The sequence below is a fragment of the Alligator mississippiensis genome, chromosome 7 (genome assembly GCF_030867095.1).
Source record: "Alligator mississippiensis isolate rAllMis1 chromosome 7, rAllMis1, whole genome shotgun sequence".
In the NCBI taxonomy this organism is placed as follows: Eukaryota; Metazoa; Chordata; order Crocodylia; family Alligatoridae; genus Alligator; species Alligator mississippiensis.
Window position 1 is genome coordinate 19,872,324 of NC_081830.1, and position 288,358 is coordinate 20,160,681.

A 288,358-nucleotide genomic window follows, 5' to 3' on the forward strand; every position below is an offset into this window, starting at 1 on the left:
AGATAGCGGTCAAAAGGTCAGCTGAAGCTAAAATGGGTCCTTGTAGTGCGATGCCAAGTATGGGACATGGATCATTAAGAAGGAGATAAGTGCAAGGTACTGCACCTGGGGAGGAGGAATCAGCAGCAGACCTACAGGCTGGGGAACTCCCTTCTCGTCAGTACAGAGGCAGAGAAGGATCTTGGAGTCATTATTGATGCCAAAATGAACATGGGCCGACAATGTGGGGATGCAGTCAGGAAGGCCAACCACACCTTGTCATGCATCCACAGATGCATCTCAGGCAGGTCCAAAGAGCTGATCTTCCCCCTCTATGCGACACTGGTCAGGCCGCAGCTGGAGTATTGCATCCAGTTCTGGGCGCTGCACTTCAGGAGGGATGTGGACAACATGGAGAGGGTCCAGAGAAGGGCCACTCGCAAGTGGGATCAGGGGACAGCAGGGCAGGCCCTATGAGGAGAGTCTAAGGGACCTGAACCTGTTCAGCCTCCAGAAGAGAAGGCTGAGGGGGGGATCTAGTGGCCATTTACAAACTAATCAGAGGGGAGCAGCAGGCATTGGGAGAGTCTCTGTTCCCCTGAGCAGTACCAGGAGTGACTAGAAATAACAGCCACAAGCTGGCAGAGGGTAGATTCAGACTAGACATCAGGAGGTGCTACTTCACTGTCAGGCTGGCTAGGACCTGGAACCAACTTTCAAGAGAAGTGGTGCTGGTTCCTAACCTGGAGGTCTTTAAGAGCATGCTAGATGAACACCTTGCTGGGGTCGTTTGACCCCAGTACTCTTTCCTGCCATGGCAGGGGGTTGGACTTGATGATCTGCTCAGGTCCCTTCCGACCCTACCAACTATGAAACTATGAAATATGTGGCCTCCAAACAGGTAGGGACAGTCATGATGGAAAGAAAAAGAAGAACTTGAAGATGGCCAGAAGACAGCTGATTCACTGTGACTGCTGCTTACTGAACTACTTATAACTGACTCACACTTTACTCAGCGCTCCCTACATACATCTGCTGTATCTTACATCTCTCCATGACAAATGTGCGAGGCACCTTGGCCTCTGTTTGTGATCAGGGATGACAGCGATGATGACAATGACGATTCTAGAGGTTAAAAGTATTGATTAGGAGACTTGTCATTACTGTTTTTCAAAAACCATAACAATTTTTAGCATCCGTCTCTTTTAACATAAAAACATTGGTCTGCGTATTCCTGTCCAATCACTTCCACGCTCCTGGCTGTTCTGTCCTGGGGAAAGCTACTGCTTGCCTATTGCTAGAAATAATTGCTGTAAATTAATTTTTTCTCCATCATGTTTCCAATCTGTGAACATGGCAAAAATTAATTTGCAGGGAGTGTTTCCGGTCCTGTGGTACCAGTGATGCATTTGTGTGCAAGTATGGAGCCAGGCCAAGTTATTGGGAATTCAGAAATGGAATCTCAGTCTCTTAAAAGAGATGCAGAAATGTTAAGAGAATAGGCAGAGAGAATGATCGGAGTCCTGGGGGGATTTTTATTTAAAGAGAGGCTGAAAAGACAGCAGGGGAAATCCTGCTCTCATTGAAATCATTAAGCATTCTGCCGCTGACTTCAGGGGGAGGTCCAGCTTTCAGCTCAGGACTGGCTGGTTAAAGGAAGAGTAAAAACAACCAGGGGAAATAATAGACATATAAGCATATTAAATGGAAGCTCAGATTTTCCCCCTCTCACAATACCAGATTGACAGAAATCAGGCATTCAGTAAAACCAAAAGGCACAGAAAGGGAAACCAAAATATTTTTTGCCAGGTGTTTGGAAAGAGGTACTTGTCGTCACATGATTTCTTGAAACCAAGAGCAAAGTGAGCTGGGACATCATATGGACAAAAAGGACATTGAGGGGTATTGTTGTCAATGAACACATTTTGGGGGGGATATAAATCCTCATGTTTTGGAGAAACCCCACATCAAGCCTAAGCAGAAGTCACCCTTATAGGGGTTAAATAAAACTTTTCCTGCAGGCAAATTAAAGCTCTATGCATCTTTCTCGCAGGCACCTCGCATTGGCCCATATCAGAATACTAGGCTGGATGTACACATGGTCTGAAGTTGTCTGCACTGATTTTGCCACATATACTAGGAAAACATGAAGGTTAAAAGATTACACAGCTCTCTGCATCTGCTTAATCAGCAGCTGTCCAGTTGTTCACAAGAAATCCAGGGAAAGTTCTCCTAACAGATGCTGTAGCAGCTGTGATGTATCATCTGTTCTAGCTACAGTTCCTCTGGTTATTGTTGGTTAATTGTGTCCCAATAGCACTTGGAGTCTCCAGCAAAACTCAGGCCCCCATTCTGCTAGGCACCGTATAGTGAGAGACAGCCAAAGCTCATACAGCCTAAATAGACAAGGGTGGGAAAGGTGATGCAGGCATGGAGACGGGAGATGAGTGTGACCTACCCAAGATCACTCTGCAGAGCTGGGAGCAGAAACAAGGCCTCCTTGGTCTCAGCCCAGTGACAGTGCATAAAATAAGTCTAATAATTTTGAGTCATCATAAGCAATGCATGTCTGATAAAGTACCTTTCTATATTCAAGACCTAACTCTCTGCATTGTTCTGAGCATAAAGCAAACACTCACAAATCCTTGTTAAATAGGGGACGTTTGAAAATGTTATTAATCTGATCTTCCTTGCTAGCTTCCTTAATAGCCTTCCTATCAAACAAAGATGATGTGTTAGTGAAAGTCACTTGCTATTAAGGAGCCGCATGTAATATGATGACTGTCCCAGGCCAGACAGCCAGCCCCAGAATATTCCTCTTGCAGAAACAATAAGTGACAAAGACAGAATCAGAGCTGTGCCTTTGTTCTCTACACCCAGATTTCACAGAGCTGGCTAATACTCAGCTGAGGTTTGCCAAGAAGGAATATGAACATAAATTTGTCCACTTAGGCCCCAGCCTTGCAAGGAGCTCTTTTGCACAGCTTGGCTGCCCAGAGTAGCTTGCCTTTAGTTTTTAGTTCATTTGAGCAGAACCCTGCACTGGATGCATCCCACTAAAAGGACCTGCAAAAGAAATTCTGCCTCCCTGAAGCCTTCTGGAGTGCAAGGCATGTGCCTGCGGCCATGCCCATTCAGGTGCATGCCCTTTCCTATGTACCCAACAAGCCTTGGAGGTCATTATTTAGAAGCGGGGGGAAGATGTCCAGCGCCACGTACTTTGCACCCTCTCATATAACCAAGGTTGAGTTACTCCATAACAACATGCTATATTATATTTTCCCCTATCCACTGCCCACACAGAAGAGATGGCTGATGGTTTAATTTCCCTCACCCTTTCCTCTTTATCCCACGTACAGCTAAGTCTGTGCATGGGAGGTGGCTGAATCTGTGCTGTAGATTTCCAGTGCCTGCTCCAGTGGCTGTATGCAGGATGGAAAGGATGTAGGCAGCTCTGCAGTACGATCAGGCAGTACTCATTTCCTATCACCATGGAGTCCGCTGGCACTAGCAAGTTCCTGGCTGCATCAGAAGAGCTGCCAAATATGTGATATTTGAACGGCTTGCTCCACGTCTGCATTAGAGTGCGATCTATGGCTCTGCAAAGCAGCGTTAGGATGGAACAGGGGGAGTGACAGTAAAATAAGCCCCTGTGGAATGCATGCCATGAACAAAGAAACAAGTTGCAGAGTGACAATAGGCTCTGGCAGGCCCAAAGATATTTCTGATGATCATCGCATAGCAATGGGACACTGTTGTTCTTTGGCCTGCCAGCCAAATTATTGCTTAGGGAGATTCACGTACAGTGTACATGTTGTTACTATACATTTCTATTTTGGTAGCAGCTATACTGAACCCTAACTGAGATTGGGGCCTCATTGTACTAGACAGAATACACACATGTAGATGAAAAAGGGTGCTGTGCTGATCTGGGTTTGACTTATGCGCCTGTCTGAAGTTTAGCATGTGCTTAAGTATCTTCAGAGATTGGGTCCTAATAGCTATTGAGCCCGCCCAAGACTTCCAGTTAACCTTGGGAGCGGAAAGAACCTAGGGCTACTTGTTGCAAAGGGGGGCACTGTTGTCATTTGACTAAATAATATACTGAGGTCATTACACTGCAGAAACAGTTATTATTGAAATAAACCAGGTTTTACAGCAAGTTCCATAAAATAAGTAATTTGCAAAGAAACTGAAAACTACCAAACAGTTTAATCATATACTAAAAAGGCCAGAACAAGCTAATAAAAATGAAGCGTAATGAGGGGGAAAAAGCAACCCTAACTATTTGTGCTTGTATTCTTGATTTTTTTAGCCAGGAAAATGTCTGGGTATTGTGTTCATGGGTTGGATCCAGAAGTTGGTGTCATCCCATGGAGATCACTGGAACTATAACTGGCACCAGTGGAGGACCCAGGCCCCAGGGACCCTACCATTTGCTATAGATATGTACAAGTTCCAGGGATGCTCAGCAGCAATGGGGAAGAGCTGGCACTTGGGCTCTGTTTCAGGACAAACTGGCTGGAGTGTGCTCCATAGCACTGCTCCTGGTTCTGGTATAGGGGTAATGTAGGCATGCTATTATATTCAAGTTGCAGTGGTCTGAATGAGTCCGTGAAAGGCAGGCACTGAGGAATTATTTGTCCCTTTCAGCCAAGGTTGACCTTAAGGATAAGCAATCAGCCTACCACAGCTTCCCTGCAGTTCTCGAAAATGAAATAAAAATCTGCAATCAATATGATCAAGATAATGTGCAGCTTCTGGAGGAGAAAAACCAACTGGCTTTAAAATATTAGGGCCAAGTAAACTCAGTTAGCATTTCTGCGTTTCATCTTTGGTCATTGTGTTTCCGCTATCGGGGCCTTCAAATTAAATCCAAGTGTGGGAGACAGAAGCCAGCTGGCTTTCAGTTAAGCTCACCATCCAGGGGCAAAGTATCTACCATTTGCTGCTGCTCCTGGGTTTACTGATCAGGCTGGAAATAAGAAGTTTGAAGAAGGTACTAGGATTTGCAGGATTATACAGACAAAATCTTCTGGTCTCTGGCAAACACCTACACATCATAGAAGTCCTACTCAAGGACCCTATCAAGTGATAACAGTTATGGAGTAGGGAATCAAAATGACCAGTGAAGCCTCTGTCATGGGCAAGCAAGACTGGGAGATAGTAGCCATGGGTGTCTCAGGTTTGGTTACTGAGACAGTTACATTCACGTGATCCCAAAATCCATCTACAGTGCCACAAAAAATCACACCATCATGTTATGATGGCCTGGTTCATGCACGTGCATGCCACTGATCTCTCATGTCACAACTGCTAAATGACAAGCCAACACCAGAACTGCCCCCCCTCCCCCGACTGTATGTAGAGTAGGGTACAGTGATTTTTGTGTATAAGAAAAAGGAGGGATCAGAGAGCAAGCTGCCGTATATCAGGTATTCCTGTAGACTGAGCAAAACCTATAAGGCAGAACATTTGAATGCTAATGGCAGCTTTGACAAGGATTTGTGGCGCAGATTTTGGAAGCTATAATGTCTATCTGGCTCCTCTTCCCATCCGTAAATTATAGCACTTGCCTCCTTATCTCACAAGGTGTTTATGAAGATTAAGTACAAAAAAAGCCCCAGGAAACTGCTGATTCAGGACAGAACTGAACTAAACAACACAGCAGTCACAATTCATAATCTTTTAACGCACCGATGAATTTGTAGTGGAAATCTGGCTCATCCAATCAAGGAAAAGAAAATAGGCCATGTGACTGCTATGCCGAATCAAAACCAAACAGTACAGCTTGAATTTTTTTTATTTCTAAATATCCAGTTCATCTGTCAATGAACAGCTGGAAAATGATTTACAAATTAGGACTGTGTCCTACCATTTTTCTGTCTAATTTAAAATAACAAATACATCTGAGAAAAATCACTTGCTGTTTGTGGTCAATTCATGAGCCAAAATTGAGTAGAAGTAGGTGAAAAAGAGGGGGATTCATTGTCCCCTGCAAAATATTCACTTCTCCCTAGATAGTTTGATCAATTGAGCAAACTAAAGCAAAGTGTCCCCAAATCCCAGCAGCTCAAATCCACTGTGTTTTGAATAGCATATATTTAATGGTAGACTCGCATGTATTTATTTCAGTTTGGAAAAGAAAAAAATAAAATCTTAAACATGATAACAGTCCTGGGATGGGTTTTAACCGGTTTTCTTCCATTTAGTTGTTTGTTTCTGTATTTATTTTTTCGCGTTTTTATTGACTACAGTAAGATAATGTGCTTTTGACAGCCTCCCTCCGCATATGGTCAAGGAAAAGACCACTTTATTAACAGCTCTTTCCCTTCCTTATTGGCTGTTAAGAGAGGTGATGGGTACAAATGCCTCACAGCTGGTGTTAAAAGGACGCAGAGGCAAGCAAAAAAAAATTATATAGTCAGTCTTGCTAAATTAGTTTACCTAAAATTGTATGTGTGAGTGATTTTAATCAAAATCTAATTTCCCCTCTTTTTAGAGTAACTGAAATGAGATTTTTCTAATTTACTTTTTGCGGTTCAAGTTTCTCATAATTCTTCTATGGTAGTGACAGCACCGTGAAAAGCGTCTGCTGCTACAAAGCATTAAAAAAAATTAGATTTTCAAATTGATGTGCTAAATTAAAAATGTTTAATGTTTCTCATCAAAGGCACAGGAGTATGCAATGGGCCTTCGGTACAGTTAAAGGCACAAGGCTTTTTTTTTCATCTGTTTCTTTAATTCACATCCCAGGGCAACTCTGCTGTGAAAATTAACAAGCTTCAAGGAAAAAAAAAGTGTTGTAAAACAGTGTCTTTGGAGAAGCTACCTTTTAATTCCCTCCCCTCCCCTCCCCATTGCTGCTATGACCTTAAGATGTCATAATAAAAATAGATGCTGTGCCCTGTTTCTTCCTTACTTGCAATGGAGTTCTGCTTGATTCTTTCAGGGCATCTGAGCCTCAGAGTGATTTCAATTCTCTGGGCCTGGCTTGCTAATTCCCATGTTTCCGGGAATGACATTTTTGCCGTAAATTGACTAAAGTTATTATTACATTCCAATCTAGGCTTCTGACCTTGTTGGCTGCCTGCTAAGTGGCTCCAAGCTGGGATGGGAATACTTGAACAGGTGCTCATGTGAATATGTTTGGGAAATTTCCAAAAGAAAGGAATTAACCTATTCAAATGAACTTTCTAGCTAGTCAGATTGTTCGACCGGTCAAGAGACTTGGTCTTATCACATGACAATATAAGAAAATTGGCAAAGGCAGGAGAATGAGTTTGCCGAGAGCATAACAGCTCTTGCGGCTTGTTGTTATGGTGGTTATTACTTGAAATAGTGCCCAAATTTTGCAGTCAGGACTAGGATCAGAGTGTACTATCTGATACATATAGAAAGATACAGTAAGTGTCTCAAACATCTTGAAGTTTAAATCTAATCCATTGTTTATAGAGCGTGGAATTAATTTTGGGCCAGATATGCTAGTATGCAATCAGATCCACATGGAAGGTGCTCAATGCAAAGATTTGGGATAGTGAACTTTACCATGAGTAGATACTTGCTCATTTTCTCAAAGCTACAGATCCTGGAGTTGTGATTATAGGAATCTTGCTTTCAGAGGAAAAACTTTGAAATTTACCCCATCAAGGCTCCTAGATGAGCACGATCCCAAATGAACTCATATTTATAGTAATAATACGGTTATTAAGCCAATCTCATGATACCGGAGAGGGCTGAGTTAAGATTTTTGAATGCCTGTCAATGCTGATAACTTCAGAAGTGGGTCTCTTGCGAGAACGGTGGGCACAAAGAGCAATGGAGAAGGGTGGGTGAGAGAAATGGAAATAAACCCTACTACATGGTCAGAAGATGATGACATTATCTGAAAGTGTATTGTCTTTGAAAGATAAGAAAATAACTAAACAGGAATCCCCATTGGCCCTGTATGCTGCCACAGGTTCTGTTTAGTCATTGCATTCATACCAAATAGCAAATGAGAAGCACATTTACTGCATTTGCATAGATATAATTGCTTTGATGATTTAAAATATAATTTCTGGCTGCCTTGGCCAGGCATGAACAATGCCTTCTAGAAAGACAAGTGCAGCCAACGAGGATGTATGCATTCCTCGCATTTAAACTGCAGAAGGAGGAAGTCAAATGTGGCTCGCTGCTTCCTCTCATCCCCAAATGCTTTGGTAACATGGTAAGGGACCAGGTAGGAAAGCAGATGTTAAGCAGATGTTAATCCAGCAGCAGAGCAGAGGCAGCAACTCTGAGGAACAAGGGACGGATCCAGCAGCCAACGAGCTCAACAGAAAGCTTACCATCACACTTAACAGAGCTCTGGATTCCTACACTCCAGTTCAGAAGAAAACTTTAGTACATGTTTCTCTTTAAGGATGTGAGCAACCCCATCTCTATTCAGCTGGGAGGAGCATGCTTATACTGAAGTCCATAAGTAATCCCAAATTTAAGAAATTAAGCATATGCCTAATTCTTGCAGGGGCTGAAGTTTATGGGACTCAAATGTGTGCTTTAAGTTCTTTGCTGTGTTTGGGCCCCAGTGAAGAATAAGGATTCACTCCAAAATCTGCTGATTTCCATAAAATCCATTCAGTTGTTTTCAACCAAGTTTGGATCAAGCCCATAACTATAATGGAGACTCATATTTGTCTGCCTTTGCCTCAAAAAGCCTCCGGAAATCCTAATGTATGAGTGCTATCCTGGCCTAAATTTTTAGAGACTTTCCAAACATACACAGGATTTCACCATGTGTGGTGTCTTTTTGTTTTTCTGTGCAGCATTTAAGAGTTTAAGAGTTAAAAGCTGCCTGTGGAGCATCTACCTTGTGATTCTCCTGTATCCATAATTGCTTCTTCTTTGTACAAGTTTTACTGAACATAAATCATTTGATTAAACAATGGCTGGAATAAAAGAACCAGTCCTCTTTTCCAGGTAACTAACTAATCATAATAATATAAAAAATAATCATGAAAGTGAATAGGATATACAAGATAAAACATCGGAGGTGATTCAAAAGCTAAGTATACTTAACCTTCTTGTATCCAGGGGAAGAAATAAACAATAAAACCTTTCAACAAAGCTGAAAGCTTTGAAGCCCTCGCTCCCCAGAGGTGATGAAGAGAGGCCACAAATTCTGTTTTCTGTACTGCAAGGAGATGAGCTAAATGGCTTTTCCTTCAGTATAGTTTCCTGCAATCAGCCATCGATTGCTGAAAGCTTCTACATGTCTTAGAAGAAGGTGAATCCCCCTCCTCCCTGAGGTCGTCTGCTTGCACCGAACGGGATAGCAATGAAATGGCCACTTTGTGCTGCCATCTCTGCAATATGGGCGCTCAGCATCTGTTGAGCACATGAGCGCACAGAATACCTTGCCTGTCTCCTGCCTTTCTTGTCTGCAGGTTTCTAGGCTGGGATTGTTGAAGTAGTCTAAGGGAATGACAGCCAGGTCTGCATATTTTTTAGGCTCGTAAGGATACAGATACGTACCTGAACGCACTTGCAAAAGGGCCTTGATTGACTTGGTCCCTAAATCCCAATGAAAGCAATATGAGCTAGGAGCCTAAACTGTTTAGGTCCATTTGAAAATCAAACTAGGCACTTGCATCTCAGGACCTGGGCCTGTATACCCAAGGCTTGTAGTTGATTTGCTCAACATAGCCATTTCTACTGGCCTCCCCTATACTAACTATTGTCAAAGTAGTTCAGGGAGTTCAGTTCACTTGGCATGGAGGAATGGGATGGAGGAAGTGACACTTACTTGAAATATTTATTAACTATAATGCTTGCAAGGATATTAGATTAGTTGGGTCACTGGTATATTCTGCTGCAACAATTTCAATGTAGCCAATTGTCACTATTTAAACTTTTGCTTCCTAATACTTTGCAAGCACAATACGCTCAGCACAGCTTATCTGATGCACAGGGGGAGAGCGAGAGTAGGAGATATATCCATATAAGCGCTCTTTATGCCATTCACAATCTGCATACAGCGCATCCTCCAACTGGTAATAATTCTAATCTACTCTTGTAAAACCTCCAGAAATAGCATAATCCTTCAGCAGAGGGAGATAAAAATAAAAATGCCAGGCAAGTGTTGCAGAAAAAGCAGCAGAACAGATCCACTCATTGATCCAGGAGTCTCAAAGTTTTGGTATTATGACAGAGGTTTGAAGCTGTCATTGGCCAAAAGTGTGTGTTGGGGGTGGAGGGGAGGGTTGCTTCTCCCGTATTCTGTACCCATGGATCATTGCCATTTTTTGGTGCTGGTGGGGTGGAGGGGAGCTCATTCCAGATCCATCATTGCTAATGGATCTGGAATGAGCCTCCATGATTAGATTCAAAACAGCACCTGAGATAATTTGAAAGGTGTAGTAGCAGAAAATTAAACCCTGTAAAATGCTGTCTGGCAAATTAAAAGACATAATTGATTATATTAGCTCATTTTCAAAATTAAGTGCCACTAATTGCCAGAGATAGTATTTATTTGGTGCAGCTACTGTATCTAACCAGCTGAGCTAAGTTTACATTATTGACAGGCAACTGAGCCAAAGTTTCCAAATATTCATTCCTTCCCCTTCTTTGCAAGGCTTTGAAGTCCAGGATGCAAAGTTGGTTGGGAGATGGCCTGACTATTATCCATTTCCATTCACAGCAGGTTTAATTCATCTTGGTGCAATGGCACCAGCAGTAGGTCTGCACAAGCCCTCAAAGTCAGATGGAAATATTCAAGGCCTTTGCTCCCAGGGTAGTTTTCACTTTAGTACACGCTTCTCTTTAAGGATGCTCCCAGGGTGGTTTTCACCCATAAAGACCAGGACCAAATGTTGAAGAAGGGAGGCATCTCTTTGCTAGCCTGTGTCTGCTAGGCTGTTTGCACACCCTGACAGCTATGCACAAGCATGTTAACTACACGTGCAAATATACTCATGAGTTTTAAACCATTTAGGCCTCAAGCAGAGATACCATAGGCCACTGACATAGTGAAATCAGAAATCAGGTCATTAAACGCATGTCTGTTATTCTTCAGTTGGCCTTTTCCCCCCTCTAGGTTGCTTATTCTGAATCTGACCCTTTGGTCAGGTTGACAAAGCTTTTGGACTGAAATCCACCCCTCGACATGAGGCCAGTGTAAAACCTGTGCACCAGGTAAGCCAATGTCTTTTGAGAGAATTAAGGAGTACATTGGCTTTGCTCAGTGGGACCTGGGCATCTGCATCACTTTGGCTCCTTTAAAAATCCCAGCCCGAGTGACTTGAGGGAGGAAAAGGGTGACCGGCCCTTATCCTATACCGAGTATTTCACTCGTATATATGTAGGTAAAAAACATCTGTGCAAAATCTCTCATGGTGCATTTGTTCCAACAGAGATAATGCTTCCATTTTCTGAACCAGTCTAGTACAGTAATTAATAACACCTGGGATAGGCCTTGTTAAAGGTTCAGGGAAGATTAAGAAGCTCGTGGATGGGTGTGATAGGGAGGAAAGACAATTCTCAGAGGGGAAATAAGCAGCTAGCGGGATGCCAGCTTTCTCCTACCATCTCCTTGGTGAATGAGTATCTTTGGCTTTCCACGTCTAAACCAGGAGCTTCCGAAGCTATGGAAATCAATTGTTGACATGAGAGAAGAAATATGGATTAAGTTTATAACTGTGTTCAGAGCATCAGGGGATGAATTAGCCTAATTGGCGTATTAGTCTCAGTTACACAGAATAATCACCACAGGCTGCCTCTGTTTTCATTAGAAATTTAATTAAGTTTATCAATGTTTGGCTTCTCTGGCCTCATTTTCCAGCATCTCCACAGGCATTCTTTTGTTTAATCAATACTTTTTTTCAGTGGATTGGGAAGGAAAGGTTCTTCTGATTATGTCCTGGTTTGGATTTTTTTCCCTTGCCATGTATCTGTCCCTCTGTCTCTGGTTCGCTAAACCCATTGCCATGCTGCTGGTTCAGCAGTAAGCCGCAGCGCAGCCTCAATTTCCACTTGTAGCTGGTGGAGGAATGGATGGGCTGGGGAAGGGAGAATGGAGCAGGTTTAAAATGTATTTGCAGCCTCTCCCCTAATCCTTGCTCTGCTGACTCATTAATGGCCAACCTTGTGGGGTTTTTTTGTTCAAACATCTTTTCTGCCACATTGTCTGAGTCCCTTTAGTCCCCAGGCAAATTACTGGAGCACACAAAAGAATCCTAGCAGCGGGTCCAATGTGTGTGCCTGCATCCTACAGTAATGCATGTGCATGCATGAATGCTTATGGCCCTTTTTCAATTAATACTGACTAGACATACATGCTTGATTTTTTTTGGGGGGGGGGACATGTTGCAGTGAAGAACCTATTCCATTGCATGGGATGTTTAATTAGCAATAAGGTACAAGACAAGACAAGCAGATGGGTAGGAAGGCAGTCTTTATCAAGCCTGCTGAAAGGCACGGTTGGCATTCTGAGTGGGTATCTCCATCGCATGCCAACATGTCCCATCTGCTCCCAGTCACACGTCCAAGCCCAGAAATCCAGCGGTGAAGCCATTCCTGGGGCATTCCCTTGCTACAGAGTGGCTGCTAGGGCCATGTCAGGAATGCCTCGGGACTCTCTCTGCATACCGTATACAGAACACACTTTGTGCCAAGTCATGCAGCGTACTAGAAAGATAATCAAAGGAGCTGATCCTGCTCCTTTCCTTGCTTGTCCTCACCCTGCATTTTAAAATATGACCTGCCTCTTCCCTGGCACCCCAGTCACCTGACCTGCGGGCATGCAAATATTTGCAGTTTCTAGAGATGCATCCTGTTAAGACTCATCCAGCATTTTTTCACTCCTATACCAAACTCTCAAAAGCAAGACTTCCGAACTGACCCATCCTGGGGTACTAAGTACTGAGATTCTGCCTCCATTGAATGGCACTGGGCTGGCACAAGGTCAAAATTGCCTCGGACTATAAAATCCATTATTCCTCAGCTGGGGACTTCAGAAGATGAGTAGAGGCTTCTCTGGTAGCATCACTCTGGACATGGACTCAGAAACATTAGGGAAAGTATAAGCCTGCTATGCAGTAGATATAGCAAGTGCTTAAAAGGTTTACATGGTCTTACCAGTTTCAGGCTCCTGACTTATTATTAGTCAAGAGGGACTTAAAGGAACAGCATTTATATACTTTTTATTATGTGTGACATACATTAATACTGATTTTGAGGCCCAAAGTGGTCACAGTGAAACTGAGAATCAGGCCTATTTTATGCGTATGCTGAATTGGCAAGCATATGCTGAGTACAGGCCTGCTGGCATTCAGAGCATCAGGTTGTCATCTGGTTTAAATTGAAGTCAATGGAGCTATGCTGAATGACAGCAGAGAGTGGATCTAACCCATTTCTCCTTTCTTTTTTGGGGGTGTTTAAAATGGGGCTGTACCACTTTCAAACAGGAGTTACAGCAATGGTGATTTAGGCTGTGCCCATTTTCAAAGAGAGCAGCTAGCCTTAGAAAAGGGCTTCCTGGAGAAAGGATATGTCTGCTGCATGCATGTTGCTTTCAAGTGCCATCCACAATGCCATCATTTTTCTTGCATTTTTCTCATCATGTGATGCCAACAACAACAAAATGCAGGACAAAAACGAGCACGGCCCTGCTCTGAGCATGTGACTAATAGGCCCATGCCTCTGTTTTGCTCTGTGGCTAAATAAAGATGGGTTATAGCTCATTCTTGTCATCTGGCGCAAGCCATGGCACACTTCAAACAATGACATAATGTTTCCATTCTCCAGCATTAAGAGATGGAAGTCTGATAGATCTGCCTCTGACCCAATCATTGGGGACATTTGCATCCTAGAGATTCATCTTGTTAACTTATCACTCCATGATCCTCCTCTTACTTTATCACGGCAACTAAAAAAGAAAACAAATACACAGGATTGCTTAGCATTTGTCATGAGACCAAGAGGCTACAACAGTGGTTCCATGCCCCGCTGCATTGTCTAAATTAATCCACTGAGAGATATTGAATCACTTAATCATGGCGGAAACTTACTGCCTTGGAAAGGCACGCTTTCCCTTCATTAGATTTAATATATTTCTCATTATACAAATCTGCCAGTGCGACAATAAGTCTTGTTCATAAATCAGTTTGCCCTTTTGCTTCGCAGTCTCGGAGAACTTTCATCAAACAAGACATAAATGGAACCTGTAAGACAGGAGATCAGAGCAGCCCTAACCAGATATTAATATCTATTCATTAAGCTTATTTTAATAGCACATTTTAATAGCCTCTGTAAAACAATTACGGGCCATTCCTTTCTTCCCCCTTCTTCATGTTGGTATTTTTATTATGTAAAAATAAAAAGAAGAAATGAATAATTACATTATTCTTATTATTACTTGTTCTGTGATAGTAACCGTAAGCCCCAGTCAAAGCGATAGCCCCATTCTGCTAGGTGCCAGCCATCTGAGGAGGTTGAATGTTTTTGATTTTTCAGGATTGTGATGGAATTTTTCCAGGTAATCGTTAGAGACATTTTTTCAAAAATTCAACATCTCCATGGAAAACTTTGAGCAGTTTCTGACTAGCTTCTCCATTCATGCATAGCTAATGAGAGCTGAAATTTGCTGGTAGCTTTTCCAGTAAGATGTTATCTCTGGATCTGTTGTTTCATGACACCGTGTCAGCTATTTCCACAACATCTGCACCAGATTGGTTTATGCAACATTTAAGTCTGAGATCATTTTGCACTGGATATTACTAAGATATGCAATCTGCTTAATTTTTTTTAAGGGACTGAGAATTAAATTCTTGACAAGAGCTGTTGGCATCACTTTGCCCTCTTCCTTTATTCTAGGTAAAAGAATAGGTATGTTCTGTCCCAAATTGTTCATCCTCATTATTATTGGTGTTACACTAGTAGCACCTCCCACCATGATCAGGGTCCCACCGTGTTAGGCGCTGGATATGCAGGTAGTGGGAGATACTACCTGTCCTGAAGAGTTTACAATCGAAAATAGACAGGATTGACAAAAGAAGGGGAAGGTTAAGAAATGAAATACAGGGACTTTAAGCAAGTCTCCCAATGTCACCCAGGGAGTCTGTGACCTGACTCTGAATGGCAGTCCAGAACCAGAACCAAAAAGTCAACCTGCTTCTGAACCGAGTGGTGTCACAGGTATAAACGTAGGTGTGTGCCTTGTTTGCTCTCTCTCGCCTTGCTGGTAAGCACTACGATGAAGGATCAGCTTCATCCCCTTTAGTCGCGGGTTACGCTCTATCCCATAAATTACCCTTTGGCCACAGCCCACAGAGATGTTGTCTTGTCTCCCCCACTCGTTTCTCTCAGATTCTTACATTTCTCCCGAAGAAAATATCTCTCTTTATTTATCTCCACCTTTCTCTGTTATGCATGGGCAAAGTTCTGGGCTGCCTCCTTGTTCATGAGTCATTTATCTCTAGATTTACTGCCTGACTCCATCCATTCACTCTCTCCCACACTCAATACAGAACACGTTTCCTCCCCAAGAGGGCTACACACTAAACCTGCCTGGTGTTAGTAATAAGTCTGACAAATAGTTCTGTCCCTCTGACCCATTCTCCTGTGTTATATTGTTAACCAATTAAGATGTAAGAGCTTAGGAACGCTTGCTATGGTGCAGTTTGGTGCAATTCTTTGGAGAGGCCTTAGTGAAGGTGCGCCCAAGTTCCCCTTATTTTTTCTTCCCCCCTGCAGAGGTTCCAGCATGACCAGAGTGCATCTGAGCAGGGCTCCATCGAGTCCAGTATCCTGTCCTCGACATCAGCCAGCATCACCACATCTTCCGAGGAAAGATTGGCAGTGGGCAAAATGATGGGCACTTACATCAGCAGGTAACCAGAAAAATTAGTATTCACAGCTGGTTAAAATGCAAATGAATTATTGCACTCTTCCTCCCTATCCACACGTCTGTATATCATCATTGTCAACAGTTACACCTTAGTGTGGCCCAGCATATATCCTCTGGCACTCTTTAAAGGGAGCATGTTCTAGGGGGGTTAGAGCAGGGACCTGTGAATAGTATTCCTAGTTCTGCCATTGCCCTTGAGCTTAATCTTCCCAGTGTTAGTTTTACAGGATTTCACAGATTCATAGATGAATAGAGGATGAATATCTAAGGGCATGCCAGCAGTCCCAAGGAGGGGCAGCCTTAAGCATGACCTGCTGCTCACCTGTACCAAATTGCATGCACCAAACCTGGATAAGCATCAGCGAAGCTGCTCCAAGAGCACCCCCACAGATATCATGAATGCAGCTGGGCAGGGCACCCAGGGAGCAGCTTCAGCACCACATTTCTGGGTTTGGCATGTGGAAGCAGGAACAAGGGAGCCCGCTGGGCACATCTGAGAGCATCCCCCTTTCTGGGGCACAGGGTGGACTTCAAAATGACTCAGAAACCTTGCAGGGACGATTCAAAAGGAGCTTTTGAAAGGCTTCTCTCTAAACGGTACAACAGGGGGTAAAAACACTCACCAGCCTCCCATGATGTAATTAATCATAAACCACTCTGCACTTCTTGGATAAGCACTGCTCAATAAAAGCCAACAAGTCTAATAATTACAATGACACATTTCCAAATACATCCCAAACCATACCTGTCTATTGCAAATCAATACAGCATATTTATGAGTAGGTTTCTACAGAGTCTGTGCATTCGGGGATTTCTTAGGCACCAGCACGCAAAAATGAAAAGTTAACTGCTGACAGCAGCCTAGAAATCCAGCTGGTTATCTTCATTTTTATTATTGGCACCTACCACCATGGTATCTGAATGCCAACTGTTTCTCCTCCCCACTCCGAGAACTGGACAGGAGCATATCATGCATGTTTGTGGCTTATTTTTGATGTCCTACGACCACACTATTTTTTGTCCCTTACAAATGTGGTGGCAATTTAGCAATCTATTGACTTGACTTTTTTTTTTCTCCCCCCCATAAACATGCTGTCTGTTGGATGCATAATTCAAATTCACATATAAACTGGGAGCTGTTTGCTTTAGCAAGAACTATAATTTAAGCGTAACCTCAGCAGAAAGCCATTCAGTGCCATCTCCCTGTAAAGTGTAATTTAGTCTGGATATGCAATCTTCCTCTCTGCCATTCTAATACGGGAGCTTGTTTGCTAAATAATCATCATAGAGTTTTGCTCAAAGCACCAGTTTTATGCAGAGTTTCCACCCCCCTCCCTTTTCTCCCTGCCACACACAAACGTTGCCAAGGTAAATGAGTGCTCTTTGGAAAGCTATTACTGCCATGTAGTTTTCATTTGCAAATGTCACAATAAAGCAATGTTCTTTGATGCTGAGAAGTGTGCCAAGTTAGAGCATGATAAAAACAGAAAATAAAATAAAATAATGCGTCAAAAGAACTGAAGGGGGGAAAATGACAAATATTTTTACACCCAAGACTTGTCCCCCTGTCTAGCATCCTGGCGTGTCAGATCAGCCAGTTTTCTCCATTTTTCCAGTCCAAGATGGATCTCAGCAGTGAAACTTGGTCTCTCACCCAGGCCTAGATGTCCCAGCAGATGGAGGCATTTTGTTCTTAAGTTCTAGTTCAGTCCATTAGAGATCCAAGACCTTAGCTGCTCAGTGCAAATATGTGAATTCAACGATGTTTGAGCCTGATAGCCTAGGCCACTCCATGTCCAAAGACCGCCCTTGCTGTGAAATTCCCATCTGAATCCACTGCAGTCTGAGTTTTTCCATGGTGTTGTTTTACAGTACCCATTCCGATGGAGAGGAGTCAGGGTGATCTCAGGCAAGGGATTTCAACTCTAACCTGCTCAGTCTAAAATGGATACGGACCCTCAGTCTTCAGGGCATGAAACAACCTCAAACTGACAAGGCTTAGGGAGAAACTCCTTATTTGCTGGTTTTCCAGATTTACCTCCTGGGGATTCTTGAACTTTCCTCTAAAGCAGCTAATACTGGCCTGTCAGAGAGAGGATCCTACGCTTGACAGACCATAGCTCTGATGCAGTCTGATATCCAGTGTTTTTATGCTTCTGTCTATTCAGTATTTCATTATGAGCATGCTGGATGGCTCATCTACTGACTCACACTGGAAATAATTACTAGTGGTACTAGTGAAAGTAAGAGTAGATAGACAAAGTTTTGGGTAAATATTAAATAACTACTAGTGGTAGTGGTGACAGTAAGAGCAGATAGATGAAGTTTGAGGTAAATAACTGCTAGGGGTACTAGTGACAGTAAGAGCATTTTCATAGTTGTTAGGGGCTAGAAGGGACCTTAGAGCTCATCAGGTCCAGCGCTCAGCAGATAGACAAAGTTTTGGGTATAGCAAAGAGGAGAACACAGGTGCGTTAGTCTGCCTGACAAAGGGTATTTCTATCGAAAAGCTTGCAAACAAGAATTTTCCCAGCTACTTGAGTTGGTCTAATAAAAGAGATCAGATTTACCCAAAGAACCTAGTCTGCCTCAGTCCAAAAAAAGCAACACTGTGTGTGAAATTGAGGAGAGAGTAGCTTTGGTTCCTTACATAGTGGCAATCACCTATTTGGGTTGAGGGAAAACCAAATTTAACAACCCTGGGAATGGGAATGTGGGAGACAGTAGCTTTGGTTGCTTATATAGTGGCAGTCACTTATTTGGGTTGAGGGAAAGCCAAGTTTAACAGCCCTGGGAACTTGTTAGACTGAACAACCCTAGGAATATGGTTGGAAATAAACCATCACTACAAGAAGGCCTTCCAAAACCCTCTTCAGAAAGAATATCAAAGCTGTCAACATGCAAAAGGAGATGCTTCATGGGGTAATGGATGATGCTTGGATACTGTAGACATGAGGGTGGCATACAGGAGCTGGCCCTTTAAGCTTTTGAATGCGAGGGACTAGTTGCTTGCACAGGTGAGCCTCCTTAGTGGATTAGGCGCAGGTGGTTGGCAACGCCTGGGCAGCGGTTGCTTCTGGCTGTTTTGCAAAGCAGGAAGGTCTCTGGAGGAGACAATACCTGAGGGCAGCGTGCTTTTTAATTTGGGACTCTTGCTTGACCCTGTTTCAAACACTTTGCCTGTTGGGGCTAATGGAGACTGCTACCTGGAGGGGGTCTTGGCAACTAAGGGAAGACACTGAGGAGTCCCTGAGAGGAAGGCATATGCTGACCTGAAGACTGGTGTAGACAGTCTCCTGCTGGTTCCCGGATCTGGACACCCCAAAGAAGGTAAAACTGTGGAATGGACCCTGGTGGTGGGTTAAGTTCCCAGAGCCCTGCATCACTGTGATGGAGACTGAAGGGAAACTGAGGCACAATGAGTAGTATTGCAGTGGATGAGGACAGGGGGTTGTGCAAGCCAGTCCTGTTGTAGGGTGGTATAAAAACTGGGCTATATTAGGTGGGTAAGGACTTGCCTGGTGCCGACAGTTCATCTGGACCAATGTAGGCAGTGAATTTAAAGTACAACAGCAGCTCCAGGAATAGATTCCAGCATGAACAAGCTATTAATCCAGGAAATTGGAGCCTCAGGTGGCACAAGTGGGTATAGCTGCCTCCTAAATGAGGCTCTAGCTTTCAGTGAAATGGTTTGGTGACCTGGAAGGAAACCATAGACAGAGAAAGCAAGAAAGCTTTCGCCTTACTTTTACCCTTGCTTAAGGTCAGTGGTAGAGGACAGAACAGAAGTAAGACCTGGAAGTAAGGATGGAGTAGTACATGGGGTTGTTTGTTTTTTTTTATATAAGAAATCTGTTTTGAGGCATACATGTCTGAGAATTTAGTATTAAACAATGAACTGTTGCAAGCTCAGGGGCAAAGGGAAATGGTTTGGAGTCGTAAACCATAGCAAACGGCAAGGTATGCCAACAACACAGCAAAATCAGGATGCAGCTTTCAGGGCCTCCTAAAATGAAGGCTTCTAACCGCTGTTTCTGAAGCACAAGTGTGCCGTTCCTTTAATTTTAAATATGTTGTGTGTGGAGTTATGTCTGTTTCTGGGGATATTGCTGCAGGCTGGAAGGGAGGTAGCTCTTCAGGCTGGAGAGCATTAGGTTCATATTTCTTGATCTTTTTCCAGTAGAAAAATTAACTAAAATCATGGAAAAGATCTCCCTACTTCTTTCACCCTATCTTTTTTAATACAAAAAAAGAAAACCAATAAGGATGTTATATTCGTCCTCTCCCTGTAAGCTGCTACTTGCTGTCTTCTAGCAGTAGGAGTCATGCTTCAAAAAAGAAAAAAAAAAAAAAAAGTGTGGGGAGGGAATAAACAGAAGGAACAACCTTGAAAAACAGCTGTCAGTAAAAAAGAGCATGTAACTAAAAAGATGTGTAACAGGGATTTAGAGCTACTCAAATACCTAGATTGCCTGTTGCAAAGCATGTTGTACCAAAGGTTGCAGAAGTATGCTACCTGTTCTCAGTGCCCTGGGAATAGTAAAGATCATAAGAGACAGTTCTCACATCTGATCGCTTATAACCCCTGAAGACCTTTACTGTCTGCTGCATGTGGACAACAAAGATCTACCAAGGACATATAACATTTTTCAGGATAAGAAGGGTAGTTCAGTGTCAGTGCTGCTGTGGGAGCTTTATCTGATGCTGCAAAGTGGTCCAAGCTTGACTCTTCACTTGACTGCCTGCTGCTTAGCTTCACCAGACTCTAATAGACCTTGCAAGTGGGAAGGTCTGTTTGATAATGGCTCCTCTTTTCTTTCTGGATCAAGAGGAAAGTGACTGAAGTAACAGCACCAGCTAACCTCTAGCAGAGTTAGCAACAAAGTGATGACTTCCATTGCCATGGAAAGTTTTAGTGGCATACAGCTTCTTGATCTCCTTCTACTCTGCCTCCCTAAAATGCTGTAGCCATTTTGAGATGCTTGGGTAGAAGGAACTATACAAATATCAATTATTCCTATGGGGGGAGAGGGGAAGCAGCATTAGTAGTAATAATACTTATTGGAAACTCTGTTTATTGAAATGGTACGGCAAATAAGTTTGGCTGGTTAGCCTGAGCCTGCGACTGCCTTTTCAAACTCCCGTTTTTGCAGCTCTGTGTTCCCATTCTACTAGGACAATGGAGAAGTGACTTCAGGATTGCATATTTCCTAATGCTAGGGTGTGTAAATTGTCCTGGAGAGCTAGAGTAGGATTCTTTTGTTGGGTTGTTAATAGAACTATTAGCCTTGATTACTGTTTCTAAGTAGCTCACTGTATGGTGCTGAGACTTTTTTGTGCTCTGTTTCTCTGAGCTGATATATCTCTTGCTTTCTTCCTCCTCTTGATTTGTCCTAGAGTTACAACTGTCTTGTTCTTCTTGCATTCGGGTGGGTTTCCAGCTGTGCAGTAGACGCTATCCATGGGATTTGTCATTGTTAAAGACAGTTTTATATTTGTTTAATGCAGTTAGCTGCTAAGATGCTGGTGGTGCTGTTTGTCTTGTTTAGTAAGGTTTAAGTCATGTACATGTGACACATTTACCCCTAGGATGATGCTTATTTGTGTTTCATGCTTTTCACTAAGTTTTTTTTTTTTGTGGCTGACTAGCTTGGATTTAATGCTACCTACACTGATGATCATAAAAGGGAAGAAACTTATAACTTCTGGCCCCTCGCAACAGCATGATGACTAGTAACAGAATCTATTATCGTAACAGCCATTCAAATGATGCTAATACATGAATATTTGACTACCACATCACTGTTTACTATTACTCACTACCAAAAACTGGCAAAATCTTTGGGTTCAGGAGAAGACAAACTACCTTATCCATTTTTTATTTTTTTTTCCTTTTAGTTATGACTTTTTCCCCCTCTCTATGTCCATACTGCAAGATCCAAATTAGATCCTCTCTATCTTTACACTAATGAAATTGCACTAATGTCAAGGGAGTTGCCCTCTTCTTTTTTTTTCTTTCCCCTGTCCAAATGTCAGTGACGTCCTTAGTTGTTACACTGATGTAGCTGAACTGGCCTGAAACTATTCTGGCTGGTGTCAGGCACTTTATTTACTTATTTTTTTTTAAGGAGCTTCATCTCTCCCTCCTCCTGCAGCACACCTTATACCATCAGAGCATCCTAACTCCTTCAGTATACTTCCAGAACCGTGCCCACAGTTGCTAAGTGTAATATTGGTGTAGCATGTAGCTTACATGTGCTAATACCACACTGTGCCTTTAGAGGTGAACTTGCAAGTGAATTGGGGTGAGGAGGGGAGGGGAGAGCAATATAAAACCCAGTCTTTCCTGATGACCCTCATCAATTAAGAGTCTCTGGGGTTGCTAGGAGACCTTTCCTTAAACCAGAAAGCAAGCAATCAGACCAGTGCTGCTGTGCCAAGGAGCGCTTTTTCCAGCAGTGACGGGCGATTCATTTGGGTGAAGCCTCGTCAGTTCTGGCTCCAGAAAGGAATCATTCTTCTGCTGAAGTGTACTGAAAATGCAACACAGGGGGCTGGCAAATGTCTACATTTGTCACAGTTATTTCTTAAGAGAAGGGGTCATGCTGACAGCACCCCCATTAAAATGGTTCCCCTTATTTATTAGCCCTGCCAGCCTCTTTGACTGAAAGCTTAAGGAGCTCTTTCAGAGAGCCTGCCTTTCCAGCAAAGAGTAACAAAGAAGTGTGTGTGGCCTTTTCTGCATGCGGATCATTGTCTCTCTTGCTGTAACTTGACAAGCTTTATTACCTGCTCTTAAAGAGTGCTTTATTTATTATCATTAATGTGTATGAAGCTGTTTTTAAAAGCCCCAACTGAGATCACCTTGTGTGAAGGCCTGGACAGATGCAGAGTAAAAGACAGTCACTGACCTGGAGAGTTGACAATTTAAATAGGCTAGAAGTGGGAGAAGAATTAAGTATCATGATTTCTACCGCACAAATAAGAAAAGAGTTATCGGAGGTTAAGCAAGTTGCTGAAGGTCAGACAACAGAAATAAGAGCTGTCCGTGTTCCTCTTGAGTCCTTATCTTCTACTTGGACTATAAGACCATAGCATAAGAACATCCCTTTCTTGTTGCATTAGATGCAAAGTAATCCATGCTTTCTGGACAGAATGGACAAATCTACATCACAGAAAGTGCGTTATTAAGGGAGTTCTTGTGAAGTCGTCTCTGCTGCTAGTGGGTATGTTGGGAGAGTCGGGTATCTATTTCTGGCTTGGCAGTTGAATGGCAAGTTCCTTCACTTCACTTGGCTGCTCTTTTTCCTTTTTCTGTGAAATATGGCTAACTCCATTTACTTTGATGTTAAGTGAATGAGCATTTGTAAAGAACTGTGAGTTTATGGGTGAAATATTCTGGGGGCAGTGTGTCATCGTGACATAAAAGTAGAAGTGATTGTCCTGAAAGCAAAGACCTCTCCTGGTTCGCCTAGATGACTCCTCTCTTCCCTGTTTATATGTGCATGGTTTCAGGCACAGGGTTTGCTGCCTACTGGGGAGCTGCAGTAGCTGCTGTTTCCTCACACTCCATCCATGCAGGATGATACCACACTCAATGGACAGCGGGTTTTGTGCACTTAATTGTACATGCACAAATGGAGGCAAGTTTTTGAAGGTGACGGATCAGATGCAAAAAAATAATTGGTGCTTTTGTACTTGTGGGAGCAGGTGTGTGCATGTTAGTATAAGAAAGAGCCAGGTGGATCCTATGCAAGTGATCTGTATAGTACACATGTTGTATGGATATGTATTCTTTGGTGCCTCTGAGAGAGGATTGGGAAGAAGCACGGTAGTTTAATTCCATTGGTACTTTTATGCCTCAAAACAGAAGAATAAATGTTGGATTGAAGCTGCCTGCAAGCCTCAATGGCTGGCTATTGATCTGCAGCTTGGTAAAAATGGGAATCAGCACACTGACAAAACAAACACACCAGGGGCAGAAAACAGCTTATTGATGATCTGCTCAAGGATGAAGTCATGGAGATGACCTTACTGTCCTATTGTCCTGACTTACTAGATTTCCTTCCTATCACCCTACTCAGAGCAACAATACATTCATCTTGCAAGTGGGAGGGGGGATGGAGTTGGGGTGTTACCTGTTCAGCTCTATACATCTGTCATGACAGCTCTACTAATTACCAAAAGAGCCTTCTTGACAGCTATTATTACGGGCAATTTTATCCACTCAAGCACTGGAGACTGAAGCCTTGTAAGCATTCGGGAAAGATTAAAGAAAGAATAGTCAGGTGGGGGTGGGGGGCTGGGATGCAGCATAAAGTAGGTTTCCTGTTGGTGCGAGTATATGGCAAGCAAGTGATCTGATGTAGCAGGACATAAAACAAGACTTGGAACTCTTCAAGTACCTGGCTGGAAAGCAAGTTCAGCAAGAGGAAAAGATTTTTCAATGAAGTTGACTTCAGCCATATTCTTATTCCCTTGTACAGATGCTAAAATCTTATCCCTCAAAATAGCTGTGGAGTGATTCCTGTTAAAAGCAATGGAGATCGTGTCTATATTCTCTTGGCCAATCACAGCTTTTGTTCTGGAGATCAACAACCACTGTAATGTTTTATGAGACCTATTGCACTGGGCATCACACAGGGGACGTGTGCAAATGCTGTGTAAAAGCAAGTGGGCATCTCTATGGCCTCCCTGCATTTAATGTCCACCTTAGAGTCTGGAGGTATTCCCACAAGGAGCCTGCTGTTCCCATGGCTTTCCCCTAGCATCAGAGTCCCCAGAGATAAGACGCCATGAAATCCAAAGTGTCTGGAAATGCAGAAAATATCGGCCCTGCATTTCTAACTCGTGCAGACCTGTGTAAAAATGCCTGAAGGTGATTCTCTGAAGCCAATAGCTATGGGTTCCCTCTCTGTACCTCCTGCTTTCTAAGCCATTCAAGGAAATCTGTAATTACTTAATCCTCTTCTTCATCCTTCCCCCCTGAGTCTTGGGGTTGTTTTTTTGTTGTTGTTTGTTTTTTGTTTTAACTTTTTACATGCAACTGTTTGTTGGAAGTCGTACACTTGGAGTAGATCTGGGCAGAAGCCTGTCTTAGTATAGTGCCTAGATCAAGAGGGCTGCAGGCAGTGGCACATGCTACTGGAATAATACTGCTAATAATACAACTCAGTAACATTTTTATTAGCCCAGTAGGATGTCCTTGTGCAGAGGAGTTAACCTGAACCCTTAGCGAATTTAGGACCATGCTGTGTTAGGCTCTCCCTTGTCTGTTTGTAGATATGCCTGCTATTGGGATGGTTTGTCACCGTCTCGGGTGTCTCTTCTTTTTCCTAGAATGGAGCAGAAATGGCCTTCCCCTGTACTTTTGAATCCACACAGTCAAAAACAGCAGAGTCATTCTTTTAGCTGTGAGTTTTATGTAACTTCTGATAATGTGTGAGAACTAGGCTTGTCTTCTATCATGGGGGGAGAAAACTTTTTAAAATCTGCCATCCTCATAGAAAATATTTTCTAGAGCTTGTCATGCAAGTCCTCGTTAATCAGGGGTCATATAGATGCCACCTCTATTTAATATTAATAGCACAGAAGATGCTCCAGGACATGGTGTAAAATGCACGCCATGCTCTTCAATCAAACAATTAATACCACCAGGCCAGTGTCTGTGGTTGCCTCCTCTGCTGATGGATTAGGTCTTTAACCTTAACAGTGTCAATGTGTTCTCACTTTTTTACTTAAATTAATTGGTATCTAAGGTAACATTTGAGATCACACACCATATATCATATATCCTACAACTACATTAACTGATCGTAAATAGAGAAGCCTTTTGAGATTTGTGAAAAAAAAGAGAAGAGTAAGAAAGCTACAGATGATACTTGAAGGAGAGAGACGAGCAACAGTTCAGGATATGGGGAGCCATTACCTCCAAGAGATGGTCCTGCAGAAAGGTAGGTAGGACAGGGATTAGAGCCAAATACTACTCTTGCAAATGTTGCTATAAAAGGAGTATAATTGCCATAGTCTACAAAGTTACATGACTAGAAAAGCTAGTATAGTCAGGGCTAATGTCATAAATTAGTAAGTCTGAGTTTTGCTCAGAAGTTGTATTGTCCACCCAAGGTTCTTGAAACTCTTCATAAAATGGAAAGGAAGTATGACTGGGGTTATCCAAATACTGGGATGAGCGCTTGGATCACCTGGGTTCATTTTCTGCCTTGCCCACAGACTGCCTGCTGCATGTGTGCAAGTGGACTAGTTGCTGCATTTCCCTTTGCCCTTTCCCGTATCAATAAAATGGAAGTGATGTATTTTTCTCATCCACTTTTGGTTCAGTCTGGAAAACTTTTAAAGGAAGGGAGTTTTGCACTAATTTTACAGCACCTAGCATGAAGGCACTGTCTCCCAGATCTCAGTTTGGACCTCTAGAAACTTGTGATATTAATAACACCTTCCAAGTGCCCTATGTAGCAGCTGAAAATATCTTTGCTGAAATGCTGATGAACCAGAACAAAGATGGGGTGTGTGTGTGTGTGTGTGTGTGTGTGTGTGTGTGTGTGTGTGTGTGTGTGTGTGGCGAGGACCTAGGTTCCCTTGTTCCAACCCCTTGGCTTTAACCTCACAATGACCCTGCCCAGTTCTACACCATGCCCTGATGGAGTATTTATACACATGTTGGACTTTCTCTTTGGATTTATTTGTAGCAGTGAAAAGCTTAAATGCATCAACAAATCTGTAAATGCTTTTTACAAGCAACATCGGTGTTGCCCATTTCCTCGCAAATGGTTTACTGAACAGATCTAAGCCACTTAATGCACAAGAAGCCATTTGATGCTACTGTAAAAGCATTTGCAGGGCTGTTGGATGCGTTTAAGATGTCTAGATCTGTAAATAATGTTGGCTGTTTGTTCATTATTCCCATCCTAGTACATTTAAATATAATTAATAACACTGTATGATGCCAGTGATATGAAAACGTATAGTAAAACATCACCCCATGAAGCGCCCATGTCATGTGTAGTGTAAATGTTGGGCAATGGGCCTGATCCTTTACTGAATTAATCTAGTCCTACATCACTGAACACTATTGGCTTCAGTGTGCCAACTCAATGCATTAAGCTGAAGAGGCAAAAATCATATTCTAAAGATCTCCTGCACTAAGGCTACTTGAACAGCTCTGAGCAGTTCAAAAGGGCCTCTTACTGTGCACAGGAAAACATTTGCTTTAAGGCTTCTTGGCACTGTCAAAGAGGTGTAAAAGTGACCTGAGCCTTTTTGGAAAAGGGCAGCATATTGCTTAGATAAATAAATAGAGAACAAAGCCTGGAGAGTCACCTTTGGGGTCAAGATCAGCATTAACATTAGAACTATGAATCTTTGTATCTTCTATCATATGAAGAACTTCTGTCCCCCCCCCCCCCCCCTTCTGCCATTGGAGCGATAAGCCAAAACTTCATCTTTATTATTTTTCAAAAAGGACCAAACAAACTTGCTCATATGTCTCTTCTTCTAGTTTCTGACATTTACTGCCATGATCTACCTGAGCCTAACAGCTCATCTGGTTATCTTGGCTGGGGCATGCCAGTTTCTTTAGCTGATGGTCCGAAGGAGAATGATATAGTGAGCATCATGCCCAGCTGCCTTAGATTTATCCATCCCAAGCGGCCAGGTACCCAGGGGTAACTGAGGGTGGCCCTTAGGACACATATGAAGCAAGGTTTAAATTTGTCTCTGAAGCTGTAGCAAGATGCTTCAATTGCTCTGCCCTGCTTCTCTGATGCCTTAAGTGCAGTACCATGCTAAATACCACAGAAATGCAGGCAGTCTTGGCATCCTGCATCCATACCAGCACAGACTTTTTTTTTTTTCTTGTCCCAACTCTTCCTCCTTAATTATCAGTCTTGACACTATATGTGTCATAATCACACTTCTCCAATGCAGGCTGTGGTTTCATTTGTGTATGTTTTGTAATATCCTGAGTAAAGGATGTCTCATCAATCACAGATGACAAAAAGAGAGAAGAAGAAAAGTTGCCTATTAGTGGGGCCTAAAGATTAGAGATGATTTCAACACGGTTTTCATTTGGTATTTATATGTTTGCATAGACAGTTGTATTGATTCCAGCAACTTCTAAATTTCAGTATTGATTACTAATAGGCCTTCCTGCATATTTAATATATTTATTTATTTATAGGTATAGATAGTCTCATTTTTTCTAGTATGTCATCTGCCTCCTGTGACTATGAATGGAGCAAAGGAATGAAGAATCCTGCTATATTGATCTGCTAGTACGGTAGCATTTAAAATACCTGACTGGAGCTTTTATACAAACTTGATCCAGGAGATCCCTTCTAGTCCTTTGGTTTTATGACAGTACTGGGGATGCAGACACAAGCTACTTGCAAAGCTTCCTATGAACACTTCCTATGTGGCCCATGCAGGGATGGTTCTTGAGCTGGTGGAAAATAAGCACTGAAGTCAATGATTTTGCAAGATATATAATGCTGCTTGTACGGGGGATTTATGATGTTCAAGATTCTCACCCCATAATAATAATTATAACCCCCCCCCCCAGCAAAAGTAATTTTGCCCATTGGTTTGCTCATCTCAATGGGCCAATCCACTGATCCATTGCTAGCTCAAGTCTGTGTAGAGGGAGTAGTGGGGATTGTGCTGTATAATAAGAGTACAGTAGAATTAGCATTGTCATTATGGTTTTGCTTTTCAGAACATAATTTACTTCTAATTCATGTAACTGGAGGCTTAAGTGCATGACTGATTTACCTACTACCCATTTGATGGAGGTATTCATAAACACATTGATATGCACGTATATGAAAGACACTTTATATGGTGAATTTTATGTTTGTAGGCTTATAAATAGGTGGTAATAGCATGCATTTTAAAAAAGCCTAACTGCAGTGTAATTACACTGTAATTGTAGTGTGCTTGTTATAACTTAATCCTTGGTTTAACCTTTGACTTAAATGTTTTTGCGTAGGGACTAAAAGTGACCCTGAGTGGTTTGACTGGCATGACTGATAACTCTTGTCTCAGAAGAATCTTGGGGGTTGAAGTGTCCTTATTTCTCTGCACACTGATGCGTGCTGCTAGGATTTTTTTTTTTCTGGAGATGTTTTGGGTCATGGCTGGCTTGCTCACCTCTGTCTCGAGTGTTCTTTGTTCCTCGGCTTGCTCTCCTGCTTGCCATTCACATCACCGGCAAGTGATAAAATGACTGGGTTTTCTGAGAACCTGAAAGCTTCTGTTAAGTTGTTTCATTCCCAGTTTCCCAGAACAGTTCCCAGCAGCATGGAGGACGAGGATTGATCTCTTGTGCACTCCGTTTCCAGTACGAGGTGTGTAGATTGTTTCATTGTGTGCTATCCTAGGATCCATACAAACAGAGGGAGGGGAAAGAAATGGGGAGAAAATTGATTTGACCAGATTCAAAACATCCCAGGACTCTACGTGTTCTGTATTAATCCTAGTTACTCTACTTCTGCTTGTATGCCCCTGAATTAACGGCCTCGTCATTATTTGGTGCACGATTTCAATGGCTAATCTGTAGTCCGTGGGCAGCAGCACCAGTTAAACACCATACAGAAGGAAGAAAGGAGGGGCAAATTCTCTGCTGGTGAATATTGGTGTCACTCCATTGACTTAAGTAGAAGTACCTTGATTTATGTCCAATCCTGGTATATAGATGGAGATATATTTAGAGCGTCTCTTGAGGGCAAGAAGATGCATAGTATGAACCAAGTGAGGCTGGGGGACATGGGTAAACAGAGAGCTGGCCAAAAAGCTGCCACTTGCACAGGTTGTAAAGAACAGCAGCAGCAACTGAACCTCCTGTCATAAATCTCTTCCTTATTGCTTATAGCTTTAGGCTGACTTAAAATCAACTTTTATTAGCTCCATATTAGGGAATTGTTTCCTTTGTAATTTGATTATTAGAATGGATACATTTGAAATCTGCATTTCCATATAGATAGAAGTGGGTTTTTTTTTATAACTCTGCTGCATTCCTAAACAAGCAAAGGAGTTTCCTTAGGCTGATTGCTTCTGAAATGGCAGGGGGAAGCAGAGGGTGGCAAGAGCATAGGACAAGAAGGAAAGGGAAAGGCAGTCTGGGGAGGTGGAGGGATAGGGAAATGTCACGCTAGAGTCCATAAAGAGTTCAGTCATTCAGTTTTACTTGTATTGCATGAGAGCCTGATGTCCCTGAATGAAAGTGGAGGCCCATTGTGGCAGCTGCAGCACATGCACCAGCGAAGAAGCAGTCTGCGTTCCAAAGAGATTATAATTTAAACTGGGGGGCGGGGCGGGGGGGCAATTATTTGGGCTGGAAGGTCACTTAGGGAGTTTTGATGGGCTGTTGCAGGCTGGTTCAGCACCCCCACATCCCCTCTGGGTTGGGTCAGCACCTCTTGCTCCACAACTTGCTAAGTGGCTCTGCCTCAGGGCCTGGCCATGCGCTGTCACTGCCCAGCAATTCCAGGCCTCCATGGGGGTTCAGCCAGGGGTTCATGGGGGCTTAGCCAGGTGGATGGGCTGGGCTGGGAGCAGCATCTGGGAGTGGGATGGGTGGGTGGGGCTGGGCCAGTGCTGGGATTGTGGGGTGGCAATAGTATGGGGCTGAGGCCCAGGCAAGAGCGGCAATCTGCTCCTCCTTCCACATCCCTGGAACTGCAGGGTGGGGAATGGTCGCCCATTGCAGGGACATGCAGAGTGGATCGCAGCTCTGCTCTGGACCCTGGCCCTGTACTGTCACAGCCCTGTGATCCCAATTCTGGCCCCAGCCCCACCTATCCCTCTCCCAGACCCTGCTCTCCACTGCCTGCAGCCCCATCCCATCCACCCTGCCGAGCATGCCTTGTCCACAAGGGTCCTGGGCCAGTCTCTGTGGAGACCCTACCCACCCACTCCATCCAGCACCCCTGGCAGACTGGTTGGGCTGCCTGGGCAGAGGCGCCAGGTCTGCCACATCCAGCACCTGGAAAGAGCTGCTGCCGTGGGCTGCTCAGAAGCAAGTCCAGCCCCCATGCCACCCCAGCCCCATTAGGCACCTGGGGGTGGTGGGACTGGCTGCACATGCCACAGCTTTGGCTGCACCCCGTGCCTGGGCTGGTCAGGGCTGAGGGCCCAGCTGTAGGCTCAATAAACTTCTTTGGTGGGCAGGATCTGGCTCGCTGGCCGTATTTTGCCCGCCCCTCATTTAAACAGGTAAGGCAAGTGAGTGAAAGCAAATGGTGGTCCATTTTGCAATTGGGAAACTGAGGCTCAAAGAAATGAAATCACTTGCCCCTTCAGCAACCATTGCATTGGGCTCTGAATATGGAGTATGAAATGGTGCTCTTGTAAAGGCTCCATGATTTTGAGAAAAAGGGTGGTAGGATTGTGCCCAGCAAACCAAACTTGGGGGATTCTTGCTGTCCAGGAAATGAATTATTTCGTATCAAAGGGCTTTGCTAGAAATTGATATTATGCTCAACTTCTAAGATCATGTGAACCTCAAGACTGAGAGCTATACCTCAGCTTTTATGTTCTTGGAGGTGTAAAGAAAGCTTAAATACACATGGCAAGCAGAACATGAACTGTCTCAAGGATTTTTTTCTCTCAATCTGCACTCATTTGAAAATCGGGTAACATGCATGTGCCTCACGTGTTGGCCTGGGACACAGGAGACTTCTTTCTTTTCCGGGCTGTGCCACTGACCTAGTCGGTGAACTTGGGGAAGTGACTTTTATTGCCATTTCCTTATCTGTAAAAAAAATAAGGGTGATGATACTGCCTCCTCTTATAAAAATGCTTTGAGATCTACTGATAAGTGGATATTATTGTGTCCTGCAATCCTTGCCAAACTCTCTTCATGCAGCCTTGGCTACAAACACCACCTACCTTGAGATTTTTAGAGTGACAAGTGGAAAATTGCTCTATTAGCAGAACAAGGGGAAATTAATCCCTTCCAGCATCACTTTTTATGGCCATGAAAACTTTGAATTGAATATGCAATAACAAGTAGAAAAAATTGATTAAATACAATCACACAAGAGCAGAATTACTCCAAATTGATTTTTTTTTTCTCCCTCTTGCACTAATTCTGTACCTATTTGATGCTGGTAGAATGAGCTGGTTTTGGACAGAAGTTAATTTCAGGGAAAATATAGCTGAAGCATCCAGCGCCAGAGTTCATCTGGAAAAGGGGGATAATTACAGTACATAGAGCATGGGAATTCATGCTTTATACCTCTTTTTTTTCTTTTAAGGGTGAAATTTACCCATGGGTAGGGAATCTATGTAATGTCAACATGCTTCTTAAATCTCACTCAAGCCCACAAAATGAGCTTAACTAAAATGCTTAGGGTGTATAAGGCTTATGCTAGCCTTCTCTGCAAGGGTGAATTTCACACAGGGTGGAAAATATTGCATTTGAGAGAATTGTGTTCAGACTCTTCCCTTTCCAAGTGTGCAAAATGCATTGCTGCTGTCTGGTGGCTGGGGTTGTAAAGATAAAAGTCCCTGTACTGCTAGCAACTGATGTTAGGAGCATGCTTTTTATTTCTCTGATACTAGCTGAACTAAGCCTTGATTGGAGCTTGCTGGAATTACCATAGTAACAATTTATGATTCTTAATGGTAGCATATAAGACCCCCAGTTGAGGACCAAGTCCCATTGTGCTAGGTGCTGTACAGATATGCAACTCCAAGAACTTATAGGCTACACATTGGATAGGATACGGCAGGTAGATGAAGTGGGCAAAATGGTTGGAGGGTCATGATGAAAGAATAGGACCGGGGTCAGCAAGGGGTTTTTTTGGCGGTGTCAAAAATGCTCACAACCCCAACTTGTAAGATACTGATGTGGCAGGGTAGTGGTGAGGGGCCTGATGCTTGTTGTGGTGGCACAGTCCTGGCCCCTTCCCCACTGCCCACCCTGAGGCGTGTGTGCCAAGAAAAATGCCTTTGCATGCCACTCTCTGGCACCCAGGCCAGGGGTTGCCTACCCCGGAATAGAAGCTCAGTAGGAAATAGGATGTCGCAGCTCTGATACAATACAGGTATACTGGAAGTTTGCTAAATGATAGCTGTGCATATACAGCTACATATTTGTTGTATGGAAGACAGTGCATGCGTCCCCCAATAGCACACACAGGAGCTGGGCTATTGTGGATGTTAGAGACTCGGGTTGGGGAATTCATAGCCGTTGTTTCTCAAATAAATGTTTTTTAAATAACCCCAAGACTGGACCCCTAAGGGATGCAGCTATATGGAGCGCTCTCTACTGATTTCCCTGTGCTGCTAGGCCAAATGAAGGTTGTGTTCCTGCTTCTACCAGGTCATTAGGAGCTGGGAGTATTGCAGAAACAGCAGGCTAAGCCTTTGGAAGATTGAGAACATCATGCCAGTCTCATGTATTCTGTTCACTTGCCACTAAATTGAAGCTTTTGGGCAGAGTGCCATGCATGACATACCTACAACAACACAGAATATGAAGCGAAGAATTTGTAGCTGAAATCAGCCTTGCACTAAGACTTTTTTTTTTCCTCTGAAAGGGGGTGTCTCTTGGTGCTTGCAGTTTGCTGCCTTGAAGCATCTAACATTCATTCCATGTCTGCATTTTGATTGAGATACAGTGTGATACAAGCAGACATTATGTTGCTGTAAGCCAGTGAAACCACAGGGCTGTGAGAGAGGAGACCACAGCTATATGGAGCTCTCTGCGGTCAGAAGAAGCTGTTAACAGGCAAGTCTGGAATAAATGTGTGTGGAAAAAGCAGCGGGTGGAACAAGAGGGGATGAATTCCTGTGAAAAATATATGGATGTCAGATCTCAATGCCCTTTTTTAAACGTATAAGAAAAGGCAATTTTAATCTGCAATACAACAGACTGCATAATAAACACAGGTACATGACCCATTAACCCTGAACTGTTGCTGTACAACAGACTGCATAATAAAACAACATAAGTATATTGCCTTGAATTATTGCTGGTACAACAGACTGTGTGTAATAAACAGGCACAGGTACATTGCATTCACCTGTTACTTGGGTAGGAAATATTATGTCCCTTCCTGATAGTTTGGCTTCATGCTGGGCTTCTGTGAAATAGGACGGCATCCAAGGAAGCCTTGAACACCTAGAAACCTGAAAGCCAACCTTGAACTTCACTCTGTCCACAGCAGAAAGGCTTTGGCCCAGTTTAAGATTGCTTTTGGCAAAGTTGCTTGTTTCTGTTCTGAGCACCCATCTTGTCATCTTTTCCTGTAGACAGACCATAAGGTAACTTTTGCTTGTTCCCCTCTATATATTTTGGGGGAATGATATTTCCCTTCAGGTCAAATTTCTGAATAAAACTGCATCTCCCTCTTTTTTATTGGGTTGGGTTCTTTTTTTTTTATAATCTTAAAAAAAGAAAAAAGGTTAGCTTGTCAGAGAAACCTTCAGAGCCAGAGTGAATCATATTATATAAAATATATGGGCAGGTAAGTATATGTTGTCTAATAGTGATAAGAGCAGGGAAGTAGAAGTCAGGCGTCATGGGGTGCATCCACACATGCAGGCATGTGCGCCTGCAGCAGCTGAAATAGGAGCGGGGATTTTTGCCTTGGCGCATGTTCCTGGACATGCACTTTGGTATGGGGCAAGTTGTGGCACTTGAGGCAAAATAACCTGGCCTGGGTCCTCCAGATCTGTAGCCAGTGGGAGCTAGAGCCTGGGGCCAGCACCTGTGCTGGGGCCAGCAGTATAAAAACCTGCCCTGGCGCGCAGCTCAGGGTTACTTGCCCTCAGGAGCTTCTGAGGTCCAGCCAGGTGGTATCTGGGGACACTACCCCTTGTGCCAGCTGGACTGCTGAAGCAGCCCTGACCTGGAGTGGCCTCTGCCCCCTCTACCCACTGCAGCAGTCTGGCAGTGGGAGCTGCTGCCTGGCTGTGACCTGCTGCCACCTGCAACAGTATCTGCCCCCTTGGATCTGTGGTCCCATGGCTGTACACTTGCCAGACCCTGGTGGGATGCCCCTGTTCTGCCATCCTAGGCAGCTATTGCTCAGAAAATGTGCTCCTTGAGATGGCCCACTTTGAACTGTCCAAGTGTGTCCTCTTGGCCCCAAATGGCCAAGAGGTCAGCCACCTCATCTGCCTTCCACCCAGGTCACCAGTGCTGGCCCTGGACAGGCTCCTCTGCCTGGGTCTCACCACTTGTCTCGCCAGCAGAGATCCTGGTGTTCCCTGTTTAGAGAATTTGCAATTTTTAATTAGAAACCCAAATTCTCTCATTAAAATACCCCAAATAGTGTTCTTTTGCTATTAAAATCAAATTCCACTATATATAGAGAGTTCAGTTGGCAATATTTTATTGAGATATTTACAAGTTTAAAGCAATTTGGAAGCCTACCAGTACCTCTGTCATCATAATAAAATCACTTTTAAATATCTATACACTTTGGCATTTAATTTTGGCTTTTTTTGTCTTAGAAAAATCAGAGCTGCTCCTACCCCCTTTGCTCATCAGGGTGTGTGGCGCTGAGCAGCACTGATATGCCAGTACCCTGCCCCTGCTCTTGCCCCCTCACTCTCAAGCCCCTTGGTCCTGACCCAGGACAGGTATGGGGGTGAGGGGTTTGTGGGGGTGGCTTGGGGTTTTGGGGTTTGTAGGTAGATTAGGGGGGGCTGCTCAGGAGGGGTGGGTTGCTTGCCCTCCTGCATAGCTCACAGGCTCCTCAGCCCCCCCACATGGCCCACAGCTCACCTGCAGCAGCCTTTGGGCTGCTCAGGGCCTCCTGGCACAGCCCCCTCATGCAGTGTGGGGCTATGCAGCTTGGCCCTGGCCGCCTGGCACCTGGCGCTGCTTGTGGCAAATTGCATGGGTCTTGCCCAGCTCGGCACAGCACTGTGCACCTTCAGGCTGCTCGGGCTGTCACCCGGGGTACCGCACTGCTTGCAGGGACCACCTATTGCACCGAGCTGGGTCGTGCGTGTATGGAACCAGCCCGGGCAGGGCCCATGCATGCAGGGCCTGGTCTGGCACAACACACTGTCCCCGCAAGTGGCACAGGGCTCTGGGTGACAGCCCGAGCTGCCTGAAGGTGCACTGCACCAGGCCGGGCCCACCCCACTTGCCACTAGCAGCTCTGGGGCCCAGTGGCACTGCCTTGGGGTGCAGGGGAGCTTTGCCAGGAGGTCCCCAAGTGCTTCAATGGGCTGCTGCTCTGGGGTAGAGGGGAACTGTGGGCTGTGTGGGAGGCAGGTGGGGGGTCCACCCCTCATAAGCTGCCCCAGCCCACTCCAATCCCCCTGATCCCTAGTCTTTTACTTACCTTGGGCAGAACCGGGGTCCAGGCTGTCTCGCACATGGAGGCAGCATGCTTCATCATCTGGGCAAGAAGCAGGCATGGAGATGCTCTGGCCAGCTACCAGAGCATCTCTTTAGAGGACCTGAGCCCCTCCGGTTGCCTCAGGGCATGGTCCTGGACTGGGTTTTTTTTTGGGGGGGGGGGGGGTTGTAATTAATTTATTTTTTTGATACCTGGATATCTAGTTATCAAATTTTGAGCCTGTGCTGCAAATATACAGCATGGGGAAGGTTGGTTGGTTGGTTGGTTGGTTGTTTGTTTTGTTCCCGGCATGCCTCTTACTGCATCTCAAACTGCTTTGAGATGTGGCAAGAGGCACGTGCAGGCTCGTCTGGATGCACCCACAGATTTTATTTCCTGATTGGGAACAGAGTGCTTTTCAGTGGTTAGCAGAAGGAATGATTTGTTCCTGGGTGGCTGCGTTCTTGAGTTCGGAGGTCCGTGTGGATTCGTACTTTCTATCTACCTCTGTCTCTGTCGGTCATTGTTCCAAGAGCTTGAGTGACTCCATGTTATTTCTGTGGGTCTCGTTTTCTCCATTTGTGGAATTGGTGCAGTAATGCTCTTCATCTCCTCTTCTAGCAGGGCCTGAAAAGGAATACTTACTAATGGTTGGAAAGCAGCTTCACTTTTGAAGCTGCTGAGCAACCACAGCTCCCACTGAAGTCTGATGGGAGGCTACACGAGATGCTAAAAGCGCAGTAGACCAGTTCTACTGCACATTAGCACATCACAGCAAAAGCTGCACTAGTGTAGAGTAGAATAATTAGTCTACTGTGCATTTAGTGTCACGTAAAAGATGTGTGCTGGCACTACTGCGCAGTTTATGACATGTTAAGTTAGTACCTTTTATTACAAATACTAAACTTAATGCACCATAATTATGGTGCATTCATGTGCATGTAGACATGCCCACTGACACTCAGCTCCTCTTGAAAATTGGGCCAACAAAGAAGTGAAGTTAGTCTATATAAGGTCTGCTGAGACATGATGGAGACAAAGGTCCAGTTCTGCTCTGCTGAAGTCATTTGGAACAGGATCAAACTCTACCCAGGGTTATAGTGGTCCTAATTTAAGCAGGTGATTAATTGAGAACATGGAGAAGGGAATAAGCAAGGTAAGGGAAGGAAATGAGGGTTAAAGAACTAAATCTGCTTGTCTTAATCGAGTAGTGTAACACCAAAGATTTTGCTACAGTTCCTGGTTCAGATGCTTAGCTCGGTTTCTAAATTTACACAGTGGTGATTGCTACATAAATACTATTGATAAACTTGAAGTGAGAGCATCTCTCTGCCTGGAAACAACACTGAAAAGGGTGAATGGGGCAGACTGCATAGGTTTAAAAAAAAAAAAAAAAGCCTCTGCAGAGACATGCCTATCACTTCTGTGGATGGAAAATACTTGGATTCATCAGCTCAGAGGGCAGGGAAAATCAGAATTGCACCAAGAGTACACTACAGGCTTTGCAGTTGCATACAGCAAGGAGACCACCAGGTGTCTGGTGTATGTTCCTGATAGGTCTGCTTAACCTTGGAGAAGAAAATCTTCTTGCCAAGTGATAAAGTAGAAGTAGGGGCTGATTTTTCTGCTGTAAGTGGAAAAAATCCTAATGTACAATCAGTTATGTTCAAATGATGAAATGTTCTCTCTCTCATAATAGAAAAAAAGTATGTTTTATGCATTGTAAAATTGGGGGAGTGGGATATGTATTACTACAAGCACATGTATTTTTTTTTTTTTTTTTTTTTCATCCCAGTTGCCAGAAGCATGATACAGGTCAGGTGCATTGAGCTGTGATGTGTGTTTAGATAGCTATTCATCCTGATCTCTATACAATGTTGGTGCATAAATCTGGGACCCAATTGTATATACAGTGTTGAACTAACAAGTGTGAACACAGCTACTACCTATGTTCCTGACTGGAACTTCTAACATGAAAGGAAATTCTTTGGCAAAAACTCCTCTAAGTACTCGCTGAGCCTCAGGGAGATGAAACAAACTAAGCACGGCTGTAAAAGGCCATATGCTGATTAGACATACAAAAAAACTAGAACTCTTGGTTCCAAAATAATACCTTTTTATTAGACCAACTGGAAAATGGCAAGAAAATTGTCTTCTTCTGCAAGCTTTCAGGAATCAAAGTCCCTTCGTCAGGCTCTGGGAAAAGTGTAGATGGTACAAGATGGTAAAAAGTCCCCATAGGTCGGAAATAAACTTCATTTTTGCAGAGGGAGCTGAAGATGGAAGTCTCTCTCTCTGGGTCCAAATCCCACGCACCCTGCAAACTATTGGCGCATGATCACTTGCTGCCTGACCAGTGTCTCTCGTGACCTTTGAGGCAAAGCAAGCAAAGAACACATTGTAAGAAGGATATATTTGGAAACTTAGAATATACAGGTGCTACCATTAGACATTTTCAAAACCCTACAATTAATTCTAGGGTGGCAGTGGGTATTTGGTGACCTTAGCATTCATAAAAGAGCAGAACAACGCTGCTTAGCAGTATCATTGATCTGGTGAGTGATGGCAGTTTTCCACTTAAACTTTACCAGTTTTAAAACTACAGTTCTGCGTACCAGTCGGTAGGAGGGGGAAAACTGCTTAGATGTGCCTCCTGGCATGGGAGCTGAGGGTCCTAAAACTTGTAGGGCTTGGCTAATAAATGAAGGGAGGGGTGGGAGAGGCTGTTAAATTATTAAATGCTTAATAGTTGTTCATTTCCTTGGGGTAGGGGCAGAAAGCAAAAGGTAAGGTGCTGCTCTTGTATCTGCTGGGATGTAATGATTGTGACTTATGTTTCTCCTTGAAGTGAAACCAGTGGTATTAGAAACAACATTGCCTATGTTTTCTTCGAAGTCTCTGTATTAACCTCCCTTCCCAGCATGGTCTCCTGCTGTGCTGCTGCAGGAGCAATTTGTTGGGCTGAATGTAAAGCCACGTTCCTGAGCATTTTCACTGGATAATGTATTTTATTCCCTATTACTCATTATTATACTGATCTCAAGGGGTTAGTTATAATTTATAAAGGAGGTTACAAACCCGCAGTTCACAGACCACTTGCTGGTGGCCTGTGGTGATCTGGTTGATGATGTGGTGCCAAGTTCTCATTGCTTCTAATGCTATTTAGCAGCCAGAAGCAAAAGGAAGAGCTAAACAGGCAGTCAGTTCTTACTTGATATGCATCTTTTGAAGTTCAGGTGCTTCTGTGGGTACAAATGTGGTGGCCTGGCCATTAAGATGTAACACTGTACAGAATAGGAGGAGATCCTGGCCCTCCTGATGGGCAGCAGAAGGTGCAAGGCACGCCAAAGGAAAATAAGGAGTCGGGGAATATAGGGCATGGGCAAGATAGGGGAAGGAAGGTATGGATGCGTAACTGCAAATGGGCAGGGACGAGTCCAGGTGACATCGTCACAGTTGAAATATGCTCCACCTTAAGAAAAAATGGGCAGTTTTTTTTTGCTTTGGGATGTGAAATAAAAGCATGTCCTATTTTAGTTCACACTGTCTTTATTTCAATGAGAACCATTCCTGAGCACAATAGGTAATTTATGAAGCTGATAATAGAGGACTAAGCCTGTCCCTTGTTCAGTCCAGGTCAGTGAAGACTCGAAGCTGTTCCTTTATGACAGCTGTCAGGTGGCTGACGCGAGTCAGTCTGGCAGGGATCAGCACGTTGCCTGATGTGATGGGTGTTCACGTTGCCAAACTACCCCTGCAAGTAGACCCCGCTGGCTGCACCGGCAGGGAAGCTGAGTGACGGAATGGGGCTGGATACGAAACATCCTGCTTAGCTGTTGATGTGGCGCCTACAGGGAAGAGCTGAGGCCGTCTGCTGGTATGTGCTCGGGGGAAGCGTGCGTCTGCAGTGCTTGTGCCGTCCCAGTTCTGAGAATAAACAAAAGATTTCAGTCTCTGGAGCTGTCAGTCTGGTGCCTTTCACCAGCACTAAATTTACTGAAGAAGAGGGGAGGGGAGGCGGTGGGGAGTGGAATAAACAACCACTTAGGGTGAATCTGCTTGTCACGAGCTTTTATACTTTATTTTTTTCCCAATGCAACGTTTTCTAGGGGCAGATCACTTGTACCGAGATCTTCTGACTTACTTGCCACAGCTTTATTCGAGTTTGCCTCGTCTTCATTTTCACCGAAGAGACCCCCCAAGAGAACCTAATTAAGCAGCGTCCCCCTGGGGAAGGGAAGGAGGGTAGGGAAGTCCAGCGATCAGAGTCATTGCTAAATGAGATATCCAAGCCGATTCCCTTGATAATTACCTGACTTGTTAGCTAGACTTTAAGTATGAAAATATAAAAAGGCATTTGCCCTGACAGTTTTATAAGCCACATAAACTTGTAAGGACATTCCTGTCAGCATCATGTGTTTGGCCTTTATCACAAGTAATTACTCTGGACAACTAAGGAATATTTATGAGGGCACATTCAGATACTGACTTGGACAGGGCACTTGAAGCTGCAAAGTCTGACTTCTGGCGCTCTCTGAGAGAGGAATAGCTGCTCCTAACTGGAAAGCTCAAGCCACATCTCTCACAAGGTCTGTCACGGGGTAAAGCTTCTGTCAGATCAGAGCTCTCGTCAAACCACCAGATGTTGTCCCGGTCTTAGCCGGACGGATGTGCACGTTGCACTTGAATGCAAATGGAATGGAAATGGAAAGTCTTGTGTTTTTTAAAGGACTGAACTATGACCTGGGTTCAATTCCTGTCCTGTCGTTGCCTCTCTCATTGACTGCATACAAGGTCCTCCATTTCTCTGGGGCTAAATTCCCCATCTCTGAAAGGGGAGTGATCATCCCTCCAATGTTTGACTGATGTATATAGCCAATGTTTGAGTTGAATGCTTGAGCAGGGCCTTGGATGGTATGCTCTTTGCAAGATGGAGTGTCTCTGCCATTTTGTACAGCACCTGATACAAGGCGGTAGTGCTCTCAGTAGGAGCAACTGCAACATAAGTGATAACTAATGCTTCACTAACTAGTACAAAAGAGTTTCGGGGGAAAGCGCTCGGCTCCCTCCTGTTAAAACATCGGAGTGGGAGCATTAAGGGAGTGTTCTCCGGCTGAACCCGACTTTACGAGCTACTGCATGTTTCAGCGCTCTGATTAATGTGAAATCAACAGTGGGATAAAAATGAATCAGTGGCACTCGATAGCAGTGGCCATCACCCCTGGTGTTCTCATTTGCAAGCGATAAAAAGGGAGGTGACTAGACAAGAGATCAAATGAGGAGTGGCTGTCCTCTGTCTGGAGAGTTAAAAAAAAAACAACCAAACATTGGCCACCTTGCATTTCTCCATCCCAAAGGAGCTCTGAGACTAAGCTTAGCACAAGCTACACATCACCATACAAGCTCATAAATAGGCTGCTACTTAGTACTGAGGAGCTCTAAGGTGCATCTTTGTAGGTGTTAGCGGGTGCATCTACACATGTGCTTTACTGCGGAGTGAACTAATTCAGTGGTTCTCAACCTTTTTCATACCGGGACCCATTTGCCAAGATCGGTGGGTTGGGACAAGTCATAGCCCCTGGCCTTGCTGGTGCCCTGCCGGCAGGGGTCCCCAGCTGCCTCTGTCCCACTCAGGCCAGAGCGTGAACAGCAAGTATAGGGCCCCTGCATGTGTGGGCACCAGCCTAGGCACACTGAAGGACAGCCCCCACCTCCTTCCGCCACTGAAGGGCCAGGCACCTTCTCCCCCTGCCTTGCTGCAGCCCTGTGCCCAGCCACAGTTGCTAGTGCTGGCAGACATGTATGCACACATGCGCCACCCCTCCCAGCCCTCCAGACAGTCCCCCAGATTGCACCTCTTTTGCCCTGCTCCCCATACTTACCTGAATGTCAGGGACTGTACTATCCTATGGTGGTACATCTATGTGCGATCAAATGCATGTGTAGACTGTGACGGGAGCTGGCTGGGGTATGAGGGTGCTAAAATGCAGGGGCTGCCTGCCATCTAGTCCTGCATTGTTGTACCCTCATGCCCCAACACTGTTGCCTGGGCTTGACAGCCCCCACCCCACCCCACAGCCTCTTGCCGGCCCAGGGCTGCTCTGTCCCAGCTCAAACTGCTGTGGTCCTGGGTGCAAGTGTGGACACTGTGCTCAGGAGCAGCTGACTCTGGTGTGAACTGTACCAGATTTTATTTCATTGCATTAATTGCTTGTGTAGAGGATCCTTATCATGTTCTATTATGTCATCTCAATAATAGGGAGTTTCTTAGATTCTGCACTTCTATGGAGACCTGAGAGCATGGTATTTAGCCTCCCTGTGCTCAATCCAAACTTCCTCACAGCCCAATTTCCATCTTGAACAGGTGAAGAGGGGAGTACATACCGTGACTGGGTCATGGAATCGGTGACTTCTGTGCCCTGGCATCCAATGGGAGAGGTACGAATCCCAGCTTTTGCCTGTACTGCTTTCTACTTGTTAATAGGTTCTGATCCAGCATCAATGGGAAGAATCTTAAATGATTTCAGTGACTTTGGATCGGTCTTAGATAATCTACCCATCATTATTACTGCTGGTACCAACTCTGAACTAGTTGCAAGCAGGTGGAAGTCTCCCTATCCGATTACCAGTCCCCAGAGCCCAGCAGTCACGAGCCCACTTGAAACTGTTCAGTAAAATATTTGATTTTGAGGCAAACTCTCTCTTTTCCCAATAAAGTCTGAAAAATCAGAACCTCCCTTTGCAACAATTACCATGTCATATCTGGAGAAAACTATGCAAATTATAGATCAGGGCTCAGTATGAAGCCTCTTTTGCATCTGAGCTGAAATCTATTTGAGGCTTAATAAACAGGGAGTGGGGGAGGGGGTTTATTTTTACAATCCTAGGGGGATGTAACTACCACAGAGGAGGCAGATTTGTTTAATGGTGTAAGTTGGATTTTATCTGCACTGTGCTTGACAGACTGTAATGTAGTGAAGTGCGTGGGATTTTTTCTTTTTTTGTGTTTTGCTTTCTTGTTTTCTGTATTTTCCCCTCCCCACCCCTTGCAGTTCCTACCACCTTCTGCCCCCACCACACTTCCCCCACACACTGGGAAAAGAAATTGGAGTCTTTGATATGGGCCTCTCCAATGAACTGTGCCCTAATGATCTGGTCTTCCACTTTCCTATTTCAACTCCACGCATCAAGCAAAGCTTTCCTCCTCTGAACCTGTTCCTCTGCCCTCTGAAACCACATCCTCTTCCTGCTGGTGTCAGGCCCTTGGAAACAAAGGATGGAGTTTGTGGAGTAGAATCTGGTCTGCACCCAGTTTCTCCCAGCGTGCAGTACAAGGGCTGTTGGGTCAATGAATGGGAGTGGGGTTTTCTGAGCTTATGGAGATCTGGCACAGCTCCCTGCATTTCTCATCATTGGCAGCTGCCTTTGGCTTCTGTGCTCCTTTGACAATATACGTCAGCTGAGGGGGTATTCTCGTGTGCTTAATAGATCCGGGAGGGTTTCTACTGGAGTGCACACAAGCATCTTTGAGCATAAAATAGATGCTACTTTTTATTTATTGCAGGCACATCCTTAAAGATTGACTCACCAAGGCAAACAAAGCATCACCAATACAGTGTGTAGTCCATCTGACATCTCTAAACCATGGGTCTTTTTCTTCCCTAAACCTTTCAGAAACATGCTTTGATATGCCTGGAAGCTTTACAGTGCAGGAAAAGTGTGAACCATGTATTTACCCAAGTCTCCATGTCCAGTAATAGGTGATGGGGCACATGTACTGCAGAAAGAACCCACAAAGAACAAATACAATTGAGTTTTTGTTGTACTTCATAACTGAGTGTCAGTCCTGGAATTGAAATTACTACCTCCTGTGGAGTGTGAGGAGGGAGGGCTTTTTGCAGACAGGGTAATACTTCTGCTGCTTGAAGAGAAGTCTGCTTCTTTGGAGGATCTATTTTAATTCCCCCCCCCCCCCCCCCAAGCCATTTTATAATAGAAAAACCAAAATCATCTCTCTTCATTTACTCCCTGTTGTAATTATTTATTTTTCCTGGAAGTAGAAGCAACTAGGGCATCAAACTTTTCAACTACCACTAATACAAAGTGAGTTTGTAGAAAATCAGGGCTCTTCAATTCTGGAAATTTGACATCATTTGACTTGGACTAGATAATGTTTCTAAACCTGGACAACCCCTGTGAAGGCTTGTACTTGGATTTGAGAAACTCGCTTTTCTGAAGCATAACTTAAACCGACTCCTAATTAACATAATATAATAGAAAAATAGGGTGGCAAGGGACTTTAGGAAGTAATCTAGCTAGACAAGCCCCCTGCCCAAGAAAGTACCGTATCTGTCTAAGCCATCCTAGACAGGTGTTGATCTGCTAAACATGGGCTAAAACAACGTAAACCCCAATAAAAATGTCCACACAGGTGTTGGCATCAGTTTAAATTCTGCCTTCCCTCCGCTGCTTGTAGTCCTTGCATATGTTGGCTCTATACACTCTCCCAGATCATTTGCATCTTCAGTTCCCAATGGGACTTTTATGCACATAAATTCCCCCTTTTAATATATAAAATATTGTTTATCACCCCCCCCCTTCCCGTTCCCTTTTAATTGACAGAGAATAAAAACAGGAAATTAGAAGTGTTGGGTTTGTTTTTTTTTCATTTTTGAAGCTTCACAAATTTTCAACAAAACTTTGACCACTTCTAGTGTGAAGGTTAGAACAGGAGCCTTTGACATTTTTGACAGGAGTATATAAATGCATGCTGCATTATATTAAATCTTTCTCAAGATATTTCCCTTTTTATTAATAGTCAGACCTCCAAAAATGTATTGTTTAATACTACCACATTAGTGGAGTGTTTTAAGTGCATAGTAACTACTCTAACGAGGAAAAATGATATACAGTTAAGTGTATGCAGGACACTTTGAAAACATTTTCAATCACAAAATTGTGGGGGGGTGGGGGGGAATAGCAAAGGCAGAGCCTCTTCTCACCTTGTTTGGTGATAGTCCTCTGGGTTAGCTTCTTTTTTTTTTTCTTTAAGCTGGTGTATGGGAAACATCTCCACTTGTTCTATTCTTACTAGGTACAAATATTCAAAATGCCTGAGTTGCGCAGTTTTCTATAAGCAGCTTAGTTTATATCGGTAGTGAACTGAACACACATTTCCCTTGGTGGGGGCCAAATCTTATACCAGGTTCTGCCATCTTCAAACCAGACTACTCATGTTGAACTTCTATCCTGTTAGGCTATAGACTGGTTTCTGATCACTTATACAGACAAAAGTGTAATGCCTGTACCTGGCCACTGACCTCTGAAAAACTGGAGGCAGACATTTGCTCCTCAAGACCCATCCAGTGTCATGGAGCAGACCTCTGAACAGGGTCTTTTTATGATTTAATGTTAAATGCCTAAGCTCACAGCATAATCAAAATTGCCTCCTTTGCTATTTGCCTTACATCAGGGTGAGAGGATTTAACTTATTATCCTTCTCTAAAGGCAACGTAGCACTGGGAGCAGCAAGTCTGCTCTGTGCTGCAGCCTGCCATGGTCTCTTCTGTCCCTAAACTGCAGAGCCCCACAGTCTGCAAGAAAGGATGATCTTTCCTTTCCGAAGTCACATGTGTACCCTTGTACAACAACACTGATGGTCTGAGAAAGTTTATGTCCACTTCCAGAAAGTTTATTATTGTGCCTTTGATGAAATACGGGTGTGTTGGATGCCTAAGCACTTTTAAGGTATGAATCTTTGCTCTTGCTTTATAGAATATATGATGCAATATGCTCCCAGCTTTCAATGTCAGTGGGACCACATTTCAATAATATCTTCATTCACACAGGTGTTTTTGACATAATGTGTATTTTATGCCTCTCCTTTTTCCATGCTTGCTCTGTCTATCCAAACACTTGAAAAAGTCTCCATCCTTGTCTTACTAGAGACTGCTCTGCTGTTTGTTCCCACTCCTATTCATTGGGTTTATCTGTTGTATCTGGGTTTCAGCCTACAAAATTGAAAGCTGAGCAGGGGCTTGCATTCTTCAAAGCTGCAAATGCTTTGAAGTCAGGGTTCTGAGTTTGGCCTGCCACAAACAATAAGTGGCTACAACTGAATGGGTGAGAAAAGGAGAGTGAAATCTGTGTCTAAATCCAGCCTTACAGAAAATCCTTCTTGCATGGAAGCCAAGTGTTCATATACCCGGCATAAGATGAGCAAAGCGAGTTTTGTCATTAATCTTGTTGACTTGCATAGGATTACCTCAGATGTACACCAGTGTAAGGGCACAGTCCAGCAGCTCGCTCACCCTTTCTATACTGTGGAGAGAGATTCATGCTTCTCTGGAACGCTTTCTTCCTATCCCCTGTTAGCACTGTGAGAAACACTAATTGAAATTCATGCTCATAGGTCTTCTGAACTATGAGTCAGAAGAATAAAAACACTTAATCACTTAATGAAATTATTGTCTCCCCAAGCGTGGAAGGGGAAAAAAGGGAAAAGCATAAAATATGTTTTATGGGAAACCCTTTGAAAACAAGTCTTGCTGATGTTTCCACTCCTTTGTAGAATGTGTAACTCAATATGTTCCTTTCTTGTGCACTGGTTCATAAAGAGAGTGATTGCTAATGCTATTGATATTTCTCAGCTGAGCTGTTCTGCAGCCATATACCACCTCAGGCTACAGTCTCGCAAGCTAAGCAGGTTTGGTTCTTGGTTGGGACTTGGATGGGATCTTCAACAAAATCTTTCAGATGCGTTCAGTCATCTCGGTGACTTAAGAGCTCAAGTCCCCCTGATTATCAGTGAGGATTAAACTCCTAAGTAGCTGAGCCTCTCTTGAAATATGGGACATGGGCAGCTGAAAGTTTTGCCTTTAGTGGTTTGCATTTTTCTTTTTCATACAGCACAGAAAACATGTGCCAGCTACGGTAGTACTCTGCAGTTGGGAAGGGGGTGGGTGATGAACTGTGATTAAAATGGTACTGCTTAAGTGCCCAACTCCGATGCGTACCTTAGAAAATTATCCCCCAGGTCCACAGGTTTTGATACCAGAACAAACTTCACGATCGTCTAGTCTGACCTCTTGAACAGCAGAAGCCAATAGAATTCAACTTTTGTTTCTTCCAGGAAGCAGGCAAGAATAGATAAAGCTGAGTTTTAACCACTCGGATATTCAAGGATGATACCCTTTTTGTTCTGGCCAAATTCTAATTTGGATGATTATATTATGTGTCCCTGAAACTGCCTCTGCTGCAAAAAAAAAAAAAGCCTTTATGTCCTTGTCCCCAAATTCTCCAGTGTTGCTGTGCATTATAATACCCAGCTTCCATTCAAGTTGGCTGCATTTGAGCACTGAGTGGAATTGATTCTTGTTTATATAAAGATTGCATGGTTTTTAGAGATTCTTGGAGATGAAAGGCACTATAAAAATGTAAAACATTAATTATTTATCTTGCCATCATCATTATTGTATGGTGTTTAAATTACTACTTCAAAATAATTTATTTTTTTTCCCATTGAACTGCCATCTCTCTATAGATAGAGAACACAAGCATACAACAGATACCAGAGAACACAAACTATTTATTCTATATATAGATGGATAGCTTTTTGCCCAGCTTCCTCTTCCTCCTCCCAACCAACTAGATTAGTTTGGACTAAATTTAAATAGACTCAAGAAAGAAGCAAAATAATATAGAATAAGAAATTGCAACTTCAGAGATTAAAATAATATCATTAAAATAAATTCAAAGAGCTTAAGGTGTGCAGATCCTGCTCCCTCAAGAAATCCAGATGGGTTTTCTATGTGAAGTTAGACTGCAGCATTTTTAGTTTTATGGTCACAGCATATGTGAAATGAAGTTTGTGTGTCCGTGGTCACCCAGGTGTATTTGTATCTGGGGGATACATGCACATTTTTTGCATAGCACCAATATTTTGACACGAAGGAAGCCCTTTTGGTCCTGTGAATATTTCATCCTAGAAATAAACGGCTTCCTCTTCTGCACCCATTCTCCCCCTAGATGGTGCGTTCTTTTTTGAGTAATACATCATCAGAGCAACTCATTCTGATGATGAATTACTTGTACATGTTATCAGATGGGCCCGTTCTGATACTCGTGCATCATCCAGAGTATTACACTAATATATCAACAGAGTGAACTGTTGCTCCGATTATGCGCCTTGCTCTCATATATCATTGTGCGCACACACATACAAGCAGATTGGCTTGAAGAGTGTAGAGCAAAATGTTACGCTGATGATGTCCCACACAAAAGATTAGAGCCTCTAGCAGCAGAAAGTCGCTCTAGGGTCTGACTCAATACAATTAGGGCCAGGGAGATGTCAGAGGAGACGGTGCTCACGGCAAATCTTACATGCGAGATGTAGCTGCAGAAATCTTGAGCTAGGCTTTCTAAAAGTCTCCCTGTCCTACAGCTCCTGTTATACTCTAGGATGCTGACCACTGTTAATGAAATGACTAGATTTTAAAGATGTCTGCATGGGGAACAGTTCTCCCTCTCTTTCTCTTTACAACCACTGCCATAGAAAGCTGGTTAAAATCTCTAGCATCCTGAAAGTACCAGAGATGGGGAAATCCATTCCTAGGAGCTGTCAAAGCTTAAAAGAATAAACTGACTTGAGTTGCAAATTTTATAATGTGGATCTCCACTCCTGTAATATTAGAGAGTGTTGACATGGATTTTTTTGGTTATAAATTGTTTTGAATATCAATCCAATTTCCAAATTCATGACTGTTTGGATCTGGGGTTTAATTTATCTCTCTCTAATGTGTTCAGACCTGTAGTCAAGATGTGAAAGCCATGAAAGACCACACTGCTTCTGGTCCTGCTTAACGACTTGACTGCATAGTTTGGGGTCAGTTTGGATAAGCATCCCAAGATGTCTGTAAAGCATATTTGGACTGCCCCCAGCAGCTGAGTTTGTAAACTCAGCCTAAAAATTTATTAAGACAGGCTTTCCTAGAATTTCTTGATAATTAATTATGTTCTTGGGACCCTGTCTGGCACTTGCTTAAGTCAACAGAGCTACTTCGGAGGGCATTGGGTCAGTACTCTGGTCTTGGAAAGAATTGTGCAAGAAGAGCTGTTCTGGAAACACTGAAATACATCTATTGCACACAGGATGCCCCTCATCCCTCCCCCAAAATAAGGTTGACGATTGTCCAGTTGTTTCAGAATCTCAATTTGCTACTGTTTAAATTTTGCTTCCAAAGCAGGAGTCAGCAGGGAAGTTTAATGGTCTTTTCCATCCTACCTAGGATTACTACAGCTTTGTTGGACAATTTTGAGGGATAGCTACTGTACATTGGGGCAGCCTCTCTCAGCTGTTGAAAATGAATTGCAGAATTTAAAATGTAGTAACATATAGAAAGAGAATAAGTCTGGATATGGTTAGACAACTAGAAAATAAATAACAAGGATTATGCTGTAGAGCCTCAGGATAGCAGCCTAATAAAGTGCTGAATATAATAAGATGCAAAAGGACTGTGGACATAACAAGATTATGAATGGAGCTGAGCTTCAGTTTGCTGTAATATTAATATGGGAATATTTGGATGAAGACAAAGAAGATGGATGGGCTTAGACATTGTTGCTTGTATATGTCGAACAGGTCAGAAAAGAGTCTCTGCAAGTGCCTGGCCTTATCTGGTGACCCAAGCAAAAGGGATGCATTAAAAATTCCTAGGCTAAAGAGCCTCTCTGAGAGAGGATTTCATGTAAAGTTATGCATAAGTTTTGCAAATCAGTCAGAGGGAGGCCAAGACAGGAAGACAAATAGTCCAGAGAAATACAAACCAGGGAAGCTACAACTGTAGCAAGCAACCGTTGATCCTTCTGGATTGTGGTGGATGCATGAGGGGTCACCCAGACCTTCGAAGCGCATGCCTAGGCAGGAGCGTGGAGGCTGCTCAGACTTTCTGTCCCCGCTTTAGACAGAATCGAAAGGCCAGACCGAGTCCGGACATTCGGTGCCTCGACGGCCGGAGCTCTATGCGTGTCTGGGAATCTAACCTGGATCTCCTGCAAGGCAGACACGGATTCTATCATTGAACCGCAATGACTGTAGACTTACAGCAAACGTGCTGGAAAAACATATCAGGTACTTCCGAGGGTATGCTTTGAGACCAATGCAATGATCTCCAAGGATCTGCGTGAGAGAGAGGTTTTTATGATTATACTATGGCATGTATGCATTTACTTGCCAATTGAGCAAAACCCATGCGTGTGTCTGGGGTTTTGAATTTGGTAAACAAATGCAGCCGCTGGAAACCCATGCATATTTGACCTCCGTATGCCTCCTGTAAAAGCAATGGAGAAACTAGGCCAGGCTACTGGAATCTCAGTGAACCAGACAGCTTTGGAGCTGAGCTTCCCTGGGGAAATAAACCACACAGACAATTTATGTTTGCAGGTTAGTGTGATTATAGTTCTGGCCCTTCGTAGCCCCGTGGTCCGCAAGAGTTTTTCTAATACCACAGGCCCAAAGGGCTTTTTAAAGACATCAACAAGGCCAGAACTTAGGAATTTGGGTCCCGAGTAACAAAATCCCTCGTGCTGCTTGAGCTCAAGGCAAACTTTCAGTGTCTGTCTGCTTCAAGCATCATGTGATCCTATCCACTTGATTTAGTCTGACAGACAATCTTGGAAAGGGCAATGGGGACACTAACTTGTGCACAATGAAATGCTAGAGGATATATCCTCACTTTTTTAGCAATAACTGGTAGAGAGAGAGAAACATTTGGAAATATTGGTACCCCCTGAAAGAGAAGGTTGTAAGTATTCATGTGGAGGTGGGAAGGAGTGGGGGCTGTGAGATGCGTGTGGGGGAGAGAGATTTGATCTGTAAATGTGTGGCTGTGCAGGTGTGCGTGGCCGAGGTGTGATTGTTGTGCAGGACTGGGTGCACTTCCCTAAAAGGACAGAAATGCGCCAGGAGTTATTAATTGGAACAGAAATGTTGAAACTGACAATGTGGAACCTCAATTCTCTTGAAAAGGTGGCCATGATTATTACTAAATTTTCTTATGACATGTTTAATGTGTCTTTCCTTACTGATAAATTATCATTCATCATGAAAAGTGCTGGAGCCTAATATGCTACATGGAAAGTATGAGTTCAGTAATTACCAGCCCACATCTCCTCCTTCCTTGATCTGCTCAAAACGCTTGGAAAAGAAATACATTGCTCCTAGGATGAAGCTTTTACTGCAGTTCTGTTTCTGCCAGGCTTACTTGGCTTCTATATGGCTTTTTCTATCTATATCTGCCTCTCTCTAGGGTAATACTTTAATTCTGCTTATAATTGACCAGAACCACATCAGACACTGAAATGTTCCGAAATACCACAAAAGGCCCCTTAAAAATCCCACCACAATATGAAAGTACAGTTTGTACACACAGTGCTTCCCTGTTCAAACTTTCTTCCAAGTCCAGTCTTCTGTTTCTTGGTTTTGAGCCCAGGGTGGTTTGGTTACAATGCGAGAAAATGATACGACTTTTCAAGCACCGTGCAGATATCATTGGCAAATCTGTCTTAACTTGGCCTTTTATTGAAATCTCTTGGTCTGTTAGACCTCAAATTAGACTGGGGGTTGGGGGCGGGAACCTAATAACCCCAATAATCCCAATTGCATAACTGATTTATCTATTACCTTCAACCATTTAAGGATGGTTTTCTAGTGTCTGTTTTCTAATGCTTTGTCCAAGTGATTTTTTTAAATTGCTCAGATGATGAGTGATTACATCAGTTCTCTTGGGAGATTGTTCCTAAGATATAATTATATTTAGTTAATTCTTTTTTTTAACTATGATAGGACCAACTTCTGAATTTATGTTAATCCTGCACTTTTGCTTAAAAAAAAAAAGTTTGAAGAAAATTGGTCATCTGTGAAACAGTCGTCCTTTAAAACAATCAGTTTAGTTAAATCCTGCTTCTCACTAATCAGTCAAGTTGGCACATCAAAAATGACAACGGGAGACTAAAAATCAATGTAAACTGATTAACAAACAAACCAAAACCCAGAAATTCCAGGAGAAATGTTCTGCAAAAATGTCCTCTTATGAAATGGACTGATTTGTACCCAAATAAAATTCAAGAGAAACATGTTGATCTACTCAATTCAATTCTTTGTGGCCATTAAAGACATTTGTAACTTGCTTCCTTTTGTTCAGTTTTCACCCTGTTTACTGTTGGGCCAGGCCCTTTTGTTTCAGGCATGATGAGCATTTTTATGGGCTGGTGATTTTTTTTTTTTAAATTTATTTTTATCATTACTATGTGGGAAGGGCTGCACTGAACAGCAGTGAACCCCAACAGAAATGCATACTTTGAGCCTTAACCATCTGCCATTTTTCATATGGTTTTTATTTTGGGGGGGGCAAGGTTGCCAATCATAAAAAGTTTAGTACATTTAATAGAGGATGTTAAAAAAACAAAACACAAACCCCCCCCCAACTCCCCCCCCCCCCGCATTACAAGGAGGATTAACTCAAATAAATGAGTAGACCATTTCCAGAGACTTTTGAAACATTTTGTGGTTTTTATTTTGTACAGTGATAATATGTGGTGCACATACAGTGGCTTTCCTTTTCTAAGTGACTTGCAAACATTATTAGTTAATTAAGCCTTAGCATCACATATGGTATAGATGAGCAATATTATTTCTGCAGTGAAAATAGAAGCACAGGGAAGGACAGTTATTCGGAGGGCTGCAGAGGGTTGTCATGATGACAATAGATGAGAATCCAGGACTTGGGGCACCCAGAGCTTTTTTTAGATCATGCCTTTTATCTTTTTATTCCATGGACAGAAATGAGGTGTTGCCCATCTGTAGAGCAGTAAATGTGAAATGGAGGGGCGGGGGGGAGGAGGGAAGTTGAGAGGGAAGGAAAGAGTGGAAAATGCCCCATGGAGGGGAATTACAATCCCTCAGTTCATCACCTTTAGCTTGGCCCATAGTGCATCTTCATTTGCAGGCATAGGCCAGGTCTTCATTTCACTTGACCTGTCCCTAGTCAATACAGTGTCACTGGTTGAGCATAATTCCTTTCCTCAAGTCGGCTTTGATCTTATGCTCTGAAATGGAAACAGGTAAAATTGCTCTAATTGCCTGGAGCTGTTGGATAGTGGGCTTGGGAGTCTGATTTTCTTTCTGCAGGATAGTCGGTCTGTTATCTCGCCCTCCAAAAAAAACACTTTTCTCATTAACTCCCAACCTTTTGATGCCCTAGAAACATGGTGGCTTTTTTTTTCTCTTTCTTTTAAACTTGGTTTCAAGGGCTGACCCCTCTGGGCTCCTTGCCAGCCAAGGCTGCTCTGACCCAGCTCAGTGTGCTGTGGTCGTGGGTGCACGTGTAAACACAGCACCCAGGAGCAATAAACTCCATTATGACATGTGCCAGAGCTTATTGCTTTGCATTAATTGCACGTGTAGATATGCCAATGGAGGAGTTCTGCTTATGTACCCAAAAAGGGCATTGGGAGGGATGGAGGGAGGGATACATTTTTAAATACTAACCTGCCATAATGGCCTTCTTCAGATTTATGAAGTTGTAGGAAAAGTGAAGGTTGGTGTTGCGGTAGAGGAGGGTATAATGGTTGATGTACTGGTGTTGGATCCAGGGTATTTAGGTTGGTTTCATTCCTGGTTTTACCATTGCTTTCCAGAGCAACTTTGGGATCACCATGTAACTTTTTGTACCTCGGATCCCCATTTTGTATAATAGGATTCTTTGCTTTTCTACTTTAGGCTATGAGCTGGTAGATTCATAGACTCACAGATTGTAAGGCCAGAAGGGACCTTGGGAGATCATCGGCTCTACCCCTGCACCAAGCAGGGAAGACCTTCCTGGGGTCACCTGCCCCCAGTTGTGACTGTTTAGCTTATTCCACATTCTGGTCACCCTGACTGTAAAGAAGTTTTTTTTGTTTTTTTTTTTTTTTTCTAATGTTGAGCCTAAATCAATCTTCCAGGAGTTTGGCCATTGCTCTTGGTTTTCCCCTTGGGTGCCCTGGTGAACAGTTCCCCACTGAGCCCTTGATGTACTCCCCTAGAGTAGCGGTAAGCTGCTACCAGGTCTTCTCTAAGCCTTCTTTTCTTTAGGCTGAAGAGTCCCAGATCCCTCAGTTTTTTTCCTCGTATAGCTTGCCTTTTAAGACTCATCATATAGGTGGCTCTTTGGACTCTCTCAAGCTTGTCCATATCCTTGTTAAAGTGTGGTGCCCAGAACTGGATAAAGTAGTCTAGCTGCAGTCTTGCCAGTGCTGAGTAGAGCGAAAGAATCGCCTCCTTGGTTTTGCTGGAGATGCATCGATTGCATGCCAGAGTATTATTTGTCGCGTTGGCTACAGCATCGCACTGCTGGCTCATATTCGTACTGTGGTCTGTTATTACCTCTAGGTCCCTTTCATTCGTGGTTCTGGTCAGTTTGGTGCCACCAAGCCTGTAGGTATGTTGGGGGTTGTTCATCCTGAGGTGGAGTATTTGCATTTCTCAAGGTTGAACTTCAGATTCTGATCCGCCCAACTTGCTAGGCTATCCTCAACTGTGACCATGCTCCCCCATAACTTGGTGTCATCTGCAAACTTGGTCAATGAGCTCTTCACCCCCACATCCAAATCGTTAATTAAGATGTTGAAAAGTACTAGATGTAAGGCTACTCAAAATGGGGTCCTCCATCTCAGTGGGGGGGGTGGGGGGGGCACTACAGTACTGTGGGCAGAGTCACAAATGAGCCAAGGAGGGGTCAAAGGCAGACTCTTCCCCTTTATAACCACACTGATATGGAGTTGCTGACTTTTAAACAAGGTTATTAGGACAAGTCACGTGAATGAACACAAGGCTCAGCTGCTGCCAGTGCTTTGTACGGGAGCGGAGAGTGAAAGAACGCAGGCAGATACAAAGGAGGTGGGAGATCAGACAGAAGATTCATGGCTTGTTAGGGCAGAAGGCCTTTCTCTGTCAGAACTCATTATGTGTGTGCAGTTCATTTTTCGATTGCCAGGTCGAATGAGCTCCAGAAGCTGGTGTTAGCTAGTTTGGAGTATCTAGCGGACATGATATATGTCACGCATGATGTCTTTACAGTTTAAAAATAACACGCCTGCTCCAAAGCGTTAACCAGACAAACATGAGCATCTGACACACATGCAAGTTATTTAAGTCTTTCTGCATTTAATCTGAGTGGACTCAGCTGGCATGACAATTTGCTCTGCATCTCTCGCTAAAAACACGTCCATCCCCCACTCCTGCTATCCAAAAGGGGACCGACGTGTATCAGTTATGCTCATTAGCTCTACAAAATGTGACTGTGATTCATAATCATCTGCTGCTTTGAGACAAACAAAAACTAAAAGTGTTTTTCATCTTCTTTCACTGGCAGCAGTTGTCTGGGGAGTTAAGCAAGAGCCAGAAAAACATCTTGCTGAGATGTTGAAGGTGACTACCCTAATTCAGCTCCTTGTATAGGTTCCTTTACCAAAGTACCTGAGCATCTCTGAACCTACAAGAACTAAGCGAAAGAACATGGACTTGCTTCCATGTTGGGTAAAATTAAAGGCCCGTTCAGTCTTGTTATCTGTCACGGTGGCCAGAAGCCCCTTTAGAGAAAGAGAAAAAGGGTATAGGTAGAGTGATCTGTCACTTGTCTGACCTCCCAGTTGCCAGGCATGTTTCGGTTTTAAGCATGTCCTAACCCTGAGGTTACATCCATGACTTGTTTAATAAGGTGTGTGTAGACGGAACAGGGGTCCTAAATTGAAGCGGTGGGTTTTTAAAATGTCATGTCAATTTAGGGCCTTTTAAACCCCCATGACATGCACGCATCTGAACTTATCTGCCTCTCTGGTGGTGGGGAGGGGAGGGTGAGCTGCTGGCGGGTGGAGTGGTCCCTGGGCTGCAGGGGGGCTGATGCTTCCTTCTGCAGCAGTGGTGGCCCCCGCCAGGCGGCACTTGCCCACCGGCATCTGGCTTGGGTGGTCCCAAGGGGCACCACAGCCACGGAGGGAAACACTGGGCCTCTGCGTACCTCGGGTAGGTAGGCAGGCTCCAGCGGGGCGGAAGGGGAGAAATCAGGCTTGCTGCTTTTCTTGGGCCTTGCCAGGCTACCTGCTTCCTGCAGAGCCCCTGAGCTACACAGAGCCCAGTGCTTTGCTCCGCAGCTGTAGGGCAGCAAACTAAAACTCCTCGGAGGAGTTTTAATTTCATGTGCCCCAAATCACTTAAGGCGCATTATGCCACCGAATTTGCTACAGTGGCTGGAATTACTGCCCAATACATCACTGATGCATGCAAACAGCAACACCATTAAAGCAGTGCAAAAGCACTTGGCCCACTTTAAAATGTCGTGCACACACGCCCCTCATTTTGTCTACACATGGCCGTTAGTCCCTGATGGATATACACTTCATTGATTGGCATCGTCCCCTTTTTTAATCCAATTACTCTATTTGCTTCCATAACATCCTGTGGCAAGTAGTTCCACAAAATAATTATGTGAGGCTGTTGAGGGAGAGAACTTTTTGTTTTTAAATCTGCCTTTCAGCAATTGTATTGGGTATCCGAAGTTGTCATTCCCACTTGATAGGTGGGGAGTTGAGACAGAGAGATGCTCAAAGGTATTTAGGCCCCCTCCATTTCTATTGGGGTTAAGTGTCTAAATATTTTAGAGGACCTAGGCCAAGGTGGACTAACCAAGGAGACACAGAAATAATTTATAAGCACGCAGGAAAATGCACGTCTTCTCAGCCCAGGCTAAAACCCTAATCGGCACAATGTTCTTCCTCCTAACTTTGGTGACTTCTTATATTCTTTGTTTGGTGTACAGAAGGAGCCCTTTTGTACCTGAAAAGGTACAACTTGTTTCTGGTTGAAAATAGGCACCTGGAATAGTGTGCACAAGCACAGTATCTTTCTGGGGCTTGCAATTCAGCTTTCAGTTTTTCTTTTGCATGCACATGCACAAAATTGTTGCCTGGTAAAAGTTCTTAGCTTAGAACAGACATTCAAAAAGCCTGAGCCTGAATTTATTTGATCTTTTGCAGGTTAGTTTAACCTGGCTAGGCTAAATTTAGTTTTGTAACTGGACAGACATCCCAGAAATGCAGGCACATGCCTGCAGTGGCTCAGGCTAGAAGCTGGGGGGTGCTAGAGCTGCCCTTCCTTCTTTCAACAGCATGGAGCTGAGTGGAGTGTGGCCAGGTCCTGGCAGGATGCTCTGATTAGCCCAGCAGGGAATTGATAACAGTGTTTATCACCCAATTAAGAAAACAACAGAGGGATATTACCAGCTACTTGTTGATTCAACCAGACCCTAGCCCAGGGGTAGGCAATGTTTTTTTGGCTGGAGTGCTGAAAAAAACACGTCTACCTTGCAAGGTGCCAATATGTCATAAAAACAAAACTGGGGTGGGAGAGGGTGGTACATAGCAGGACGCACTGCATATTTAATACAGTTAATGTTGCTTTTTTTTTTTTTTTTTTTAAACAGTAAATGCCAGGCTTCCTAAAAATTCAAAACCTGATGACAATAAACAAAACCTCATGTATTGCATTTGTAGTAGTGACTTTTTTTTCTCGTTAAGCATGTTGTGATGAGAGGGGGGAGAGAGGAGCAGGGAGTGGCAGGCACCGGGGGGGGGGGGACTCGCTGCGGGCAGGCTGGTGTCAGGCAGGGAGCAGGGGCTACCCCAGCCCTGCGGAGACTCAGGCCACAGCGGGGTGGAGGAGGGGCAGCAGCACCAGCGGTAGGACCCAGCCAGCCTGAGCAGCTCCGCAGGGATGGGACGCAGCCACTCTGCCCAAGAAGGGACGCTGCCTGGCTGGGGCAGGACACCAGGCTCAGGGGGCTCCTGCTTGGTCTCTGTGAGTGCCGGTTACCTTGTGAGTGGGAGCTGCAGCTGCAGGCTGGTCCCTGGGCTCTGGGAACAGCTGCAGCAGTTGGTACTTGGGGCCAAGTCAGCCAGGAGCCTGCAGTGCAGTGGCTCTGTGCAGTGCCTGCTCCAGCCCTTGCCCCTTGAGGGGAGCTGGAGGTGGGCAAGGCCAAGACTTGAGCAAGCTGGGGCAGCCACGGCGGCTGTTTCCAGGCTCCAGGGGGCTCCTGTGGCCAGGCCCTTGCACTGGGGACAGCTCTGCCCTGCTTGCACTGTGCCCAGCATGCAGAGAGGGAAGCCCCCTGAGCCCAGCATCCTGCCCCAGCCAGGCAGCATCCCCATGTGCATGGGGTGGCTGTGGTCCATCCCTGCGTGGCTGCGCAGGCCCCACCACAGGTATGTCTGGGCAACCCCGCCTGCCTATTCACTACAGCTCGAGCCTGCAGAGCCCCGGAGCCACCCCTACTTCCTGCCCAGCCCCTGCCTTCCTAAGGGCCCAACCAGGCTGGCTTGCCCGCGGCGCCTCCTCCCACGCTGCCCAGACCCTGCCCCAACTGCCCGACCCCAGCACTCAGCACCCCAGTGCTGCCCCAGGTGGGACTGGGTGTCTGCCTGCCTGGCCCCAGGGCTCTGCCATCTGCTGGAAACCTCCAGGGCAGTGACCCTACGCAGTGCCTGCCCCGGCCCCAGCCCTGTCCACCCGCAGCTCCCTCCAGGGGCCAGCCGGTCTGGAGGGTGCAGCCTGGGAGCAAGGGACAGGGGCAGTAGAACACAGACAGTGTCCCTGCCTGCGTTCTTCTGGCTCTGCCCTGGTGCCTGCTGCGGTGCTGGGACTTGTAGCTGCACAGGAGAAGCAACTTTAAAAAAATTTTAAAAAAATGTAAACAATTTCTTTGCATGCCTCCCGGCGTGCTGGGAAAAATGGCACGTGTGCTGGGGGTTGCCAACCCCTGCCCAAGCCAGTATGTGGTCTGCTAGCTAATACATCGACACGTCCTCAACAAGGCAGAGGGGAAAGGGAAATTCCTGCTTAGCAGGCAGTGGGGAGGGGAGGGGGGAAGCAGCCTGCAGTCTCTGGAGCTGCAACCAGGGAGTAGAGGGGAGGGGCTAGCCCTGCTGTGGAGCAGAGAGCCCCACCCAGCTCAGAGAGCATGCTGGGATGCTGGGAGTGTCTGGTTCATCTTAAACCAGCAAGGGGTCTGGCACATATTGCATAAAACAGTTTGAGCCAAATCAGTTAAGTCTCCATTCAACCAGATTTATCTCAAACTGGTTTCAGCCATTCTCAAATTGGCTTATGTGCACTGAACATCTGTTCTGTTATGGGTTTAAACCAGTTTCTGATCGCTTTAAACCAGTTTATGTGTAATGTCTGTCCACAGCACTTACGTTGCTTATAGTCTGATATGCCTCCATTTTGGCAATCAGTATCCAGTGAAGTATAGCAGCCCAGGCACTTTATAGAAACTTGGGAGATCTGGGTTCAGTTTCCAGCTCTGTCACACCATACTCTGCATGGCCTTAAGCAGATTGTTTTACCTCTTTATGACCCAGCTTCCTATATATTTAAATGGCAAGACGAATTTTCTCTAGTCTCATTTGGACTGTGAGTTCTTTGGGGAAGGGAGTAGCTTTTGCTATGTTCCAGTATGATGCTGTAGCACGCTGAGGTACGGACTTTGGTGAAAGACGGTCACTTCTGGAATACAAGTAGTAATAGGGTAAAATGCAGCATGCTGCTATATGGCCTCTGTGGGTGCGTCTACACGTGCTATTAGCATGGAGCAGGAAACTCCGGTACATATCACAGCAGAGTTCATTTCTCCTGGGCTCCATGTTTGCACAGGTGCCTGGGACCACAGGACGTTGAGCTGGGTTGGAGCAGCCCCAGCTGGCGCCCTGAGGGGTCAGCCTGCCAGCCCAAGGCAGCTCCGATGGGCTCAACGTGTTGTAGAGGGGTGGACTGGGGCCCCATGGCGCTCCAGTGTGGGACTAGCCAGTAGGCATCCCCCTCACTAAAGCACCCTCCTGCCCCAGCCCCATCAGCACCTACACATGCGTTGCTGCGCGCTGCAGAGCTCCACCTTAGGACAGTATTTGTGTTTACAAGTACTAATCAATGGTGAAGTTAATGAGCTTCCTGTGACCTAATAGGGCCACACATTTAGGCACTGAGACTTTACTGTGGAGCTAATTAGTCAGCTCTGAAGTAAATGTCTGGCATAGATGCTCCCTGTATTACCTAAGCCTTATCTGGAAGCTTTAAGTGCTGTATAGCTTAAGTCTTAAGCCATCCATCTACACAGGAGTAAATTAAACCTTTTGAGTAGGAGGGTTTCATAGAAATGAGAGATGCAAGGTCAGTAGGTTTAAGGAATAGTAAGACTATTTGAAGGGCTTGCTCTTATTTTTATTCTGTTTCGCCATGGTGAGCACCCACAGTTCCAACTGAAGTCAGTGGGAGACGCAAGCAAATTTCTTATTGCTCTGCTGATTATCTGCCTGTCGTAAAATAACACTTGTTTATCTGTACTTTCTTTAACGCTTACTTAATTTTTCCAATAGGATGTTTTAACTTGGACTCAAGGTGGAAGCTTGCAAGTTAAGACATGTTGTGCTCAGGTGAGGGCAGCAAAGCCTCCATGGATCATTCAGCCAGGAGTATTGTTTTAAGGCAGTTATATAAACCTTTGGAAAATAGTGTGCCATGGTACCAAATGTTTGGCAGAGTGCTAGAGACAACAGAGCTGGAAGGTGCTGCTTACTGGCACATATGTCCTGCTTACAGTAAAAGAGAAATGCTAAGTGGAAAGCATAGGCTTTATTTGACACCCCTCCCCCCCCCCCAAAAAAAACCCCAAAAAAACAAAAAAAAAAAACCATGCAAAAATGTGTCATGCTTCACCTTGGGCACCTTCAGGGGAAGCACTGGTGGTGCTGCCAGGGTAGCAAGGGGAACCTGGACCAAAATTCATAGCATTTGAAGGAAGGAACTTACTTGAACACTAGTCGGTACCAAAAGGATGGCAGTGAGTACAATCAGGTCTGTAAAGGGAGCAAATACCTGGATTCCATCTCCTCTGTATGGGAAGACTACCACACAAGCTCCAGCACTTGCTGGGTGTGGGGCATCAGCCAAACCTTGTGTCACTTGTAAATATAAATGCCATTCATTTAGAATAATGTGGCTGGATGGACAAAGTATGAGCATCATGCTAGAGGCTTATTCGTCTCCCCATGCTATAGGACCTGAGCATCTCGCAGTCATTGATCCACATTAATACACCTCCCAATGCTGCTCGAAGCTAGAAAAGCGTTGTTACCTAGGCTTACGGAAGAGATTCTGAGGCTTGGAAGGGGTAAGTAACTTGCTCGACCTCATGCAGTGAATCAGTGGCAGAGAAATAAGATGTAACCATATTGCTTGATTCTCAGTCCAGTCCATTAATTGGAAGAGAAATCAAATGACCCTAAAAAAATCACTGCCTTCATCACAGAGGTATGAATCTAGTGCAGGGAGTGGTATCGACTCTGTTCTTGAAATTGTGCAGGTCACATCAGAATTGGGGCCATTATTTTGTTAGCTGCTATCCGGCCAGCAGGGGGAGCACAAATCACTCTGCTTGCTGGACTTGGAGAAATTGCTTGTTTTTCTCTCTAATTTTTGGTGACAGAGTGCTTTTTCATTATTTTTTATACAAGCTGGAGGAATTTTCTCATAACAGTTTTTAAAAAGTAAATTAGGACATGTTTTGGGGGCCTCAAACCCTTGGCAGTTCTTCTCATAACACCGACAGTTTGCCACATGCCAGCAGAGAGATGCTCAAAGGCATTTTCTCGCTTGCTAGCTACAACACCCGAAGCCTAAATTCCCTTCATTAACAATTTATGCCACTTAGGCTTCGTTCTCCTAATAATGTCATCATTGATTACATTTTTAAATGGTGATATCTAGTAGCCAGAGACAGCAACCCCATCCCAGCATGAAGATAGCTCTGCACCGGAGGGGATTCGGTGCATAGATGATTAGCCAAGAGGTAGCAGAACAAAGGGCTTCCATGATCTTTAGCTAAAAAGTATCTGAATCATTAGTGGGTTGTGAAGAATACTAATTGGACTTCTTAATGCAGCTTAGTGAAATTGGTGATTCCAAGGCAGATTATTGCTGGGCTTTTCTTGCCATTCTTTGTCCATCTCTGGCAGGGAATGTGTGCCTGTCAGCTAAGTGCATCAATCTCTCTCCTTGTTCCTACAGTCAAAGGATCAGAGGGAGAGAAGGTGGGGCTTCTCACAACCAACTAGAGATGAAACAAGTGATTAGTAAGAGAAATCCCACTGAGGGAGGATTGAAAGGGGGTGGAAGAAGAGTGGGTAGGCACAGCTGGTAGTTCTCGATCCCTGTATCCCATGTTTGTTTCCAATTTAAGGCTCTGCAGAAGGCTTGTTGCAGATGCATGCCGGGGCTTGGATGAAAGAATACAATAGTTAGGAGAGGAGGTTTTTTACTTTCAGTCTGTTGTCTGAAACTCAGCCTGGAGAGGCTCATACCCAGGGTACAGAACAGTCAGGCTTTGTGCAACAGGGTTGTCTGCTGTAGCCTTAAAATGCAGACACTCTAAAAATGAAAAGGACCCATTTTCAGGATGTACAGCAATCACGTGCTTCTTCATGCAGTACACTTTGCATTGACTTTCAGACCCTCTACCTCTTCTAATTTTGGACCTTGCAAAACCTTTCTAGTGCTTTTCTCTACCGTCAGTTCAATGCTGGCCTTTTGCTGAGACTGCCAGCAGCCATGAAGCTGACACTGTTCATTATAGGATGTGAATCGGTATTTACCAGGGGGCGCAGAGACCTCCGGTCCATTCCCAAAGGACACTCTACAGCCTAGTAATGAGTATTTGATAAATAAATAGTAAGCTGAGCTCATCTTGAACCATTGATCTAAATGCAAAAAGTTAGAAACCCTTCTGCTGACCCTGAGATGCTGAATCTGAGTCTGGAAATGTCATGCTTCATAGATAAAGCCACAGATGGTGTCACCTCTCCCTGTCCCTCTAACAGGTACCTGCTGCTAGTAGAAGAGGAACATTGGGAAATAAAATATTGGGGGACCTGCTTGGAGGGGTTATAATTAAGGTTCTTTTTGCAATAGAAAAGTCACTCGGATGCAAACTGTCTCTGATTTTCCTGACGATGCTAGCAGCTATCCCTCTGATTTCAAAGTCAAGGCAAAATTAATTTTTTGGAGATGGAGGAGTAGTTTGGTGGTGAAGAACTAGCAACGAACAATACTGATGCTGTGCTGAGTTTCCCAATCAGCTTCTGGTAACTTAAATGACTGATTTCCACCCCCCAGTAGCTTTTTGTGGGGAGGCTGATCTTTATGTAGTATAGTTCAAAACATTTTGGGACAGGTTCACAGTTGATGCAACTCAGTCAGGCAGCATTGACTGGATGGAGCTATGCTGCTTTATACTATTCACAGTTCTGGCTTTTTTTGAAGGATGTGAATAAGGAAAGAGCATCTCGGGATGGAAACACAAGCCATTCCTTCTCCTTCCTATGCCGTCTCTGGTGTTTGTAGGTTTGGACTTCTAAAAGCACCGTGGGTTTTCTGATCTCTCTCCCTGTTGAAGCCCATAGGAGTCCTGCTAGAGTGCGACCAGGGTTAGGTCGACGCAAGATATTTGTGAATTCCTTCCTTGAGGTATAGAGCAGCATCAACGCAGCTCTGTTCTGCTTGATGGTCTCTCTCTCTCTCTTTAAAATGTATCGGCTCCTCCAGATAGAGACCATCACTTCCTTAACCTTTTCAAGAAGCACCTAAAGCACTAGATAACTTCCATCTGAAACGACAGACAATAGTGGTGATACCTGGCTTTATCACAGGTGCCACAGCCAGGAAAACTTACTTGAAGCAGCTTCAGCAGTGTTGAGAGTTGAGCAGCCCTGCTCAGGGTTAATGAATGTACTGTGGCTAATTAAAGCCCTGAATGCTGAGCTTAGTGTGAAGTCTTTCAGACAAAGATGTAACCTTTCCAAAGCAGAACATTGGGGGTTGCTGGGAAGTAATGTCTTCTGTTTGTATCTCTTTGTTTTTCCACAATAACATAGCATGCAGCAACCATATTGCACTGTGGGTAGCATGCTCAGGTCTGGGTACCAAACCCTTGGACAGACCTCTTGCTCTTTAAAACATCATCCTGCCATTGGTGTACTTTGTACCATCTGTTGAGCGTCAGAGCACCCGCCTTCAAAATAAAACCCTCCATCTCAAACCTCCCTCCTGTGCTTTACTATGACAACAGCCCTGTGGCAATTTGGATCTTTGCACCTTGACTATTGTCTATGTCTTTAAAAAAAAAAAAAAAAAAAAAAAAAAAAAAAAAAAAAGGAGGCTGGGCATGACAAACAGAACCAGAGATGTTATTAACTTTCAGGCCAATAAATGTCAGCAGGGCCAGCATACAAAGATGAATAACATGGGGGCTTAGCTTTAAAATGTGAGTTTTGGGGGCAAAGTGTGGGGGGAAAAAAAATTGAATTCCTAGCTTGGCATATTCCTGCTAGGACTTAACATGTGTTGCTGGACAATAGGATTTGAGACATAAGCAGTATAAATGCTAAACTAGTCCTAATTAGCATGTGCAAACACCAGCCCAAAAACATGGCATTTCCACTTAAAATGCACCTCTCTTCCTTGCTGTCTGCTTGTGCTGAAGCAACTGCATAGCCAAATAGCAGTAACAGCTTGCTGATGTCTCCTCTGAAGTCTCACAGCATGTTAGAAACAAAATAAGTCTATGAAGCAAATGTTGTTGGGCCCATTATACAGATGTGGAAACTGAAGCTGTCAAATTGAACAAGACCAAGGTAGATATAGTAACTCTCCCAGTATTGCTAACCCTCACAGTTCAAAAATCCTTTAGCCTCGGAGCAATCGTGAGCTTTATGGGGAGGGGAGGTGCTAGAGTTTGCATTCTTTTTATTTGCCTTCTGGTTTCTTAGTCTTTTCCTTGGTCACAAAGGCCAGAAACTTATTTCATTTTGAAAGAAAATTGTAACTCTTATCTATTTGCACACTCTCCTGCCAGGACTTTGGGCAGAAAGGAAAAAAGAAACAAAAGAACTTAAGACTTTCTCAAGAGTTGGGTAGACTGCTGCCTGTTATGGAGTTTCTTCTTTCTCCTTCTGAGAGAGCTGGTCCTGGCTACTGTCAGAGAGACCGGATTCAGGAGCAACCGCACAATTCAACTTGACCTAAAATTTTTTTTTCTACTTACGGCTTCCCCTGAAACCATCAGTTTAGTTGAAATGAACATTGGGTCTGGAGCCAGAGGATAGCATAAGATAAAGATACAAGAATACATACAAAAATGCATCCAGAAAGAGAAGCAGAGGTTATATTGGCACTGGGAAGGAGTATCTGGCAATTCAAATACTTGAAGTGTAAACCAGACATGAACTAGAGGAACTTAGATGAAAATTTTCCTTATGGGGAGATGAAAATAATGGCCCTTTACGGGACGTTTCTTGCATCTTCCCTTATAGCTATGGATCTGAATTAGATTGGCCATTGCTTTGATCCACTATGACATCTCGTAGTTAGAAGGGCAAAAAAAGAGAAGAATGGAGAGAGATGATGGGAGAGGTGCATTTTTCTTGGAATTGAAACGTTTTAACAGCTGGGTGACAAAAATGCCTGGAGAATATTTTCCATCGCCTTGCTACATAGTCTGCTGAGCGTCAGCTACCTAAATATCACTAGTTATTTCACTAAAGTTATCCCTAGAGGGGCTGTAATGAGAGAGAACAGGGAGTATATTTTGGAACCAATTAGCCTTAAAAGTCTATACATTTTTTGAACACAGTCTCCGGGGAGCTGAGTACAATGTTATCTAATGGGCTGGGATTCTTATATTGCCCACACTTGATCTTCAGAGACGGCAGCTAAACATGAATCCCAGGCATCTCAAATTAGATTTTAAAAGCATGAGATTCAAAGAATAAGAAAAAGGAGGAAGGAAAGGTGTTTCTCAGCTTGTGGTTAAGTGCACTGGAAAGCAGCATAACAGGAGAATAAAATAGATTAAAGAAAAAAAAAAGAGGCTGGCAGTCTGAATGTAAAGGTGCAAATGCATACGCAAGTAAACATATATAGTCTTTTTAAGAAACTATGCTATAGCCTGATTTAACTTTGCCCTGCAGTATGAATTCAGCTCACGGATTCAGTTCAGCATGGCGCTTAAGCCATGATTAACTTACAGCAAGTGACTTGATCCCACTCCATGAGTTTTAGGTGCGTACCTGTGTGGTTTTTCTGAATCTGGTGACTTTTTTTCTGGTGACCAACCCGCTGACTTTTTAAAATGCTGGAGGCCAGTTTTGGTTCTAACATGAGTAGGTCACGTGCGTGCGTGTGTGTATGTGCATGCATGCACAGATAGGATGCTTTCACGTTTTTCCCTAGAAAAGGATACATTATGGTTCTCCTCTGCTGAGATGCACTGTCCACATAAAGGATGACAAACTGATTGGGACCATTTAGAGATTATTTGACGACAATGGGAAGTCTCTCAATGGTTCTGGGCTTTGGAGCAGGACTTCAGGCAAGTAAAAATGATCAGTGCTGGAGAGCAAGGTTTCAGCTATTGGTGTTACCAGTGTGTTCCTCTGTGTGTTCCTCCCCAATTGCTAGGGAGAGTGAAGGGTTTCATCTCCCTGAGGCACAGTTTCTCATGGGCCGTTCCCTGAAGTAGCTTCCACTGAAGCCAGCTCTCTCTGCACACGCACATCACCATGTCCTCATGCTTATTTGGCCCTTGGTGTTGGCACTTGAGATTCACATCCAAATATTGTTTATGCCATTGGAGGATCTGGCCTCAAACTCTCCTGTGAATTATATACAAACCCCAAAACAGGACGACCAGCCATGGAGCTCTTTAAGACTTCATGCAACGCTAATTCAACTTGAACCTTCACAGCCACTAAATATGTCTCTGTTCTGGGCACCTTGCTGCTTATTAAACATACTCAGCATGTCACGATGCTATTGGCAAGAATGGCAGGGAGATGGTTCCATGGCATTTCTGTGCAGCTGCTGCCCCGTCCAAAGAGACCCTAGCTCCTCCAGTGCTGAAAGACGCTACGTTTTATTAAATATACCAGTCGCCAATTTGGGGCCCTGCCTTTGACAGATGGAGTACCCATTTTTTCATCGAGAGCTCTGGGAGAGAGGCCTCCAGCTGATGAGCCTCCTTGCTGTGCTGTCCTTTCCAGCAAGCAATAGTGTCATTTTCACACTTTCTGTTAGGCTCATGATGGATGCAATTTACAACTCCATAGGCAGAATGATGTCTTAAAAATGTCCATCTTTCACCTTCTCCTGTTTCCTTCAGGGTAATAACTGAACCCTAATGGAGATAGGAAAGACTAGACTTTCCCTCAGTTCCCACAGATGCCCAGGATTATGTATCATATGCATAGTATGCTCCCAGTATTATAGAAAAGTCAACCAGTTCTACAGCAATACTCTTAAATTTACTGCACCACGCTGTACAAACCTTGCAGAGGATAGAGACCGTTACTGTAGATTTCTGTCTCAGTATGTGATTTCTGTTGGTCTATTGTAGATTAAGCTAAAGAGGAATTTAGGCACTCTTTTTTTTTCTCCAAGAAGTGTGTCCACATATGGCAGTATTCCAGAAGAGTTATTTTGGATTAACTCCATCTGTTGACATGCCTTCAGCAGATGAGACAAGAGAGAAATACAAAAGTTTTTCTTCATTTCCCCTTGGCAATCCTGCACTTGCAGGCTAAAATTGACATTTTCTTTAAGATTTAAAAACCAGCTCTCTTGAACAAATCGCATGCCTGTGCTGCATGAGCTGGTAACAGGGGTGTCCTGCGTGATCCATTCACATGCGGAGCGTGTCCTTTGTCCAGAATGCTTCCAATGCCAACCTTTTCTTCATTTCAAAAAGATTCACCTTGAACTTCCTCTAGTAGAACAGCTCTTTATTTTTTTGATATTGCCACTGGCAAACTGGCTCTGGGACAATGCAAATAAGGCCACAGACGTGTTTGGTGCCAGGTGTTTGTTTGGCTAAATGGATTTAATAGCAGGAGCACCTGTCTTTGTGTTTGTGTTTTAATAGGCTTGGTCAGAAAATGTTGTTTTCAGCTTCTGAGAAATTCTGAAATTTTCACACTTCATCAAATATGAGGACAAGTTTCAAATGATTCTTTTTCTCCAGAATTGAAATTTAAAAGGATCTCTCTGAACCATCAAAATGTTCGGTCTCAATGGTGTTCAAATATAGTCAGGTGTAGTACAAAAGTAAAGGGAATGATACTTGAAAAAATAGCTTGGGAATTTTTCCATTTAGAGTTTAGAAAAAATCAGAATATTCCCACGACACTTTTCTAGTTACATTCAATGGCTCCATCGAATAGTTTTCCACCAGCTCTAGTTTTACATGGTGCATACCATGTATGTATGTATGTATATACATGTATGTATGTGCTTCTGAAGCCTTTTGCAAGTACCAAAACTCCATCCAATTATACTGCTACAGGTTAAAAAAAAATATATTTCAAGCATGTTGTTGATCCCCATTCAGTGAAAAGGAAGGGCAGGCAGGCCAGGTGGCTAGGATTCGGGATGTTATTACTCAAGTAAGGGCAAAACCTGTACAGAACAGAACGCAGACCTGGGTTTTATTCCCAGCTCTGCTCTTGGCTTGCGGCAAGTCACTTTGCCTCATTTTTCACTCTCAACCTTTGTCAACCCTGACTGTTTACAATGGGTAGGGGCTGTCCATATGCATTTGTATTACTTATGGCAGTGGGGTGTTGAACTCGGTTAAGGCCTGTCCAGAATGCAGACAAGACTGCTTCCCTCATTGCAGGACCAGAGCATGTTATAAATATGAAATATGTATGTCTTCCCCCTTTATCTCTCACCCCCTGCACCCCAGCTTTACCAGCTCATTTATATCTAATCTCTTCCCTATATGTGTATATATGTATGTATGTGTATATTGTCCCCTCCTGCAGTGAGTTGCCAGAGGAGTTATCTGGCTTGTTCTCTTAAAGACAACCCATGACGTGCCATCCTACCACAGCTGCTCTCGAGTTCTTCCTGCCTCCCATGTGTCGGCCAGCCGCCGTGCTGGATACCTCCCTGTGCTTCCCCCCCAAGGGTGTATTGCACTTGTCATAGGGGATGCAGAGAGCTGACAAGCTGCAGGCAGCCAGGAGCTAGGAAAAATTCCAACCTCCCTTTGCTAGGCTTAACTAAATGCCCTCAAATTCAGCTGATGAGGCTGGGATGACACACAAGCCTGTGTCAAAAGACAGGGAGCAGAGAGCAAAGTGAATCTAATCCTGAACTGTGGCTGTTCTTTCTTTGGTTTACCATGTCCACTTGCTGAAATCTGATTTGGCAGCTGAACTGTACAACATGTACCTTCTGCCTTTTTAAAAATAGAGCAAGGTAGAGAGAGAGCCACTTCTTTTTCCCCAACACATGCAGGTTTGGGATTGTCTGGAAGTTTACTCACTAATGAGAGAAGAGTTTTTATTTGACTGCTGTTTTTCTATGTAGCTTGCTATTCCTGCAAAGCAAGACATCTAACAAGTAATGGAAAACATAAATGCGTGGGGGTAAAACAAATAGAAAAATATAATGAATACCTGTCACTTCTCCATTACCTTTGCAAAGCTCCTTCGAAGTATGTATTAACTTGGCGCTGTCGCAAAGCATTTTGTTGTGCTTTATTATACCTATGTCACAGGAAGGGAAACCAAGGCACACACAGGTTTCCTTAAGCTGTAATGAAAATGGCATACTTATTTATAACCAAGGCTGTGTCTACATAAAAGAGCTGCATTAGCTTAGTTTGGAAATAGATTTATTTAAAACGGTGTAAGCCCTTCATGTAGATGCACTTGAAGTGATAATAAAGTAACTTGTATCATTATAGCTGATGTCCATTCCTGACCAGTTTTTTTATTTTTATTCACTGAAATCAATAATACCCCCTCCCCCCCCCCTTCATCCCCCAATGACTCCTGCCTCGTAAATAGATGACAAGGACCTAGCTTTTCACTCAGAGCAAGGAGTCTTTCACTTCCAAAGAATTTTTTCACATAAAGTGCTTTCAACATCTTTCCAAATTCAACCTTCTTTTTAATGCCCTCTGGAAAGCATGAAGTGTTAAAAGTAACGTGCAGTTGCAAAAAAGGAAAGAAAAAAAATCAATAAGAAATGAATTAACCCCATGCACAGTTCTTTCTCTCCTGCTTTAGTGACCCATCCCCAAGATCATTTTGAGTCGGTGTTGCCAAACAATCCTTGTGGATGATACAAGGGACTCCCTCTGCTTTCCTCAGCGATGACATCTTTATAGGGAGGCCTTCTATTTAATAAACCAGATGAGTTTACAGCTTGAGGATGCAAACAAAAATTAAATCCCTCTCTACCTCTTCATCATTCTCTCGCTGTTTCCTTTCCTTACATTTGCTTCCTCTCTTTCCTCCCCATTTTGCTCATTCTTTTCCCAATCTTCCCCCTCTGGATTTTTTTTTCCATCCCTTTCCCTCTCTACTCCTTCCTTTTTCTCTTCCTTTCTTTCGCCCTCTCAGATTTTTTTTTTTAGTCTCCTTTGCCACTCTGAGGCTCCCTGTTTTGTCTATACATAGGTATAGAAGGCAGGCAGATCTTTTCACAGAGCCACAGTGCAGTCGGTGGACCACTATGGATGGAGGCAATGGTCCTCTTATGGGGAACAATTTGCAGGATAGTCTGTCTGCCTCACCAACCCCTCACTCCACAATCCTAAACCAACTACTCTCTTGCTTCTTGTATATTATTTCCACCTCTCTCTCATTCCTCATTTGTAGGTGACCAGAGGAGGCTACCTCTCTCTCCTGCCCAATTTCTCCCACTCTGCCTGCCCTCCCCTTTGGACTGAATATTAGTTACTTGACAAAATAAATAAGCAAGCACATTTGGGAAAAAGAAAAATGATAAAGTGCCTCTTGGTGACAACTGAGCTAAAACAGACCCATCTGTTCCTGAGATGCATGTGGCTCAGTCTTCAGCATAATCATTAATCATCAAGGCCAAAGATTTTTTGGAAAACATTCTTTCCCTTTTTTTTTCCCTTTAAAGAAGTGACCTGCCAAGTGCCAACTAACTTGAGAATGATAATGCTTTGCCCTTCTCTTGCCAGGAAAAGATTTGGGGACTGACTTTGAAGAGCCCTGGCTCTTGGCACGGTCATAACCACTAGTGCAAAGCAAGTGAATGCTGGCATCTGGCAAGTCTACACTTAGTCTGCACTAGTGTCGATAACAACACAAGGGACCTACTCTTCACTGGTGTCAGCAGTGTAACTGTATTGACTACTCAGGTGCGGTGGCATTTTAGATCAGCAGAAGATTGGGCCATGAATATGGTTTTGTACAGCACGTGAGTATAAGTTGTATCTAAGTTGCTGCTCCTTGTCTGTAATGGAGTGAGGGCTAGGCTTCTTTACACCAGTTACAGCTCAATAGAAAATTAATTCTGTGTACTGAATCTGGCCTGTGTGATGTAGCAGGAAGATCTGATGCCAGTTCTTGGAGGTACCCTTGAAACTGGAGCTGCTGGAGAATTTTTTCCAGCGGGACAGTTGGGGGGAGGGGGGATTTTGTTTTTGGGTTTTTTAATTTTTTTTTGCTTTAATTGGAAAAGGTTGATTTCTTGACAATGAAACACCTTTCAAAGTGACATTTCTGACATGTTGTTTCCCAAGATACCAACAGTTCCAAATGTTCCACAAAAATAGTTTTGCTATTTCAATTTTTTTGGATGAAAGGTCAACATTTTCAGCATACTGCACAAATCTGAGACAAAATATCCTGTGGTGAAAACGCATCTTTCTAGGGGAAAGAATGCAGTGGAAAACATTCAACAAGCTCAGCTGAATCCAAACTTATCGGAGGAAATAAAGCATGCTGTCATTTTTAACTACCCTTCTGTATACCCATGGTCCCCTGTACTGTAATTAAAAGTGCAGAATGACCATAAATGTGTATGTCCACTTGCTGTCCAGTAGTTGCTCATAGTGGTGATGGGTCCAAAACAAACCAAACAAACAAACAAACAAAAAACTAGACTCCAGCTAATCTTTAAAATGATTCTCTGTTGTGGAAAATCCATGGCCTGCCATCCAAAGTTTGCATCTAAGAGGTGTAATCGGACTAGAGAGATGTTCCAGTGGCAGTTTACTCCCCATGGGGGATCTGGGCACTTCCTGACGGGGAATATGGGAGGCTTTTGATGACCCATTGTCTATAAGTATTACATCCTGGCCCCAGTCTTCTAAATTGGAGTAATGGAAACAAGGCTAGCAAATTGATTCAGAGGAATAAACACATTTATCAGCTGCATGTAATGTTGAGAGATGTCTGGAAAACCCTCTTTCATGTGAGAACCCCATTGCCTCTACTTTACATATTTAAGACCACAAAATTAGCCACTGGCTTTCCTTTTGTGAAAATGAAATGTTGGTTAAATGGTGGGTGTGGAAGGATGAGATTGCTTTTAGCTTCTGATGAGGTAAATGTTATGAGAGAGAGATGATTGCATCCATGCTGTAAGCCCCCGCATAGTCAAAAAGGAGCTACCCCAGAAAAGAGTGAAGCTCAGGGTGGCTTCCCAGCCTCCTTCATTGTGTTGGCCATGCTCCTCCCAGCTGCTGCTACCTCCTCACAAAGAAAATCAAACCCTTCTTACCTTTAGGGAAAATCAGGAATAATACCACTACCAATATTGCATCTCCTACCTCCCTTGATATGCTATTCCCTTTCTTTCTCTCCTGTGTAGAGGATAACTCCACAAGTGGACCCAAACTGTTCAGCTCACCGGAGGAGGCTGCTAAGGTGCCTTTTGTAAGATAATGGATATTGCTAGTTCCAACCTAGCTCTCTCTCAATGCTTCTTATGACTTGGCTCTCAACATCCTGGCTTGCTTTCTGGCTCCATTGGGAATGCCATCATTGTTGTCTTCCCGCACCCTCCCTGATAAAATAACGTGCTTCTTCGTCTTGAGTAGGGTGCAGCATCCCTTGCTCTTGAGACCATATCTACGAGGTGACCTTGAATGGCAAACAAAGACTTAAAGTTCAAAATCCCTCGCTAAGAACTGCTGCCTTTGCCATGGTTACCTCATGATCTGCTATATATGCAAATAGCCTCCTGGATGTAGCATTAGAAAAGATATATTATCTGAATTGTAAAATCTCTGGACTGCTTGTTGAACACAGAAGGAAGGATGGGCATCTCTGTGGGCTCCATTCTGCCCCCCTCACTTACAGAGAGTGAAACCCACCCCTCTCCCCTGAGCGATCAGCTCAGACCAGTCCTATGCGAGACAGAAGCACTCAAAACCAGGTTTAAGTGGGACTTGGTTGCATGCTGCTTTGTATTCCCCACCTGTAGAATCGGGACTAGGATAACATGTAACAAAAGGTAACTGCAGTTTCCCTCCTGGTACCAGAGCAAAAGTACCTGTTTTCTCTGCTTATATCTATTAGAAGTCATTTGAGAGACTTAAAGGTCAGTTATCTACCGCTACCACTACCCCTCCATTGTGAGAAGGCTCTCCACCAGTGGCAGCACTTTTCTAGTGGCAATAGGAATAAAATAGACCTGGAGTGAATGGGAGTTTGTCCCAGGAAGAATCTGTCACGTATAAAGGAACTGCCTTAGAAGACGCCAGGAGAGCTCAGGCAGATGAGCTGCTTTGGGTAAACATGATATCTTTTTATTAGTCTAGCTAACTGGTTGGAAAAATTGTTCTTAGACCAACACAGCTACAACCAACATGTAGGGGAGCTCTGCTTTTACAGGCATAATAGCTCTTCAGGCCTTATGCTATGAGGTGTCCCATCTAGTGCACCTTGAAATCTCGTTTGGATCCTTTCAGGTGCAACATCTGATTTCTGCTGGGGATGTTTGCACCTGAATTTATTTTACTCATTAGGGTGGATGTGGGAAGATGACAAGAGAAATCTGCTGTCATAGGTAAGCTTTGTGACTTGTGAAGGCTAAACAAAACACAAGCAATTACTTCCTCACTGTATCCTACTAACATCAAGACCAATGAAATTTTGCTCTTGTGTATGAAAGCTTGCCAAGCAAGCTACCACTTGGGACTCAAACCCAACTTTAACCCGGCTCCCTCTTTTAACTTTGCATCCAACAGAGTTCAGACAGATCTCTCCTCTCTAGGTATATCTGTCCCCTTTTAACACCCACCCTATCTCTGTCTAGCCTGCTTTTATTACCTTGAGAAATATATTGCATCCAAGTGTAGGGGAAATTCAACTCCTGAAGGTAATGGACTTCCAGCCCATTTGGGTAAGTATTGTAGGCATAAGTGGAAAAGGCACCTTATTTTAGACTTAGAGATTCAATAAATGATTTGTCCCTGTTGGAGAGGTCACTCCATTGTGGGATGTGTAAAAGGGGAAAAAAATGACTTAAAAGCACAATAAGTGAACTATTCTTCCTCCCCTGAGGATCTTAATGTTTATTAAGTTCAATTTTTCTTTCAAGGAAAGAATCATGCCAGATAATTGTTTCTTACTTGTCAGTTCCTGAGAGGCCTTTTGACAGGCACCCTGATTATATTAACAGCTCAACTTCTGGAAGTTGTCAGTGGCCAGATTTCTCTTGGCCTTCTCCTTTGCCGAAGTGATCATTAAAGTACCTGAAGGGATGCCACTGTATCAGGGATGAGGTAGACTAGATGGATCAGAGAAGCTTCCTTTTATAGTATATTGACTTTGTTTCTTTCTATTTCCAAGCCCCTGCCTCATATAAATGAGGAGAAAAGGTATTGGACAGTATGTTGTTGGGGGACTACCGATGGGGAAGAGTCTGGGAGGAGGATTAACTTGCACAGTGGAAATGGTCTTGGGAAGATGAGGTCAATTATGACATGCTGAACAATATAAATGAAATTTTAAAAGAAAGCAAGGGCAGGAGAGGGGAAGTGTTGGTCACTCCAAGCTGGATTCTCTTCTCATTTATAGTAACCCAGAGTTGACTGTTCTGAAATGATTGAAACTGCATTAAAAAAAAATCAGACTCCTGCTGCCCTCATTGACCTTCCCATGCAAAGTGAAGGAAAAGCTGCTGCAGAATCTCACCACCCACTTTGCACTAGCTTGAATGACTTGCGCGATGTGCAGGCAAGGTCAAGAGAGGCCGTTGAGGCTGTTTATAGACGTTAGATTTTTCTAGGTTTTAATCCGGACTGCAGCTGTCGCTATATATGCGTGGACAGCTGTAGTCCATATTAAAATTGGCTCCAGTCTGAACGAATTAATCCTCTTGAAGACTAGGGCAGTCTGAACTATGCAATTTAAACTGTATTCATTCACTTGTTTATACGTTGCTCTTAGGAAAAGATGGTCTTTAGGAATTTGGCAGAGACGCATGGCAAATATCAAGCCCCACAAGGGAAACTCCATTGGCTTTTTGCAGAATGAAAGAGGCCATCACTCAGGCACCTTCACAAAGTCAAATGTGCCAAACACCTCACTGTGACTAAGTACCAATATCCTGACTAAGCCCCCAGCCCTGCCCAACCTCATGGGCTACTGGTCTGTGAAGAAGAGGGCCACCCACTTCCCACCTCTTCTTGCCACTCATCTCCCCCTGCCCCATAACACATTGGCTGAGATGGTAGTCAGTCAACACTCAGGTCACCTAATTGCACCCATTAATGGTCCTGGAGCAGCACTTTACTGTCAGTATGTTTGCAACAATGTAGCAGTGCTTAAACAGGCTTATTATTGCCTCCTGATTACTTCCAATGGCAAGTGCTAAACGTATGCCTGAATGTGTTTCTCCCTATGCCTGAAGAAGGGTGTTTTTTGTGCCTGAAAGCTTGCAAAGAACATTTTTTCCCAACTATTTAGTTGGTTTAATAAAAGATATCGCATCTCTGCAAAGAACACTGTAAGCATATAAGCCCACACACAGATGTTGCAACTTGGGTCTAAGGGGCTGACGGTCAATGCTTGTCTATCCACCCTTAATTGAAATTCAAGTTTGTTCCAAACTGTGAGATATGAATCAGTTAACATGGTTTAGAAAATGGTGAGCACATCTACAAATGGCCAGTGTTCTAGTTAAAACAAAGTCCTAAAGCTCCTATTTTTGCAGTGTAAATGATCCTTTACCATGACAAAGTGGTGTTAAAGGCCTTGGTATAAATGGGAATCAGTCCTAGATAGAAGGCTGGAGGGAAACAGTTTGATTTTTCTCTTTTTTGAATCCTGTTCATTCATTTATGCCAGGGCAAATTGTGAGTAAACCACCACAATTCCAATTTTCTAAGCCCTATGAACCTCCATTCTTAATCTTGTATAATGCAGAGATAAACATACTGCAACTTAGATCCACGTACAATAGAGCCAGATACAAATTAATTTCTTTTTGCTGTTTCTTTGTTACGAGTGGACTCTTTGGAGATGCAGCACTAATTCACTGTGCACAAGGCAGTATAAATAGAGCATTGTACTAGAAACATCCATTTAATTATCTAGTCCCCATCTGGAGGATGGAGAGGACCGTGTCCTGTTTTATTACCAGAGCCGCCCTGAATGAATCATAGGAAATTATAAAGCAAAGGAAGTAGAGTGGCAAGACTATTTTATCCTTTGTGACAAATATAAGAGATTGAAAATCACAGACACTAGCCATCATAGTGAGTTTTATATGCAGCTTGCCCATCACCATAGAGTCTGAGTACCTCCCACATAAAACCACATGAAAGGCAAGAACAAAATGTCCACTGGATTTTTTTCCCATCATTGTCACTGTTGGGGTCACAGCACTGTCTCGGGTAGGGTATTAGATTGAATCATGTTGGAAGCAGCAGAGGATTGCTTGACAGGGCTTCAGAAAGTCAGTGTTCATGGAGTAGCTCGGGTTCAGATGTTTTCCAATTCTGCAGGTACCAGGATTTGGTTGAGGCCCAGCTGTCTGACCAATTAATCCTTTGCTTAAAAATCTGATGTACTTTTCCACTGCTCAGTTGGTTCTGGTAACAGAATTACAACTGAGCAATGCGACTCAGTGATACACATCAGTTTTATACCAAGGTAACCCCAGTAAGGCTATTCCTGTTTTGCACCTGGCACTGGTTTAAAACCCTGACGTTTTCTTCATGAATCATGTTTAATGAAATAATAGATAGTTTCAGTTTTTTTCAGGAAACTTCAAAGAGACTAAGCAAACATTTTTCCTTCATTTTGCATCCAACAGCTTTTTAAGTCATTATGGCTGCTTGCTTGCAGACTTGGGGGAGCAGGGAGGGAGGAAGTGCTTTACTGGAAGAAGCAACACAGTAGTTTGACCCAGCTCTGCAGCAGCTGTATCAGGAGCTAACTTGTGCCTGAGCAATGGCCTTTATTGTTCTGCTAGATCAGGAGCTTCAGTGGGGCTTGTTGACACGTATCTAGTAGCTTGGGGGTTTTCAACTGGGTGTATGCATACCCCTGGGGGTACTTGGCAGCGGGCACACCAATTGGCCGCAGCAGACCCCCTCCTTCCCCCCCCCCCCCCCCGCGATCATAGATGACTACTGAGGGACCCCCACCTCCTGTTTGTTGATTGACTGCTAGAGGACACCCCCCACCCCAACCTCTTGTCTGGCCACCGGGGGACTCCTGCCTTCTTGACCAGCCGCTGGGGCTACACTGACCCAGAAAAGTTGAAAACCCCTGTAATAGCTGATTGAGTCAGCTATTAGATAAAAGCACCAAAAAGCCCCAATAAGTGCTCAATCTATACAGTTGTTGGGTGAGTTGCGTTCAGCTAATGCAGCGACTCTTCTGGACATGTGCTGGGCTCAATGTGGGAGCACACAGAGTTTAAAGGAAAGCACTGTTTGTTTGGGTTTTTTTCACATCTGCAAGCAGCCCATTATCATCTCGTATTTCTTTTATGAGGTTTTTTTTGGGGGGGGGGTGAGGGGGGTGTTGGAATGGGGGGGAGATCCAAAAACAACCCCAGAAATCCTGGTAGCATAACTGATGACTGAGGAAGGGCAAGAGAGGTGCTTTTAGGTGAAGTGTTGGCTGAAAGAGGGTAGGAACTAGAAGCAAAGAAATGGCTTCTTGTTAGTGGATTCCTGCTTGGTATAGGGAAATGGGGCTTTCTACGTTGGTCGTTTCTCTTAGGAGGAGAAATGGATGATGGATTCAGGTATTTCTCGGATGAAATCCCACTTGTGCAATCTGCCAGGCTCTGAATTTTGGTTGACCACTCATGCTATCAAATATAACAATAACTATTCTCTGCCACCTACTTTTAAATCTTTCTCTTGATTTCTAGTTCTCATTATGTATAGAACATGTTTGGGTTTTTTTTTACATAAATCATTGTTTATTTTGCTTCTAATTAAGTTAAACTGTGATTCACAAAATCTGTATGTGAGCATTTAACAGCATCCTGAGGGTTTTAGGCTTGTCTCTTGGCACTGCTGGAAGCACTGAGCAATGTCACTCTCTTGCTGTATGAATCCTTGTGGCATGTAGAGACCCTCTGACCTGACAGCCATGGGAATACTCCTACATATACACAAGTAAATAGAGCGAGGAAGTCAGAAAACAGGTCAGAGATGTGGGAAGGATGTGTCGAGGGAAATCTTTCCGATTAAAAATGGGGGGAAAAAAACAACCCCTGTCAACGTGAGCCTGATCCCGATGCTCCTACTCAAAAAAGCTCCTTGACTTGTAAAATTCACTGGGCTCAATTTTCAAATATTCATTATGGCCCCCACCACTAAAGTGTCTGAGCGTCTCTCAACATCTATAGCATTTATCTTTCCAACACCTTTGAGGCAGGGAACTACTATTACTGCTGTTGTACAGGCAGGGGATTGAGTTAGAGACTCTGGCTTGACAAAGTGCTACCAAGAGCAGATTCTGAACTCAAACCAGCTCATCGTGGGTCCATAAGCTGAACACTTTGAGAACATAGACTGAAGTTGTAGTCTGTGTGCTACTTTCTTTTCTGTCCCCTGCTCTGTGTGTATTTGTATCTCTACCTGTATATTGATAGAGCTCCAGCTCGGATTTCTACCTGTATCTTTATGGTTAGATCTATAGTTGTCTGTCTGTCTCTCTGTGTATGCATGTGTATGTATGCACTTGCACGTGTGTGTGCACATGCACCCTCTACCATCTCCCCCTCTCATCCTCCACATATGTCCTCTTTTTTCCTCTCCTGCTTGAGGGCTTCTGCAACCTTTCCTCTGGCAAAAATGAGCAACCTAGAATTCCCTCTGGAAACGAGTAGTGCTGAGCATTCAATGCTCTGTGGAGCTGGATACCCCATGCTTCTAAGATCCGAATTTAGGACATGGATAGAGATGTTACTACCTCTAGACCACTGGGTACCAGTCCCTCCCAGCTCCCTCATCAAGCACAAACAGCTTCTTAATATGGACAGGGCAAATTGTATAACCTCTATCTGACAGTCACAGAGAGAGAATGCGACAAGGAGATAGATGGATACAGTAGTGAAGCATGTGAAGTGTCAGTCAGTTGGTTTAAAGAAAGAGTAAAAGAGTCCTCGGAGAGACTGTCTTTTTATAACATGAACTTATATGATCTGACAGTCACACATTCCAAAATTGAATTAATAAATCATTCACAGCACTGGCTGGAATAGTTAATACACTTTTTGTGCCCCAGCAGAGAGGAAAATGGCCTGCTTTCCTTGGCTTTATGACATATTAGGCCTAAATAGAATTAATGATTAGCGTTTATAACCTTATTTACAGTAGAGAGGAGCTACTTCTAAAGGAATCGTAAAGAGGAAAAAAAACCCCAACCACCTGTGAATGGATTCTTTTCCCAACATGGGAATTTAATAGCTTGGATTTGTAGCTGTGCTTTGCATTGCTGCCTGCAGTGAAAAACCAAGAACACTTCACGTAACTGGATCGTGTAATTATTTTATGGAAAAAAAATGGCCAGAAATGGTCAAAGTGAATAGGCAAAAGCATGTCCCATGTGTGTGGCCCAACTCATGCATGCGTTGTGCACAAATTTGTATTAAAAAACCAGGGTCACATGCATGCAACTCCACAACTTGCTTCCATGCTTCTGAGCATTGTGCAGGAAAAATGTCTAGACACGGTTCTCTGGGGAACTGTGATATATTTTATTAGACCAACTAAATAGTTGGAAAAATTGTTCTTTGCAAGCTTTCCGGTACAAAACCTTGTGTACCGGAAAGCTTGCAAAGAACAATTTTTCCAACTATTTAGTTGGTCTAATAAAAGATATCACATTTACTCAAAGAACCTTGTCTGCCTATGTCCTTAGACCAACATGGCTATAACCAGCACCCCAGAAAAGTGTCTATGCATTTTACAGCCATGTTTCTTCTTATATATTTTAGGATGATGTTACCGATTTAATTATAGTGCCTCATGTTGTAGAATACCTTGTTGCTATATAAACTATGTCTGGGAACCACTTTATCCACCGCTGAAATTTACTTTCCATCTGGGAAAATCAGACCAGGAAAATGGGAAGGGAGTGGAGTTCCTTTTTGAACAGTGCAGTACAATACTATAAAACAGGTTTGATCCCGAGTGTGAGAACAGGGTTGGATGATGGAGAAGAGGGCTATAAAAATATTCTAGATGATTGAGTTTTGGTGATGAAAGAGTTAATCTTTGAGAAGCAGCTTACATTTTAAAAATTGGCCATCAAAGCTTTCACTGGGCATTCATTGTCTGAATCTACAAGGGAGAACTTTGCTCTTGGTTGCCAGCTACCTGTGGTGTTTCCATGGAAAAGAGGATAAAATTGTGAAGGGAAAAGTAAAGATTATTTTTGTGATAAAGCAGAGATGGGACAAATGAAGATCTTCTGTCCCACGCAGACTCTGAAGGCTTGGAGAGAATCATATGTGACCCTTAACCTTCCTTGGTTTGCATTTTGCAAAAGCAAAATTGGAGGGATTATGCAAACCTAATGCTACATCTAATTTTTCTCAGTCTATGTTTCAAAGTAGATAGAGGCCTCAGCTGTGTGGTCTGAACCTTGATTTAGAAATTTCCTGGAAACAAAGAGCAGACTTGGATCCTGGGTTCTGTTTTCAGTACTATTAGAAAAACAATTAAAATTAAACTCCATTTACCTTGTTTCTGCTGCATAATTCATTTCCCTTTTTTTTTTTTTTTTTTTTTAATCCATGGCCTCTGGATTGGCCCTACAAGCTCTGGGTATTTGACTTGTCCCAGTAATAGCGTACGTATTTTTGTCCACAGGCATAGGTTTCAGAGTTGAGGACAGCGTAGCCAATTAGACAGCTAAAGATGGAAGTAAACAGATAAATCGGATTTTCCCCACAGTCGCTGTAGAAGTTAATTATTGAAATGTTAAGTGTATTAGTCCCAATGAATAATTAAATCAAATTGTAAATTAAACATCCCTTTAACATAAAAAATTGGAAAATAACATGTTAGTTCCACTCCTCTGACACCACAGCATGTTTGCACTTGCTCACTCACTTTCTGACTTGAAGACCTCCAACTGGAGAGCAACTCTTCTGGGATGGGAATATTTCATTTCATCAGCAGCTCCCCTCTTCCGGCATCCCCTTTCCTGTAATGTAACTTTTTCTTCTTCTTTCTGTTTAAACTTTTTTTATTTTAAATTTTTTTAAAGATAATTTTTGCTATATGGCATTTGTTGTATGGGGAAAAATGTTTTCTGGAATGAACACATTATTGGGGAGAGACGCGTGGAGACGGATACAGTGAGAACATGGATTAGTGCATCTCTGATCCTTTTCTTGGTTCTGTGCTCATTGATCTTGGCCAGCCATTACAAACTATAGGTTCCCTACTCTCTGGATGCGTCTACACGTGCCCCCGACTGCGCATTTGGTACTGCATAGTCCCAGCAGTGCACGGTTATTTTTAGACGCTACATCGCTGTGACTTGTTGCTACAGCAATGTAGCATCAGTGTCCCGGCTTGTTGCCATCAATGCTGCATCACCATAGCATCTCGTGTAGAAGCACCTTCTGTTTATTTTCCAAGCCAAAATAATAATGCTGCATTGCACAATGATAATATTACTGTATGCCAGAATTGCTGTCATCAGGCATTTCTAAGATTCAAAGACACAGTACTAGAAGTTGTTTCCCAATTTTGGGGCACTTGCACGTCTTGCGCAAGGGCTGCACGCCATTCCACAGAGAACAAGAAGAGTAAATCCTCCCAGAGAAGAACCCTAGAGCAGTATATGTATGAGGGTATATGTCTGTAGCATTTGAACTCAGGATGGTAACTAATACGAAAACTTGGCAAGTCCCCTCCTCCTCACCAAAACACACATGGGCGTGTCTACACATGCAATTAATGTGCATGATTTTTTGCACAGAAACTTCAGGCACGTTAAACTGTGCCCTTGTATGTGTCTGAATATGCACCCATCAGAAACAGTTCAGTCTAGAGCTGCCCCTGCCCTGCTCTGCCCGTTTGCAGTAGCTGGAGGGAGCTCTGACCTCCCCCAGGTGCCCAGCCTGGGCTGGCAGGGGGCACAGAGGCTGGTCCTATTCTCCTGTGGGCAGGGGGAGAGCTGTTCCAGCTCCCAGGCAGGTATATCCTGATCTTCACTTGGCTGGAAGGCCACTGCCCAGCAGCCAGGATGGCTCTCCCCACCCTGCAGAGATCGGGACAGGTTCTGATCTCCACGTGTCTGGGAGGCAGTTGCCCAGCAGCCAGGACAGCTCTCCTCATGCTGTGGAGATTGGGATGGGTCCCAATCTCCATGGGGCTGGCAGGCAGCATCCTGCCCAGCTGGAACAGCTCTCCTCTCCCACCTGTGGCCCCTGCTGCCTAAGCTGACTAGGAGCAGTTTGCTCTTGGTCAGCATCTACACATGTGTAATGTGCTGACTTTCTAGTACCTGTACCTAGAGGAACTAGAAAATGGTACATTAGACTAATCTACTGCACAGGAATTGCTGTGCATGTGTAGATGGTGATGCTTTACTGCGCATTATGTTAGTCTAATGTGCAGTAAAGCATTTCATGTAAACGCACCCAATGTTGCCTCTAAAAGAGCTGATGGAGACAATGATTATACTTGTTTCAAGAGTTATAAACAGGCTGACATGTGTAGAAATATATGTAACTTTAGCAAACGCTTTCCTCTAGAGATTGGTACTCCATCAGGTATAACTGTGTTTAATGTGTAAATGGCTTGCAGTGTTCTGTGCAGGTTTCAGTTTGCCTTCCCCAAAATTGCTATAGAAGCGTTATAATCATTAGTATTGTCCTAGTGACCTAACCTGGCTTTTAACGCCTTTGATTATGCAAGAACATGGTGTGACACAAAAATTGGTGATAAACAGATAAATGAACTTGGACCTTTGTAAAGTCTAAAAGGGATGTCTCTCTAATTAAACAGTCATTGGCAGTGGGTCAGGGTGCTTCTCTGAACCTGCAGGGTGGATTGCAGGAAGAAGCCAAGGTAAATAATTATTTGATTTAAGGGATTCACAACCCTTTAGCCTTCCAGTTCACCACCTGCAGAGAGAATGAATAGTTCTAAAGGGTTTTATTTTAGGAGAAACTAAGTGACGCTTATTGACAGAACAGTAATCTAAAAATGTTAAATCAGACTTTCAAACACCTTCAAAGTCTGCATGCAAATTTGGCACTGCATTAAAACCTCAGACCAGATCCTAACATGGCATAAATCAACGTAGATGCATTGATTTGCACCAGCTGAGAATCAGACTCCTTTGGTTTAGCACATCTGTGGGTGGTTAAAGCAGCCACATGCATTAAGTGGTCTGCCGTCACAATGCCATTGAATGGATCCCAGGGTGTCAGCTAGCTGGAATGGCCTTAAAATGATCATAGTCATTCCCTCTGTAATTTGATTCTTAACATGTAAAAGCCACAAGTGGGAAGAGAAGGTCAGAGAAAATAATTTTTTATGTATATTTTAAAACATAAATCATGATTTTAGAAATGAGTATTTTTCCTTTTGTCTGTAATCCATATTTATTGGAGGCAAAAGATTAATTACATATTTAACCAATAGTACCCTAGGCATGTACTCATCCTTCAGTAATTCATTCAACCTTTAATCAGAAGGGGGTTTGGGCGGGGGGAGAGGGTTATGTTTTTAAAGTCTTTCTGAGTTAATTAATCCCATAGAGATTTCATTTCGGATCAATTTTTTGTTCCCAAGATCAAACCACAGACATAAAGTAACTGGTAACCTGCAGAGTTCCTCCAATTCTTAACTTTTCATTTGAGAGCAACTGTGAAAGGATAAATTAATCTATTTAGGCCATAATAATCAGTTTTAAGTAGAAAAGGCTACAAATGTTTGAAGCATTCAAAACTAAGGCTACTGTTTAACTTCTCTCTCACCTGGATCTGGAGTGTATGATTGAGGGGTTTCTTCCTGTAAACAGGAGTAGTGGTCCCCACCTCCCACCCTCAACTGACATCATCTAGCAGTCACAAAGATAATTGAATAAGAATAATAAATCTGACATTGAGATCGAAGAAGTCAAGGTGGTAGGAAATGAGGCTTCCAGTAAAGACTAGCTTTTTGACCATGGGATTAAAAGTCAGATTCATGGACACCATCTTATTTAATTAAGACAGGCAGGTTTAACCTTCATAGGGATGGATCCATAGAAGACATGCCCAATCCTGCATTCCTTACACAGGAAAAAGCTAATCCAGAGTCCACTGAATTTAGTGGGAAGACTTCCATTGAATTGAATTAGACCACCATTCCAAAACAGTGCCAGCTCCAGATGTTTTGGGGGAAGTCCACTGAATGCAAAATGAAATGCACCCTAAATTGAATTTAAGGGGAAAAAGCTTAAAACATATTTTTTCTCAACAGCCTTTTTGCCAGCTAACCAAGGCTGTTTCTTCACCACAAGCATGATCTATAAATATCCTTAGAGTAGTTTAGGTTTTCTACGTTTCCCCATAAGAGGAAATGGCCAGTATATTTCACTACAGCAATAGAGGTTTTTTTTTTTTCCCCCCTTTCCTGGTAAACTGCAAAAAAGGAAGCTCATTCCCAGGTCCCCAGAATGCATGGGAGTATGTGTGTGTGGCGGGGGGAGTGTGGATTAAATAATTGCTTATTATGATTGCAAAGAATGTAGATAATGCAAAAATGTGCTGTCTATTTGTTTTTCATGGCTCAGCAGATACTGGATTCACTGCTGGTTGAACATGGGAAGGGTGCTGGTGTGTAAAAATCCAGGTATAACTCCAGGGATTTAATCACTGGCAGCCTCTGTCAGGTGGGGAATTATAAGTGGACCAAAAAAAAATCCCCCAAAAACAAAATACCACAAACCATACTCTATGCAATGCTTTCTTCCCAGTAGAATGATGTGCCATATATATTGGTTTTCTTGGGTACCCTGGTAATTAAAAGAAGAAATTCCCAGCACATCCAAATTTACAGCACATTAAAAAATTGTTTCATATCAAATGAAGCATTTTATTCTGCATTTGAGCATGTTTTTTGAGGTTGATGTATTGATTTTTTTGTTAAAATATAGTGAAGGCAATTTCAAAACAAAATGTCATTTTTGAATAAATAAACCAAAACATTTAATTAAAAATATCAGAAGGAAACACTTTAGCTTTTAAAATTTTGTTTTCTCCAGTCAACAGTCAACCAGAATCATTATGAATTTGGGAAGCATTCTAGTGGTGCCAAATTTCTCTCTTAACCCAACAAGGTTTTGGCCCCCGCAAAGTTCATCCATCTCTACTTTCTAGCGTCCAAGTTATATCCTATTCAAAATCTATTCAAATAAATGCAATTTTTTTTTCCTGTTGATTGCAATCAGTTTCAATTTTTATAAGGAGCCACCATGTTGGACCAGAAAATAAGCCATTTTATCCAGGAGTTCTGTTCTGGTTAGCGGCTAATACCAGATAACATAAGTTATGGACCAGGGAGGGAAGCACACATTTCCCCTCTGGGGCCCATTTGAATTTGTATTGAGCAGGATACCACGTCAGCTTGAACCAGGAAAAGATATACATGGTTTGCTTAGTCATAGAGGCTGGATGTAATGTGTAGTGTTTATTTATTTTTTCCTAGAAAGCTTTTTTCCTTAGTGCACCCATGCTAATTAAACAAGCACTCAATTTGAAGGCAACTTCTTTGAATGAAACTCAATTGATGCATCCCATATCTCCAGACACTATAATTAAGCTTGCTTATTCTTAAAAGACTGCTTAGGATTTTTCATTTGGTTTTGCTTTAATAAAGAAGTGGGTCTCAAGGGCATTGGCATGGGATTAGGGACTTGAACTAGTTCAGTGGAATCACAAGCGTGTCCCATGAGATGGTACCCCAGTTCTGCTATTAATACCGTGTGTAAGCGTACTAGTGACACTTAGAGAGTGGAATTCAATTCGTTCATCATTCACAGACTCCCTGTGTGATCTGGGCTAAGTTTGATAAGTCTTTTTGTGCATTCATTCCCCATCTGCTTAATGAGGATGATGGCATTTCCTCCCTCCCATTCTCTCTTGTCTATTTACAATGCAAGGTGCTAGGAGACCCCATTCTTTTTTTTTTTAAACTGTGTATTTATAGTGCGCTGCAACAGTGCCTAGATTTTAGTTGGTCTGATTTGATACTGTTGTAGTAATCGAGGTGGTGAGGCATGGAGCTTGCAGCCATGAATGGCAAAGACCTATCCAAGCCGTCATTGTTCTGCATATCAAGGTTGCCCCGGTTCTCCACTGTTCTTCCTCAAAAATTAAAAATGCATGCACTATACAAAAATATCTTTTGACTTTTCGTTGATGGCTTTTCTCTTTACCTTTCACATTTTCTGGCATGACAGCTCTTCAAAGCCATCTCCATAATCTATTGTTCTCTGAGCCGAACGTTCCTTGTCAGCTATTAATCTTTGATGTTTTAAGCCATTAAAACATTCATTTACGCACTCTCTCTCTATTTGCCTGTATTTGCTTATGTTGTTTACTCTTCTCCTATCTGTTTCTCTTCCGAGTGAGATTAGTACCAGCAAGGATGCCATGTCAGAAGCTAGAGATTGCAGTCTTTTCCTAGGCCATAAAGATAGCTTTAACTCATGCTGCAGAAGTGCATGCTTGTTCCCCCCACCATTCCCCACTGGTGGATTTGATCCCACTTCTGAAGGGGCAGCCCTAGAGGTGAGAAGGTAGTTAAGCATCTGTGCTGGTGCAGATGTTGGCCTATTTCTTGTGATTTGTCAGAAGAGAGCTAATTGCTGATAATTACAATGGCAATTGGTTGGACGCATTTGCTAGGACCCAGCCAAAGAGCTGTACCTCCCCTCCCATACTCCCAGTCAGTGATACAGTTCATTTCTGGCTTCTGTCACATTACAATAAGCAGTCTATTCAGCTACATTCAGTCATTCAAGCTTTTGGACAACCTCAGCTGCCTCAACCTGAAATGGGAAGTGAGGGCACTTGGCGATGTGCAGGATCAAGTCCCAAGAACTAAATTTTTTCCCCCCTTGCAAATTGCCCACAGACAGGAGACCCTTCTTGCAAATTTAATTCTTCTTTAAAAATCCCATCCACTGATTCTTTTATTCTGGTGTAAGCTTATTTCATTTAAAAGTTGCAAGGCTCAGCTGTGGCTACAATATAATGCCCCATTTTAGAAATAGTTCATTATCTGGGGAATCAACATTTCTGTCTTGGCCCCGCGCTGCTCTGGTGAGGCATTGTAGTGCATCTGGGGTCTGTATTTGGTGCAGCTCCCCTTGGTTGTGCAGGGAGAGAGTATAGCAGCTGGGCAAGGCCATTCTCAACTCCTGTCCTGTCAGCTGTGATAGGGGCAGATCCCAGGCCACGTCTGCCCAAGCAGATGTCAGCTATAGAGAAGTTCAGGAGAACACAACTCGTTTTTCAGGGATTTCACAAGAACTGAATGAACAGAAATTGGAGGCACCATCAAAGCAAGTCTTTACGTTGGAAGTTGTAGAAATATTCCAAGGGAATTAACCACACCAGCTTGAGACCTGAATGACATTTCAGATGGTTGATTAGACCTGGGCTATACCCCGAGTCTTCCAGTTCTCCTGCTGAACATTAACAGAGCACTAATATTGCCCTGATTCAGAGCCTGCTCCCTGAATGCCTTCGGACTCCAGGGGGAATTGCATATGCGTGATCAGGGAGCATGGGGCTGCATTTAGCATTGTCTGAATCTCAGGTTGGGGTCCCTGATATTTTAGCTGTTCCACGCAGTGGGCACTGATTGTGAAACCCTTACTTGTATTTGGACTAACTGCTTACAATATTGCCTATAGAATTCTTCCCTTGTTATAAATATATGCAGTAATTTCTATTTTCATTGATATTCACCTCTCCACTTTGGAAGTCTGCAGCCAGAGCTAGGTCTCTATTTCTCTTAATGATGCTCATGTTGTCACTGGCATTTCTACTTCAAATCTAATAAAAACTAGACTTGTCTTTCACTCCCCACCTTGTTCATATTTAATGTTTCGCCTCCATTTGACTTTTTGACTCTCTTTGCCTTTACTGTAAATCTTTTTCTTTCTTTCATAAAAAACGTATTTGATATCCTTTGCACAAAGGAATGTCGTTATCTATCTATATTGATTCTACTGTCTTTATCATCTGCCTTGGAAAAATCATCTTTCACTCTGGTTTCTTGAAATATTCCTAACAACCTATTTTGATTTCTTATCACCCTCCCTAGTTGTAAGGACCCACTATGATCAGAGCTGCTCTAACGTCTTCTAATTATGAAATGTCTAAGGAAGTTTGAATGTCCTTTTTCAAATGTGTTATGCTTTTTGCCTCTATTTTAATGGCTTAGGAAATGGACCAATCTTATTTTATCAAAAATTTGGGAAAAAAAGTTAATTTTTATAAAGGAGAGGGGGGAAAAAAAATCAAAAACATGACACAAGTGCTCAGAAAGATGTACAGCATGGCCAGATAGGAAGAGCATGGGCAGGTCCTTTAGCTGATTTACTGCTTTTTACAGTGTTAGCTTCTGCCTGGAGTACTGTGGAAGCCTGACCAGGTGAGGCCTACAAGATGGGCGGGGTAGGGGGGCAAAAAATTCACATATCCTTAAACTGCCCACACCTTGGATGGCACCAGCAACAGGGAAGGTCAGAGCTTCTTACACAATCTAATCCCTACCACCACCCAGGCACAAAGTTTCCTTCTCTCTGCCAAGGTCTGCACTGATGGCTTCGAAAGGGGTTTTATCTGCTGATCATAGGGATCATGGTACAGCCGTGGTGGTGGAATAGAGCGGGTTTTGTTTCTTTGCCTTGCAAGCCATGATGTTAAGTAAAAATGTAGAGATAATAAGCCCTCATATATCTAGGCATAAATTAAAGCATCACTTCTTGATAAACTATGAATGTTTGGTAATCAATACAAAGCTCTAATTTTCACCACCTAATGCCTTTTCATGACAGCTTCCCGATGCTGTCTGCAGATGGTACATGCAAGATGATAAATTTCAATGATATCTCAACTCTGAATTATTAATCTCTGCTCTCCTTGGACTTACATAATTGGTAATGACTATATTGATAGCCCTGAGTGACTGGGCACTTAGCAGAAAGGAAAATTTACTGCCTATGTTGGACAGCAAACAAAATGCTGGGCAGTCTAGTATAATGAGTGGATGCCTGGGGACAAAAAAAAAATTAACCTGAGACATTTTGGAGTGTTTCTTTTCCTTTTAATTTGTGCTTTTAATAAGTAAAATGACTCCATACATATGGTACCTTATCCCATTTTCTAAGTTACAGCAACACTCTCCATTTTATATATGTAAATGGTTAGCTTGCCGATAAGGTCCTAGTAGATGTCACTTAGGAATATACATTGTTGTTGATCTTTGGTAGGTCCAGACAAACTAGTTGTGTAAAGCACATGGCAGCTCTTTACATTGTATTTTTATCATTGTGATTTCCATTATGGCGGCACTTAGCACCCACAGCTAGATGAAACACTGTACACCCACTCCGAGACTCCCCCCATCCTACTCTCAGTATCAAGTAATGCACATGAAGGGTTATTTCACTTTTAGACACTAAAAAAAAAAACCAACTCCCCCCCCCCCCCCCCCCCCCCCCCAAACTAGGAAACAAGGATTTTTTGGGTGCTTCACATAAGTCCTGGACTGTCACGGCCACAAGATCACTCTAACGCTACCATCAACCTGGGATGGGATTCTTTTCCAAAATGCAAACATTTTTAAAGGACAGGATTTGCATTTTCTATTCAGCTCTGTTTAAAAGGATGGCTGGACATAAGCGCAAGTTTTAGGCCAAGCATAAAGTCTTCCAACTTGATCTTGGTCTTATTGTGGGTGTGGCCCATTCTACACTTAAATGGGCATGCTAGCCAATATAGCTTTGTCAGCTTTGTATACATAATTGTATATAAAGGAGACCAGAGCAGAAAGCAGTCCTTCAGAGAATGTCCATAAGCATCCTGGCAAGAGAAGTCTTTGGTTCATAACAGCTGCACCTCTCCAGGAGAATTTGCTGGTACAACTGTGCTGGTACAACTATATTGTAGGGCTGTGTGAAGCTTTGGTCCCTGATTCGATTCGGCAGCTGAATCTCCAAATCCAAATCGAATCGGAGGACCCTTTAATCTCTCCGAATTGAGTCAGAACCATCTGAATCCATTCAGAGAGATTCAGAAAGATTTGGACATAAAGACAGCTTTAAATGGTTTTTCTACATACCTTTAGGTAGTAGGGGCTTGTGATCACTGAGATGCTGGGGCGCGTGGAGGGCTCCCAGCGTGCTCAGCAGCAGACCCAGAAGTGGACCAGAAGCACTTCAGTCCACTTCTGGGTCCACCAGGGAGTGCGCTGGGGGGCTTTCCTGTGCCCTCCTGGCTCAGCGACTGGTGCCTCCTGGGTCTGGGAGGGCACCCAAGGTCCCTCTGTGGCTGATTGGCAGGCTGGAGGGTACAGGGGGGGCTCCCCAGCATGCTCCACGGCAGACCCAGAAGTAGTTCCGGTCGACGTCTGGGTTCGCCACCAAGCACGTGAAGGGTCCCCCCACACTCCTGTGGGACTCTCCATCCACGCCAGCGTCTTGGCGATCATGAGCCATGCTGATACCTCGAGGTACGTAGAAAAAACTTTTAAAGCCGTGTCTGTCTGAATTGCCAATTCTCTGAATTGGCATCAAATCTTCATATTCGGATTTGGCCGAATCGAATTGCTGTCCCTGATTTGGGCCAAATCTGAATCGAATCGGGCCCGCTTCACACACCCCTACTATACTGACAGTCCTTTGCTAGTGTAGACAAGGCATAAAGATGTGTTCTGCACACCTCTGCACCCAGTGCTTGATTTTGCACTATTGACATCTGTCGGTGGCAACTCTTAATGTGACGAGTAGCCTTGGCTTCATATGCCAATAAAAGATTCCTTTTATTCCATAAGTTTTAAATATAGTGTTTATGTATCTATATGTACTTGACCTCTTGTCATAGAAACTCAGGTCAAATATATTTACCCCTCTCCTTTTCCTCTAAAAATCCTTGTCCAAAAAATCCCATCTGTGTCCTCATGTCATGTCGGAAAAGAAATATTAACTAAGTGTCATGGAGCCAGATTCTGATCTCATTTACAATGGTACAAATCCAATGAACATTTTCTTCCTTTCTCCAGTAGTAAAACAGTACATATGAATCCAATTTTTGTGCCTAATATCTAGAGTAATTATGCATATTCTTTTTTTAAACATGGCATCCCATTTCAGATGTGGGGGTTAAGTAGCAAAGGGATTTTGGATGAGTTCTCTGCATGAACATTAGAGAATTAATATTCTTTAATTTTATGAAGACATCAATCCCTTAATGCTTCTGCATAACTCCACTGTAAATCTTTTCAAACTACAATGAGATCACTTCCAAATCAATTCAAATTGAGTAATCAACTTAAAGAAAGCAATTTAACTGGTGGTTTGTTAAAAATAGGAAACCCCATTTCATTTATGAACTGGGACTCTCATCTTCTTAATTGACAAAGGTAAAATGGTCTTTTCCATTAAGCTATTGAACAGCTGCACTCGCTAGATATCCTAATGCCACCCTTTGATAAAATCAGAAAGGCATCTTTCTTCCCTGATGTATTGTTTCTTCTGTTCTCTGTACACACTATTATTATTATTATTATTATTATTATTATTATTTGCTTACTGATCGAGAGCCTGCATTTCTGACGGACAAATGTTGTCCACCTTCTTTAAACTCTAGAAAGTCTGCTTTTAGGAATGATTGCAGGCATCATTTGAAATTCAACTAGTAAAAGCTTTATTGTCATCGTGCCAGTTCCTCCCAACATTTATTTTTAGTAATAAAGGGACTTCTACCAAGTATGTGGGTGCAGTGGCACAAGGATTCCTGCACAGGGATTATTTTTTTTTCTAATCTGGAACGCAATGAATTTTATCTCCTGAGACTGATCATGTATTAAGTTTGTTGCTGCTGTTGTTTAGAGGTTTTTATTTAGTTAGTGTGCATCTGTGGGTTTGTGGGGTTTTTTCCAGTAACCATGTTGCTGGCTCTGAAAACACGCACAGAAACATGCGTTAAATCTAGCTTGCCTTGTATCTCCAGTTTCTCTGCCTTGAGCAAGTAATAAAGGACTGAGGAAAAGTGTGGCAAACAAATAGAATTTGTTAACGCTGTCGATGCTGTCATTAATCTAATGGCACTTCCAAGTATTTTGTGGCTGTTGCATGTGGTAATGTCAAAATAACCTCATTTAAAGAACCAAGCTTAACCTGACCTTCAAAGCTCTCTGGCCCTTCTATTTAATGCCTCCTGATTCATCATTGCACTTGTCATCTGGAACTTTGCAAATCAGTCTAAGCACTTTGCAATGATGTATATAACTTGAAAAGAAACACAAGGCCACATGCTCATCTGATGTAAACCAGGCTAGCTTTGTTGACTTCAGTGGAGCTATGTTGATTTATAACAGCTGTAGATGTGACCCTATAATCTGATTTCACTAAAGCTGGTTTATTCCTTGTGTAACTACATCAGCCACAATGGAGTTACTGACAAACTAGAGACTAATGTTGATAAAGAATACATATTTAGTGTGTGTGTGGTGGTTGTTGGTTTGGGGTTTTTATATATATATATATATATATATATATATATATATATATATATATATAAAACTGTGACTATGGATGATTATATAATATATATATAATCATCCATAGTCACAGTTTTAGATGATATTAGAAGACACGGCAATTTCAAAGAATTTTTTTGAAATTATTTCAAGTGTCTATAGTCAATACTATTACTAGGAGCAGAAGACAACACTGAATGGTTTTCCATTGAGCAGCGGTGTCAAGTGTAGATATTTTTGTGTTCCCCTAATGTTTTTAACATGCACACAGAATTTATTATGAGAGAAAACATGAAAGGAGTTGGGACTTCCATTGATGCACACTTTTCAATCATCCTTGGATATGCTGATGAGACGGTGCTCTTTGGTATATTCGCTAATACCTGAAATGTTGGATTTGCTATAGCAAAACAGAATGTGAAAGAATACTGATTATTCCTGACCTGGGCAAAGTCAAATGTCACATATTGACTTGGGTGGTAAAAATAAGATGCAAACTAACATCCAATTAATGGGCAAGTTGTACAGACTGGAGATTAATTCAATTATCAACCCACCAAGGACACCGTTCAAGAGAAATTGGAAGAAGCTAAGCAATGGTTCACTTAGCTTGAGCCTCTTTTACAAAGGTTTGGTAAAATAACAACATGTTGTATAATCTAACTGTTCAGCTGGTGAAAAGCTTAATTTTTTGAAGCAATTTATGCATGCGAATGGCAGGAAATGAATGCTGCAGACAGGAGGGAAACTGAAGCCTTTGAAATATTGCACTTACAAAGATTCATACAACAAGGACAAATGCGGAGTGCTGCACCGAGGGCAGCACAGAAGCGGAAAGGGATCGCGGAGTCATGGTGGACTCCAAGATGAACATGAGTTGTCGGTGTGATGAAGTCATCAGCAAAGCTAACTGCACTTTATTGTGCATCAGCAGATGCATGGTAAATAGATCCAAGGAGGTGATACTTCTCCTCAATTCAGCGTTAGTCAGACCGCAGTTGGAGTACCACATCCAGTTTTGGGTGCTGTACTTTAAGAAGGATGTGGATAACCTCGAGAAGGTCCAGAGGAGGGCCACTTATATGGTTAAGGGTCTGCAGACCAAGCCCTGCGAGGAGAGACTGAGGGACCTGGACGTCTTCAGCTTCCGCAAGAGAAGGCTGAGAGGTGATCTTGTGGCCACCTACAAATTCATTAGGGGGATGCAGCAAGGGATCGGAGATGCTCTGTTCACCAGGGTGCCTCTTGGGGTAACAAGGAACAATGGTCACAAACTGACAGAGAGCAGATTTAGGTGAGATATCAGGAAAAACTTTTTCATGGTAAGGGTGGCCAGAATTTGGAATGGGCTTCCAAGGGAGGTGGTGCTCTCCCCTACTTTGCAGGTTTTTAAGAGAAGACTGGATAGACATCTGGCTGGGGGGCGTCTGACCCAGTACTCTTTCCTACCCAAGCAGGGGGTTGGACTCAGTGATCTGTTGAGGTTCCTTCTGACCCTAGCATCTATGAATTCTTCTATGGCTCCTGAATGGAAAAGGAGACAAATGCTTTCATGGAAGAAAAATGGACTCTTCTGAAAATCAGTAGGCACAGACTTTTCTACTTTGGCCGCATCAGGGATATAGATGGAAATAACCATGAGAAAGTATTAATATAAGAAATGATTGTAGGTCCTTACAGTACAGGATAACCTGCAAGGCCTTGTGCTGCAGACAGGTGAATTGTATGGGCCAAGTTTTCTGGTCCTATCAATTTCATTGCAATGTGTTAATCAATGCACATGGTGATTAGGGAGTTGAAGCATAAACTTTCACTTGGCTTTTTCATATCCTTTATCTTTATTGAAGAATTTGAGGATCATCTGGCTCTGTCCTGCTTTCATGAGAGATGATTGCAATGGAAAAACTACCTCTGTTTTAAAGCAACATGCTATAATGCCATACAGAGTGCGTGATTGTATTTAATAACATACCGGAAAAAATATTCTGGATTGATTCATTTTCTTTTATCTAAGTATCGCTGTCTAGCAAGGTGTTGCATCTCTTTAAAATTAAATCAATATCTCAAGTTATCGAAACTTTAGGCTCTAAATAAACTAAACACTGCTCAGAAAAAGGGTCTTGGTCTAGAAATATTGATTCAGAAGAAATGGAATCATGGGTTTTGAATCAAATTGGGGGGGGTTTGGTTGTGGGGGGAGGTGGTGGTAGGTTTATTTGGGGGGTTTATTTTTTGTTTAACTGATGTTATTAGCAACATCAACATTTGAATTTCTAGTCATGTTTTCAAAAGTGACAGGCTCTTACCACCTTTAGGGCCATGTTTTCTTCCATGTGTAGGCATCAAACTCCCATCAAGGCTTAAAGGCCTTGGAGGCGCTAGCCTTAATGTGGGATGTTTGAGAAAACCCTTGCAGGACATAGCAAGGTTATCTTTCTGACATACTCATTGTCATTCAAGCACTTCATTTTTCAAATGGTTACCCTATTGCCCTTTGAATTTCATTAAAACTTTCCTGGATTCCTCACTGTTCGTATACATGCCCGGTCCTTCAAGCTTAATATGATCTTGATCATATTTTGTAGCAATGAGTTCCATGGACAGATTGTACACCCTAAAAGTCATACTGCTTTTTCACCAGGTTTCTATTGGTTACCTTTTATTAAAGCCTGCGTGTTCTGTATTTTGTGACAGTATGAGTAGAAATACCTACTCTGCTGCCTTTATATTATTCATTTTTGTCTATACCTTTATTTCACCCACTCTTACTCATCTTCTCTTTACAGCAAATAGTCCCAGTGTTTTTAATCTTTCATAAGTAGTGTCAAGGCTTGATAACTCTACACTCCTCTGCATAACACCCTTGCAACCAGGTGAACTCTATTATTCTCCTAGTCTGATGATGATGATAATTAATAATCTTGTAGAGCAAATCCAGCATTCAGGAGTGAAATCATCAATATGATTCTAATACAAATGGCTTCTGCTAGCAGCTGGCCAGCGTGCTTAATGGGCTTAAAATAATAACGAATGACTTCTGCTTTGATGCGTGGGCCAAAATGTCACTTCCATCACAAGACAATAGTGCTTGACCTACTTACATCTTTATCTGCGAGGTGCCATGTCCATTTCTCTTCCTGTGCCACTTCATTTGTAGCCTTGCTTGTTCCATCCAGACTTTAACATACGCTGCAGTCATTTGCTGTCAGCAGCATTCACCCCTTCTTCCATCACTGTTCCGGAAGCCCATATCAATAAGATATTGTTGTTATATAGCTGTCATTTCTGCCCTCCAACAAATCTCGCCACTGCAGAGTGTCTGGAGGTTGCAGATTCCTAAAAATACTCTTCCCTGGCCTGTCAATTGATTTCAAGGCTGCATGCCCTTGTCAGCTGCACAAGGCATACAGACCCTGTCCATGGGCAGGTTTGCAAAGATCCTAATGGTCCCACGCTACATACTCCCTGCTTAATGAATGATATATTTTAATCTTTTGAGCCACATTGTCTTTCTGCTTCTGAATAAATTGTGTACTGCATGGATTTTCACGCGCTCATCTTTCTGCGTGTTTGGAGGGTGGGACATAAACAAAGAAATGTCATGTTTATGGCCATATTTCCATAACCGGAGCACATCCTTGCACTGGTCTCTGCACCTGGCTGACATTCACTCTTATGCAGGGAGCTGGCACTAAGTCTGAACTCCTCAAATTTAAGCCCTCAAAAATAGATATCATAAAGTGAGTAGGCCTCACACACGCTTTCTCGTGGTAAAATCCCTTGGTAGACATCATACTTGTTCTCCCAGTCTCTGATGCAGGAAGGAGTGTTAGGTTTCATATTTAATTGAAGGGATGATTTCATGTTACTATTGATATTAATATCTTCAAGAATGGGTAATAGTTCCCATATACTGCATAGTACGTATAACCGTCGGTTATTAGTACAGAACAAATTGTACAAACCTAATTTAATATCAGACCCTTTACTTGAGCTGAAGAGAAGCTTAGTCCACAAATTGAAGCCAAAGGGACTGCACCTGGTGTAAAGCGCTATTCACCGAATAAAGCTATCGCAAGTGAAGCTGATAAAAATGTTTTTTGTCGGATATTTTCAATCCAAAAATGCAACCTGTTGAAAGCTAAACATTTCTGGGACGTGCATTGATTTCTAGTATACTTTGCTGGAAAAATTAGGGAAAAAAGCATTTTGATTGAAACATCTGTATGTCCACTTTGACCTTTCTGGAACCTTCTTTGACCTCTCTTTTGGTTTTTTTTTTTTAAATCATTTTGATTATTTTATTTAAATTTTATCCAATATAATGTACAATTTAAAAAGCCAGCATAAGATGAAATGTCGTGATTGACCAAAAATTAATTTCTGATATGTAAAATTCTATCATTTGTATACTATTTCAGACATCACGAGTGGGAAGGGAATTCAAAACTGATGATTTTCCTGAAAAATGGAAAATCCTGTCCTTGCCCAGCTGTGATATGAATCCGTTCCTTGACACTAATTCTGTTTTCAGTTTAGGGCAGACTAGTTTACTTTTGTTTGGCCAGCAGGAGGGGGTTAAAGTGAAGACTTTGCTGTCATTGTTAGATTTAGCAGAAGTTTGGTTTTACAACATTTATATTTATGGCTAAGGGTGACCTGATAAAGGGCTTTGGAAAGTTTCCCTTTCACTAACAAGGAGAACCATCCCTTAGGCTATGTCTACACTGCAATCAGTGATGGGATTGCATCTCGGGTTAATCTAGCTACTACGGTTAAAAATAGCTGTAAAGATGCAATGACTTTGGTTCCAGCCACCCAAGGAAGTATGTTCAGGGTCCCTGGAAGGCTTGTGCAACCTACACTGAAGTCCATGCTGTCAGACAAGCAGAGACAGAACATAGTTTGTGTATTTTTGATGAAAAGGATTCATTATAATAGTCAGCAATATGTCAGATAGCACAGAAACCCTGCCAGTCTGTGGTAGAAGGACACCAGAATAAGCATCACTCAAAGCATCATACTAACTGCTTGTGCCACTCATTTTATTGGGAAAACCTGTGATGGCTCTGACGTGAATCTAGCAGACTATTAGACCTAGAAAACTGGCAACCTTTTGGCTTGATGTGAAGGAGTGGTGCCTTGGTGGTGATTTTCTTGGCCTGACAGGTGATTCAGTTTTCACAATTTTGTCTTCCATTCATTTTCCACTTCTCATTAGGGATAACAGATGCCCTGAACGGTCCCAGTCCTCTGCTGGGCATGGATCGAATCCAAAGTCTCACTAGTTTTTTACCAAGTCAGGACCACACTCAATATATTCATTAAGGAAAAATAGTTGTGTGGGCATTGGGAATATTAGTTTGAAACAGCACAGCAATCCCTGTGTTCCCTCTTGCAGTATCAGTGGAATAAATTAAGGGCCCCCTGCAACAGGTAACTTCTCTATATGGGCAATTGCTTCATAATACTTATTCTTTAGAAGTTGGCTTAGGTCCTGAAGCATGAGGATTTATTAGAGCTAGGATTAAGTTTAGATCATTGAGAGCCTATTAAAGGAAAATGCCTTCCTGGTTTCACTTCACTGTAGAGGTGTGTTTAAAAAAGAAGGGGTGGGGGGAGGGGGGACAGACCATCTTTTTAAGGGCCAGGGATACCTGGAACCAGCTAGCCCTATATTAATCTTAAACTTGGCTGGGTAGAGGCCAAGTGGTTCTTCCAGGACCACTCTGAGATGGATGCTGACTCCTGTAAGAGGCCCCAAAACAGAGAGTATAAGTGGCACAAAGGAAAAGCCTATTTTGTTGAGGCAATATTCATGCAATAAAGCATGCACTGAGAGGAAGATCTGAATGGGAAGTGTGGGCATTGTATTAGATGTTTCTACAGCTGGTGAGCCAGTCCACTAGCCTTCATGTTGGAGAATATATAAAGACAGTCCACTCTATTGACTATGCCTTCAATCAACTATGTATGCTCCTTTTTATATACTGATTTTAATAGGAGTCCATTTGGGGTTATTAATGTTATCTTCTCATACAGGCTCTTCTGAGCTTGTCAAATAAGTTCTATCACAAGGCATATTAATTTGGCATATGGAAATGAAGGGAAGAGCTGATATATCGAGATATGATAAGTATAAATGCATTTCTAATGACCACACATTGTGTTAAATAATGGCAATATCACTAGGACTAGTGGATGTTTAATTAAAAAAACAAAAGAGGGGAGAAAATGGAGATGCAAAGAGAACCTTTTACTCTCTTGGTAATTATATACAGCGTCTCATTGAGCTTAATGCACCATTAGTCTGAGGAAGTGCAAAATTCCCCACCTTCTGACACGCACCTACTCCCTATCACCTCAATCTTTCTTTTTCTGCGTGTTATTAAGGTGAAGATAGTGGTGCATTTCTAAAGCTTTCGGGACTCGTTTTCCACTCGTGCACTCAGCCTGCTGTCCTATCTCTTATTTAACAATTATTTATGTTAGTGCCCAAAAGCCCTGTGTGGGATTGAGGCTTCGTTGTGCTGGGTGTTATACAAACACAAAAATGAGACAATCCTGGTTCAGAAAGGCTGACAATTGAGAGGCACAAACAAAGGGGTATAAATTAATACAGAATGCAAAAAAGTGAACCTATTGCAGTGCTGTTAGTTAAATCCTTTGCATTTTTAAGTGGGGTTAGTGGTAGAAATTAGGAAAAACTGGCCATATATTGTCAGCTGTCTGGCTATGATCAACAGGCTGGGCAGCATGGTAAAGGTGAGAATTAAGGAAGAATTTCAAAGAAGATGAGATAATAGGACTTGCAACTTCAGCAGGGAATTTTTCCTCTAGGAAATAAAAGCACAGGAGGAAACAATAGAGGTATTAAAAGTGAGGGGCTGACTGGGGCCCGGTAAATGCTGGCAGAGCAAAGGCAGGGATAGACACGACAATAAATTACTCTTAAATGAGGTAGGAAGGGATGGCTTCACAGCTAAAAGCAAGAAGCTTGTATTGGTCTCTGACTGTGGACTGTCACTAGATGCTTTAAAGGAAGGTGTAAGAAATTCAGCCATGATCAATCTGCTCTTATAATCTTCTTGATTTCAAACTTAGATCAGAATTCAAGAGAGTGTCCCATTTAAGACTGCATTTATGCATTTACATGGTTTTAGTGCTATATATAGCTTTGGTGTTCAGTTAGTCATGTCTTAAAGTGCTGTCCTGAATAGAAGAAGGCTTAAATATGCACTTAAGTAAGACCTTAACAGAAGAAAGTATTTATTATCATCTGGATTCAATTAATGTTTCCAGCACTAACCAAACCCACTACAGAGGGGAGTGCAAGAAGATAGGCTGATTTATTCCAAGTTTTCTCTTTCTTCCGTCTCAAAAAGCAAGGGGTTGAAGGCCCACTTCCTTTTGCCAATGCAGCATTAGTTTGGTGCACATATTTTAAACTTCTATTCATAGCATAGTTTGACAGCAGCTCCAACCACAGCTGGAAATTACAGTGCCTCTTGATCTGATTGGATCCTGCACTCCAGTTAGGCTTCTTATGTGTTCCTTGTACACTTGTGGGGGAGAATAAATTATTTGGAAGAGGAAGAGAGAAAACCACAGCAAGTGTAGGAAGCCTGTGTTGTGAGACAAAATTAAGGAGTTTATAATAGTCAGCCTAGAACAAAGGGGATTATGGGAAAAACAAAAACGCCCTCCCCACCCCCCAAACCCCCCCCCCCAAAACAAACAAACAAAAAAACCCCCAGAGAAACCAACAAACCAAAACTGCAGGAGTGAAATTTAGGGGTCTATTTAAAGGGACAGTTGAGACAAAATGTGACAGTTTCCCCTTCCTTGGCAGGCTGTAATTCACACATTGAGGCCTGTTGGTTTTTTTGTTTGTTTGTTTGTTTGTTTGTTTCTTAACAGCCAGCTGCAAGCTGTTATGTGCCTTGTATGCAATGCAGTTGCTGAAAGGCTGTGTTTTGAGGTCCATTGTGTGAAGTTTTTATATGTTCCAGGACTGCTGGGACTGCCACTCGACTCTGCTCCTCCCCATTAGATGATGCTAAAAATACTCCCTCCTCCTTTTCAAAGGTTAAGGTCAAGGGGTTGTACTCAAGGAGGCAGGATAGAAAGAGAGAAAAGAACAGATGAGCTGACAGCAAAGAGCTGCTGGAAACTGTAAATGAGCCAGGAGACAAAGCAAGAGAAAGGTCACTGGGCTGGAACTATTAACAAGGAAGGAGATGGAGGGAGGGATGCAGGAAGCAGTCCCTTTCAAGTGAGGAGTATTAGGGCATAGGAGCTCTGGTGCAGAAGGATAAAGGAGGCAGGGGTGAACGCAGTTCTCAGGGTTTGAAGTCAGAGCCAGATCTAATTTAATTCCAGAATTGCAAGGTGTTTGAACCCACGCCTTGGTTTATCTTGAAGCAAGTGCTGAAGTGCCGGGGGCTGGGGGGGCCTGATCCAAAATATGTGGGGTTTTGAGCAGCTCCAAGGCACGACCTCAGAGCAGGGAAAGAAGATAAGAGCCGAAGAAAGAATGAGACTAAGTGGTTGGAACAAAAATCCAAAGAGAGACTGGAAGGAAGACCTGACGGGGGTAACAGAAGTAGGAGGAGGATGATGGTTAGAGCTCACTGCTGTTCTCAGGATGTGAGATTTCTATTCCTGCGGGCAGTAGAGAGTGTGATCTAGGAAGCAGAGCATGAAGGAAATGAGATGCAGGCATCCTGGGTTTGGTTTCTCGTCTTGGCATGGATTTGTTTGGTAACCTTGGACACATCACTTTGCCTCAGTATCCCCATCTGTAAAACAAGGGTAATAAAACAGCTTTATCTGACAGGGGAATAGCGAGGTGTAATTAACTGAGATCTTGATTAAAAAGCATTACTGGAGACAAAGCATTTACATTGTTTTGAAAATTGAGAAATTCTGCACGGGCTGACATAATTCCAAATTTAATTTATCATTTATGTCCTAATGACATGAATATTCCAGCGTCAATTTCAAGTTATTGGGCAACTCGTATGAGAGCATTTTCATTCATCATATTGACACTGATGTTAATCAAATTGACTATCCTTAACAAAAAGCCCTGCTTCATTTGAACTATATTGCTTTTCTGCCTGAGGGGAACATTTACGCAATTAACAAAACCAGATCGAATGCTAATAAAGAAAACAAATGAAGATTTATGCATAATCCACAAAAGGACTGCAATCATTTAATTAAGGGTAGATATGGTACTTTTTGGAAAAGTGTACCAGCAAGGACAGAGGAGGAAAAATCCTTCCTGTTTGAATGGAAATAAAGGGGCCGGTTTAATATGCAGGTTCATTTTCAATGCTGCAGTACCTCACATGGCCACTGGAACCGCATTGTTTCAGGCCAAGCTCATACAGGAAACTTTTGTCAGGATAGTAATATCAATTAGGAGTGTGGGTTTCTTGCAACCTTCCTTTACTGGCAGAAGCCCTGGTATAGATGAGGTTATACAACAACAAAGTGTTTTTGCTGATGCATCTGCTTTTTTCACTTGGCAAGCTGATGTGAGCCGTCCTAGCTAAATTCTCTTCCTGGTCTACCCTGCATCTGTCAGGAGAGTTTGACAATGTCACTGTATTTGCAGACCTTTTCTGGTGTAGACTAGGCCTTAATCTTCAAAGATAATTGCCAGGAAGTCATCGGAGAAGTAGAGCGTGGCATGATCATAGGGGAAGAGGCATTCATGGTGTTTTAAGGGACCATGTAAAGCTGGCAGACAGAGACAAGGGCATGGACTATATAATGTGGGGTAAGACTTTATTCAGAGACTGAGAAAAGGAAATGTTTCCTTAGGGTGAAAGCCATTTAAAAATGGGATGGACAAAGCCCCAGAGAACATGCAGAATTCATTGCCTTGCGACATCACTGGGACCAAGAGCTTAGCAGAGATTGAAAAGGATTGGACCTTTTATATGAGCAACAAAAATAGTTAGTGTTAAAAGGAAATGCTTGAAAAATCAGGACAGGGTATAAATCATCCTGTTTCAGAGCTGGACCTTACCTGACTTCTGCTTTGAAGACTCCCTTGGCTGGACAGATGATTTCATCCCCGTTCGTTGCAGAGGAGATGCAGAATCTCTTGCACCTCCTAGATGAGCCTAGAGGGACCACTAGTCTGATTCAGCCTTTCTGTCCTAGTAGTTGCCTGTCAGCTCTGAGCTTCCTTGAGCTGGCCTCTGTGCAGAGGCAACAGAAGAAATGGCTGCTGTCCGGAAGAGCTGTTGGTGATAGGAACCTAGGATAGATGGACCCCCCTGATCTGACCTGATCTGGCAAGTCTCATATTCCTGTGCTTCCTGCTTTTGATGTTCATATTGTCAGTCTTGGTCTTTCTCCCCCCCCACTACCCCCCCATTCCACTGCCAAGGTACAACAGAAGGCTGCTGCCTCCAAAGCGATGCAGGAACCTCTGATCAGAGACAGTTCAGAGTCTCTGGATCTGATAGGAATATCCTTATTTCAGTGTTAGAAAACACACAAAGTCCCTGTCAGGTTGATGTTCACACACGCCCAGCCGTAGGTGGAAAGGCACAAAGGTAAGTTGTAAAATTCTGTTTGATGTGGGGAGGGAAATGAGAAAAAAAATGGAAATAAATAAACCAAAGCCATGTATCCCAGGCTCTCAAACACATAAGCTGTCAGCGACCATCTGACTATTTCATCTCTGTATGCTTTGATGAGAAAAATGTGATTCTGACAAACTGAACCTTTATTTCAGTGAGGCTTATCTCACCACTTCATTACTTTCCCTTTTTTGTGGAACTATTCATCCTCCTTCATTTTTAAATCAACTTTAAAGTCTATTAGTTTACAGCACTTCACTTCAGCTTTCTGTGATCAATTAAATATAAACCACTGAGCAATGGACAAGACTTAAACCCAGCTCATGTCAGGAGAAGCTTAAAATATAAACCCCACTAGAATTAGGGATGCTTAGCCTGCTTTACATAATGCAGCTGCAGGTAGAGATTCACTGCTTTAGTCCGCGATGCTGATTAATGCTTGTACAGCTGGAGACATCCCATGGAAAAATTATTCAAATAATAAAAAGGAGTCCCAACAGATTTAATGCTGAGACAGGGACTCTGTCGAGAAGGTGGAAGGAAACAATGTGACAGATGTTTTAATGTTGTTCTTTCGGGTCCTGCACCCTTCTAGTTTAGTGTGATGGTCAAACTTTGAAGAGTTTGCTAGTCAGGTGTAGACCACCCCCCAACGTTTTGAGTTTGTCTGAGAACTTCATGTGAAAGAGGTTACTTCTCTTATCTCTTGTATTCTTTCTTCCCAGCCTGGCTGAAAATGTCAGGGATCCAACCTAGTATAGCATTTAAACATATGCTTAACTTCAAGCACGGTGCCTAAGATCTTTGGACACCAGTGAGACATAAGCATATATTTAAACATATGCTTAACTTTGTTTCGTTGAATGCCAGTGGGCTGATTAACTTGGGTTAATCTTTTGGTATCTTTTGCTTTGTATTTAAACAGAACTGTAAGCCTGGTTTTAAGTTCCTTTCACTAGTTAAACACACTAGGTAAATGTTTTGCTGAATCAGGATGTTGTTACTTTGGAGGTTTACTGTTTTCGATGAGCATGCTAGTATCTATTTCATACCCTTGCAAGAGAGGGACGGGTGGCTACAAGATTTTGTAGCATAAGGAAAGTTCATTGTAAAGTGCCCTGGACATACAGTTTAGTCTAGATTCTGGTCTCTAAACACCTTAGAAACTGGAAATAGGGAGTTAAAAATGCAATAAAACTGTCAAATTTAGAATTTGCCTTTACTAGGATTTTATAATTAGTTTGGGATTCCATGACAACCAATAGACTTCAATGCATCAAATTCATTTGTACTATAAACAGGAGCGATTCCACACATGCAAATTATTTTGTTTCGCCTTGCACCTATTTCAGAATTTGCTCTAGGCTACAAATGGCAGGAGAATGATATAAAGAGGATAAATTCAGCACTGGCCTGATCCAAAGCCCATTGAAATCAATTACACAACGTCTGCCTAACTGCAATGGCTTTGATTCCCAGTGATGTTACCTATGAGTGAGAAGTTTTATAAACATGACTTCATTATATGACTGAGGCATGTGGCAATGTAGATTTGTAAGCATAATCAAGTATACGTGGACAGGCATGAGAAGGCATTATCAGGAGATTTTCAAAGCAGCTCCGCGTATTAGGTGCATGTAAAAATATACCTTTGAGTGCTTTAGGAAATGCACTTGCATGTAGGTGCATGAGTAAATCGATCCGTGCACAGAGAGGTCAGCATTTTCAGACCTGGGTGCCAAAACATTGGTTTTCTTGAAAGATTTTCAGTTTTCCCCTAAGAACATGGTTTTCAGAGGTGCTGAGCTCCTGCAGTTCTCCAGTCACCTACTCCTATTAAACATCCTTCGGTGATTCCCAGTTCGGTAAAACCATGCGAGTGTAAAACAACAGAGTTGTGCGTCTACATTATGAGCTCACTAATAGAGAATTTAAGGCAGGTTGAATGGAAATGTATCAAAATAGTACATGCACCACTAATGTAAAATATTGAAAAAGTGATGAATTGCTTGACACATCGTGCTAAATTTGGAGACTATTGTCTGGAACAAAGGTTTGTTATCTTTAAGGTACCTAGGAGATGAGAATTGGCACAAGATGAGTAATATATGGAAGGGTGAATGCAACTAAGAAAATAAAGTGCAATTTTGTGTCTACCTATAGTATATAAACCATTCAAACAGCACAAATGATCCATTCACAGCATGTAGCAAGGGGAATTCATTTAATGAAAAGTTGGCTTATGGCTGTGGCAAGGTTAATGACTGACATGCAGGACTTGCTAGAGAAATTTCAGAGGCACCTTGCTCTTAAGTCTTCACCCTGGGGGGCTTGTTCCTGTTTTTTGTGGTGGGAGGACAGAGGGGGCTTTTGTCCATGGTGTCTTCCAGCTTACTGTCACAATGCAACTATGGCAAAAAATCATGGAAAAAACTATTGCAAGTATTTATGTAATCCACCCACAGAGAGAAAAGAACAAGCCATCTAAAAAAGAGGGAGAGAGCAAGACAAGTGCAGTCAGTTTTCAAAATACCTAAAGAGTTAGATGCCCACTGGTTTTCAGTGGGAATACCAACCTGTTGACAATTTTCCCTCAATATTAAAACAACATCAGAGGGCTGTTTTCAAAGTTATGCTTGTCCTTGCATGAGTTTTGTACTGGTGAAGACTGGCAGCTTGGTATCCAGCTTTTCCAAGGAGCTGAGCACCTTACTATGACGTACTGTTACTGTTAACCTCAAGAAGATCTGAGGATGCTCTGGCCATCTGAAATCCAAGCCAATGAAGACTCGGCTCCTTCAGCCACAGAAGAGTTGCAAGCCTCCCCAATTCGTTTGCCTCAAAGCTGGGCAGAAGGGAACCACTTCTGGTCGGCAATTGAGCACTTATTCTCTTTGACTCAATCGCTTCTGAGCTTCCTCTCCCAAAACTACCGTCTAGGTAGTTTGTGGCTCTCCGATTCGCAAAAATCTGGTTTAGCCTCAGGAAATTGCCAATAGAAGGCAGTGGAAATCTTTTAACTATTAAAGATGGATACCTTCTTTTTGCCAGTAGTGGGAATGTATTGGCTTATCGTTTTTCAAAGAAGCCTGAGGAGAACCAGACATTTTAGCCATTTAATTGCAACTTATATTAATATTCTTACATTCCTGGAAAAACCTAGCTCACCAAGTACCTTTATATTTGGGTGTCTAATTAACTTGGGCTCAAACTTTCTCTCTGAGTTGCAAGTCCAATGCTCTTTGTGAACCCCAAGAAATGCAAAGGCAGCAGCATGAAGAACAACTAAAGTACAATTTTGGGGAGAAAGGATAAACCTCATGTTTGTTACTAGATCTGCTGTAGTTGCAAATCATCCTTTTTTAAAAATCAAATTGGAAAGAAGTTTTTTCAGCCTGTAAATGCTTTCTTGTCATTTTATGTGCTTGCTGTTAAATTTTTGCTATGTTAATGTCATCCTGGCTTGGTAATATTTACAGCACTTAAATCAATGTTGAGGACGCACAGAATATTGAAGGATCAACTCTACTTATTTCAAATGCACTTTAATATTTTGACTGCCAGACCAAAGTTCGGGAAATAACTGTGGTAGAATGATAATGAGAAGTTTAACAGTTTTATGATGGTTGAAGCTGACTTTATGAAAGTTGATAAATTTCATCTTGTAGGTTTCAATTTCTCATTCCCAACAGAGAGATGGGGAGAATACATTGATACTGCATTTCAAATTGGCTAGATCAGAAGGAACAGCAGCTAAAATCCATTACAACCCAATTACATCCATCAACTGAAGCTGTGTGCATTCATTCGTGAACATCAGCATTTAATCCATAAAGAGGAACTAATGAGAAATTTGAAAATGGAATCCACGCATCAGTAACTTTGGAGAGATTTTGCTGGGATTAATGAACTGCCAGAACATCGTCAACACACTGAAAACCTATTCTCTCTAGGTTTGTTTACTGACCAAAAAGAGAGAGGATTTTTTTTTCCTTTCTACTGACTATTCAGCACATTTTACCTTGTGGGGTTTTTGTTTTGCTTTCCACACAAGCCTAGCGTTGGAAGTGAAGTTTTATCTATGCTTCAAATCAATTATTTATTTTCTGTTGGTTTTTCTTATGATCGACTTTGGACATCTACTTGGCTGACTGGCTAGGTCCAATGGTCCACTGCCTCTCCTGCACGTGACAATGTACTGAGTCTTTAAAACTACCTGCAGATATTTTTCTGTGTGTGAGTCTGCAGGAGATGGAGCTAGACCTTGCTTTTTAAGCACAGAAGATGGTCGTGTTAAGCAGTTGTTTCATGCAGGGCAGTTGCAAAGGGCTTGCAAGAGTTCATTCTTAAATCCACCTTACAGGATTTCTATGGAAAATGTACTGGATTCTGGATTTTCTGGTTCTTGGGAACTACCAGTTGATGTGTGTTCAAAAGTTTGGATTAAAATGAGCTCACAGGAAAGCAAAGCTCTCTGCTGGGAGTTAAAATTGATACTAATGACAGAGATACAAATAAAGCAGTAAATCATTACTCATCAAGGTCATGCATTTAACTGACATCAAGTGCAAATGATCTTTCTGGATGCTCCAGGGTGTAATATTGCTGGGTCCATCTCTTTATCTTGCAATGGCCAAAAACTATAATTATATTTGGATTGTAGTTAAAATGCATATTAATTCTTACATGGCTTTCACCTGAAGGGCCCTAATAACATGTAGTTATTTCATGACCAATCAGTGAGCATCCCTGCAAGGCATATTGCACTACAGCGCTCAACTTCAGCTTGCTAATAAATTTCCCTTACTTCCTAACCTTATTTTCCACTTGGTGCCTAAGTGGCCTAGTGAGTGGTGGTTAGCTTAATATATATTTCTTATTATTTATTTTGATAAATCTGTCATATCCACCTGTTGGAAAAAAGTTCCTCTGCTTAAGCACCAGTATAGCAATACTTCCTCCCAGGAATCATTCACCTCCACATTTTGAGCAGCAGAGCTGATCTCCAAGTAGACAGATCTGACAGGTAGCTCCTCTGAGATCCCCTTTCCAATTGCTTTCCTGATATAGGTGTGACAGGTTCAGGCAGAGAAGAGAAGGATGGAAGGGGAAAAATGTAGAGATGCAGCAACAAACTGTAATAGTCAAAATGTTTCAACAATAAAAGTTAAAGGAGGGAAGGGGGAGGGTTGCTTTGCAATGCAAGGAATGCTAAGATCAAAGTAATCCTGTGTTATATGGCAAGCATGGGATGAAGCATAGTGTTAAGGCACTGTACAAGGACTTGGAAGAATCTGAGTTCAGATCCAGCTGATCCTGTATATTCCTTGTGTGGCTTTGGGCAATTCACGTAATGTCCTTTTGCCCCCTACTCCCCATCAGTAACATGGGAAAAGTCATGCTAAATACTAGTGCTCTCCCACCCTTTGCTTCTCTGATTTATGAGTAGGAATGGTCTTACTCTGATCCTCAGCCGGTATAAATTGTCATGGTGTACCGACTTGAGTGAAGCTATTACAACTCACTCCTGCTAGGGACCTGCCCCCATATATGTACAGTACATAGAGGGGGGTCAGTCACCATCTCCAAAATTAACTGTAATGCAGAGATATACATAGTAACTATAATAATTTAAATTCTTCACTTCAGTGCAGCATCCTGGAGATTCTGCAGCACTTTCAGAGAAATTAAAAAAAAAAAAATGAAAACACTGGGAATATTGGCCTAAATGCATTATTTAATTGTTTACTATAGTCAATTTATTTCTGGTGCTACTAGATTTTTAATATTCACTACTGCAGAACGCAGCCTTGAAAATGCACTGCTTCATGGTAGAAGCTTTAAGGAACCAAATGCAGAGGTTTCAGTAGCTGGGCAATACATGTTTGCCATTTTGGGCTCACTGGAAGGAATATGAGCTATGCACTTTGGATGTGTTTGTTTAGGCATTTGGCAGTGTTGGCAGTTGAGTTGCAGTCATTAAGTGTCTGAGTCAATACACCACTGTAGTGGGCAAGGGTTATTGAGTGGTTTTATCTGAGTTTGTCTGATGCAAGAAGACATTGGTCATTGCTAAATTGCTCCCCAGCTGAGCCTGGAAGCAGTCCTGTGAATCAAGCCCAGCCCAGTGACTTTCGCTGGGTGCGTCCTGGCTCAGAGAACGAAGCATAGAAGATTTGATTGATTGATTGATTGATTTTTAATGAAAGTAGAGATGCTGGAGCTCAGTTGGGCAGATTTAGTGGCAAGGGGGCTTATAAAGAGGATGGAGATAGTGCTGTCCCCTGAGGCCAGAGAGAATAATCTAAGAGCAATGGGTCTCAAATTGCAGTAGGGGGAATTTAGGCTGGTTATTAGGGAGAATTTTCTCACAATGGGACTGGGATGGTTTCATCAGGGATGATACGGCCTTAAGTAGGGGCTGAATTAGATCATTTCCTGAGGGTCCTTTCAGCCCCATGTTTCTATGATTCTGTGAAGTTCTGCAGGCAAGAATAATGGGCCATGTCGGGACCTAACTAGGGCATGGATCACTTTGGTATATCCCAGGGTTGTCCACAGGAGTGTTGGACTTGGCACACAGCTCGCTTGGCAACTGAGTTTTAGTACATTCAATGAGGAACAAACTCGACATGAAAAAGAGGACTACTGAGATACTTGATTTGTTCTAATCTGCCCTAAAATCGGTGATGAGGCTCAAACTCTTAGGTTTTGTTGTTCACAGTCCATCTGCTTTCTGCGCGACTTCAGCCGAGTCATTTCTCTCTGCGTCTCAGTTAGCTCGCTTATGCAAGTGTAATAATGCTTGCTTTCCAAACCGGGTGGGTAATAATTTAAGATCATATACCTAGGGGTGAATTTTACCCAGGACAAGTTGTGAGTTGCAATTCATATTTTCAATATTGGTTTGAAACCCACTGTCAAAAGCTGCATGGAAGAGCAAACTATTATTTATTAGACAGCTAAAAAGACAAGTAACAAAATGATGAGAAAAAAATATAAAATGATTTTAGAGAGAGAAGCCACAAAGAACAAGGAAAGAAAAAAGCAGGGATAAAAGGAAGAGGACATAAATGTAAACAAGAATAAATGTTTTCACAGCTGTTTTAGACAATTACATCAGACCATTTTTGAAAATCCCCTGGGGTTTTAAGCACAGAGATTTCTTCTTTTCTTTCTTTTTTTTTATATATATTTAACAAAATAAAATCTAGGAAAACCTCCCAAACAACTGTTGTTTTGTTCCATTCGACATATGTGGCCACTTTGACTATTATGGGGTATTTAAATCTCGGCTTGCAAACAGCACTCAAACAGTGCAGTCTTCCTTATTATCATTTTCCTTTCTTTTACTTTAAGGTGCAGTACTCTTACTAGGTATCCCCAAGTGCTTGGCAAGATGAAGTGAAGGCAGCACTATATAATAAAGATGACGATGGTTAGGAATGTATAGTTAGATCCTAAATCCTGCAGCTTTTTCTCAACTAATGGGAGGTCTTGGCCAGTCTTTTATAGTCAATAGGCAGTTTGTTTAGGAAGGATTGAAGGATTTTGCCTTTTCTTTGCAAAATTGTATGCGACTAAGTCAATACAGTTCCTTGATCCCCAGCGGAAGCTTCTGTAGATTACAAGAAAATGATGTACGGTTATTGTGCAGTGAATTCTGGTCGGTCAGTGAGTTACACTTCTATGTTTAGCAGGACTTTGTTCAGACAGACCTGTAAATACCTGTGTGCAAACAACGCTCGGCCTTAGTGACTACCTCCACTGAATTCAGTGGAATAATCTTGACATCAAGGGGCATTAGACCAAACCTATTGCAGCACTGATAGCTTGATGGTCACAAGTGCTGACTGTTCAGCTCCTGTTGTTTTCTGAACAGGTGTCCAAAAGATTTGGTAGGGTTAACTTTAAGGGCAATAACGTTACAAAGGAGGAATAGGCAGATGTGAATAGTAGAACTGATGGGCAATTGTTTTCCTGTCCCATGCCGATTTTTGTGATTTCAGCATTTTTCCCCATGCCTACCTGAAGCGTGATGGAAAAGTCTGAAGCTTAGAAATTGCCAAGATCTGGGGAAAACGGCTTAACTGGAGGGGGGTAGGGGAAAGAAGCTGTTAACTATTTTTGAAGCATTTCATTCCAGTATCAACTTTTGTTTCCTGTAAATTAACTAGGTGTTGGAACAAAAAAAAGAAAGGTTATATTCGACTTTTTGTTTTGTAAATACCAAGAGTGGGTATTTCAAAACCTTTTGCTAACCTTTTTTTTTAGGACAAGAAATTCATCAAAGCTTACAAAAAAGCCCTCAGTCCCCTATCCCCCAACACCACCAAAACGAAACGGCAGCATCTTTTAACAAAAAAATTTTAATCAAAGTATTCCCAACCAGCTCATGGAGCAAGACGTTTAGTTCATAGTGATTTGTGAGAACAGATGGACAAAACATTCAGATTTGAACTGACTTCTTTGAAACCAAAGACGTATGCACTTCCACGCACAGCAGAAACTACATTGTCTGCTACTTGGACCTGCAGAACAGAAGTAAGGAGTTGATTCTGATTTGTTTTTTTCCCCTTCAGTTTTACATCTCCAAAACTCCACTGACATCAACTGAAAAGCTCTTTATATGCCACATTGCAAGCAAAAAGTGAATGAGTCTCTCGCATCCTAATTCTAATTGAACTATGGACTTGTTGCATGAACTTGGCAATTTAGTTGACCTCTCAAAACCTTAATTCCCTTTGAATACATCGGAGGAAAGGTCCGGCTCCACATTGTCATCACTCATTATTATTTTTGTAATTTCAGCTGGTGGAGCGGATGTGTAAAACTGAAAGGTGGAGAAAGCCTTAAGAAATTTTCATTTACAATTTGGAAATGTCCTAAAGGGAACTATTTAATCTCCTTCAAATTTACAGCTTTCCTATTTCTCATTTGTCTGAACTGCCATCATTTTAAAGCCTTTGCAATGGCTAAAAAAAGTGTTTGCCAAGGATCTACGTTCTAAGTATATTTGCTTGATCCTCAGCAGTTATTTGCCATGTATGGGTGTTTTTCAACAGTCCTGATGCTTCCTAGGCAATTCTGAGGACACCTTGAGGCATGAAATCTTCTGTGTTAAACCTAAGATAGTAATGTTCATTTCAATCATCTAGATTATAGCTGTAGAAATGTCCTATGGGTTGGATTTTATCACCAAAGACACTTCTATATCCAGGCTTGCTTGAGGTTTGTCTGCTTAATGTATTTTTCTTTAGAGAGCAACTACTCCAACTTACCTCCTGTTTCTGTGAAATAGAGCAAAAATTTGTCTTGATGCAACTTAATGGTTGAACCTTGTTTAGATATAATCTTCCCAATCAAGTTATTTCAGCACAGACATTTGGTTTAATATGAGTAGCTATTGTAAAGTTGAGAGGCCAGTGACAAATGAAGCTAAAAAGACTTTATTCAACATACAGCTCTCTTAATTTTGATGGACTTGATGGGTACAATGAGTCAAAGATGTAAATTTGACTCTGTAATTGTATAGCATTTAAGGACCTAAACAAAATCTGGGGTTTTGGGTATAGAAGCCCTGGTCACACTGCAAACAATCATTATTAAAAGTCTTTTATTAAAGATTGAGAGGGAAGAAAATTGACATGTAAAGTATTTAGAAAGACTTGGAGTTCAGCAATGTCCTTTATTCCTTTATTTAACAGTCTTTTAGGTATTTCTAGCTGTCCTTTTTGGGGGCAAAGAAAAAAAAACCTAGTTGAGATGGTCTGGAGCTCATGCTATTACTTCAGCAGCAAAGAGTATGATCCTGCTTCTTGCAGGCAACAGAAGACAAATACAAAACGTGGGTGTAGAGGAGCAGAGTTGTTGGGCGCTTCTATTTCTGCTTCCAGCCTCACTGGTAGAAGAATCTAGGGAGAATGCACAATGTTGTATCAGATACTCTGGGACCTGGCAAAACTATAGCAGCATTGGGCATTTTAATGCATTACTTTTGCTTGCCTTTTGGCTACAGATTCACAGCAGTGTGGCAAAAGATACTGACTTGGTTAGATAAGCCAAACTCTCTTTAAACAGAAAGAAAAAGAGAGAAATAGGACAGGAGAAATAAGAGGAGACATAAGAATAAGAATGAGACATAAGTGTTCTTTCTCTCCCCGCTCCATTATTTCCTGTTCTAGGCGGTGTTCATGGGTGCAGACAGAAGTGCAGCTCCCAGGTCTAATTCATGGCAATGCATAGAAATTGCCATGAGTTACATGGATCCCTCCAGTCTAACAGATGCTAGCCATTGGATCTGGAGGATGGAGGACTGGCTCCACTTTGGAGCAGATTTGGGGGGAGGGGGGGGAATCTGTGTCTTCCCCTGGCTCTGCCCTCTTCCCCCCCCCCCCCCCCGCAAGCTTCATTGCCGTCTCTGGATGGGAGGGGGAGAAGTCGGGGGAGGGGAAGACTCCACCCCTCTGGGGTGGGGGAGAAGGTAGATTGGAGCCCCCCCCAAGGGGCGGGGCTCCAATCCACTGCTCTCCCCACAATACCAGTGGGACTAAGAAAACCCCAGTAAGGACCTCCCTCCCCTTCCTTTGGTTCCTCCAATCCAGAGACAACGGCTACAGCTTGTTGTGTTGCAGCTGAAATGGATAGAAATTGCCATTCCACTTATAAGTGGGTGCATTTGAGCCCTCATAAAGAGGGTGAATTTGTCCTGTGATCGGAGGGCTCTGCAGCCATGCTTTTCTGTTTTGGCACAGCTTTAAAGCAATTTCAAGGGGCCAATCGCTTGACAAATGTCATTTCAGTCTCTGCCTCGTGACTTCCCTGAAGCTGGCAGAGATGGCAATGTCATCCGGATCTGCTTGCTGGTTTGGCTCAGATTCAGGATGCCAAGGGCCTGAAAGTATCTGGGTGTATCCCAGAGTCCCAGATGTTTCCAAATCATCTGCCAGTCATCCAACATGCAGGCCCAAGCCCAGAGGCTTAGGGTTCGTATGCCCCCGAGTTTCGCTTGCTTTTGCCTGTATGGCCGCAGAAGCAAGCTAAGGAGGCAGTGGTGATGCATAGAGGGTACATGTGCACCCTCTGAGAGTGCTGGTGCACCTCCTGACAGGAGTGTTTCTGGGTAGGGGCGGAAGCAAGAGTGCTGGTGCCCCCCACCCCCTTTCGAGAGTGCTGGCCAGGGGGTACGCCAAAGCAGTTCCCCTGCAGCTGATCCCGCTGACCCAGAAGTGCCAGTGGTGCACTGCTGCCAACTGCAGGCCAGTGGGATCAGCTGTGGAGGGACCCCCTCCTGCCCCCCCCCCCCCCCCCGTCTGCGGGATTGACCATGGGGGAAACCCCCCTAGTCACTGACTATTTGCTGGAAAGCGGTCATTCCCAGTGACTTGATTTGGAAACATTTGAAGCCCCAGGTAGGGGTGGAGGATGTTTGCTGATAGTAAGGCCACTTTTGGTTCTTGACTGACTCAGATTTGGAATTGATTTGGCTTGGAACACGAAACTTTATGAAAATTTATCCTAGAGTCCCAGGAGTTGAAGTTGGTAGCAACCAATTCTCCTAGCATCAGAGCAGCCCAGAATATTCATGTAGGCTACACTTAGTCTGATTCATTAAACTCTTTGCCTTTGTGCTGAGGGGTAGCATAAGGACTATGCCCCACTCATATCCCTCTTAGGACCTCCAGAAAACATGGGGTGGGGGAGGGGGGGGGAAGGAACTGCCAAATGGAACTAGCTCCATTTAGTCTAGTTGCCTGTTTCTAATAGTGACAGGTGCCAAGAAAGTGCAGGGAATGGAGATAATCTGTCCCCAAAATGTCTTGTTCCAGTACCCAATTAGTACAGATGGTCTTAAACCATGAGTCACAAATTTGTTTTTTGTGCTTCTCCCTTCCGGTATTGTTTCTGTTAGCAATAACTGTTAGCTGTGGATAAAGCTTACATTGGACTTGAGTGGTGCAGAGGCCTGCTCTGGCTTTCATTTTTAGTTTATATACCTTTTCTTCTTCTTCTTCTTCTTCTTTTTGCAAAGTACACTAATTCTTTTCCTTTTCAAGCATCTTGGTGTTTTTATACTCATATTGCTGCCTGCTATAAAGAACGGGAGCTGAGAAGCAAATAGCTCATAATAAATAAAAAGCCGAGCCACGTTTGTCTTTCAAGCTTCTCAAAAAATAGGACGTGTGTAGTGGTGCATATGTAGTCTTGGCAGAGTCTGACTCCCCAGGAAGGGCATTCTGGGCCCAAGCTACTCCCCGGCTGTCTGAAAAGTAAATAGTAATAAGACATCTCTTGAAAAACTGCATCAGCCATACTTTAATGAGCTTTGCTCGCTAATAAACCTATCAAAGAGTCCATAAACATTCCTGACCCCTAACTGCAATGCGGGTTACTCGCACTTCACCTTGACCTCTAAAAGAGAACGAGATAAAAAACAGAGAGTTCCTCCTTGACTGAGCACATGCTCTGCAGGCCTCAGCTAGACCCAGAGCAGTCAGCAGGAAGGTACTCATTGATGCCAGAGGGAGCTGGGTCTGGTTTTATCCCCTTTTCCTGTATTCTGCGCGTCTGTAATTTAAATCAGCATCATGCAACTACTTGAACAGTCCCTCTCCTCTTGCTTTCTGAACAGAGACTAGGCAAAAGGGATGTAGCATTGGATCAACATCATTAAAATAATAAATAGCAGTAATGGGAGAAGGTAGGATAGGTTATAAGACCACTAAAGTCTGATCAGGGCTATTGTGGGTGGCAGAAGATTTTTACACTAACAGGGGAAGAAGCTCTCTGGGAGAACATCCCAGCTCAGATGTGTGGGTGCGTATAGTAGGTTTCCAGAGGGATATCCTTACCTAGCAAGAATTCCCTTGAGTATGAATAGGCTGCTCTGCCTCTGGGCTGGCTCTTCAGCTGCTATAAGTCAGCGTGCATGCTTCTTGTCTGGAAATATGCTGACTTGCAATAACAGTGAATCTGGCCTGTAATGTTTGCTGGGTTTAGGAGGACAGTAGCTTTAATATGGTCCTTTTATAGGGCTTAAACCTCTTTAAGACAAAGAGGAGGACAGCATCTTGTGGTAAAGAGCAAGTTGTTTATCAGAACACCCACTTTACTTGGGTTTTCATGGAACGTGCACTGTTTTCATCTCCAAGTCATGGTTCTGTCATAAAAACCTCCATAAATCATAGTCCAAGAACAGCTCCGTAACTACCTACTGTTTTCTTTTCAAATACCTATTGTTAATCTTCCTGACAGTTCTGACACTCATATTGCTGAAGCTTTGAATGCCACATGTTGCAGGCAGCTGAAAACTTCAAACAAAAAGGGGGGAAATATTATTATTACTGGCACAGGCTCAGCACACAAGAAAATAGAGACACAGATCCATTCCTTGCCAGATAACATGTGTATACATAGATAATATATACTCACACTCATAGTCGCACTCTCATTCACTGTTTAGTCATACAGACGCACAGACATACACTACATAAACACAAATTGGATACCCTATTAGGTGCATTATATAAATGCATTTACACACATGTTCGGCGGCATGTACACACTGAATACATAAGGGCATGAAAAAAAGGATTTGAGTTGTGGGGTGGTATCCGTATGGGTGAGCATGAACCTGTAGAATACAGCCTACAAGGGTTTTAAACAGTAACACTTAAGTAGTATTATCTAGATTTTTTTCAACTTTTCTAAGTGCAGTATCGTGACAAGTCTTGTCAGATTCCGCCTCTATAATTCATGTTGTGCCATATGATAACACGATGCAAAGCGACTGCAGTGTGGAATAAATACATCTCGACAGGTCACTGGTAGCACCTACTGAAAACTGAAGCTGGACTCGTCGGACCACGCAGGTTGGGCAGCTTATTAGAATAGTACCAAAAAGTGTCTGTCTTTCTTTAGTTGATTATTGCAAGTTCAGCGTCTGGAAAGTAGGAGGCCTGGTAAGGCTCAACTATCCTTATGGCTATATTCTAGATTATATTGTTTTTGCATTGCCCAGTATGGAACGTCCTTAGCACCACTCAATCTTGAGCACCACTGGGTGTGCTTAACTGGCGAGTCATCCCTTCAGGGCCAAGCAGCTGGTAGAAACTAGAACAGCTGTCGGGCTTCTCTAGCTTATTCCAGGGCACAGTGGGTGCAACAACATGTGCACTTGACTGTGGAGTTGACTAATTAGCTCTGCAGTATAGTGTCACTGTCTACACGGGCACTGGTATTGGGGCACAGTAAATTAATTAACTCCATCCTAGGATAGTACTGTTGGGGACAGTACTGTCCTACAGCAGAGTAATTGCATGCACTGAAACGCAGGTGTAGATGGTGACAGGGGTTGGCTGGGACATGAGGGTGCTAAAGCGCAGGGGCTGCCTGCTGCTTAGCCCCGCACTTTAGCACAATCATGCCCTAGCCAACCCCTCCACCCCCCAATGCAGCCACCTAGAGCCTGGGGCTGACCCCCTCCCCCCATGCCTCTGCCAGTTCAGGGCTGCTCCGCCTGGGCTCAAAGCACTATAGCTTTACGCTGCATTCGGGAACAGCTGACTAGTGCAAACTGAAGTGGGGGGACTGTAGATGCACCCAGTGAGTTATCAGTTTGGTTTGAAAACAAATGTTGGCTCCCTGATGGGTGCCCGTCCTGACACTGCTGGTTGGAGCAGAAGCTGGGCACTGCAGGTAAACCTGGCCCCTAACACCTATGATCCTATGGCCTACTAAGAGAGAGAGAGAGAACCTTTTTAAGAACCTACCAGAAGCTGAAAGCACAGGCCCTTGAGACTTCTGCCTCCATATAGCATGAGCCAAAAGTGTGCACCCAGATTAATTTAGGCAGGCAATATACATTTTTGGCTTAACAGTCCAAGGTCCTATATCTAGAAACCCTGAGGCTTGTGGCATTCAGCCCTTCTTATAGTTCTCCACCTCTCTCTTCCTGTACTTTAGATGCGACTAACTTGGCTGATTTTTTTGTAAATATTCTGTCCTTATCCCTTTCTCCCTTAGAAACCCAGCACAGACTAAACAAGAAACTCGGAAAGCGGCTCTGCTCTCCTGTGGTTCTGATTGCATCTGAGTAAATATTTGCCACGTTGGCTGTCATAGATGGCGCTGGGATGGTAATAGTTTATAGAACACAATCCCCCTTTTTAGCCAGACATCAAGGGTTTATTTATATATGTACAATAAGGTACTAAAAATAAAGCAGAGCAATAGAGCTTGCAATGACATTTAGGGAAATTTCTTGTTTGATTTCCCCCCCTCCCCCCACTATAACAATAGGAGATAGCAAGTAATTTCTGGACAAAATTATTTTTTCATTAGAAAATGCTGATGCATCCAAACCTAAATTTTTAGCTGAATCTAAACTAAATCGTTTCATGGATAACAAAGGACGTGGCGTTGAATCTCAGCAGTACTGTGGGAAGGTTCCTGGTAGGAGAGCATGGGAGCCGAGCTAGTTGGTAATCCTTTGTGCTCCAGGGTAAATATATGGCAAGGGGTTGAATAAGTGGCCCTGATGATCCAAATCCTTAAGGGGCTTTCCAAAACTGGGATTAACTGAAGAGCCCGTGGCCATGCCAGTACATCAAGAGTACTTTTACCAGTACAGGAATCAATATCTTAGCCGGCTAAAACATTCCCAGCGTGGACAATGTCTACCAGTAAAGCTGCACATTGTACCGCTCCAGGAAAAACAGCTTTCATGAGCAAAAAGCTGCGCAGCTTTGTAACTATGTCCGCATTGGGGGCTTCTGCCAACATGCTTGGTGTCATCTGGCCCTCATACCTCTTCGCACCCCTGACCTACTGAATTATGACCAGAGTCCTCTTAAAGTGTAGATGTAATCTAAGTCAGTTAGGTGCCCTGATCCCACTTAAACTGTGTTGGATACCTTTCTACCTCGGGGTCTTTTGAAAATACCAGGCAAAACCTGCAGTCCGTTGTTTTAAGGAGGAGGTTAAATTTGTCCGAATGAAGTTTCCCCATACCTAAATAAAAGAGCTATTTGTCAGCATTGCTTCCTCGCCTATAACCTCCAGGCCTTTTTCATCTACTTGTTGTTTATTGCAGCAAAGCCGTTTGCAAACTGCTACTAGTGTCTAAAATCCAAACATATTTTCACTTTCCTACAATTATTTAACTATCTCCCTAATTAATTCCACGGCCTGAAATAAATTATTGACTTAGCAGACTCTCTTGTTTTCTGTGACAGCTTCCGCAGTAAACAGGCCATTAACAATTCATAATGAGTAGCTCTTGTTTGTTTTTCCTGTGTGCTAATTTAGTTCCCCATTAGAGACATACCCTGTCTGCAGATTCAGGGAGTGTGTGACACCAGGTGACTGTCATGCATGGTGCTTTCTAACAGGAAAAGCTTTCAGACTTTTGACAAAACACAGTTTTATTTTCTGGAAAAACTATGAACAGTGAAGCACTAAAAGAGAAGAACTTTTCAGTTTGCTCCTTTTTTTTTTTTTTTTAAACTTCCTTGGCTCTTATTGCCTCGTAGAGAAGGTTTATATTCTGTGATTGTTGTAGAGGCCAGAGAGTTTCAGAGATTCATAAATTCATGGAATCTAACGCCAACAGGGGCCATTATATCATCTAGTCTGACCTGCATAACACAAGCTGTTATTTCATATAGTTGCACTTATACCACTTCAAATAACTTGTGTTTGGCTAAAGCCCATCTTCCAGAAAGGAAGCCTGCCTTAATTAGAAGACATCACAAGATGAAGTATCTATCATTCCCCTTGGCAGTTTGTTTCAACTGTTCATCACCTTTGATGTAAACAAACAAACAAAAAAGCTTTTTTATAACCTGCAGTTTCCTGGCTTCAGCTGATTTTTGCATACACCAATAGAATAGAAGAATAACTCTATCAGTCAGTGGAATTAACTGATATAAACCTAGTTCATGAGAAGAAGAAGATGCTGGGAATCTGTGTTTTTGGTGTGCCCATCACTGTGGTAGCAGGGCAGTAAGTTGAGAGTCCTGATTTATTTTCCCAGGTATGCCACTAATTGTACCTATGTGGCCATGCCCCGGTCCCTTACCTTTCCTATACTTGGCTATCTCCACCTGCAAAATGGGGTAATAATGCTGACCTCTCAGATCTTGTTGTGAAGCTTAATGGATTAATATTGACAAAGTAGAATAGGATTGATCCAAAGGGCTTTAGTTGGCTTCAAAATCTTTGAGAAACTTGTCCTTAAAACTGATCGTGAAAAAAAGAATGCATCCTTGAGCATAAGGGTCTGTGGAAATGCAAGCTATTACTTGGCCTGTCCCTGAAAGGAGATGAGCCCCTGCAGTTTTCCCAACTCCAATATAATAGGAAATGCAAATGATCAGTATTTCTCAGGGCCAGGGTTTTACAGTGATTGCACATCATATATGCAGATTCACTGCATAGCAATCAGTCTGCCCACCACCAAAATGCAGACATTTCTCAGGCAGAGGACAGGAGTTGATTAGCAAAACACAAAACACTGAGAATAGTTAGTACAAGAAGTGAAAAAAAAAATTAAAAAGCCATAACAGTGGAAAAAATTTTTAAGGGCCTGCCTGGTACAATGTGCTAACATCTGCAGTGAAGAGTCACCTCTGTGACAACCAGATTAGATTAGCACAGCTCTGAGCGGTGTTGCAATGAAGCTCAAATTGAGGAACAGTTTTTATGGTAGAGACTTTCTGTAGATTTAGTCCCCCCTTTAAAGATTAGGAGCTTCTTACACCTGCAATTATTTGCAGGCAGAAGTAATGCCATTTGGATGTCTATCCAATACAGGGACGATATTAATTATTTAAACATCAGAGTGCAATTCTGCATGGTCCTGTAGATAGGACTTTGAAGTAGCAGCCTGGTGACGCTGGTTCTGATTCAGTCACTGGCCTGTGGTGTGACCTTGGAAAGCTGGGGGTTTTTTAGTGGGAAGTGGATGATGTGTTAGGAAGCACGCTCGAGTGCTGGGTTATCCCTCAAGAAACTTGGACTAAATTCCTGCTTCAAACATGAGCTTCCTGTGAAACTTTGAACAGGTCACTTATTCACCGTGTACGTTAGGTCCCCATCTGTGAATTGAGAATAGTGCTTTCCTCTTCCTGATTTTTTCTAAGGGTAAAATCTTTTTCCTTTGGGGAGGTACTCAGACACTGTGGGCACGGGGGTCCAAAAAAGGGCCTCTGGCTGATGTAAATTATGTTCATGTATTGTTTTGGTTTGTGTTTAAAGGAAGACCATGCAGTAGTTAAGCATCAGAGGTAAATGAATAGTTAAAGCAGCCAAAGAAAAGGAGATGTTTCAATATATAACCATGGGAAATATGAGCTCCGCCAAGATGAAAAGTTTTAATTTTAAGGGCACATGTTATTAGCGCAGTCAAGTGGAACAGCGACATGGCGCTGCATAAAATAAGTGGAGTGTCATGTAAATTGATCTGAAAATTACTGGTAGTTACACTATTCCCCGACAAAATGATTCACACTAATTCAAGGAAACATTTCCTTTCACCGTTAACAGCCTTAATGCCTGAGCACAGGGGAGGAGGAGGTTACTGTAGCTTGGAAAAGCAAGCCATAGCATGGACTTCCTTTCACCTCTGCATGCTGAAATATGCCAAGACAGGTTTTTATATGGAGGCATTAGGGGTAGCCCATGAATAAAAGCCATCCCAATGACAGGTAGGATAACTTGGTCTCATGTTTCATGTTCGTTGTGGAACATGTTCGCCCTAAATGCTTTGCTCCTTGTGATCCATGCTGCTTTGCACCCATTTATTTATATAAATGAAGCAATGGCCTTTTCTTTGAAGGGGGCATTTATTGGCTGATCTATCTTCAATACTCGAGATGTGCTGGTTTTCTTCCTTGCTTTAAGCTGTATCTTTGCATGAGTGAATTTGATTATTATGAAATTGCATGCATACTGACTATGAAATTCCCCCTTCTGTGCAAAAGGACCAACAGTAGGTGGTGCAGGGCACCCTTAAAATAGGATTTCACCATGAAAGAGCTTTCGAGAGACATTAAATGACATTGTCATAATTGGCAGCTGGTGGGTAATTTCCTACATGTTCTCACTAGGCATGGTTTGGGGGAAGGAGGAGAAAAGGCAAACCCAGAGAACTATACACATCTTTATTTATTTTCAAAATTTTTAGTGTGGAGCTTTTCATCCAAAAAGACTTGGACCATTTTGAAGCGAGTCTTCTCAAAACTCATTTTTTGAAACGGGCTGTTTTCCCTTTAAAAACGAACTGGAAAATGCAGGCCATTTCTGCCAATACATTTGTTGTTTCTCTCAAACAGAAAAATTGGAGAGCACATCAGTAGAAGCTCCCACTGACTTTAAGGGAGCCCGTATTTCATATAAAATGTTAAATCTTTTCCATTATACTTTCCCCTTCTGTGGGAATGGACAACAGTCAGTGCCAGTATAAAATAATTTGTACATCGCTACACATTAGAGAAACCAGAAAAAATGGCTGCGTTATCAAGTGACCCACTCTTGCTGCTCCATTTGATGTTCCAGGAGTGAGCAAGAAAATAAGAGGCAAAGCTAAAAATAAAATCATGGTGAAAGAGAGAGAGAATAAAACTGAAACTTAGAATCCAAATACAATTATATCTCATTGGGCAAAATCCATAACCAGTTTCCAGCAATGCCCACCTGACTCACTCATTGAATTGCGAAATGAGAGAATATAAATCAGAGTTGACAACGAGGTCTTATTTCCCTCTTTGGAGGCTTTAACTGAATAATAAATCATACAGTTGCAGCATACAGAGGACCTCTTAGGATTCCATCCCATTCTCTTTGTTAGCGGCTACAAGCAATAATCCCTACAATGCAAAGCATGCATAGATCGAGCCATCTTTTTCCCTGCCATTGTGTGGACTTCTTGGATTAAAAAGACTGAAAGCTTGCCTGAAGCAGACTCAAATTAGGCACGTTCCATTCTTTCTTTGAGGCATTGCAGCAAATATACACACTCGAGGCTTATGACTGTAGGTATATTGTCCTCTTTTCATTCAGCTCTGCTGCCACACCTCAGGCCCGATTTTATATAAAATTTTTTGCTAGTCCTGTTCGGGGCCCAGATGGAGGGTGTCTCCAGTGGAAAATGTTTCTGTTCTAATTCTGAAGTGTGTGTTAGATGCATGCAATACATTTGTTGGCCTCGTGGTTCTTAGAGATGCTGATTTTTTCAGTAAAACAAACTATTACTAGTAGAAAACCAGCAGAAATTAATTGGAACCCAGCTCCTAGTGATAGAACTGAAATTTTTACCTGTGTATATATAAAGGTTCTGCCATTCTAGTCCTGGGCCCGTGTAAAAGTCTGCTAAACAAGTTCAACCCTGTCCTGCAGCATCCTCAGTATCCCACCCTGAGGCCTTTGGTGAACAAAAGCTGCCAGTGGTAATGAAATGCCCGAGGTGTTTCCTTTTTTGGATGTGTACAGGTAGGGGCTAGGACAGGGGTGGGCAAAATGCCATCCAGCCCATGGGGCCCCTAAAAGATTTAGAAAATTAATATTTATCTGCCCCTGGCTGCCTGTCATGTGGCCCTTGACGGTTTGCCAAAACTCAGCAAGTGGCTCTCTGCCCAAAATAATTACCTGCCCCGGGCTAGAATAAGAGCACCCACCTAGCTGCTTTGTCAGCTGTCCCACTTTGAACTCCCGCTTGGAAGAAACACAAAGGCACTTCTTTTTATTTTGGTTCCATGCAAAAATTACACTAAGCAAATTCCTTCCACCTATACTGCTCCTGAGTTGAGTTGATCCCTTTTTGACCAAACACAGCCATTTAAAAAAGAAGCAGTTAACAATTCAGGAGTCTTGGAGCCCTTCCCATACTGAGTACAAAGCACAGAGATTTCCAAGGCCTTGGATCTGCAGTGGGCTGTGTGCAAGCGCAAGGTGCTCAGCTACTGTTGTCTGTTGTGGCACAAAGTGCTTGTACATGTAAATTCATTTTACATAAGCATTATAGGACTAATGCAACAGCCATTGGGTCCAAATCTTGACTGCATCCTTTGTGTCCCTATAGTCTAGAACCCTTTTGAAGATTATTTTCCATCTCTGCAGCCATACCCTACTTGATAATACGTTTTCCCTCCCAGAGTTGAGCTGCATGGACACCATTGCAGATATTGGAGCTAAACTGGTATTTTCATTTTCTTTCCAAATGGCATCTACATCTATCACTCTCTTCTTTTTTGCTAGGTCACTTTAGACTTTCTCGTGGGACAACTCTTCTAGCTTACAAGAGTCCAGGAAATAAAGACAAATATTTCTCATTGACACAGCTGATTAGTTTAAGAATGACAACAGGCCTGTAAGAGTTATAGGGGTTTGGATTACATCAGCTTGGGGTCCTGTTTGAGAAAAGCAGATCAAGCCGAAGGAATAAACAAATGAATAAGCAGGCTGTTGTATTTCTTAGTTTTCTAGGAACTTCAAGATAAATCGGATCAATTCTCTCCCACCCACTGATTGTGCTGCACAAGCAAAGACTCGATCTCATGCTATTGTTGGGACTTGGGGTGGGGGGAACTCCTGGCATTCCAGTTGACTTGGAGAATTTTGCTACTTCAGACTCAAAAGATTCTCAAAGTGGGGAGTAGGGAGGTGGTAACCAGGCCAAATTTGTATCCATTTACTTGAGAAAAGGAGTTTAAATACAGTCAGATATATTTTTTCAAGTAAGTTGGTACTTAAAGGGCACGGCAACACAAGTCATCTAGTACTTGCATAACCAGGTACCAAATGATTGCGCAGTAAGCGGTGTTACCGTGCAGTAGCATCCCAGCACAGTTGTCTAGTGATGCTTACTGCAGAGTAGCTCGTTACTACTGCACAGTAGCATTGCATCAGGGTTCATGCTCGGCGATGCTACTGTGCAGTAGTAACGAGCTACCACACAGTAAGCGTCTCGTGTAGACACGGCCAAGGTGAACATTCTCAGTCTCTTTATTTCTAGATTTACTTCCTGTTAGGGATATTTGCAATGAGATTAGGCTTCTGGCTGGTGGAAAATTCTGAAATTTCCAGTTTGAGGTAGCATAAATCCCCACACCAAGGGGTTTATGTACGGTAGTTTCTTTTTTGTTTAGGCTTGTTGCAAAGCTTCTTGAACCTAATGGCAGTCTTTGCACTGAGCACTCTTACTTATAGATGAGGTCAGTGGCATTTGCAATGTTCAGTAGCAAGACAAAATGCCATCACACAACTGTGCTACAAATTCCAGGAGGTTATCTTTTCCATGATGCAACCAGGAAAAGGGAATGGGACCATGCATGGGATGCAGCATCAGAAGAGTTAAATGCAGATGCAGTGTCTGTGGACAGCAGTATTTTATTTCACTTTTTAATTTTATTTTATTCCCCACTTTGCAAATGTACATGATGCTTTGCAGGCCTCCATAAATAATAAATAACAATAATTTCTGCTGGTGACATGCAGCCGGGAGTCTAATAAACCCGGGAGCAGGAAGGTACGATGGGTCCACTTTGTCTCTGACCTCGTTTAAGAGCTGTTTCCCCTCTGTGTTTCCTTTTTTTCACATTTCAGTTCCGACAGGTGCAGATTTGCCAAAATGAATGTTAATTGCCTATTTACTGCATCCCAGCTTGTTCAATTTACTCACAGATCATTTCCTATTCAGAGCCCAGCAGCAGGCTCTGCTCTCTCTTTCGCTCCCGTTAATCTCTTTAGTGCCTGGGCTAATGTGGTTGGAGCAACATTCCTGCCTCCCGAAAAGCAACCATCTTTGCACATAAAGCCAGATCTGAAGCCCAGGGAGAGAGGGGGAGAGGCTGCATGATGGAAAACGTGCAAATGCATGCGACCAAGCGAGGTATGGGCAAGTGCAAGCTTTCTGGGATGGATCAACATTATTACGAGTCATTAGGAAACCAGGCAGGTTGGAAAGAAGAGCCTCTGCTGATCGACCTTTCAGTATGCTCAAGTCGGTATCTCGCTTTGCTCTCTTCACCCGAGGCCTCCCTTGAATCCTCGCCCTTTCTTGAGGCAGTGCAGTGGCACTTCTTTGTTTCATTTGGTTGATTTTGCCACAGCTGCATACTAACTAGTTCCAATTCTTTCCCTCTCCCGCTCTCTCTGGTACAGAAAGAGGAAAAGACAACCTGAAAACAAATGCAAGCTCGTGTGACAGAGTTTAAATGCCCAGCGAGCACACATCTGGGAAAGAAGTAATACTATGTGACATGAGGCCTATGAGGGGCCCGGGCTTCCGGCCCAAGGTCATTTAGCTATTTGTTTCCAATAAATAATCCAGTCCTGATGTGTGTCCTCTATTTCCTTTTTGTGACTTTTAGAAAAATCTCAGAGGAATTTTCTCATTAGCTTGACTAAGCAGCAAAGCAGAGGAGCTCAAGCTCTAAGCTAGCTGGAAGAAACTTACACACATTGTGTTGAGCCTTGTAACTCCTTTGGCATCCTCCTTGCTTTGAGATGGGGAGTAATTATACCAGTTCATCAGAAACACTAGACCTTTTAAAATGAGAACGCATCTGCAAAGGCATCGTGCATTGGCAGAAAGGTTATTTGAGTCCCCTTGCTGGCATTGCAGTGAACAAAATGTCAAGAGACGTGGGTATCGTTCCTCTAGTTACTACAGATCTTGTACATCGGGCGAGGGCTCTGCATTTCTCTCTGTTTTAAAAAAGCAAAAAAAAGTACGCACACACAAAAAAGCCAAATAATGATGCTTTATGAATAATATGCCACAATGATAACCTTGGGTATGTCACTTTAACATCTTTGTGACTCTTATTTCTTGCCCCTAAAATGAGGGTCATATGCAGGGATGTTATGAGCACTAATTAAAATTTGTGAAGTGCTTTGAGAGCTGTATATCAAGGGTATGAGGGACGTGCACATTATTATTATTATTAATTGTAACTGATAATATTAATGAATGCATTTTAGTTGTAAGACACCTTCTGGTATGCAAGGTAGAAAGACACTGTTCATGGAACTGTTGGTAGGTAACAAAATAAGGCTAGTGGAAGGGTGGATAAATAAAGATGGAAGGACAAATGGACACAATTGATGGGTGCAGGGATGGGTAGATATGTCTGAAGGCTTAACAGATCTGAATCTGCAAAGCCCTAAAATAAAAAAATGAAAAAAAATAGAAATATGATTTTAAAAAATTAAATATAAACAAAAATCCCACCTCTTACAAAAGCCATCAGCAATGTGGCTGAACAAATAACAGAGCAAATTCAGGAACAATAAGTCTTTTGACTTCCTAGTGCTAGAATACAGATTCTCTTTGAAAATGAGGGGCTGCCACCAGGGATCCTTATACTCCATGGATGAAATTTGCTCTGGTACAAGAGATTCTGTTCGGATGGCTTGATTTGGGTATTGTTCTACTGATTCCTCTGCTCAGGGATAAATTTCACCATAGGAGGATACTCGCAAGGTTTGGACTTTGGAGATCCGTGTTTTAACAGAACTGCATACACCCTCCACAATTTTGATCAGCTTCCATCTGCTGTAATTAGGGTGCGAGTGTTGGTCACTATTTTATAACGGTCAAAGTTCTTTCCTTTCACTTTAATCAAGCTGCCTTGCTTGTGGCCCCATCATTGTAATCACAGGTTTTCTTCTGAAAGGTTTGCAGTTCAGGAATTAGCTAGCAAGGTCACCTAGCCTCCCTTAGAAACTTCACCTCTGAATGCCTTTGAGAGGGGAACTGATTCTCTGTTCAGACAGTCCATTGCTCAGATCTCTGCTGGAAACCTCTGAGAACATTTCCAGCAAATAAAGATGCAGTGGCTATGGAGGCCTCTGGATGCACTTCAGCCCCTGCTCTCAGAGGAAAGGGTGGAAGAATAGGCTGTGCATGGAAATCGGTGAAAGAAATTGGCCAACACTGCAAGGTGTGCACTATTCATAAGAGAATAACCTCAGAATTTCAATAATGGCCAGATTTTCAAAACTACTCTCTTTTGGGAGCTTGGTGGGGTTGATGGAAAATCTGGGCACTATGTATAGGTGGTTGAATACAGGGTAAGTTCTTGAAAATTAGGTCCAAGCTAGAGATGCTGAGATCTCTTGAAAACCCTATTCCCCACCCCCCCACCCCCAAGATGTACATCTCTAATCATTTCTTCAATCATGCCTCATATTTTATTAGCATAAGTACTTCAAGCAGGCATTTTCCCTTCATTAAAAATCAGTAACATATATTAGTAATTTTGCAAGGCAATCTGTTACTGCATTTGGAGCTCCAAAGGACCGAAACAAGGAGGCTCTTCTTTGCTTGAGAACATCTAGATATGATGCTGGTGATATGTGCACTTACATAAGTGCTAAGCTTGTTACCATTAAACATTTGACTTTCATGTGACCACCTTTGACTGTCATGTGACAATAGTAGCCAGCATGCTTGGTTGAACTATCTGGCTGGCTATAATGTTTGCCGTGTCAATCTAGTCATTAAAAAAAGACAAGTTCAACCAGAACTGGGGAGAAAGAGAAAAAATAGAAAAAAAAAATTTCTGTTAAAAGGTTTGGCATGGTTTGGCTGAGCTTCCAAATTTCTCAGTTTCATAGAATTGTTTTTTAAGTCAAACTAGTTTCAGCTCTCTTTCCCTGGGAATTCTTGTGGTTTTATAATAATATTTTCCTGTTTTGTTTTTTTTTAACTGTTTTCATTTTCCCTGGTACATGAAAGAATCAAACAGGAGGATAAATTGAATGATTAATGGCTTGATTCTAAACACACTTATGCATGTAAATAGCTTTACTCACACAAGTAGTTCTAATGAATTTATAGACCTATGTGAATACTCTGAGAACATATTCACTGAATAATTTCTGATGAATGCTGCAAGTATTTTCACAGAAAGTGTTGGGCAAATACTCCTTTTTTAGTGGTGCCATATTAGATCTTGGGTTGCTTTCGATTCCAAATCATTTACAAATGATCACCCAAAGGAAAAACCTGTTGGGATATTCAGAGATCAAATGACAGTTTCTGTGCTGAGCTTTACACCATGCTTTGCAAAGACATTCTTTTTAGGGTAAATCCCAATGGTGAGAGTCATTTGGTATATGGCTCTGTTTTGCAGCAAGACTTAAACCAGCTGATGAAGCAGCCACTGATGTCAACTCATTTTCCCCATTTTATGCTATTGGTAGAGTTCTTTTTTGTGACAACTACATAGAACAGTTAATAGGAAGCAGAAGAAGTTCATGGAACTCATCAAACACACTGAAGACATGTTTCCTTCTGCTAAGCCTAAAAATAACGAGGCCTTTCAGACACTAGCCAAACAGGTGCAAATTACAACATCTGGCATGTTCACTGAATAAGTTCCAAAAAAAAAGTGTAACAAGAAGCTTTAAGGGAAAAAAGTAAAGCATGTGGGAAATGCTGACTGTGACTGACTCTACGTAATAGCTCAAGGATGAGAGGAAAAAATAAGATAAGATCCTGATTACAAAAAGCACGTGCTTGAATTGAAGCATGTTTTTAAATTAAATAATATGGCATAAGCACATGTTTAAACATATTAATATGCTGTCCTGAATAAGGACTTGCTGCTTATTTGAAACCTCAGTGTCCCTTGTTAGGTACTTCAACTACATGTACAAAAACTGTTCATGTGTTTATTTCTCCTTGTGCTATAGTAATTTTATATAAATAGAAGCCAAATTATTCTTTTGTCCACAACTTAGCGAGAGAAATACAAAACGCCCTCACTGCCCTCATTATTGCTGCTTTGAATTTTTAAAGAAGGAAAACAATGTGATGGGAAAGAATTCAGAGTTGACCAGAAAAAAAACAGGTAATAATAATTGCTTATTATTATAATTAAAGTTATTGTTGATGACAGAATTTATCAACTCTGTTATCAGCATTTAACACCCCATCAGAAAACAAAGCCTTGCTCATTAGTTCAAGCTCTTCTTAAACATTTTTTTCCAAAGAAAGGAATGCAGGGACATTACCAGCTAAGCTGTCGATTAGCTCCAAAAACCCCTAAGTGGATACTGTCCGATCTGCCTTACACAGCATTAGCTAGCATACCACATGCTGGCTACAGTCTGTATGGTGGGAAGAGAGGAGGAAGAGACCTCTGCTTAAGCAGTGACTGGTGAGAGGGGTGGGGAAGGAGGGGCACAGGAAAGGCAGTAGACCCTGCTGTGCCTGCAAGTCTCTGCTGAGCTGTAGCCAGGGAGCAGAGGGGAGTGGCCAGCCTTGCTGTGGACCAGAGAGCCCTGCCCCGCACCAGAGAGCATGCTGGGATGCTGGGGGTGTCTGGTTCATCTTAAACCAGCAAGGGGTCTGGGACAGACCTTGCATAAGCCAGTTTGAGCCGAATCAGTTAGGTCTGATACTACGTTCAACCAGGTTTATCGCAAACCGGTTTCAGCCATTTTCAAACTGGTTTATGTGCACTGAATGTCTGTTTTGTTGCAGGTTTAAACCAGTTTCTGATCACTTAAACCAGTTTGTGTCATGTCTGGCCCTAGCCTACAAAAGCAGTGGCAGAGAGTTTTGTAATGGACAATAATGCAGAAGATAAAAGAGTTCTTTCCTGAAGCCCCAGAGAACAGCAGCAAAGCTGAGTACATTCAGGCCAGGTACGTGAAACACCGCCACTAAAAAGAGCTGAAAATGTTGTAGATGGTTTAGGTGATGGAGAGTCAGAACAGGACCAGGCAGCCAAAGTTCTTTAGCCCTAGAAATATAAAGGGTACAACAAGTGGGTCCACTTCAGAGTGAGAAGTGGAGAGAGATGAAATATAATGTAAAGATGAGCCAAAAAATTAAATGAATTCTTTGCCTCAGATCACAGGGACTGGTTAATAATCTCCATCCCAAAATTCTGGACGAACTAGCACACAATTGCAGGTCCAAGGACCTGCAGTTTTTAAAATTAATCGCTCTCTGTGGGAACCATGCTTCTTAATCAGTAATAGCAAATCTGTTATCTATCTTAAAAGGAGGGTGGTAGAGGGGGAGAAGTGATCTGGGTAATTATAGGCCTGTTGGTGTGACCTCAGTAGTCTGAAAGGCTAAGAACAAATTTTGGAAGAAAGAGTATTTGAAAATATGAAGGTAAGTGAATAAAAAGGTAACATAGATTCAGCAAAGGTAGGTCTTGTTAAACTAACCTTGCATCTTCCTCTGATAGGATATTTGATTTTTTTTTTTTTATAGACAGAGAAAATGTAGCTGATCTAGTGCTTTTTGAATTTCAGTAAAGTTTGGGGAAAGGATCTGCTAATCTGGAGAAGATGGGAATTAGCAAAACTAAATGCTGTTTAAGGAATTGGCTGATGTTGAAAGTCAGCTACTGTTGAAAGGAAAGCCAAGAGGCAGGATGAAGATTCCCAATAGAGATTAGTTCTAGGAACCCAGTTTATTTAAGATTTTCCCGACTACTTATTGAGATGAAGTTGGTTCATTTGGAAAAGGCACTATCGTATTTTTGAGAATGTCCGACACCAATACTTCTGCTAAAAAATGGCCTACATCTTAAATGATGAGTGGGGAAAAAAAGGTAAACTTTTCTTATGTGAAAGTAGTTCAGGCACCCCCAGGTGCTGTATCACTATCGCTGAGAATTGCTTTCATGGAGGTTGCTACCTTGAAATGTCTCCTTATTTGGATGTCAACTAAGCAATATTTTCGGTTCTTTTTGTAATCTTGGACCCCATCATCTTTTTTAACTTGAGGGGATGGAGCTCTTATCTCTTCTGTATTCAAAATGATGATATCTAGCATTGGTCAGTGAGTGGGGCAGTAGTTACTAAGAGAGGGGAAGTCATACCTTGACGTAATTCTTTCAACAAGCAGAGCCTGCTTCTACTCTCTCATAAACTCGGGATAGGAGCGACTCCAATGAAACCTTGGAGTTACATCGGTGTAAAACCAGGGTGAGAGACGTGCAAATTGAACAATTTTATGGCAAGACAATTAATCTGATTAGGCTCAAGCATTGTCTGAATGCTTTGGACCCAGCAGGTCCCTTTTACAACCTTTGCACCAACATAACCTTTCTGATCAGTTTGTGAGATGTTGCAAAAATGTTATTACCTGCAGATCTTTGTTGTCAGGGCCAGAAAGGTCCATTCCAGTGTCTTTGCTGTACTAGGAATGCAGTTTCCATCCAGACCTTGCAACATGTGCTGCTGTTTCCTATATTCTTTATTTTGTTGTTTTTCTGATTGCTTGTTTGTAGCAGGAAAAACCTATATCAAACCTGATGCACAAAACACAGCAGTGCCTGTTTTTATTTTATACAGAGGAGCATTTATACCTTCTGCCACTTTTTCCAAATCCTGTGTTTGTTTTTAACCTTGTTTCCCCATACGTGTCTACCTTCTGTCAGGCTGAAGCCAGAACTCCTGTCAGGTAGAGTCAGGCAACTAATAAAGTTAGTATTTCAGTTGCGCTTGCTCCTCAGAATATAATACCATTAAGGTGTGTTCAATATAGGGGGAGTCTCCAACATAAATGGGTTATGAAAAGAAATGTGATTAAGTAAGTAGGTGGAAAGCTCAATATCAGATTCTCCACATTGGAAATTTCCTTTGGTTAGAAAGATCTAGGACAAATTGGATCAATAATAAACCATTGACTACATTTTCCCATCTGTTGTGTTAGTTTATTAATAATCTAACTTCCCTGCGTTGCCCCTTCCTGGAGCGCTGTAACTAGTGTCCACGGATATTGCAAGGGACTGAAGGGCTGGTGCAGAGCAGAATAACAAGTACTTGCCAGAACTTCACTGGTGATTGTTCCTGTGGCTGTCAGCTGAAAAAGAAACTCTCAAATAATGACACTTCCTTGGGAAATGTTGAAAGTTAAGAAGCTAAAGATCCAGACCTTCCACGGGTACAAAATTATGTAGCTCACAAGCCGCTGATTGAGCTCTGCTGACTTGTACCAGCGAAGGAAATCGCCCTAGATTCTTCTATCAGGCTGACGATAATAATAATCAAATGAAAATCACAAATGGCTGAATGATCTAATGGCTTGTAATGGCCCCCAAAATCTATATGATCAGCAATCAAGTGATTAAGGGTCTCTCGAAGCACGTATAGTAATGTTAATGTATCTTTTGAAATAGTTAGGTAATCTTTGTAAAGTGCTTGGGATGTGAAAACCGCCACTTGCCCATTTCTACAGTGCTTGCCTATATTGAACAGTGCTTTACTATACAAGGAAACCTCATTGATTCCAGGCAGATTGATCAGAGGGATGGATGATGATATCTACTCAGACTGAACAGTCCTTTACACCAAGAACAGTTGCACTGAAACTAAGGGGAATATTCAGGAAACAAGGTATTATTCAGTATACAAAGAACTAGTCAGAAAAATCTAGAGACTACTGGTTCAACTGAACCCATTTATTTGGGAAATCAGATCAATTTTGACAGCAACCACAGCAGAAAGTTGTGACTTTCCATTTTTAAATGACTTTTTCTTTATATACTTTAAAGGTTCAAAATCTAAATGAAGCATTTCAAGTTTATATCACTGGAACATTTTAATGGACTTGACACTGAATTTTTTGGCATTCTGTTCATGGAAAAAAATGAAATTTTGCTTTTTTTTTTTTTTTTTTAACCTCATCTAGGATGAACTAAAAATTGGAAATCACAGTTTTTTGCAAGACAGAAAATCTATTCTCTGACCAGCTGTGACTGTAATGTTACTGTAGCCTGGCCCAGAGTAAGGTACAACTCAATATGAGTAATGAGTGATGAATCTGGCTCTGATCAAAGTCACTTGTTCTTGTTGTTAGTGAAGCATTGAAAGCTACTTTCCTGTTGGATCAACTCTACTGTTTACTCGCATAAAATGGTGACCAGAACTCGGCTCACTGACAGTGAAAGTATGACGTATAAAGTACTAAGTTATCGTTACGTTTCTTTGATCAGTTGTCTGAGTGCAAGACAAAAACCTGCCCAGTGATGACTGGACCATATCTCCTATACCCACTGAGATTAAACACAAAGGGTCACTCTTTCTAAAGCAATAAGGCTGAAAATAATGAGCAATCAAATGCTCTATGGGTCATTTTGCCTCAGTTATGCAGAAGTAGGCTGATTTTGTCCTCAGTGGACCTGCCTGAATTGTCTTCCCAATTTATACCCATGTACAATAAGGTCCGGAGTCAAGAAAGCATCCTTATTTAAGATGGCACTTAAACATGTGCTTAAGTTCTCTTAAGTACATGCTTTAACACTGCTGACTTTTAATATCAAATTTGTGCTGAAGAGCTGCCCTGAGTAGGAATGGGACTAAGTGCCAGTTTGAGTGCTTTGGTGAATCAGGTCCATAGAGAGGTGTTGTGTGCCCTTAGCTCAGCACTTCCTAATTCTTCTCAGATTAGTTTCCAGTTTCACCATGACTGCTTATTTTAATTTACTATTTTGCATTTTGTAAGCTCTCCGAGGTTTCTTCTTTTCCCTGTTTTACTAAGGGGAGACTCTAATCTCCTGCCTTCAGCAGAGTAGCTAGTGTGAGAGCTTTGTACACTTTTAAGCCCCACTTAAACCTTCAAAACATGGTTGGCTTGTATTCACCCATTGCTACATGGCTCCCCTCAATATTTTGTTGCTGCAGATCAGTCCCTTTATTGCCTCAGTTTCCATATCTAGCTGGGGTTTCATTCATGTCAGCTGCCTTCTTAATTTTTAATTTGTGGTATTTATTTATTTTGCTAGTGTCATTACACACTGAAATTATGCAAAGAAAAAGAAAGCAGGGCCAACAGCTCTACAGACGAGCTCTGTATAATGTGATTGTGGAGTGGAGGCAGTGCAGAGGTGTTCACCCACTTGCAGGGTTGTATTCCTGTCTCACTTCCTTTCTTTGTCCCCTTCCGCTCGTTTTCTTTTCCCATTGAGAATGTTTTTGTTGATTTGGCTTTTGGGGATCGCTTTAGCATTGTTCTTGGTCTGTTTAGTGCTGCTTTGCTTCAGATATCAGAGAGGAATCTAAATCAATAGGCTTAATGCAGCATCAGTGATAGGGAAATTGGGGCTCAGGGTAACTTGAAAGCAATATTGAAAATTTTTAAAAAGTAAAAAATGAAAAGCTGTTTTCAAATGTTTGTGTTTGTTCCACTGCTGGCCCCCACATCGTGTTGACACTGCAGTGGTTGGAGGTGGAGAGGATGAAAACGAGTTAAACTATCATTATATATCCGGCATCTGGCTGTCATCAGATGTTAGTCACCATGGAAGCAGCTCAGCTCTTGGACCTTTGCATGTACCGGTGGGTGCTTTCTGCAGGTTAGATAGGAAACAAGAAAGGCCAGTTTGTTTTGATGCACAAACGGTCTCTACCTATGTGGTTCTGTGGATAGAAATGATCATGATTTGGAGAACTGGGCTTTTACTTTCTTTAATTTTATGGTTAAATTAGAAACTGTGGAAAGGACTTTCTTTTTGTTCATGTTCATGCCACTTGGTTCACAGGGGCAATATTCTAGCTTCTGGGTGCAATTTTAAAGTATTTTGACACACAGATATGTAGATAAGCACCTAATGGGATTTCTAAAATACCATACGCCTCTGACTCCCATTGCAACCCATGAGTGTTAGGTGTCCAGGCATTTTGAATATCACAGTTGTCTTCTATTTGCATCTTTAGATGCCTAAATACCTTTACAAATCCTGCCCTTAACAGCTTGAATCCTATCCTCAGGAACTTAAAGTGGGATTTTCACAATAGCAGAGAGCTGGCCGGTGTAGTTTTGGGGAGAGGGGAGTCTCTGGTTTAGGCTTGCTACCAGGCTTATCATTGTATTTTTTTTAACCATCATTGCCTCTCTCATGTAAATGTATAAAGAGTAGTAGGAAGCAGGAACCAGAACCTACACGAGACTCTGTGACTGTTGAAGTTTTGTCTGCTCAGGGGTCAACACTCAACATAATGGGCGGAGAAGGCATTTAGTGGGCCTACTCTACAGGCCTCTGATTAGGGTAGCTTCTTGAGCAGAGGGAAGAGATCTGGGGTCTAATCTCAGAATAAGGAAAGCCTGGAAGTCTAGTTTCTGTGGTTTAGGGTAAGTGTTTTGGTCTCTGGGTTGATTTCAGTGTTGTCACTGTATACTAATTGTTGGCCTTTCCCCTGCACTGAAAAGGCTGCACATGGAGTTTGTCTGCTCTCAGCCAACGATTAGAAGTATGGCATGGCATAGGTGGGAGCAAGACACGAACGTGGCTGCTCTGGGTCATAGACCCACACAAAAGTAGGGCTGGAAGGAACCTCAGGTGGCCATCTAGACCAAGACCCTGCTGGATCCTGAGCATGCACATGGACCTGGTTGGAGATGCTGAATTACAAAATGGAGGCTCATACTAGATCTAGTTTTAGCATGACTTTTTAGGGTGCTGGCATGCAGACGGCTTGACTTGTGTTTTAGGGCTTATGCCCACACTCTCACCTAAGTCCTGGTTATGTGCCTTTTAGGCTCTTTTGGAAACATTTCTCTTTGTCAAAACCTGAGGCACGCCAGTCTTTGAATGCATCTGATAACATGAAAAGTCTAAGCTGTTCTCCTACTCCCAACAGCCCCATAGATTCTTCATAAAGTTTGGGTCAGCTTCCTCAATTCCTTTCTACTGCAAGGTTGGACCCGATGATGTCAAGTCATTTTAATCTCTTTGACTGAGAATGATTCATGTGTCCAACAGCTAAGAATAAATAAGTAATATAAATCTCTATTGCATGAAAAGAGCAATGAAGTCTATACCTTGCAAATAACTTTATATCCTCCAGCATTGGTAATAAATATCCACCTTTTTCTGTAAAGTACTTTGAGTATTGTGCCTAGAGCCTTGAATTATTTGTTTCATACATACAGCAACTCTGGATATGCAAATTAAAAACAAATATTCAGTGGTATGATTCAATCATAGATGTTGTTTTCTATCTCTCACTGGGCTTTTTGTTTTGTTTTCTTTTGTTTTCTTTTTTCTGGGGGTGGGGAGGTTGTTTTTTATAATTCAGGCTATTCCAAAGTAATCGAATATTTTAGGTTCTGTGGGATTTTTCCTGTTACAGGGAAGAAAAAAACAACTAATTCAGTCATTCAGTAATAACATCTTGGGTCAGCTCTTTGGCTAGTATAAATCAACATTCAGTTCACTCCTGCTCAAAGGACTAGCACAAAGTACTATGCATAAATTATATCCTATTTTGAAAACTCAATGGAACTTCAGTGGTGCTATCAAGATTCAAATCAGCTGACGATTCTGTTTTCATAATTACAGCTAATTGACATTTTTCATTCAGACCTTTTTTGAGGATGATATGACTTTTTCACCCTATACATTTTTTTTTAAACAAAGCCTCCCCACCCCTCATGTAGAATTTAGTTGATAAAAGTTAAAAAGTTAAGATTCCATATCACAGATCTTCATTGCTGAAATTGACCCATCTCTCTTTCTGATAGTGCCTTTTACCTCACATACTTCAAAGACTTTTACATCACTTAAGATGGAAATTCAGGCAGCTCTGGGGTGGCATGCTGGGATGGTTTAACAGTACACAGCATTATGACATACCAGCCAAAGACGGGTTCTGAAGAATATTGTGTCTGAAGTTGCATAGGGAAATATTATATAAAAGGAGCTGAACTGGGATTTGTCTTGGGCGAGAAAATTAATAGTCTGACCCAGGTAAGAAGTGCCTTGGGATCTTTAATGACCTCACATGATCAGAATCATGTTCCAGATGTCTTGCCTCCAGCATTACATACATTAAAGTGTAAAAACATGCTCTGGGATTGATTCAACACCGACTTGGAAGGTGAAGTACTACCCACAGGTTCACAAACACCACTTCCCATAGCCTCTGGGCTTTCCTGGGAGAAGTGCTGGCCTAGGACAATCTATTTTCGATTAGGTGATATGGAGAGAGAGGGGAAAAAAAGAAACAAATTATGCTTTAGAGGCAGAAGAGCAGGAATGCCTAGAATTTAGTCATCTATCATGGGAAAAGGAGAGAATCCCACCTAGGAGATGGTGGGCCAGTTTAGGATTATGGGCCTGAACCCGGGCCAAAAACTTCACGCTCACTCCTGCTTACTGGCCACATCTACACGAGCAACGGACTACGCAGCAGCTGGCCTTACTATGCAGTAATATCCCTGTGCATGTTTTTTTCAGATGCTACTGCGCAGTACCAACAAGCTACGTCACAGTAGCTCATTACCTCTGTGCAGTAGTGTCTTGTGTAGACAGACCCACTGACATGATTAAAACAGCACCTTGTGATGCTTCTGAATCATTATATATCTCTAGACATAGACAGGGGTTTTCAAAATGTTGACTTTGTCTGATCTCAAATTTAGTTTTGTTCCAAATTGTTGGAAGTTCCTGCAAAACAGAAATTTGATTTTCCAATTAATACTAATTCAGTTTGGTTTGGGGGCGAATAAGCCACATTTTTTTGCAAGGAGTCAGGTGGCTTTGGGATAACTCTCCCAGAAACGCATTGCAAAGTATTCTGATAATGGTGGGCAAATGTGCACTACTTCATTTCTAAGTAGATACTTTATTTTGGAATGATTGAGGCAGTTCCATAACTCAGTTTTGATCCTTGGCAAAGTTAAATAAACTGGAGGATACAGAATATCTTATCTATTATTTTTTTCTCTTTATGTGCATGTCTGTCTGTCTGTCTCTCCTTAAAGGGTACAGCAGCAATGTGCAAACCCATTAACCCTGGAACAATGATTATTGTCCACAATGTCAAGAGAACAGAAAAGTAGTACATTTAATATATTAATAATATTTGTGATATGCGCCAAAAGGCCCCAGAAGGAGGAAATTAAATGTTTGTGTATCTAACTCTTTGTAAACTTTGCAGCAAGAAATGCTTAGGCCTTGTCTGTCCTCTAAAGGTTGTTGATAAGGTTCCCACAGCATTGAGAGCCCATAAGTCAAAATGGCAGGGCATTTAATTTTGTAAGAGCACATGTGAGCGGGCTGCTGAGTCAGAGAGATAATATTCTTCTACATCTTCAGTCTTTCAATCTGAATTGCTTTCCTAGGAGTGGGGACTTTGACTCTTGCTCTGAACATGGATTAATAACAGTGTGCTGGAGATGTGATATGAAATAGATAGCAAAAGACACACGGGCCTTACAACTGAGTCCTGATGTTGCCTCTAGCAGGATTTCAGCCTACTCATTGGACATCAGGACTCCAGGCGAGGACAGAGGAAACATGTGTCAGTTACCGACACTCTGATAGCTCCTGAAATCTAACCTGGATCTTGACTCACATTGCAGGGCATGTTTTAAAATGTTGGTTTTATTCCATTTCAGAGGTGGGGGTGCGGGTGGGGGAAGGAGAAATATGACATTGTGGAAGCTCTTACAAAACAGATACAAAACAGAAACTCTTATTCCTGCTTAGCTCTGCAGATTATGGAAATAACTGAACTCCTCTCAATAGAGATTTAGATTAGATAGTGGAGACAGGTGTGCTTTTGTGAGTAATCTTGCAGAAATTGGGTAGGTAGGAGGCGATCATCAGGCTTGATAATCTAAGTGGTCCTCCCTGCCTTTTCAGTCTGTGATGAACTTGTATCATGAACACACTAGTGGCTGGGAACTATTTACATTACACGTGCTTAAAGCCAAAGTCTTAAAAGAGATCTTTATGCTGGGCTACCCACTAGTGCAGTGCTAAACGTGCTCACACAGTATGGAAACCTATTAAATATTTAAACCTTGTCCTTTCCTCAAATGCAGAGCAGCAAAGATGATTTTCCATGGAATTTAACATTAAACTCTGGCAATTTGTACAGCTGTGCATATGAATGGTTTGCACATAATCTCCAGGGGCTAAGGTCACTGTGCCTCATACATTTCAAAACTGGAAGTTACATAGCAACATCCTTCTCATTTCTGTTTCCATATTATTTATTGAAAGGGGCTTAACAAAACTTGGGACGAAGCAGCATCAGTTTTCAGGTGGCAGATGAATGGAAGCTGATTGTAATACTTTTCCTTAATCACTTAATTTCTGTCTCTTCATAGAACAAGAAGCATAATAACAGTCCATCAGCCAGAGGGAATGGGTGCTATAGAGCCTTCCAAGTGCAGAAATCAGAACAGACAACTGGCTGATACCGCTTAATGCAATTTGTTCCATAACTGATCTTCAGACCCCTGCTTCATTACCTTATACAAACTTAAACCTGTTTTCCAAGGGGGGAAAAAAAGATACTTATTTGCAATTAGAATGACATGATTACACACCACTCATGAAAACACCATGCATATTTAGTTCTGGCAGATGAAGGCTGACAGTTTCCTGGTTTTTGTTTTTTTTGTTGTTTTTTTTTTTTTTACCCTCTCAGATATTCTCCAAGTAATTATGAGTGTTTGGTCCTTAATACCATAAAAGGTCCTTAAAACCATGCCAACAAATGCAGGTGACCGAAGGCCTGATTCTTTACTCATTTACTGTCTTGTAGTACTGGTGACTTCACCGGATCTGTGGACCCTAGAAAATCACGTGGTTCATTTCAGCAGAGCAGTCTTGAAAGCAAAAAATGGATGGGTTTGTGGCTTGCAAACTGGGTTTTGTTCCTGGATCCACTATGGATACACTCTGTGACCCTGGGCAAGTCTATATTTCTGTTTCTTGCCCCACCTATTATCTATTTACCAGTTAAGCTCTTTGGGACAGAAACAATCTCTGCATACTCCTATCACAGCAGAGCCTCTAAGCAATGCCGTGATATAAATAATAATAATAATAATAATCTGATCCTCTTGACTTCTGTCCTCCATCTTACTTTGGCCGTACAGCTAATGCAAAATATTTATTGAAGTGCAGCAACAAATTCCCTAATTGCTAAGTTTTCCCCACATTCATTTCACATGGAGCTAATATTTACAATTTTTCAGTTTAGCACATTTTATCTAGTTATTTCCTCATTAGTTTGGGTAAAAGTATGCTAATTGGCTCATTGGTAATTCAAATGCCTCCCGCTGTGTGTGCGTCAAAAGGAACCGGTTTTGTTTGCTGGCTCTCCAACTTGTTAATTGAGGAGCTATTCAATTATAGGTAATATTCTTTTATTGCTAATAAGATCTTTTGGTATCAACAACATCCCCAATTCCAAAATGAAATTTGCTAGATTTGCCTCCTATGAAACTTAAAACTGCTTGGCAGGCAGGCTTCAAAAATATCAGCCTTAAAACAAGCACTTGAATCAAGACCAGCCTCAGAAAAGTTAACAGAAAAATAAATAAAAGTCTGATCAAAGTTATCTTACTATTCATTTGCTCTTGCTTTGTGATAGTATCAATAAAGGCTTTCATGCTGAGAAAAACTTGCAAATGTAGCAAGCTAAAAAATGTTGTCCTTAATCGGAATGATCAAACATGGCATCTAAAACATACAGTTAATACTGTAGTTTATCATCTAATTTTCTAAGATTAGATTGTTCTCATGCATCGGTTCACAATCTTATCCTGAGTTCTGATATTAACTTGCTAAAGATATTGGAAATGTATGTTTTTGCAAGTAAGTATCCAGTTTCTTTTTATTATTTTGTACAACAATAACGTAGAGGCCTCAGTTAAGTATGGGACTCCATTATGCTTGGTACTTGCTGTACATAGAGCATGTATGAGCAGTCCCTTCTCAGAAGAGCTTGCTGTCTAAATAGAACAAGATGGGAAAAGAGTAGGAGGGAGGAAGTGTTACTATTATAACCAAATTTACACGTGGGAGATGAGATTCATAGAAATTAAGTAACTTCCTGGAGTTGCATACCAAGTGTGTGGCAGAACAAACCATGGAACCCTGATGTGATGAATCCCATGCTAACACCATAATTAATCATTAAACTGGCCCACATCTCTCCCTTGTCTTTCTTTTTTGTCCTAACAATTTGTGGTGGTTTTTGTTGCCCTGCCTATTCCACTCATGAATTTGGCTAATAGTACAGATGGACGAAAACTCGTTGAACTAAATTTGAAGGCCGTCTGTACTATCATTTACATGATTGCCAACCAGGAGTAATACAAATAACTCAGTGGCACTATACTGTTGTAAAATGTGTTGGGGATTTGCAACACTCAAAACGTGTTCCTCGATTATCTTAAAAAAAGACGGTTGGGGTTTTCAGTGAACCTAGGACAACTTTTGAGCCTGTCTTGGCTTAATCCCAGGTATACTTGTACTGTTTTTTGGAGCCAGACCGTCAGCAGCTATAAATCAGCGTAGTGTCATTCCATTCAGTCACATTATGTTAATTCATGCCAGCCGATGGTTTCATGGGGAAAATATATGTAATGAGCACCCAAACTCCAGGGGAGATTTTGACAAGTGCAGATCCTATGAGCAACGAACCACAAATCATGTTTACTTCCCACCTGGGAACTCAGACAGCTTGTTTCACATTGTTGTACCGGTCACTGATTTTGGGGATTAGGAGAAAGCCTACAAAGCATAAAAAGCACCCAGACATTCACTTTTGCATTTGCAGTAAAACCCGTATGAGCAATTTTATTTGTGTTTTGTATGATTACAGATATGTACGTGTATATATGCACGCATTTATTGCCAAGTTTGCACGCATTTCTGTGACATTTTTGTGTGATATAACACACACAGTGTTCACATATGGGCCTGTGCCTGTGCCTGCCTACCTGTGTACACAACGTTCCTAGTTTCACGTTGCCGCCCGCAATGAGAAATTTGTTTGCACCATTTTCTTTTCTCATTATGGGCTCTGGCACAAAGACGAAGTATCCACATTTGAGCGCCTTAATATATTCCCCGAAATATACCAGTGTACTTTACTATTGTGACCTTTCATCATTTCATATTGTGATGGTGGGTGGCCATTCCACCCTGCACTCTGCAGCGTAGTGAGGCTGTAAAACAGTGAAATGAATGGAATGACTACAGCTAGTCACAATACAGAATATTGAAAAGGTCAGCGTAGCCCCATCTCCCCTGCTATAACTCATGGAATATACAAGACCTTAAATATTTGATACCACACTTTTGTGAAAAAAGGCTTCAACAAAAATAGGAAGTGGCACCTGCATTAATCCAGCCTCATGGCAAAGTTAATCAACAAGTCAGGAATGAGAAATGGCAGTAACCCACTCTCAACAGATTGGAAGGCTCCACTTTATTTATTGCCATAACCCTTCTTCTAAGTACAGGTCAAATTCACCACTGGTGTAGCTCCATTACCTTCAGTTCAACTATTACCATTATTTGTATTGTGGTAGTATGCAGAGAGCAGTTTTCTTATGCTAGATGCTGTTTAGATGTATGGTAAGAAAGAGAGCCTGGACAGAAGGATGCATTTACACTGATATAATCCACATTGTTTTCAAACACTGATTTATATTGTACTGAATTGCAGAGTAGACAAACGTGCAACTGTTCTGAGGTGGCTGCAGGCAGGAGGTGGCTATTGCAGGCTTGCACATAGATGGTAGGGGAGGGAAATAATAAACTGTTTGCCTTGAATAATTGCCCACCCCGGAATAAGATGAGGATGGACAGTATGTATACCAGGTGTGGTTTTATCCATGATCTATCTTGGCATAATTCTACACTGGGCTCACATAAGTTACACTCATGTAGAGGTTTATGTTGTCCATCCATTCATTTGCTAAACTATTGTAAAGGCAGATTATATCAACATATTATCTGTCTAGCCATAATACCTTCACTGAATGGTTTATAGACCAGGCAAAGCCAGGATTATTAGGGGAATTTGAGGTACTCAAAGTGAGCAATACAGTTAACTTGTTCAAGGTCACATAAGTTGTCTAAGCCAGAACTGAGACTTGAACTTCATGAGTAGTAGTCCAGTATCCTAACTAACATTCCCTTCTAGGGATGCATTTTATTATGTTTGCAAGGTGATGGCATCAAAGAGTGGAGGCTTTCCATATCATCTAAAGTAGTACTTTCTTCTGTAGCCTTCTGTCCCTCATCTCATCCTATCCAGGACAGACATAAGTGAAACAATTCAAGTATTTTAGTTAGGTTCCTTCCTCTACCTCCTGTCCCTAACTTTTTTCCTTTTCTGATTGCCAGCTTGCAGACTCACTGACCTCATCTGAGTTTTCATTTATATCCCAAATTCAGCTGTGGAACAGACTATTAGTTCTTTACAGCTGCTCCCCCTCACTCTGTACTTGGGCACTCATTGCCCGTGTATGCTTTGGCCCCATGTTTCCATCCTTGTAACCTATTAGCATTCACCCTATAGGTTTCCATCCTTGTAACCTATTAGCTCTGCAGTCCTACATTCAGAAGGGCTCCAGAGCTATGACCACCTTTCTTACCTAAGACCAAATCCTAAAATGTGCTGGGCATCTGCATCTCCTACTAGGAAATAATGATGAGTCCCTCATAGGATTAGGATAGGGCCCAGGGCTTGGCCTAGCTTTGAATGCTGAGCTGTAAAGGCATAACATAATAAGAAATCACCCTTAATGGGAAGATATTCAAATATTTTGTCAGATCATGGAATGACTAGCAAGAGCGAGAGGCTGATATGAGGTTAACGACTAGAGGCTGTAAAGGTAATTTGCAATGGGGATTCCTTTCTATTTGCCTGTAGAGACTGATCCAAGTTTGACATTTGTTTATGTACTCCTAAAAATTATATGCCCCCATATATATAGCTGTATATACATCAAGAACTGGGTCTAGATCTGATTACAGTTGGGCTGTGAAGAATGTATCATTTTCCAAAGGGAGTGGGTTATCTAAAATTCATATACCAGGAACGAGTTGGGCTTTGAACTGAAATGCAGTATTGTAACACAGCAACAGCACGCTCTCGTCAGAGACCCTTCCTGAGACAGTGACCTTGTACAAGACCTGTGCACCCTGATAGTCCCTCTGAAGTTCTGGTTTGAGTTATGCTTGTATGACTGAGGGTGGATTTTAAGCCCCAAGTGTAAAATACATCTCCATTTTTTTTCCTTTGGGCTGAAAATTACTAGGTTTTGAAAACAGGTGAGCTCTTCTGTACTGTAATTCTGCTGGCACTTACTTCAGCAGAGGAAACAAAAAAAAAAAAAAATCCGCAGATCAAACTTTCAGCATCTTAAAGAACAGGAAACTGTCTTATATATATTAAAATCCAGCACTAATGACATATTTAAACAGCAACTGTAGACTCTTTTCCTGTCTTGGGATCTTATGAGTGAGTTTTTAATTTTTGGCAGAACCTTTACAGTTCACCTTTAAATCCAATTTTCTCTTGAGCACATCTAGCGAAAGAGACTCTTCAGCTTCCCATGGGGGAGTATTCCACTAACGGAGTGAACTCGTTCTCTGGAGGTCCCCGCAACCTCTTATGTCTGGTATGAATGTTTCCTTTTTCTAGCTTCAGACTATTACTCATGATCAATTATATAGATGCATACCTTTTTATAAATACTTAAGTGTACCTGGCATCTGTTAACCCATATTGGAAAGCCTTTATTTTAAGTTGGTAATGAATGGGAGCACTTTTAACTGTTGTTTTTTTAAACGATCCTTTAGAAATTCAGGGTGTTCAGTCCTTCACTGAAGACTTCTGTAGCATGGTCAAAGAAAGTGGAACAAGTAAGGCTTTCACTTGTCATGAACGACTATGTGCAAGCTTCTCATAATTTGACATAGGCTTATTGATTTAATAGCTCTATGCAGGTTTACACCAGTTGATGAAGTGATCCTGTAGCCATTTAGAGCAAATTTTAAAGAATCCAGTTTTATTTTTCTAGAACCTCTTTGCCTTTCTCCCGGATAAATTCCAAATTGCATCTCTTTGCAGGAATTAAAGATACAATACTACAAAGATGCTTTGTGAGTTCATACACAGATGGTACCTGTTCACACTAACACATACATACTGTGAACAATGTTTTCTGATGATAAAATATACACATACAGACAGGTTATGATCCCATATACACAACCTATTTATGTTTGATACATGAAGGAAGAGAAGGTGGGAAGCGTAGCTATGTAATTCAGCAGTACCCCCTGAGAAAAGAGACAATGGCTATTCGTGACGTTGGCTAGCCGATTCTTAAATGTTTGGCTTATATTTCTTATATCATGTATATGGGAACCCTTTTGGAAAATGATGTAGCAGTCTAAATGTTCTTGCTTTATGTTAGTAGGAACGGGGGGACACATACTGCCCTTTGCATGCTAACATCACTATTGCTCACCTTTGGATTCAATGACAGAGAAAAATGTAGTTGAGTAAAGAACGGGTTTGGATAAATGCAATTGATACCTCTCAAATTCCATGTTCTCTATTGCCATGTACAGGCATCATGTTTCTACCTGGAGAATCACTATTGTCCCGATTTGAAACCTCAAGTGGGAAAAATGCCTCCCAAAGGAGAGAAGTGTTCCTTTTTCAGTGAGGATGATGTCTCCTGCAGGGGAGTTTCACTTACAGGAAAGAGCATCTTTGCACTTTCCTGCTGCTTTACTTCTCTGAGAGACCAGGAGGATTTGAGTGGTGGGGAGATGTTCCCTGAGCTTTCCTGAGACTGGGGTTACCCTGGTCTGGGGAAGGTATGGGGAGCAGCTGCTGCCCATCTCCTCCTAGTCCCAGTCTCAGACTGGGAGCAGAGCACACGAACAGCTGCTTCCTGCTCCCTTCCCTTCCTGGATTGGTTTGGGATGGGAGGGAGGGAGGCAGCTATCACTACTTCCTGCCTTTTCCCCAAATCTGAACCGTCTGGTTTTGGGAAATGGGCTGGGGGCTTTGCCCCACTGCTCACTCCACTCTGCTTCTGGAGACTGGGAGAGGAGCAGAGCAGAGGAGGTTGATCCTTGCCTGTTGGAGGGGAGGCATGACCCTGCCCAGGGAGTCATTCCCTGCTGCTGTAATCCCCCTGGGCATAGGGAGGAACAAAGCCTTTACTGCTCCCCATGCCTTCCTCAGACCAGGATCACCCCAGTCTTGTCATGGTGGGGAGAGCAAGGGAGATGGGGTAGCAGCAGGCTGAATGCCTCCATGTTCCTTTTCTCAGAAAGATCTGAGAATTAAATTCCCACTGCTAAAATGAATGCCTTTTCATTGCCTAAGCTGTACTTAGATTTTTTCCAGACTGTCTTAGATTTCTGCGGGCTCTCATGCAGCTGCACACTTTTGTGTATATATGGCTTTAAGCATGGAAGTAGTCTCATTCCAGATCAGCAAAGCACTTAAGCACCTGTTTAAGTACCACTGAATTCAACAGGGTTTTGGGATGGATTGAAAATGGCGGCAACTTTTAAAAGCAACTAAATGACTCAATGTCCAAAACTTTTTTTTTTTTTTTTTGGAAAATTGCCTTTGAAAATTCTACCCCATGTGTTTCAGGTAACAATTATGCATAAGCTTAAAGAAAATCACATTGCTTATGATCTTTCAGGGACTTAGAAATATAACTCGCCTCTCCAGAGTCTAATTTAGGATTACCTCTAGTGTCAGCACATCAAAATCCATTTACACCCTCTTGGGATCTCATTTGATCAGAATGAGACTCAGCAAGTCTAAAATTCACCATTTCATTTGTCCTTTTAGAAACGGCCCCTGGATCCATGTCCCTGTACCACTGCCAACTGATTCCATGTGTGAAGAGTTTGGCACCGAGTTTACCAGTTTCGAATCACGTCTGTGCCTGCCAAGTCTTTCCCATCAAAAACCTAGTATCCCAGCCTGTGCTTTGTGGGTTGATTTCAAATGTCAGTATATTTATCTATTTGTCTCTCTTTATTTTTTTTCCCTGAAGGCAAGAGATGTTCAGAGCAGCAACAAAAGGGAAGAGAGGTATGAAAAGATTAGTTTGATCAAAAGAATCTCATGTCACACCATAAGATTGATTTTCCTCTCCTCCCAGGCTGCCATGTCCCTTCTGTCTTTGCCGGTCGTGAGGCTGTAGCAAAGTTCGCTTCCTCATCTCTTGCCATGCTGCATGTGTATGTCTTTTGATTATGACTTGTCTCCTTTTAATATCACACAAACAAGGCTCTGTCATGTCCCATATGCTCTATGTTTGACCTGTTCCTTCTGTGATGGGTGGTGAGGAGTTGTTTCGTTATCATGCTCTCCTTGCAAACAGGAGTCTCAGGACAGATGGGCTGGTCTTTCTCTCTGCTGCTCTGTATTGTTTGCAGAGAACAGCTATTAAAAAGAAGCACATTCTTAATATTTAGAGACAAACTGACAGAAAGCTGGGTGCCTTTTTTTTGTTTGTTTACAGCAGCACTGAATCTTAACATATGATTATTTCCTGCTGAGCCCCAGAATGCATGCTGGGAATTTGATGGACCGGGAGAAACATAAAGCAATGATATTTTAACACTTGGTATCAAATCACCTTTTATTTAATGTGGATAAAGAAACAATCCAATTTTAATAATGCCAGATCACCACATATTTCTAAATGAAATGGAAACCGAAGATGAGAGACTAGTAAACAATGTCACCTGCCCACAGGAAAACCATTTTTAATCCTATAAATCACTAAAGGCAATTGCTAAGGATATATCTCAGACAATTAAGCCAATTTAGGCATGACTGTTAGGGGAAAAGATTACTAATAAACCATGGCATTTCAAAGCGGGCTTTGTTTTACTGTTGGATTCATGCACACAGCCCGTGTTTGAATATGTTTGACTTTGCAGGGTATTGAATCCAGACCTACTGGAAGGAAACACAGTTCCATGGAAATCAATAGAGGTGCATTTGCTTACATGAGGGCTTAATTTGATCCATGCTCTGATGCAGATCATGGTCCCACTTGGTTCTTAGTAGACTTTTTGCTTGTATAAAAAGAGAGAGAGACTTCATAACATAGTAGCTAGTGCCACAGTTCTGTTTCATTGAAGTTAAGGGGATAGGATTGTACGGTAAAGTGCCAGTCATACCAAGACTGATGCAGATTCACTTCATTGGAAATACCCACTGTGTGTCAAGTTAAGCATGTGTGTAAGTCTGTGCTGGAGATGGAAATGATGAAAACCATATTACTGTCTTGTTCTGGCAAGGATGACTGAGTTTCCAAATACAGGGAATTATGCCACTAGAAACTACTTGCCTAGTCTGCTACAAATAACAGATTCCTTTAGCTTCGGTGGTAGTAGGACCTGTATTTTATGTGCTGGAGTCATTAGATTCATATCCCTAAGGCTCCCGTTTGGCTTGCCATTTAGGTGTTCCCTGCTTGCTTATAACCCCTGTGCTCAGGTAAGCTCTGTCCTTGTGCTATCACTGCCAGAAGATGAGTTGGGAGTAAAGAATGTACCTCTGGAAAAACTGAGCTACCAAAACTCATGCCTGGTCTTCTGAAAGTAAAACAAATATTTTAAAAAGAAAATTTAGCAAATCGGGTGGGCTGTGGCCCACCTCAGTCCCCCCTCTTAGAATTTTATAGATTAGGCCTCAGGGGGTGCAGACAGAAGTTACATTTGTTGCATGATCAGCCCCTTGAAAGCACCCTACAGCCGTGCCCTTACAGAAGTCCAGGGCTGAAGATTTCCAGGGTAGGTGACTATAGCAGTGGAGGGAGTTTATTCCACAGTCTGGATACCCTGACTGGGAAGGAGTTTTTCCTGAAATTGAGCCTGAAGCAGCCTTCCAGGAGTTTACCCATTGCTCCTGGCCTTCCCCAGGGGTGCTCTGGTGAACAGCTGTTCATTGAGTTCTTGATGTACTCTCCTGATGTAGCAGTAAGCCATTACCAAGTCCCCTCTCAGCCTTCTCTTCTGTAGGCTAAAGAGGCCCAGGTCCCTCAGCCTTTCCTCATGTGGCTCATCTTCCAAGTCCCTGTTCATACAGGTGGCTCTATTCTGGACCCTCTCAAGTTTTTCCATGTCCTTGTTGAGGTGTGGCACCCAGAACTGGACGCAGTACTCTAGCTGCGGTCTCACCAGTGCTGAGTACAGCAGGAGTATCACTTCCTTAGTTTTGCGTGAGATGCAACGGTTAATGCATGCCAGCATGTTGTTTGCCCTGCTGGCCACAGCATCGCACTGCTGGCTCATGTTCATGTGATGGTCGATCACTACCCCTAGGTCCCTTTTGGTCATAGTGCAAGTCAAATTGTCACCACCAAGTCTGTAGGTATGTTGGGGATTGTTTGCCTCCAGCTGGAGCACTGTACACTTCTGAGTGTTGAACTTCATCTGGTTCTGGTCTGCTCAACTCTCCAGCCTGTCCAGGTTTCGTAGTTGGTAGGGTCGGAAGGGACCTGAGCAGATCATCAAGTCCGACCCCCTGCCATGGGCAGGAATGAATGTTGGAATCAAATGACCCCAGCAACATGTTCATCCAGCCTCCTTTTGAAGACCCCCAGGGTAGGAGCACCACTATCCTTGGAAGTTGGTTCTAGGTCCTAGCCGCCCTGACTGTGAAGTAATGCCTCCTGATATCTAGTCTGAATCTACTCTCCGTCAACTTATGGCTGTTATTTCTTGTTACTCCCAATAGTGCTCGGGGGAACAGGGACTCTCCCATTGCCTGCCGGTCCCCCTTGGCCAGTTTGTAGACGGCCACCAAATCCCCTCTCAGTCTTCTCTTGTGGAGGCTGAACAGGTTCAGGTCTAGTAGCCTCGCCTTGTAGGGCCTGCCCTGCTGCCCCCTGATCATGCGAGTGGCCCTCCTCTGGACCCTCTCAATGGTGTCCACATCCCTCCTGAAGTGCAGGTCCACCTGTATCTGCAACCTATCTTCGGGCATGATCATGCTCCCTCATAACTTGGTGTCGTCTGCCAACTTGACCAACAAGCTCTTCACTCTCACATCCAAATCATTGATAAAGATGTTGAAAAGCACTGGTTCAAGCATGGACCCCTGAGGGACACCACTGGTCACTTCTCGCCAGGATGACACAGATCCGTTCATGAGAACTCCCTGGATCCTATGATACAGCCAGTTTTCCACCCACTGAATTGTTGAGCAGTTAACCCCACAATCTTCCAATTTTTCCACAAGGATATCGTGGGATACTAGATCAAAAGCCTTTTGGAAGTCTAGGTATATAACGTCGACCTTCTCTCCTGTGTCCAGGTGGTGAGAGATCTGTTCATAGAAGGAGATGAGATTGGTAAGACAAGACCTACCTGTGATGAAACCATGCTGGCTGTTCAGAATCTTACCCTCAATGAGTGTATCATGCATAGATTCTTTAATGAGTTTTTCCAGGATTTTCCCTGGGATGAAGGTTAGGCTTATTGGCCTATAGTTTCCCGGGTCCTCCCTCTTCCCATTCTTGAAGATGGGCACAATGTTGGCCCTCTTCCAATCCTCTGGGATCTCCCCTGTGTGCCACAGTTTCTGAAAGAGTCTTGCCAGGTGCTCCACAATGACCTCAGCCAGCTCCATTAGCATGCTTGGGTGAAGTCCATCTGGTCCTGCTGACTTATAAATATCTAGCTTTTCTAGTTGGTTTTGCACCAGCTTGGCATCCACAATGGGAAGGCTATCATTCCCACCATGCCCCCTGTGATCCTTATCTCGCTTGTCTTTCCCCTTGGTCCGGTGAAATACCGAAGCAAAGTAGGCATTCAGGAGTTCATTTTTTTCCTGTATATCTGTTACCAGCTGTCTTGAGGTGTTAAGAAGGGGCCCCACACTTCCATTTGTTTTCCTTCTGCTCCCTACATACCTAAAGAAGGACTTCTTATTGTTCTTGGCTAACTTAAACTCAGTTGCCACCTTGGCTTTCCTGATCATTTCCCTACAGGTGTGGACCACTGTTGTATAGTTCTCCTTGAGGACTGTCCCTAGCTTCCACTGTGTGTACATTTCTTTTTTCTTTTTCAAGAGGACTGCGATGTCCCTACTGAGACAGGAGGGCTTGCCAGCCCTTCTGCTACCTTTCCTCTTCATGGGAATAGTTTTCTTTTATGCTTTGAGGATTGTGTCCTTGCAGAATGACCACTCTTTGTGCACCCCATTTGCCTTCTGACCCTGGTCCCACATCGGCTCCCCTACTAATGCCCTGAGCCTGTTGAAGTCAGCATTTTTTAAGTCCAGGACTTCAATCCTGCTTATTGATTTGTCAACCTTGCAGTGGACAGTGAACCTGATGAGCTCAGGATCATTGTTGCCTAGGCTATGCTCACTGTTCAAGCCGCACACCAGATCATCTCTTTTATGGGCAACCGGTGCTGCCTTTGGGGGGGGGGCACGTGCCCCCCCTGCGGCCAGTCCTACTGGGAGGGGGTGCCACTGCAGCTGATCATGCTGACGGGGGGGGGGGCAGGTGTCCCCCGCAGCCGATCTTGCTGCCTGGGGGGGGTGGGAGGTCCTCCTTGCGGCCAATCGCATGACAGCCGATCTCTGCGACCAATTGCTGCAGCTACTTCTGGAAGTGGCTGCAGCAATCAGTTGGTGCTTGCAAGGGGGGCACTGGTGCTCCCACCTGCCCCATTGCCCTTCACTTAAATGGTGAGCGCAGCTGGTCAGGGGGGCACCACCGCTCTCAGGGGGTGCATGTGCACTCTGTGTATCCCCTATGTGTCACCACTGATCTCCTTTGGCCAAGACCAAGTCTAAGACAGCGGTACTTCTGGTTGGCTCTTGCAGTTCCTGGGTCAAAAAGAGCTCCTCAATTTACAGTTAAGAAGCTACATGACCGATCTGACTTAGCTGAGTGTTTCTCCCAATCTATGTCCAGGTAATTGAAGTCGCCTATGACAACCAAGTCCCTTGCACATGTGGCTGCTGTCAGTTTTTGAGAGAACTCCAGATCAAGCTTCTCTGCTTGGTTTGGTGGCCTGTAGTAAAGGCCCACAGTTAGGTCTCTCTCACCTTGCCCCCACCCTAAATCTTGACCCAGAGGGTCTCAAGTGCTTATCTTTTGAGCCAATGTCAGCCTCCAAAGAGATGTACTGCTCGCTCACATAGAGAGTTACCCCTCCGCCTTTTCTTCCCACTTGGTCCCTTCTGTGCAGGGTGTAGCCCTCTACGGCTATGCTTCAATCATGCAAGAAGTCCCACCAGGTCTCCATGATCCCTACCAAGTCATATTGCCTACTAGAAAACAGGAGGGCTAGCTCCTCCTGCTTGTTCCCCATGCTCCTGGCATTGGTGTACAGGCAGCTGAGGCCCCCAATTAACACCCTTGATTTCCTGAGACACTGTGGGAGAACCATTCCATTAACATTTTCAGAAACAGTTATCTTAATATTTTCAACATTTTCAAAAACAGTCCCCAGGCATGCTCCACTTGGAGTTTCCCCGTTCCCCCAGCGAAGTCTACTGTCGGAGGTGTCAGTTTACTTCTTGCACACAGCCTTCCCTCTTGGGTGCATGGCCTGCAACAGGGAGCACAGAAGAAAAAACTACTTTAGCCCCCAGTCCCTTGAGACTAGCCCCCAGAGACCTGTAGTCATTCGTGATCCGGTCCGGATTACTGTGTCGTTCATGCCCACGTAGACGAGGAGCATGGGGCAGGATGAGCCTGGGGATCCTCTCCACGAAGTCCCAGATGTGGGCCCCAGGAAGGCAGCAGACCTCTCGGGCCAAGTAGACAGCAGATAGGTCCCTCCGTACCCCTCAGGAGAGAGTCCCCCCACCACCCAGCATCCCCTTCTAGGGGTGGGAGTACTTACTTCCTGAGTACTTACCTCCTCTTCCTGTGTCTCTGTCAGAGTCTCCTCATGCATGATGAGGGGAGCGTACCTATTATGCAGTGTCAGGGGAGGGGTAGCCCTAACTCTGCATGCTCTGGACGTGGCGACTACTATCTTCCAGGTAGCTTCGGGAGGGTCTGTGGCCAGAATTCTTCAAGAATTTAATCTTATTCTTGTTGTATTCTTGAAATTTTTTACAACGAGTATTTGTATATGGTTGAAGACACTGGACCACAGAGTGCATTTAATTTTTGTAATGTTTTACTTCATTGCCTAATGATGGAGATTTTGCAGGCCTTTGTCTGCTGTGGAGTGTCTTCTGTGCTTCAGTTTGCACAGTTTTCATGCACAGAATAATATCAGTATCACATATACTTGGTATACATCTGTACACATCTTGTACAGTAACCATCAGGAACCAAGATGTCCTCTTCCATGTACTGCAGTGTACTGCATACAACTCACTTTTTTATTGGATGGTTTAAGGCTCAGTGGGGAAGGCCTTGCACCCATTGGCTGTCGATGATGCTCAAAACATGGTTAATTAGGCAGAACAGCAGAACCAGTTAAGAACACAGCAGATAATAATAGAGGGCAATTAACCAACAGGATATTTAAGCCACATAAAATGGAGCCTGAAACCACATTTAGAGAAGATAGAAGTATGGGTTAAATCAGGGAAGCTACACAAGGACTACAAAATGATCATCAGGCTAAAAATGTGTTTTAGGAGGAAGTATTGAAAGAATAGAGTTTCTTTAATCTAGAGAAGAGGAAGCAGACAAGAGATGAGGTAACTGTAGTTAAAAATGTAAAAGCTAATTGCAAAGGGGAAGGTGGCTTGCATGTCCACTGGGGATGATATGGGTAAAAATGGGTTTATATATCAGCAAGGGAAATTTCACATTAGACATTTAAAGGAATTTTCTAACAACAAGGATAGTTAAGGGCTAAATTTGATTACCTAGATGGGGTGTGGAATCTCCATCAAGTACAAGTCCTTAAGAGTATGTTAAACACATTTCCTGGCAAAAGTTTATTAAGGTACAGATATGGTTAAGTCCACGCTGATGTGCTAGATGACCTCTCAACATCTCTTTGAGCCTCTTCTCCCCTGCCTCCCCCCACCAAGATTTTTAAGGAACTCTTTTCTTGAGTAAAGGAAATGTTCTGGTTGCCTTTTGCAAACTGTGGATGCACAATATGCCTATACCCTCTACACCCAGCTCTGACAATAGAGCTAGGGCGCACAAAGGAAGTGATTTGTGAAAATCACCTTTGTAGAAGTTCCTGAGATGATTAAAGCAGGGTTGACCAGCAAACCATTTGCAGCTCTCTTTGTCTGCCCCTCATTCTGTCTGCCATCAGATAACCAAGCGTTTCCCATCCTCAAAAGGCTGAATTTACATGGTCTTTAATTCCCCTTCCCCCCACCCCCACCCCCAACTGGTAATAGGGTATCAGCACAGTCATTTGCAAACTGACTTTGCAATATGCTCCACAGCTTGAACACCTCAAGTGTAACAGATGAATTTTTAATCTGTGAAAGCAAACACTCTACATATCAATACAGCTTGCATTATCCAAGAAGTAATACAGTACAGATGGGGATTTTTTTTTTTTCCTTCCCTGTTTTTTTTGTTGTTTTTTTTTGGTCTGGGCTGCTAGGTAATAAACAGGCGTTCTTTATTTTTTCCTTTAAAAAAAAAAAAAGGAAAAAGAAAAAAAAATGAGATCAGATTGTATAGGTGATTTCAACAGATTGATTTTTATCAGCTCTCCACAGAGCTTTGATAGCTCTCTGAGTGGCTGCACTGTGGGGAACATTGCGAAGAGATTGAGCAGCAACAGTTTGGTTTCCTAGTGCAATCAAGCAAAGACTCTGAGTGACCTGGTATAAAAACCTAATAGATGCAAACATGAAAACCTTTGTTAAATCATTTGCTGCAAAGATTAGAAAAGTTCCAAGAATAAGTTTCTCGAATTGCCCTCCTTCCCTCCCCTACACGATAAACTAAAAAGAATAAAATGGAATAGGAGAAACTTCTGTGATGCAAATAGAACAGTCTGAGGCTAAATACATATAGTCTCTGTTAAAATAGTTTTTTGCTGTTTTGCTCCAGTCTACCCTAAAAATATAATATGTAACAATGTTGCATACATTTTAATTTGAGTCTCTCAGAGTGTTTTACAATGTAGGAAAAGGATTATTATCATTGCAGCACAGAGAGGGGAAATGAGACAAGATTCTCTCACCACCTGTTACCATAGTCTCTTTCATCTTTCCTTGCAGCAGCTGGTAGTATCTGCTGTTAGAGATGAGCTATTGAATTAATTGGATCACTAGCCTGCCTTTAGTTTGGCCCAGCAAGGGTAAATACATATGGTGAGTCAGTGGCAGATGTGGGAAACCCAGGGTTTCTGATCAGATCTCACCATTAACCAACACTACCTCGCTACCTCCAGCATAAGACATATCTTTAAATTAGATCTGATGATTATTTCTGCATTTATCTGGCTTTTCCCACAATTCAATTTGCACTAATATAACTAACAACGTGCATTTTTAAGCTTGTTTTCATAAACAATAAGAAGTCCTCTGCAAACATCATTCTTTCCGTTTAAGAGCGCTTCCTGCCCGGTGACGGTAACTGATTCCATACCAGCTTAACCTAAAATAAAACAAGCCCCTCTTAAACTCACCTCTGTGCTGTTTTAACTAATCTGTTTTTTAAGATGAGTTTAAATTTCAACCAGTATAGTTTTCTTGGGTTTTAAGCCTGGAAGACTTGACCTTTTCTGTAAAAAAGTTTTGGAAGCAAAAACATGGCCAGGATCCACTCCAAAATGCAAAGCCCCTCTAGGTTCCAGGAGATCATGAATACTGTACACACTTTCAGCCTTGCTTTTACTGGTGTACTTGGGGAAATCTTAAGAGTTCCCAGTTGCCTACTGAGGACTTTGGTAGTTATGATGAGTGCATTTCCTCTTTGCTACATCCTCACAGAACCATGATAGCTGCATGCCTCTTGATACCTCTGATAGCTCTTCACTTCATCACTATAAAACAGGTGTCAGCAACATATGGGCGGCAGGCCAGATCCAGCCCATGGCACTGCCTCTGCCTGCCTCATGCTGGGGCCCGGAGCCTGGGTCACCCCTCCCTTTTCCTACCCTCTGCTCCCTGGCTGCAGCACAGACACAACTGATAGCCAGTGGGGAGCTGAGCTGGGGCTGAATAGCTTCCAGCTGTGCCTGCACTGCAGCCAGGATGGGGTGGCAGGACCTGGAGCCTTGGGGTAGAAGCAGCAAGAGTGTAGATATAGCTTCCAGCTTGCCTGGGCCCAGAGCAGTTCTCTCCCAAAGTTAGAAGCTGCACCCACGCAGCTGCCATGGAGCAGGGTGGCAGGGAGAAGCAGTGACAGCCAGTAGCAGTGGCAGCCAGCAGTTCCCATCTGCACGCCGAGGCTTGCGACTTGGATGTAGGACGCCTGGCATGGATTTGGGAGTATCTGAAGCCCCAGACTGAAGAGTCTGGGAGGTAGGATAGTTACCGGCGGTAGTGCCACACAGACTTGAATGATTGTGCTCTGCTTGGTCAAAATTTCCCTCCAGCTGGAAGCTGCGCTCATGCCTCAGCCAGGGAGCGAGGGCCTGGGAAAAGCAGCAGCAGTGCTGCTGGCCCTAGTGCAGGCTCAGGCAAAGGCCCTTCACTGCTGATATGCCACCAAAGCCTCCCAGTCTCCATTGGACTGGAGTAGGGGTGTTCCGGCCCATGGCTTGAAAAGCTTGCCGTCCCATGCCGTTGAAGCTGTAACGATGTCATAAAATCTGTACTTGCCAATCTCTGAATGAACCTGGAAGGTTTCCTTGCTCAGATGGGATGAAGAATGCCTTGGTTTTAAAAGCTTGTTTAACTTTATTCCAACCATATAGTTGGTGCAATAAGAGAGATCACTCCAAAAAAATCCTTGTTTCTTGATAATTCCTGGACCATCATGGCTACAGCCTCACTCTAAAGCAACTATAACATGGAAGATATTGAACTTTGCTGTTTACAATGGAAAATCCACAACCTGTAAAGAAGACTTTCCTTCTCAGACCTGATGAAGATTGTCTTGCATTCAAAAGCTTGTCTAAATTATTTCAACCCTGAAGTTAGCCCCATAAAAGCTATCACCCCTTAAAAAGTCTTGCCTTTGGAAGGAAGAGGATCCTAGTGTATTACCGAGGTAGGTTTAACTCATGGGTAGATGAGTCAAACCTTGATGCTGGTCATGGGTAGATGAGAACTTCAGGTTTTTAAACTGTACCCACAATTATAATATTGCACGCTAGGGAAGGGTGGTATAGACCAGAGGCAGCTTCTGATTACAAACGCCTGTTAAAGAGGACTTTCAATAAACATTACGTTCTGTAGCATTTGCCAGAGTATAGTAGTGACTGTTTCATTATATTTAAGATGAGTTCAGAAATAAACCGACAGGATGATTAAAACTGGCAATCTCTCTTAAACTGTTCTCCATTCATTATTATTAATAATAGCAACCTTATTGAAAAGCCTTGTAGAAATTAATACGAATGAAAACATAAAGGCCCATAGAGATTAAACAAGTTTCTATAGGAATTATTCTGAAAGCTATAAAATCTTAACACCAACCACAAAGCTTAATAGAGAATGATGCCTCCTGCTATAGAAGTCTGTAGGTTAGTTTTATCACTCCCTAGAAAGGTTACTGTTTTCCATTAAATTTCTATAGAAGGGAGCATTTATATTTATAGATGAGCTTTGTCTTTAAGGATTTAAAGCATGCATTCTTTCTCTTTATATTTATCTGGCTTTTGTACTACAGTCACCATACTGGTATCCATGCTACTGAAGGGCTTCATTCAAAGCATACTGAAAATAATGCAAAGGCTCCTATTGCTATCCATAGGATCCAGCTCCTTGGATAAATATCTCAGCTGGCATCACTGCAGTACAGCTGTCTCTAGGATGCAAGTTAACAACAGATTAAGTATCAAGGGAACCCTTCTAGCCAAGAACCGGGAAAACATCTTTCCAGATGATTAGATACATCCCTGTTTCCAGATCAACAGCCTCCAAGCTACCAGGCTTCGTACTTCATAGCAAGAATATGATTTGTCTGTTTGTTCATTAAAGCTCTCCAGGGAACAATAATTCTATTTTTGCAGCAAGTTCTGAGTTCTCAAAATTAGTCCAATTTTAGAGCAAAGCGTGACTTTTTTTTGGCTCAGGAAGGCTGTTGGAGCTAGTATTTTTTGGTCACTGATGGGCTCCTACTCTTGGCTAGGGTCAGATACCCACATTTGTGTCTTTGCTCTAACTGACCGTGATCCAATTTTGTCCTTCCTCTTGCAGAGGAACATGGCTGTCTAATATCCCAAGCCTGCATCCTATCCAGAAGCATGCAAGTCAGTTTTTCTCAGGGTTGGAGTCCAGGTAGATTTCTACCTTATAGACTAACAGAAGTAGATATATAGCACAAGCTTTAGCGAGCTGAAGAAGCTTGTGCTATCATCGTCTTTGTTTAGTCAAATCTACCCTGCTTCCTATTTGACTTCAGACTAACACGGCTGACTACATCTCTTTTCTCCGAGTCCCCAGAGAGCCTCTAGACCTGAAAAACTTTTCTTGGCCGAGTTTTCAACAAAACAGAGAAGTCCTTGTAGAACATCTGGGCTTTGGGATTTTATTTCATCAAACGTTTTCTGACCAACTGCATTATTTATTGCATTGTATTATGGTTGTGCCTGGTGGCGCCAGTCCTGGATCAAATCCCCCTTTGCCAGAAGCTATCCACTCCTGCAAACAAGTGACAGTTGAAAGACTTAATTAATCCGAGTTGACTCCAGTGGGACTCGAGTCTGCAGTAGTAAGCACTGTACATGGCAATAACCTTTTGCAAGACTAGGTGCTAAGCTTGCAAAACTAGCCTTCTTATTATAAGGTGCTGGAAGCAAACTGTTACCCTGGATCACCTGAATAACAGTTCATGGACTGCAGTACCAGCCTCTTTGTAGCACTGGTGCAGGTTACAAATTTTAAGCTGGGAAATGTTCAACAATCCCCCTGAGGATATTTATTGTTATGCTGGCTGGCTGAATAATTAGCCTGTCTTTAGGAGCCACTCTACCAAAGCTTGTACTATTTGTTTATCATTATGAAGAGACAGTTTCATCAGCACCATTGAGATTCATATTAGATCCTCAAAGAGCAACTCGCTGTTTCCTTTTTTTTTTTTTTTAATCAAGTTAAGATAAAACTCTTGAAAATTACATTTTTAATATTATTTTTTAGACATAGCCCTTTCACGTCCAATTACAGATAATGGCCCATACTCCACAGAGCCCTTGATAACAGTCCCTGTTAGGACTGGAGAGCAGTCAAGCACAAAGTACATTGTAATAAGGTCACAAATGCTGTAAATTACTGAGTTCTCATCCTTGTATATATCTTGCAGTGGGCCAAGAGGGTTTCACTTCATTAAATGTGAGAAGTCACAACTCACACTAAATCACTCCGAAACATCAGAGTCATTAAACAGAGAACATATGCAATTACACCACATGGGGTTGCATGTCTCGAATACATCCCAACGTTGTTAACCCTGGGTTTTCTAAACTCTTTCCTCTAGCTCTTGAATGGTTCTTAGTGCCTGAACTACTAGCCATTAAATTCAAGGTAATGCATCTTTCCTTTAGCATCAGTGAGCTTTGGATCAGGAAACGCGTAGAAAAATGAAGCAGTCTAAATAGCTCAGCTACAGCATTCGAACTGTGCTAGGAATAACTTCATTGTCACCTCCATCTTGATAAAGATCCTTACGTATTTTTGTCATGGACTTTCCTGCCTCTGTTAAGGTGTGCCTAATGAACAGAAACACTGTAGGCTGATGATGTATTTGGGTCAAAATGTGGGACAGCTTTGGAAGGGTTTTTAGAATAACACTGGTAGCAGAGTCTCAAAGAAGACGAGGCTGACGGGGCAAGGAACAACCAGTAAGCTTTAGAAGAATTCAGTTTCCCGTGGGTCATCATGAGTCTCTTTTTATGTGACAAGGTTAAAGGCTCTTCAGTTTATAAAGGGTTAACTGGTGCTGGCTAATCATATGATTCCTTAGGGAAGACTATAAAAGGAACAGGAAACTGGCTACAAGGAGCTAGGTGGGTCCTGTTCCATTAGCCGTCTAAGGATTATTAGGCAGTGTTTTCAGCTGATTTGCTATTGTTATGCGTGACCATTTTGTGGATAATAAAACAGGTCTCAAGGGAAGGACTTTTAAAAGGACGGATGCTTGGATATTTAGTTCCATTCACTGGCTGGTGAAACCACCTACCATCTTACACTTAGGATCCTTTCTGCTTTTTAGTGTCTCTATACTGCCGTTATGTTCTTCCATCCATCATTTTAATTTGTACTTTCCATGTTATGCAGGTGATGCCCAGCACTGTTGCACAGAACCATAAGGCCGTATCACACTGCAGATTTGTTAAGAGGAACTCCCCATTGAGACCATCAGCCCATAACAATTAGGCATAGAAAAACTTACTAGTTTACTGCTTGGATCCATCATCCTTTGTTCCCAACCTCCTGTATACCTTGATATATTTTGTCCAGACTTTTTCTAAATGCATCCTGCATTTATGTTCTAAACTCAGCTTTCCATTCAGCGCTGTGTTGTGATAGCTAATTCAGGATTGATAAATGTCATATCATTTTGTTAATGACAATGTCTGAAACAAGATGCGTGCCAATGGAAGTAGCATCTATACTTGGGTTTGGTTTTTTTGGGCAACTTACCAGCCATTTTGCCTAATGTGCTTGGGTGCTGGCTGCCTGATTCTGTTTTTGCTTTCAGTATTTTCTCAGGTACTTTTGTTCCTACTATGCATTTTGCAGATGTGACTGGTGCCAGTGCAGGTGAAAACAGGATAAATCCTAGCTGTGCAAAACTTGTTTAAATATGCTGGGATGACCTGGGGAGAGAGGTGTTTTTAGATAACTGAAATATGAAATGCTTAACAGGTGGCAGAGTGGTCCTGTGGATCAGACATTGAATGGTAACCTGGATCCCTGGGTTTCATTCGTAGCTATATTTCTAAAGTGTTGTGTGACTTTTTTTTTTCTCCTCTTACCTATTTTGACAATAAGCTTTTGACTGCTTTTTTGCATGTGTTTATATAGCTCCTAGCACATTAGAGCCTTGGTCTTTGCAAGGGCTTCCTGTACAAACAGGATAGAGTTGGGGAAAAAAGTGTGTATGTGTGGGGGGGGGGTCCTTTCTATGTTAAGAAACAAAATACATCCTCTGTAATCAAGATGGGATCAGAGAAGGGCCAAACTGAGGCGCTGTGGGTCAGGATACAAGAGGGTTGGGAGGAAAAGGACTTGGTAGTGGGGGTCTACTATAGACCACCACACCAGGAGGATGAGCTAGACCTGGAGTTCTCCAGGCAGCTCTCGGAGGCCGTACAGTCGAGAAAGAGGGTTGTCATGGGTAACCTAAACTACCCAGGCATCTGCTGAGAGGAGCAGTCAGCCAAATCTAACCACTCACGTTCTTAACCTGTGTACAAGACCTCCACCTAACACAGGAGGTGTACGATCCCATTAGGGGAAACACCTTGCTGGACTTGGTGCTGGCTACAGGGGATGACCTGGTGGGGGATCTGCAGGTGTAAGGTAACCTAGGGGATGGTGACCATCGATTGATTGAATTCACTATCCGGTGAAGGGTGGGGAAACTAACCAGCAGGGCTGAAGTGCTAGACGTCAGAAAGGCTAACTTCAGTGTGCTCAAGAGATTAGTTAGGGAGGTGTTAAAGCTCAAGAGCATTGGCAAAATGGCGGTCTAGGAAGGGTGGTTGTTTCTCAAAGGAGTGATCCTGTGGGCACAGAAGGAGACAATCCCATTGTGCATAAGGAGGGGTCAAAGGAGACAAGAAGCCTTCTTGGCTGAACAGGGAAGTTCAGGAAAGCCTAAGAGCAAAGAAAGAGGGATACAGGCTGTGGAAACGAAGTAGCTACCAAGGAGGAATATACCTCCCTGGCTCGCACTTGCTGGGACTGGGTCAGAAAGGCCAAAGCAGGATTAGCACTTAGGCTGGTGACAAAAATTAAGGACAACAAAAAAGTCCTTCTTCAGGTACATAGGGAGCAAGAGGAAGGCGCAGGGTAGCATAGGACCCCCACAGGACAAACTAGGGCTCTTGGTGACAGAGAGAGGGGACAAAGCCGAACTCTTCAATGAGTTCTTTGCATCTGTATTCCTAGACACAGACCAAGACGAATCTCCCAGTTGGATCATAGGTAGACACAGGAGGGACACCGGCCCACCAACTGTTAGCACAGACCTAGTGAAGGGGCACTTGGAGGGGCTGGATGTGTTCAAATCAGCAGGGCCAGATGAACTGCATCCAAGGGTACTGAAGGAATTGGCCGGTGTCATAGCAAAGCCGGTGGCACGGCTGTATGAGCACTCATGGTGCTCCGGTCAGGTCCCAGAGGACTGGGAAAGGTGGTCCCTACTTTCCAATGTGGTCCCTATTTTCAAGAAGGGGAGTGGGGAGAAACCGAGAAACGATAGGCCAGTTAGTCTCACCTCTATCCTTGGGAAAACTCTGGAAAAAAATCATTAAGGATCACATTTGTGGGAGCCCAGCTGGGGAAATAATGCTGAAAGGAAATTGGCACAGATTCATTGCAGGTAGATCCTGCCTGACTAGCCTTATTTCTTTTTATGACCAGGTTACAAAATGCTTAGATGCAGGAGTTGAGGTAGATGTCATCTACCTCGACTTTAAGAAGGCCTTCGATACAGTATCTCATTCTGGTCTTGTAAATAAACTGACAGGCCGTGATGGAGATGATTACACAGTCAGGTGGGTGGCAAATTGGCTTAGGAGTCGCACCCAGAGAGTGATGGTGGATGGCTTGATATCGACCTGGAAAGATGTGGGCAATGGGGTCCTGCAAGGTTCAGTCCTTGGACTGGTGCTATTCAAAGCTCTCATCAGTTACTTGGACGAGGGCGTGGAGAACACCCTGTCCAAGTCCGCAGATGATAACAAATTATGGGGCAAAGTTAACACACTAGAGGATAGGGAATAGATCCAGGAAGATCTGGACAGTTTGGAAAAATGGGAAGAATGAGATAGGATGCAGTTCAACAAAGACAGCTAAGTGCTGCACCTGAGCAAAAAGAACCACCAAAACACTTACAGGCTGGGGGATGACCTTCTCCGCAGCCCAGCACAATCATAGTTGACTCCAAGACGAACATGAGTTGCTAGCGTGACAAAGTGATCAACAAGGCTAACTGCACTCTATCATGCATTAGCAGGTGCATGACAAACAGGTCCAGGGAAGTGATGCTTCCACTTTATGTGGCACTGGTCAGGTTGCAGTTGGAGTACTGTGCCCAGTTTTGGGCGCTGCATTTCAAGAGGGATGCGGAGAATCTCGAGAGGGTTCAGAAGAGGCCTCTCGTATGGTCAGAGGTCTGCAGGTAAGGCCCTACAAGTGGAGACTGAGGGACCTAGATCTCTTCAGCCTTCACAAGAGAAGGCTGAGAGGTGATCTTCCAGCTGCCTATAAGTTCACCAGAGGGAAGGGGAGCAGGGAATAGGAGATGCTCTATTTACTAGGGCACCCCCTGGAGTAACTAGGAACAATGGCCACAAATTGACGGAGAGCAGATTTAGGTTGGACATTAGAAAGGACTTCTTCACAGCAAGGATTGCCAGAATCTGAAACGGGCTTCCAAGGGAGGTGGTGCTCTCCCCTGCCTTGGCGGTCTTCAAGAGGAGACTGGACAAGCCCCTAGCTGGGATCTTCTGACCCCAGCACTCTTTCCTGCCCAGGGCAGGGTATCGGATTTGATGACTTACTGAAGTCCCATCCAACCCTAATATCTGTGAATCTATGAAAGTTATACTACAATACAAATAAATAATTGCTGGAAGCACAAAAGTGCTGAGCACCTCTAGGTCTCTATAGCTTTAATGAGATTTGTGAGGGCCCAGCAGCCTGGGTGCCATCTTCTTTTTGTACATGTTTTGTTTGTTCTTTTGAAGATTGGAATGAACTTATGATATTCCCTAAATTTCAGTTTTGAGACTAAGGGAGTTGGCACCTATCAGCACTGCTGGCTCCTTGGCAGAAGAACCTACCCCTTTCTTCATACTTAGAAAGCTCGGCTGGTTACAGCGTTTTAAAATTGAATTAAAGAGCCCCTGCCTACTTCCACATTCAACTTCTTTTTAATATTTATAAATGTTTCCTTATAGCTTCCAGAGACCTCCATGGAAGGACAGCCTGAGTACATATGCATCTGATTGCTGTTATGCAGCTGAAGGTGCTGTGGCACTGACCTTTGAGTCAGACTTTGGTTGAGCGTATTATTATTATTTTTTTCTTAGAAGGAGCTGGATAAACAGTCTTTGTTTTGCTTTCTAACCAAATGGAGTCTGTAAATGGGTCAAGTGAAAATCAGCTGCTTTTATTTACTACATTCTTTTATTGACCAGTGCTGTAGCTATTTAAGCATAAAGAATTCGTTCTTCCCAGTTATAATGAGGATGAAGATGATGATAATCATTATTTATATTATGGTGATGCCTACATGCCTCAAACAAAATCAGCACCCCATTATACTTGGGACTTTATATAAACCGAGAGGCAATTCCTGCCTCGGAGAGCCTGGAATCTAGACGAGCTGAAAGGTGGGTAGCATCCTCAGCGAAAAAGGGGGAAACTGAGGCTATAGTGGCATAAAGGGCCTAATGAAGAAACAAATTGAACTCCAGATTCTCTGTGACTTGAATAAGTTTTGGATCATGCCCTATGTGGCCACGTTAAGGTCATGCAGTAAGTCTGCATCATAAGCAGGAATTGGACTGGGAATCGGGAGACATAGATTTAATGGCTTAATGACAAGACAGTCATTTTTCTTTCTGTATGTGTCAGCTCCCTACATTTCTTAGGAGATTTGCTTTTCACATCAGCTTGCAGAGAATTCTCCTGGATGATAGATCTTAAGGCCAGAAGGGACCTCTGAGATATCACAGGCCATAGGACTTCCCTGAATCAATTCCTGCTTCAAATCCAATAGCCATGGCTGAACTAGAGCATATCTTTCAGGGGGACAAAAGAACACCCAGCAGATCTTGTTTAAAAAAATTCCAGTGCTGGGAAATTCACTATAACCCTTGGAAAGCTGTTCCAAAGATTAATTACCTCCACTTTTAAATTGGTTGTTATTTCTCGTCTACATTTCTCCAGCTTCCACATCCAGCTATTGCATTTTTTTCTGTATCTTTTGGCTGCCACATTGAAGAGCTCTCTGTTATCAAATTTTTATTCCCCCTGTTGGTGCTTATAAGCAGTGATCAAATCACCTTCTTAACCTTGTCCTTAATAAGCTAAAACCTCTCTGAAATATTAAGAGCACACACTTGGGCCATAGGTCTTATGGGTTTGGTGGTGACGTTGGTAGTGGATTTAAGGTTAAGAAGAGAACTATTCTGCTCGGATGAGTTTTATTTCAGAAAAATATGTGAGGAAGGGAAAGGGAAATGTTTGCCGCCCAATTGAAATCCAAACTTTGGTTGTGAAGCTGGGGGAGGGGAGGAGAGGAAGAAAAGGGTAATGGGATGCATCCAGTTTTACTGACTTTAATAATAAAAGCTGCCACCCCAAAGAAATAAAATACATTCAGCCAGCAAAGGGAATAAAAATATGAACTCATCTTGGCTAATGGCTCTGAAAAGTAATATAAAGATATGCATAGATTACTCTGAATCTTTAAAAAAAAAAGAAAAAGAAAAAGAAAAGAGGAAAAAAAAAGAAAGATGCATCCAATTTACATAAAATGTTAATAGTAATCTTAGGGGTAAGAGATTTACTCTGAAACACAAGAATCATTAAAGGGGAATTGTTAGCAATGGAGCCTTTGTCCTTGAATGTTTTCTTTGGAGTTCCATTAAACATGCATGATGGTTCCTTTGTGCTTTAGTTCTGCTGAGCTTCGCTGATATGTACTTCACAGTTCAAAACCACCAAAGCTGCCTGTTTTGCATAGAGCTCTGTTCCATTACAGCAGAAAGAAGAGGGGTGTGTGGGGATGGCAGGGGTGGGGGGGAACGAAGAAAAAACCCCCTTAATGTAAAGGGTGAGACTTACCAATCCCCTGATACACAATGTATGTGTTCTGATGTTCCTTACAGTATTTTTTTCAGGCTAATCTAAGTTAAAGACCCCCAAGTGATGAGGTTATCATTCATTTCCCTTGGGAGGCAAATCCATAGCCTGCTCCTGTTTTTGGTTTTTTTCCAGGAAGTTGTTTTCCCCTCATATTTGGCTTGGATTTCTGTCTTAAGTTTCAATCCATTGCTCCTAATCACAGGTATGATCAGAAAAGGAAAGATATTGACTTCAATCGGGTTTGGAGCAGGTTCATCCTGGCCAATGTTTGGACTAATCTAAACAAGTCGTTTTTTAATCCAGTCCAGTCCTTTAAATACCAGTGAAGAGTTGCCCACCACCTCTCTTACATCGATGAAGCATCAATATATGCATGTTTTAGTACTTCCCAGCCTTTTCCCTGAAATCTGCCTCCCAGCCCCCAAACGTTGTTTTCTTCTACTCTTTTGAAACTCCTTCCAGTTTTCCCAGTACCTTCCTCAGTCATGCGTGCTATTTAGATGGATGAGTTGTGCCATCTCCCCATTGTGTTCACCATGGAAATGAATAGCCCTGAGCCCACTCCTTGGCCATCAGCCTAGCCATGAGACTCTGCCACTTATCAGGGGGATGCAGATTTTGGATAGTGATGTTCAGCTCTGCTTGCATTGAGCAATACTTCTGGTTCTTTTGCCTGGTGCTAAAGCAGTCTAGGAAGTACAGTAATGGGTAATGTAATCATTAATGTCCTCTGTAGATGTTTGGGTTGTCCCTTTCATAGGGTAATCATTTTTATGGGATTTTTAGGGGTCCTGACCACTGGCAGCTCCTGTTGGTTTTACCACGATCTGGGGGTGGTACTGTAAATCAGGTTTGTAGGTACAAGCCTTGCAAGGAGTCGAGGATCTTCAACTTACACTTAAACTGATGTGCCTTAGCATCACTCAGCACACTTCAAGGACATGCTTTGGCAACAGGCTGGTTAAAATATGTATCTCTTGGCTGGGAGACAAGACACAGGTTAGTAGTAGTGTGGGAGCAGGAGATTTGTCAAAGGCGACAAGATCTGAGGAAGGATTTCCTGGGTGGCATTTTAAGGAAATGCATTAAAGGATGCCCAAGATGGTAGGAAAGGCAGCACAATAAAAAGCAGAAGGATAAACCTAAACAAAGGAGATAGTGTGTGAGAGAATGATTGCTCTTAATTAATGATGCTAGACTATTTCTTCAAGCCCGGGAAAGAGACCAAAAAGACCTGTGCACTGGACCAGCTGATGTGAGACATGGCAGTAAACAGCAATGGATTTGACCAGGGGGGTTACTTCTACTGGTAAATCAAGACAAGTTACCATAAAGGAAAATGTAAGGAACAGGATCCACTCCATTCTGGCAGTTAGCCAGCTGCTCGATATTATGCTTCTCGCCATCATTATATGGATTGGAATAATGCTACAAGCCCAGAACTGGGAATACGGCTACGTTGTACTAAGCACTGAGATGGTTCAAACCCCAGGAAAGGACAGTCTAAATAGGTGAGGCGGACAAGGAATGAGAGAAGAAAATCCCACTGTGTCCATTTCCCTGAACTGATGCATAGAGACACTAAGCGACTTGCCTATGAGGGACCTGCGGCTGCTCCTGATTCCTTTGATAAAGAGGCCATGCAGTTATCATATGCAGTTCAGGTCTGTTCAGCAACGCCTGGGCCTTAAACTCACACCTCTTATGAACACATTCATTACCTTTATGTTGTTGTTTCATTAATTTTCTAACTTTAATTCTTGCTGTTCCAAATGGTCTCAGTGATCTGAATGCTTATTTGTTAATTACCACTTTTCCTAGCACGCCACATAGGTCCCGTTATTATTATTAATGCGTTTACAATCATTTACTGGAGAGGTCCCCTCCCCCTCCCCAAATACAAACACACATTTTATCAACAGAGCTAACATGATTGCTGCTCTGCTGCTATGTTTTATTTATTTCCATATAGGTTTGATTCCATCGCAGTTTCTCATTTTTGCCTGATGTATTATTCATGATTTATACAATATTGGAGTGTGTGTAGGACACCCTCATTTTATTAGCTGTGCTATAATTTTCAGAGCTGTGTAAAAATGAAGCCTTGCTTTTTTTTTTTCCCCTTCCTTTACATGTTTCCTTTTTTTTTAAGGTGTTTAGAGTGGTGCAGGGAAATAGCTATAAAGCTTGGTCCAAAGACTTACTGCATTCTCGTCTTACACCTTGCTTAGCCGAAATGGCATTTTAATAAAGGACTGTGTTAATTATTTGGGATAGTCTTATTCCTTGGATGATAGCATTACTACTATTTACGTTGTTGTATTAGTAATGCTTGGGGACCCCAAAGAAGGTCAGAGCCATATTATGTCAGGTGCAATATATACACATCATAAGAACCAGTCCATGGCCCAAAAAGGTTAAATCAAACAAAATAGCCCGACAAAAGGAAGTGCTGTTATCTCAGTATTATTGGTGGGGAATGGAAAGACAGAGAGATTTAAAGGCTAGAAATCCCACAGGGAATCTGTGGCAGAGTAGAGATTTCAACCTGTAAAGCCTGAGTCTTATTCCTAAGGCTTATGCAAAGTAAACATCAGAATCCCATTTTGCTAGGTTCTCTGCAAACAGGTAGTATAGACGATTCAGATCCACCTGTTTTACACTATCATGATCCTAGCTTGTAAACTTTCTGGAAGGAATGGATATAGGGAGAAATGGGGAACCGAACCTGACAGCATGAGAACATTTTTGCATGAAGACACTGCCAGATCACAGCGTTTGGCAGGTGTTTCAGCACAGGCAAAAGACTGTCCCAAAACCTCCATAAGCAACTGATGTCTAATAACCAGAGTAACACAGCAAGATGTAAAGAAAGAGGTTTTTTTCTAATATTTCCAGAATGCATGGCTTTGGCATCCTACTTCATACATTTATTTATGACAATAGGGATCTGTATAATTTGTGACACTTGTATTCAATAAGCAAGATGCAAGAATGACCGTTGTCAATACAAAGTCCTGTACTGAAGCACAATACCCTTGGTGGTTTTAAGAGTAAAAGATGAAATCCTATGACTGTTTTTTTGCCCAAGAGTGTTGAGGAAGGCAGAGAGGCGGTGTTGAGTACAACTTAATTAAAATGTGAACTCTACTGTAAAAAACCTGTGATTCATTCAGGCACAAATCCTGAAGCAAGGACTTTTTGGTTAAGTTGCAAGAAGATAAAACCAGTAAGTCAGAGCAGTATTACTTAAATATAGCTTTGAAGGGACAGTTGAGTTGAGTTGAGCCCACCTCTAAGGACACAGAAGCTGCATTCGGATCTCCCAGCTGATAGATTTAAATAGAGTGGCTCCTCGACATCCATGCAAGTGAAACCAGAAAATATAATCACACTTAATGCTCCAAGCTGAACCAGGAGGTGATCATTATGAAATCCCTCTCTTTTCTGAAAAGTAACTGTTATAATTGATTTAGAGTGAAGTGGTTTGATATGGCCTGACAGCACCTGAGACCATTCAGGGATGTCTGCATCTTACAAAGCTTTGTATTAAGGAGTTCTGTTCTTAATTATCTGTATTTCAGTAACATCTAAAGGCCCCCAAATTGGGGCCCTGTTCTGTTGCAGATTGTGCAAACACACAGTGAAGAGACAAAAAGCTTCCAGTCTGAATAGCAAGGCAAAGGTGAGGAGGAAAGAGAGGTGATTCCCATTTCACAGTTGGAGAACTGTGGCAGAAAGAGTCTTAGTGGACAAATTGCAAAAGTTACAGCACCCAGCTGCTCCCATTGTTCTCACTGTACCTTTCTCCCCTATGATGAAAGATTTTTGGGACGCCCCCCCCCCCCCCCCCGCCCCTAATAAGAACCACATTTCTTTTTGGGTATTACAACATACGATAAACTACCACTGACCACACAACTGGTGCTTAAAGAAAACCATCTCTCAGTACATCCTTCCTTACTAATGCGTTATTTGTCCATAAAGTCAGCAAACCTCTATCTGCAATCAGTTTGTGTTATTACTAATTACAGGCATTTCTGCCCCTTTCCATCTACACCCCTCTGCTGTTCTGTGTAGAATTAGTGAAATTCCCCACTTTTTTAGGACTGTGGTCTTTTTACTATCCTGGAATAGAAGAAAGGAAAAGGCACTCCAGTTTTTCACTTTTTAGTTTGCGATTGAATGATTTCTGATCTTTTATTTTTTCCTTTTACACCCCTGGAAAAAATCAGCTCTTATGTTATCAGTGGTGTAGATTTATATCCATTCAGGGTCCCTTATTGAGATCTTTCTCCCAATGTCTCCTGTCCCAGTCCTCGTTAATGCTGCTCTAGATTTCACACTTGCCAGGAGAACTGTTGCTGTCAATCTTCTTGCAATAACTACTTTAATTCTCACAGAAAGTTACTGTCATCCTGCAAGTTCAGAGACTTGTTCTGTTGAGCGGGGGGAAAAAAAGTCATTTCTTTTCAATCATCCAGACTTTCAGGTAGTCTCATTATGAACTTTTCGGGTGACTGTGGAGTTAATAGGATTGATTGCACTAGGTAGAGGCATATATAGCACAGACAAGTGCTGAGCAAAGTCTTCCTGATGTACTGTTTTACCAGCATACTGCAGCCCCAACCTACTGCTGCCTTTGTTACTTGAGCCTTTCCTTCAATTAGGTTTTCCATTATAGTTTTCCTTTTTTCCCCGTCCTGTTCAGTGCCCTCTTGGTTCTTGTTGGTGTTTTGCTCTCATTACAGGAGTATATGAGCACTTTCAGGTCATGCATTAACTGACATAACTATTTTCTGAGGAAAGAGTTCTTGTTGGTGATCACTTGTATTGGACCAACCACATGGTTAGGATAGACGTAGGCAAGCTTTTGGGTAAGATACTATGCTTCCTCAGGCCTCTGGGAGAGAAGCAGACACAGCAGAGTTAAGTAGCAGATGGAACAAATATTTATATAAAATTTCCTATGTAAATAAAAATAAGACATAAGAAAAATGGACAGGTAGCCAACAGGCAAGAGAGATGTATAAAAGACCTCATAGTAGAAAAATACGATTGTTTAGGAGGGTCATTACCAGCGGTTAGAGAGCATCAGGTAGATCATAATGGGACAGGAAGTCATTGTCTATGTTAAGTCCCTGGTATTTAAAGTTAATTAATGAATCCCCATCCTAAACTCATCTTCTAAGGGTGTGGGTAGATTTATTTTGAACACATAATACTCTGAGGTTGAGTAGTAAATGACCTATCTGTGTGCTAGTGTCTCTGACCTTTATTCTTTTGCAGTGATCATTCATTCTGGTGCATAGCTTTTACCTGGTTTCACCCACACAGTTGCCATGATGTATATGATTACATACATATGTATCTGACTACAGATGCATATGACTACATTCTGGGATAGATAAGTCCACCATCTGAGGGAAAATGCTGTTTAAAAGTGGTGGAGATTTTGATTTGAATGCCCAGGTCCTTAGCAGCACAGAAGCAGGGCTCCAGGCATCCCTTCCCACATTCTCTCACCTCCCAAAGGGCAAATCTTTTTTTTTACAGCAGTAGTCTGAACCAAACGCCTTGCAGTCCCCCAGAGCACTCAGCCCTTGGAAACGGAAAAGCAGGGTCCAGATAGCCTTACCCCCTGCAATCAACGGGCTAGCCTTTTGCCCCCAAATCAGCCTGTCGTGCACCAAACCCTGGGACGGTGCTTGGAACTAAAGTTGCTGGATTCCAGCTGGGGTCAAGACCACCACTCTGTTCCCTGCTCTTTAGATTATGCTAACACCACCTACTTGGGTGATGAGCAAAAAAATACAGAGTAGTCTTTGTTATTTTGAAACACATTACTCCTATTCTCTTGTTCCCCTACATGGATCACTGTTTCACCAGTGCAGCGCTAGGTCCAGAATGACCTGGATAGACTGGCAAAATGGCTGTGATCAATTAGATGAGATTCAGCAAGGACAAGTGCAAACTCCTACACTTGGTAATGAATAACTGCATGCACAAATACAAATTGGAGAATGACTGGTTAGGCTGCAATACTGCAGAGGAGGACCTGGGGGTTACAGTAGATCATACACTGAATATGAGTCAATAGTGTGCTCTTTTTGCCAAAAAAAGCCAACGGCATACTGGGTTGTGTTAGTAGGAATGCTGCATGTAAATCAAGGGAAGTGGTTCTTCCACTCTATTCAGCACTGCAGTACTATGTCCAGTTTTGGACCCCACACTTCAAAAAGGATTTGGACAGATTGGAAACAGTTGGACAGATTGAAAGATGGGGAAAAAGTTCAGCGTAGTGTGACAAAAATTATTAGGGTCCTGGGAAACAAGACTTATAAGGAACGATTTAGGGTTATTTAGTCTGGAGAAGAGAAGATTATGGAGGGGTTTGATAACAGCCTTCAAATATCTGAGGGGCAATTACAGACAGGATGGAGATGGGCTTTTCTCTGCAACCATAGGAGACAGGACTAGGAGCAATGGCCTCAAAATGTTTCAGAAAAAAATAATGTTGGAGATTAGGAGGAACTTGCTGACTAGGAAGGTGGCCAAGCATTGGAATGGCCTACACAGGGAAGTTGTAGACTCGCTGTTCCTGGCCATTTTCGAGAGCAGGTTGGACAGAGACTTGGCTGGGATAGTTTAGTCAGGGGTGATCCTGTCTTGAGCAGGGGCTGGACTAAATGAGCACGCAAGGAACCTTCCATCCATACTGTCCTATGATCCTAATATTCCTGATTTAGAAAGGACTTGTAGATAAAATGTGCTCTGTGATAGCCTGTCTTTTTCTCAATTGGGAAAACACTAGTGTTTTGTGCCCTTCTCTCTTAGTCTTTCTACAAGCACTTATAATGAATGGGGTGTTAGCAGTCTTGAGTGTGGAGTAGCCAAGTACCTGAGCCTGTGAGGAATCCAGATTCATGGTCAAGGATGTGCAACAGGGTCACAACCAGGTCATTCATCCTAGTTGTATGCAGACTCACAGAAAGTTAGGGTTAGCAGGGACCTCAGGAGGTCACATCTAGTCCAAACCCCTGTTAAAAGCAGGATCATCCCTAACTAGATCATCCCAGCCAAGGCTTTGTCTAGCCAGGTTTTGGAAACCTCCAAGGGTGGAGCTTCTACCACCTCTGGGTAACCTGTTCCAGTATTTTACTATGCTCCTGCTGGGAAAGATTTCCTAATATCTAACCTCAACTTCCCTTGCTGCAACTTGAGCCCACTGCTCCTTGTTCTCTCATCTGCCACCACTGAGAACAGTCCAGCTCCATCCTCTTTTGAACCCCGCTTCACATAGTTGAAGGCTGCTATTAAGTCCTCTCTCAGTCTGCTCTTCTCTAGACTAAATAAGCCCAGTTCCCTCAGTCTTTCCTCATAAGTCACATCTCCCATCTATTCCAAAGTGATATCCTGTTCATACTGCAGGAAGTAGTGGGAACAAGTCTACAGCTTCTAAAAGATCCCTTCTTAACATGATGCCGGGTCCAGGTGTTCTGACCTGTCCTGGACTATACTAAGAAGTCATTCTTGGGGAAAACCAGCATCTGCTAAAGATATACCCAAGCCTTGGACAGAGCTTACAAGATTGAACAAAAAGAAAAAGTAGTGATCTACAGGGTGATTACTTGTAGCGCTGTAGAAAAGAAAACATATAGACCACAAGTTTTCACAGATTCATTAATAAGACAAACTACTGGTGATGGAAAGAATCCTTTTAGGTATTTGGCTAAACTGGAATTAAGAGAGGTTTTTACATGGGAAGATACCAGATTCTCTGCAACTCTCCTGTATTTCCTGGCCCATCACAAGAAGCAATTCTAAACCATTTCCAACAGAAAGCCCCCCATTTCCAAACAGAGACTGCCACCTTGGAAACTACTTCCCAAGCTGCTTTTGCAAACCCCTTTCTTCTGACTGCCTCTCAGTTGGAGAGCTCTCTTTTTAAAATAAACTCCTCTCCCTACATAAGTTCTAGATCACAGAATGATTTATCCCTCTGCTAGTCCTGGTGAGTCCATCAGATTTAAATTCTTTTGTCATCATATGCCACAGCTAATAACATTTTCCTATACTAAAGTCAGTAAAAAACTTTATGATATTATTGACTTCAGCAGAGCTCAGAGCCAGACCCTGGTGTTATTGATTTAATGACTCTGTTCTTCTTCTCCTTCTCCTCTTTATTCTGCTTCACTGTTACTTCCCGGTTTATTAGAGTTGCCAGTGCTCTGAGCTTTTTATTACATAAGTACAAACTTATTTCTATGGACACCCTACCATAAGTTATCCACTGACCGTTCCATTGCTGAGCCAGGAGATAATAAATATAAGGAAATTCAGGGAAGAAGCAGAGCTTATTTCTATTTGCCCTCTGTCTCCCAAGTAAATTCCTCTCCTTGAACAATAATGCTAGACTGAAAAAAAAAGAGGTATAAATGTCACTGGGAGTCTTGATATCTATTACCAGATGGCACTGTTGTACAGAAAGAGAGAATGCTGAAATGCCACTTGCATAGCTCACATGGCAGGGGGTGGAGGGTAGAGATGATATGAAAGCACCACCCTAGGGAAACTAGCCAGCAAATTCAGACATTAACTCTTTTATTAAGTTCAGCTTCCAACTGGAAACAAAGTCCAAGTTTGCTCTAGTCGCATGTTTGCTTAAAGGATTCATCTCAATATTCCAAGTAAGGAAGCAAATTACTGCAATACACATCAGAGTCATTCTCATTGTTAGAGAAGTTGGCTAAGGGGAAAGCAGTTTAAGTTTCCATAAGTATTTTTTTGATTTCTGATTTTTTTCCCAAACCTTTTAGCCAAAACAGCAAGGCAGATAAAAGTAATTTACATTTCCAAAGGGTCCTTATTCTATGATTATAAAAGCACTTGACAGACATTAGCAAAGGCTCCAAAAGACCATGAGAAATGGGTAAAATGATTAACAGCGATATGATTATGGGCAAGCATTTCAAACAATCTCAGCTCCCATCTCGGGCACCAAAATGAGTTGCTGATTTTTCAGCAAAGCTCCGTGTGCTGGGTGGCGATTGGGCTGAGCTCTGTTAAGGATCTGAACCTAAGAGTCATGATAGGAGCTGTTTGTTGCTGAGCACTGTTGGAGGAGCAGGGGAAATCTTACCCCCAGGTGAGGATACTGAGCACTGGAAATGCCACTTCAGACGCCTTACACAAAGGTACTCAACAATTCAGTGAGCACGAAGCAGCAATAAGAGCAGTAACCGTAAGTGTTCTGCTCGCATTACTGGATCACCTTTCTCAAGATTCCAGGGCAGGGAGTGACCCCAGTTACTTAATTACCAGTCAAAACCGGTAGTAAGGGGTTACCCTTTGAGTCTATGCAGGCGGTTCTTGCAGTAATCAAAGACTTTTATAGTATCTAGCATGTAAGCTGTCCAGCATTGTCTTGGGGTTGTGATAATGAATGTTTAGGATATAATGGATGCTACTGGTAATGTTATACTTGCATCCTGTTAGGTCTGGGAAGCTGGGGGATCGTCTGATGAGACTGTAATTGTCTGTAAACACAATGTACACGGCTGTGGAATGGGTTTTTTTTTTCTGTTGACACTGGGGGACCATAATCATCAATTTACTATCGTTTTTGCCACTTGCACTGACATTAAGACAGATTAGTTATATGTATGTCTATTGTCTATGAAGAGGTGGAGGCTGGGAGTTATGCCAAAGGATTTGTCTGTGTGTATGTGTGTGTGTGCTTGCATGCAAGCCTACGTGTGAGGCACATATGCCAACTACACCTCCTCTTTCATAGCTATCCAGCACCACACAGGTTCTGATCATAACCCAGACACTCAATGACAGAGCGTAGCTGCCAGAAACCTGAATGCTAAAATATGCAAGCGGTGCCTGGGGGAGATGTTGGAAGAGAAAGTTTAAATAAATATGATGGAGCTCTTTGAAACTAGTCTCATACAAGTGTAATCCCTCAGACTGCTGTCTTGATTTTTCAGGCCCTACTGTGACTTCTTTCCTTGTCTAGGGTAGTGTTAGAGTTGTGGATGTTGTGGACACGATGGTACAGGAATTATGAGAGAGGCAAGGATATCTTTCATTGGACCACCTGCATGGTCGAGATGTTAGACAAGCTTTTGAACGCAGGCTTTACCTGCCTGCTCACCTGCAAGGTGTTCTGTGCTGCTCCAACTCCCATCCAGACTGCGCCTCATGCCCTTGTGTTTCCAGGACACCCATTATAATTCTCAATAGACCGGTCTCTGAAATCCAGGACTGTCCCAGCTACACCTGGACATATGGTCACCTTATTTTTTATATAATTTGTTAATGAAAGTGATTTAAATCGTTATTTATGCCAGGAGCACTGAAGAGGGTGGGTTCAGGAACCAGAGAGTAAATAGCAGGAGAAGCTTGTTATAAACAGGTACTGGTTTGGTTTTCTTTTGCTGCCTTTTTCTTTCACTCTCAAGACATCTGGACCTGAGTATGACCCAAGAGATCCCTGTGCTTACCTTTTTGCTTCCAGGCCCCTGTATGCTCAGTAGAGAATGAAACACTGCCCTTTCCAGGGACATCAGCAAGAAATAACAGCTTTCAACACTTGTTTTTTCTTTTTATTTATATAGAAATAGATGTTGACAAGACATGCAATAGATTCCTTTTAAATCTCAGTTCAAATTTGCTAAGGGTATATAGAGGGGGGGGGGGGGGGAGAGGGGAGAGGGGTTGTATTCACTGTTGGTTTCTTGATAGGATCAGATGAAATGGAGGGACCAGAAACTTGAGTGAAAATATTCTTTTGAGAACATCTAGCCCAATTCCTCAGACTCTAAAGGAGTCAGATAGTCTAGATCAGACTCTAGAAGCTTATTCAAAGCATGCAAAAGCAGGCATCAAATTTAGACACGAATAGCTAAAGCACATTAACACATGTGTAGGCATGTTAATACATTAATGCTGTGTATGGACTGACTTGCATTAGTGCACTTTAATGTGTGCATGTGTAGATTGGAGCCTAAATCGCCTTAATGCACATCAAGCTAATGTGCATTACATTTAGGCACACTTAAATGCACGTGTAGACATACCCTATGTGTAACACCACTTTCTGCTCCACCTGTTTACAAGGAAGTAGCATACAGAAATATATAATCCATCTTTTTAAGATGAAAAGATGATGGATCACAGAAAAGTATGGGGAATATGTGGGGAAAGTCCTAGGCAAATCTGTTTCTTGCACTTCATTTTTGTCACTTCTGAATTATTGTAATATCAGCAGTGATTAATTACATGAGGAAATGAATTATTAATTCAGTCTGAGGAGGATAAATAGACATTGGATCCAATATGATACCTTCCTACATCTAACCCCAAGCTGCTTGTAATGCTGATTAAACACAGTTGCATCTATACATCCTTAAGGAACCTAAAACAGAAGGGCTTCTTACTGACTTTGGAACTCAGGACTCAAGCCCCAGTTCTCCAATTTAATTTTAGGCGGACGCTTAACCAGAGGAAGCATGTACCATACCCATTATGTACACAGGACTCAACCTGAGGCATGCTGCAGAAACTCTGTGCAAAATGAGTGGGATGGTGAGTGGTATAGGGCACCTAAACTTCCTGGTGGTGACCCACGTATTTAGTTATTCTCATGAGTTTGCAAAATCGTTTGTTGTTTCATTTTTTAGTCTGTGCAGTTTTTGTGAACTGTTTATTTCGGCTACTGGCAGCAAGTGATTTCTCACCTCACTCGCATGTTGTTGCATCCACACTAGTGTTGGCTGACTGAAACTTTAATGAATAACAAATTACAAACAGAAAATAATGAATAATAAATAGTGAATATTCTTGTTTGCATAAAGATTCCATTGTTCCCATGTGAGTACACACATTAGTATGAAAAACAGCCATTCCCCAACTGTTTGTTCAAATAAAAACCCATTCACATCAGTGGCTAATATTGTTTCCACTGTACAAAGGAAGAAGATGAAGCACGGTAATGGGAAGTGGCTTGTCCCAGATATTACCAGAAGCGACTAGTAAACCTGGGAGTAGACCGCCGGAGTCCTGGCTGCCAGCCATTCATGTGCTTACTCGACTAACATCCACTTGTATTTGGCATGAGTGTTTGTCAGCCTCCTTTTTGCAGAGCTGGCCTTGCCCATGAGGGTTTCCTTTGGAAAAGAAGACAAGAGTGAGCTGCCAAAAGGGAATTGGTATTCTTATTATCATTATTATATACCTGAGCTCTGAAGTGGAGCCCTCGGCTGTCTAATTCTTTTTTGTTTTTTTCTTAGGTTGCTTCTCTGCTGTCTGTTACAAGCAGGGTTTTGATGCTCCACAATCTTGAATGATTTGTGATGAACATCAAAACCAATTGACCTCATGCAATGGTCTTTCCTTGTGAAAACTGGCATGGCAGTGCCTGCTTTTATGGGGCATTCCTTGGCTCAGAATAGAGGTCTTAAATCTTCAAATAGAATTTTATGTATTCTTAAATTGTCCCTCTTTCCCCAGCAGTCTCAGACCTGACCTGACACCCTCTAGGTAGCATGGATTGTAAACTTCTGCAAGGCTTCTCATTTGGGTGTCATATTCAGAGGAAAACACTGCAGGCATTTAAAAAGTCCAACGTATTCACTGGGACCGACTGTATGCAGAGAAATACCACTGTGTATGCAGGAGGCAGGGGTTGGGGGATCATCTGTTTATCATTAGGAATCCATTGTGGATCAGGAAGATAGAAAGCTGCCACCTGATGGATCTTGAGTAGCAATGCAAAGGATCAGCTAGTCAATCCATTTATGAAAAGAGCTTGAACGAATATACAACACTTCATAATATGTTCACTACCCAAAAAGGTGGAGAGAATAGAAGTCATTCTGGACTTTTTCTCAGGCCTCAAAGTGAATCTTGACCTTTCTTTGAACCAATGAGCCATCCTTGTGTGAAGTCTGCAATGTAACGCCTTTCATTTAACTGTAGGATTTCACACAGTGTCTCTCAACTGTGGTTTGCTAGCTGATTTTTACTGTGGTTTTGTTTACAAAGTTGAATATTGGTCTTCAAGTACCATGTGTTTTCCCATTCTAAAGATGCTAGTCTAATATACACATCAAAGGACTTGAGCCCCAGCACTGCCTATTTTTATTCCATGCTTTCCCCTTTCTTGTTGTTAGACCATAGTAGTATCACTTCGTTCACCTTTGTGCACTACAGATTTCTCAGTGGGAACAATAAAACTCATCTGTATTGCTGAGGTGTTTTGAGGCTTAGGGCCAGACTCTCAGCTGCAAGAGAGAGAGACCAAGATAGCCCAACAGAGAACCTGATCCTTAGTGCTTTCAAAGAGGGGTTTGGTTTGGTTTGGTTTGGTTTGTTTTGGTTCAACCTCATCAGCTAAACAGGTTATAAGAAGGCAAAACCTTATCAAAGTTCAAATGTGCACGTGGCTTGCACCAGGCCCTGCAGTTTTATGCTCTCATTTTAATGTTCAATTAGGATGTGCCCGTGTGGAAGAGAAAGACAAAGCTTTCAAGTAAGGAACAAGAATGATAAATCATGAATCATGTTGGGAAGAGCAGCACCTATCCAGACTTGTCCTTCCCAGAAAAGGTCAGTTGTTTCAGTGAATACATATACTTCCTTGGTAGAATGTAAATGCTTGATGTATCTCTCCATTTTTTTAGTACAGAATTTGTAAATATATACACTCTTGACAAAAATGTAGACAGTCTGAAATGGACACTTAAGAACTGGGGAGAATTGTTGTCATCATCAGCATTATTATCATTATTATTTGTACAGTGAGCTTGGATTGAAATGTAATGGGAGCTGATCTGAGTTACTGAACTGGCAGTGCAATGCTTTATGCGCTCATACCTACTGCCTCCTTAGATAAGACTATTATAGGGGGAAAAAAAACCAAGTAGAAATTCCAGAGGTTGATAGGAATAAAACTGTAGAGCCAGTGGACAAAAAATTAGTGAGCATTAGGAGGTCTTCTGAATCATTAACTGAGGTCACTTTCTTCCTTTGCTTAACATACTCTAGTTCCCTGCTATAAGCTGGGTGCACTGGGGGGCTTTGCCCTGAGATAATCAAGTGCAAACAGCTTCTTCTGTAGTGAATATTTAAATTCAAATGGACTAAGGCAAAGTCATACAAATATAAGAGCAGAGAAGACAAAATGAGTTGTGGAGAAAAAATGGACTGTGATTTAACTAGACTTGAGCATGAAAAGAAGAGCTCGGGGCAGAGATGACCTGCCAATGAGACTCTGAAGCATTCTTATCCTGGGGGCACAATGTGGTGCACAATACTTTTCCATCAGCTTCTAGCTTATGTGCAGGCCCCAGGAATGGATAAAGGGGTGAAACCGCCTGGTATGGGTTGTGTACTCCTGTAAAGCCATTTAAGGATCAGCAGAGATTAATGATCCGATTCTCCCTGGACCCCACCCTGCCGTCCCTTTTATTTGTGGTGGTGTTTACCCCCATTCAAAGGGCCTGCAAAAGGTTACAAAACCTAGCGGCATTTTGTACTCAGCTTGCGCTTAACTTTGGTCAGGAATAAATACTGACAACAGAAATATTTGGCAATTGCACTCTGTACCCTTCTCTCCTGCTTCAGGCATTGATAAATCTAGAAAGCAAAGACACCTTTCCATCCCTCCATATTTTATTTGGAAGCAATTAATGCTTCTTCCTCTAAATCTCGACGGGACAGGTAGAGCGGGAGCAAATGATAGAAGAAATAGGATTGAAAGTCATGGAGTTTTCAGGGCAAGCAGCAGCCCCAGCTTGATGCCATGTCAGTTGACATGATGTTGTAGGCATCCATATTGAACAGACCATTTCTGTTTAAGGTCCGTAATTCACCATTATCAGCGTGAAGACCATGACATAACTAGATTAAATACGATCCCAAGCAGGTCTTGAAATTGATAGACCGTGCCTTTCCTTTCTTTAGCAGGAAAGACCCCATCAGGTCTAGTTTGTATCAACATCATCAGTTCTTCTTGCCAAAATGCAAATGCTGAAACAGAACAGGTGAGTGTGATCTACATGCAGATGACAGAGGGAATAGAATGCCTCCTGACCTCCTGCACCAGTGTGCAGAGTCTCCCTTGACTTGGGAACAGGGTGTTTGAAATATTAATGGCTTGCATAATGAATCTCTGAACATGACAAATGAGGTATGGATATAACAGTTCTTAATTAGTCAGTTTTAGGCACATCTTGATGATTGTTTGGCCATTAATTCCAGTAAACATAAAAATGCAAGGGGAGAAGAAAAAAAAAAAGATATATGATTTCCCTATTACTTAGCATTGTTTTAAATGAAACCCTTACAAAGATGTATATCATTTTAATTTTTGTTCCAGAGGCTTTTATGTAAATTAATTGCATTGGAGAATTGGCAAGAACATTTATTCGATTTGGAACAGCCGTGATTATAAGCTTTACATTAATATAACAACAATTTAACAGTGGCTGATAGATGGGACACAACCATGTAATTATCAAAAGTGAGCCACTCTCTTGATCTCTAATTAGGTCTATAAGCAAATATAGTTTTGCTGGAACTAATTGCTATATTATGGCTGGCAGTGAGGTGAGTGCTGAACTCAAGTTCAGGTAGTAAGCACAGGATGTTGTGCACATCCAAAGACTTTTCCATTTTCTGATTTAATCGCATATGTAATCCAATTATATGTGTTGGGCAGAAGCAGGCAGTTGTGTGCATAGGAACAGCTTTCCTGCTTTACTGAAGTTCAGGAAGGCTTCTTCATTAATAGACAGTGAGGACTGAATGCTACTTCCATTTAGGTTGATGGAAATTGCCATGGTGCCTGTGCAAGACCAAACTTATATAGCTGACTACAGAAAAGAAGGTTTGGTGAAGGACCTTACTCCCTTCTCCCCACACCCTTTTCCAGGCTTGTCTAACTTTACACCAGCATCCAACTGTCTCTCAATATAGATACGTATACATTATATACTTGAGTGTGTGTGTGTGTATCTATCTATCCATCTATCTAGATAGATAGATCTAGATCTAGATTATATATAGATAGATCTAGATCTAGATAGATAGATATAGATCTATATGTATAGAGAGATTGATATAGATATATATCTATGTCTCAACTTGTCACAGTTGCTATATCAGAAGAGCCTTCCTGCATTTATGTAAGACAATAACAGCTTAACTGTTATTGCCCTAACTGAGCAATGTTTTTGGCAGTATATTTACCAACTGATAGTTTTGCAGGGCCTATAACAATTTCGATGTTCAGGTAAAGTCTGGTGAATAATTTTGGCTAAAAAAGAATTATAAAGAAGATTGGAGGGTCAAATTTCAAAGCCACGTGTTTCTGTTTTTAAAAAAAGGTTAAAATGCCAGAAGAAAACACAGCATTTTCATTTTGGGTTAAGCAAAACATTACTTACTTTTTTTCCCTTCTGTTTTGTTTTTGCCAAAACTGTCTAGCATATTTCATTTTCCATTGACTTGAAACAGTTTTCTTTTTTGCTGTTTTTCCTCCTGTCCGTTTGTTATTTAAAAAGTGGTGGTTGTGTAGTTTCTACATCCAGGGTCTTCCTCTTGCAAATCCTTATCTGGTTCATATCATGATGGGTTGTACCCCCGACCCAGCAAAAACTTAGCTTTAATGAGCATTCCTCACTCAGAAGGAAATTTCCATTTCCTAGGAAGAGAAGCTCTGCATCCTGGGGAACACTAATGCATACTCTTAATGTTCTTATTTTTTGCACTCCCTAGTAAACTCCTTTTTTTCCACCCTTTATTACTTACCTATTTTCAAATTCTTTCTCTTGTTAGAGTAAACCAATTACCAAGTGTCAGTGCTAAATTCCAGCTCAATCTGAGAAACTGTCTGAGTACTAATTGCTGGAGGGCAACTACCACCATCTATCAAGATGATTGCTGGGCAGCGCTAATGCATTTAGTGGGGAGATTATTACATTTATTAAGCATTTGGTCCAATGCAGCTCCTGACAACTGCGTGCGGAGATTATGGCAGTCCTGGCAAGTGAGTTACAGACTCATTACTAAAGCCCTGGCATAGATACCATGATCGTTGTCAAAAGCCATTGGCTCCTTTGCAAAACAAGGGCTGTCATTTTATTAAGCCGCCCCAGCACAGAACCCAGTCATTTCCATCTTTTTATGAAACTTGACCTATGTGTCATCCAGGGGTAGCAGGGTCATTCTCTTGTCTTATGAGAATTGGGTTGGTGTTGGAGGAAACTGTGCACCAGGTTCAGAAGACGTACCCTGTCAGCACAGGTTTACCAGAGATAAGAGCATAAGCAGCCCACATCTTCCTTCTTTCCATTTAAGTAAGAAGCACAAAGGTGAGAGAGAGCCTGTAGGAAGGAACTGAGGTTGGTTACATATTGTGTGTACTGTGCTTGTGAAGATGTACAGGGGGTTCCTCTTGTACATGCACACCAATGAAAGGAGTATCCTAACTCCTCCCAAGCCATAAAGAGGTAGGCTCAGGTTTGTTAGCCTCACTGCAGTGTCCATGGTAGACTTTTGTCCAAACAGATTTAGGAGCTAACAGAGCCTCTCTAAACATGCTTTCATTGAATGGCTGATATTTCCTTTCAGCCCACAGCAGAAGATGCCAACTGGTTATAGGCAAGGGGGTTTAAGACAACCTGTTTGTTCTCCCCCTCTCTCACTGATGGGCATTTCTGAAACACTGCATCGGAGAGGTCTTCATCCTGTCAAGGGAGATTTTCAATTGTGTAAAGCATATTAGGTTCTCAAATCCCATTGATTTTCAGTCTAAGTGCCATTCTCCCCCTCGTGTGATGGATAATATGAGTCTGGGAAATGCCGTCTGGTCCGGAGCATGCCCCTTTTCTGTCACCACCTGCAGAAGCCTGAGTTCTGAAACAATATAGAGTCAGGCAGGCAGACATCCCTTGCCTCAGTCTCATTCAAGTCTTTGCATCGAGGGGAATGAAGGGGAAAATATACATGATTTAGTATGAGAAGAAAATTGCATGCAAGTGCATAAAGCAAGGGAGTCCATTTGAAGGTGGTAAGAAGCAGGGAGGCTGGGACTATTCACTAAAGCCCAGGGAGGAACCATTCTAGATGATAGCAGATTACACCTTTTAGCACAGCCCTGTGCAAGAGGTGGCTATTAAGCTGCACTACAGTATGTTTGCCCTGTGAGCTGTCACAACTAAGGCACAGTCCTGTGAATCACAGTTTGTCCTCTGTACCATTCTTACACTTGTGAGGCAGTAAATTGCTAGTTTGAAACAGCAGTAAATTCATCCATCCTCTGGCATTACTTCCCCACCCCATGCTGCCTTAGTTACTCTAGGCACAGAGTAAGGGGATACAGTTAAGGCCCTATGTATTTCCCACTCAGTTCCTTTAGGGAGAGACTAAGTCTTCCTTGTGTTATCCTGGATTTAACATCCACATAATACATGCAGTAAGTGCATACAGCCATACACAATCTGAAAAAAAACATGCTCATACAATGCAACACATAGGAGTAATCAAAGTCCCCAAGCTAGCCAAGCTAGCATCCTTCAAGCACCTCTTTTACTATCTATGTGTGTTTTGCCTCCATGAATAAATCTACATCAAGATGGATCTTTCTGAAAAGGAACTGTATTAGAAGAGAAAAAAAAATACCCTCCGCTTTCCTGTGATGGGGTATGCCAGAGCTGGAATGAGTGTCACTCATTCCCGGCAGCAAAAAGAAGAACCAACACAGCACTTGGTAGCTTTATTTACCCAGCTGTAGGTTATGCAGTGTAGAACACACAATTAAAGGTGCACTGCATGAATTTAAAGCCACAAGAATAAAATTTTTAAAAAAGAAGCGTTTCAGGCCTGATTATAGCTTACCCTGGCTTTGCCCCATTGATTCACTCTGCTTATGCCTAATGCGATTCAGACCCTACCTCTTTATGCAATATAAAATCCAAGATGGGCTTTAGTTTGTGCTGTTTCTACATACTTTCAAAATTATGAAATGTCCTAGCGAGCCAGACAAATAGAAAATTGTGGGGTTTCACAGCCTGGGAGGGGAGGGACTGAGTGGGCAAAGATGATCCTGATGCCACTGATGTGAATGACAAGACTCCTATTGAGTTCATGGATACACTAAGGAACCAGATTTCATTTCCAAGTTTCTAAGCAGCTGCGTTACAAACTGTTCAAAAAAGAAAAAAAAAAAACATTTAAAGAAACATATGAAAAGCCTTCTTCTTCCCCCTGAATTTGTCACACATTTCAGAGGTCAGCACTCTGCCTTTTGTTGCTTGTGCTTGTTTGTGGCTCCTGCTGAGCCGTTGTTTCTCGCATCTTCCTTACTCTTTTGAGTATTTTTATTCTCAAAGCCTGGGCATATGAGACATCAGATGGAAGGCTCTTCAGCCTCACCTCTCTCACTCCTGCCCCCACCTTCCCCACCTCAGGTTCAGAAATCCTGCACTTGGCCGGTACTCTCTTTCCTCCCAGTCCTCAACGCTTTCAGTACCTAAGTCTCTAGAGTCTGCTGCTGCTCCAAAAGGGAACCTTTTAGGGCTTGTCTACATGGGGAATTGACCCTGCATATCTACTGAAAGAACAACTCCTCTGCTATAGACAATCCAGAGTAACTCCATATGTGGACGTTATATTCTGGAATAAATGTGATTCTATTCTGGGATAAATCCTTAGTTCCTCCCTCCTCTCACCCCCCCCCCCCACTTCCTCACTCCCTATCCCAAGCAGCACAATTGTTTTGGGATAAAATCCCTTTTATTCCAAAGGCAGTGACCATTCAGGGTTGTTGTCTATGAATGGCTAAATTGCACTGGAATAGTTATAGCAGAATGTTTATCCCAGAATTGCTCTGCCATTCTGTTTCCTTTGTGTAGAAATGGCATTACTCTGGTCTCACAGTCTGGGCTTTTCCACTGATGTTAGCAGGAAAGGGGACTGTGGTAGCATGACAGTCAGCAGTGGCATTCAGAGAGAGGAATCTGCACAGAGAGCTCAGTCCTGCAAGTGGCAAAGAGCTCCTGTGACGTGCACAGTGCCCCTAATTCAGACCTACCTATTATTTTAAAAGTCACTGCATGTAAAGGAGAATTAAAGGGCTGCCAAGTAACTTAAGGGGCTTGTTTAATCTTTCATAGGTGACTTGATTTTTGTCAGTAAGCATATTCCTGTAAAAGTCAGTGCACATTTTTCAAATTTCAGTGCACATTCGTGCACTCTTAAATGCTTTGTTTTTTCCCCCATTCCTGTATACAAATTCATCTGCTTAGGGTCTGCCCCTTTCTATGCTGAAGGCCAGTGCTTCCTGAGCTCTAAAGCTCCATAGAAGTCACTGCAAGAGGAACCGCGGTAGTCAACAGGCATGGTATGCACATGCCATGAAAGCCACTTTGCTAGCTAGGGAAGAGTTAGAGCATGGACACTGCATAAGGCAGCCACAGGTGACCCTGCACCAGCCCCATCTTATACTCCAACCTAATGCGTGCAGGCCAGCGGCAGGAGAAGAGTGCCTGTGGTATGTGCTACTATATGGATGCTCTTCTGTTAGATGCTGCAAAGCATCCTGTAGGCAGTGCTGGAGGGGAGAAGGTTGTCATGAAGTAAATCAGGCCGTAACTGCATTGCTTTTTGGCAGGGAACACATTGGCCCCTACAGCTACCCAAAATCAGAAGGATACAGAGATGGCTTTAAGCTGCCTTTGCATCTTCATCTCCCTCTTGGATGTGCCACCTGGAAGCATAGAGCTGAACTTCAGACTTGTTGTAATGCTGTCTCTCAATAATTTCTTGGTAGATTTTCATGTTGCATTAACATGTGTTAAATTTCTGTTTGAGAAACACAGATACTTTTTACCTAGCTTTCCCTGTTAGGGCCCCTACATATCAAGCACCTGATTAATCGACTCAGAAGTGGCCAAACAATTCTCTGCCATTAATCATATTCTTTTCCCTCCATATTACCTGAAATCATTAGCGCCAGGGATGTGCTGAAGTGAAATCAGCTGTGTTTTAATGCTCAGAACAAGCTTTAAAAAACCCAAGGATGCTTTCTCTTGAGTTAGAGTGAAAAAATAAAGAAGTCTGCAGTTGCACTTGTGTGTGCACGTGCACACATGTGCACATGCATGTTTGCTGATTTAAGGAATTGGACCCTTTGTGTGGGATTAGTTTAACCTTTTCCCTGTAAAACAAAGATCGGAGCAGGGCATATTGAACTGTCCATGGTACTGGCGGGTAACCAGTGTAAAAGTTTTGGTGTGCGCACTTCACCTCTTCTGAAACAGGAAAATAAAAATCAGGAACATAGGAACTCCCATTCTGAGTCCATCTTGTACTCCACCGGGTAAAGCATCCTGTCTCCAACAGCAGTTACTATTAAGTCATTTCAATGGAAGGTATAAGAAACGTGGGATAGGTAAGGTTGGGATAACATGTCTCTTAAGTGCAAGCTTCTTCCTAAATCCCACTACTTATGGAATGATTTATGGCCTGAAGAAGGCAGAAACTTAGCCATTATGAAATTCTTGTTCCCACAGTGAATCTTTCTTCTTGCATCTCTGTATATTCTCATCATTGACCTAGTGAAGTTTCAAACATCTCCTGTTATGCAATCCTACTAAACTTGTGTTCCCCTTCCCCCAATTTTATCAGTGGAAATGATGTGCGTCGTGAGAAGGAGGGTTTCCTTGGATCAGGTTTCTGTTTTGTGGCGTTTCTGTTTTGTGGCGCTCCAACATCCTTGCGTTACAATATAAGGTGAAGAGCAATGCTAGTTCTGTCTTCTTTGTAACCATTTATTCATGCTTTAGTGCATCCTAGCCCCCCGGTGCCAGGAACAACTGAAGTGTATTGTGTAAGTGAGCTTTTAAAGGGTTCATTTACTTTGTTTGTTTTATGTGGACTAGATCAATCCTTGCATGAAGGACTGCAGTAAGATTGTCTTTCAATAGCTGAAAGAGAATATTTTCCATTGCAGCGTATAGTTAGAAACCTAATATTCTAGGTGAAATACATAGCACATTTAATTTTTCAAAGCCTATTCATCCAGTTGTACAGCTGAAACTGTGTATTATATACCTTATTTATAGCAAATATCTTATTGATCATAGAATCATAGAAAAGCAGGGCTGGGTAAGTAGTCTATAAATGTTACTGCTGATTTGTAGAGCTGTGGAGAGCCCAGGAGATGGGAGGAAAGAAGTCAGGATTTGGAACAGGCGCTGGCAGGACTCTGTAGAGCAGGGGTGGGCAAAACGGTGGGTCCAGCCAGCAGCCAGATTTTGCCCGCCCCTGCTATAGAGGGTCAATATTAGAATTGTAAAGGATATGAAAGCTCAGAAATGAGGGGCATGGACAGAGCTTTGTAAATCACAAAAACGGAGAGTGGGTAGTGATATCGGTCCGGACTGAGGCATGTTAGCAGAGTTGCATAGACAGCAAAGGGCTAGAGCAGCAGGGAATGCTGCAGGCCAGTAGTAAAGCCAGGATTTGAACTTGATTTGAAGTAATGAGACATGTTAGCATCCATTGGCAGAGGAGAGTTTGGAGGAGAGTAAACAGTGGCAAATACCCTGGATCATGTATAATTCTTAGCGAACACGGTTAATCGTCTCTTTTTCAAGAGGTCAGAAAAATGCGGTCAGTTTGAGATGAGGTGGGAGTGAGGAAAATAGAGGAAAAGGAGTGTTATAAACCTGGTTTGAAACTGCCAATGTAGCTTGCGTGGTGCTGAATGATTTCTGCCTGTTGTGCTGGGCTGGTCAGTCAGAATTTCTCTCTCCATCTTTCCTAGTTTCATGCTGTGGCATTTGTTATCACACTAAGTCAGTGAGGTGAATAGCTCCGGACAGATTTTTTTAAGAAAGAATGAGGACATTTTCTGAGCAGAGAAAATATCTGAAGATACTTGAACTGAAGCAAAACACAGCCAAGGCAAATGGAGCCATGTGCTTTATGGAATAAATGAGGTGGCTCTGGAGTGACCCCTACCTCTTCCCCTCAAACATTAAAACATGGATACATATATGCAAAAGTTAGCCCCCTTCCACCGTATGCTGTTTTTCTCCATGTTCCTTCTGATTTCCATCACTGCCAGCTCCCTCCCCTGTTTGAGTCCTTTCCCATGCCTATTAGAGCAATTTTGTCTAGGCTGTTTGGTTGCTGAGCAGCAACTTCCCCACATAAGACTTTTATTTTACAGTGATGTCTTACATTACTGTAAACTGTCCTGAGATATGCTGTTGTACAGATGGAGGTAGCCCATAAATGTCAACTGTTGATGTTATAGGGAAGGATCAGAAATGCTACCATATTTTGTTTCTAACAAGGCCTTGGGAGTTTCAGCTACAGCGTTTCAAAAGAGTGGAAAGGATTTTGCTCTGCTGCATGCAATACAACTTAGAGCAATTACACTGCAGCTTGCCTTGCCTTTCCCCTCCTTTGTTTACTGCCACCTGAACAATTGCCACTTACCATCAGCTCAAGGATGTGTCCTACTGAAGAGGTTACTACCGTCATTTATTGAACATTAATTTGTTTTGGCAATAAAATTCAAGTGCTAAAAAGGTAACCTTGAAATTCCTCTGTAAGGAGTGTGCACATGCTGAAAACATACCCATTCACCCACCATCTTATGGCCCTACGCTTAGAAGTAGCATTGATGGAGAGCGCGCTTAGTACAGGCACATAACCATTACAGCATACTCGGTAAGAGACCTCAAGCTTGTAGAGGTGCTTGAGTACTATAATGAAGGAGCCCATATAAGAACATGGGGTGGGGTGTGTGCGTGTGTGTGTGTGTGTATAGATAGATAGATAGACTCACACACACCCCACCCCATGTTCTTATATGAGCTCCTTCATTATAGTACTATAATGTACTAGATAGATAGATCTATCTATCTATATCTATATAGATATAGATATCTATAGCTATATATAAAAATATATAGATAGATATAGATATATAAAATGTGCGGGCTGGGCCCCGCTCCCGCCACCGTGCGCGGGTCGGGAGGGGCGATCCGCTGCCCGTCTTTCGCGCACGCAGCCTGTGGCCAGCAGCCCGGGCACACGGGGTTGGAGAGAGCCGGCGATGAGCTAGAGTTAGTCACAAACGCGTAGTGGTTGATTGAAAAGATTGTTTACTTATACCCAAAGATGGTAGTGGTGTAGGTTGGACAGGTTTCCAGGCACAGCTCCCGCTTAGATCCTTGCTAGATGACAAATTCAATTGCTCCCATGGAGTTGTTTAGGCTCCACGGGTCCAGTTCAGTTGGGTTCGAAGGGTTCCCCGGAGTTGAGGCTCTGCGGGTTCGAAGTTTACAGGAAAGGGATACGTCTGGGATTGCGATTGGCGATGGGGAGAGGCTAGAAGCGAAAGCCCCGTAGGATCGGTTCTATTGCCTGCTCAGGGGAGGTGCGTTGGGTCCGCAAGGGTCCGCAGCGCTTGGAGATCTTCACACAGAGTTCTCTCTCTCCCTCCTCCTTTCTCTCCCTCTCTGACTTGGGCGGAAACTACCCAAGCCTTTTGTACGGCTAGCAAGCCAATAGCTAGCCGCCACGTGTGCCTACATTTGGAATTGGCCAATAATGTGGCGTGAATCCAAATACAAATGGCGGGAACTCCTTTGCAATGTGCATCACTAGTATGCAAAAGAAATGCACCCTGCAAAGAAGCTGTAAATTGGTGGGAAATCCCCGTTGCACCAGAGTTCTCTCTCGCAGCAGAGAACTCTACCGTGCAAAGAAAGCTACAATTGGCGGGAAAATAATTTAGCGGTGCCGAAGCGCGCACACAAACAAAAACCACAACTTTGGGTTGTGACATCCCCCCTTGCTGAAAGCATAGCTTAATTATGCCATACTCTTTAGCAATCTAGAATTTTGTCGTAGTCATCAAACGAGTAAATAAGCCAACAAACAAATACACAAACATAAAATTCGCTGTCCTGGGATCAAGTTACACAACAATCAAGAAATAATAATCAACATAAACACATAATCTGATTCATAACAAAATTGCACGATCAGGGCTTCAGTGGGTGTCGTGGCGAGGTCATACGTCTCCTCACTTTTCTCAGTGATGTCGTCTCTCTTAGGGCTCCTCTTTACCACGCGCTCTGAATTCCGGACCTGTAAACAGAAAACTCTCAAAAAACAGATTAATGACCTTATTCAACAAACTTAAACAGTTTTAAACAATTTTCATGGCTCAATTAGATGAAATTGTCGAAGATTCATCATCTGGTTCTTCCAAATAACGGAAACCTAACTCATAAGCTAGCTGCCATTCGCTTGCGTCCCCTAAAATCTGAAGCTGCCGTTTATTAAGTCCGGAACACTGTAGGAGAAATCCATACATGTATTGCTCCTCTAGGGTTCTCGGTGGCAGTGGTAGGAGATCGGATCCACGTCGTCTGGTGCCTTGAGGCCTGGTCGAGTGTTGACAGTCCCGATCAAGAGACAATCTTGGCTCCATCAGGATATGCAGTCTTGGCAACTGACAAAGATTACTCACAGGTTGATTTACCATTGGACTGAGCAGAATCCGAAGGACGACGATGTTCTTTTGCCCGTAAATCTCGAGGCAACTGTCTAGGCTGTGAGAGGTTAGTGGAACAGTTCCAGGATCTCGCAAATGACGGTGAGGCCATGGTCTTATTCGCTGGAGTGATGTCAGTCCCAGCGCACATGCTCTCGGGTTCCAAGCACAATACGAGACGCCAATAATTGCCAGCATAGGGTGATCTGCACCAGTATATTCTGGCCATCCTGCATGCCACACATGGGCCTTTTGACTAATCAGTCCTACAGCAAGCGCTGGCAGTGGAATAGGCCAGTGAGTATTACATGTTATCATGTTGATGTCAGTGACATGTCCTCTACTCCACGAAGCTTGTCTCACTAAGAAGCTTGCTGCTTCTTGGTTCAGCAGGTCGGATCCAAGTTCCATGACTAAACATCCTAACCATACAGCTAGAGTCTCTTCAGGTTGAATTCTTGATGCTCTACACAAATCCTGCAACTCAGTTCTGGTGCGAGCATAATAAGTAGTAGCAACTTGGTTAGTTGTTGTTGTAGAATAAGCTGCTCCTTCGGGAGTTGATGTTGTCATAGGCTGACCTGCTGCCGCGGGGGTCACTGCTGCTGTCGTTGCTTCAGGCAGGAGGGGCAGATGCACTCCTCCACTTGACTCTCTCCTTCGTCGGCAGGAAGGCGTGGTTGGCAGGAAGGCGTGGTTGGCAGAGACGTCGCTGCGTCGCTAGGCAGGGTTGCTGGCGACGACGCTGCGTCGATGGGCAGAGTCGCTGACCAAACTCTCGCGGGTTTGTTAGAAGCTCCACCCTTCTTTTCTGGTTCTTCCACGCGGTCTCCCTCTTGCTCGGCGCCATCTTGGACTGGCGTTTCAGGGTCCATTTTCTCAGCCGCTTCTTTGACCGATCAAATCGCCATCTGCAGCTGGATTTTCAAACTTAAGTTTTTCTGCATTAAATCCATTACAGTACGAAAAGTTGCACTACTTTCTCCCCCCTTGTCATACCACAAGGCCACTCTTTCATCCGTGGCACGTTCCTCCGTCTCCAGATCTTCGCGGAGCTCAGATGGAAGCTCGCGACCCTGTAATCTAGCCATTACCATACACGGGGAGAACTGGCTGATTGGCTCCGGTTCTTCACTCTCCCAAGCATATCGTAGGCATCGGGCACACTCCCGGGTGAAAGTCGGGTTCGTTTCGCCTGCCGGGTTGGGTTCAGCGAGGGACACAGTATCGAGGGGCCTAAACAGGACCCGCTCATCTCTCATTATACACCCGAATGCCTCAGGGAGCAAGTACACTTCCCTTTTTCTCAGGGCTCCGTCTTCGGAGATTCCCTCTTCTCCCTTTAGCGACAGACGTCCGCTTACAAATCTTTCACCCATTCCGCCTGCCTGGTGGTAAGCGATATGCACCTCTAATTCTTCAAAACTTTTCACTTGGCGTTGGTTATCGCGCCAAGGGTAGTTCTGAACTAACTCTAGCTCTAGCATGTTCTCTCCTGATCCCATCCTCGTCGCCATGTGCGGGCTTGGCCCTGCTCCCGCCGCCGCGCATGGGTCGGGAGGGGCGATCTGCGGCCCGTCTTTCGCGCACGCGGGCTGTGGCCAGCAGCCTGGGCACGCGGGGTTGGAGAGAGCTGGCGGCGAGCAGGAGTTAGTCACAAACGCGTAGTGGTTGATTGAAAAGATTGTTTACTTACACCCAAAGATGGTAGTGGTGTAGGTTGGACAGGTTTCCAGGCACAGCTCCCGCTTAGATCCTCGCTAGAGGACCACGACAAATTCGATTGCTCCCACGGAGTTGTTTAGGCTCCGCGGGTCCGGTTCGGTTGGGTTCGAAGGGTTCCCCGGAGTTGAGGCTCTGCGGGTTCGAAGCCTACAGGAAAGGGATACGTCTGTGATTGTGATTGGTGATGGGGAGAGGCTAGAAGCGAAAGCTCCGTAGGATCGATTCTATTGCCTGCTCAGGGGAGGTGCGTTGGGTCCGCAAGGGTCCGCAGCGCTTGGAGATCTTCACACAGGGTTCTCTCTCTCCCTCCTCCTTTCTCTCCCTCTCCGACTTGGGCGGAAACTACCCAAGCCTTTTGTACGGCTAGCAAGCCAATAGCTAGCCGCCACGTGTGCCTACATTTGGAATTGGCCAATAATGTGGCGCGAATCCAAATACAAATGGCAGGAACTCCTTTGCAATGTGCATCGCTAGTATGCAAAAGAAATGCACCCTGCAAAGAAGCTGTAAATTGGCAGGAAATCCCCGTTGCACCAGAGTTCTCTCTCGCAGCAGAGAACTCTACCGTGCAAAGAAAGCTACAATTGGCAGGAAAATAATTTAGCGGTGCCGAAGCGCACACACAAACAAAGACCACAACTTTGGGTTGTGACATAAAAAAGATATATAACAAGAACTACCACCTTATTCATAGATTCATAGATGTTAGGGTCGGAAGGGACCTCAATAGATCATCGAGTCCGACCCCCTGCATAAGCAGGAAAGAGTGCTGGGTCTAGATGACCCCAGCTAGATACTCATCTAACCTCCTCTTGAAGACCCCCAGGGTAGGGGAGAGCACCACCTCCCTTGGGAGCCCGTTCCAGACCTTGGCCACTCGAACTGTGAAGAAGTTCTTTCTAATGTCCAATCTAAATCTGCTCTCTGCTAGCTTGTGGCCATTGCTTCTTGTAACCCCTGGGGGCGCCTTGGTGAATAAATACTCACCAATTCCCTTCTGTGCCCCCGTGATGAACTTAAAGGCAGCCACAAGGTCGCCTCTCAACCTTCTCTTGCAGAGGCTGAAAAGGTCCAGTTTCTCTAGTCTCTCCTTGTAGGGCTTGGTCTGCAGGCCCTTGACCATATGAGTTGCCCTTCTCTGGACCCTCTCCAGGTTATCCGCATCCTTGTTGAAGTGTGGCGCCCAGAATTGCACGCAGTACTCCAACTGCGGTCTGACCAGCGCCCGATAGAGAGGAAGTATCACCTCCTTGGACCTATTCGTCATGCATCTGCTGATGCACGATAAAGTGCCATTGGCTTTTCTGATGGCTTCATCACACTGCCGGCTCATGTTCATCTTGGAGTCCACTAGGACTCCAAGATCCCTTTCCACCTCCGTGCCACCCAGCAGGTCATTCCCTAGGCTGTAGGTGTGCTAGACATTTTTCCTCCCTAGGTGCAGCACTTTGCATTTCTCCTTGTTGAACTGCATTCTGTTGTTTTCTGCCCACTTGTCCAACCTGTCCAGGTCTGCCTGCAGCTGTTCCCTGCCCTCCGGTGTGTCCACCTCTCCCCATAGCTTTGTGTCATCTGCAAACTTGGACAGAGTACATTTGACTCCCTCGTCCAAGTCACTGATGAAGACATTAAAGAGTATCGGTCCAAGGACCGAGCCCTGTGGGACCCCACTGCCCACACCCTTCCAGGTCGAGACCGACCCATCCACCACGACTCTTTGGGTGCAACCCTCTAGCCAATTCGCCACCCACCGGACTGTGCAGTCATCCACGTCACAGCCTCTTAACTTGTTCACCAGTATGGGGTGGGACACCTAATAGATTTAATTGCCAATGTTGTTCTTTTCAGTGTTACTATCTGTGGGAGTGATGAGGAAAAATAAAAGCAGTCTGAACTGATACAAAAACCATATAAAATTTAGGGCAAGGTTTAGAGAGGAATGTAGTGGCCCAGAATGCATAAGGGGGATGGGAGGCAGATGTAGTGTCAACCCTATCAGCAGGAGAAAAAGCAGATCATCCCCAGGAACCAACTTAACCCTATGCTTGCAACCAGTCACCTGTTGGAAGAGAGCAGCTTAGGATTGTCCTGGCGCTGGCAGCAGAGGCTTTCTTTGAGATTCACCATCCACTCAGGAATGATCTATGAAAAATTCAAGCCATGGGATGCATGCTGCTAGCATGCCAGGTTGTGTGTTCATGTGGGTTGGTGTAGCATCAGGTTTTGCTCCTGGTTGGCATCGCTGCATCCAGTGGGCAGTTGGGGATGCTGTGCACGATGGTGTGAAGGCCAGCTGAAGATGCATGCTGAACCAGAGGTATCTGGAGCTGGCAGTTTCCCTTACTCCATTCCATAAATACCATTTACAAGGTGCCTGGGGCTGGGAGTTCAAGTGTTTTGTTTGCAACAGCTCCAGGTAAAGAAGTAAATCCAGTTACAATGGCAGAAGGAGTAAGGCAGGGCTTTTTTCAAGAGACCAAATGCAGTCCCCCCAGCATTTGGGGAAACATGCTGAGGTTTGTTTAAACTGTCCGTGATGTTCACTGAATACCTGTAGCTGACCAAAGCTGCTCAGTTTTATAATTAACCAGGAATTCCCTTCTGTTCTTTCTACACTACCAGCTGTAGCATCTGTTCATGGTGAGCAGTTTTTTTGATTTAGCTCTGAAATGCTCCACTACTTCATGTAAAAATAAATATTACCGCCAATGGTTGGTGGAAATCTAGGAATGAGATTTTGGCTTTGGGGTGGAACAAACGTGCAAAATTGCACCCCCCCCTCTCCTTTTGCTATCTCACCTGAACCCAAAAGCATCACCTACACCCAGAAAGCACTTGCTTTCCTCGTATCAGGAATCGTCCAGCTCAGAGCCAGCAAACAGTGGTGTGGGCTAGCCAACAGTTCTCATCTCAGAAGGAAGTGAAGAACGATCTCCTATACAGTTCAAATGGCAAGGGAAAATTTGTCAGTTGGTCAAATGCAATTACTGAAGTTGGAATTTGGCCAAGCAGGAATGGGCTGCTGCCAGAGGCCAGCTAACAGAATTGATAGATCAGTCATCTGATTTCATATGGCAAATCCTACCATATGTTTCTGAGGAAGAGACATACAGGCAGCCAGTAGTGCCCCTCCTACTTGCACTATGCTTGGTGCACCTAATTATCTAATGGGACCTTTGGCAAGCAAAGGAGGAGGAGGAACATCTGGTAGATTTTCATTCTCATAAATCTTGAACTCATCACGTGATGGCTGTTGACTTAGGGCAGCACATCAGCTGACAAAGAATTCGTGACCACCCTGCCCTTGCCAAACCTGATGTTATGTAGGTGAGCAAAGGCACTGAAAAGGAAAATTGAGCTTCCTGTTAAAAATGTAGTGATTAGCTAGTTTGGTGTGGCAAAATGCTTGATTCTTTTTTCAACCCAGCATTTCCAATTGCTGAAGAAGGTCTATGAGGAAGCTTACAAGTATATCACACGGCTAATGCAATGGCATACATTAAGTTACATTTACACTAGTAACCTTCATGTGCCATACGAATGGAACTGCAGCCTTCCTCCAGGAAAAAAATAATGTAAGCGAGTGCAGCAGGAAATCTTAAGTAGAGATCTCGGAGGAAGTGCTGAGCTCTGATGAAATAAGTGGCAAAATTCTCCATGGTTTTGGCCACCGAATGTAAACCTGATTGACAAGCTGAGAGTGGATTAGGAAAATTTCTTTCTCCATATTTCAACAATATATATAGAGCATCTATGGATTTTCTACCTTCTCCAAAATAGAAATAGCACTCTGCCCCCTACCCTGATACTAGCCACCTGAAAAGGACCTTCATGGTGGTACAATTCCAAGGGGCCACTGGTGGGTTATATGCATCTCTGCTATTGCAGAAAAAAAGTCTTGTAGAGTGGGGACATTTTTTCCCACCACTTAGATTCCTTCATTTTGTGGAATCCCATTAAAATGCTTAGCTCTTCACCTACCCTGTCCCTCAGATATAGTCTCACGTTTTGTTTTATTTTAATTGAAGGATGGGGATATAATTGTAGTTTATTGCTTGAAACCGTGCAAAACTTCAATGAAATCCTGGGTCTTTTTAACATGAAACCCACTTTGCTGAAACAGAGGCCACTTCCTGTCAAAGACAAGAAAAGAATGTATGTGCCTGCATGAAATATCTCGTGGAAATGAACCCAATTTCAGTTTCAAAGCAAAGTGTCCCAAATAGGCAGTTCTGCCTCCGGTTTGAATGATTCACATGCTGCTCATGTCAGAGAGAGCTCTTACTGGATCTTGCATAGGGTTTCGATTCAGGGAGCATGTGCTGTCTGTGTTTTCCTTTCACTGGAAAAAGCCAGACTATGTTTTGGGGTTTTTTTTAAATGAAAAGAATTGATAAATACCATCAAGACGAGAATTAAAAAAAGTGCACGCACAGAATCAGACTTTAAATAGGCATGTGCCGGATATCTGATTTATCCCTTGAATATTTATTTTGGCAATGTACAGGCAAGATTGAGCTAGCTAGACTGAGGATTTTGGTTGTTTACAAGTGAGCGCACACTTGTGGTAATCCAATTTCTCAGCTGGCAAAGGCTGACTGACTATAACCACTTTACCAAAACCAGGTGTGCAATGTGTTTTATTTGTGACTTAGCATCCAGGGAGGATCTACTGACTATTTTAGTTCTAGGTTGCTGTAGTTCAAGCTCCTTAGCACATGGCTGTAAGCGACAGCTGGTGATAGGAACTTGAACTCACTTCATTGAACACAGAAAAACCTGAAACTACTTCTAAAATTAGGCCATAATAATATGGCACAGCCATAAGCCCTGTATTGTTACAAGAAATTAGTCCTGCTTAGACGTGACTCCCTCTCTTTTTATTTTTAAGGGACTGTCATTTTATTTTAAGCAGCTTGTCCCTTTTCTGAAGTGAACTCAATTTACTTTTCTTCTTGACCTTTACATTACAATAAGAACTGTTATTTTTTTTTTGCTCCATTAGTCCTCTTATCTCTCCGCCTGTGAACTATTTGCCACCCTGTCTCAGCTGATGGTGCAGAATGTCTCTGAAATGTTAATAGATAGAGATATAGCGGCATAGATCCTCAACACATGTCTGAGTTACACCGAAGACAGTAGAGTTTTACCAATTTACCCCACACTGAAGCTCTGTCCCATAAAGTCAATTAAGCTGCTACACTGTGCTCCAGTTGAGGTTCTGGCTTCTGGCCCTGCATTCCTAAATTGGGGACCCAAATCCTTGTTTGTGTCATTTCTTCCTTTGCACACATCATCTTTCTATCTGAAGATCTCAAAGCACTCTGCAAAAATTAATGAGCCAAGGTGAGCCAAGGCAGGCAGCATTATAATTATTTTATGATGTTCATTTTATGAGCTGAGACAGGGAGTCATGAAAAGGCTAATGATTTTCTCAAGGTCACACTTGAAGACAGTGGGAGAACTAGGAATAAACCTCAGTGGTCCTTGTTCCAAACCCTTTTCTCTCTCTCCAGTAAACAACACTTTTTCCCTTTGGCTTTTCCTTAGACACACAGATGAATCAGAGTCCACAAGTCAGGTATCCAGATTGTAGCTGCATTGCTCTAGGGGAAAAACCAATCAGGGATCATGGTAGAGGTGGTATCTTTTATTAAACCAACAAGATTTTTTCCAAAAAAATTCTTTAATTGCAAGCTTTCGGGCACAAATACCCTTCATCATAAGAGACCCTCTCAAGACAGCTGAGAGACTCCTTACCAGCTAAGAACTGCCTGCCCAGAGGAGCTTTCCATCTAGTGACTCCTCTGTGAAATCCTATGAAATACAAACTTTCATTTCTACCCAGGGGAACTTTCGCAATCTTTTCTCTGATGCCTGAGGGAAGGGTGTTTGAGCCCGAAAGCTTGCAATTCAAGATTTTTTTTTCTTGTTGCAAAAATCTTGTTGATCTAATAAAAGATATCACCTCTGCTATGAGCCCTGATTTCCCAAGGAACTTCTCTAGGGAGCCTATCCCTTATTATCAGTTTTTACACATTGAGAATTTCCCTCGGGTTAGACTTCCTCTCTGCTTTTCACTAAAGATTGTTGTGTATGGCTGAGTTAGCACTGTCCTTTCTACAAGCTCCCAAATGTTTTTGCTTTGCCTTAGTTAAAGCCAAGAAATCTGTGGAGGTCCTTAACTACAAGTACCTTCTGCTCTTAGGTTGAAAGGAGAAACCTCAGTGCTTGGCACTGGCAAAGGAGCTTAGGCAAGTTTAGGCTATGGACACATGAATGGAGAGGCAAAAGCTTGTAGCAGCATCCTGGCACAACTTGAACTGTATGCACAAATGAGTAGAGAGTACTTTTCAAAGTGTGAGAAGAGAAGATAGTACTCTCAAGGCAACCACGCTTCCCCAGATTATATTTCCTATGTTGCAAAGGTGATCCAATACAACACTGGCTGCATGTGCCAATCACTCCCTCCTTCATAGATGAAGAGAATGACTGAAGACATGATATAATTTCCGCTTATCCAGGCCTCCCATAAGCAAACAACTTGGATCTTCTGTATGGCAGTTCAGAGCATTCAGGCTAGCCCAGAGAAGCATCTCTTATTTATTTTAAAGGATCAGATCCATGTCATTGTGCAAATTTAATTAGATAGTCTAACATTATCCTGGATTAAGGGACCCTTTTCTATGTAAGGAATAGACAGATTGTTTGCTGCACACAGCCGTGGCCAGAAACAGATAGCAGGAGTTCCTCTGCTTGGCATTTCTCTCACTGCAGATCATAAAGGATTAATTAAAATTGTATAAAGCTGAAAATATGCCCAAGGTAAACATCAAGCTACATGGAATTGCACTGAGCAGCATTCAGAGTGCCATTTTCGATTGCTCGGGGCTGGGAGCTTTCACATAGTGCACTTCAAATTGGGCAGAGAAACCAGCCCCACAAAAGCTGAAGTGTGCTTTGTATTTTCTAGCCAGTGTCAGAGCTGTATCCTGAGTCTGGGCATGAAACAACAGCATCTTTCAATTCCATAGAAAGCCAAACTTACTTCTGGCTACTTATGCCATTTCTTCTCCCGATGTAAAGGATGGTGGTGGTGGTGGTTGTTTTTTTATTAAGCAAGCAGCTCAGCTTCAGTCTATTCAGGCTTCTGGAAACATGTAATACACTTTTTCTAAAGTCTAGGGGTCTATGCAGGTGTCACCATAGGTTTTTTGAGAGTTTCCCTTCTGGCCTGCTCTTGTGGTGATACATAAAGGCATTTCCCTTGACACTGCAGTCATGATATATAACAAAATATGCCATATGCCTTTGGGATTTGGGGATGTCTGCACTTAGGGGGTTATTTATTTAACCAGGTTTAAAGTTGTTTTTGTTTGGAGGCTGTTAAGGCATAATTTAATCTTTGCATAATCTGCAGGAAAAAAATAGACAATTGTGGCTTGTTGATGCAGCTAAAAATAACAAATAACTGCAATGCTGATTCTGATACTGCTTCCACCCAGTCTGACTTGATTGACTTCTGTGCAATTTACACTAGTTCAAGTGAGAGCACAACCAGGCCATAGGGCTTCAGGATTTATAATCCTGATGAATGTTCCCCTCCTCCCTCCCCTTCTCTGTGTCCTGTGCTGAGCGCTGCCAGCTTTTCTGCACAAAATAAGTAGGTTTGCCCTTTTGCTTTGTCTAATTCCAAAATAGCCTCAGGCACCAGTCCACCTTCTAGAAGAATAACTTATGAAATCTTTAAAAAGATTTTTTTTTAAATTACAGCACACTGTGTAGAGGAGAGGGAGCGAGATGCAGGGGTTGCTTCAGGCCAAGACTGAGATGTTTTGCAGAGTTATATGGGAGTCCATAACTGCAGGGCAAGGAGTGGATAGATCTACATTATAATAGAAAAATTGACTGCAGCATATGTTGGCTTGCCTAGGTTGCTTTTTACTTAACTGTCTGGGGTACAGCGTATGTACAGCAGGAACAATGGGTGGTGGTGATGATTCGCCTAAATACCAAAAGGTCCCAGGCAGGCTTTTACATCCAGTACTGAAGTCCATACCACCATGTCTTTGTTGCTGTTGGTTACCAAACCAGCCAGATGAACTTTTAACTTGGATATGCCTAACATGGGGCAAGCATGCCACTGATCGCAAAGACTGCCGGAGTTGCAGCAGCGTAGAACTGCCGGATTGCTAAAGTGTGCTGTAATCTAGCATGACTGAGGTGCATTGGCAGAGCTGCAGGAAACTACATGAACTGCAGTGCCAGAAAGTTTCATTGTACAACCACAGCCCTGGGCAACTGTGGGACTGGAGAAACAGGGTAGCGGTGGAGGTCAAAACTGAGATGCCACTATCTCCTTTGGGCTGGAACTATGATCAGTGCTGAGCAGAAAATGAATGGTAACATTGATACCGACACAGTTGAGTGGCAGATGTGCCCAATAGAAATACTTTCCAAAATCAACCTTCCCACCAGCATTAAATTTACAAACCAGTTTAAATGCAGGTCCCACCCCAAACATGCAGATATGAATACTTGTCTTTGATTTGAAATTATCAGTTGAATATTTCTTCCAAGCGTCTTTGTTTTAAATTAATATTATTAAAGAAACACATTCAATCCTTGTAAAATGAGAAGTCCATATGAAAATATTGACTTCACTATTACAGCACAGATAATACAGGTAATTCCTGCCACATGCACAAACAAATGAGTCTGTTTGCTTGCAGTGTATTAATATCTCTGAGCAAATGGCCATTGTTTGTGTCCAAGTATGGAACCCACTGCCAAGGAGTTTAAGCAGGTTAGGCTATGGACACACAAATGGAGAGGCAAAAGCTTGTAGCAAAGACTAGCATGAACTGAGCTATGTGCACAAGTGATCGGAGTCCTTTTGAAACTATGGGATTATTTTTTTAAATCCCCATACACACCCGGGAGCATGATCCCCCTGTTATATTGTAACACTCCACCAGCAAAACACCACCAACTTCGGCAGAGGCATGCCTGCTTTTACACCAGCACGAGGGTGAGGACACAAGCCATCAGGACCATGTTCCAAAGGCAGCCAAATTAAATTACCCACGTTTAATCATTTATTATTTGGGGTCCCCGGGCAAAGATGAGAAATTGCAAACAAACAAACACATCTATTATTTATCATGGATGTATTTCTCTAGGTCTACAAAAATCAGCAATTTCACTTCCTTTGGCAACCCAGGGTGGCAAAGGTCAATGTGAAGCGCAGTTCATCTCTTATAATCAATCTTCAGATCAATGACCCAATACATAATACACACACACACCTGTATATGTAGAAAAAGTTTATTTCTGTGGGATAATATAAAAGGGAAAACATCCGGTACTTTCAGCAATGCAGATAATGCCAGGCTTAATCGCACAAGGCTTGGCATGCCTTGTTCATATTCTCTCCAGCTATGTTGGGCTTGTTACGGTCCTAAACATTTTTATTTTTAAAATTCCCGTACACACCACACATTGTGATACTCCACCAGTAAAATTACATGGAGTTTGGCAGAGGAGCTCCTGATTTTACACCAGTGGGAAAGAGTGGGGTCTCAAGCAAGGGGGAAGAGTTGAATAAAGCAAATGTCACATAATCCTCTTGTGGCTGTTCCATACAAGATAGCAGCCTCCTCCTATGTGAGTCTAACTCGATTTCCCTGCTGGTGTGTGGTCCTGCTGCTGCTGCTGGGAAGCGAGGGAAACTGTGTTTATGAACAGCTAGGAAATGCAGACCTCAGAATAAGAGTGACTGAAAGGGTCAAAGAAATTTAAACTTCTACCCAGCAGGAAGACCTTGAGAAACCAGAAGAAAGCAACATGCAACACAACTCTTCAAACACATCTTCAGTCTTGGAAAGTAGGATGCAATTAAGTTCTTCCAATAAGACTCAAGCAAGTCTAATGATAAGCTTTAAAAGACCTGCTTAATGAAATGTCACAAGGACAGTGGCTGTAGCAATTCTGTAATCGGTCTGCCAAGCAGAGCTTTACCTGATAGAAGAAAAATTACAGGGAGGGATATGATAAGTGAGTGTTAGTATCTTTATCCCTGCTGTAAGTCCATTGAAATGAATGATGCCACAGCATCCAAAAAAGTAGGCCTAGTAAATTAAAAAAAAATCCAACAGCTCAATTATGCGAATAAGAACTTTCTATTACTTTATTTCCTTTTAGTGATCAGTGGAACATGTGACCATCAGGCCTTGTGGTTTCTTACTGTGTGTGACCACAGACACACAACTTCACTTTTCTGTGCCTCAGTTTCCTATCTTTCAAATAATAGGTAGTGTGTTTCCTAGTGTCACAGGGCTGTTTAAAGGCTTGATTTAAAAAATATTGTTTGCACAGAACTTTGGAATCCATTAATTAAACTTCTTGTAGAAGTATTATAGATACAGGACTCCAGCATAGGATCAGAGTATCCTGAGATCCCAGCCAAGGTCAGGACCCTGTTGTGCTAGGTGTTATGCATATGCCTATGGACCAGGATAGACGAAATAAGGAGAAAAGAAGACTTTATTGCCTCCTTTTTTGGCGCCATCTCTCCGAGGCACAGAAAACTGGAATTCCAAGCTGTATTTGGGGGATGCCTGTCTGACCTTGAGCAAATCACTTAATCTCCTTGTGCCGTATCAGTAAGACATGAGATTGTTGTTTTAGCACCTATACATATGGTAAACTTTGACTATTTCCCCAACTCCTTGGGGATGGCAAAAACAAAGCCTGTATGAGGACTTGGAAGGGAGATTTTAAAAGGTCATTGAAATTTGCTGTCATGGAAAGACAGTGGGTGCTGTATGCCTGACTCCCAAGAGAGCCTTTGAAATTTTCCAGCTATGTAGGTGGTTCAATAAATGCTTCTCTCTTCTTACTCTGCCTTCAGTCTTCTAAACAGGCTCTGACAATACACTGAGTGATGGCAAAATGTGTCTCAGAGCTTCAGTCTCCATATAGTAAATGGCCATTCTACACATAAACTGCATCATGTTTTAATCCTACCCTGAAATCAAATTCCTTAAGCACAACTCCTTTGGGGCAGGGAACTAACTCTGAATACATTTCATTTGACGACCATGTCAACCTGCCTTTAAAAAAAAATTGCTTATTTAGAATGCATAATGCAGGCATCTCATCTTCTAAACAAGAAAGTAGGACACATTCTGGGCTAGGATGAAAAGAAAATGAAAAACCAAAAAAAAAAAAAATCTGAATAAGAAAGTCTGAAAGCGCTGGTAAAGTAAATGTAATGTCAGAAAGGAATGTATTTCTCTAATAAGATTCATGTAAATACAAATATAAACATATTTTGCTGCACAAATCACATAAATGCAGATGCACAGCACTAAAAGAAATGACAAAAAGAGGCACTAAGTGATGAATATATTTTAGTGCCTGCCTTGGCTGTTTCTACAGGATTTCATCAGCATTTGGTACAGCGTGTGACCCTTAGGTGCTGATCACTTAAAAAAAAAATAAAAAAAAAAGACAACTCATATTTATACTGCCCCAATTTTCAGACTTGGGGATATGATAACAGTCTTGGTGCTTGAATGCCTGCCACTCCCATTGACTCTTGGTTTCTGGCTGCTTTTCTTCAAATCAGGCCATTTCCATTTAGATGCTTCCATATGCATTTAGGAGCCTAATTTTATGCACACAGATTCAAATGCTAATCATTGTGTGCGATTTTTAGAAGCACCTATTTGAGGTAGACGCACAAGAGCCATGACTTGGATCCATTTGCATTCCATCTCGCTTGCTTTGGAAAATGGCACCATTGTGACTATAACTATGAGAACTCCATGCAGAGTGATGGTTGGTAGTGAAATGCAGAGCATTTGATCATCCATCAGGCATCTGTTAAATTCTGCCCAGGTTATAAGCACTGGGAAATTGGACAGCTGTCTGATGGCCTATTTAAAATGAAAACTGTCTAATGGCCTGGTTTTGATCCAGTGTCCATTTTGCAAAAAGGACCATTTGATTTAATGCTAATTTGTTTCTGGTCAGAAGTTTCATAAAAAGCAGCCAATCACTGCCTGGGTCTTGGGGGTTGTGCCATTTTTCACCCCGGGAGACCATGATCCTCAGAAAAGCTTCTGTAATACCTTAGAAAGTGAGTGTCATGTAGTGCCCCCTTGTAGACTGACGTCACTGGTACTGACCCTCTGCGGAGTAATGATGCTTTCACTTCAGGAATTGATCTACTACCTCTGTGCCATCTTGGAGTTGAATTATTCTCCAGTGCCAAGTGAATGAAGCACAGGGAAATTTAGGGGTACCTATACATGAACAGCGAGGCTGCTCTGACACGCTGTAATTATAGCGTGTCGGAGCAGGCTTGAGTAATCAAGTCTGCCGGAGCGTAGTAATTATTAGGGGTGTGCGAAGCGGGCCCTATTCGATTCAGATTTGGATTCAGCCCAAATCGGGGACAGTGATTCAATTCATTGATTCAGATCACTGTCCCTGATTCGATTCAGCGGAGTCCAAGTCTGAAGATTAGATGCTGATTCAGAGAATCAGCGATTCAGACATAGACACAGCTTGAAATGTTTTTTCTACGTGCCTCGAGGTACCAGTGCAGCTTGTGAATGCTGCGATGCTGGGGCGGATGGAGCATCCCACAGGAGTGCAGGGGGGCCCCCCACATGCTTGGTGGCAAACCCAGAAGTGGACCAGAAGGGTCTGCCGGGGAGTGTGGGGGGGCCCCTCCATGTTCCCCCCTGGCTTGGTGATCAGCCATGGGGGAACCCTGGATGCCTGCCCCAGACCCAGGAGGAACCAGTCACCAAGCCAGGAGGAATGCGGGGGGGAGGGGGGCGCTCCCTGGCAGACCCAAGAGCGGACCAAAAGTGCTTCTGGTTCACTTCCGGGTCTGCTGCCACCCTCCCCTCCCCCCCCCCCCCCCCGACACACACACACACACTTCTGTGGGACACTCTGTGCACCCCAGCATCGCAGCGTTCACTAGTCGCCTGGTACCTAGAGGTATGTAGAAAAAACATTTCAAGCTGTCTCTATGTCCGAATCGCTGAATCGTTTTGAATCTCTCTGAATCGATTTGGAGAGATTAAAGGGTCCTCTGATTTGACTTAGAGATTTGGCCACTGAATTGGGCCAAATCTCTGCCAAATTGAATCAGGGACTGAAGCTTTGCACAGCACTTGTAATTATCGCACTCCAGCAGACACCAGCATCTCATGTATCAGTATCCCTGCACTTAAAAATGGCAGCAGGGCTGCTTTAACTAAAGCTTGTTGAACAAGCTTTAGTTAAAGTGACCCTGGCTCCATTTTTAAGTGTAGGGATGCTGATACACAAGACGCTCCAGGGACTTTAATTAGATTGGTTCTCAGAACCGCTCTAAATAAACTGCCCCCCAGACCCCCGCTCCCAGAGCACGTGTATAAATGCCCTAGGTTTCTTAGTTATAGACTTATCATTCACAGCAATAGCAAAACTTCATCATTGTTGTTGTTTTTACCACAGCCCCTGTGTTGCAGTTGCTTTCGGGGCCCCACTGTGCTAGATGTGATACCTGCAGGTAGTGGTAGACAGCAGCTTCCCTAAAGAGTTGATAATCTGAACAAATAAAAGAAATAATGCCATCCCAGTTTTATATACGTGGGCTGTTGGCACATATCAGTTCAGTAACTTGCTCAAAGTTACGCAGGAGGTCTGTGAAAGAGCCAGGTCATGAACTCCAAGTTCCTGGAGTTCAGACCAGTGCTTTTTAGCTTTATAATTTTTCAATTCTATAAAGCACAACTCCACAGCTAATCTGTTCATAGTGGGTGCAGTCACTTCTGTTCCTTTTCTTGTCTGCAAAGCAAGAGACATATTCAGTGCTGAAGACATTGTTTGATGTAACTTGAGGATAAAGCCACTTTAATGATTTTTTTTTAAAGAGAAGCTTTCAAATAATCCAGTAAAGCTAAAGAAATCACAAATGATAACAGCATTTTATAGATGATATTATATGTCCTTAGGACACAGTTCCTCTGGGATGCTTATCAGAAAACTATTCTTAAGATACATGTTTTATGTTATTACTACCTCCTCCTTGCCTTAGCTAAAGGCGGGGGGTTACAGATATCAACAAGTCTGAAATGGGGATTCTTGTAGATAATGCAGCTGAAACATTATTTCCTGTAATTGAATTTGATTATGATGGCAATGATGGGGTGTGTGTGTGCATGCACACATTTTGCAGAGCTGCTCTAAAACCCAGTAGAACTCCCACTTGCTTTGAGGCACTGTTTGGGTATTACAAGGATTTGCCAGATACTGTGTACATATGCAAAAAGCGTGTCCCTTTCCCCCAAAGTGTTCACTCAAAGTATAAGAGGAGATATAATGGGTGATTACAACAAAGAACTCAGTTGTTGTTAATGAGTGTCATAAATGGGAGTCTTTCACTTGGCTTCAGTGGCCTTTGGACTCTGTTTTAAGCTGACTGTCACTAGACATTGTTTTAACAAGTAGCCACCATGGAAGCTGCTTTGTTTCCCCAGTGATGCTAATGCACCATTAACCCTGATATATCAATAGATGTCCGTGCAGAAGGGGAAATGTTACCAGCTTTAGTGGAAGACACATGCAAATAGACGTACAAAATTCCTACGGTCATCAGAAGAGCACAATACTCAACACTCAAAGGAAGCTGAACTATTGTCATGAATAACTGAAGTCTCTTTTGATGCTGAGATGAGTGAGCCATTTTTCTTTGGCATGCTCTCAGGATGGCTCAGTAGAGACTTAAGTTCCACAGGGGTGGGTTGGCATTGAACTATAGGTTAGCTAACCGTGGGGGCATCTACATGTGTGCTTTACTGCAGAGCTGACTAATTAGCTCTGCAGTAAAGCACCACTGTCTATACTTGCGGCACTATTAGACTGGAGAAAACTAATTAACTCCACTGTAGGATAGTACTGCCAGGTACAAATACTGTCCTATGGCAGAATTTAATATCCGCACGCGTAGGTAGTGACTCGGGTTGGCTGGGGCATGAGGGTGCTACAGATTTCACGTGTAGATGTGCCCCCCATGTTGTATATGCCAGTTAACCACTAGAGACCAGAAGATGCACAATAAAGAGATTTTGCCCTGCCCTCTCCTTCCTCCCTCTGTGAACAATGGTTATACTTGCTCTGTGTTTGGCATATTTCTGCTGCTCAGTGTCACTCTAGGACCTTTGATCTGCATGTAGCAGTTCCACTAGAGGGAAAAGACCTGAAATGGTTTGCAGCTGGGGATCATCCTGCATGAAGCTGGAAGAGCCTCTCTCATCAGCTAGTAGTAAAATGTATGGGACCACTGTAAAGTTTATAGCACAGAGCTACAGTATATCAAAGTTACACCAGTGTAAAACCCATTAAGGTTACATTACAGTACTGTAACATATTCCAACTTGTAGCATCCCAGTGCAAGGGAAAAAATGACAATATAGACAAGTCCTTAGTGTAAACTTTGCACAGACTCTGAAAACCCCCTTCTTTTGACCTTTTATTTTTAAAAGATGTTTTTAACATTAACATTTGAATACTTTGATAACTGCTGTAACAGATTAAGCCACCCTAGCATAATATTAATAGGAATATTTAAATATCAATGTTGGGGTTTTTTTATTAGTGTACTTGGCAGGTGAAAGGGGAAATACTAATTTTCTTATTTATTATGTCCTGGCCACTGAAAAAGAAACTTATTTCACGACAGGGCCTCCCACTCATCAAGACGTCAAAACTTTTGTTATAGTTGAGGGGGAAAATGTTGATAGTGTCTTTGCTTTAGGTTTGTATTTAATTCTATAAGCCAGCTGGGCCTATTCATGAACCCCCGAGCATATAAAAGCTCCTAGCAACAACAGAATTGCAGTCCCTTTCTTTGGGAGGGGATTTATTTCACAAAACATAAACAGTCTGAATAAACTGGATGTGTAAATTTAGTCCATCGGTTCCTTTTCTCTAAGCAAGACAGCTTCATCTGGAGACCTTGCTACCAATGAAACTACTTGTTGGCCTTTTACTGAGAAAGTTATACCCATCGCCCAAGAGCTGCCGATTAGAAACACGTAGGAGATGAGCTAAAAGACCACCCCTTGCATTGTGCCTGTTTCACAGTGGCACTGGTTCCCTGCAGAGCGAATTGGGAGCTGCACAGTGAATGTGACTGTAGCATGTGTGACTGTCTTAGCGAAACACAGTGGGCCAGCTGACTTCCCCTGCCCTGCTTCCCTGAATAGGACTGATTTGTCCAAATGGGCATGACTTGCCACTAATGAATCTAATCTGGTTTCTCTTGTGAGGATTCAGCAGTTTTCTTATGAAATAAAAAAAGAATAATAGTAATGATGAGAATGTGAAACTCCACAGTCAAATAATCTCTGGGAACAGAGGGACTAGAGATAAAGGAAGGCTGATTCTTCCAGCCACTGCAGCAATTACAGAAATTGGACAGTGTACTACCATGATCAAATAACATTACAGAAAGGGACTTCAACCCCTGAAAGCGAGGGAATTCTAGAAGCAATGCTGAGCTAATGCACTAAGATGATTCTCTTGTGACTTGCTGTATTGTAGCCTCTTCTTTCTGTTGTATGATTCCCCACGCAGCAACTACAAACATGAAGGTGAGAAACTGGATTAAAGAAATGCTTGCACTCTTCGGGTCAACAGCTGGACAAACTGCAATCATTGCAAAAGCTCCTAGTGGTTTTGGCAATGACAGAGTTTGGCTTTTTTCACCCTTTTGAACTCTGAAAATAAACTCTCCCCTAGATGTAGTACTGGAGAGGTGCATTCTTCCCTACAAGTCACAACAGACAGGTGTAGGTATCCCAAGTGCCTAGTGGCCCTTTACTTTCAAAACTTAAGCACACTTTCGAGGCAGGCAAGCCGATACCCTCTTAGTTGCCTGACTTTCAACCAAGTGTTTCTCAGTCTAAATAACCCCCTGGTACACTTCCCATTAACACAAAATGGCTCAACTCAGCTGTCTCCACCCAGCTAGCAAAGCCTCTTAGGCTAACCTTCTGCAACTCCTGCTATTTTGGATCTGGGAGAATCTCTCCAATCCCTCTCTCTCACTGTAGCAACTTATGCCAGCATTTTCTGAAATATTTGTGCACGTTTTAAAATTTTCTCATCAGCTTCCTGCCCTCCTCTCTGCAATATCTAAATGAGTTTTAAGAAGGGGGGGGGACTTCCCCGTTAGCTTTCCAAACTAGCAGCATATTCAGTTGTCAACAAGGGAAATGCTACACGCCTTAAAATATGCAGTAGGTCAGTGTTGTCATCTAACTCAAACGCAAAGCAGTGGACTGTGTGCCTGTTTTCCACCAAGGTGCCCATTGGACCGTAGTGCCAAACAGCTGAGGAATATTAGATGTAGCAGCACCTCATCATCTCAGTGCCCCAAGTTTAATATAGACAGACATTGGAGCAGTGACAGCTCAGTCTGTAGCCTGCCTCCACTCAATTTGTTTCTGTTTGTGACAAAAACAATAAAGAAGAAAGCAGAAAGTTGATCCGCTGTGTTTTAAGCACACGTCAAATGAGTCCGGCCTCTGCCATTCATAAGAGGTCACTAGCTCCATGAGGCTTCTACACCAGTCTGACAAATATCAGAAAGAAGAATGACAAATGTCATGAGCAAGGATCAGGTTTGATCAACTTCAGGGTGAGCTTTACTACCAGGCATTGCTTGTATGAACACTGGCTGCATCCTAAGGTTCTCATCTGGTTTTCAGTCCACTCTTCTCCTAGTAAGCTCCCACTGAAATCCCTGAGAGCAGAGCCCTGCAGATTCACTTCCGACAGAACAGTATGATGCTTGTTCTCTAATTCAGGCTTCCTGCCACATGGAAAGCTGGGCTACCATTTTGCATCAGTCACAAAGCTTTTTCCATTCCCTCTTCCTGACGAGAGTTTACTGGGGCATCACAGAGGAATCGCCACAGTCATGCTGGGGTCTTCACATGGTGGGGAGCATGCATTTGTGTGCACAGGCGTGCAGGGGAGTCATGCATCTGAAAACAAACATGAGAACTTAGATTTGATTTTAGGCTTTTTTTGAGAAGAGGAGACATGCTGTTTTTTCTTTTTTATGTCGAATCTAATACAGTAGGGTCCCAGTCATGGCTTCTTGCCATCTTCATCTGACCTAGATGTGTATAGAGGGGAATATTAGGTTGCCTTCGTGTCATCCAGTCTCTAGCTGGCCCTGCACTATTTTATGGCTGCTTGAGCCTTTTCTCGGTCACTCCATCCTACTCCTTTATCACTGGGTCTGCAGCATGGGTTTTGCCAGCTATAAACCACATCCTTAAGATTTTGTGTGTTAAGGAGGAACATAATGATAGAATCCACGATGGGGAGGATTTATTTTTTCACATGTGCACTTCAACAGCTAGATTTGCTGAAGCATTATGCTCCCAGTCAATAGTACCCTTGTAGCTTGTTTGTTTAATTGATTGCAATGCTATGTCAACCTACCCGTGCTGAAGCTTCAAATATTTGCAAACCAAAATACACATTGTGTCTGGCACAATTTGACCCTCATTGCAATACAACTGCAGCTGCTACAGTTTACACAACAGAAACTGGAGGACAGGAATCCAAATATACTAAATTAATTAGGGTTATGTCCATAGACTTTATTCTGTACTGTCAAATTTATGTAGAACTGTGTTTCCCATTTCCTGAGAGCTTGAGGACATTTCATAGATTCAAAGATTGTAAGGGGCTGGAAGGGACTTTGCAAGATCATCGGGTCCAGCCCCCCTGCCCTAGGCAGGAAAGACAGCTGGAGTCAGGTAACCCCAGCAAGGTGACCGACCAGTCTCCTCTTGAAGATTTCCAGAGTAGGTGATTGCACCACCTCTGGAGGGAGCTTATTGCACAGTCTGGACACCCTGACTATCAAGGAGTTTTTCCTAGAGTTAAGCCTGAAGCGGCCTTCAAGGAGTTTGTGACCATTGCTCCTGGTTTTCCCCAAAGGTGTCCTGGTGAACAGTTGTTCACCAAGCCCTTGATGTATTTCCCTGATGTAGCAGTAAGCTGCTACCCAAGCCCCCTCTCAGCCTTCTCTTTTTTTAGGCTGAAGAGGCCCAAATCCCTCACTTTTTATCAGAGACTTGCAAAGCAAGTCATACAAGGAAGGTTGGAAGATGGGAAATACCTCTAAGGAGGAGGATGCATCAGTGGCCTGCACCTGTAGGGAGCAGACCAGAAAAGCCAAGGCTGAAACTGAGCTCAAGCTGGCTACAGGAATCAAGGAAATAAAAAGTCTTTCTTCAGATATGTAGGAAGTCAAAAGAAAAATAAGGGCTACACTGGACTTCTGCTGAATCAAATGGGGCGGCTGACAACCGACACACAGGGAAAAGCTAATCTCCTCAATGATTACTTTGCATTGGTTTTTCACCAGCCCAAGGGGATCACCCTGCCTGATAGGACACAGGATTACAAGGGTACAGGTGACCATATGCCTACATTTGGTGAAAACACCTTGTGAGGGAACAGCTTGAGAGGCTGGACATCCATAAGTCAGCGGACCCTGATTAAATGCACCCAAGAATGCTAAAAGTGTTGGCTGACATCTTAGCTCAGCCATTGGTGCAGATATTTGAGAACTCATGGCACATGGGAGAGGTTCCTAAAGACTGGAAGAGTACCAATGTGGTGCCTATCTTCAAGAAAGGAAGGAAGAAAGATCCACAGAACTACAGGCCAATCAGTTTGACCTCAATCCCTGTGAAGATCTTAGAGAAAATTATCAAAGAGTCCATCAATAACAGGCTGACAGAAGGCACCATCCTGACAGACAGCCAGCACGGCTTCATTACAGGTAGGTCATGCCTGACCAACCTCATCTCTTTCTATGACCAGGTGCCACATCATCTGGATGATGGGGGGGGGGGGGGGGGGGCTAATGACATTTACTTGGATTTCAAAAAAGCCTTTGACTTGGTTTCCCATGATTCCCTCATGGCAAAATTGGGGAACTGCAGCCTTGACAACCTCACCATCCGATGGCTGGGGAACTGGCTCTGTTGTCAGACCCAGAGAGTGATAGTTGATGGAACCAAGTCAACGTGGCGCATGGTGACCAGTGGCAACCCTCAGCGTTCAGTACTCAGACCTGTACTCTTTAATATATTCATTAATGATCTGGATTTGGGTCACAGAAGCAGATTGGCTATGTTTGTGGATGACACCAAACTGTGGGAAAGTGCAGTTACATTGGAAGATAGGCTGGCTTGGACAGGCTTACAAGGTGAGCGGATATAAACCTGATGACCTTCAATGTAGAGGAATGGAAGGTGCTTCACATCGGTAGAAAGAACCCACCTCATACCTATAGGCTTGGCAGTGCTTCATTCACTAGCACTACGTCTGAAAGAGACTTGGGGGTCGTGACTGACCACAAGATGAACATGAGCCACCAATGCAATACCACAGCCAGCAAAGCAAACAAAACTCTGGCTTGCATCTACCGACGCATCTCAAACAAGAACCAAGATGTCATTCTCCCGCTTTACTCAGCCTTGGTGAGGCTGCAGCTGCAGTACTGCATCCAATTCTGGGCTCCACACTTTAAAAGTGGAGAAGCTTGAAAGAGTCCAGAGGAGAGCCATGTGCAGAGGTCAAGAGAAGCAGGCTTTATGAGAGGCTGAGGGGTACGGGACTCTTCAGCTTGGAAAAGCATAGGCTCAGGGGGGACTCAGTGGCAGCCTATAAGTACATCAGGGGTATGCATCAGGACCTGGGAGAATGTCTCTTCACCAGGGCTCCCCTAGGGAAGACAAGGTCCAATTGCCACAAACTGTTGGAAGACCGTTTTAGACTGGACATAAGGAAAAACGTCTTTACTGTCTGAGTCTCCAGAGTCTGGAATAGACTCCCCCAGACATGCTGCAAGCACCTACTCTGGATACTCTGGACACATTCAAGTTGTGTTTGGATGCTTATCTTGCTGGGATCATCTGACCCCAGCTGACATCCTGCCCTTTGGGCAGGGGGCTGGACCAGATGATCTTGCGAGGTCCCTTCCAGCCCTAATGTCTATGAAATCTATGATCTTAGGGTGGCTCTTCTATGGACTCTCTCAAGCTTTTCCACATCCTTGTCAAAGTGTGGCACCCAGAACTGGATGCAATACTCCAGCTGTGGTCTCACCAATGCTGAGTGAAATGGAAGAATCACTTCCTTGGTTTTCCATGAGATGCATTGGTTCATGCAATGTTGTGGCACTGACAGTTCATGTTCATACTAAGTTCTATTATTATCCCTAGGTCCTATATTGGAGCCACCAGACCTGTAAGTATGTTGAAAATTGTTTCTCCCCAGGTATTGCACTTTACACTTCTTAATGTTGAACTTCATCTCGTTCTGATCCGTCCAACTTGCCAACCTCTCCTCCTCTAGGTCCACGTGTATGTGCAGCCTATCTTCAAGCATGACCACACTTCCCCATAACTTGGTGTCATCTGCGAACTTGGCCAGTGAGAAATTCACCCCCACATCCAAATCATTGATAAAGATGTTGAAAACACTGGACCAAGCATGGACCCCTGAGGGACGCCACTGGTCACTTCTCGCCAGAACAACACAGATCCATTCATTAGGACTCTCTGGGTCCTACCCTGCAGCCAGCTTCCTATCCACCTAACTGTGAAGCAGTTAAGCCTGCAATCCTCCAGTTTTCCCATGAGAACATCACAGGATACCAGATCAAAGGCCTTTTGGAAGTCTAGGTATACAATGTCGACCTCCTCTCTCTAATCCAGGTGGCGAGTTATGTAGTCATTGAAGGAAATGAGATTGGTAAAACAAGACCTGTCCGCAATGAAGCTATGCTGGCTGTCATTCAGAATCCTATCTTTTGCGAGCGTATTGCACTTAGGCTTCTTGATTGATTTTTTTCAGGATTTTCCCTGGAATAGACGGTAGGCTAATTGGCGTGTAGTTGCTCAGGTTCTCTCTCCTCCCCTTCTTGAAAATGGGCACAACAGTGGCCCTCTTCCAGTCTTCAGAGACCTCCCCCAAGGGCCATGAGTTTTGGAAGATTTTCACCAGAGGTCCCGCAATGACTTCGGCTAGCACCTTCAGCACTCTTGGGTGAAGTTCATCTGGTCCTGCTGACTTTTAAATGCCTAACTTTTCTAACTGATCATGCACCAATTCAGCGTCAACAGTTGGAAGGTGGTCATTCCCACCATGCCCATTCTGAACCTTATCTAGCATGATTTTCCCCTTAGTCCGGTGAAATACCAAAGCAAAGTAGTCATTCAGGAGTTCAGTTTTCTCTTGAGTGTCGGTAGCCAGCTGTCCCAAGTTGTTAAGCAATGGCCTCACACTTCCATTTGTTTTCCTCCTGTTCCTTACATACCTAAAGGACATCTTATTGTTCCTGATTCCTGTTGCTAGCTTAAATTCAGTAGCTGCATTAGCCTTTCTAATCTTCTCCCTACAAATGTGGGCCGTTGTTGTATAGACCTCCATGGGGGCTGTCCAAAACCTCCATTGTCTGTATGACTCTTTCTTCTTTTTCAAAAGGGCATTGATTTTAAGCCAAGGGGTCTTACCAGCCCTTCTGCTACCTTTCCTCTGCACAGGAATGGTCTTCTTTTGTGCTTTGAGGATCGTGTCCTTGAGGAATGACTATTCTTCATGCGCTCCTTTTACCTTTGGTCTCTGGTCCCGCAGCGCTTCCCCCACTACTGCCCTGAGCCTGTTGAAATTTGCTTTTTTGAAGTCCATAACTTCAAACCTGCTAGCTGATTTGCCTGCGTTGTGACAGACAGTGAACATGATGATATTGTGGTTGCTGTCGCCCAGGCTACCCTCTATATTCCAGTTGCTCACTGTGACAGCTGAAAATTATGTTTGTGTGATAAAGGTGCTTGCTGAAGGCTCTATGAAGGTTAGACCAAGTGTTTTTCTGTCATTTGTTTAGATATTAAGTTATATGTTGTTGCTAAGAGCCTAATTAAAGTTTAAGATATAGTAAGGCTTTGTATAAAGTAAGGCCTAGTAAATTTAGCAAAGCCTTAAAGTAGTAAGGCCCTGTGACATAGTTAAAATTTACCTTATCAATGGAATACAAGGCTTGTACTGCTATTGGTCAGTCTAAGGACAGTTGAAGTAAAAAGAATCTGAGTGGGTATAAGCTATCAGCACAGTTCAAAAGGTATAAATTGGCTGAAACATCTGAAAATCATTCAGAAGGAAGATACAGCTCTGTGAAAAAGGATTAGTTAGCTGTTGACCTGGATCAGTGGGCCCGTGGATCTCAAGGAGCCCAAGGACTGAATACCAGGGTCCTTCCCGGTACCTCTTGGACAGTGCTGATCGGGGACACCCGACTTCGCTGAGCTTTGTGGAAAGAGAAACTTGTCATACATCAGGCATCAGAGGGGACTGCTGATAAGTTGCCTATGTGAATTATTCTTGTCTGTCATTGTCTGTGTCTGTCTTGTTGCTACGCATAGTTGTGTTTTTGTTAAGTCAGTAAAGCTTTCTTACCTTTCTACTCCCTGACCACACTCTCAATCAATCCCGAACCCTCCACTGGCAGCTGGGACAGCTCACCAGATTGTCTCTTTTGGCCAAGACCAATCTAAGACAGCATTACCTCTGGTTGGCCTGTGCACTTCCCAAGCCAGGTAGAGCTCTTCGATACAGGTCAGGAAGCAATGTGTCCCATCTGACTTAGCTGAGTGTTCCTCTCAAGCAATGTCTGGGTAATTGAAGTCGCCCATGATGACCATATCCTGCAGAAGCCACGTGCATGCCAGTCCTTGAAATAACTCCAGATTGAGTTCCTCCCCCTGGTTTGGTGGTCTGTAGTATGCACCGACAGTTTGGGCTTTCTCATCATGCCGCACACCCAGTAGTTTGACCCAGAGGATTTCAAGCCGTCCTTCTTTGGAGTGGATGTTGGCCTCCAAGGAGGTACTGCTCCCTCACATAGAGAGCTACACCTCCACCTTTCTTCCCTCCTCAGTTCCTTTTGTGCACGATGTAGCCCTCTATGGCTACATTTCAGTCATGTGAGGGGTCCCACCGTGATCCCTACTAGATCGTAATGCCCACTGGAGAGTAGGAGGGCTAGCTCCTCCTGCTTGTTCCCCATGCTCCTGGCATTAGTGTACAGGCACCTGAGTCCTCCAGTTGAGACCCTTGATTTCCTGTCACACTGGTTTAAACATGCACTTGTTTTTTGATCACTCACCTGTGTCATTACAAGGGACTGTATAATTATGGTGTTTGTCTAAGGCAAATATTTGTTCTCTTTCTGGATGCTTTCTCATCTATTCCTCCTCCTCCAGTGAGTTTTGCTTCTCAGGAGGCTTTTGCTCCAGTGTAACCAATATCACAAGGATGAGATTGTTCTTGCAGAGAGGTCAGTGGCTTTGCACTGTATACCAAAAGTGAAGACGCTAGAGGCAAGCTTCTATATTATGTGTTGACATCTAAGTGACAGAGGCATCTATGTGTGATTCTGTTCTACCCTATGCAAGATCTTGAGTACTCAGCATCCCTCATCTTTTGTATAAAAGCTTTTCAGGACTCGAGTAGGATGCAATAGGATTTCATTAGGTACGTAAGTCTACTTAAACACCTAGGCTGCTTATAGTCATGAAAAAACAAGAACAAAAACAGCACATACTCAGAAGAGGCATAGCATTAGTTTGACTCAGCTTGCCCAACGTTTTTATAGTTTGCACACTTCAGTGAGGCCTTTTGGTGCTTTTAACTAATAGCCAGTTGAATCAGCTTCAGATGAAAGTGTTAAAAAGCCCCACTGAAGTGCCTGATCTAGATGGACACTCGAACTAACACACTTCCTTTTCCAGTAAAGAACTATTTGGTTTTGTTTTACTTTCCTATGTCTGCCAGTAGCCCTTATAGCTGGAATAGAATCCAACTCTAAATTGACATACCTGACCCTCAGTAGTATTATCATTTAACATAAACCACTGGGCCTCCTATGCTAAACAGTTAGGCTAGGTGACTGTTTAGATTATGGCTCACCGAGGTGATGAAAATACATGGTACATGTTTGAGCATGGTGCATTCCTTTCTGTATGTGTATACAGCCTGTAATATATATTCCTGCATGCTAACATATTGATTTTTTTAATTAACTATGTTCCCCTATCACTTATGTCAGGAAACAAAATCATTTATAAGGGGCTGTGGTGAAGACCTGCTAAAACAGGGGTTGGCAATATATGGCCCTTGACCTGGATCCAGCCCATCAACTGATTGTATGTGGGCTGGTGGCTGCAAAGTCATAGGAACTGGCAACTCCAGTGGCTGTGTTGTGCCTGGCAGATGGGTGGCCATGTCCCAGCCCCATCCACAGCTTACACCAGCTCCTGCCCCGCACATTGGAAGCAGTGCTGGGTGCATACTGGCATCGGCTGTGGATGCTGCCTTCAGGTTCCTGCTGGGGACGGGGGCCACTGTGTGGGAAAGCAGCTGATGTGCTGATGCAGCAGCATCACCTGCAGTCTGGGCAGATGCCCCAGTCCCCAGCAGGAACCTGCTGGCCGCATCCACAGATGATGCCAGTGCCCATCCAGTGCTACTTCTAGCATGTGGGCTAGGAGCTTTTCATAAGCTGCAGGGACATATGCTGTAGGTACAAGACAGTTGGTGGGGAGGAGAGGCGGCACTGCCCATGATGGCCTGGCAGGACCTGGCAGCAGGCATGCTTGCTGCTGCTGGGCCCCTTCTGGCTGCAGCCACCCAGAGCCTGCACTGGGGCTGTCCTGTGGCTCCTCCCCTCCTCTGCTACCCCATGGGTCCAAATTAGCCTAGAGGTGATGCGGGGTGGCGGCAGTGGGGAAACACCACAAGGAAGCCCCAGTGTGGGCTCCAGGGCCCAGCACCTCTTTTTGCCCAGTGCCCAGCACCAGCTGCCACCACACATCGTGGGCCAGGCCGCTTTTCTCTGTCTCCCCATCACCCTCCTGAACTGTCCCACACTTGCATCACGTCTGATGAACTGTTGCTGGGAAAGTGGGGGTGCTGACTCCCAAAAATTCCCTATGTGGCCAACAGGTCCAAATAATTGCCCATTCCTATGCTAAAAGGAGCCATCTTCCATCCTTGACTATTTTCCTTTCTCTTCCCTCTGGAATTCCCCAGCAATTATTAATCCAACAGGTCCTGTCCTGCAAAGCACTTCAGCTTCTGAGTTATTTAGCATGTCTGTAGCCCCAGGGAAGTCAATGAAATTATTCACATGATTAAGTGAAGCTGCTAAATCAGGACCATAGTTCAAGTTCCAAGAATATCTATTTATTCTTGTTGTAGATACAGGTAGCAAGAGGTATGAAAACAAGAATTATTTAGTAGATATTACTCAATAAAGCAGCTAATCCAGATTAAGATTTTTTGGTTCTACCATGTTATCCCTCTTTACTAGTGATGATAATGCTCTGGCACTTACAGGGCTTTCATGGGGATTTTGCAGCACTCTGAAAATTCAGGTTTGCCTTTGCAAGAAGAAAAGAACTGGAGGGTAACTGGGTTAGCAGAGTTGTGTGCATCAGGGTAATTATCTGGTATGTGAAGGCTTTTCATAAAAGGGTTGGAACTGGAAAGCATTGACCTAATGGCTGTATGTTCTTTCTTTTTCTATCTAGGACATTTCAAAGGTATCGTTCACCTTTGGTTTACTAAGTATCGTTTCACTAATGGACCTTTCCATTCACTTTGGACTAGTAAGCTGTGCAGGCGCTTCCTGATGCAACAGCAGAAATAGTGAAATGTGCTTTCATTCAGTCTGACATAAATCCGTACCAACTCCTGGAGTTGTCTGACATCATTCGAAGAGCAGAATATGGCCCTAAAAAATTGTCCTCTAATCTATCAGTTTCATCTGTTATACAAGTGTCCTAATACAAAACCCACTGAAATTTAAGGGGTTCTTTCAATTTATTTGAATGAGCTTTGGATCATGTTTATGTTGAAGAATGATAATAATTAACTTATTTTTTCTAGTTGATTAGATTGCTGCCCTTCCTTCTCAGAGTATTCCCCTGTCCTAATCCCTGTTTGTGATCATCATCACAGTGATGTTTGACTTATTTTCCTGTCAATTTTTTTTAATTATTATTTTCTGTTTTATTGGCATTGGCAGCTTCACTAAACCCACTTCCTTTTGTACCTCCCTAATGCCAGGGTGTATAATTTATTCCTCATAAGCAAGGATCCTGGTTTTTGCCGATTAAAAAAAAATCCCCAATTTTCAGATTTAAAAAACCCAACCCCAAATCCACCTTTTTCCACGATTAAAAAGGAAACACTGCTATATATCTATCTATATATTAGTGGTGTTCCATTTTAATCACAGAAAAAAAAAAGAAAGTGGATTTGAGGTTACTTCCATTCATTTTAATCACAAGGAAAAGAAAAACAAAGGTAAAATTGAATTTAGGTTACTTTTTTTAATCCAAAAGTTGGAGATCTTTTTAAATCAGAGAAAACCAGGATCCCTGCTCATAAGGCACATCCACTTAATCATCTAAACTTGTGCTCGACTTTCCTGCAGTTTATATCAGATAGAAGAAAAGAGGACCAGATACCGACCTGATGTAAATCAGCGTGGCCCAGCTGAAGATCTGAACAAATAGCCTGTAAGGTATTCCTTTATGCAGAGAGATACCAATTGGCTAAAGCCAATAAAATAGCAGGCAGAAGCATGCATGTATTGAGAATTAAAAAAAAAAACAACTCTTTTGCATTTGAAAACTTATAAGGCTCATCAGAGTCAAGGTGTCTATAATAGATCTCCTGTCTATTTGAATTTTCTATTGAGCTTTACAAATCTCCGACGATAGTCACTTTCTTTATTCTTTTTTTCTTTCTTGCTTGCTTTTTGGTGGCAGTGAAATAGGGACCCTTAGCCTGAACCAATTCATCGGTTTCAAAAGAAAGGATAATGTAACTGCCATTCGTGGCCTAAGCATACAGGGTGCCGCTGATTCTCGGATATTAAAGCTTATTAAAAGGACAGTTCTTTCTTGGAAGTTTTATATAAATGTATGCTTCCATGTCTTGTTAAGAACCCATGTTAGTCTGGGCAGAGGGGAAAAAAAAAATCCTAGTGACCCAAATAATGCTTTGAACTGACAGAGCTATTGTAGATGTAGCTATAAGAATAGATTTTGTTGCCGTTTTTCATTTCATCTTGGATATAAACTGCCAGAAAATATCAAGTGAAAGCGAGGAAGGTTTTGTTTGTTTTTTGTTCTAGCCGGACTAACATTTTTGAGGTAGCAGTGGAAAGGAGTTAGTAAAATCAAAACCTGTGGGGTTTTTTTGCAATTCTTTAGAGAGACTCTTCTAGTGTGTTTTTTCCAAACGGTCCATGAAAACACGGGGGTGTTTTTTCATCCCAAACAACAAGTAAATCTGCTTCAAGATGCATTATCCAAGGCAGCAAAATTGTAAAGCAAAATGGAAACTGATGTAATGAATCAGACCAGGGTCCCTCTAATCTAATATCCCATTTCCAATAGCGTCCAAAGACAGATGCTTCAGAGGAAGCTTTACGATGCACTATAGCAAGCATATGCAATATCCTGTCCCAATATAAAGTTTCTTCCTAAGCCCTAATAGTTAGAGGTCATATCTTTCTTTGATGTATGGTGCGTTAAGGGAGGGAATGCAGTTTTTGCTCAGGATTGAATGCTGCTCCTAAAGATGGACTGGAACCACCTTATCACCGGGATATAAAACATAGCCATGCCAGAGTCTCAGCTGGTATAAAGTGACAGATAGCTTCACTGACATAAATGTACCGAGACCATTATCTCTCTGAGGATCCCAGGGTATCAGCAGTTAGACAGCATTACTTCCATGAACATCATCTCAATACAAGCATTATAAAGCAGCAGGCAATTAGCATAAAAATGCAGATAGCATTAAAAACCAGTCACAATTCAAGCTCTGTTTAACTTGGCAAAGCCTCTTCAGAAATTAAAGGTTTTGAAAACCTAGAAAGGCTGATTTTAGTAAATTAGATATGATACTCGAGTCAGACAGATGCTTAGGTGGCTTCTACAATATATTCCTCTCATCAGAACCATGCCCAAGTTTTGTAAGGAAAAATTTAATGGCCCAATGTAGCTTGTACAGAAAGCAAATATTTATCGCACCAAACACAGGGAACATATTCCACAGGTCGTAACTTTAGAAGAAAGAAAACTGAAATAGCTGGATGCTATGGACCCAATTCTGAAAAGCCCTTAGCTTCACAGATTGCAGGGCTGGAAGGGACCTTGGGCATATATGCATTATCCATCCAAATTCCAGTCACATTTACAGCTGCACAGTCAGTGAGAGTAACTGTTGGCTCTGACAGGTCCTTGGCAATGATTGTCAGAAGGTGACTCGAGCAGGGGGCAACACAATTCAGCACAGAGGCTAGAGCTAGAGGGAACAAGGAGAGGATGGGGTTAGTCATATAGTACTGTGAATTTGCAAATCACAGGGGTGATTCCAGGTCCTGAAGGTCTTATAACACTGTTGCCTTTAATGCCTGGATTTGACATTCTCTTTTTAAAAGAAAAAGATCTGTATAAACTTTCACCTGGATGTTTTGCCCACACACACAAAAAAAAAAAAGAGATTGAGGCGAATTAGCCTGCTTCCAAGACACAGAAATGAAGAGGGGTGATTGAGTCACCTTCCAGAGCCATCTAACATTTGTGTCCACTCCCCTTTGAAGTGTTTCTTCTTGTGGTTGATTTTATTCTCAGTTTGAACCAGGGCAGATGGCTCTACTTATCCAATTAAGGTGTGATTGATTTGGTTCTGACAAATCACCCTACACAAATCAGTTAAGGGGTCTTGCACAAGTTAGAAGTTCAGAAGACAAAGGTTTCTCTTTCTTTCCTTGGGGGAAAAAAATCTTGAGAATTTCTTTTTTATTTTTCTTTATTTTTTTTTACTTGTACTTGAGTAGAACCAAAAGGTCCTAAAGAGACTTTTGCCATATAACTCTAGATGTGCTACAGACACCTAGAAAGAGATGGTCCCCCCCCCAAAAAGAGGTCTAAATAGACAAAAAGCAAGGAAATGACTGGATATGAAAATGAAGGCTCAGAGATAATAAATGATGTTCCCAAGGGCATACAGAGAATCAGTGGCAGAGCCAGCAACTGAATTTACAGTGACTGAGTCCAACTCCGGACCTTTCTCCTGCATAGGGCTATTCTTCCTCAATAGGTCCAGTATTAGCTCAAGGTGTAAAATTTATACTAACACTGACAAAATAAATCTAAAGGGTTTTGCAAACATTTTGTTGTTTCACAGCATGAATCTGGTCCCCAACAACAGGGTTTTCTGCTAGTTATTTTAATAATTTGCTACTTATTGAAAAAAAATGTTATTAGAGCAATGACATTATAAGAAATATGGAACAATAGCTATACCATACCTGCATCGCACAACCTACTTTTCCGAGAGAATGAGAAAAAAAATTCAAAAAGTAATTACTTTACACAGTATATTGCTTTGGGAAACCTTTTACAAAATAGGATTAGAAAAAGTTTCTTGTCACAAAACAGACACAATGAGACTATTTTCCACTGCGGCCCAAACATCCCTGGCCTTTGAGGCATGGAAAAGAGAACTAAAGATATATATTTTTAGCTATTGTTTAGCTGTATGGAAGTTACAGCTGCATAGGGACCATGCTTTTTAGTTACAAACTTCCCTGTGCTCAGAATACACTGTATTGTGCTAAGAAGTATTATGAACCGTCTTGCACAAAAAACATGTCACAATACAGTGTAGAGACTAGACAAACTGGTTGTTCTTCATGTTCGATATCAAAGAAATACAAAATCACAAGTTGGAAGAGACATCCGATACCATTTAGTCTAACTCCTGCAACATTGCACAATTCTCTCTTTGAAAAGCATCCCAGACAGATGTCTACCCAGCCTCTTCTTGAAAACCTCTAATGAAGAAGATACTATTCTCTAGGCTGCTTCTTCCGTTGTCCTACTGCTCCTACATTTAGGAAGTTGTTTTGCTGATATTTGTTCTCAAAATACTTTGTTGTAGTTTAAAACATCTGTGTTTTTCCTCTGAGGCAAGGGAGAGAACTGTTTCTCCATCTTCATAGCAACGTTTCAAATTTTTCCAGTCCTCCTGTGTCCTTCCCTCTTCCTGCCCTTCCCCCCACCCCATGTCCTTTTGTTTCAAACTAAATGTAGCATTTGATGAAGCAAGCACTTACTCGTCTCTGATTTAGTTAGTCTATTCATAGGGTGCATCTCTACCTTGTCTTCTGCCTAAATATACCATGTTCTTTCAGCCTTTCCTCAAAACAGATTCCTTCCCAACACCTTTATCTTCTTTGTCACTTAACTCTCTGTAGTCTCATCTTTCACCCAACGCTGTACCTGAAGCTGGACCCAGCAGCTCACCTGAGGCCTAACCAACACTGAGTAGTTTAGTACTGCTTCTTCCCAGGCCTTGCATGTAACAATAATGTTAAAGCAACCTCAAAGTGAATTTGCAGCTGGAACATCTGCCAGGCAATGAAAAATAAGAACTCAAAGAAAAAGTCAGAAATATTCCTGTCCCCAAGAAGAAGGATTACCATCTTTTGCAGGCAGCACATTTCTCTCCCTGAACACTCCTTATTAATAGGAGGTAGAAATTTGCAACTGGCCTATATCCATGCTGGCTTCAGCCATTCTTTACTCCTCTTGTTCACACCTTCCTTAGGTGAGAGTTGAGGATAATACCCAGGCCCCGCTTCTATTGCTCACTGACATTGCAGAGCTAGAAGTGATGGGAGATTGTCTTGTACTCTGGCCCTTACCTCCACACAGGAATATTGGTGGGACTGTGCCCTGAACATCAGTTTAAATAGTGCAGAAAATGTTTTCATAAGTACTGTATTAGAAAAAGTAATTTTAGACTATGCAATGAAAAAAAATCCCAGTTTTATACAGGAGTTAGATACTAACTGCCCAGAATAGAGGAACAACTTGATCTTAATTATGGTTATACTGCTCTAAATCCAGATCAATGACATAAAAACTACTAGATACAATCTAGATTTGCACCAGCTCAGTAGGCATCAGAACTTGACCCCAAATCTTGAACCCACAGCTAAGTTACCTGCTGCTTCACTAAATGCTCAAGGTTTGCAAACAGGACTAACGAACCTGAAGTTACAGAAGGAATTGCATCTCTATGAAGCCAGAGATAGCTTGGAGAAAGAGCTTTATGTAATAAAGTGAAAAATTTGCTACAGGGTTCAAAGTGTAAATGTTAAGGTTTGAGCACCATTTTCAATAGAGGAACACCCTGGTGAGCAAAACTGACCTAAGAAAACTTCTCTAATAACATTATTGCAAGTGCTTTTTATATATATATATATATATATATATATATATATATATATATATATATATATATTTCTCTGAAGCCTAATGCAACTGATTGGAGTCCTTTTTGATTCAATAAATGCTGTTACTCCTGGTGACAAGCCATGTAACTGCTGTGTGATGACTCTCGTCCTACCCCTGCAGTTCTAATTCCTATACCAGGTCAAGGAAGAGGAGCATTGGCAAAGTGGTGTGGAGGCAGAGGAGTGGTACAGGAATAGGTATTGCAGGTCAAAATGAAGGGACACTGGTAGAGTTGTGCTGAAGTCCAGGAATAGATTTGAATGTTGGAACTGATTGTTGTGCATTAATGAGACTATGGAAGCATGGGACTTGGAAATAGCAGGCATTTTAAAAGTTGGCATTGAGCTGCATTTGCAGAGCAATGAGCTGGGGGCAGAATTACAAAGGAACTTCTCTGAGAGTTGGATTATGCATTTACAAAACACAGATCCTGACTTTGCTGTTTTACTTGGCATTCAAGTATAAATCCACCTACATCAGTTCTGCAGTTGGAACTTCAGACATTAACCACATGAACAGCCTCCCATAGTCATTGCCATTAGTCTGTATTAAGAGGGTGAATAGAAGTTATTATGACATTTCCTTCTCAGAAGAGAGACAGCTTATAAAACTGTGCTTACTGGATCTCTCTGTTAATGACTTTCCCAAGAAGAGGACAGCAGCTTGCAGTACTAATCAAGTGTGGCATCCAGCCCCAGCTGTCAAAGATGCAGCAAAACCCCAGAAGATACACTTCTGTTGACCATGTTCTTTGGACATGTCCGCATTTACCAGCTAATGCTTTTTCACTTCTTATGGCGAAAGGTGAAAAGTTTGAGGCTGGGTCCCCACAAAAGAAAGTTTTTAACAATTCAGCTTCTGAGAGTTAGAGGAACAGAGACCTGGGAACATGCCACGTGAGAACTGATGCAGCTACAAAGCTCAAGGAAATTCAGCAAGTTGCACCAATTGCCTGTCCACTTGCTTGCTAATCCCAATGCAATATCTAATTGATTGAGCTGCCTGGTGTTTATTATTGTAATAATCTAAAGGAAAGTCTGGATGATTGTCCATTAACCCACAATGAAACTCTGGGGGAGCATTTCTGTAGTGCTTCCGCACTTGTTAACTTAGAAGTAATTAAGGTCATAAATTCTGAGGGTCTGGTTTGTTCTGGTTGGCATCAAGTGGGGCTAAAGAATAGCCACACATTTGCCCATTTAAATATATCACCAAGAGAAACTCCTTGACAATTAATCTCTCTTTTATCAGGGTATAGGGAAACATTGAGGGAAGAAGGTGCAGTGCACGAATGAGCCTTTATATGACTTTCATTCAGTCACAAATGACTGCTAGCAAATGCCATGCCATCAATCTTGCTCTACTTAAAAGTGGCTGTCCAGCAAGCAAAAAAAATTATTAGCTTAAGAAACGCTTGCAGCCCCCTCCTGTTTCTCCTCCATTCTCCACTATACTCGTGATCACCACCAGAGTTGTGGAGGAGAAGAGGGAGACATAGGTCACTCTTCCTGCCCTATCTACATGCCACAGAGGGACTTCATAAAATACTTGCTGAAGAGCAAATAATTAGTAGTAGTAGTAGTACATAGAAGCCCCAGCCAACATGGGGCCCCATAGTCCCTGCCTTGAGGACAAAACAAAATAGGAAGGCTTTTTATCCCAACTAAACAGAAGAACAACTGGGGCACAGAGAGAGTGATTTGCCCAAGGTGGTACAAAAACTCAGTGGGAGACCAGAGTTGAAATAGTCTCTTAAATCCTGTCCTGGGGCATGAACACAAGACTATTCTTCCTGCAGCATGTAGAGTGCACTCTGTTCCAGGGATTTAAAATGCCACCAAAAAAACGCAAACCCCAACAAAACATTCCTGCAAGTTGAGAGAGAGAGAGAGAGATCATAGGAGTTGAACCCTGTGCTTTATCATCTTTCTATTCTGTTGCTGATTTTGGGGGGTCCTCCCTCTTAGGTTATTCGAGGTCATATTTGTGTAAGTGAATAAATTCTCTGGTGTCCTCCATCTTCCTTCCTGCGGGCAGATTTAGGAGAAGGAGAATATTAGGATCCTCTTGTTAAAATATCAGCATCACAACACTGCAAAGGGCAAAAATATTCTCCTACTCTATAAGAAAGGTGTTTTCTATTAATAGGAATCGTCCGTTCTTGACAGCATGATGCAGAGTGGCAGGTGTCACATCGCCTCGGGTTGCATCACGCTCTGTGACGCAATTAAATCCGACATCTCTTGCCTGATGCAGCACACACTATGCATCTCATTACACCTCCACTTTCAAGGAAGGATTCCTACATCTATCCAGAAAGATAGATGAGGTATAATTATGCAGCTGCTACTGCCATAGGAAGTCAGAGCCCACTTTCCCCTATGAACAGAAGGGGCATATGATACCTCTCTGTTTTCCTAACATCATCTTGTTGAGATTTTCCTTTGAATATTATCATCCTAAGGCATATGACAAGTATCTTTGGTATGAATAACACAGATCAGTAGTATGAAAATAGCATCACTCCCAATTAAAAGTTTCTAGAGCTTAAAGATTGGGGCCCAGCTCCTCAGTTGTTCTAGATCCAGGCTAAATACAGGAGGCTTGGGCAAAGCCAACTTCAAACTTTTTGGGGGGCATCACCAGTTCTGCTTCAGCACAACATTACAGCAGTGTCAGGGCTACTTCAAATCATGCTTAGCTGTGAAACTCCCCAAGAGACCAACCCATAGCCTGGCATGTCTGGAGTACAGAATGCTCCAACTATGCTGCTTATTCCAAAAACAGAAAAAGAGGGTGGCATGAGACGAGAGTCCTTGGCTGGCTGTTGAATGAACTTTCTAGTCCATTAAAACCACTACAGTTTCTCCAAAAGTTGCTGTAACTCATTTTTTTTTATCTAGCTCCTGCAGTCCAACCTGACATGCTGCGTGGCCTCGGACAAGCTGCCACTGCCTTGCTTTGCATCCCTTCTCTAACACAAATTTAATCAAGGTCAGCCATTACTGGAGGATAAGACTGCTTCACCAAGACTGATTGGTGAACTTGGTTACCCATCACTGAAATTACACTAGGAATGAATGCCACCCCCCTGAAATATCGACAGCAAGGCAAAAGGGCATGATAAAGCCACAGGGATGAAATTATCCCCCAAGAGAGATGCTCCTCTCATACTACAAAATGTGTAACTATGCACCATTTTCCACAGCACAATTTTTATAAATGCACCTTAAGCAAGCCAGATGCTTTCACTGGGCTAACGGACAGAGGGAGACTGATTTAAAACAAACAGTATGCATTGCATGAGATTAGCATCTCTACACCATACAGAACTCTGCTTCTATTAATTCACACAACCCATTCTCTGTATTTACAAATTTGCATGCTTTGTGGAGTAGCACACACACACCTCCCCAACTTTCCCTTGCTTCCCAGCAACAGGCCTTGCCTTTAGATATTAATGAGTTCTCCATGTTCCTACACACTCTCCTGCTGAGAGATTTGCATCTCCCTTCAGTTAGAGAGGGCTGGATCTGCCCTATATCTCCTTAAACACATTTCACCCCATATATTTAGGAACACCATTCCCCTCCAGGACAGTCAGAGGGCTGGATTAATTAATTATGGTATTCAGCCTACTCAGACTGACACAGTTAAACTTAATTAGCTTATTCCTTCATTTCAAAACCTCCTCACCCACCCCAGGGGAGATCTTTTGCCTTGGATTTTGATGATAGAGGGGAAAACCAAACTTCTGTACTCACCACAAAAGCAACAGCTCAAATATAGGGCATGGAATATTTTCAGGAGGAAAAATACCCATACTTTAATACAGATGAATCATTTGTACTCCTCATATATGGCCTTGTCATCCTGTTATTTGCTTATTTCCCAATTTTGGATGAGTTTATTGTCACAAACACCTGGGAGGTAGGGAATTATGCAGATTTAATCATTATGAGCCCCACCTGTTAAGGGGGTTTGATTCAGCAGGGAACTGTTTGACATTAAGTCCTTCTGAAAATCTGCCTGTTTGTGGAAAATAGTAGGTAATTTGGGGAATCAGGTCCTTATGTAGGTGCAAGGCTGGGAGCCGAGGCCTTTTTTAAAGAGTGGGGTCCTGTGGGCACCAGAAAATCTGGCTCCTCATGGCCCCCCACATTTCCCATAGAAATGAGGTACCATCAGGAGCTGAAATTAGGTCTTAAAAATTTTAGGCCAGGCACATAACCAGAACAACCATCCTTCTCTTGTGATGTGTTGTTTTTCTGGAGGAGAAAGAGCCACTTCGCCACCACCCTTGCCCTGGTCATGTCCAGACCAGGGTGAAAGGTGCTGACCTGAAAATCATAGATTTCAATTCAGTCAACTGATCACATGTTAAGCTACACACTGTCTTTGTCTATACTAGATTTTGCAGCCATGTTAGCTAGCATGCATTAGCTAAAGCATTTGAACAGCCCAGATTTATTCATGTTTGAGCCAGGCAACTTGTGTAAAAGTTATCCAGGTGGAAAGTCTGAGTTCTCAAAATCTGACACAATTGCCAATATGAATTCCAAAAGTATTTATTATTTCCAAAAGTGACAAAAGCCCCGCTCCTCCTCTACCTCTTTCACAATGCTTCAGCAGTATCTCCCCCATCACAGAGAATAGGATGCAAAAAAGGAACGCCGTCCAACGCTCAGTCCTTGAGATACTTGCACGCTGGCATAACACTGATGTAAATCCACTGGGATGAATCCAACACTCCCTAGCCAAGTCAGAAGCATTTTAGAACCAGGGCAAGAATTGAGGTTCAACAAGGACAAGTGCAAAGTCCTGCATTTAGGTGGGAACAATCCCATGAGCCGGGACAGGCTGGGGTTGACTGGCTGGGCAGCAGCTCTGCAGAAAAGGAGCTGGGGTTTACAGTGGACAAGAAGCTGAATATAAGCCACCAGTGTGCCCTTGTTGCCAAGAAAGCTAACAGCATACTAGGCTGTGTTGGTGTGTGTTTTACCTACAGATCAAGGGAAATGATTATTCCCTTCTATTCTGCACTGGTGAGGCCACCCCTGGAGTCCTGTGTCCAGTTTTGAATCCCCCACTACAGAAAGGATGTGGACAAATTGGAGGAAGTCCAGCGGAGGGCAATGAAAATGGTTCAGGGGCTGGGGGACATGTCTTGTAAGGAGAGGCTGAGGGAACTGGGCTTATTTAGTCTAGAGAAGAGAAGACTAACAGGAGATTTAATAGCAGCTTTCAACTCCCTGCAGGGGGGTTGCAAAAAGGATGGAGCTGGACTGTTCTCAGTGGTGACAGATGAGAGAACAAGGCGCAGTGGGCTCAAGTTTCTGCAAGGGAAGTTGAGGTTAGATATTAGGAAAAACGTTTTCACTAGGAGGGTAGTAAAACACTGGAACAGGCTGCCCAGAGAGGTAGTGGAGCATCCATACTAGGAGGTCATACTAGGACCCAGCTAGACAAGGCCTTGGCTGCGGTGATCTAGTTGGGGCTGGTCCTGCTTTGAGGACTATAAATCCTTGTTGGGGCTGGTCCTGCTTTGAGGACTATAAATCCTTGTTGGGGCTGGTCCTACTTTGAGGACTATAAATAGTTTCATGCAGTGATTATTTGTAGCCATGATAAAGGCAATCTTTATTTTTAGCCATGATAAAGGCAAAGTATTTATTAATACTTTTTGTAACTGAGAGACAAGCTTACCTGAAACAACCTTTAGCTGGATATTTTAATACATATTTGCTATTTGATAACAGCATCCTATGACACAAGAAGGCACATTCTTAGAGACATTGCAGTGTGCAATATAGGATTATGTTGCTTAAAGCAGGAGCATTAGTTGCATGTATTTTGAGCAAAAACGTCTTCATTTTGCCTATGTGCACATGCACAAACACACATACACACCAACTTGGCACTGCAGGTAATATTTTTTATTTGCTCAAAGCTCAACTAAACACAGTGTTTGATGGCCTCATTTTAAATAATAATTCTAATACAGGGGTTTTTTTGGAGGGGGGTCAGGCAGTCTAAAGTACTTTCCAAACATGAATTAAAGGGCCCCAACACCTCTGAGAGGTGCATACTAAAATGGATGACTTTATCCACCACTTCAACTACTTCTCCCCATAAATGAGTATGACTCCACTGGATGCAAGTTTAAAAAAAGCAAGTGAAAAAATACATTATCCATCCCCCGCAGAGGTAAACTACAAAGATGGAAAAGAAACCATTCTAAACAGAACTTAATCAAGACACCATGACTAAAAATGGAGGTGAGTGAATAATTGGCAATATAGCAAGATCATTTTTGCTTTGGATTCCTATAATTTTTTAAAATTTATTCTTAAGTGACCTTACTCAAGGTCAGTAAATGAGTTAAAGTTCAGAATAGGAGGAATCCAGAGTCTTCCTTCTGTAAGGAAAACATTACAGGCCTTCACATTAGTGTGTCCATTTTGTATACATCCTCTATAATATAATGATTGGACCAAACTTTGGGTAACCTTGCAGAGAGACAGGCTGGCACAGCCCAATTCCAGGTTTTTGCTGATGTAAATGGGAAAGCACTGACTTAAGTTTTTGACCATAGCATTGCAAAGTAATTGAAACCCATTACCATAAGGAATAGCACTGATTACAAGCTGAAAAGCCATCCTAGTTAAACAGTTGTTAAGTGTTCATCATAAATTCTTCACTTAGCTGGGGAGGAGCTGTGTTATAAACAACCCCTTTCAAGTTGTAGATAGATGCCTGTCATTAATGATTGCATATCTATGATAGTAAACCTGGGGGAAAGAAGGGGATAATAGACCTTGTGGTTGCAGGGACCCAGCAATAGTGTTGTTGAGGGGTCTGAACAGCTAACAAAAGCTCAGAGTTTGTGGGGTCCGGCCTACACCCATCTGCCCAGGCATGATGATGCTTTTGCATTCCCTTTACTTGATCTGAGTGCCAGCTGGGGATAGAGGGCCTCCCTGCAAATTTCATGCCTCAGCCATTTGACTTTCTCCATCCTCTTCACTTTAAACTACTAGCATCAAAGTTCAGACCAAGTATACATCCAGAGATGTCAGAACAGAAGGACTGCACTGAATTTTTGCATTTGTATCAATGAGACTCCTTGGAACATTTTCAATCTCTACTTTCCAGGAGAGAAAGGAAGTGGGGTTTCTTGTCTTTCCACTAGTATTTGAAAGGGCTGTGGGAAGAAGGAGGTAGAGAAGAAAAGTCAGTTAATGAAAAATGATTCAATGGGATGAAAGAAAGGGAACTGTTTGATTGGACAGGTTCTGCTGATGATCCTGTAGATTTTTTTCCTAGAAGGTCGACTGTCAGAACTAGGAAGAAGTCATAATGTGAAAATATCAACCGCTTTTTGTGTTCTCCTAGCAGAGAGCCATCTTTATCATTCACCAAGAGATTTTCCTTTACAAGATATAACTTGAGAAGGGGAAACATTTCTTTGTGTAAGTGTAAAAGAACAAAAAAAAACCCCAAACCCCATAAACAACAACAACAAACTTAACTGATAATAGATTGTGTATGAGAGTCTGTGTAATTTCTTGAAGTCAGTGTCTGGTTCCCAGGGCACCCCTGTTCTAATTAGATTAACTGTTACTGTCAGGGCTATCTAATTGCTTGTACTGAAGAAAGCAAATTGCAGACAGTACATATCAGTGTAAAATCAAACACAAAACAGGTGTTTGCTAATTAAAACTGAGATTTTAATGAATGACCTGTGCGGTTTTGGTGAATAAATACCACTCTCGGCATCTGCTGTGTAATTAGGTTCCAACTTCTTTTTTTTTTTTCCGAAGTCCCAGTAAATAACCGGAGAATGCCAAGTTTAACTAAAACCTAGTAATCTTTGCTTCTTAATGGGATAAAAGCAGATGTTTTCTGCCCAGGTAATGGCAAGCAATAGCAATCAAAGGAGCAGAAGAGAAAAATAAACCCCACTCTCCCTCCCTCCACTACCCCCACAAGGTTTGTGCACTGAGGATAATAACAAATTGGGAGGAAAAAGATCGTATAAAATGTTACTAATGCTGCCATTCGATTACAGCACTTGTAGGAGGACTATTGCCAGCACCAATTCAAGCAGCATTTGAGATTTTATTTTTAGCTAATTGGGCTTCCTGCTGGGATGACCTCATCCAACGGATGTTTCGCTTCTCTTCTGGACCCATTTTAAAATGAGAAAGAACAACTAATTAAAATATTGGTCCACAGAACGTGTCCAGTTTTCAATTTTGGCTGAAGAGAGCAAGGAGCTAGCACTGGGGTGGGGTTATAGAAACAACCGTAGTACACGTTCTCCTCTGCAACACCAGGGATCTCAAAGCACTATGTAGAGGTGAATGAAGTAGACCTGCAGGTAGCCCAGTGAGATTGCGGTCTAACCCAATGTCCCTTGAAGGATATGGGATTCTTTCTATTAACTTTGATGGGCTCAATGCAGATGGCACATCAGTATTATGCCTGCTGCATAGACTGGAAAGAGAGAAGCCCGTGGCAGTCTTTCCATTTACAGCAGTACTGTTATCCTTCTCACATAGCATGGCAAGCATGGTGCAAGGAGGACAGGTCAAAGAGAACTGTTCCACTGAGTTGCTTATCAGCCCTACTATATAAACTGGCAGTAAAGGTAACAAAAGTGGAGCCAAACATGACAATTTCCCCCCATTTACTCTGTTAGTATGGCACAGAGGAGAGATTGGAGCTATCTAAGGTTACTGTGGCTAAAAACAATTTTTTGAGGTAGTTCTGATAAGTTTAAACCTGGGAAGAAAAAGGTAGCACAGCCCTTTATACACAGTGTGTCCCTGGAATGAAAAACAATTAACTTGAATTAGCTGCTGTTGCCCCAGATGAAAAGTGTTGTATCAGATACGTCACAGGTACTTAAAGTGAGACAACAGGTAGTAGGTACCTCTATAGGAGCCCAGAATAAAAATCTTTGTCCTAGGAGATATCCAAAATCTGTTTTTACCCAGACTAGCAAAGCTGGAACAGGAAGCTCAGAACGTCTCATTTCTGAGATTTGTGCAAAATAACCTATATACCATTTTTTTTTAAAGGCAACTGCATCCATGAATGTTTAGCTGAAGTCTTCCTAGGTGACTTACCATCAATAGCTAGCCTGGGTGAATTTAAAGGATGGTGGCTGGCCCCAGACAAGAGAATTAAGAAAGTAAAGGTGTCTGAACATATCTAAAGATGCCAACCCGGACCCTTGCTCAACTGGTTGAAACAGAACCTGTTCCCAAGCGCATAGCTTTAAAATATCCAGACCATGTTTCTTTCTTTATCATTGCTTTCTGTTTTCACTGCCTTATGTCTTCACACTCTAGGTGAAGTACTGAAATGCTACAAGGAGGGCTCTGTTTGGGTATTTCCCAGGCTGGCTGTGAAACGCATAGAGCAGTTGGATTTCTTACCCCCACTCCTAAGGCTTCTTGTCTAGAAGTGAAGACCTGCCCCAGAGAGGCTTGCAACAGTTTAGCAAAATGTTTGACTGAACATGCAAGTTGATGGTTTCTCTACCCAAACAGCAGCAGTTTTTGCAGTTCACAAAACACTTCTGGGCCCTGAGCCTTCAAAGAGCCAGGTCCTGGGCCTCTCCTGGTATAGCTCCATCTCACTATAAACCTCTGGCCATTCGAAGCTTGATGCAGAACTTGGACTCTAGTTAGTCCCTTTCTGTGCAGCTTTCCCCTTTCTCTTCCCAGCTTTTAACATCCAGGTTCCCTCATCCAAAGGAGCTTGTCTTTTAGCTGTCCAATGGTTAATATAACTTTTCATGTTGTGGTGATCAGTGGAGCTCATAAAACACTTTTTTTTGTAGTGTTTGCAGTGTAATGGTGTTCCCTTTTTCTGTCCAAAATCATTAGTCACTTTTTTTTTAATTAAAAAAGAGAGTCACATTTGGGTGACTGAAGCTATTTTATTGGCAAATTCTGCTAATATGGTATGATAGATGCAAATTGCACTATGAATTCTCACTGCATATGCACCATTCATATTATATTTATAGAATTCATAATGCATTAGCAGAATGTTCTTGAAGCATCACATACATTAGCAGCATTTCCAAAGGCTGAAAGATTTAATTTTTCCTTTTAAATTTGAGAAGCACCACCAAGAATTCAAAATGTCCAGTATGTCTTTAAAAATGCCACTATACAGAACTGAGTCTGCTCTTGAAGAGTATGGCCATTTAAGACTGAAATTCACAGCCACGCAAAGAACCAGCACAACAGTATACACTGCTCGTATCTCACTTGAATCTACAGTTCTTTGTGTGAGCTTTCTGCCTATGAATGAAGTGGATTTTAAGAGTGCCAAGCCATTAGAGCCATCTGGCTGGAGGGGACAATTAGTCTAGCCTGAAAGGTTGCAGAAGGATAGAGTTATGGGTTTCAATTCCCCGTCTATAGAGACAATAATACTTCTGCCACCCTCTGCCTGGCCTATTTACATTGCAAACTTTTGGGGGTTAGATACTGTCTTTTACTATGTGCATGCATAATGCCCATCACAAAGGGGTTCTAGTCTTGGCTGAAAACTCTAGGTGCTAATGTAATACAAATTTGGGTATGTACCAATGTCTGTTTGTCTTTAATATCCTTGCAATGCAAATAAGTGTAAATAATAATGGCTGGAAGATGGAGAACATCCCTCAAGTGGGAATAGAAGATGACAGTCTTTCAGTATGAAAGTTGCATGCTAGATGAATCAGGAGGAGGAAAACATTTCATTTATACCAGATTATGAAAAGTGCACATTAGTGAATTGCATAATTGCAATAGACCAGTATTGAAGCTAGTCCCTTGCAATCTGTAGCCTCCAAAAAATTGAAAACATTAGAAATCTGACTTAAAAGTAGCCTCAAAACATTGATATCCTCCTGAATTTGCCCTGAGAGCTGCTTATTCACAGTAGAACAGACCTGTAAGATTATATCATACTTTCACTTTTTACAAATAATCTTGATTTTTTTCCTTCTTTCATGTATCAAAAGAAATGTATTGTCAAAACAGAATTTGAAGTCATACCATTGTTTAAAGTCTCTGAGTAACACAGAACTTTAAACCCCCACTCAGCCTTTTTACCTAGTTGTATCAGGAGATAAATGTGGGGGGTGGAAATCTAAGCATCAGGATTTAACATTTGTTTTTCATTTTGGTTCATATAATAAAGCATTTTCATCACATGCCAATTGGCAGCTTGCTAGCATGGATCCAGAATCTGTGCATGGTGGAGAATATAAGGCTTATTTCCAGCATTAAACTGTCTTTTTTGTGCATGCATGCATGACATCTCAGGCAAAATAAAACAAAAATTTGATCATTATTAAGCTAAGATCACATAATAGCTATTGCAGCCTCCTTCACTTCTTGACATTGCTGATACCTCTATGAATAGTGCGAGCGCTTAGAATTGTCAGTGCACCTTGCCCAAAGTTACTATTAGCATCATTCACTTTGGATACCTTTTAAAAGAAATTAGACAGCTCTACTCATCCACACAAAAGGCACAGAGAAAAGGTGGTCCTTGGTTAAGAAGCGTGTACTGGGATTTAGGAGCTGATTTTCCAGCTCTTTCATAGATACTCTGTGTAACCTTTGGGCAGTTACCTAAATTCTGTGTACCTTGGATACCCATGTGTTACCTGTAGGATAATGCTACTTTCTGGGCATGTCTACATGAGACGTTTACTGTGGAGCAACCTAATTAGCGCCACAGTAAAGTCTCCCTTCTCCCTGCCTACACATGTGGCCCTATTAGGCCACAGTAAACTAATAAACTCTGCTGTAGGATAGTACTTGTATATAAAAGTACTGTCCTATGGTGGAGTTATTTATTGCATAGTAATGCACGTGTAGATGCTGATGGGGCTGGCTGGGGCATGGGGATGCTCCAGTGTGGGGGCTGCCTGCCGACTAGCCCCTGCACTGAAGCACCCCAGCCAGCCCCTCCACAGCACACTGAACTGGGTTGGAGCAGCCCCCGGCTGGCAGACTAACCCCCCAGGCCTCCTGCTGGTGAGGGCTGCTCTGACCCAGCTCAACATGCTGCGGTCCCAGGCGCACATTCAAAACAGCATGCCAGGAGCAATAAACTCCAGCACAAGCCGTGCCAGAGTTTATTGTTTGAAATTAATTGCACATGTAGGCGTGCCCTCTGTCATGCATTTTTTAGAAATTAAACTCTGCAGGTCAGCAGCTGTCTGTCTTACTAAGGGCATGTACAACATCTAGCCCAATGGTGCTCTAGACATTTAAGCAGATGTAATTTAATAATAATTCAGAAATGCCTGTGTTCAAAAAGATATACTACAAAGTACCAGGCTACAGACTATAAAGACATAATCAGAGTGATTTTTCACTAAAGTAAAATGGGATTAGAAATAGAGATCGTTGACTGTCAAAAAAATTGACGGGGCTGGTAAAGTATTTGCTTCTGTAAAAAATGGTCAAACTTTGCAAAATCTATAGCATCTCTTAGATTAATCTCAACTCTCAGAAAATATGTGCTTGCTTTGTTAGGCTTTTTCTTTGAATCTCTGTGCACACAGTGCTGAGACAAGACTGTAGAACAGCATTCTTAGAGATGCAAGAGCCTGCAAGTGATTCATGGATTTTAACATCAAAAAGGCTCATTATGATTATCGCATCTGATACCTTGCATAACACAGGGCACAGAATTTCACTTAGCTATTCCTGCAGTAAAGAAATTATTCTTCCCTACAATATGTGCTGAAGCTATTGAGCATAATCAATAACTGAATCAGAGCATATCACTTAATAAGACATCTCTGTGATGATGAATGTAGCAGCTGTTTCAATGGTTAATTATTACCTCCGTGTTAAAAAGTTGCATCCTATTTCCAATCTGAATGTTTCCAACTTCAAAAGCCAACTGCTGGATCATAGGTATGCCTTGGTCAGTGAGAAGAAGGCTCCCTGATGTCATATACATCTTCTACCTGTGCAAGTACTTACAGACTGTGATGTACCAGTCTCTAAAGTTTCATTTTAAAGTATTAAGCTCCTTAAGTTTATAATCCTTCCACCCCTCTTTTTTTCTTTCTTAGCTCTTTTCTAAACCTAGTTTTAAACTCTAATTCTTATCATTCACCATCTTAGAAACTTTTGGAGCTTTGTGAATTCCAGCACATCAACTTTTCTGAGATGGCGCAAAGATCTGTTTTCTTACATAATAAAAAGGAGGATGAAAATTTAACAAGCAAATATTGTTGGACGTGGGAAGCAAAAAAGCTTTGTGCTGCAGTAGCAGTAACATTTAATTTTTTTTTCATTTATCCAATAGCATTTCCTGAGCAAATATGCAGATGGTAGGAAACACTGAGGAATGAGATGTTGTTGTCAAAGAGAGAAAGCTGCCAGCAGGAAGTGACAATAGGGACAAGCCTGCTCTAGAAAAGCAACAGATCAGTTTGGTTGTTCACAAGGCAAGGTGATAGCTAGGTAAGTGATAGGAAATGAAATTATCAGGGATATGCAGATGAATGCAGCAAGCTCTGATTTTCTTTAAAAAAACCCAACCACCCTAACACATTCAGAAGTCCTCACCCAGCAGCCCCTTCTTCTGTAACTGGTCTCAGATTGCACCACATCCTGAAGCTTTTCCTTTTCACTTATGCAAACCCCAGCCTGTGGTGAAGGGAAAACTCTTTGCAGTACAAAGAGGCTTATGACTCATTAATCTGTCTATAATTTTGTATTGCCACCCATCATAAAAGAAGCTGATCATCTTCCACAGTAATTACATGGGCAGTGGCAAATTCCCGTGAGATTTCAGGGCATTGCTTGCTCTTTATCCTTATTGTATGGTGGGTATAGAAATGTCTACTTGGGCTGGTTTTATTTTCCAAGGGATGAAGGATAGAGCAAATGGCATTCCCATGCATTAGGATAACCATCATATAATACACAAACACCTTAGAAGGTGTCTCAGTTGCAGCTCCAAAGAAAGAGTCATGCTCCTGGAGCAACCATGAAGAAGAAATCCCAAGGGTTTCTTTTGAGATTGTCTAAACAGTAAACTACAGGCCTAAACTACTCTCAAGGTTTGATTCATATTCTGTGCCATGTGGCTAAACCAAATGACCTTCTTATGTGGAAGAAGAGGAGGCAGAGTGATAAACAAGAATTGCTGTGGCTGCTTCTTTCCAGCCATTAGTGAAAACACTTGACATTTAGCACCCCACTCCAGGCTCCTCAATGGAAAAGGGAATTATCACTTTTTCCTGGCAACTGCCCACAAAGCACCTCTCACCCAGCACTCTCCTGCCAGATGTGCTCTCACAGCCAAAGCCAAATTGCCCACTGAATAAGTTTCAAGAGCAAAAAAAAATTAAAGCCATTTGTAACAACACCTCTTTTCTCCAGCAAGCTAGCTACCTTCTTTTGAGAAGAAGAATGATTTTGTGGGTAAGGTGGGTTATTGTTATTCGTTATTATAATTCACCTTTGAAGTGACCTGCCCCAAGTTACAGGGGACAGAAAGGCCAGGAATAGAAACTGGACACACACCTCAAGGCATTACCCTCAGCTTATTATGAATTGCTTCAGCTCCGTTCACAGTGATGGGGCTATGTTTATTTGCACCAGGATCTGATACAGAAAGCCATCCTTCTATTCGGTTGAACAACAAAAAAGCCCTTTGCCTTGACAACCTTTCCTATTTTTGTTTCCCCTCTGCACGAAGCCTGCATTATTTGGTATGAGCTCCTAGTCTTGACTGAGTCATCAGCATATAAAGCATAAGCTTTCACCATTGTCTAGTTTTATAATCTCATATTTGCTGGTTATTTGTATCATGTTTAGAAAATATAAAGCCTGGGAAAAAAGCATGAAAATGAGATTCTGGAAGCTTATTTAGCAATTGACCCTTTTTTTTCCCTCAAAATACTAAGACTCATGTACAATGATATTGCTAGGCAACTGAACAGATATTTCCTTGCAGGCCATAAGTGGATACCAGAGTCTAATATATGATCAGTCAAAATACACATTTATTCACATCCCCTCCCAACATGGGAAAAAGTAATAGGATTTTTTTTCTGGCCCTGTTTAATTCAGTAAACTAGGCTGACACTAAATTAAAGCTGCTTATCCTGAGGAGGAGGGATTCAATGTAGGGAAGAGAGAGTGAGAGAAATGCAAAAAATACTTGTACTGACAAAAAAATATAAAATAAATCATGAGAAAGAAAAATAAATTTATTTAGCAAGTCTTGAGAAATCTAGCTCAAGTTATGCAACTTCCCACCTACCAACAGCCTAAAGGTATTCTCCACCAGCCTGGCACTAGCAAAGACTTTATTAGCAACTGATTAACTCTAATATGGGAGTGGGCAAACCCTGAACCAGACATGTACAATGGCGTAAAACTGACCTTAGCTATATAGCACTCAGAATAATTATTTTCCCTTGCTAAAAGTCTAGCTTGCAAATAAATTGAAGGCAAGCAGCTTTTCCAAGTGTATAACCGCTACCTCCCCTTCTTCACACTCCACTTGTCTGAAGTTTGCAAGCAGCTACAGTATTTTTTTTAAAGGCTTTTGTGATTCGTCTTGTGTCTCCAGGATCCTTCTGATGCGATTTCCTCAAGGGCCTGTGAAGGACGTCTTGGAAGAGATGGCATGGCCGTTTGAATGAAGCCATTGTTTGTAGCACTTGCTTAGCACAAACAGCTTTCCTAACAAACAGATTAATTTTTTAAGTGGGGACAAGTCTATTAATCTATTATTAATTAATATTCCATGCACTGTCTGGGAGTCCAACTGGGGTCCTTTGAAGCCATCTGGTTTCTCATTGTACTGGGGGAAAGCTATTATCTGTTGTAGGCTCTAGATAGGATATGGCCGGGAAAATGGAGATGAAAATGGCAATATGACCCAGATATCTGGCTATCTTTAACATTCCCATATAGGAGAAGGAAATATCTGGACAGCAATAGAAATATCATTTCAGTGGCATCAAAATCCTTGTTTGCTCAACCAGTTGACAGTGACTGAAATCCCCATGATGCCCTTTGTCTAACAGGCTTTTCCACTGGGTATTTCTGTGACTGACACAATGCTGTATTGGGTGGTGCCTGTGCTCATGTAATCCGCCATAATTAAGGCATGCTATGTCCTCCTACTACTGGCTAGTTAATATGGCATTGTGGATAGGGCCCTAAACTGGGTCCAAGGGGCTGGGTTCTGTTTCCACATCTGCCCAAAGCTTCCTTAATGACCTTGTAAAAGTAGCTTTCCATACGCTATTTCTCCCTCTGCACTAATACTTCGCTACCTTGTACAGGTGTTGTGAGAACAAAATTCATTAATGACCATGCATTACTGTGGTGATAAGGGGTGCGAGTAACTAGAGAGAAAGGTCTTTCCAGTACAGCCAGTTAGTGGAATTATTCGAGCAAGTGGCAGAGGCCCATGCCTTTAGAGGTAAAAGCCTCATATTAAACCCTGCAGATAGCCCTAGCATGGGAATAGAGATTAACCTTATGCCAGCTGTAATCTCTAGAAAAACTGGAATATCATCGAATCATGTTCAGATGCGAGGCTTTCCTTTCAGCAAAGTTAGTTTTATCATGTGTTAGAGTTAAGTTTTATCATTTATCATTTCATGTTATATTAGCAAAGGAAAAGTTCTACTAAAATGAGAGCCCTAACGTACTTACTGTGTGCTGTACAGACACACTGCAGGAAACAGCCCATACCCCAAAGAGCATGCAATTTAAATAAACTGGATTGACCAAGGGTAGGATGGGAAACAGCAGCAAGAAGGGAAGTGACCTGCCTGAGGTCACCAAGAAAGTCAGGGAAAGAGCTGGGATAAAACCCAGCCCTTTTCTCTATCCGTTAGATCATGCTGCTTCTTTCTCCTTGTAAAGCTTCAGAAACAATTTAAACATTCCCAGAGGAAAATCACAGTGCAGCAACTTTGCAGGCCTTCTGGTGACAAACAAGCCTATCTGGAAATAAAAGACTGCCCCATATCTTTTGAGAGCTTTCTGCGCACATTGTATTTTGAATCATTCATTGAACCACTGCTCATTTCTTTCCATTTGTTATAACTCTAGTGAGCAGATCCTACTTCACCAGTCCAAAGTGCAGACAGAGGATACGTGCAAATGTGCCATAATCCCAGCTGGTTCTCTACCAACCTCGAGTTCCTCTCTTTCAGCAAGGATGAGTAAGGAGAAGGCCCAAAGAAACGGCTAGCACTGCTGGGATTACTTTTAGCAAACAACTGCTGATTGAGGAAGTATAGAACTTCTGCCATGGATCCTGTTCATCTGTCTTTATAGCTTATTTATCATCCTCACAGGGGAGCAAGATCACTGAGCCTGCCACTGAAAAGGATTTACCAATGCAGACAGTTTACCCAAGGCCCCACGTACCCCTAAATCAATAAGCCACTCTTCTATGGAATTAAAACCTCAGTATCAGTGAAAATGATGGGCTCAAGCCAGGGTTTGCATAAACTGTGCATTAACGAGTTCTAATATTTAAAGTGCTAGAACAAAGTAAAACATTTCTTTCAAGCCATATGACAGACTTCTGAATATGCAAATTACAATCCAACAACTGCCTTCCAGTGGTTTGCAGTAAATATTAAGGCATGAATGAGGAGCATCAAGCAGTGGATTTCGATCCATCCTAGTGATTTTTTTTTTAAAGTACAACACTTAGATACAGATTTTATTGCATTATGCTGAATATACTAATATTCCAGTTAACAGATAGCATATTTAAATCATACTTATTTTGGCATTTCTTATTGAAAGCAATAGAAGAACAACCCGTGATAATAAATATCTTTGTGGAAAGCAAGCCAGCATGTCGTAGTTGTACATTGTTGTAAGCGGAGCAAAAAAAAAATCGCACAATAAATTTACAGATTGATTGCCCTTTTTGCTGTCAGCAACCAGCTTTTCCCATTGTGCATGTTGGTATGCGTGCATCTTATCATCATAGTATAGAAATAATATCTTTGGGGAGCGTGTGTTGGCTAAAGAACAGGCTGGGATGTATCAGTGAAACATGCATCTCCTCCAAATTCACCAAAGAAACTTAGCTTGCACTTCTACTGCCTTAAAAAAAGAGTTAGGCGTAAGCCTGCATTGGAAAACAGCATTTCTGTTTACAACAGTACTCAGTATCTGTTTTCAATCAAGGTGCTGGTGGTTTTGATTTTGCTAGTCCCAATACATTTAATGACAGTTGGTCTGATTTGGCCTTTTTATATTTAGATGACTAAATAATGTCTTCAGCTACAAATCATCATCTGCATATGTATTATGATGCACCATAAAACAGATCATGAAAACAGCACTGGGAAGAATGATTAGGAAGGCACATTAAAACCAAGTCAAGGTGTCAGCAAAAATAGATCCCATTCCTGAAGGGGAGAAAGTAAAGGGAAGCTCAAAATACAAAAGTAGCTCAGCAATTTTTTTTAGGCATAACCAGCTGAAAGAGGATTTCCTCTCTCTTGAGACCTATTTGGAACCATGCACAGCTGCAAAACGTAGCACAAACCCTCCAAAAGAAGAGACTGCTAAAAGCAGCAGAGCAAGATACCTGGAAATGTGTGGTCTCGGTGTCACATTGCAGATACCCACGTGAAGTCTATCCTATATGAGCTCCAGCAACACGCTCATCACCTCAGTACCCAAGTCACTTCCAGAAGGCTATCAAGATCATGAAGTTCATTCCTTCTCTCTCCCTTATTAGGATGCATTACCAAGCAACAGCAAGGCTTTGCCTCAAAGATGGTTACACATGTGCAATGAGTGACCATGTCTTTCCAGTTAGGTGTGACTTGGCACCTAGAACTAAGCACCATTCAATTAAAGCAAGAAAGGTCTCCTGTCACTACTTTCTTTTTATACCGACCTTACACTGGCATAACACACCCTTAATCTAATCCTTCCTGTTTCATTTCTCAGTGTATAAATGTGAGAAAAGCAACCTACTTTTTATTATTTATGTCTTTAGTTGTATCAGCGTGTACCTAGGGTATCTAGATATTGTTGCAGTGGACACATTTCAAGGTAACTGGGTAGATAATGAGGAACAACCAAGTGGTTAATTCATCTTATAGGAAACTCGTGTAACTTATTTTCTGTCCCATATTCTCCCATGGTGAATGTGATTCCATTATATTGTTAATCTGCTTCCTGCCGTTTATTCCAAAGAAACTGATACTTGTCAGTATCATAATAATGCATGCCCAGTTTCTATAATTTATCTACATGAACATAGTTACTTATAGATCAATCGCCATTATACCTTTATAATGTTTGCTTGCTGTGTAAGAGTATAATAGCCAAGATGCGTGTGCGCCTTAAGTGGTAATCTTATGGGTTTGTTGTATATGAGGCAATAAATGGCTGCTACAATTGACTAAATGCCACAGCGCAGCAGCTTATTGTAATTATGCTCGAAAGAAATGAATACGATTGTTATCATACCTCAAGACATCACATAGGGAAAAAAATGGTATCCTTGTCTCCCCTTGTGAGGGCGTAGCAATATTATGCAGCCTGGGTCTGGGATTTCTCACTCAAGTATAAACAGTAGAGGACTAGGATGACTAACAGAGCCAGCTATTGAAGTCAAGATGCAAGGTCCTTCTTCACTTTGTAGCCCATACAATTCTGCATGGTTAAAACAGTTTCTAATACCAACAAGCTTAGCAAGAAATGATTTGGCCAGCATTGCATCCAACTATCTTTGACTCCTCAGTCTGAATGACTAGTGTACCTATTTGTAGATGTCCTGACTGGAGTCTTTAGCACAAGCTCAGAGCAGGACCTACACTCATGCCTCCACAACTGTAGCAAGATGTCTTAACCAGTCTGCTGCATTCCCAGTATGGGCTGCAGAAAGAACTATTTTCTCGATTCTGCCAGACCTGTCTTCAGCTACGACCACCTCTGATATCATAATCCACTGAAGTCATTGGAAAGACTGTCATTTCTTTCTAATGGGGCCCTAAATAGGAATGGCTAATCTGGGGCTGTCTTGATTGGAGACTTTCTTTAAAAAGTCCCTGTGTTGCTAGCAGTTGTTTAAGGTATCAGTGTCAGAAGGAATCTTTCCTGGGAGCCAGCAATGAACTTGTCACTTAGAGCCATGGTTCTCAACCTTTTTTCTACCAGGACCCATTTGTGAACATCAATGGCCAGTCCCAGCCCAGTACCCCCCACCCCCTGCCTCAGCCCCCCAGTGTGTGGGGCAGGGGCCCCAAGCAGCCTGCAAGGGAAAAACTAGTTTCTCACATTTTAGAGGAGAAGCCATTTTTAAAGTTTGCCGATCCATTTTTTAAATTTCTTTGAGCCCCTTTCATATATTCTTGTGACTCAGTTTTGGGTTGCGACCCATGGGTTGAGAAGTGCTGACTTAGACCATCAGACAGCTCTCGCAGTGTTAATTGCAAGCACGATTATGCATCAAACCTCAGAAATATCATGTGATATTTGATAGGATATTTCTGAGGTCTGATGCATAATCATGCTTGAAATTAACACTGCAAGAGCTCATGATCTATATATAAGATCATGTTTGAAGCTTAATTTCTTGTTTTTCTCTTTAATTTCAAGATAAATTAAACCTAAGGATGTCTTGTAATGTCATGAGTCCAAGGGCTAGTGATGCAAGAGGCAAAATAACAAATACCCTAAAACTCAAGAAAAGAAGGCAAGATCTGGCAATGATGTGCCTTAGTTTTAGGATGTAGTCCTTAGCTCAGGGTCACCACACAACTAGATTTCTAACTTCTTGGCTGAGGAACAAGACTGACAAATAACCATAATTAAATTAGCCTCTGCATCCTACCCTGCACAATGGGCATTGACCTCCAGCCAAGGACTAAGACTGAGCTGTACAGCCATATACACTCAAAATACTGGTGCTGAATCATCAACTTGGGATCTTGCTTGTGGCTGTTGCTTTTCTCATCACTAGTAAAACTATGAAAACAGGGCACATGCCATAATGTATTACCAGAAGAGGAAAATGGATACAGATCATTACCCTTACACCCAGCACATCTAGAATCTCAGCACTATAAGGCTTTCAGAGTTCAGGGTATCGACAGGTTTCTGGCTGTCAATATTGGTTGTCAGGATGTCTAGTTAGCAGTATAGGGTGGTATGTCAAGTCTATTTTGTTCCTGACTGCCATATGAGATGATGCGATTTGGTATTAGGTGGTATTTTCAAAATGTATGTATGCTTTCCACCAAGCATCAATGGAAATGCCAGCATGAAATCCAGCATGAAAATCCCCGGCTTCAATCAGGGCCCCTCTGTGTTGGGTGCTGTCCATGCATATGGAGAGACAATCTGTCTGCAGCAAAAAGCTTACAAACTGAATAAACTATGGGTAATAGAGGCAAAGTTACTTGCCATGCAACAAGTCAGAGTTAGGAGTAAAATCCAAATTTCCTGAGTCCTAGGCTCTACCTCAGTGCAAGATGCAGACAGACATGCATCTTGATACGAGATTCCCTGATGCCACTCACAATGTAAAGGTATACAGGGATCCAAATGTATTTTTATCTTGGGCCATGGATTTCATGCTGGCATCTCCACTGACACTTGGTAGAAAGCATACTATGGAGATTAAATGGGTCTTTTTTTTTTTTTTTTAAATATGATGGGATGTAGCACAGCATTAAAAAGAAACAGGATTGCAGCATTTTTCTGAAGTCAAAGTCATAGAACTGTGGTCTCAACACAATGGGGGTGGGAAAGAGTATGATAGCTAAGATGCTAGCAGAACTTTCATAGAGGGGATATTGATGGATATAAGAAAGGTTTCAGCTTTAAAAATATGTCACTAATACTTCAGCTATTAGGTGAGCTGTTTAAAGTAAAATGGAAAGAAAACATCAAAAATATCCTTTGGCTAAAAAGTCAACGCAGAAAATATGCATGGAACTAGGCATATTTTAACAACCTGTTTTGGCTAAAGCAAATCATTCGCATGGAAAGGCAGAGAACAAAATGGTATATCAATTCAAAACAATATGGAATGCAAAAATCCAGGCTGTACAAAAATGTAATGATTTAAAGCAAATGCCTGGGCATCGGGGATCTCCATTTCTTAAAGTATGTGGCTGGGCAAATTTGGGGGGCCGCTTCGGTTCACTCTATCTTTTTTTCTATAGGTAATTATTCTATAGTGATTGTAGGTGTCTTTGTTTTTACCCATGAACATTTAAAGACTTTAAAAGGAGCTTGATTTTTGGAAAATAGCAAGCATCTGCCCACTAAAAATCATGACTCGCTTAAATATCCAAAAATCAGGCATGCAAAAATTGATGCGACCACAATCACTAGTCACTGTAGAAAGTCTAGTGTGGCTTTTTTGTGGTGTTTACGAATATTTACACAAACCAGAAGGATGAAAACAGAGAGGAGGGGAGAGAAGATTTTGCAGTTTCCTCACGAAGACCCGGATCCAACATGTGCATTATACATATACATCCATATAAAGCAAGAATGACATATAGCCTAGGGCAGGAAAGGCTCTCCAGACATTACCAATTAAAAAACATTTTGCTTTTAATTGCCATCTTACCAACAATACAATTTTGTGTTTGTTTCTCTTCTGTGTCCTTGATGTTATTTGATTTTCCGTGGTTTACTGAATACAGATGTGTTGCTCAGGTTACCTAAGTCTTGTACATTCTGAACTGTTCACTGCATCTCTCTGAACATTTTCCTATATAAATGATCTTCCCAAGAGGTAAAATACGTTACAACAAATCCCTTTGTGCATCTACACAGAAATCCTCTGGTCAAAAGGGAAATAGATACAGCTTTCAATTCCCGCTCAACCAAGTTCTTTAAGACTAGCCAGCCTGTTTCGAAGAAATGTGCAAGATGCTATTGGTAAATCAGTGAGATTTCCAGCCCAAGGAACAAAGGATCTTATTAGAATGAAAAAGCAAATGGTAAGCTTTCATGTTCCTTGCCAGCTCAGGGTTTGTTTTTTTTATTGGGAAATGACATGATGTGGCTTGACTAATATGGTCAAACTTTATATTCATATGTCATTTGTTCCTTCAGTAAGCATGAGAAAGAATGAATTTTCTAAAAATCAAGAATGTGATTTCCTCAGCATATTTCATTTAGGAATGAAAGGAGATACAGCAACATGCTTGGTCTGTGGAAATACCAATGCATTCTACATTCCCACATAGACAACTTGAAAAACAAGCAGGATCCTGAGCAAGAACTCCCCAAACCAGTTGCCCCCTGTACCCTCAGATGTGATAGATTTGTCCACCCAGGCTGTATCTGTTGAATCTGTAGGAATATATCATGGCACCGCGTGAACTAAATTAGCTTCCTGGCACAGTAACTTTTCAATGCAGACCAGACAAATCCTATATTTGAATGCCTTCCACTGATGTATCCAGCACTATCACCACTGCATACTTTGGTTCAGATCTTTCTTTTTCTATGTTTGACTAGCATTCTTCCAGTAACCCATGCAGACAGGGATGCAGGTCAGGTCTGGGTCTTCCCTTAATTTGCATCATAGATTCATAGATTCATAGATGTTAGGATCGGAAGGGACCTCAATAGATCATTGAGTCCGACCCCCTGCATACGCAGGAAAGAATGCTGGGTCTAGATGACCCCAGCTAGATGCTCATCTAACCTCCTCTTGAAGACCCCCAGGGTCGGGGAGAGCACCACCTCCCTTGGGAGCCCGTTCCAGACCCTGGCCACTCGAACTGTGAAGAAGTTCTTCCTAATGTCCAATCTAAATCTGCTCTCTGCTAGCTTGTGGCCATTATTTCTTGTAACCCCCGGGGGCACCTTGGTGAATAAATACTCACCAATTCCCTTCTGTGCCCCCGTGATGAACTTATAGGCGGCCACAAGGTCGCCTCTCAACCTTCTCTTGCGGAGGCTGAAAAGGTCCAGTTTCTCTAGTCTCTCCTCATAGGGCTTGGTCTGCAGGCCCTTAACCATACGAGTGGCCCTTCTCTGGACCCTCTCCAGGTTCTCCACATCCCTCTTGAATTGCGGCGCCCAGAATTGCACGCAGTACTCCAACTGCGGTCTGACCAGCGCCCGATAGAGGGGAAGTGTCACCTCCTTGGACCTATTTGTCATGCATCTGCTGATGCACAATAAAGTGCCATTGGCTTTTTTTGATGGCTTCGTCACACTGCCGGCTCATGTTCATCTTGGAGTCCACTAGGAATCCAAGATCCCTTTCCACTTCCGTGCCACCCAGCAGGTTATTCCCTAGGTTGTAGGTGTGCTGGACATTTTTCCTCCCTAGGTGCAGCACTTTGCATTTCTCCTTATTGAACTGCATTCTGTTGTTTTCTGCCCACTGTTTTCTGTTTTCAAGACAAACCCTTCCTGAAGCCCCACCACCAGTGGTCACGCTAGGCTTTGCACTTGATCAGATTACAGAAAGTTTCTATACAAAAGTATGGGATTAACAGAGGAGACAGTAAAGTCCTCTCCAACCACCCAGTCATCCTTGACTGAAGTGCAGTATTTATCCATGGAGCAGGTACGGCACAGGCAGCATTGGGGAACGCTTCTTCCATTCCGCATCACATGCATGAGTCATTGATGTACCTCTGTCCTAGTCTGCAAGTGCCATCTGTATAAGCAAGAGGGGGTGCCATTCCCAGTCTTACTGGTACCCTTAAAAGATATTCTAGCTGCTCATAAGGATGAATGTGTGACAGCAACACCTGTCCTTTAAGAATTGGGCCGAGAACCACTAAGTTAATTTCTCAATGGCCACGTAACTCTTCCGAGATCAGATACAACAGATGTGGGGTAGAATAGTAACGTTCAGCCCCAGCAAGTGGACTTTGTATCACCTATATTCTCAAAGCAGTGGGGATAAGCACTGGCTCTAATGATGCACCACAGGGCCTGATTTCTCCATTGACTTCAGTGGACTACATGAGAGCTCCTAGGGTTGAATCTAAATTGTCCTGAGACTCCGCAGCGAATACTTTTGATGTTGCACTAGCAAGCTCTATCCTTTTTAGTCAAGGAGTTTAATCCGCAAAACACAGACGTGCTCTTCTCTTTAGTATTAGCTAATTTAAGGAAAGAGTTCATAGTGATCCCCCGAGGGATGGGGCAGGCAGGGGAGGGGAAGGGTTGAATTAAAGAACCTTGTTTGCTAAGCAGTGCAAATGGCTTAGGTATTGGCATACATGGCAGTAGTGTAATTTGAGTTATTTTCAGGCAAAGAGACTTCTCCCACAACCATATACAATATACATTTCCCAAAGGCCAAGCTCCTGTAATCTGTAAACTGAAAGTAAAAGCTAGACTTAGACCTTTTGCATCCTAGCATTGCTCTTTTCCATCTTATTTAAATTGCCCGGGTTACAGGATTTCTTTTTTCCTTTTCTCAAATCAATCTTATTACTGACCTTTGCTGGCAGGTTCTTCATTTATCTTTCTTCCTATTTATCCACTCATTTTGTGTGCCTGAAGAACGTGTTCTCTTTCCCAGTGAACAAATTCAGGTGTATTTTTGTGCTAGAGCTGCATCCTATCATCGGATAATTCGGCAGCATGGGATTCAATTTCAGATAAAGCATTTCCTCTTGAAGGGTAGAATCTAACAGCTGCAACAAGGCTACCTTTGCAGGGGATGTGTTTCTCTGTGATCCTAGACAGCATGAGAATGGAAGGGAAGCTTGCCGTTCTCCTATCCATTCATTGCCTACTTTCACTGGATAAAGACAATGCCCGATTCTCTTTGTATTGATACACGTATGGATCCAGCACAAGTCCACTAAAATCTAGTGTACACCAATCCAGTGGAAGAAGGCTCTCATCACAGATTTCAGCTTCTGGACTTTTTGGAGCACTTGCTGTAGCAGAACAACATAAGGTATGCGTATGGGCCACTGTTAAGCATGTGACTATCTAGCTATAGTTCACAGTTTACTTTCAAATCCCTTTCTAGTTCAGTATTAAAGTATGATCCAAAATCATTAATGACAAAAATGACATCCTCCCCCCCCATCCCACCTGCTCCCCCCGCTATAATAATTTTATAAACAAGATGCACAAGGAATAGATCCTCTAATAGCACTGAAAAAAGGACGTACCGAAAAGCAGCCAGCTCACTTCTACTAAACATACTTCTCTGCCAGAGAAGAAAACTCCCTGACATTTTGTGGCTGATATTAACACACATGCACACAGACGCACTTATTTATCTTCCTGGATGGGATTTCATTGAATGATTTTCTATGCTGGAAAACAGTGATGAGACGGGCACAAATTTATTTCAGAGAAAACCTTAAAGTAAGTGGAAACTAAAAATCTTGAGAGTTCGCAAGAGTAAGCAACATGTATTTGATTGCGGCCTGCGCATGAAATTGGGTGGCAGATTAGATCCGGAATCAAGTCTGAAGAGCAGATGTATGGAAAAGGGTCCCTTGATTTGCCTTCATATATAGTTGCATGAATATCTGTTCTCTCTCTATTACTTTTGTAATGGCTCCTTTTTCCATAGCAGCCGGATATCTCCACAGTACTTATGCGCTTATAACACCCATGTGAAATAGGTAAGTATTAGTCTGTTGTATAGATGAGGAACCGTGGTACAGAAAGATTCAATGACTGTGGCCCAAGGTTATTACACAGCATCTGTGCCAGAAGTGGAAATTTAATTCTGATTCCCAGTGTTTCAGTACGGTGCGTTAACTATAAAGTTTCAGTGGACTTGGAATCAGGCCTATACACCACAAAAGTACTATAATATGGCAGTGTCTTTCAACTAGCATTGGGTGGAAAATGTTGATGAGGTTTTTTTTCCATTGAAAATGCGTTCTGTCAAAATAAAAATATTTCATGGAAATATAAAATTCTTCTCAGGTCCAGTTGGCAGTGAAGGTCAGTATAATTGGGTGATTGCAGGAAGGAGTCAACATCTAAACCATGTCTAAGGTTTATAGCACCAACTATTAGCCCATCCCTGTGCTGAAACTATCTTCCTCAAAGAGAGTAGAAGGACTGGCTAGTGTGTTAAAGCTTATTTTTCTTCTAACTTTAAAATGTAAAAAGGATAATGGTAAAAAGAAGAAAACAAAACCAAAAGGAAAGAGTTAACAAGTTGAACTGCGTTCAATTCAGAGCCCCAAGCTCCTGAGCATTCGAAACACTTACTAGGAACAAATCTCTGAATTAATTGACTGTAACATTCATAACCATCTTAAATGCAGATAACAGATGTTTGCCAAAGGTGTACACTTCATAGCACTCTACTTTATCTCCCGTGACTCATATTTAATTTACTGAAAACATTTCTTTGTGAAAAAGTGAAAAAAAACAAAAACCTAAACAATAAAAGTAATCCCTTAAAAGACAAGAGGATAAATCCGGTGGTGCTTACAATGCCTGTTTTTTTGTTCACTTAGATCCTCCTATCGACTTAAATAGGAATTTTACCTTAGGAAAAACTGGTTAAAACGAAAGCTTAGAAATACAAAGTTTGTCTTAAGTTTGGCAACCGTGAGAAAGTGAGAGCATGCATAAAAATAAAGGTGCATCATCTTCTCCTCTCCCCACCCTACCCCCAAATCCTAATCTGACAGCATCTCCAAAAGGACCATTGAGCAAATCTAGTTCTAAATTCTAGGTTAGGCTGAAGTTATGAAAAGACTCTGATAAATTTAGGCACTGAAATCTTAGCACCTGCATTTAATTAATTATCTTTTGAAAATCTCAGCCTCAATGTGCCATTGATAAAACATGGGATTACGTAAAGGGAGTTCTATGGGGATCAGTGCAAATGGACCCTTTTAATCATGGAAAGCCCCATGAACTTCAGTTAGTGCACTGGAGCACTGTCTAGGCATAAGCAAGCCCCATAAGCATAACAAGCCTCACTGTCTGGGCATAAGCATGCCCCTGCATCCATAAAAACGCAGAGCCTGTGCATGCCAAGGTCAGTGAGGACAATCCAGTTGGGAGCTTTTTTTCCAAAAGCTGAATCCCTCCTCGATGAAGCAAGTGGAACACCTGCTTCTGACATATCCAGTAGGCCTGTAAGAAGCGGCTAGTATTTGCTTCGGATTCGGCCGATTTGGGGGACGGCGATTCGATTTGGTGATTCGAATCGCTGTCCCAAATTGATTTGGCCGAATCTGATTCGGAGAGTTGGCTGCTGCCAACTCTCCAAATCACACAGGCCCATCCCCCACCCGCTCTCCCAGCCCCGCAATGACTGCCCCACCTGCCCCAGCTCTGGCCCTTTAAGGAAAAAAAGAAACCAAAAAACTCCACACTCACCAGTTCCTGCCCGGGGGGGGGGGGGGCGATACCTGCTGCCCCATGCCACATGGGGGGCTCTTCCATAAGCCCCCAAAGCCACTGCAGGAGTTGGAGAGTCCCGGAGTCCTTTTTGGTTTTGTTTAAAGGGCCGGAGCTGGGGTGGACGGGGCAGCCATAGAGCGGGCTGAGACAGCAGGGGCAGGGGGATTGTGCAGAGCCCCCCATGCAACATGGGGCAGCAGGGATCACCCCCCCTGCCTGGCAGCACCCTGTGAGTAGGGTTTTGTTTTGTTTTTTTTAAAGGGCCAGGAGCTGGGGCAGGCAGAGCAGCCATGGTGGGGCTGTGCCAGCAGGTGGGGGATGAGGCCTGGCAGGAGTCTCCCCATGGCCCTGTCCCCCTCCTCCAGCCCCCCCTGCCCCGTCCTCTACTTACCAGCTCCAAGTCCATCTCCCTGCTGCAGCGGGCAGGGACTGCCCAAATCATCAAAGCTCTCCGAACATTTTCCGAAGATTCAGAAACCTTTGAATTGATTCGGGCCTTTTATTGGTCCTTCGAATTGATTCGGATTTAGAGATTCTGCCCCCGAATCAGGCCAAATATCCTCCAAATCAAATCAGCACCCAAAGCTTCGCACAGCCCTAATATCCAGGTGCAGTGTTGGGCTCCCAAATGATGAGAGACTCAAAAGACAACTAGCTATTAGTTTTAAATTACAGTCAGCATCTCCTGTTCCAGGACTGACAGGTTCACTTTTGCATTACTTTGGTGTACTTACTGCAAAACAAGACAACAGCTATTTTAGGTGCATCTTCCACAGTGTAGGTTCTACTATTTATATCTGTTAAGTAGCCAGTGATAGGAAACAAAGCAAAATAGAAATAAATAATGCAATAGGTTTTAGGCCAGGCCAATGGTTAGATGTAACCGATTTCCTATTATACTAAAAATGATAACACAGGATCTGGGTGTGTCTACATGTTCATTAATACACTTTAATTATGACACATTAAGTTTAGTAGCTGTAATTACATGTGCTAACTTAATGTGCCATAAATCGGGCTACTGTACAGTAGCATTAACATCACAAAAAGTGTGCACCAATACACAATAGACTAATTCTACTGCACTTTAGCTTATTTGCATGATTCTTACCAGCTGCACTAATTCAAAGCCAAATTAGTCTACTGAGCGTTTAGTGCCTCATGTAGATGCACCTAGGTTTTTTGGTGGGTTTTTTTTAAGTGTATCATTACAAAGTGTATCTATACAACAACGGCCCATACTTGTAGGAAACAAATTAGAAAGGCTAAGGTGGCGACTGAACTTAGATTAGCAACAGGAATCAAGGACAACAAGAAGTCCTTCTTTAGGTACATAGGGAACAAGAAGAAAGCAAATGGGAGTGCAGGGCCCCTGCTCAACAACTCAGGACAGCTGGTTACTGACACTCAGGAGAAAACTGAACTCCTGAATGACTGCTTGCCATACTGTTGCCATAGGTGTATGAGCAATTAAAGAAATTAGACATATACAAGTCAGCAGGACTGGATGAACTCCATGTGGGGGTGCTGAAGGAGCTGGCCAAAGTCATTGCGGAACCCCAGGTGAAACCGTTCCAAAACTCATGGCACTCAGGAGAGGTCCTGGAGGACTGGAAAATGGCCGGTGTTGTGCTCATCTTCAAGAATGGGAGGAGGGAGGACCTGGGTACCTATAGGAAAATTAGCCAAACTTCTATCCCAGGGAAAATCCTGGAAAATTTCATTAAGGAGTCTATGTGTGATAGGCTTGCAGAAGGTAGGATTCTGAACAACAGTCAGCGTGGCTTCGGCATGGACAGGTCTTGTCTTACCAACCTCATCTCCTTTTACAATCAAGTAACTTGCCACCTAGATAAGGGAGAAGTGGTGGATATTGTATACCTTGACTTCCAAAAAACCCTTGATCTGGTATCCCACCATGTTCTCACAAGAAAATTGGAAGATAGTGGGTTTAACTGCAAGACTGTTAGGTGGGTACAAAGCTGGCTGCAGAGTAGGACCCAGAGTCCTAATGAATGGATCAGTGTCGTCTTGGCGAGAAGTGGGCAGTAATGTCCCGCAGGAGTCAGCGCTTGGTCCTATACTTTTCAACATCTTCATCAATGATTCGGATGTGAGGGTGAAGAGCTCATTGGCTAAGTTTGCAGATGACACCAAGTTATGGTGAAGCGTGGTCATGCTTGAAGACAGGCTACAGATACAGGCAGACCTAAATAGGCTAGCAAATTGGGCAAGTCAGAACTAGATGAAGTTCAATGTTGAGAAATGTGAAGTGCTCCACCTGGGGAAAAACAATCTCCTGCACAACTACAAGCTTGGCATTGCCAATCTGACCAGCACCACAAATGAAAGAAACCTGGGGGTAATAGCAGACCACAGCATGATTGAGCTGGCAGTGCGACTCTGTTGCCCATAGGGCAAATAATACTCTGGCATGCATCAATCAATGCATCTCCAACAAGACCAAGGAGGTGATTCTTCTACTCTACTTGGCACCGGTGAGATCCCAGCTGGAGTACTGCCTCCAGTTCTGGGCACCACACTTTAACAAGGATGTGGTAAAACTTGAGAGAGTCTAGAGAAGGGCCACCCGTATGATTAGAGGCTTGCATGGCAAGCCATACAAGGAAAGGCTGAGGGACCTGGGACTCTTCAGCCTGAAATGCTGGACTTGGTGCTGGCTACAGGGGATGACCTGGTGGCGAATCTGCAGGTACAAGGTAACCTAGGGGATGGTGACCATTGATTGATTGAATTCACTATCCAGCAAAGGGTGGGTAAAACTAACCAGCAGGGCTGAAGTGCTAGACTTCAGAAAGGCTAACTTCAGTGTGCTCAAGAGATTAGTTAGGGAGGCATTAAACTTCAAGAGCATTGGCAGAATGCAGGTCCAGGAAGGGTGGTCGTTTCTCAAGGGAGTGATCCCACAGGCACAGAAGGAGACAATCCCACTGTGCATTAAAGGGGGCAGAGGAGCCAAGAAGTCCTCTTGGCTGAACAGGGAAGTCCAGGAAAGCCTAAGGGCAAAGAAAGAGATATACAGGCTGTGACACAGTGGGCAGCTACCAAGGAGGAGTATACCTCCCTGGCTCACACTTGCAGGGAATCAGTCAGGAAGGCCAAAGCAGGATTAGAATTTAGGCTGGCAACAAAAATGAAGGACAACAAAAAAGTCCCATTAGGGACTTAACATTAGGAAAAACTTCTTCACAGTCAGGGTGTCCAGACTGTGGAATAAGCTCCCTCCAGAGGTGGTGCAGTTGCCTACCCTCAAAATCTTCCAGAGGAGACTGGATATTCATCTTGCTGGGGTCATCTGACCCCACCTGTCTTTCCTGCTTGGTGCAGGAGGCTGGACCTGATGTTCTTCTGAGGTCCCTTCCAGCCTCACGATCTATGAAAGCACTGTTTAAAATCCCAAGTGCAATGGAATCTGAATTGACATGTATAGTTTAAATAAAGAAAATTCATTAAATTATTTCAGGGATTGAACAATAAGTGCTGAGTTCAAGGCTGATATATGGCTCTCATAAACCAACCAGTCACCCAACTATTACATGAAGAAAACATCCTTTTGGCTTCTTTTAGGTTCTAGTGTCATCACAGCTCTTTCAGAAGAGCAAAGCTTTGTACTTGGACCTTGCTAAATAAATGAAAGCCTTTTAATTAACTTTTAAATCATATGTTTTTGTAAATGTTAAGTCCATATCTGGTTTTCTTTTTTCCCCAGGATTTCAACCTTTCTTTAGAATTTATTTTCAAAGCATTTTCTTTTCCTCTTTAGGTAAATTCTAAATATGGTGTAAGATAGGATACAGAAAAGAGAAGGTCAAGAGATGCAAGTTGAATCATGAAAGGATATAATATGTATGGTTTCTAAAACTTTGTTAATGGCAATGTTTTACCATGGGTAACATGTGACGCCCAAAATAACAACAACAACAGTAGTAGTGGTAGCTAACTTTTATTGCAACCATTGCCATGGCACCATTTGGCAGAATCTGGAAGGTGGAAAAGTCTTAGTATCAGAAGCAGTAAATGCTGTACTGCAGTGGCTCCAGTCAAGGATCACCTCTTCAGACTCCTGCAACCCAGAATACTTGAATTGCCATTGATGGGAATATATAAGGGCCAATCAGCCATAAATTGTATTAGGATAGTGAAATTTATCCTGGCATGATTGAGAGGCATGGGTTAGAAGAGACACCATTTTTCCCAACCACAATGATATTTTGATGTTAGAGAAAAATATAAAAGTATTTAATGTACCTGGCATACTTCCAGCTCTGGAAAAATGGTTGTGCAGCAAACTTTTTCCATAATTAAAGTGCTTCCCATGGCGAAGCATTACCAGGAAAAAGGGACATCCAAATATAGGAAATATTTTTTTCTGATTTAAGGAATAAAAAAAGTCCATAAGATTGCTGTACTGTTTGGGACACAGGACCTTTATAGGACTCTTGAAATCCAGCACGCACCCTGAACACTTCTTGAACACACACACACACCAGATGTGTGACTTGTGAGTCTTAATTCTGATATCAGCTGGATGTATCCCTCTCTTCGGGCATAACAATTAACTTAACTAACCTGTTGTTGGGGTGATTTAATGATACAGTGATACTTCAGCATGTAGTATTGCATATTCATTTACAGAGAAGGTCAAAGGGAATAGAAAGGGGTTTCATTTGGTTTGGCTTTTCAGATGAGTAACAAGAGGTTTTGAAGGAAAGGAGAAGCAACTAACAAGCAGGAAAATGGCAAGTAAAGTTAAGGGTAGAGGATTAGGCAGGAAGCTGATGCCAAAGATACGATTTGCATACTATATTCTATATGTTATTGAGATTTCATTGTCCACCTGCAGTGCCAGTCTTTATTCTCAGGGATGTAGGTTGTAGCCATGTTGGTCTAAGGACATAGGCAGACAAGGTTCCTTGGGTGAATCTGATATCTTTTATTAGATCAACCCAAACAGTTGGAGAATAGTTATTAAGCAAGCTTTCGAGTTCAAAAACCCTTCGTCAGGCTAAGGAAGTTTCAGCAGTTGGTGTGTGCTCTTCCTGGATGGAATGAAAAGTCTTTATTCTCTACATTTCCCAACAAAAACTTGTACTCCTTAACATTCACTCTTTTGTGATACCTAGCAAAAACCTGCAATGCTAGTGAGGTGGCTGATGTTATGTGACTGCACTTTATGATTATAAAGATAACCATCTGATAGTGTCCTTGTAGTCCACACATCCATATACTGGGTCCACCTGTTGTCTCGCATCTTATGCAGTCCTTCAGGTCAGGAATCCCCTTTTCACTTTATGCAAGTACAAATGCCTAACAGAACAAGGCCTTGATCCCACACTCTGGCCTCCTCTGGATACTGCTGCATTGCAAAAAAAAAAAAATTACTTTTAACAGTTACATGAAGGCAAAATAATCAGATGCAGGTCAGAATGGAGTAAGCAAGCAGAAGTTAGTACAGGGATTTGATGTCAGAGAGGAAGGTCTGAGAAATGCAGACAGGCAGAAAATATTGTGACATAATAATAATAAAAATGATAATAATAACAATTATTATTATTATTATTAAGAATAGAGTCAGCCTATGCAAGTTTCGTGACTATTTTAAAATGTGACCATAAGGAAAGTGAACCGGTGCCCACAAAATGGACATAAATTCCATAAACAAAAAATGAAGCAATTTAGTGCTGAACTTATTTCTTTTACTGCAGGTAATAAATCACTCCCACGATCACGTACTAAAGCCACGGCTCAAGGCACATTAAAGCAGTCATTTTCTATGACTTGATCTGGAGCTTTTAATTCAATCTTCACCTTGTTAAGAACAAAATCTTAATTAAGAGGGGAAGAAGGAGATGTAGGGGTGGGGGGAAAGGAGGAAAGTTTGGTTTACAAAGCTACTTTCTGCATATAGATGAGTAATTAGAGTGACCTAAATATGATGGCTTTTCTTCATTGCTGCAAGATGACTTTCATGAGACAAATAAACAAACAGCACTAGAAAACTTTAATGGGAAGTGTCATCACCAAATCAAGGTGGTTTTAATTGTCAGATGAAAGTAAGTGGTTCCCACCATGAGATCAGGAGCTTTAAAGTCTGAAGTTTTCTTTTGTAGTTACTGCTGTGCTAAGTTAGCTCATTACAGTTGCTTCACAAGAAGCAACAATAAAAGTTTCCATCATACTTTATCAATCCCTTTACTTCTTCCCTCAAAAAAGAAAGGGGAAAAAAAAAAAAAGAAAGGTGCTTTTTGAAAATAGCATGTTTCATTTTAATAAAATGTGTGAACAGTGAGATGTAAAAGGTAGCAAAGGCAGGGAGCAGGAAGATAACCCTTGGCACAGGTCAGAGGTTGCCCCACTAGATAATTGTATATTACCATGACCCCAGCACTTTTAGGTTCATAAATTAATTACCCTTTGAGATGGGGGAATTCTGTTATCCTCATTTTGCAGTTGTGGTGCAGAATAAGGAAAGAATCTGTCCAAGATCATGCAGGAACCTGTGGACAAGCTGGAGACTAGACACAAGTCTCCTGAGCTATGTGTCTTATCACAAGAACATCCTTCCACTCCCAGAAACAGCCTTTCACTTAGACCGGTGGAGTACCTGACTGGAAGAAAACCAAGAAACGCGACTGAAAACTGAGCCATTCCTGACCATATTGTACCCCAATGCTCTTGCTACTTCACTAGCCTGAGGCCAGCTTTGCTAAAGGAGAGAGGAAAAAAGAACATCTATTTAAGATTCTCATATATTATTTCCATAAAAATGAATGGTTTCTTATCTTGGGTAGATTACAGTTCTGAACTTTCTGCTGGGTCAGCAGATTAAAAGATAAACCATTCCTATTTAAATTTTTACCTGAATTTACTAGCCTGAAATTTCTGGATTTAAGCATCCACGGTTTGTCATGAAATGGGTAATATTAAAATCAAAAGGTAATGAAACCACTGATCTATACTAAGACAATATTAATATTAACATATAGCTTTTATAATTAATTTGCTGCCAGATGAAAGGCAAATAGTAGGTCCTTTTTAGCACCAGTGATTAAAGTAAGACTAAACCTTTGAAAACTAGATTTGCATGTACAGCAAGGGGTACTAATTCCAGCAGATTACATGCAAATGATGAGCTTTTGAGCGACATTGTAAGGGGAGATTTGCCGACTGGTAGAACAAGAATCGGATGTTTTGGGCAAATGGAAGGAATAACGTGATTCTTGCCAAAAAGGCGTTGCAGCTTAGCCTGGAATTTTTTTGGTACATAAAGGCTTCCCAGAAATGTCAGCATGATAACACACAAGTTGGAAGTAGAGAAGAACAGAAGACTCCAATAAATCCTATAGCAGCCTTACCATATAGCTTAATTTATCTGGGAAGCACTTGGATATTTGGGCCCTTAACTTCAGGCAGTTATTTAGAACCGATCTGTTGGAGGTATTGAATGCCAACAGTTCTGTCACTCGGTGTCATGAGTGATCAGACTCTCCCCAAAACAGGCAATAGCCATCTCAGGTCCAGCACCTAAAATTAACAGATAGGCATGAAAATGTTGGCTAATGTTTTGATTAAAATTTGTATTGGACCCAGAAGGAATTTTTTCATACAGGGGCTACATGACTTGAAAACGAACTTGCACTGTAGTCTGAAATGTATCCGACTTTGCTTGGACCTTTTTGAGCTTTGCTACAATATCCAATGTATAAAGTGGAAATCCTGAAAGCACACAAAGGGCAGCCAAGCACTGTAATCCCAGTGAAAGTCTGTGAGAGTGGATGCCACTCCATCTGTGCTTTGGAAAATTTCCCACTGTTTTGGCTATAAGCAATCCCCTTCCAGAGGTATATATACCCCAGTGGTTTAGTCGGTGTGTGGGGTTTTTTTTCCTTCTCTCAACACAGCTCGCCCAGAGTAATGGGAATGGTTATCTGTGGATGCAGATTATATAGTCTCCGATTAAAAGCCTGTTCAAGTCAATGAGTGCCTTTCCACTTATTTGAATGGACTCTGAATCAAGTCCACAGTCACTATTGTCTGATGCCCTTGCTTTGTAAAGCTCAGAATAAAACAAGATAAAATGTTCCTCTGCATGTTGGAATGCATGTTGCTCACAAATTGAAGCAGCTTTCTGCTCCAGGAGTGAATGCGCTCCTCTCTGTTCCCAGAGTATGTTCAGTGGTTTGATCTTGCACAGAAAACATTCTAGTGCTTCTTTCTTTCCAAGGCTGTCACTTGGATCTTTCCATTTAAGTTTGCTTTTGTAGTCAAGTTTCCAGTAAAGTAACTTTTCCCTTTGTCCTCTTTTGCCCGTTAATGCTGGAGGTCATTTCAGAAGAGACAGGGACATACACAAGTTAGGGGAAACCAGGTGATATTGTCATTCTCTGGTGAATCAAAGTGCAAAGTGGACAGGAGGTGCCAATGGGTAGATGCATTTGGCAGCTGAAAGGTCAAAGCAGAGAAGGAAAAACTGCCCGAATAAAAAAATATTTGATACAATCTCCATGATGCATTTGACATAAAGAAGGAAGGAGGAAAGGGCAAGCAAGCAAGCAGACAAGCACATTTAGATCCAAAGGACATATTAAAGGAAAGCACAATGTCGGCAAGTCTAAGCCCGATATAAAAACATCCATGGAAGAGAGAAAATAAAATCTGAATACAGGAAAAAAAATCACTATTCAGCCCCTTTTATATTGATGATCCAGTCAATTCAGAGACACCCATGGAGCCACTGACAGACATGCTGATGCCCCATCAAGCCTATCTGACATGGCCATGGTGCACGCTCAGTATTTTTGAAAACCTAACCCAAGAGACCAGATTCATTAAAGCAAGTAATAGATCAACTCCCAGCTTTATAAAAGACCAACTCTAGATCTACGAAGCACGGCAACATCCACAATCCCTTGGGATCATCTCCAAGCCTAGGCCAAAGCATGGAAAACTGGGGGAAAAGCTCTCTTTCAAGTGTCCCAGACACACTCAGGTAGATGCAGAACCTGACTGTTTGTAGAGATGCTGCAGGGGCTTCCTCTCTGTAAAAACCTTCCCACCAAAAATGGCTCTTGCAAGTTATCATCCCTTTCACTTTCCTCTCGTAAACCCCCCCCCCCCCCCCCAAACTAAAGCTGAGTTCTTCTTACAAAGGAGGAGGAGAGACAAACATCCAAAAAATGTACTAAGAACTTTTTGTTGCTATCCATTTCACATGGAAGGCACTTAGATATCCTGGTAATGGGCAGGACAGACGGATATTCAGAAGTATTCAGCAGAATAGATGCTGGGCTCCTTTTGAATTCTTGGCTGTAAATATAATTAGTGGGTGATGTTAGGTGCCCTTAAGCACTGTTGAAAAATCTGGCCTTCATTGATGTGTCTAATTGTGAACTCTCTTGAGAGATGAGCTCTCCCCAGTCGTGAGTACTGAGCACTTGAAAATCTAGCCCTGAGCTCTTTAGAAAGTCTGGCCCAAGAGCTTTTTATCTAGAATGAAAAGAAGCATAAGCAACAGCATACACTTTTGGAAATTCAAGCCTAGGGTGCATAAAGCACTATGAGTTCCTCAGAGGAAAGTTTTGATAAGAGTGGGAAGATCATCATCATCACCACCACCACCACCACCATCCAAAATCTATATTTAAATTCCAGGCTGTCTGTCTGTTCATCTCTTGATATCTCTTAATCTGCAGAAAGCATAGGGAAAAAATGGCTCCACTTACACTAAAAAATCATTCTGCCTGCTAATGAAACTATGAACAAAGCCTGGACCCAGTGAGGATATTAAAAATCCATTTCATAGTTATCTTTGCAATTGTTCCCAGTAATTACCCAGAATAAAACTATTTAAGAATTAATAAAATATTAATATGATGAGGTGGCACTTATTTATTCTGCAAGTTTTATTATGCAAGGCTACTTATGGGAGTAGGGTGAGCTGGACTTGTTGCCAAAATTAATTAACTGCTTGACTTCTGTAGGAATTATATGCAAAGGCTGCAGGCACTTCACTTATGAATAGGTACCAGGGCGAAGAGTGGTCCTCGTTCACCCATGCAGAGGCTGAAGACAACTGGTCTGAAGACTGACACTTTCATGGGCATGCACAATGATCTTAGTTCTACTTAGGGTCCACTCATGCCTTTAACATGAAACATAAGGGATGCATAGGGTCTAATATAGTATCATTGCACTGGCATGCAACCCTTATTCACATGCATTGAAGTAAGAGAAGCCAATGAAACTTGAAGGTGAAATGCACCTTTAAACAGAGGGCCAATGCAAGGCCTATGCTTTACACAGTGCTCAAGTGTAGCAACGCCCTGAAAAAAAGAAATTAGAACAGCTTGAAAGTCTTTGGCAACATTTAAATAAAATTGGAAAGGGAACAAACGTTTCTTGCCGTGACAGGTCTCTTCCATATTTAAATAACTCAGGGGGGAGGGAGCAGTGAAAAATCTTTGCAACATAGCCTGAATCTGATGACATTTGGGTCATCTCAGACCCAGAGGGGTGGGGAATGTGGGGATGTTTCAGAGCCATGGAAAATTCCTTTCATTAGCCAAGAAAAAGAGGGTCTGGTGTTGATATTAGCACAGGTCTTGCAATATCTAACATGGACCTGCATAACATGGTCTTTCTCGCACAAGAAGTCTGTCACAGAGCAATATTTATCCTCTTTTGTAGTCATAGGCTTTGTATGCAACCACACTCAGCAATGCAACTGCATTCAGCAGCAAGTCTCTTGGTATCTACTTTCCAGGCAGTCTGGAATTTACAAACAACTTTGGGGTTCGTATTTTGAATATAAAAAGAGGGGACTCACCATTTGCTGACCTGTTGTGCTCAGCCAGGGATTCATGTTTAAGGGATAAAGCCCAAAGCCCAGCTGATGTTGGAGACATGTCAAAGGTCAGCTCCCTTGCAAAGCCTGAGCTTGGACTTATAATTTATTCTGTGGGAAATGAGCTGAGCTGCCAGAATGAAATGCAGAAAACAGTCCATTAAGCCCTTAATATAAGCTTTTAAACAAGCGTAATTGAATTCTCATTGACAACAAGAGTGATCTCCCCCCTCAGACTACGCAATGAGGCAGAGGTAGCAAAGAGACCTCGGGCTCTTCTCATTTGGGGTAAATAATGGGAAAGGATGGGACAATTTATGCAGCAGGCTGATCATAATCAGCTTTATGAACTTCAGGTATGGCTTAATAAGTTGAATGGTCCATAAGTAACTCTGTGAAGCTGATTCTGCATATGCAAATGGAGGGAGAGCACCCAATTGCATGTATGTGTAACACTCCAGTAAAGTGTATACCAGGTCCATTAGAAGATAAGTCCCCTCTATCTACCATCCAAGATAACTGCTCCTTTATTTATAACAGATGGAAAGTTGTATAGTCATGGTGAGGGGTTCTAGTTCAAAATGTGTTCATAACCTACCTAGCAACCTCTTATAAAAGTGAAGATAAAACAGATGCTTAAAGTTCAGTAGTGCTCTGGTCATCAAGGGTAACTTCTTATCACTGGGGCAGTATGCAATACAACAGGGAAATGAGGTACCATATCCTGCAAAACTGGCTGATTCACTGATGGACAACAATGTATGACCATGGCCAGCTAATAGAGAGGCTCCCACAGTTCAAGTATAGAGTCTATGGTGGATCCATAAGCCACTGGAAAAATAGGTTGGAAGGGGGAAAAATGGAGTTCGTGACTCTTTCATGCCCAACCCCCTACCATGATGGAGTTGTCCACAAAAGTTGAACTTCTTGTTTCATTGGGATTTATACAGCCCCATTACTACTGTATTTGAGCGCTTTGAAATTGTGAAGACAAGGAGTTTTACTGGACCGCCATATAGTTAGTTCAGTAAAAGATACGATGACAAAAATCCTCGTCTCCATTTTTCCGTGATCATCATGGGTACAGCATCATCACAGCACTGCCACAACATGAGAAGGTTGAATCCATTTCTTGTCACAATACCGCAGTAAGACATAAAATGGAGACGGTCTTATTTAAGGGGAAGAGAAGTACAGAGAGATTTTAGCAACTGGTGCAGTCTCACACAAGAAGTCTCTGGAATAGTGAAAAGAAGAACTTGAGCCTTTTTTTTTTTTTAGGCAGAAGTTAGTGACTTAACCACATCAACATTTTTCCTTACAACTGAAAGAGGAAAAACTGTCTGCATAAGCAGTCTAGCAAGTTACCAAAGTACTTGCTGAAAAAGGGATTTCCTTGGGTAACAAGAAAACATTACTGTCTAGAAAACAGTTAGGAGCACAAGGAAACTATTTAGAGGACTGCTGGATGGGTGTCCCACTTGATCAATGCCTTACAACTCTCAGGAGGTATACTGAAGGGCACCAATTCGTCTTGGTCCTTTCATATTCAAACTCTGGTTTAGCACAGCCTTCTAGCATTTAGTATGCTTAATCCTTTTAGTTGTCGAGTGGTTATAGCTTAGGCTTAGTTCACGAAGCAAGGGGCTGGGGACTGATGTTTGTACCTCACACTGATGGCTCCATGTGACTTTGCACAAACAAACCATTTAACTACTTGATGAAGTAGCTACAGTAACACTTTCCTGAACTAAGGCATGTTTTGAGGATTAATTCATTCATGCCTGCAAAGCACTTTTAGATCTTAGATTAAAGGTATAAAAAAGCAAAAGTAAAATTATATATATCATTATACATGAAAAATTGGAAATAAGAAATACCATCAGCAGTGATTTGAAGTTCACTTATGTCTAGCATATTAAACTTATGTTAGGTTCATTTGTATCCAGAGTATTAAACTCATGTTAGGTCTGTATCTAGAGCTGTATGTGGCTGCTCAGACGTGAAATCTGTGGCTTGGATAGTTACCAGCTATTTCATCTTCTACTCTTCCAGTAATAATTGAAAAGCCTAATATTGGGCTCAACACATAATTTGACATCACACCCAAACCCATTCTCAGAGGAATCTTCCTTCCAGCACTGAGTTTTCATAGCGATTATAAATTAGTGAAGTTATTTACATCTTTCACTCTTACTTCACTTAAAGATAGTCAAATAAAAAAAAAATAAATCTGCAAACTGTTTTCCCTAATATTTGATTTTCTCTGTATAATTATACCCTGAAGGGTGGGTTCCTTATACTTGGTCTACATCTAGTGATGAATGCAGAAAGGACAGAAGGCGGGGAGTGGGGGAAGGGCGGGGGGGGGGGGGGAAGAAGCCAATACTTATGCTGGAGTTTTATTTTCAAAACCAAGGCAAATAACCTTTTTTTTTTTTTTTTTTTTGCACTATTCCCTGCTCCAGCAGACCTGCTATTTTGTCATGCATCAAGAAGAAAATCTTGACACTGAAAGGAGGGCAGACAAACTTCCCAGCTTTTTATGGATATCCTCCAACCTTTCAAGGTTAGAAAGAAAAAAAAAAATAGTGACAGATCTCCCTCCCCCCCCCCCCCCTTCCTTACAACCAAATTTCTTAGTAGAAAAAAAAAAACAAAATTGCAGCTGCATCAACATTTTAACCTCTGCTTAATTTTCTGATCCACATGCTTTAAAGAAAGCCATGAACCCTTGGATATGGTTTTAGTACGCAGGAACAAGTAATGACAGCACACTATAAAATTAAATTTGCAAATTGTTCTTTTTGTTGTTGTTTATACCTGAGGCTGAATTTTCATCCTCCGTGAAGTGGTAAATTTTACCCTAAATAGTATCTGCTTTTTTGGGGATTGAACATCCCATCATAATTTTTCTTATGTGTGTGAGGTATCTGCACCAGTAGTTACTGCATACAGGACCTCTTTGAATTTTCCATTCCTTTTCAGCTAGAGATTTTATTCTTGCCTTCCCTCAGAAAAATGATTGTATGGTATTAATAGCTTTGTTCTGAAATAGAAGAAGCTGCACTTGAATGGTGAACGAAGCAATCCCTTATTTATGCTCTTTATGCTTACGTGTTGCATTTACACTATGCAAAGATAATGCTGAAACAGAAGCGGCTGTTGATTTAGACCCCAATTCAGGAAAACACTTTACTGTACAACCAACTGTGAGCCTGGCTATCCCTACTTTGAGCTTGTCTGTATTATGGAGCTGCTGTATTATGGAGCTGTGTGATGAGCATTGCATGCAATGCATTTGCACTTCTCCAAGCAATTGCATGATCATAGCCTTTTTGGGGAGAGGTCAAGTATGGTAAAAAGAGATTTTCTGCTGTCCGATAGCATGCGTAAGAAACAAAGCCGGCAAAAGCTTTCTGTTGGTAAAGCTCTGCCCAGACGGAGGGGAGGCTATTATTGACAACGCTGCATCAGATATGGAGAGTGATCTTTTTCACCATCCTAACAGGCATACGCAAGCAAAATTTTGCAGTGCAGGCCCAAACCAAAGTCTCTTTTCCTTCACAAGGCCACCAACAGGAAAAAAATCATCTTTAGTTAACTTGTTACCCAGTCAATGCTTGCTTTGCACCAGCACAAATGATTAGATAAAGGGTGAGCAAGAGAAAAAAAAGCCCACAGCCTTTAAAGTACTCTGTGATTCAATGGGATGAAAAGCATTATATAATGTAAAGGATGATGATTATGTTGCATATAAATATAGTTCTAAGACACTTTGTAAATCCTCTAACCTCGCTTACCACAGCCAGGAGTTAAGAGACATATTTCCAGTTGTCTGTTCAGGTTTGCATTTTGTTTTTGTTTTTTTAATAGCACCAAGGGGTTTGGTAAGATTAAGTGGAAAATAATTATAACATCACCGATATTTTAAAAATCTCGTTACACTTCTTTTCTTCAGATAAGTGATTTACAGAACAATAATTAAATGTCAGGGAATGAATCACAGATGAGATACCGACATTTGATAGCATTTTGTAAACAGACTAAATGAGTCCAGAGAGAGAGCAGGAAACTATTGATGTTTCCATAAAAAAAAATATCTCCATAGAGCCACTGGAAGGAAAATATGTTACTGAATGTAAATACAGGGGCCTGATCAAGGAAGATTGGAATTTATTAGGGACAGAAGTGTCCATCTTTCAATTTGGGCTCATTTGGATGTGAAGTGCCAAGAGACTGTTTGTTGTCCCCAGCCATCATTGCTTCTAAAAATCAGGGTGATTAGCCCCTTTTTCTTCCCCCCCCCCCCCCCCAAGTTAAATCCTCACTGATATCTCTGCCTTCCAAGTTTTATGAATTGAGAGGGAAAGAGGTTTTGGCCATTTCTGCTTGGTGATGATCCACACCCAAATCAAAAAGCAACCAAAAATCATGTAGCAGAAAGAAGTGAGAGTCCATGAGGTTTCATGCCTTTTGCAAAGTATACAGGCTATAAGGAAATACTGACTGATGTATGTATTACTGGAAGATGCACATATCGCACAGGATAAGGATCTGAACACAATAAAATACTCCTCAGCTTTATCTTCTAGTGTGGCCAAGCAGATAGAGCACTGAAATTGAGGATCAAGATCTGACAAATACAGAAGTTAAATAAAAATTAGGATTCACATTAAAAAAAAAGAATTAGAATAAAAATCAGCTTCTAAAGATGTAAATTAAGTGAGCTAATTGAAACAGATTATGAAGAGCAATAAATGAAGAAAACTGTGGAAGAATAATGAATACTGAACACCAACAATAATCAAGACATTTTCCTGTGCTGTTTTCTATAAAAGATTTAGTAGTAACATAAGAATAAACTATAAAGAATGGATACATAAAAGGAACATGAGAATGAGAGGAACAGGCCAAAAGGAGAGACTAGAGAAAGAAATCAATACAGTGTGAGGAAGATATGAAGACAAAGTAATGCAGGAAGTGTGAAAATAAAGAAGCATGAGAGGGTAACGTTCTGGGTTTATTTATAACATAATTAAAGGGTTATAGCCAGATCAGCAGGGAAAGCAGAGTTATGTTTGATGCATCTAAGAGCCGAGGAACAAAAGTAGGTGTTTCCCATTTTCCTACCCCATCATCTCCCTGAACCTGAGCACGTTCCTATCCTGGCAGATGTTGGGACACTGCCCTACAGTAAGCTGGCCTACAGTGGCATTTGGAGACCTTCATATTCATGTGTATCAGTAGGTTACAACCTTCTCCAGCCATGTTCCTTATGCCAATCTCATGCCCCCTTACTTGGGTGGGGAGAACTGGAAGGAAACCACACAATAGCCAACAATTATCCCATGCTGGGGAATAATCAGGTGAATGAACAGCATTTGTACTATTCAAACAGCTCAAAAAGCATGGATCCCAGTGGACTTTGGATCAGATCCAAAGTGGAGGGGAAGAGAATTTGGCTTGGTATTGCTTCCAGAATTTAGGACTGATTTGCATAAACCTTTCCTTCACTCTCACCAAAGCTGACCTGGTATGAGCTTGAAAAAGACCTCCTATCTGAATTCGTAAGCAGCACTTCTATGCAGTGGCTACTGTATCTGAAGGAATTCTCCAAATCCCTGATATTATTTATGCTAGTTTATTATTCTTATTTATTAAACACTGCAGAAGACAATGTGTGCACTGAAGAATTCAGAAGCAACATACACAGTCCCACAATGTTGGTATTGTCTCGACAGATGTTCTGCTCTCTTGAGAGCTGCAATATATACTGTATGACAAGGCAGTACGAATGTAAGGATTTGATTAATTATATGGGGTAATCTAATTACCTTAATTATTGTGTTACAGTAAATTAGTATAGCAAGTAGCTTTTGTAATGAAGATGTCCTTCCCCCCCTCTAAATTTATGCTCATACATGCTGTAAAGCAATGAGCAAGCAATGGAGCAAACATGCAATATTAAGAATATTGTCTTGAATTTAATGGAACAGAAGACAGTAAACATCCTGTACTGAGCTAAAAAGCTCTTTTAGCAAATCGTTTCATGGCCACTATAGGAATTAAAAGGAAGATGGAGAGAAGAGAAAAAAGTGAATTCTCTAGTGATCAGGCAAATCTCTATCAATCAGATATAAGCATGCGCTTTAAAGTTGAGTACATGTTTATGGTGCTGTCCCTGAACTGGGCCTTTGGAAGAGGAACACACTTCTGCCCCAAGAGCTTATTGGCCTAATTATAAATTCCCTTGAAACCTTGAGCAAGTCTAGGTACACACCGAAATACACACACAGATTTAATGCCCCCTTCCCTCCTTTGTATTTTAACTTTTTTAAATTATTATTTAGAACTCCTGTTTTGTGCAAGGTCATTGCATCTGTATGAAAACGTATGCCTCTGAACCAGTTAGTTTCTAAGGTGCCGCCCTACCCTGCTTTACACTGATCTGGCACACCCTTGAAGTCCATGCTTAAAAGAGAGTGTTTCTCAGCTATTTTAGGTTCAAGGCACCCCTTGTTAGACTCCAGGCACCCCTCAGAAATGCCATTGCTTAGTTTTTACTCATTTTTTGACTATGGAATAGTAATAGGGAAACTTGCGTTGCAAAGAACTCAGAAGGAAAGATCATAAGTCAGTATGTTTTTAAAACTATGGATTCCTGTTTGAAAATTGCTGGGTTTATCTTGCGAATCATGTTTGCATCCTTAACAGTGCTAATATTTCATGGCACACTGGTTGAGAATCTCTGGCTGAAGAGCTTTAGGTAAATGAGATCCTTCATTTCCCTACGCCTCATCTCCCCACAAGAAAAAAAGAAAACAATACTTTCAGCCACCGGTTGTCCATCTGCTCTATTTAGATTGCAAGCTTTTATTAGGAACATAAGTGTGCTACATACTGTGTAAGCTCCGAATTTGGTTGTGATCTCTACTTGCAACTTTATCCTCTTCTACTATGGCTGATTGTGGTCCAGCGCATGTAATTTCCAATGGGTTTTTAAAATGCTTTGGAGTAGACACAGTTATTCTGGGGGTGATATAGTCATAAACCCTATGGGTACCAAGACAGGTAGCACTATTCTGTACAACCCAGGTGTTTCAAAGCCACCAATAGAAGTACAGCAGGTGTTTGCACCCTTGCCCATCTCCGATCAGAAATGCAATTGGATGTGGCGCTAGGTCCTGACTAATGTAGAAATTACATGTTCTGCCGATACAGATTTCTTTGTTTTGCTACCATTATTTTTCCACAAAGAAATATGCTGTCCTGATTTTTTTTTTTAAATTAAATGGCAAAAGCTCCTTACTTGAGGGATCAAAAGTTAAATCTGTTTTTGTTCTAATTTCTTTCTGTTCTAGTTGGATACATTCAGGCTGAAGCTGATTTTTACCCTTTCACTCAGGCCAGCTTGGTTTGGATATTAAACACAAGGAAGGGGGAGGGAGGGGGCTTACATCACACAGCCTTGAGCCCTACTACCAGGAAGTAGGTCAGAGGATGGGTTGTGCTTTGCCCCTGTATGCAGGATGAAAACACTTGCTATTTCCTCTTTCCCTCTCCCCAGTTGACTCAGACTGCAGAAAAAGTTCATTTACTGTAATCAATATCACTTTAGCTCACGCCTCAATCAAAAACTACTTTTCACAGTCGATAGCAATTAGACAGACAGACAGGGATAGAAGTATTGATGGAGATGCAGCCAAAGATTTATACCTGGTTGCTTTCCTCTCCAAATATGTAGCCGGATGACTACTTATTGCAGGATATTGAATTAGCAACCATTCATTGAGAAACTACCTAGCTAGGAAATCTCACAACTCCATTCATGTTGGACAGAAACTCAGATTGATGGCTCAGTTCTTCTCTCAGCTCTACAGGATATAAATCCAGAGGACCTTCTTGACATCACTGGAGCTGCTCTAGATTTATACAAGTATAAGTGACGACAAACTTAACCACAAAGGGTCAAATCGGCTTATATTAGCTGAGGATTTAGCTCTTGCTTTACAGAAGGGAGAAAAAAAGAAATCTTAGGTTGTCAATCATATATATCTTTAAAAACACCGAGGATAATTCATATCTGGACCAGCTTACATAGGGATACAATGGTTTCTTTGCTACCCAAACTCTTTAAAGCAAGATAGAATGCTTCTCTCAAAATCTAGCTCCATCAGAAGTATTGGGTTGATGCAGGAATTGCTGGGTGATTTTCTATGGCTTGTGATGTGAAGATCACACTAGCTAATCATGAATTAGTTGATCATAAATCTCTCCTGGCCTTTACACTTAGGAGTCACCCAGGCTATACCATGCAGGGAGGGGAGGGTTTTGCAAGTGAAAGGTACACCTTGGTTGGACCAGCTGAAAATATGAATATATTAAAACAAAGAAACTTTACCAAGCATAAAGCTGTATTGCACCCCCAATTTCCTCCCCAAGGGAGAAGATGAGAGACCAAAGAAGAGTCACATTTGACTATTAGTCATGTAGTTTAGAGAACTTGGAGAGAGAGTGCTCAGATAAGAAAATGAAGGCCACAGATGTATTCCTGTAGTATAAAATATAGGACAAAATGTGATCAAGGAAATTACTTTACAAGGCTTTCTGGTTCCAGCATCTCAGTGCACTTGAGCACACATTTGAGGTTCAAAATAATAAAATACATTTATTTCACTTGCTTTTGACATTCAGTATATGCAGAACCCTCTTTATAAAACTCTACATTTTGGTCTTTTACCAGCCGAGATATTTTACATACTTACAGCTGCACCAATGGAGATCAGAGAACTCGCTAGCATCTCTGAGTATGGGTTCTTATCCTGGCCTAGCTTTTAACTCCAGCTGTTTATTTCTATGTCCCTCAATGGCTAGGGACCAAAATTACACACACTGGTGTAAATGATCATAAACTGGTTCAAATCTGTAACACAACAGAAGTTCAGTGCACATAAACCACTTTTCAAATGCCAAAACCAATTTAAGATAAACCTATATGGATGTAGTACCAGGCTTAACTGATTTAGGTTAAATCAGTTTACTGAACTTCTGTCCCAGATCCCCTCCACATTCAAGTTAACTCACAGTCCCTCAGCATCCCAAGGCTCCCCACAAGCCCCTCCCCCCTCAGAGTGGGCAGGCTAGCCTCCACCCAAGCCATCTGCTCTAGCCCAGCAGGAAGCCATGCTCTAGCACCCCCTGACTTCTGGCCTGGGCCACTGAAGGATGTGGCTGCATTTCTGGAGTCAAAAGTGAATGTCTGTTCACTTGTTTATAGTTTCAGTCTGTGCAGCTTAGATTAACCTGCAAAGACTGAATCAATTAGGCCTCGGGCTTTTTGACCGTGTACCTAGCCAATGTGTTAACTGTCTTGTTTATCCCAGTTGAACTTTTCAACCCACATTTTGCTCGTCTCAGCATAGTCCCCTACCCCGGTCCTTTTTCTTTACATTTAAGTTCCTCTCTATTTTAAACACCTTGGTTCTGGAAGTCTATTAATAGCATCTGAGGAAGCAGGATGTTACCTACAAGAGCTCATGCTTCTCTGAACTAGTAAGTCTCGAAGGTGCCTCCCTGCCCTACAGTTGATCCAACTTCAGACTAATGCAGCTAACCACCTCTCTATTATGAGAAAGTGTCAGTCCATCAGTCTTAGGAAAAACTCACTTTTCTCCAAAGAGATGCTGAATAACCACTACCTCCTTTTAATACCATGAGGATGTTTGACAGAGACTTGGTGCATAATAGTCCAGCAGGTAGAAATGCTTGTCTGTTGCCAGGACATGTGCCAGCATAGTAAGTACTAGCACAGAGGGGTAAGCAGCATTTGTTAGGCTCCACTGGCAGCCAAAGGAAAGTGCAGAGCAGCATTATATTTAAAACTACTTCTTTCCTTGGTCAGCTGTAGAGCTTGACCAATGTTACAGAGAGTTATACATTTGATATAAAAGACTCAGATCCATTGTGATGAGGTACCCAGCTTGTCTTACTGTTTTGCTTGTTTCAGGGCTTCTCTGAACTCAGCGTGCACTTCAGTAATGATTTACATGTGAACTATGTACTCTGTGGCCACTTAGAAATTAAAAAGCTTCTCCCTTATGTTGTTTGAAAGTTAGAGCCATCTAAAATTCAATAATACAGACACAATAAGCATAGATAAAAGATGATAAAAATGAAAAATCAAAAAATGAGAAAAAAATCCAAACATTAAAAGGAAATTCACCTTTGTGCACAGAGCCAGGTAAAGTTCATCCTCACATTGGTCCCACGTCAGCTGGCTTATGAGATGCTATTACTCTGAAAAAGGGTGACCCTCTTTGCTTGTAAGTGATAAAAGTGAATAATGAGTATTTAGACATGGTTGAATTGAATAGCTAGTAAAACAACCCCTCATCTGGAATCTAGCTGCATGAAGCATTTGTTGAACATTTATGAAAAAATGAACAAATCACTATAAATCAGTCTTTTTTGAGGAATATTTTAAATGTAGTTTAGGCTTGGGAAAGGCGCAGTCTAATTAGACACATAGGCTATGTGTAGACTAAATGGGGGCCCTAAATTGCAGTGGTGGGTTTTAAAGAACACTGCTTCAATCTAGGCCCCTTTAAGCCCCCATGTCGTGCACACCCCCAAACTTACCTGCCTCTTCAGCAGTGGGGAGGGGAGGGGAGGGTGAGCTACTGGCAGGGGGAGCGGTTCCTGGGCTGGGGGTGGAAAAAGGGAACGAACTGGTGCTTTCCTCCGCACCAGCGGTGACTTCACCTCCCCCCCTCCCCTCCCCAGCCAAAGGTGGCACCTGGCTCAGGTGGTCCGGGGGGGGGGGGGAGGGGAAGGAAATACCTTGGGCAGAGCCTGCCTGGGCTTCCTGAAGAGTCCCCGAGCTGCATGGAGGAGTTTTAGTTTGCTGCACCCCAAGTCATTTAAAAAGGTACATTACACCGCCAAATTTGCTACAGCAGCTGCAATTACTGCGCATTAGGGGTGTGCGAAACAGGCCCTATTCGATTTAGATTCAGCCCAAATCAGGGACAGCGATTCAATTCGTTGATTCGGATTGCTGTCCCCAATTCGATTTGGCCAGATCCGAAGATTCGATGCTTGTTCAGAGAATCAGCAATTCAGACAGATAGCTTAAAAAGTTTTTTCTACGTACCTTGAGGTAGCAGGCGTGGCTTGTGAGCGCTGTGATGCTGGGGCGCATGGAACATCCCACAGGAGTGCAGGGAGTGTGGAGGGGGTCTCCATGTGCTTGGTGGCAAACCTGGAAGTGGACCTTTCTGGTCCACTGCTGAGTCTGCCACTGAACGTGCTGGGGAGCCACCTGTGCTTCTGTGGGACACTCCATGAGCCCCAGCAGCACAGCATTCATGAGTCGCTGCTACCTGGAGGTATGTAGAAAAAACATTTAAAGCTGTGTCTATGTTCGAATCTCTCCAAATCAATTTAGAGAAATTACAGGGTCTTCTGATTCAATTCAGCTTTGGAGATTCAGCCAGCAAATTGGGCTGAATCTCCTCCAAATCAAATTAGGGACTGAAGCTTTGGACAGCCCTACTGCGCACTATGCTGCTGACATGTGTAAGCACCGACACCATTAGAGTGGTGCCAAAGCATTTAACCTGCTTTAAAGTGTCATCTATACATGGCCATGGTGACTGGGAGTTGCAAGTGATTTATTTTGGTGCCCGATTCAGAAACATTATCAAGGCCCCTGATTTGCAGAGGGCAAAGGCTCATCCCTTTTTTTCCCTACAAATTAGTTCCTGTTTAAGCTTCTGGCTTCCATCCCATCCAGAAAAAATCCAAAACAAGTGCAGACACTTCATCTGCCTGAAGAAGGGTGTTTGTATCCAAAAGCTTGCAAAGAAGCTCCCCCCCCCCCAACTATTTTAGTTGGTCAAATACAAAGGTAGTTTTTTGGGTAAATCTTATTCGTCTGCCTGTTCAAGCTATACTTCCAAAAATTCAGGTCCTAAAACTTTGCAACTGAAAGTTCTAGCTATGAGTTTTAAAGCCAATTTGTGCAATGGTGTTAGTAGTTGATAATGTTAACATTACATGGAAACATCATTTTTTATCATCAACTAAAAAAAGAAAGCAACAGCTTTCTTATCCGTATTCCAGCAGTGCCTACAAGCCCTAGTCATGGAACTCCACTTCGGATAAAGTATCTTAATGCTGCTATCCAAGCCCAGTTCACATTTTACTTAGGTTTTGCTTGACCAAGTTATTGTCATGTGGTTGGGCTCTGGCAATTTGTCATCTTCTCCAGATTCTTCCTAACAGTCCCCTAACATGGATGTAACCATCTGTGGAGTAATTCTTTTCATTGTAGGATAGTCAAATAATTTGCATCTCTCTAGTTCTTCCCAGGCAGTTTGGAGATCATTGCTTCCCACGTGTAAATTGGTTTGGCTCTGCTGAAGTCAGTGAAGCCGTATTAAATTTACCAGTGAGTCTGGCACATAGATAGTTGAATAGAAAATGAGACTAAGGATTTGCTTCCTTGTTTGTCCTTTATGACACATAGACCCAGTGTCCCTATTTGCTTCCTTATTTGTCACATATGACACACAGACCATCTTTCAACTGGTTATTTAATAAACATTTCTTCAGGAAAGAATTTCTTCAAATGCTTTTAAGAGTAGGACTACCTATTATAACAAGGTCAACATTAATCAGGGAAAAAGAGAGAATAATAAGGTTTTCAAGCCCTTTTGTCCAGTGGCTTTAAACACAAGATCATCAGGATGTTTACCCAATATTTAAACTGAGTTTAAAAATCATTCATGCAGGAGTCAGACAAGTGTTTTCTGCATCGCATTTCAAGCTGTTGTTTAAAATGTATAAATATTCCTGAGCAATGGAGACAGGTTGTTGTGTTTTTCCCCCCCTCACCTTGGGTTTTTGTTGTTTTTTTTAAATAGTACTTTCGACAGCAAAACACAAATTTTGGCTTGCGATCCAAACCAAGACAACTTAAAGTCAGCTTCTCACATATAGAGCTCCACCTCTACAAGGCAGCCCTATAAAAATCAAACCTATTGCCACCTTTAAAAAGAGCTGGTTATCTAATAAGTAATTATTTCAAGATCACTTAATTAACCCTCTATTGCCCCAGAAGCATTTTTAACCTGGCTGAAAAAGAACCTAATTGAAAAATATAGGAAATCTATAACTGGCAAATAGAAATGCAGGGAGAAGTGAGCATGACTGGTGTGTAATGAAAGCACCACCTTGTGAGGCTTCTGATGACCTTTTAGAGAAGTCGGCAACAATAATTATGCACCAAAATGTTTCCAGGCTTCTAGACGGATCAAGAGACGAGTTTTGTCTACGTGGATTTCACAAGGAGTAGTTTTACTGTTTTATATAGGACATATTTATGATCAAGTCTTCTTTAGGGGGAAATAATGAATTAAAACATCTTTCTAGGTAGCAAAAATACCATCAGATATTAAAAAGATGGCCATTGATTTAGGATCCCTCCATTATTAGTAGTGCAGCTTCAGATTACTTCAGCCTGGTTCCAGAAGTGATGAGCATCTTTATGACTAGGTGATATTCGTAAGAGTTGTGGCTGCTCAAATCGCAAGAACAATCAGCCCCTGTCTGATTTGTCCTGATTAACCAAAAACCAGAGGTGCTGTCCTGGGAGGGAGGTAACACTAGGATTCTGATCCTGGTCCCCAGCCTACTGTGGGGTGCAAGCTGTACCACTGTTTTTCATCTATGAATGTTAAATGAAAGGTGCAGAAGAGTTGTTAGGGACCAGGACCTGAAACCAAGACTTCTCCCTTGTCAGTGCAGCGCCCCATTCTGGCTTGCTTGTCTCTTCTGGGCTCCCCATATCTCCACTTCTTGGCTGCCCACCGAAACAGCTTCTGGAGGCAAGTGGAAAGGTATTCTGGGCAATGCTTACCCAGTGGCCTGGTGGTTAGAGCACTTGGCTGAGCAGCAGGACATGTAGGTCTCTGGGTGAGGCAGGGGACTGGAAAGGGAATGAGAAATCTACCAAGCAAGTGGTCCAGCTGTTGGATTAAAAGGTAGCAGAGGTCTCCTCTTCCTCTGCTCTAATTCTGGTGGGTACATCAGAGATGGAAGTAGAATCCAAACTGTGTATAAGTGCCCAAACCTTGCAATTATGTGCCTCTGCAGGTACCAGTTAGATACATAAAAGGTGAAACAGAATTTAACCTTTAAGCTCTTCTGTTCTGTCTGACTGACAGTGACCTATATGAGGCATACCATTACAAAGTGAATGGCTTCCCATCACAGACATAACCCAAGCTTTGCTAATGTAAACTGAAAACTAGGCAAGTTCCAAACATGGAGTTTAGGCTCAATCCTATCCGTGGCAATGAATACATTTGTAAAGCTAATGTTTCCAACATTCAATTTTGTTTTTTAATTCCACAAGAAAATGTTTTTTCTTTAGAGTCTCTCTTTCATTTGTCTTGCACGAGTGAAGACAGAATAAAGCAAGTCAATTAAATCCTCTCATTGACAGTATGATGACATCTTAATGCTACTTTAGTCTGAGAACTGATGTGTTCAACATAGCAAGCTCTTAAAGGGGTAACAAAAGAGAACTGAGAAGATGCACTGAAAAGGAGGATGTTTCAACACAAGCTAAAAGTCAGTGATTTTGTTGGATGCCATTCCATTCTGATCAAGGTTATGTCATTTCCAAATCTTTTGGTAGCCTCTGCATCCAATGAGGTATGCACTGTTTCTCACACTGATACAGTTGCACAGGAAGCAGAGGTGGCCTAGAGAGATGCGTTTCACAACGCAGAAGTGGAACAATGAGGATGCTGATGGGAAGGGAGGGAAGCCTAGTTATTGTAGTACTGAAGCTTAAATTGTACATTTACAGAAATGAGCTATTTGGGTATAAACACCTATCAGAAAAACCTTCTTGTGGTGTATAAGTTGGCATGCATCTAACTATATCTGGTTCAAAGCAGATACAGCTGTATTGGTACAAAAAACTCCATACAAATGAGTCATTATAGAAACAGAAGAAAGGTGAAAATTGCATTGAAGATATAGTTTGATGACCGAGGTCAGGCTAAATCTGGAATAATACTACTAAAGCACCAACTCAGGTCAAGGAAGGGGGCATCCCTTTCTTCTAAGCTTGTTTTGACATTGCATGCAGTGTTGCTTTAACAGGACCAGTGTGTTTCACACCCTGCTTCAGGACAGTGTGAGCTGACAAAGTGAGAATTTTCAGATGTTTTATTCATGTGTCACTTGACTGTTCATTTGCTAAGGGTTTACAAATGCTTTATTAATTATTAACCAACCTGATACCTAGTTTAAAAAAAAACAAAACACACACACAAAAGGGAAAGGGACGAACAAATCTAAACAAATAGAGAATAAGATGGGCATTAAATAATTCACACCCACTTATTGCATATTCTAACCAAGTTAATTTTTAAAGGAAACAGTTATGTTAAGAGACAATTGAATTAAGTTTATTCAGTTGTTTCCAAGGAGTTCAAGAAAACCTTTGCTTTTCCCTGATGCATGCAATATGTTGAGGACATTAGTTTATCTGCTCTGAAGAAATGGAATAGATACAAGATTTCTCTGAGAGAACAGGGTAAAATGATAAAAATCTTGCTAAACCTGGCAGCATAAGGGGGGGCGAGAAAAAATAAAATAAAATCAGTTAGATGTGAAGGGACAGCTCCACACCCATACGTCACTCGTATCCCACAAGCTGTCGTAGTAATGATAGGCATGCACCTTGCTGAGCTTCTGCACCCAATTTCTAGTGCCCAGACAAGTCACTTGTACTCGCACCCTACTTTTCTTCAGAAACCCTCCCATTATTACTTTCCTACAGGTGCAGCTATGCTGGTGAGTGTATTATTACAGACAGAAGTCAAAGGCTTCAGATAGGAGGTGCAATGGTTAAAAAAAAAGAAAAAAAACCCCTGTGTTTCAATGGAACAAGATCACTACAACTTGAGGGCTAACAAAGGTGTACATATTCACAAGTTAAGGATGTACACTACAATCTACCTACCAAGATGGATTTTAACCATATTGGCTAAAATGATGCTCCAGCAACACTTGTACTTCCTCAGCTTGCTACTATAATTGATAAAATATGGATGAAAGATTTGCCAACATGCAGGGTTAAGATATTCCCAGAAAGGAGAGAGATTTCACGTCAGTCCTATTCAGTATTTCTGACAGCTTTCTACAATAGTACTAACAAGATCTCCAGGCAGCCCTCTTACCTCACCATGGCCTGCAAAAGTCCATGCATCTCTGAACCAGTTAGTGTCTAAGGTGCTTCCCTGCCCTACCTTCAGAGAAGATGGGCTAACCACCTGTTAGAGGGCTGGGAGCCATGGCTGTGTTGGCTTGCCCGTTACCCCCTTTCAGGCAAGAAGTTGGGCCCTGCTTTAAGCCTCACCTGCCACGACTTGCTGGCGAATGGTAGATTACTCCAAGTGGGTGCCACGGCCTTGCCCGGACTGTTTGTCAGCATTCAATGTCCACGGGTTCCAACATCAACATTGACAAACTCCCCTTTTTATTAACTGGGTACGGCTCACTGGTGTTGAGGGTATTGCATTCAGGCATGGGACCCTCAGCTAGCTTGTACTCCCCAACAGACCCCTCTCACTTGGGGAGTACAAGCCAGCTGAGGGTCCCACCACAAACCTCCAGTGTCTATAACACCACGGGCTCTGGTGGAGACATTGCCCTAGGAGACAAGTGAATGGTGTCCAGTATAAGTCTCTATTGGAAGGTGTCCCAACAACCAATAGGGTTCAGGCTCACTGCCCAGAATCCCCCTAAAGTCCATTTACAACAAAAAGACCAAACTAAAAGAAGGTAGAAAGAAAACACAAGCTGAGCTCCTGCCTCCCCAGCATCTGCTTCTCTGCATCCCCAGAGCACTCTCCACTCACTTGCTCTTCCTTTTTGTTTTAGATTCTCAGGATCTGGGCCAATTAGCAGCAACTTTGGCCACCCACGTGGCATCCTGGTCCCTCTCAGGTGAGTCCCATTTAGTTGTATTATGTAGACTCTCGGCTTTGCTGGGATTTTGGAGTTTCTACGGCCCACGAATACCACCGATGGTCCCAGGAGCCCCTCTAGGAACTCTCCCAGCTGCGACTGATGCTCAGCTTCTCCCGGCCCTGGTCCACATGACTGTAGCAGCTGAGTCTGCGAAGGGTCTACAGCCCTTGCAGCTTCCATGGCCATAATCTGATGAGAAAGTGTGCAAGCAGGACTACTCCCCCTCCTCCATCTCTCACCCTGCTACACACCACTCTACCATGCCCAAAGTAAGAGTAGCTATAATAATTCGGGACCTTTCATGAAACAGGAAGGAAACCAAGGAAACAGCTCCATTTAGTCTAAGGCTGTTAAACTCTTCTTGTAGCATCCTTGAAAGTGTTAGTTAAAGAACTATCTTGCCTCTTTGAAGAACAAACTACTACAAGGACTACATAGGGCTTTTTCAGTTCTGTCGTGTATCTGCCTCCGATAGGATACTCTTGGAGATTTATATTAAAACCTTTCAGAGTTCTCTATATCAACTAACTTATACAGTTTAAATAGGGAATCACCTTTAAAAAAAAAGATATTGGGCCATATGCTTCTTATTTAGAGCTCAGAAAAAAAAATCAGGGGGACAATTTAGTACTTTAAACAGTGCATTACTTGGACACACTGGAATCACAAATTTAAATCCCACTGAAAGCGACTTAGACCTTGAGCCATCTGTTGTAGATAGACTGAATTCCCTCAAGTTTCTGATTGAACAAGAAGTATAAAAGCAAAACAAAAGACACCATGCAGGTCCATTCTTCTCTGCAATTTCCCCATGTTCATTTTGTACGTGCAGTATTTCTTCCCCTGGCCAGTATTTCAACTCCCACTTCCCCAGGAGGTAGCAGTATTTGCATGGTACTAAAGCTAACTAATGCCATATTCATCATTCTGTTGGGGTCTCTATTTTCCGAATAAGGGAAAGGGATACGTCTGAGCCCTATCCCTGATTTGGTGTTTGCATGAGATAAGGATGGATCTGGTTCAAGATTATGTAGTGCTATGAAAATTGCTCGTACAGGTATTTTCAGTAATCAAGGTGATAGCTACAAATGCTCCATATTTTCCAAGTATACATGCAGATCAAATGCTGATTTTTTTTTCCCTGTCAATGCTACCACAAGGCAAAAGAAAATGAAATTTGCCTTTCAATGGTGATTGCTAATTAACATTTTTGTAAGTGACTTAATATACACCGTTTTCGATATGGGGGGAAAAATGCAAGTGTTTGTTTTATTTTAAGTGACCAAAAAGATGAACCTTAAAAAAGTTCCCATAGTTTGGTTTCTCTAGTCTATTTTTCAGAATATCAAACGTTTCATAAATCCTCTCAAAGTTGTTCTGTTCACCTGTCCCTTTGAAAGTGATTCAGGAAATCTGAAATTACAACTGCAGCTCTCAACTCTTAGAGCCTGTTTTGCTGAACAAATCAATACATGGGATTTCTTTCTACAAAGCCCTTTGAAGCCAAAGCAATTGTGTTGATGGGCTTTGACTCACTCCCAGAAAGAGCACAATCAATTATCTAATCTCATGAAAACAAAGCACATGAGCCAGTGTGCAATATTAGGTACATTCCCCGATGCTGTGCTAGATATTAACAACTCTTGTGAAGTAGGACAAGATATAAAAGTGATTTTAAAAAACAGCCCGTTTTAAAAGTTAAACACCGGACTATAACTGGCCCTCAGGGAAGAGCACATTAAACATTAAGATGGTTAAACAGATCCTAATAACTCTTGCACATAAAATTCTTGGTGCTAAAAGTGCTGGAAGCAAGGATTGGGAATAGGAAACAGAAGCTGCCTTAAATTTTTTCCCTAAAGTGAAAGGCAGTGAGCCACCCTTGGGGCAATCTGGAAAGTGAACAAAAGGTGCTGCACCCAGATTATCAGTGTCCACCCACAAGGAAACTTGACAAACCTCACATAAATTGTGTTTGAGACATGAACATACTTAAACTGTTCAGAATAGGTCTATTTAAAACTAAAGCAGATGCTCAAAAAAAGAAACACAGGGACTATAAGCTAGACAAGAAAACCAGAAAAAGAAAGCCACAGTCCAAATACACAGGAGTGACTGTGGCAGAGCACACAGATTGAAGCAGAAGTCTTGCAAGCATATTTTACTGCAATGTCCAAACATAGTGACTATGGCTGCAGACAATTAGGAAAGTTAAATGATTTTGTTGTCAAGAAATAATGAGTGGAAAGCAGAGCCAACATGATAGGGAGGGGGAGCTAACAGGTGAGAGAGCAAATTGCAGCTACTGCTGATGTTCCTGAGGATTTCTTTTCAGCAACATTTGTACAACTGCAAACACAAAATGAGTGAAAAGTTGTATTATCTAATAAAAAAATAACAAGAACTAAAACCCAATAAAGATATGTTCTTCAAATGTTACATTTTAATACAAGTGATTACAAAACACAAGGGTTGATCAACTCAGGAACTCAACATAGCATCGTATGGTGAAGAAAAGGAGTACCGTATTTCACAGCGTATAAGTCAACCCTATATTTCTGATAAAAAAAGTTAGGATTTTTGTACCTCTGGTATACAAGTCAACCCACATTTTATAATGATCCATTTGTAAAAATTCCATGTATGGCAAGTATTCTCTTGTAGCAGGAAGAATTCAGGATGAACAATCACCGCTATGGTTGTTTCTGGTGATGGTCACACGAACTACAAGCCTCAGGTTACCTACAATTTCCTGAGCACAATTTAAAATCTCTCAGTCATTTTTGTTGTCAGAAGTATTGGCTCCAAACCGTTCCATCCAATCATCCAAATGATTAATTTGATAGTCATATGGATCCTCAGAATCAGAAGTTTCAGTATCTTCACTTCGCTTTGGCACACAGCTAGTAAGGTGGCTGCTCTTCTACCTTTTGTGTACAAACGTTGCATTTTTACACAAAGGGGGATGCGATTACAGATGGCTGTGCCTCATGCCTGTTTCAGTCTTGAATGAACTTTGAAATAAAAAAAAAATATTGTTTCAAAGTATTGATACGGTGCACAAGTCGAGGTAGAAAATTTAGGGGTAAATATTTTTGCTTCAGGCTTATACACCATGAAATGTGGTACCTCTAACATGAAGGAGCAGCTCAGGCTAACAGACTGCCCACTCTCCATCTAGGCATGTTAAATTATTTTTTTAAATGCAACTGCCCTGACTTTACTACCATTTAAATGATAGTTCGGAGCTTACCTTCCTCCAAGTAAAAAAAAGAGCAAAGAATCCTGAAAAATATGACACTAGAGCCAGACACTAGGGGTCCTGTTTGCAAGGAACCAGCTCCTGTATTTCCTAGGAATTTTTTAATCTTAACACAGCACCAGACCCTCCACTAGACTTGCACAGAACAGACCTGCTGTGAAAAGCAGGTGAGAGGTTCCAGATGATACAATAGAAATAGAAGGACAGTATTCTAGTAACCTCTTCCCTGGCTGGCTGATCAAAGCATCTTATTTTAGCTCTTCCGTCTTCCTCTTCCTTCTGTATTTCCTGCGTTGCAATATTAAGATTGCTTTTCTTGCTCCTAGCTTGATACAAGTCCAAACGTTAGCAGAGAGAGTACACTATACATTCACATCCTAGTTGTAAAGGAGTTGGGACTGTCCAGACAAGTGGAATAAGGTGCCTTTCTGTGTGCACTAACTCCCAGCCTGAACACTCATGCTACAGGATGAGCATCCAGTGCTCTGAAAATTCACTCTGGCTTTATGCACATGAACTTCCCTGGGACAGACAAGCTTTAAACCTGTGCACATAACTCTGATGGCAGGTATTTCCTACTATCATCAAAAGCAAATGTTTTTTATGACCTGTATATACAACCACCACCACTGAACCTACTGCCCTACCTCATTTCCCTTCACCTTTCAGTGGAACAAAGAACAGCTGAGGCAACAAAGGTGAATTGTTCACTGGACAAGAAAGCAAGCAGGAAAGCCATCTTCATTCACTATTAAACAAGAAACTCCCAAATTGCACCACGCAGACAAGTCTCAAACTTGCACTTTACCTTTACACCTGTATCTTCTGGTGGTACTAGGTTTGCAGTGAGATTCAGGCCTATTACTAAGTAGAGAGTTACGCATGTGTAGAAAAGAGTGCTGGACAATTTAACCATGGAATGGAATATGAACAAAATATTCTCAGTGCAGAGAAAATTTTCACTACAAGCTTTTTGTAGATTTTTTGCTCAGTTGTGTCAAAGATAAGCCAGATTCTTGTTCAAATTTTACATTTAAAAAAAAAAAAATGTGATTCAGGGAGTCCAGTGGCCTATTGCTGCTTAATTCTCTAGAAATCTCTTGAGTAGACAGTTTTCATCCCAGGAGACAGAGAACAGAAGA

The 288,358-nt window shown here is 42.4% G+C and overlaps 1 long non-coding RNA gene across 1 annotated transcript; it reads left to right on the top strand.

Moving 5' to 3' along the window:
* Positions 1 to 18,936: 18,936 nt before the first annotated feature.
* Positions 18,937 to 223,225, top strand: LOC132251702 (uncharacterized). The gene is made up of 3 exons (XR_009463644.1): positions 18,937 to 19,195; positions 181,358 to 181,471; positions 222,772 to 223,225. It is a non-coding gene; the product is annotated as an uncharacterized LOC132251702 (long non-coding RNA).
* Positions 223,226 to 288,358: the final 65,133 nt, after the last annotated feature.